The 288,358-nt window shown below is 43.1% G+C and overlaps 2 protein-coding genes, 2 non-coding genes and 1 pseudogene across 7 annotated transcripts; 1 reads left to right on the top strand and 4 right to left on the bottom strand.

Moving 5' to 3' along the window:
• Positions 1-92,022: 92,022 nt before the first annotated feature.
• Positions 92,023-93,498, bottom strand: LOC102906535 (E3 ubiquitin-protein ligase RNF6 pseudogene; annotated as a pseudogene).
• Positions 93,499-120,255: 26,757 nt separating this feature from the next.
• Positions 120,256-120,504, bottom strand: LOC121831249 (small nucleolar RNA snR44). Its single transcript, XR_006074623.1, has one exon. It is a non-coding gene; the product is annotated as a small nucleolar RNA snR44 (small nucleolar RNA).
• Positions 120,505-161,525: 41,021 nt separating this feature from the next.
• Positions 161,526-233,066, top strand: Tbc1d2b (TBC1 domain family member 2B). 2 transcript variants are annotated; one of them, XM_006985036.4, is made up of 13 exons: positions 161,526-161,900; positions 182,661-182,814; positions 192,261-192,432; positions 204,201-204,364; positions 205,762-205,997; positions 207,002-207,385; positions 211,527-211,637; positions 212,589-212,782; positions 215,354-215,848; positions 219,335-219,452; positions 224,492-224,677; positions 226,537-226,658; positions 229,634-233,066. In XM_006985036.4, the coding sequence occupies exons 1-13, from the start codon at positions 161,541-161,543 to the stop codon at positions 229,827-229,829; spliced, it is 2,892 nt and encodes a 963-aa protein (XP_006985098.2). In that variant the 5' UTR covers positions 161,526-161,540; the 3' UTR covers positions 229,830-233,066. The 2 variants fall into 2 exon arrangements, with proteins under 2 accessions (XP_006985098.2, XP_042137354.1); XM_042281420.2 differs by lacking the exon at positions 161,526-161,900 and adding an exon at positions 162,964-163,229.
• Positions 174,619-174,725, bottom strand: LOC121831196 (U6 spliceosomal RNA). The gene has a single exon (XR_006074578.1). It is a non-coding gene; the product is annotated as a U6 spliceosomal RNA (small nuclear RNA).
• A 2,397-nt stretch (positions 233,067-235,463) lies between the features above and the next one.
• On the bottom strand, positions 235,464-281,595 carry Adamts7 (ADAM metallopeptidase with thrombospondin type 1 motif 7). 3 transcript variants are annotated; one of them, XM_042281417.2, is made up of 25 exons: positions 281,466-281,595; positions 271,426-271,781; positions 269,604-269,769; positions 268,954-269,132; positions 265,955-266,038; positions 265,536-265,660; positions 264,367-264,516; positions 263,085-263,231; positions 249,830-249,974; positions 249,175-249,267; positions 248,662-248,807; positions 247,304-247,473; positions 246,858-246,991; positions 245,915-246,035; positions 244,597-244,841; positions 244,197-244,323; positions 243,747-243,873; positions 243,125-243,338; positions 241,858-242,833; positions 241,463-241,707; positions 240,383-240,535; positions 239,872-240,045; positions 239,645-239,791; positions 238,613-238,775; positions 235,464-235,868 (listed from the first exon to the last, which is right to left on the bottom strand). In XM_042281417.2, the coding sequence occupies exons 1-25, from the start codon at positions 281,533-281,535 to the stop codon at positions 235,711-235,713; spliced, it is 4,815 nt and encodes a 1,604-aa protein (XP_042137351.2). In that variant the 5' UTR covers positions 281,536-281,595; the 3' UTR covers positions 235,464-235,710. The 3 variants fall into 3 exon arrangements, with proteins under 3 accessions (XP_042137351.2, XP_042137349.2, XP_042137352.2); XM_042281415.2 differs by having other exon boundaries at positions 241,463-242,833; XM_042281418.2 differs by lacking the exons at positions 248,662-248,807; positions 264,367-264,516; positions 265,536-265,660; ... (3 more) ...; positions 271,426-271,781; positions 281,466-281,595 and having other exon boundaries at positions 241,463-242,833; positions 263,085-263,155.
• Between the last annotated feature and the right edge of the window lie 6,763 nt (positions 281,596-288,358).

Below are 288,358 nucleotides of genomic sequence, written 5' to 3'. Positions count from 1 at the left end.
CCATAATACAGAAGGAGAAAAATCTTAACCAGGTATTAATCTGACAGAGCATCTAGAATAAACATGGAATTCCAAAACTGACCACTGTGTCGGTCTTTTTTGGACTGCCAGACCCTGAATCATGACCCAGAGACTTATTATTAATTCTGAAAGTTTGGCCTTAGCTTAGCTTTGTTTTTAACTAGCTCTTAGAACTTAAATTAACCCATTTCTATTAATCTACATGCTGTCACCTAGCTCGTGGCTTTTACCTCTCCTCTTACATGTACTGCTTCCTCTGCATCTGGGTGGTGACCCTGCTTTTTTTCTTCCCTAAGACCTCTCTATCCCCAGAAGTCCCACCTAACCTCTTTCTTCCTAGCTATTGGCCATTCAGCTCTTTATTAAACCAATCACAGTGACACATCTTCACACAGTGTAAAAGAATGTTCCTCAACATTTCCGCCTTTTGTCTAAATAAAAAGGAAACGTTTTAACTTTAACATAGTAAAACTATAAACAATAAGAGCAATTATCAAGTAAGAAATTCATTTACAATGCTCAGTCCATAATATTTGGTAAATTCAGAGAAAATACTTTATTGTCTATCTTATCTTGGTGACTCCAAAGTTTTGTAGCTAATTTACTTTCCATCATGACTAAGGAAAACTGTAACCATTACCATCTGTCTTCAACCTCATCGAAGACCCAAGAAGGATATAATATTACCTGAACAATCAGGAAGTGCAGAGCAAGCAACTTCTAAAACTATGAGAAATGACAGAAACAGAAAATGACTGCCTGGACAGTCACCCATGGTTCCTCAGTAACATTGGGGCATCTATCTTTGGCCTATAGACCTAGAATATTTGACAGGTTTTTCTGTGAAGCAGAAATTTTGAAGGACTGTCCCACCTTGTTTTAGCAAAGTTCAATAGTTGCCTTCTTTTGTGTCCCGTTTGGCCAATTTAGACAGCATACTGTCAGCAGTCAAGCTTACCCAAATGCCTAGCTTTTGCCACAAAGAAAGCAAACTCCATATGAAGGTTCTTTGATGCTCATCATTTTTTAAAGTAAATTGGTGCTGCCAGGAGCAGACATGTCTCATTTTCATGAAAAGCCTTATGTTATTAAAACATTTTAAACATCATATTCTCTAGATCTTTGAAGTATTTGAAGATCACCTATGTATCTAAAATATATCTCTGTATGACCTTGTAAACATACCTAATATGATTATAAGTTTGATTGTTGAAGACTGACTATTAACCTGTATTTCTTTGTTATCTTAAATAGCTTTTAAGGACTAGAACTTTACATTGCATTTTTAAAAGAGCTGCATAGGTACAATACATTAAACAAGAAATAAAAACATATAATACAGTATAACAAAAATAGCCTTAAATTTGTATCAATGTACAAAAATATCTTAAACAAGAGTAGAATCAAATACAGTATGACAAAAATAACCTTAAATTCTCATCAATGTACAAAAATCCATACCAATGTAATATATTTGAGACTAGTAGGTTTTTTTAGCTTGAAAGTAGACACAGTAATCTACCCTTTTATCCTATTATTTCTGTATCCCCCTTTTTCTCTTCAGAATGAGCTACCTGAATCTAATTTCCTTTACTTAGTTTCCTCCCTAACCATTGCCAATAACAATTTATAACCAACCTTCCTAAATGATGACAAATATTCATAACCCACCAAATGACTAAGAACCACTCAACCCACCTCTTGGAAATATGGGCTTCATATTCTTTAGACTGCTTGCTGCTCTCTGGTGGTGATGGCATCTTTGGAGGACCCTGAGAAAATTAGGATAATGGTCAAGTAAGTCCTGGGAGAACTAGCCATAACATTTGTAATCCAGTGTCTGTGCAGTGGTAAAGCACAAGACTTATCTGCAGTCGTGTCTAGAACAGTCTGTGAGGCTGGACCATCTCAGCCTGAAGTCTTGAAGCTATTCTGGATGTAGAACTGCAACACAGGCATGCTGAGAGGTTAGATCATCTGGCATACTTATCTTTATTGATATCTGGCCCTTTTTTTTTTTTTTTTGAAAACAACAAGTCGGGCGGCGGCGCACGCCTTTAATCCCAGCACTTGGGAGGCAGAGGCAGGTGGATCTCTGTGAGTTCAAGGCCAGCCTGGTCTAAAAAGTGAATTCCAGGAAAGGCGCAAAGCTACACAGAGAAACCCTGTCTTAAAAAAAACCAAAAGAGAGAGAGAGAGAGAGAGAGAGAGAGAGAGAGCGCACAAACTTTTAAAGGTAACATATATATCTGCATTAACACAAGTATGGAATGTGTGGTGTGTGCATCTAAAGATGATTTTTTTGTTTTATGTTTGAGTAAGTAAAATATGCATCACCTGTCTTGTAGTTTTGGGGTTTTTTACGTTTATTTCTTTATATTTGTAGTCAAGATTTTCAGGAGGTCCCCCCCAATCAAACCTGATTCTCTTTGAACAAATCACACAGCCTTTTATTTCCTATGAAAACAAAAGCATAACCCCTTCCCCAACACAGTACATTCTTCGAATTCCATTTTAAAGTTAAGCCATTCCTAAAGTATCTAGGCTTGTTTAATTCAGCAGTCCCTCTTACAACCCCATGTTTCTTGGCAGTTGTTGTTTGCTCATCAGTAATCAAAGAATTTAAAGTCAACAAGACATCATATAGGACCCATACCCTCTGTGTATTTTCTCTCTTTGTGTGACTTATTCTTTCATATTATGTTATTCTCTTTAAAGACTTTATCTTATTATTCATAAACTATTTATTTTTTTCTGTGACTGTCTATACCCATTATCTTTTCTTTTTTAAGCCTATGCACATTATTGAACATACCATAACCTGTTTAGAGGTTGTTTTTTTTTTCCCCATCTGGATCTGTCTTTACTGAGAACCTTCATCATTCTCTGACCACATAAAACAAACCTTAAAATGCTATGTCAGCTGCCAGCATGGCCAAGCTTAGCACATGGCACTAGTGCATGGCACTGGTGGCTGGCTCCAGCCCACAGGCAGCAGCCAGGAGTTGCATTTGGCTCCATGTTCCAAACTTTATTTTTTTCTTTTTAAATTTTTCCAGGCCTTATGTGGATATACGTGGTCCCACATTGGGTGCCATGTGTAGCAGGCATTTTGGACCGTCAGCCACAAAATCATGACACAGAGACTTACTATTAATAATTTGACCTTAGCTTAGCTTTGTTTTTAACTAACTCTTATAACTTCAATTAACCCATTTCTATTGATCTACATGCTGTCATGTGGCTCGTGGCTTTTACCTCTCCTCCTGCATGTCCTGCCTCTTCTGCATTCAGCTGGTGACTCTGCTTTTCTTCTTCCCCGAAACTTCTCTATCCCCAGAAGTCCCACCTAACCTCTTTCTTCCCAGCTACTGACCATTCAGCTCTTTATTAAGCCAATTACAGTGACACATTGTAAAGCAGTACTGACCTTTATCAATATTGTAAGGGAATCCTTGGCACAGTGTAAAGGAATATTCTGCAACAGAACACACACACACACACACACACACACACACACACACACACACACACACACACACACACAAATGAGCCTCCCAATAGAAAACTGGGCCAGAGAACAAAACAGAACTCCAAAAAAATAAATAAATACCAAGAAATCATTGTTAAAATATTCAGCATCCTTAGTCATCATCCTTTGCTGATGTAGATCAGATTGAATAAGGAAGGAAATGGGATGATGGTTGCATAATGGGAAAAATCAAAAGGAAGAATATATCCCATTCAAAGGAATTGCTGAAGTCTTAGGAGATTCATGCTGGAACAGTGCATCTTTTGGCATCAAAAGAGAAGATATTTGTCTCTGGTGCTATCTAAATTTCCATATTCTTTAGTAAAAGGTGAAAGATTTATATGATCTAAAGAGAAACCAGACAGCTGGGACTGACCTACTCTGGTGATGGGATGGCCAAACACCCTAACAGTTGTGCCAGAAACCCCATCCAAGGACTGAGGAATCTGGATGCAGACATCCACGGCTAGGCCGCGGGTGGAGCGCCGGGAGTCTAATTAGCGAGAAAGAGGAGGGTTTATATGAGCGAGAATTGTTGAAACCAAGGTTAGATAAAGCACAGGGACAAACAGCCAAACGAATGGAAACACATGAACTATGAACCAAAGGCTGTGGGGCCCCCAGCTGGATCAGGCCCTCTGAATAGGTGAGACAGTTGATTGGCTTGATCTGTTTGGGAGGCATCTAGGCAGTGGTACCAGGTCCTGGGCTCGCTGCATGAGATAGCTGTTTGAAACCTGGGACTTATGCAGGGATGCTTGACTCAATCTGGGAGGAAGGGACTGGACCTGCCTGGACTGAGTCTACCAGGTTGATCTCAGTCCTCGAGGGAGGCTTTGCCCTGGAGGAGGTGGGAATGGGGGGTATGCTGGGGGGAAGAGGAGGGAGCAGGAAGGGGGAGAACAAGGGAATCTGTGGCTGTTATGTAGAACTGAATGGTATTGTAAAATAAAATAAAACAAAAAATAAATTTCCATATTCTAAATAATCTATGAGAAGCAGATGAAGCTCTGAGTGAATGCATGATGTTGACATGAGCACAAACATGTCAAGGACCCTAGCTTCAAATCTGTGGGAAAGTATCAACACACACACACACACACACACACACACACACACACACACACACACACATCATGGTGAGGCTCAAAAGGATAGCAAAACATTCCTCTGGTCCATGTGTGGGTGTTGATAGTGTATACAGAAACTCTCCACCATGGCTTTCTCCCTGCTCTCCCAATATTGCAGCCTGAAGACTGCTCCCCTGCAGAAACTGCTACCACCAAGATTAGCTGAACCAGTCTTCTTGATACAGCTGTGTGCTATAAACCTTGCCTCATTGTTCATATTTACGTAATAGCCCAATCTCCTTGTTTAGCTGTGTGTAATAACCCTGCTTCCCTGTTCAACTCTATATAATAAACAGGCTGAGTCCTAAGGTGCTGTGAGTTTTTCCCATCAGAGAGTCTAATCTACCCCCTCTCATTTTTTTTCTGTGTTTGTGTCTGTATGTCTTTCCTTCATTCCCTCACTGACCGACTCAGTCAGGTGAAGTCCTTCTCCACGTGATGCTTCAGATTTCTTGGTTTTAGAGCCATACTGCCTATATTGAAAATGTGTACCAACATAGAAGACACTGACCCACTCTTTACAGGTATATTCATACTATAGGGAATAATGACATCACCAGTGGCTGAGATTTGAATCCCTATACTACTGCCTGTTGATAGCTACACTTATAAAGACTCTGTGTGGCTTCATTCTGCCTCATACTAGACTGAGCAGAGATAAATAGATAGCATTTTTGTGTGGGATCTTGCATATCATGACAGTGATTGTAGATATGGAATCTAGGCAGGTCACTGAACAGTGTTTCTCTGGGGCTTCATTAGTAGGCAGTTTGACTTAGTAACTATGCAGCTAAACTCTATACACAGACCAACTCTCATCCTAGGAAACCAGGCTGTATCATGTGGATCAAAGTCCCAATCTTTTAATCACATAGTTGACAATTTGACATAGTTATCCCCCAATCTGAGTCTAAATTATTTAATATTAATCACCACAGTTAACTAGACTAACAGCTAAAATTAGCTAATGATTAATTTACTTAAATTGTCTAGAGTCCAACAATGACTATGATAGTTATCACTTGGGAAATCTCAAGAACTTTGAGATTAAAATTCAAGAACCAAGGACAAGATCCAGCAAATTGCTTGTTATGTAGCAATCTTAAGTAGAAAATTGAGATTTTTATACTACTTCACTCATACTTTTTATCTACACCTGACATGTGAAAAACTATCATTTTATAATACATTTTATTTCTATTTCTCTCTTCTCATTGACTTTCATCTACCATGTTTTTACACATCCTAAGATGTCTATAATTATAAAATACAACATTATTTAATTATCTAAATTGCAAAATATTAATCTCTCCTTGAAATTTATTCAAATTATCATTTCTTTATAAGCTAAAAAGATGTCTTGGCGGTTAAACTCCCCATGCAAGCATAAGGATGTGAGTTTAAATCCCCAGAAGCCAAGTAAAAAGCCAGACACAGAAATGCACACCTGTAACTACAATCTCTTTGGTAATAGTGAATAAAAACAAGAGGTGACTGGGAGCTCATGGGCCAGCTAGCCTGATGTTCACAGTAGCAAATAACAGACTGTCCCTGCCTCAAACGAGGTGGAAGGTGAAGATCGATAGTTGAGATTGCCATCTGACCTTCAAATGTACTCCATAATGGATATACCCCTGCACTTACACACAGGAACATATACACATCACACACACTATATTGTCTATGAGTATATATGCAGCTGTATATATCTCTAGTTAACAGCTCCAAACACTGGAATACAATGAGTGTGTTTTAGACATTTACCTCTTATTGTTTTAGGCATTGCTGATAACTTTTTGACAAGCACTTGTTATTTCTACTTTAAATGTTTATTCACTTTTAGCTTCATATTGCTAAATAAACTATTCCTCCTTCAAATTTTTACTTTTGCAGTCTTCTGTTAAGAAATCCTTCTTCTCTTAAGATTCCTGAGTTGTTTTACATTTGCTTCTATGAATTTTATAACTAACATTTTACTTTTATGTTTCCAGATTTAATCCATATAGAGTGTATCACTGCACATGATATTTAAGAAGAGATTCAAATTTCCCCGATGTGTGGTGGAGCAGTTATTGCAATTCTAATTTCCAAATAAGTTATTGTTCAGCATTTTTATGAATCTTTTTCTGAGCCCAATATTCTCTTTCCTAGTCCACTCTATCTGGATCATCTGAGTCAAATAAAGTTTTCTATTTTCAAGGCTTTTAAAATATATTGTAACAATTTGTACCATAAATTTATAACAAAATATTGTCCCAATAATAGTATTAAAATATCATATTTTAGATTTCTATAATGTCCAAGATCAGATATTTTAACTTACAACTTGATAAAGTTAAAAAGCAACTCCTTTAAACTTGTTGAATAATCATTTAAAAGGTTGAATTTACTTTTAAGTATCAGATGTCAAACAAATACAGTGGATGCAGAAGATCAGAAAACACATTTAGCTTTCAATTGCCAAAATATTCTTATAACAACTGAATAAAACAAGTGTTATATAAACATTCTATTTTATTATGCATAACTTATTTTCTAAATGCATATAATATTCCTCAGTTGGATCTTTATTTTACTGAGTGTCCACTTGGCAAAGGCTTGGTGTTAAGATACCATTAGGGATCAAAGGCTTGGAAATCATGGTTCTTGCTCCTAACATACTTCTACTCTAATAGAAAAAAAAAGGAGATAGCTATAAGTGAGCATAGAAGGTGGGCATAATTGCTATTTTCCATACAAGTCTAATGAACAAATGCTATAAAATGTTAGACTAGGTGAATAACAAAAAATGAAAGAATTTAAAATTTTTACCAGGCAGTGGAGGACACTTGAAGACTTATGAGTTAGGAAATGCAAATGTTCTGGCCTCACTTAAAAGATAACACAAATTAAATAAAAGAATGAAGAAATGAAAATATCTAAGGCATGCCAAGTATCAAATACTTGATCAAATATTTATATCAGGAAGAAACAAGGTTGGCCTTAACCAGTAAATTAACCACAGGAATGGAAAGAAGAGCAAGAACTGCAAGCTAACATTGTCAAGGTTCAGTGATGGGATATAAAGACTATAGAACAAGAAATGGCTTCAGCTTTTTCAGTTTGGGGGTCTTAGAATGACAGCAGAGTGATAAAAATAAATGGCTAGTGCATGGTCTGGTCCATGCCAAATATATACATTTATTTAATATTTAGCCTAAAGTTTAAAGTGTGTATGTGTGTTTGCATGTGTATCTGTCTGCTTGCTCACCTAGGAATGATTTTCGTAAACATGAAGGTGAAACTCCTATGGACAAGAATACCCCCAAAAGAAAAGAAAATAAATAAAAGTGTTAAATCCTAAATAGATTACAAACCTACAAGTATATGGTTGTCAGAGGAGACTCCAGTAAAAGTAGAGACAACTGACCAAGCAGGAGGAGAATACAGAGATTTCACAGCACAAAGCCATGCAACACAATGGAGGAGGAAAAGCTTTGGCTAGACGAAATGTCAAATCCCACAAACAGCAGATTTGGAAATCATTCTTGAAGGGCATCATTGGCCTTCAGAGGATTAAGTCCCATGAACTTCCAAGTCTTTGAGCAAAAAGATACTCACTTGGCCCAAGAGGGAACAAGCAATGACGCCTAAGCATTCAGACCAGGAAAATGGTCATGGAAATGTTGGGAGATATAAGATGGAAGAAAGAGAGTCATATGAAAAGACTGTTACAGATAGATAACCCTCACATGTTATAGATAGAGTAAATGGAATCTCCCAAGATATGCAGAGACCATGATTACAGAACAAAGTCTTCAAGGATGGAAGAGACACAAGCATGAAGGTACAGATGAAAGATTATCTTTTTTTCTTTTTTTCTTTACAAAAAGGTTTTATTCATTTTACATACCAACCACAGATCTCCCTCTCATTCCTCCTCCTCCTCCCCAGCCTTCCCCCAATCCATGTCCCATCTCCTCCATCCCCTCCTTCAAAAGGGTAAAGCCTCCCATGGGGAGTCAGCAAAGCCTGGTACATTCAGTTGGTGTAGGACCAAGCCCTTTCTGCCTGCATCAAGGCTGTGCAAGCTGTCCCACCATAGATAATGGGCTCCAAAAAGCCAGCTCATGCACCAGGGATAGATCCTGATTCCACTGCCAGGGCCCCTCAAACAAACCAAGCTACACAACTGTCTCCAGTATGCAGAGGACCTAGTCTGGTTCCATGCAGGTTCCACAGCTGTCGGTCTAGAGTTTGTGAGTTCCTTTGAGCTTGGTTCAGTTGTCTCTGTAGATTTCCCCATCATGATCTTTTTTTTTTTTTTACTTTTAGTTTTTTGCTATTTGTGCTACAGTGTAGCTGCTGGTTTCCAGAACAAGAGACTTTGGACTTGAAAATATGGGATACAGTGGAGACTGACATTCAGACCTGGTATATAGAGAAAGGAGAAGAGATGCCTGCCTCTATCTTTTCTTTATGGAATGCCTTGTATCAGACATTAGACACTAGTGGTGAACCACTGGGGAAGACTATTCCCTCTGGCCCTTTTCTGCCACATGAAGGGACCCCTTTGCTACAAAAGGGATCCTCCTGTGGTTCAAAGGTAAGTTTGACACATGAGCCATCTGATGACAAAGAGGGAGATGATATCTTGCTCCCTGAGGAAGAAAAAAACCTTGAGGAGGTGGCTACTAAGTATCATAATTATGACTGGCACCCTCCTCCACTGACCTCAAAGGCTGAAGGACCTTGAAAGGTACACTACCCTTGGTAGTCCCTCCACCCTCTGCCCCACCTCAGTGGGTTTTAGAGAAGCTCATAAGAAAGTCTGACAGCTTGGAGAAGATCTTACATGATTCTCTGTTGTGTTTGGTGAGGAAGGGGAAGAAAAGCTCTCCTGGTAACCTCTACCTTATAAATTACTTAAGGAGCTGAAATGAGCAACAGTTGATTATGAGCTTGCCTCTCCCTACACATGAGTTACTCCACACCATAGAAACAGAAGGAACATTACCAAATTCTTTTTATGAGACTACAGTTACCCTGATACCCAAACCACACAAGGATGCAACAAAGAAAGAGGATTACAGACCAATCTCCCTCATGAACATTGATGAAAAAATACTCAATAAAATACTGGCTAACCGAATCCAGGAACACATCAAGAAAATTATCCGCCATGACCAAGTAAGCTTCATCCCAGGGATGCAAGGATGGTTCAGCATACGAAAATCTGTCAATGTAACACACCATATAAACAAACTGAAAGAAAAAAAACACATGATCATCTCATTGGATGCTGAAAAAGCCTTTGACAAAATCCAACAACCCTTCATTACAAAGGTTCTAAAGAGATCAGGAATACAAGGAACATGCCTAAACATAATAAGGCAATTTACAGTAAGGGGACAGCCAACATCAAATTAAATGGAAAGAAACTCAAAGCGATTCCACTAAAATCAGGAACAAGACAAGGCTGTCCACTCTCCCCATACTTATTCAACATAGTACTTGAAGTTCTAGCTAGAGCAATAAGACAACAAAAGGAGATCAAGGGGATACAAATTAGAAGGGAAGAAGTCAAACCCCATCGTGATCTTGACCCCCCTTGCTCATATAATCCCTCTTGCCTCTCTTCAACTGGACTCCCAGAACCTGGTGCTTGGTTGTGGATCTCTGCATCTGCTTCCATCAGTTACTAGATGAAGGCTCTATGATGACAGGGTATTCACCGAGAAAGATTAACTTAAAAAGAAGATGGGTGCATTTTATTTAACTTGAAAGGAGGGTGGGTGTATTTTATTTGAAAAACAGAAGAATAAAGAATCAGGAATAAAAAGCAGGGATACAGAGTCTTCCACAAAACCTAAAGAGTTGACTCAGCAGTTAAGAGCATTTGCTGATCTAGTGAAGGATCCATGTTCAGTTACCAGCATCCACATGCCAGGTCACAACCATATGTAATTGCAGACCCCAGAGACCTGAAGGCCCTTCCAACTTCCACAGGGTCATGCATGAACATGGTGCACAAATATACACTCAAGCATATGCACATACACATAACAATCAATTAACATGTAATTTTTAAAAGAATATTCCACAATTAAGGCTTCTCTAGTTTAACTTTTGTTATAGTGATAAAATACTAACTAAAACCCAAAACCAACTGTAATCATACAGGCTGTAGTCCATCATCAAGGAAAAAAAAAGTCTTTCCTGGAACTCTGTACAGGAGCTTGAATCAGAAAACATGAAGGAACACTGTTTACTAGATTGCTACCGCTGGCTTATGATCAGCTATCTTTCTTATACTAACTGGGATCATGGACCCATGGCTGGCACTGCCTACAGTGAGCTGTGCTCTGCCTCATCAATTAGCAATCAAGAAAATGCCTCCACGGGATGCCACAGATAGAATCTGAAGGAGGTAATTCCTCTTCCCAGGTGATTCTAGTGTCAATTTGACAATAAATCTCACTGGTATAAAGGCTGAAATGTGTAAAAGAAATTAACTGAATTATAACTGCAGAATTTCAGGTTCAGAGTATCTTCTGTTAGGTCCATTCTCTTCTTAACATACAGTGTTTTGAAAGTATTAATGATAACCTAATTCTCCTCCTTGAATACTAGCTCACATGGTACCAGAAGGTACCATGCAAGCTTCCAAAAGATGCAAGCAATCAACAATCCAATGCAGCCATGATTCGTATGAACCACCAGCATGCCAAAATAACCTTGGCAGTAACCAGCAGCTGTCTAATTTTAAGGCCAACTCAACAAAAGGTAAATTATGCCAGGATAGTGAATTCATGGATCTTGGAGAAGAATCTACAACCACTACTTTACTAAACCAACACAATCCCTAACTGCTTTCTAAATATTTGCCCTTATACCCAAAGATACGTGTAGTTCTCGCCCCTCATCAAAGAAACTTCTCTCTGAAACAGAAGGAGACCATTACAGAAAGACACAACTAATTAAAATACAGAGTTGTGGAGCCCATCCCCAAATGATACAATTATAACACATATCCAGTACCTAAGGCTTAAGGATCATGGCAGAAGAGACTGTCGAAAGTTTATAAAAGTGAGAGGATCAGGGAGCTGGCTCTAAGATTATGTCTCCTAGTAATATCAGAGGTTACACCCACAAAGTCCACTGACATAACTTCCTAAACATGAGTTGAACAAGAACAACACCAACATACTTACTAAAGTAGATGGGTTTGGGGTGGGGAGCACTCAGAAGGCCTAGATCCTGCACAAAGAACTACAGATAACTAAGGAAGTCTGAGAGCTAAAGAAACAGTCTTCTCCTGGAAACATACATACAAGTTCCAGCATAAAGACAGAGCAGGTTGTATTTAGGTATTTAGAAAGGTACATGTGACATATAATCATGTATTATGCATGTATACACAGGTATATATAACATATATACATATGTAATAACAATTAATGAAAAAAGAGACCATGGATTTGAATGAAAGCAAGGAGTATACGGGTATATGAGAGGGTTTGGGGGGGGAAGGTGAAGAAGGAATGATATAACTATATTATAATCTAAAAAAATAAAAAATAATTTTAAAAAGGAGCGTTTCAATGACGAAGGATACTTTTCTGATAATAAAATTATTCCTTGCTTGCACCATTTAGATTTAATATTACTACCTTAGCTCATATTTGAATCAAATAATTGCTAGTGAATAATTCAAGTTATCTTTTTCCACAATTCCAGTTACAAACGAGACCCTAAGGGCTTTTATGGCCAGTTCTGACTAAAAACTTTGACGAATAACTAATAGATACCCACAATTTCTGACATTGTAAATTGCCTTTGATTACAAAATGAGTCACAGCATCCTGCTGTTCCCCCAGGCCCTCTCTTTTGTGGTAGTCCATCCATTTTTTCTGTTGTATCCTGCAATTCTAGAGGATCAATATTTGACCTCCTACTCTGTATCAGTAACTGATCTGTCTGGTTGTGAAACTGAAGACAGGAAAAGAAAGGTGACCACACTATGCCTTCCCTCTTCTTTCATATACAAAGCACCATTCTCCTTGAAGTCAATCTTCAGTAAGTTAGTGCACTGATGTACACACAGAAATGGATGCAAGCAGCTGGACCACAAGCAGATCCCCTCCCACTGTAAGACAACTGTAAATAATGAACTAAAACAAAAGATGGTGCCTGAACAGTAACTGAGAACATGAAAAATTCTAACCCTGAGAAAGGACAAGATGGGGTTTGAGTATAGCGCAGGGGAAGAACGTGTTTAGTAGGATTCCATCCCAAGAGCAAAAACATAAAGACTAGATGAGTGAAGATTAGAAGATTCTCCAAGAAGAAAACTATTTTGTTATATAATTTCTCAGGAGTTTCTCATAATGTCAGAGACCATTTTCAGTCTATCTGAAAGATATGCTGTCATTTATATAAATAATGAAACTCTAATTTTAAGTATCTTGATAGAAAGTAATTGGCAATAAACACAATAATTTGCTAGACTTGTGATTTATAAATTTTATAGCACTCAATAATAAAATGACATGTTCTCACTTCACATCTTTATAAAGTGCTGTGAGATTTTCATGCTCTTTTTCAAAAATGTTAATGGCACTTATTTATTCATTTTCTGTGTATATGTTTTGGGGGACTCATGTACCATTGTGTTTGTTGTTTGGAAGTCAGAAGCCAACAGCCCAGAGTTGGTTTTCTCCTTCTTAATGTGGGTCCCAGGTATCAAAACCAGGTCAGAAGGCATGGCAAGAAGTTCCCTTACCCACTGAGCCACCTCATATGCCCAATTTTATGGTTTCTTAACATGAGCACTGCATGAACTCAGACATTCATGGGCATAACTTAAGTTATCTTACCAGGATCTTACCTGGATACACCTGGAGTGAACTTGCTTACTTGCTTGATGTAAAACCTGAAACTACCTTGGCCTTAAATGTTCTGACTTCTATCCCTACTTCTACTTATCTAGTTTCTAATTTATTTTATGGCTAGGGACTGCATAATGAGTATGAAAGGATGGAATTCAATACAGCAATTGAAAACTATAGACATTATAGAATTCTTGAAAGGTTCCCAATAAAATGTAGGCATATGTAATGACTGTATAACTTATTGGTGACTGTGCTCCTCAGGGTTCTCTAGAGGAAAAGAACTGACAACTTTGTGTGTGTGTGTGTGTGTGTGTGTGTGTGTGTGTGTGTGTGTGTGTGTGTGTGTGTGTGTGTTGGAAGCCTGTTCTTTTCTAGTGGGAGACAGAAGTGGAGTGGATCCAGAGGGGAAGGGAGGTGTGGAAGAGCTGGGAGGAATAGAAGGGGACGGGACTCTAGTCAGGATGTGCTGTGTGAGAAAAGAATCTATTTTCAATTAAAAAAAAAAAGAGAGAAAAGAGGGCCTCCCTGCTCACCTTATTTTAAGTTGCGCCATGTTGGCATTCAAAACCAGCTATCACAGTGACTTCCTTCTTTACATATATATATATATGTATATTTATATATATATACTTTATATATACTTACATTTTCTGCAATTCTTTAACATGAACATAAAGACAGATCTGAGTTTGAAGGGCACCTGGTGAGATATCCAGGCTCTTAACAGTAAATAGGACCAGAAACATAAGAATATTCATAAAGCCAAGCATAATGGTGGTCACCTTTAATCCCAACACTTGAGAGGCAGAAGCAAGCACATCTCTGTGAATTTGAGACTATACCTGCCTGGTCTACAAAGCGAGTATGAGCCACCGGGGTCAAGTCTCATACAAGAAAACCCACAGAAACAACTAACCTGGGCTCACAGAGACTCAACCAATAACTAGGGAGTCTGTATGGGACTGATCTAGGCCCTTTACATATATGTGACAGTTGTGTAGCTTGGTCTACTTGTAAGACATCTAACAATAGGATCAGGGGCTGTCCCTAATGCTTTGGCTGACTTTTAGGAACCTATTCCTCATACTGGATTACCTTGCTCAGTCTTAATACAAGGGGAGGTGCTTAATCTTGCTGTAACTTGATATGTCATGCTTTGTTGATACCATGGGAGGCCTGCCCCTTTCTGAACAGAACTGGGGGAGTTGGGGAGAGGAGGAGGGAGGGGAATCTTGGTCCAGTAGGTAAAATAAATAAATTAATTAATCTTTAAAAAAAGGATTTTCATAATATCAGAGACAGTTTATTAGAAAGGAAACTGAACTCTCAAGGGCTAACTGGACTAGTGTGTTGGGGGGAGACAGATGCTCAAAATCCCTGTGCCACTTGAGTTCTGATCCATTATATGCTATTTACATAGCACCTGCCTACTCAGCCTTTGCGTATTTTCCAGCACACCTCATCTGTTACATATAGCCCTTGTAGAGAGATCTCCAGTCCTTATTAACTGGCTTTCACGTGTCAATCTTGATACCTCTCTTTCCAATCCCCTACCCTCCTGCTACAATACATTCTCAAATATTCACAAAATCATCTATTAATTTTGCAACATAAATGTTATGTTTGCAACAACTGTCACAGCAAACTATACCTAAGCACTTATTTTTTTCTACATAATTTATGGGAGTGGTTTTAATAAAGAATCTACATACAGTTTTGTTAACACTCTTAAAATTTTTAATCATTTTCATACTTAATTTAGGTGCAAATATCTATATGATCATGTAAACACATAACTCAATATTTTTTATTTTAGTAGAATTGGAGATGTAGAATACAAATTATGTCAACTCAAGATAAGTAATTTTTCTTACGTTAACTAAAAATTCCAAACCATTAATTTTGCACACATTAGTTTCTACATAACACAACCTGTCAGCCTTTTAATTTTCTTTCTTTTTTTTTTATGGACAGCATTGTGGTCAACATTCTGATTTCCTGAAAAAAAAAATCCTTGAGACTCATTAGGGTAATAATTCTAATCTAAACCATCGCTAATTAATGCAAAACATGCTATAACTGAATAAAATACTTTTTCATAACAGAAAAAAATACATGCTTTCTAAAGAAGTGAAGATATTGAGGTCTCTCCTGGCTATTTCTAAATCCATGGACAACAAAGTATCTGAGACCTGAGACATGTTAATTTAGAAAATTCCTTCCATGAAAATATGCCCGAGTTCTTGACAAGTTCACACAGTTGATGATACTCCTTGTTCTTGTGTTAGCCAGCTCTTTCTGGTGAACGAGCTGACAAGGTTTTATTTCCTAGAGTTAAGAGAAATGTATATAGCAAAGTTATTGCACACTGTGAAGTAACCTCCAGGGAAACTATCCTGATAGGATGAATGTTCATCTCCAGGAAAATCTGTATATTTTAGGAAAAAGAATAGCTCCAAAGAGTCCAGTCAGTACAGAGGGATCCAATATGGATAGAAATCAATTATACACCATCCCTTAGAACATAATACCTGATGGCGTCATGACTGCTCCATGAAGCTTTTATGAGGATAAAATAAATAATTTGGGTAAAAGCTTCAGGAAACCCTAAATTATGTAAATATTATTCTTAATAATTTACACCAGTGCAATGTTTAGAGTAGTTTGGAGAAGAAAGGGGTGGCATAGTTGTCATCACTTTAAAGATTAAGATTCGGAGTTTCTTGGGCTGAGTCAATTCATCCCAATTAGAAATAAAATGATTTGCAAAAGTCTTTGCTTATTTTTAAGTGAGAACACAGGTAGTGTCTTATAAGTGAAGTAATTGGAATATAATTTTGATTTTTCTACTAGAAGATTGTTCAGTTTTGAAGGCAAAATCATGTAACAACATTTCTAATTTCTGCCCAGCTCAGTTGTGGCACTCTGAGTTGGTCTGGTTCACCAACAATCTTACTGGCTTTTGGGTTGTTTATCTTCATGCATTTCAATATAGCATTTGTTGCTCTGATTGCATTTGTGATCACCATAACGTGCTTCACAGTTGACAGACTTATTATTGTGATACTTACCCATCATTTTATTTTAAGAAAATATTAGCATTGTGATGATTATGATTAAATTGGATGCAATGCAGCCAATTGTCCAGGGACAAGGTTTTATGATTGTAAAACCTGTTCACAACTTCCATGGACAGCAGCAGTGCTGATTACAGGTCATTCAAACAAATGTTCTTTGATTTGCTTATTATAACACATCTGTAAAGCAAGTGATATAATTCCCATGTGTTGGAACCTTTTAGCTGGGAACAGCTTTTTAATGGCTTTTCTTGTAGTCAGCAAGAAATACACATTTATTCAACTAAAAGAAACAATGATAAGGGGGAAAATGTTTTCCGCTCTTGTTTCACTGTGTGAAGATGGTTTTGTGGTTTCATTTACAGCCTCTAACAAAGCAAATCAAGATATCCATATATTTCCTTGTGAAGAGCTCAATAAAAATATAAAAAAAAAAATAAAATAACTAGGGCAGAGAACATAGTAGTGAATCTGCCCACACAGAGACTATTTTATTCTTTTTTTCCCTAGTGTACATTTCTATTCATTGCATTTTATTTATCTCAATTATTTTTCACAATTAAAAATGCTTATCTCAATTGGTTAGGCCATTCACGATAGAGTTTATCAAGGTGTCTGTAAACATTTATACTCCCACGCTATCTTAGGGGAGCTCAGTTTCTGTTTTCCACTTCACCATATTGCTGCTATACACATATAGGTACTTACTGAAGGCTTAATTAATGGTGAAGATATGAAAGCTCAGAAGATAACTAATATAGTAGTACCAGATCACGACTTATTGAAAAGAATTACCTTACCACCAAAGAAATGTAGCACTTAAATCTTAGTGTGGCCAATTCATATTTAACATTTGTATTTTTATTTATTTACATCATAGATTATATTACTATTTATTCACCTTTGAAAAAATCTTATCAGTCAATTCAATATAAGTAATATAGTGATGACAGACTTTGTAACAAAAGAACCAGAAAGATATTACAAGTTTGTTACTACAGAACAGGGGAAATAATGGCCACACCCATCCTCAAGATGGCTCCTGTAGTAAAATGACTTCCAGAATCACAACTGGCCTCTCGTGTCCATCACCACAACAGGGAAAGTTGGAATACATGGGGCAGTTGCCAAATTAAGGCATACCCAGAAACTATGTTGATATTGGTTGTAGCAGAATTTAGTCTCTTTTCTTGAGTAATGTTCTATGAAATATTTAAAATAGAACTTCCTATCATGGGGATAGGAAGAAACCTGGTGCGAGGGAAGTTCCCAGGAATCCACAGGGATGACCCCAGCTTAGACTACTAGTAGTGGTGGAGGGGGTGCCTGAGCTGGCCTACCCCAGTGATCAGATTGGTGACTGCCCTACATCATAGAGCCTTCATCCGGGAACTGATGGAAAGAGATGCAGAGATCCACAACCAAGCACCAGGCTGAGCTCCAGAAGTCCAGTCAAAGAGAGGGAAGAGGGATTCAAGGAGCAAGGGGCATCAAGACCATGATAGGAAAAGTTACAAATACAATCGAAACAAGCTAATGGGAACTCATGAACTTTGAACAGACAGCTGTGGAGCCTGCATGGGACTGGACTGAGCTTACATATATATTTTCATATATAAAATATAATTAAATATATGAAACTTTAACAAACAGAATACTATTGCATTATCATTACCTTATGCTCTTCTAAATATTTAAGTACACTAAATTCCCTCATCTCTTCAATAATTCATCTTCTCCTTTATATAAACCAACATGATAACTACTAGTATAACAATGTACTTAAAACATCTCTTTCATCACTGTCACCCTTAAAAATACTCAACAGTTACCTATGATGGTTAATTTCACATTTTAATGCAACTGGCCCATGGTGACTAATACTTGATATAAAACTTTATCCTGGATGTTTCTGGGGGAGTTTTTGCCCTGAAGGAGATGGGAATGGGGGGTGGATTGGAGGGACAGAGTGGGAGGGGGTGGGAGGAGAGAGGACAGGGGAATCTGTGGCTGATATGTAAAATTAAATTATAAAATAGAAAAATAAATAAATAAAAAGAGAATTTTCAAAATAATATTAATGTTTAAATTAGAGAAATGAGGTGGACCTCAAGAGCTTAGGGCTTCAACAGACACAGGGTGGCCTCTGTGGCTTCCTGAAGCAAGGAACTCTACTAGGAGATGGGTTTCAGGGTTTGAATGCATCTGAAGCTCTTTGAGTCTCTTGTTTGCCAGTATGCCAGATACTATTTTTGTCAAATCTCAACAGTTGTGTGTTGGGTCCTTAAAATAAGCCTCCCCCTGCCTTCTGTGGTGTGTGGGGGGGTGGGGGGTTAGGGGTGTGTGTGTGTGTGTGTGTGTGTGTGTGTGTGTGTGTGTGTGTGTGTGTGTGTGTGTATGAGAGGGGGAGGGGAGAGAGCTTGTTGGTTCTATTTCTTTGGACAATCCCTATTTTCTATTTTATTAAACTAAACTCTCTGTCTTGGATCTCAAAACTCTGTCATTACAAAACATCAAAGCACCTCTCCCCCTTTCCTATTTCAATGTTGCAAGCCAGATTTCTAGTCCAAGAAACAGGACCTCAAGGCTTCTTTTACAGGAAGCAGTTGTTTTGGTGGCAGGCTTCTAGTGGATTGCTATCCAAAGGCTAGAGCCTAGAATGTTGAAGTATTTACACATTTTTGGTTCCTTTGTTTCCTTTACTGTGGTTTGTTTGCTTTTTTTGTTTGTTTGTTTTCTTTTTTTTTTTCACTCTCTGCTCTTTGAAGGCCCTCCACCCAGCTACCAAATAAAAACAGAAAGGCTTATTCTTACTTATGAATGTCCGATCTTAGCTTGGCTTATTTCTAGCCAGCTTCTCTTAAATTATTCCATCTACCTTTTACCTCTTGGCTTTTACCTTTCTCTATTCTATATGTCTTTCTTTCCTTCTTACTCCAAGACTTGCTGTGTGGCTGGGTGACTGGGTGGGGCTGGGTGGCTGGCCCCAGACGTCCTCCTCTCCTCCTTTTTTTGCTCCTCCCTCCTTGTATTCTTCCTCTTCTTCTTCTATTTAATCTCTCTGCCTGGAAGCCCCACCAATTTCTCTCTCCTGCCTATCTATTGGCTATTCAGCTCTTTATTAGACCATCAGGTGTTTTAGACAGGCAAAGTAACAGTTTTACAGAGTCAAACAAACGCAACATAAAAGAATGCAACAGATCTTTGCATCATTAAACAAATATCCTACAACATAAACAAGTGTAACATATCTAAAACTAATATTCCACAGACTTACATTCATTTTGATTGAATGTTTTAAACTACTAGGTACTAATGAATAGAATGAGGAGGGAGGGGGAAGGAAGAAGGCTGCAAGAGAGACATGGTCAGATTGCATGTCCACATGAGGGCACTGACCAGCCTGAATGTACACATATTCTATATCATTGTGTTCTAACTCCCCTCTGTTGAAAATTCCTCTCATGGCCTCCTACAAACATAAAAGACCCAGAAAAAAAAACAAAATAATCCTGAATAATAATTTAACAAATGCTATAGTAATTATCACTGTTTCAGATTTCAAGTTATACTAGAGAACTAAAGTGATAAACACAGCATTCTGTCGACATAAAAACAGACATATTGATCAGTGGAATATAAGTGAGGACCCTCATAGAAGACCCCACTCCTACAGCCACTTGATTTTTGATGAAGAGGCCAACAATACGTAGAGAAAAGACAAATTTCAACAAGTGATGGTGATCAAATTGCATAGCGACATGTAGAAGTGAGAAACTAGATCCTCTCTTATTTTACACAAACTTTAACTCCAGTCATATCAAGGACCTCAACAAGAGACCTGACAGCCTGAGTCTGTTAGAGAAAAAAGTAGGAAGTACTCTTCAGCTTGCTGGCCCTGGAAAGAATTTTATGAACAGGACCCTAGTAGTGCAGACATTAAGATCAACAGTTACTAAGTGAGAATTCATGACACTAAAAATTTATGTGCAGCAAAGGATGCCATAACTTCAGTGAAGAAGTAGCTGACAGAAGAGAAAAAATCTTTACCAGCTATACATCTAACAGAGGGTTAATATGTGGAACACACAAAAAATTAAACTAAACATCAAGGGAAAACTTTTTAAAATAGTAATTGGAACTAAATAGAGAAGTCTCAAAAGATGAAACACAGATGGCCGAGAAACACTTTAAAATGTTCAATATCCTTAGCCATCAGGGAAATGCAAACTAAAAGTACTTTGAGTGTTCATCTTACCCTGGTCAGAAAGGGGAAGATTAAAAAAAAAATGATGACAAATATTGGCATGAGTATGGGCAAAGAAGAAGGTTTATTCACTGCTGATGGGGGTGCAAACTGGTACAACCACTATGAAATCAGCCTGGAGGCTCTTCAAAAGCTAGAAATACATCTACCAAATGACTAGCTATATCACTCTTAGTCATATACCCAAAAGATTCTACAGCCTACCACAGAGATATCTACTCACCCATGTTCTTTGGTGCTCTATTCACAATAGTTGGGAAATGGAAGTAGCCTAGATGTCCATCAACTGATAAATGGATGGAGAAAATGTAGTACATATACACAATGGAATATTATTCAGCTATCATCTGGCAAAATAATTCTGAGTGAAGTAACACAGACCCAGAAAGACCAACAACTATCCCAGTTTGCTTTCTGATACTGTGATAAAGTACTATGACAAAAGGCAATTTGTGGAGGAAATGTTTTATTTGACTTAGAGCTTTCAGTTCATGATCAGGGGAGGCCAAGGCAGGAATCTGGAAGCAGGAACTCAAGCAGAGACCAGGGAGGAATGCTGTTTATTGACTTTCTCAGTCTGCTTTCTTATTCACCAAGACCACCTGTCCAGAAATGGCACCACCCACAGTGTCTGAGCCCTTCCATATCAATCACCAATCAAAAAATGCCCCACAGGCTAGGCTGCAGGCCAATTTGATGGGAGTATTTTCACAATTTAGGTTTCATTCTCTCAGATGTTAACTTGTGTCAAGTCGACAAAAAGATAGCCACATCAACTTTGCATTTTTTTCCTCTCATTTGTGGATCTTAGCTTTGAATCTTCTGATGTTTGTGCTCCATTTGAAATTGTCCATACTCTTAGGTTTTGTTAACACTGCAATGTTTGTGGGAGGTATATAACTATGTGGGGGTACGTCTGCATGTGTGTGTACATGCATGTGCATGTCAGAGGACAACATTAGATGTCATTCTTCAATAGCCATTAACCTTATTTTTTTTTTCATTTACATTTCTGAATTTTTGAGACAGGGTCTCTCAGTTGCCTAAAGTTCACCTAATAGCCTACACTGTCTAGATATAAAAGGATTACAAGTGTGTGCTATCACACCAAATTTAATATGTATTCTGAGAAACAAACTTGAGTTCTCACATTTGCATGATAAACATTTAACGCATTGAGCTATCTTACTAGCCTCTGATTCCTTTTTAAATGAAAATTTCCACTTTAACTTTTTTTCCATTTCACATAGGCAATCAAGAGAACCATCTCATCTCACATCATGTATACTTTAATGTCACATTTTCTGAGGCAAATATCCAATTCATTGTTCACGAGTCCTATACTATGCAAAAGTTAGAACACAAACACTACTGAACTAAGATGTTCTCACTTTTTAACAAGGATTATCTTTCCTTCGTTATTCATAATATTGCCCCCACTTCTGTATGAGAACTTATCATAAGGGGTGGCCATGCATGCTTCTACCACTGAGGTCTTCTCTAAGGAGACTGAGGTGTCTTCATACCTTACCCCTCTTTCACTCAGCACCTGGCATACTTTTCCTTTATGTTTATTAACTAAAATAAAAAATTTTAAACACACATTTCAAAACTCCTCTGGCCAGGTATGGTGATTCTCACCTATAATTTCAGCATTCAGGAGGCAGAGCCAGGCAGATCTCTGTGAGTTCAAGACCAACCTGGTCTACAAAGTGAGTTCCAGGCCAACCAAGGCTATACAGTAAGATCCTGTGTCAAAAAAAGAAAAGAAAAGAAAAGAAAAGAGAGAGAGAGAGAAAGAAAGAAAGAAAGAAAGAAAGAAAGAAAGAAAGAAAGAAAGAAAGAAAGAAAGAAAGAGAAGAAAGGAAGGAAGGAAGGAAGGAAGGAAGGAAAAGGAAGGAACAAAAAGAAAAGCAAACTTCTCTGGCCTCTTTTTAGATATGTATAAATTACCTTCACTTTTTAGTGCCAATTTACTTGATCTGTTTTGGTTGCCATAACAAAGTAGCATGAACCAGGATACATAAACAGCAGAAGTTTATTTCTCACAGTGCTAGCCTTAGAAAGATGGAGATAAACACAAATTATTCGGTATTCCATAAGGCCTGACTGTCTGGATCACAGTCAGTACTTTATTGCTATGCTTTCATGTGGTAGAAGGGACATGTGAACACTTTGGACCTCTTTCATAAGAGCACTAATCCCATTTGTGTGTGTTCTTTACAGAAAAGGATAGGCACTGGTGCCTAGCAGTGTCCAACAAATGGCTGAAACACCATTGGCAAGTTTTCCTTACCTGCTTCTTGCCTATATGACAGTGTTCTGCATAATTTAAAAAAAAAAATGCTATAAGACCAGTGAGGGACAAGAGAGAGTTGAGTATTTACCTGATTTACAACTCTCAGGGCAATAATTATGTCACTACAAAAACAGAACTCTCTCTTCAAAGAGGACAAAAGACAGTCAGTTACTCTGGAGGCAAAAAGGACTGGCCATGGTCCAAGTACACAGATTTAAGATACTCAAAATGCCACGTCCTGATGCGGAAGCAATTTAATGTGGTTATTACTGGGACAGAACAAAGAAAGTCATAAACTGAGGCGCTTTTAAAATACATAGGTGGAAATATTAAGTGGGAAGTGACAACAAAGTGAAGATATCTCAGCGGCAGGCCACAGATGCTGTCTGACCGCACTTAATACATTCCAGGTTTCAATCTGAAAGTAACAAGGTGTAAGATCCGATGCAGAGATGGGCAGGGAAAGGCTATTTAGGAAACTAAGCTCAAGATAAATTGTAATTAGACTTTGAACACACTATATTCCAGACTCCACAATCCTTACAGTCCTAATTGGTTAATCAGCCTTGCAAGAGATTTCAGTTTGAAACTACAGCTTCTTTCTGGGAACTTTTGTTCATATTTGTAACTCAAAATTAGCACCAAAAGATCAATTGTTATCATAATTTCCCAAACTCTTATATGTTAACATTTAAAACTGTTAAAATAACCATCATCTGAATGTGATAAAATTTAGAAATTAGTCTACTGAATTAAATAAAAATAAAAGAAAAACCTTTTTTATTTTTCTTCAAAGAATAATAATGTCATATTATAAGTAGCACATTTTTTAAAAAATTACCTTTAATATAGTAATATAGCCAATATTTACCAAATAAAACATAGATTACATGGCTCTGTCAACTTGTAAATACTTCATGAAGAATATGGTTATCACTTGGGAGGCAGAGGCAGGCAGATCTCTGTGAGTTCGAAGCCAGTCTAGGCTACAGAGTGAGTTCCAGGAAAGGCTCCAAAGCTACACAGAGAAACCCAATCTCAAAGTTAATTAATTAATTCTATTAATTAATTCTATTAATTAATTCTATTAATTAATTCTATTAATTAATTAATAGAATATGGTTACCTGGGACTTCATGATTAAGAGCATTTGCTGCCCTTGAAGGAGACCCTTGTTAGTTATCAACACCCACATGACAGCTTACATTCAGCTCCAGTTCCAAGGGATCTAGTGTCTTCTCCTAACCTCCACTGGCATCAGACATACATGCAGTGCACTAATACACATAAAATAAGAATAAGTAAATATTTTATTAAAAACATAACAAAAATTATCTATTTGTCTCTTCATATTAAACTAGAAACGTTCTAGGTGACTTGTTTAAATAATGGTGTGGCGATTGAGCTGGTATAATAATGAGTATTCAGAGATGGGTAATGCCTAGGGGGCACTCACCAACCTAAGACAGAGCACCTATGTGGCCTGGGCAGGCATCTCCATGATGGGTAAAGTGACCTGCTGACATCCCATACAACCCAAGTCAGAAGTTTATTTTTTAATAAAAGGGGGACCTACAGGACCCTGGTCCCCGTTTTGGGTAACTGTTGCCTTGCTTGCGGACCTTGACCTTGATATCCTCCCTATGCTAATTCCCTGCCAGGTTCCACCCTCCTGAATGCTTAAGGAAAGTTTCTTGTCTGTGTATCCTGAATAATGGGTGTTAACAACTTAGATGCAAGATTGTAAAACATCAGTAGCGAACTTCTGCCCTCCGGGGTCCTCCCATTGTGCTATAAGCCTGTATTTAAGAACTTCTACCCCCTTCAAGAAATGACATTTGACATTTAAAATATATATATAATTGAATGAATACTGCGAATGCAATCTATGAATACCACAAATGTGATTAATATCATGAGTGTAAGTAATGAATATCATGAGTGTAATTTAAAAAATAAAGAAAAAAAGATGTAAAAAGGTAAATAATAATAATAATAATAATGGTGTGGTAGAAATGACATTCTTAATAATCTCAGATAAGTTATAAGATGCCCCTCAGTTTCCTCAGTGGCTCGTGGAAAGCTCCCCCTGCAATGAATCAGTCACCAATAATGAATCTTGCTTCTGGTTTAAGGCTACCACCCTATGAGGAATCCTGCAAACCAAGCAAAGAAGAAACACAGATAGTAGCCCATCTGCAGCTAAACATCTTCACTAAAGTATCAAACGTGTGTGCAGGACCCATCTTGTATCTAAACCCAACATGTGTATATTAGTTACTCTGTGATGGTCTACCACAATAACTAACAAAAAAAAAATCTTCAGGGAGGAAACAGTCATTTTAGTTCATGGTTTTGGTTGATGACAGCAGAGAAGTTATGGACTGTTCACTTGGAGATAGTCCAGGAATAACAGAGGCCAGAATAATAATCTTCAAAGGCCTGAACCTAGTGACATACTTCTGTTGGCCAGGCTAAAAGCTCTTAAAGGTTCTATAGCACCCCAAACAGCACTACTTGCCTGGGAACAAGCATTTAAAACACTTTCCTATAGGGAGCACTTTAGTTTCAAGCCCTTTTGTTAATACAACTTGAAGAAGAAGAAATTAACGGGATGAACAAATGTCTTTTGTTCTGGACCCTGCCAGCCATCCGGGCTGCTCAAGCTTCCGTAGCTACACCATTAGTCATCATGACCAAAACAAGAGTCATCTGTATTAGACCCTTGATCGATTGCTAAATCACAAAATAAAAGAAAATGACAAAATGTTTGTTGCTTTATGCTCTTAAAGTTGGTTAGTTTATTACACCAGAAGAAAAAAAAAGGCATTACTAAAACTATTCCGCAGAAGAAACAGAACTTCGGGTTATTTTCCCAAGGACACAAAACAAAATGATAGAAATGGGATGTTAAAGTAGACTTACACTAACTTCAGAGCTTACAAAGTACTGCCTCTTCCATTCTACTAAGAATTTAAAAAGAAACCCAAACTGCAACAAACAGCAAAATCCACTACTCCTGGGAGTGGGCCAAAGCCCCAAAGCCTTGCTGAGACATTGTATTTCCTTTGTGGCAGATTTAGAACTAAATTCCTGTCTTCTTGCTATGAGCTATTTGGGTCTTCTACCCTGTGGTCACTTTTTTCCTACTGCAAAAATGTCTGACTTCCTTGCAAGTTAATCATGCAATTCACTCCATTTTGTTATAACAGAATGACAGAGACTGAGCATTTATTATGAAGTAAATTTATTCTCTGAAGAGTTCTGAAGACTGTGAATTCCAAAATCAAGACTGTGAATTTAAAAATCTGGAATGGACTTCTTACTACAACCACACACAGTGACAGGCATCAGAGCAAGTCAGAGAGGAACTCGGTGTCTCCACAAGGCAAAGAAGCAGAAGAAAGAGAAACTCCACCTGCAAGCACATTTCAGAGCATCACTAATCCAGTTTTAAGGACAAAGCCCTTGTATCCTAATACTACCCAAAGGTCTCAATCATCCAACATTGTTATATCGGTCCTTGACATATTTAGAGTTTTATATTTAGTTCAGAGTACCACATATTCGTCATCTATTTGGAATGCAAACTATAAAGTATTCTCAGTCTAATAGATATACCTTTGTTCTCACAAAATTCACCCTATTTGACCTCAGAAAATTAGATTATTACCTTAAGTGAAATAATCTCAAACTGGTGATCAGAGAAGTGGTAGAAGATGAACATTTTTAATAGGTGGTAGATCTGAATAATTAAATACTTCTAATTGAAATAAATTAAATCTGTAAGAATAGAATTGGACTAATGCAGATGAATTGAATTCATTTAAATGGATAAACAATAATTTCTAGTAATGTCTCAAGCAGTAGAGCAGATACAGAATGATTAAATATACTGAGTATTTTGGCAAGAGGCCACTAGAATGAAGCAGTATGCTGTTTTTAATGAACAATATTCACATAACAGTTTCTTATAAGGTAGATTTGCCTGTTTTTAATCTTAACTTAAAAACTATTCATATTGTAAAAAATTAAAATTTTATGCAAAGACAAAGCCCCTTGGTACTGAGAGAAACTTTAAACAAAGGCCTCAAGCAATATTTGTCACAGTGGGCATTTAGAATCTGTGAAATAAATGGAAGAAATACATTCATTTTAAATATTATAAATTAGAACAATTTGAATTGTTCCATGTAGGGAGGGAGCATGAAGAAACATCTTTCACATATAGAAATTTATTTAAGTACATTGAACAAGACCTTGGAAGTAGATGTACAGATGTAGCAGAGTTGCGGTTTGTTTGTTTTTTCTCTTATGTATGAAATCTGCCTGCGATACCCCTGCAGCCTAGAACCCTATTTCTCTGGTGGTCTGCATGAGTTCCCTCCTAAGCGCAGCTTTCTGCCCAAATATCCCCCAAGAAAACTCCATGACTAGCTAAGATTTTATCATGAGCTCTTATTTTGCGTAATTTTTCTCAACAGAGCTGGTCAATTCAGACAATTTATATTCTATCTATCTATTTCTATCTCTATCTCTATCTATCTCTATCTCTACCTCTATCTATCTCTTTTTCTCTCTCTGTTTCCTTAACCACAGTAAACCTCACAAAGACATGAACTCTATTGCTCTTGCCCACTGTAATAATACCATATGGCCCAACATGTAGGATAGTTCCTACTACACAAGAGTGTGCACTTTAATATTTGCCAAGTGGTTTAACTTACAGTCTCAGGAAAGAGCTAAAGGAAGTGGGACAAGTCAGCTCAATATTTCTGACAAAAATATTCAATGAACTCTTATCTATAGAGTCTCCTCTATTAGGATATACAAAGACAGTAGTCAGAGTAGTCAAAATTACTATAGACATTTTCAATAAAATGAGTTCTTTAAGAAATAGGACTGTGTGATTCAGCTATCCCACTCCTTGGCATATTGCCTAAGAATTCCACATCCTATTCTACAGATACTTGCTCAGCCATGTTCATTGCTGCTCTGGTCAAAAAAAGCTAGGAAATGGAAACAACCTGAATGTCCTTCAATGGATTAACTGATAATGAAAATGCAGCATTAGTTACTTTTCTGTTGCTGTTATAAAACACCATGACCAAGGTAACTTATAGAAAAATGAGTATATTTGGACTTAATGGCTCCAATGACTTGGTCATGGCTGAGAGGAATGGAGACACACAGCAGGCATGGGTGCCTAGAGCAGGTTGCTGAGAGCTCACATCCTTTACATGGGTGAAACAGAAAATGAAAGTATTAAGGATTTTTACCTGAAAGCCCATATCCTGTGATGTACTTCCTCCTCTGACAAGACTGACCTCCTAAACCTCCCCAAACAAAATCACCGACTGGGGATTAAGAGTTCAAATACATGACCCTATGGGACGCATTTCTGGTCAAACCACCACGTGCTATATATACACAGTGGAATATTATTCAGCTCTAAAGAAAAGTAAAATCATGAAATTTACATGCAAATGAATGGAACTAGAAAAGTATACTGAGTGAGGAACCCAGACACAGACAGATAAATACTTCATGGATTCTCTTATTTGTGGATCCTGATTCCAAACTTTTTGAAATGAGCATGTAGCTTGGAGTAACTGCAGATAACAAGAAAGTAAAAAGAGACCATGGTGGGGAGAAGGAAGGAGCTCTACATGGAGGGGAAGAATAGAACAGAGGTGCTAGAAATGAGAAATGGGAATAATCACAATGGGATACCTGCAGAGGGCAACATACAGAAAGAGAGGACATATAAATAGCCTCAAGAAAGCTTGAAAAATCCATAGGGAATCATATCATTTTACATATATTTATACTTACATGTGTATTGTGCGTGTGCATGCAGGGGTGGGAGGGAGGGAGAAAGAGAGAGAGAGTGTGTGTGTGTGTGTGAGAGAGAGAGAGAGAGAGAGAGAGAGAGAGAGAGAGAGAGAGAGAGAGAGAGAGAGAGAGAGAGAGAGAGAGTTACTCCATTCGGGGGGACAATACTTCTGACAAAGCCATAAACTATGTAACAAAAACTTCAGTTCTAGGCATGGCAAACCTCCTTCCAATTATTGGTCAGGAGAATTCCAGAGAAGCCCCCCAAAATTATAAGCTGTTGACATGGCCATTGATTGCACCAGAAAGTAAGACCCTATTGCTGAAGACACCATATACTTTGAACATAGGACTTGGAAGGATCAAACTGAATAGCCTGAAAGACTCCTCGCTGAGGACTAACTCTCATAGTACCAGGAGGAGTTGCACAAGCTTCCAAGGGAGAAAAACAGTCAATAGTCATACACGGCTGTAATGCCTATGAGCCACAACAGCAATCAGAGCAGCAAGAAATTCCAAAAGGTGCAACAGTGGCAGTTATATCCTGAGCGTAACCAATTGCAGCCTAGTTGGATGGAAGGCCCACTCGATAGGGGAGAATTCATGACTGGTATAGCAAACCCATTCCACTATCCATGGCTAGCAAGGCCAGAAATACAACTACTGCCACTTCCCTAAACCCATATCATTCCTAATCACGTTCTAAATACTTGTCCTCATACCTAGAGATAAATGCAGCTCTCACTCCTAACCAAAGAAGCCTCTTTTTGCAGCCAATTGTCACATGTAGGAAGCAACCAAATGCCAATCAAATCACTTGCGGGGAGGTGGGGGGACAGGGGGAGACAGAAACAAAAATAAAATGCAAACATCAATACACTGTTAAATTTAAAATACTGTTAAAACTTAAAAGACTGGAAATAGCTTAAAATTAGCATGAAAATTAAGCAAAACCAGCTAAACTGAATTGTTAAAGAGGGCCATTAAGGAGACAAAGTGCCATTCAGGCTATTTCCTAACCAAATAACAATTTGTTAATATAAGCACATTGGCTGCAAATTAATTCCATATAATGTAAAACGGACACTGTTTTCATTCTCTTCACTGATGTAAACATCTACCCTCTGAAAGCCAGATTGGAGGAAAATAAGATAGAAAGAAGTATATTTTTGCTGTGTTAACTCTTGGTTGAGACTTAACATTACAAATTATATGATTTGTTTGCTGTTTAGCAGAATCAAGTAGAGTTTATTGTAGAGAGGAAACTACATCCTGGGTCACAGAATTTGTTCTCTATTACTGTGGGTTTGATCTTGTCCCTCTGTCCATAAGTAGCAATATGTAAGTCATCTAATCTACTCTTGAGTATTACTGGATGACACCTTGGTGCCCTTTTCTCAGCAAATTATTCTAAAATCTAATCAACCCTACATTTAGAAGAACTCTCCTAATGTCTAGCCTAATGGTCTAGTTCCAGGCTATTGCACCTCATTATGCTACCCTTAACAACTTTAACAAATCCTTCTTCCTGTATCATCTCCCAAGTATCTTTGCTCCATCACAGCCGTTTGCAGATTATTCTCAAAGCAGAACTAGGGAAATAATTTTCACTTAACCTGTCTGAGCAGAGAACCCCTGAAAATCTTCAATCATCCTTATTCATTGGACTTCCTTTTATCTAGACTGCCATTCAAATAAAATAACCTAATAGTCACAGAATATTAGGTCACACCCAGAAGTGAGCGACTAATGAATGAATGGCTATTAAAGGTCCAACACAACCTGCAATATTCTAGCCTTTCCATAACCAATTTTCAGCTCATCAATTAGCCTTCCAAGAGGGTTTAATGTAAGTGCAACTTCTTTCTAGCAACTTTAGTTAGACAAAAGAAACATTTATATTACAAATAATACTTCATATAAACAGATGTGTTCTCTCTTGGAGAAGTTATTGAGCTTATGAATAAAAAGTACGGCTCTGATTCTCAAGGGATTGAAAGATATTTCATGCCCAGCCCAATATGAATGATCATGATCTGGAAACACAGGATGCACATTGCCCCAAATGACCTGGATAGAAGTTACATGAACTTTTTAAACTCACAGAGAAAAAGAAACCTATAAATCAATGCATTTACTACCCGTAATGATAGGACATCAAGTAGGCAGATTATACAACACAAAGGGGAAATCTGTTCTAGGTCTCAGATACCATCTGATGACACTCCTAAGCTTCTGCATTGGTGGGAGCCATAAGTCTACTATATTAAAAAAAATTCCAAAGGTGTTGCCTGGTAGTCAGAAGGAATGTTAGGCCAGATACAGGTCTGGATGATACGCGGCTATTAAAGGAAATAAGACAGCTTAAGATCACTTTGTCTTTCCATCTGCAATATTCCAGTTCTCTGTAATTATGGAGTTATAATTAGCCAGTCAGTCTTCAGAATCTTTATCAAGAATTTTATTTCTTCACAAGCCATGTATCTACTTCTATACACCTCTATTCATTAATGTTAAAATTTAATCAATTTATCTATAAATAAAGCTTGAATTATAACTCTGCTAAACACAATGTTAAAACATTAGGGTTTGTTACTTAAGTTTTCTGAATCTGTGTTCCATTACTGGCTAAATGAAAAAAAAAGACATCTTGCCTTACTGGATGGTTATGAGGCTTAAGTAAATCAGATGTTGTGATGTCCCTGGTAGAATATCCAATCTAGTAGTCAGTAAATGATAGCCATCACTATTGTCCATTGTTAGTTTTTTAAGTAATTTTTGTTAGTGATTTGTGAAAAGTTAGTAAAATAGAACATTACATTTTATCAGTACTCTAATAGAGCATATTCATTGCAATTTTCTATATAGCTTATAGTCAATTATGACTTTAATCTGTTAGCATATAAATGATAATGAATAGCTTAAAAGAGAACAATGCCTAGCTACTACCTAGAATTTTATTTCTGTGGTAATTTAATTTTCAAATAATTTTAAAGACTATCAGTTCTCAATAATAAGTTCCAATTCAGAAAACCCAACTGCCTTTCTTCACTGCCTTCATGCAGGAATTTTTACAGAGTGTGGTTTCTGTTGATAGCTCATTAATTCAATCAATACTTGTAATTGCATATCAAAGACTGTTAAGATAGGAATATTAAAAAGAAAAAATATGTCATCTTTCAGGAAAGGCTTTTTAGTAGTATACTCGATAGCAGTGTGACAGTACGTTAGTCATTATTGATTTCACTGGTCTGAGAAAATAAAGGTGGAGGATGGGAGGGAACACTTATCTCAAAGGACAGGAAATTGACAGACACTTGGATGACCAAAAAAAAGAAAGAAACAGAAAATTTTATTTAAATTTAAAAAGCGATTCATAAATATACAAGACAAGCAAGTTCAAGCACCTGAGAAAAAGACTATCTTGATGGGTAAGTGAAGTATGAGTAGAGTCTCAAGGAAGGAGCCAGATGTGGGGAGGCCATGATCAGAAACCGTTCTTGGGTTTTAATGAGAAAAGGGTATAACAAGATTTAAGCTTTTAAAATGTTCACCACCCTATTAGGTGGAGACCATATTATATTGAGGGTCAAAGATTAAGAATTAACACAAGTAATCCAATAGGAAGACTGGAACATTCTTCAAGGCAAGATGTGAATGTCAACACAATACAAGATTCATACCTCAAGGGTGAAATAAGAAATAGGAATGATCATGACCTAAGAATATAGGTGTAGGTTAGCCCAAACCCCATTTTCTGAAATGCTACTGGTTTAAGGAAACTTTTATAGTCACAGAACAAAAAGAGCTATAAATCAAGACACTTCTAAATACATTGATGACCATATCAATGGGGCTGGCTACAGCGAAGTTGGGAAAGCTCAGTTATAGACCTCAGATGCCATTGATGTCACCCTTAGCGTTTGGGTTGGTAGAAGTAAGTGGTCTGCTAAGTTAATACATCCCAAGGGAAAACTGGTGCTCTGTTTCTGCATTCCAAATGATTTACCTAATACTTACAGAAACAGAGGAGATCAATAAACTGCTATTAAAAATAAGCAGCTATTCAGAGGGCTAAAGATGGTCAAAGATAATTTGGCTCTGTACTTACAGCATTCTAAATTCTCCACAATCATTGACATTCTAATCAGTTAACCAGCCTTCTAGAAGGTTCATTTCCAAGGTGTAGCTTCCTTCAGGGAATTGTTGTCCACAGTTGCCCCTGTTGGCCAAGTGACACATTTTGATCAGGGGCCACATAGTATTTACTAGATACTGTTCTCCCATGTTGCTAAGAAATGATGCTAGGACCTGGTTAGTGTCAATGAAGCTGAGCAGTCTTCAATATCCATGCCCCTCTAATGCCATTCAGGTCTGGCAGGTGCAAGCCACACACAGGCCAGCCTGAGTCTTCAAGACCTGGGCTGGTGGAAAGACATCCACAGACCTGCCCATGGGTCCCATTATGATGAGCAAACGTAGTGGAGAAATGGGAGAGAAAGAGAATAAGAATGGTTTGTGTGCTGTGAAAAGGGGCAGAACAGAAGTGAAGGCAGTGAGGAGTAGGATGATGTGGGAAGCCTTGCCACTGAGGGCCATCGTGACCTCCAGGTCTGGGCTGCTACCAAGGGCCATGTCTGGGTCCAATGGTCCTACTGCAGTCAGGGTCTTTGTTGATGTCTGTGACTCCTGTTGCCTGCCATGAGGGCCATGTGGATGGACTCCTGGAGTCTGGGCCACCACCTGGAGCCATGTTGGTGTCTAAGGGCCATGCTGCCACTGGGGCCATGCTGAATGGAGTGACCTATGCTACCATCTAGGGCCATGGTTACTTCCAGACCTGGGCTGCTGCCAAGGACCATGTCTGGGTCATGGTCCTGCCACAGCTGAGGTCTGTGTTGAAGTCCACGTTGCCACTAAGTGTAGCTAGAGTTTTCCTGCCTTGCCCATAGTCAGAACAAATCTCTGTCACCCACCAATCCCACAGCTGCTCAGACCTGACCAAGTAAACACAGAGACTTATATCGCTTACAAACTGTATGGCTGTGGCAAGCTTCTTGCTAACTGTGCTTATATCTTAAATTAATCCGTTCCCATAAATCTATACCTTGCCACGTGACTCGTGGCTTACTGGCGTCTTCACATGCTTCTTGTCATGGCGGGCAGCTGGCAGTGTCTCCTTCTGCCTTCCTGTTCTTTCTTTTCTCCTCTCTGTTAGTCCCGCCTATACTTCCTGCCTAGCCACTGGCCAATCAGTGTTTTATTTATTGACCAATCAGAGCAACACATTTGCCATACAGAACATCCCACAGCAACTAAGAGCCATGTGGATACCCAGAGTCAGGTCAACCACTTGAGTCCACGGTGGTGGCTGAGGGCCATGCTGCAGCTGGGGTCATGCAGATATGAGTGCCCTATACTGCTATCCAATGCCATGGTGACATCCAAGACAGAGTCACAGCTAAGGGCCATGCCTGGGTCCATGGCCCTACTACAGCCAGGGTCCAAGGTTCCTGTTGCCATCAAAGGCTATGCAGATGCCCAAGATTTGGGACCACATTGGTGTCCAAAATCCATCCTGCCACTGGGGCCTGGGGCAATGATGACATCCAGATCCAGCTGCTGCTGAGGACCATGTCTGAGTCTGTTATCCTGCTACACCTGGGGTCTGTGTTGAAGTCTAAGGCCCATGTTGCCACCAGAGTCAACCTGGTTTGAGTGGCCTATGTTTCCACTAAGGGCCAGGATGTCATCTGGACCCAAGCTGCTACCAAGGGCCATATCTGGGTCTGTGGTCCTGCTGCATCTGGGGTCTGTGTTGATGTCTGTGGCCCATGTCACTTCAGGGGGCTATAGGAAACATGTGTGATGAAATCAGAGGGCCATGCTGAGCCTGCCCTATGCTGGCCCTGGGATAGCTGGCCCTGCCCCTTTCTGAACAGCATAGCAAGAGAGCTGGCCCCAACCCTTATGGGAGACATTCCCTTCCCTAACACTGGGAAAGATGGCCCCACTCCTCACCATGTGCAAGGGAGAACTACCCTGATGTCACAGGCTTAGGGGAGCTGGCTCCACCCCTCACCTGAGGGACCCAGAATCTTGGACTAACCAGCTCAACTGCCACCCAGGCCTTGGGTTGGCCCACCCTAACATCTACCCCATCTAGGACCTGCTGAAGCTCATGAAGGGACTGGTCCTGTGGAAGGCTACCTGCAGGGTCTCCATGACTAGAGTGGCTGCAGGATATCTGAGAGGAGTTTCCATGAGAATCCAGTGTTGATGGTATACCAGAAACCAGAGGCCTTGAACCAGACCAATGACTCATTGCAATGAACATTTGCAAGTAAAGTTGGAAGAACAAAAGAGTATACTGTGTGACAGACACATAGCAACTCCCAATGCCACCAGGATAAATGAAGAGATGTTAGAGAGGCACGAAAGACAGAGAAGCAAAGTGAGGCTTGGTTTGTTTGTTTCTTTGTTTTGGTTTGGCTTTAATTTTTTTTAAATTTTCTTTTGAGAAGGGATGCTGCAAGGGTGAAGGGTGAATATGGAGGAACTGGGAAATGAGTGGAATTGGGGTGCATGATGTGAAATTCCCAAAGAAATCAATAAAGAATTAATAAGAATTAATCAAAAGAAATTATGTTTAAAATCATATCGTGGATCAAGAGTAATCGTACTTCAAATTAAGTTATACCCTCAAGGAATAGGAGCCATGCTGTAGAAGCAGAGTTGGTACAGGATCAAGGAGACAACACCTTGAACAGAACTGCATGATTATAGACATTTATTTTCTTTTAAGAAATATTTTCAATTTTAATTTAAATTTGAAAACTTGGGTTAATTTCTTCAAAGAAAGATGTAGGGCTACTAGCCATGTCTATTTGTATTTTTGGTTGTGAGCCTAGCCTTTAATGGCTGAGCCATCTCTCCAGCCTGCCCTGTCTATTGGTTTTGCCAAAGTGATTACATTGGTTAAATATCCTCTCTTTGTACTTTGCAGTTATTTTGTTCCTTAATTGACATGCAGGACATGTGACCAAGCTTACTTAGCCTGGTGAGGCAGTAGAAGTTGGAAATTTTTCCCTTAAAATTTGTTTCACTATAAGCCCAAAGGAAACTGGGCTAATTTCAGCTATTTTATTTTCTATGAGAACTTACTTATAAGCCAATTTGATACCAAGTAAATTATATTTTTTAAAAAACATAAGTACATGTAGACCATGCCTACATGCATAGTCATACAGACAGCTTTAAAAGACCAAAATTTGGGATGTCACTGTTGGGATTATATAACCTGTAATCCATCCTCGGTGTAAAAAGGAAACAACCCAAAGAGCTTTAGCAAACATATACATCAAGTATTTTACATGTAGCCAGCCCATAATAGAAACTTACATTTAACAGTTTTATAGTAAGAATATTTTGAAAAAGAGATTACATGATTTGTCTCAGTTAGGGTTTTACAAATGTGAAGAGACACCATGACCACTACAAGTCTTATAAGGAAAACGTTTCACTGGGGCTGACTTACAATTCAGAGGTTTAGTCCATTATCATCATGGCAGGAAGCATGGTAGCATGCAAGCTGACAGTTCCACATCTGGATCTATGGGCAGCAGGAAGAGAAGTGAGACATTAGGCCTTGCTGGAGCTTATGAGACCTCAAAGCCCACCCCCAGTGACACACCTCCTCCAACAAAGCCACACCTACTCCACTAAGGCCATACCTAATCCAACAAGGTCACACGTCCTAATAGTGCCATTCCCTATGGACCTATGGGAGCCATTTTTATTCAAACCACCACAGTACCTATGACTATTATACAAATGAAATAAAAGTCTTGTTAATATATATTTATTTAGAATATATTTTGGAAGGAAATCCTATCAAATTTACATATTTAACATTAACTCTTACAGTTTAACAAAACCATTATGATACGACTCTAATACTGTGAACAAATCTCATTTTAAAGTTCTTGTTCATGGTCTTTCGTACTGTTACCATGTAAATCACAGTCCCATCATTTTGGTTCTTGGTCCCATAGATAAAAGAATTAGGAATGGATTCACAAGGACGCAGAAGAACAACATTTTTTAGGGTTTGGGTAACAAACCCTGGGCGGGCGGGCTGTAAATCTTGGCAGCTGCCACAAGGTGGAGTAGAAGAGAAAAGCTGCGCCTTTTTGACTTGGGCCAAGAAACCAGGCAGGTTCAAAAATGGAGATCAATGATCAGGCACACGAATAGATGGGTTTCAATGAAAGAATGAGAAAGCTCCGAGTGTCAGCATCAGCATATTTAGGTTTTGGGCCAGAATAAAAGATTTTTTAAAAGAAGAAAAAAAGCAAAAACATCGGGCTTTCCTGCAAAGGGCAGGCTCGAGAGTGCTACTTGATAGAGCCTCTAACACCATCTGCATGGAGGAGGGCTTTCTGGAAGAGTTAGTCTTCGTAGCAGGGTGATGAGTTCTCTCATCGTACTAGTACTAGCATGGCTTCAAGTGAGCCAGCTTTCCTAGAGGATGGTCTCCTAGCAAAGTGATTGATAAGGCCTGCTGTCTACTCTTAAAGGGAATGGAGAGTAGTATGTCATGTTTTGTGTAGTTTGAAATGCCATATCTCTATACAGGATCAGTGGTAGAACTCAGATTCTAGCCTTTAGACAAACAGGGTGTAACTTTCTCTTATTGGGTTTCAACATCGCACAGATGCCTCTGCCTTTTCATACTGCAATTTCAATCCTAAGGCATGGCAAAGCTGGTGTTTACCTTCCTCGAGTTACCACAGAAGTGGCAGGTATAGTTGAAAGTTGACCATGGGGTGGGAGTAATTCATCCTGAGTGGCCTGTAAGATTGCTAATCCCTGTAGCAGTACTATGGGGACATAATAGAATCTCAGAATTGATGATGTTTTAAACTGGAGTTATTTGAGATTCAGTAGATAAAAAGGAGTCCCATTTTCTTTTATTTTTAATATATTTTAATTAAATGTGATTCCATTACTTTCCCCTTTACTTTCCTGCTCTGACCCTTCCCATGTCCCCTCCCTCCAATGCATGCCCTCTTGCTCCTCAAATTGATGACCTCTTTTTCTTTTATTATTATTGTTATATAGATATGTGTGTTTATATGCATATATGTGCACAAATCTATAAAAAAAAAAACCTGCTGAATTCATTCTTACTGTTTATGTGCATATGATTTCAGGGCTGACCACAGTGTGATAGCTAACCAGTTAGATAACCATTCTTGGGAGAGCCTCCTTCTGCTAGTTTAACTCACTCTCACTCTTCCCCTGACTATAAATCCTGATCCTTTGGTACACTTATTAATACTAATAAAAAGCATGACTTTTACAAAATGTCCAAATACAATTTATTACATTCGGCTTGTTACAATTGATTCTTCTGCAAGGACAAGGTAATTGGCTGTTATTTTTGTCCCTCCTCTGCAGTCATTAGTTGCCTGTAGCTCTTTGTCTAGGGGTTGGCACCCATTGAGACTCCCCGATTCTGCAACAGCATGTCTATTGATATTGTTGGGTTTAGGCAGCACTTTGTAGAAGACACATTCACAGAGCAGACTGCATTACAATCTTTTCACTCCCTGTTCCCTGATGGTCCCCAAGCCTTATGTGCAGGAGTTTTATTGAAGATGTATCTCTAGGGGCTGGGCTTCCCCAAATCCATTGATCTCTACATTGTGTACAGTTATGGTTTCCTTTCTGTTTGGAGGGATTTTTTAAATAACTTAAGAAGCACTGGTTGTAAATCTTCTTTACCAGTCTGGTGGAATTCTGCTACGAATCCATCTGATCTGGGCTTTTTGAGTAAGAAGGGTTCTTTTTATTATCATCATCATCATTATTATTATTATTATTATTATTATTATTATATTCTTTTGGTCTCTGCCTTTGTTGTGGATTTGTTTGAATTATTGATCTCTTCTTGATTGATCATTTGGGTGAATGAAGAAATTCGTCCATTTCTTTTAGATTTCCAATTTAATGAGGTATAGGTTTTTAAAGTATTCCCTTACAATATTCTGAATTCTCTCTCTCTCTCTCTCTCTCTCTCTCTCTCTCTCTCTCTCTCTCTCTCTCTCTCTCTCTCTCTCTCTCTGTGTGTGTGTGTGTGTGTGTGTGTGTGTGTGTGTGTGTGTGTGTGTGTGTGTGTGTGTAGGGGGGTGTCTGTTGCAATGTTTCTTGTTCACTCCTGATTCTGTTCATCTGGGCCATATCTTTCTTTGTTTTGGTTGGTTGGGTCAAGGGTCTGCCAATCTTTTTATAGTTCTTACATTTCTTGATTCTTTATATTGTTTTCTTTGCTTCTGTTTTGTTGATTTCTACCTTTATTTTGTGGGTTTTTTTTTTCTTGTCATCTATGGGATTAGAGTTTGGTTTGTTCTTGTTTTTCCAGTTTCTTGACTTACACTATTAAATCATTTATTCTCTTTCTGACTTTTTAGTATAGCCACTTAGAGATACAAATTTCCCTCTTAGAATAACTTTTAGTGTGTCCTAGAATTGCTTTGTTGTGTTTTCATCTTCATTTAGTTACAGAATTCTTTTTACTTCCTTCCCAATTTCTTCTTTGACCCATTCATCATTCAGTAATGAGTTGTTTAACCTCCATCAGTTTATGGGCTTGCTAGTGATTTGTTTGCAGTTGGTTTTAAGTTCTCTTGCATAATGATTGGATAGCATACATAGAAATATTTCAATTTTTCTGAATTTGTTAATATTTGTTTTATGTCTCAGTATGTGGTCTATTATAGAGAAGTTTCCATGGGTGCTGAACAGATTGAATATTCTTTGTTGCTTGGGTGAAATATTCTGTAGATATATGTTATGCCCATTCAATATAAGATGTTATTTAATTCTGAGCTTTCTCTGTTCGTTTTTTGTTTGTTTGTTTATTGGACAAAGTGGTGTGTTGAGACCACCTACTAATATTGGTTTGGGGTTAATCTTTGTCTTTAATTAAAGCAGTACTGGAAGTGGGATGCATCAGAGTTTGGTGCACCAATTGCCATTAAGATGAAAAATTGCATTAAGAAATATTATAATGAACTGTCATAACTTCTATTTGTCTCCCCAAGAGCACTTTTGTCTTATCCTGTTAAATGCACTTATTCTTTCCATAGGAGCACCTTCCCCAGTCTCCCATTAAGTTAGGTTATAAATACCAGTCTCTATTCTGGGACTCATTTCTTTTGTACATTGCCATGTGCACATAAATAAGCTCTCTCTTCCTTCCTGCTGTTCTGTTCACTGTTCTTTAATTTGCACTTACCTAACCTTTCCAGGTTAAAATAATGGAGGAAGTTTTCCTTTAAATAGTACAATAAACTGGACAGATTCTACTTTGGAATTTCAGAAAGATTACAGAAGTCAATTGTACAGAAGAAACAAGAATATGGCTGAGGATATATCTCAATTGTACGATGCTGCCAAGACCCCAGATTAAATTCCTAACATGTCACACATGTACAAAAGTTGGTCACGCTGTTACAAAGCTGTAAGTGGGAGGATTGCCCGCAAGTTTGAAGCTATCCTGGTCTACGCAGTGAGTTCCAAGCCAGCCAGAACAATGAATCAAGACCCCATCTCACACACACACAGAAAACACACACACACATGCATGCTTACACACACAAATAAATAAACACATAAATAAATAAAATAAGCTTAGAATTTTTAAAAGTGTTAGCACTGAAATACACGGCAGTAAGAGTCCTCTACTTAGTAAGCATGAAATAAATTAAGCATCATCGGGAAAGTAAACAGATCTTTGCTTTATTACCTTTGCCTTACTAATCTTTAATCACAAGGATAGAGAATAAACTCTGTCTTGTACCTACGGAGTTGGAAGAACAAGTTCTAGCGTGCTGACATTTTAAAGAGCACTTAATGAGCCTTCCTCACAGCTCACTTCCTGCCCTTTCTTCTGTGCTCATTCCCAGCATTAACACCCACACTGGCCTGCACCTCACAGCAGCACTCCCTCTGTGAGTTTAACTCACTCCCAATGTTCCCCAACTGGAAGTCCTGCTCCTGTGCTACACTTATTATTAATACTAACAAAAAGCATTGCTTTCACAAAATGTCCAAATATAATTGATTACATTTGGCTTGTTACAATTGATTCTTTCAAAGGGACAAAGTAAATTGAGTGTTACTTTTCTCCCAACTGCATTATTGCATAAATAAAGCTTTCTTTGATAGCCCTGATTACAATGGAGAACATGATGCATATTTTCTATGGTTTGTGGACTTTTTGTTTCAGTTCCTTCTTAGAAAATGTGTTTGTCTCCAATTTCCAAAGTGCTAAGTAATATCATAAAAGTGTCAGATAAAGGTCATCAAAATCAAAGCACAGTTGAATACAAGTAGACAGGAACATGAAGCACATTCAATATTTAACAGTATAACTCAAGATTCCAACATAGGAACCACTATTATTAGCAATAATTAGCTGATGTTGTAATCAATTTTGTTCCAAACTTGTGTCACAGACATTTTAGTAAGGAGTTTGACACTTATACTGTGTATTAATGTGGTAAATTCTCTGTTTATATATCTGTCTCTGTCCATCTCTCTCTGTGTCTGTCTCTCTGTCTCTGTCTCTCTCTTTCTCTGTGTGTGTCTCTGTGTCCCTCCCTCTTTCGCTGTCTCTCTGCCTCTGTCTCTCTCTGTGTGTATCTGTCTGTCTGTGTGTGTATGTGTATATGTGTGTATGTGTGTGCATGTGTGTATGTATGTGTGTGTATGTGTTTGTGTGCATATGTGCATGTGTATGTACTACCCTACCCTTATTTCCTCCTTTTCTCTCTTCTTTTGTAAATTCTATCAATTTCTTACTTAGTAATTGTCAAGGCTCAATATAAAATTGCTGGGGATGTCTTTCTGTATGCTGTGAATGTGTTGTTCTGATTGATTGATAAATAAAACACTGATTGGCCAGTAGCCAGGCAATAAGTATAGTATAGGTGATATAAGCAGAGAGGAGAATTCTGGGAGGAGAAAGGCAGAATCAGGAGATGCTGCCAGCCACCGCCATGAGAAGCAAGATGTAAAAGTACCAGTAAGCCACAAGCCACATGGCAACTTATAGATTAATAAAAATGGGTTAATTTAAGATATAAGAACTAGATAGCAAGAAGCCTGCCATGGCCATACAGTTTATAAGTAATATAAGCCTCTGTGTGTTTACTTGGATCTAAGCAGCTGCAGGAGCCAGTTGGACACAAAAAACTCCAGCTACATAAAATTAAAATGTATGTCCTTTCTTCAAAAAGGAAGAAAAATATGTCATTGAAGGGATTAAAATGCAAAGACTTTTCCTTCAAAATATATTATATATATATATATTATATCCAATATATATAAATATATATGACATATATATATATATCCACAATATATATTTGGATAGTGGTGATACATTAAAAAATACCATAAACTTACAAATTTTAAAATGAAAGAAAATGTATTTTTAGTTTGCAATAGAGCACTATTTTCCATTAATTTAACTATTTAATGAATTAAAAGAGCTTCATCAAGACAGACCATGTCAAAATCTCATTCAGAAGCAGATGCAGGCACAGACAGACTGATCAGGAACACATGGAGAACTGAAGCAGGCTCTCCATCCACATCGTCTTCCCCTCATTCCTTTCCCATCCTGTAGGGCTGAATCACTCACTGTCAGTCAGTAGATCTAGTTCTCTTCCTGGCGATTAAAAAAAAAAAAGCTATTAATCACTTCAGGTTAAGAGCCAGCATGCCCAATCTTGACCTCCCTTCCTTTGGGCCTGCAGAATCTTGATGTATGCAAACTTGAACTTTAGGTTTTGTACATAACAGGGCAAGAAGGATACATGAGTATGGAGGATGTCAGGAATACTAGAGGGAAAGTTTCTCTGACATACCCAAATACCTAATACCTGGTAGCCTAGTACCTTGTCCCTGGACTGTAGACATCTATGTAGAACTCTGGAAGAGCAACATAGAGATAAGATTTTCCATGTGATGAAGAGAAGTTTTTCATGGTTGTTGCCACATGACAACTGCAGGAGCCAGCTAAGGTTCAACTAGATCACGTGGTACATCTGAGTATGGTAGCAGTGATGCAGATTGGTGGGGCAAAACATCCCTAGCATTATTTCTGGTGATTAACCCCTTAAGACTGATACACATAAATCCTTGATCAGTGGTAAACAGCTTGATGTGATTGTCAAAGGTCTAACACTAACCTTAAAAGAATGCAGAAGACCAGGGGATCTCAGATAGAGAAATAGAACAGCCTCTGATGGTTACTAAGTCCTCAGATCTTAACAGCTAAGAAATCAACAACAAGAAAAAAATCACTTAATAGCACGAAGACAAAATAACTTGGCCATTTGACTTGGTCTGTGGTCACCCAAGTGCCCATTCAGTGGGCTCAAGAATAAAGTAGCCACAATGGCAGGTATGGAGACTGCTATGGCTTATACATAATTTTAATATCTCCCTCATAGTACATCAGGTAAAATGCAATCCATTCCTTTGATCCACAAAGAGGATACTTCATGTATTGATGATATCTCTGGGGATGTGCTAAATTTACAGCTATTTCATGACTCATCATCTAACACTGTAAAAAAAAAATAATAATAAAATAAAAGAATCCTGTACACTGAAGAAAACAATAAGCACACCCAAAAGACAACAGAAACAATCAATCATATTAAAAAGTAAATGAGTAAATGAGGAACAGAAAATGATATAACCCTAAAAAACAAATAAATAAATAAATAAGTTGCAAGGGTTATTGGTTAGTACACACCTTCACACCTTTTAATAAAAATCTGTGAATGTTAATTGTCTTCATTCCAAATCAAAAAACAAAGACTAGAGATTGAATGAACAAGAGTCTTCTCTCTGTTGCCCTACCTGCCCACCAATCAGATGTGGGTTCTCAGCTGCTTCCCCAGTGTCATGCCTTTCTACTTGAGCCACCAACTCCCCATCATAATGATAATGGACTGACCCTCTAAAACTATGAACACTGTCATTATGTCATCGTTGACAGACTTTCCAACCCCACAACCAGCATTTTCTGTATCATTTCCCAAACAAATCACTTTTATTCATCCCAAGGTCTGTTCCTGGGGGAAGGCAACCATAAAGATACTCTCATGAGTGCAGAGCAAGTCTATCAACATACATAAAAACCAGATCACAGGGTTGTGGTGCATCTCAGTGGTAAAGCAATTGTCTATTGCACTTGAAGCTTATTGTCAATCTTCAGCACCATAAAAGAAAAATAAATGTAATGGTATCCTAGCAGAAAAGTTTATTTTTCTTAAACAAAGGAAAAATAATTTCTGTTAATCTTGTTCCTAAATACAAATAGATCAATTGAAAATTCTACAATTAATTATACCCGAGTTTCTTCCCAATACTCAGAGTTGCTAAAAGAGATATCTTTATTTTAGTGTAGTTTTTAATGAAACAATCTAAGACAAATACAACATTAAGTGTGTTCATAATGTGAGAGTTCTTTTATGGAGAGATATGCATGTTTTAGTAAAACCTGATTTGCATTTTGTTCCTTTGTTAAATCAGGGAAATTCATGATTAGAAAAATTGTTGATGAGGCAGAAGTTATTGACATTACTGATGTAATGTTTTTGAGATGTATTATAAATCATTTTTCAGTACTAACTACATGTTAGATGTAAAAATAGATATAAAAATCTAATACTATTGGTGTCTAATTCAAAAACTTACTGTTATTTGCACCCTCATTCCTAGATTTTCTGAGGGGGCATTGTATGTATGTTTCTACTTCTGTTTAGGATATTTTGTATATTGATGCAAATTAAGGATATTTTTGTCATATTGCACTATACATTTCTACCTCTGATTAAGATATTTTTGTATAATGTCACAATTTTGAGGTCATTGTCCTTATACTGTACATCTGTTTACAGACTGATTATTTTTAGAATGTGAAGCTTTAGTCTTTAAGCTGTATAGGTTATTAAGAACTACAGGTTAATAGTCATCCCTGTTTGTCATACTTTTATGTTAGTTAGGTTTTCTAGATACACAAAGATATATTCCACAGAGATAGGTAATCTTTGAACACTTCAAGAACTACAGAATATGGCATTTAAATGTTTAAATAACAAAATTCTGTTGGCATGAAACACAACTGCTCCTGGCAACACTGATCTACTCCCAAGAGGATGATGGACACCAAAGACACTCCATATGGAGCTTGTTTTCTTCTTGGCAAAACTGGCCTATTGGGCAAAGAATTGCCCTTGCCTCAACTGCTGACAGTAAGCATGCTGTCCAATCTGGACACAAGGAAAAGTGACTGCTGAACCTTGTCAAGACAGGGTAGGACAGTCTTTCAAATCTTCCTGCTTCTGAAAATGGTCTGTCAAATATTCTAGGCCTATAGTCAAAGTTGGATGCTCCAACATTGCAGAGAAACTTTGGATGACTGTCCAGGCAGCCAACTGTTTCTGTCATTTCTTGCATCTTACAAAAGTCACTTGCTTGCACTTCCTGCCTACTCAGGTAATATTATTTTCCTTCTCAGGCCTTTGATGGAGTTAAAGACTAGATAGTAACAGTTACAGTTCTCTCATATCTTAGCTAAGGGCTGTTAGGTACAAGACTTAGACTCTTCAGGATAGAGCAGCTATTAGAAAAATCTATATAATTTGCCAATTACCTATGATCTGGACATTTAGAATGTGTTTCTAGCATGATATTGTTTTTGTTGGTTGCAGTTTCATTTTTGTTAATGTTAATTATCTTTTCTTTCTTCTGCACAATACTTGATAGTTGTCCTTATTATATATAGTTTTATGTTAGGATTAGAACCTTCTTAATTAAAAAAAGGGGGAGTGGAAATGTTGTGGGAGTTTGATCTGTTTAGCCAATGACATTGGGGTGACTGGTCCAATGGGCGTGGTTTTCTCTTGATACATGACCAGATAAAACTGAGGAGGGAGTCGAGTGCTCTCTCTCTCTCTTGGGTGGTCAGAGCAGGAGCAAGCGTTGTGGTTGGTCCTCATCATCCTTGGATATAAAGACGGGACAGCAATGGCATCTACCTTGTTCTATATTTGTGAGTCTGTATTTCCAATGCACCCCTTAATAAATTATTAAATAGACCTTTGTGGGGTCTTACTTCAGTATCTCAGTTTCCAACTCCAGCAGACACCCCCTGTTAACCCACAGGTGCCTGCCAGAGAATCATGTAGGCTGCCTGGAGATCTTCTCTTCTCTCTGCTCTGCCAGATTCAATTCCCCAGGCTTATCCCCAGCTCTGCCACAGAACAGCCATGGCATCTTTCCTTCCCCACCTCCTCCAGCTCCCATGTAGCTGAAGATTTCCTGCATCTCACCCAGTCTACAGCCACTCAGACCCAAGTAAACACACAGAGGCTTATATTAATTAAAACTGCTTGGCCATTAGCTCGGGCCTACCACTGACTAGCTCTTACATTTAAAATTAGCCTATTTCTGTTAATCTATACATCACCACGTTTTCCATGGCTATACCTATGTGTCATTATATGCTGCTCCCTGGATGGCGGGCTGGCTTCTCCTGACTCAGCCTTCTTCTTCCCAGAATTCTCCTTGTCTGTTTATCCCACCTATACTTTTCTGGCCAATCGATGTTTTTATTTTCAGGAAATGCCAGCCCACCATCCAGGGAGCAGCATGTAATGGCACACAGGTAAAGCCACAAAAAAATGTGGCGACATATAGATTAACAGAAATGGGCTGAGTTTAAGTGTAAAAGCTAGTCAGTATTTAGCCTGGGCTAATGGCCAAGCAGTTTTAATTAATATAAGCTTCTGAGTGATTATTTTATAAGTGGCTGAGGGGTGTGTGGGGCTAGGCAGAACTGGAGAAAACTTCAACTACACTCCCATCTCCTGTAGATCGCACAGACATTCGCCTTCTAACTTTCCTCTCCTGCTTGTTGCTTTGTCCCAGGCCCCCAACCCCAGCACACAATCCCTGTTAACCCAAAGGCCACTCCTCCCAGGGCAACAAGTAGGCTGAAGGCAGACTTATACTTCTACTACTGCTCCTGAGATCCAATATCCCCAGTTCCATGCCTAGTTCTGCAGCAGGAAACCTGCAGTGGTCTCCCTTTCCTCTCTGACCCCATACCCAAAGGATCATAAAGACCTACCCCAACCTTCCCTCCTGCAACTCATCTCAGTATCCCAGCCTCCAACACCAGCAAACATTCCCTGCAATCACACCAGCTGCATAGGCTAGGAAAACAAGCAACACACAGCCTTCACACTCTCCAAAAATCCAAAGAGGAAACAGAAACCAAGGAACAAACATAGACCCAGCAAAGATAAATCCAGAAATCAGTACCTAGACCTATAGTTACCCCAAATCCAGATGCCTAGACTCCAGCATAAAAACACAATCAACAACAGCCAGAATGTCATGTCTCCATTAAACTCTCCTGACATAAAGCAGCCAGGAAAGCTGGCACACCATGAAAAAAAAAAACAAACCTAAGAATAATAGGCTTAATATTTTTATGAGATTCCTAAATGTGAGAACAAGTGGGTCTCTGACTCTTGCACCTACTCTTAGGACTCTTTTCTGTCCATTGGGTTGCCATGACCAACATCAATATGATAGTTTTTGCTTCATCTTATTGCATTTTATTTTTTCATGTTTGGTTGCTATTTCTTAGAGATCTTTTCTAATGATAGACAGAAAGGGAGTGGATCTGGAAGGGACAGGAGGTAGGGAGGGACTTGGAGGAACCGAGGGAGGGGAAGCTATAATCAGGGCATATTGTATGAGAATCTATTTTTAATAAAAGGAATAAAAATAAAATGTATAAACTGAAATTTAAAAAATCATTAAGAAGATTTCAGTAATACACAAGTTGTTTTTAACAGAAAAGCTTTTTATAAAGTTTTATTTTTATTCTTTATTTATGTGTATATGTGTGTGAGACAGTGTGGGCTTATATATATAAGCGCAGTACACACTGGGCCAAAAGAGGGTGTTGTATTCCCTGGAACTGGAGTTTCAGGCATTTGTAAGCAGCCTGATATGGGTTCTGGAAATTGAATTTTGCAAGAGTATGATACACTCTTAACCACTGAATCGTCTCTCCAGCTCCAAAAAAAAGTCTTTTAAGAATGCATAGACTCTGGTAAATTGTGTAGTGTGTGTGTGTGTGTGTGTGTGTGTGTGTGTGTGTGTGTGTGTGTGTGTGTTTGCAACATTCCCTCCAGAATGGAACACTTGCTCATGCCTTAGGAGGTAAACAAAACATCAAGAGCTGGGAAGAACAGGGACTTAGAAGGTCCTCAGGGCCCCTACCCATCAGTGAAAGGAGAAGTAAATGATTACTGAAGGTGGAGCTCTAATAAGGCCAGCTGCAGGAAAAAAAAAAAAAAGATGGTTAGGCTGCCACTGTAAGAATATGTATGAATTAAGAAAAAAGAAAAGATGAGAATTTGGAAGACCTTTGGAATGGGCTTTCCTTAATGTCAGAGAGATGGCACCTCCAAACCCGGCTATACTGTGATCAGGGTACAAGACTCAGAAACACCATGACCAGATTTCAACTGCATGCTTCAAGCTGGGGTTTTTGTAGATAAGGATAGGAACAGGGGACAGGGATTCTGTTAGGAGCAGAATGGGAAAGTTAGCTGTTTTCCTTAGATAAATTGTAAATTTCAGGATGCATTACTTCTTTTTGAGACTCCTGGGTGTCTGGAGTCTGGGACAAGGGCTTTGCTTCTGTAGTCCTCAAGTAACTAACTTCTAGGAACTTTAAATTCTATTTAAGTCTTGGCTTTGGGGAGTGCAGGCGGAGTTTTCCTGTCCTGCAGTCACTCTCAAAATAAACACACCGAGATTTATATTAATTGAAAATTCTCAGCCAATAGCTCAGGCTTATTACTAACTAGTTCTTGTATTTTAAGTTAACTCATATTCTTTATTTACGCTCTGCTAACTGGTGGTACCTTTATTAGCATGGCACATTCATCTCCTGCTCCATCTGTGTCTGGCTGAAGACTCCTCTGAGTGCACACTTCTTCTTCCCATCATTCTCAGTTTAGCTTTCCTGCCTAACTTTATCCTGTTCAGCTATTGACCAGTCAGATTGTTTATTAAATCAATCATAGCGACATATATTCACACAGTATACAGAAGGATTATTCCACAGCATTTCCCCCTTTTGTCTAATTAAAAAGGAAGGTTTTTTTACTTTAATATGGTAAAATTACATACAACAAAAAGTTATCAAGTAAGAATTACAGTTACAGGGGAGGTGGTCAGGGAGAGTCCTATAGTTGAATGCCTACAAGTTGAGTAGAGAGCTTCAGGGCTGCAGGTTGTTGGGAGTCATTATCCAGGTCAAGCTTTCTGGTGATGCAGCAGCTTTTACATTATCCCTGCCTCTTTTAAGTAACCCCTGACCCATACTCCTGAGAATGTGTACATATATATATATACATACATACATAAAAATGTGTGTGTGTGTTTGTATGTGTGCAAGTACACATGTATGTACAGACCAGGGGTGTAGATGTAACCAATGGTCTTATTAAATAAGAAACAAAACCAATGCAAAGAAGAAAGCCAAGAGATCAGAGCTAAGAGCCTTACCAGTGTGCTGCAGCTAGCCTCTTCAGCCAAGAGAGACCTACTTCCTGTGTGTTTGTCTTTATATAGACTTTCTGTTCTGCCTTCTCATTGGTTGTAAACCCAATCACATGACTGCCTCATCACTGCCTGTTTGTACAGACCTCCATATCTTCTATGGTTGGTATTGAGATTAACGGCGTGTGTCTCCATTGCTGGCTGTATCCTTGACCACACAGAGATCTACCTAGCTCTGCCTACCAAGTGCTGGGATTAAAGGTGTGCGCCATGAACGCCCAGCTCTGCTATGGCCTGATATTAGCTCTGACCCCCAGGCAACTTTATTTATTAACATACAAATAAAAATCACATTTCAGTACAAATAAAATATCACTATACAGGGGTCTTGTATCCCATGTCCTTAGGTGCAATCTGCTGGCTTTTGTTTTTGTTTTTTGGGACAAGGTTTCTCTGGCCTATAACTCATCAAATATCTAGGCTGACTGATTAGTGACCCCCTAAGGATCCACCTGTAATCCCATCATTCTAGTGATGGGATTACAAGTATGCACCATTATGCCCAGCTTCTTCTTCTTCTTCTTCTTCTTCTTCTTCTTCTTCTTCTTCTCCTCCTCCTCCTCCTCCTCCTCCTCCTCCTCCTCCTCCTCCTCCTCCTCCTTCTTCTTCTTCCTAGCCCCCAAAATGGGTTCTGGGTTCAAATTTAAGTTCTCATAATTATAAGGCCACAAACATGCAGACCAAATTCCCAAACTCTCTGTGGAATGTTTTGCCAGAACCCTTCTTGGAAACAAAATATAAACATAAAATCTACCTGTGAAGTTAATGTAAAACAATAGTTAACACTCATAGAGACAGGCAGATACATAACGAAGAATCAAAATGACTAAAAGTCAAATAACTGTTGGGATTATGATCACACCCAGAATATGTAATAATCTCCAAAAATGGCAAAATCAAATAGTAACCCATATATCTAAAGCATAAAGGAATTCTATGGAACATTGTTCTTCAAATTAAATTAGTACAGTAGAAGACATATTTACAAGGATTTTTATAATAGCATTACTCATTCAACTGAAACTAAAACCAAACCAAATATCTCTGAATGGTGGAATAAATGAATTACAATGTATTTAAACAATGGAATACAATTCAGTAATGACTACACACAGATTACAAGTAATAATATGTCATTAATATAGTAAAAGAAAAAGAATGAGACATAAAATATTTTGCATACTATACAATTTCATGAAGATAAAAAATGCAGAGAGTTAACTTATGTATTAGAAATCAAGATAAAGTGTGTTGCTACAAAATTGACCTAATGTGGGCCTTCTAGGTATGTGTTCTATTCTGTGATCTGGGTACATAGGCTTCTTCAAAATACCAATAAAATTAAATTACTAATAGGAACCTCAGAATACCTGTTCAGTGATAACAGATACATATTTTAAAGATATATTTTATATCTGTGTGTGCATGTGTAGGTATGAGCATGTGAGAACAAATGTCCACAGAGGCCAGAAAAAGGCATAAGATAGCCAGCAGCTAAGGGTATAGGAGGTTGTGAGCTATCCAACATGGGATCTGGGATCTAAACTTGTTCTTCTGGATCACGTGCCTGATGCTACTGAGGGTGGCCGGTGCATTCTTGTTGATGGTGGTCCTCAGTAAGAAGTGGCTGGTTTTCACTATCCCAGTCTACATTTCATAACCACCATGATCCCTTTGCCAACAGCCATGGATTCGACTACCACAGTCTTACAGTGATCAGCCCATTGTAGCAGAAGGAGTTTCAGACCTTCAGATTATTGGGTTTGGTGCTGTTATGTCTGCCTATTCTCTTAGTCATGATACTGGTGCAATTACACACTACCATCCTTTGCAGATGAGCAGATATGGAAGTGGCTCCTCTCCCTGTGGTAGCCAGAAAGAACTAGGAAACACTCTGAATCATGCAGCAAATCTCTTCAGTGTCCTAAATATATTTTTATCAGTAAAACTAAGATAAGAATTGATATAATTTAGATGTATGAGATGGGTTCTAATATTTAAGACTAATTTTAAGTCAGATAAAGACCTAGAGTTAAAGGATAAATCTCTTTTTATTTATTGAATCCGTTATTGGGAAGTTTCATACTTGGATATAATTTATTCTTATTAGTCCTGGTCCCCCTCTCTTTCCCACCACCAGTTCTTTCTTATCCTGACAGTTCTCTTTTGTTTCTACTAATTTCTTTCCATATTTATGACATTTTTATGTTTTCTGATCCAGTGAGCTCAACCAGGGCCATATGTGTGATTGCAGTTTGGGATCTATTAGATGGAGCATGGTAGGCTCATCAGTGGGTGCACAACTAAAAACAATGATGTCATCTCCCCCAGAATCCATCAGTAACAATGGCTAATCAACAAGAAGTAGAGCCTCTACCCTCTATTGCCCCCCACCCCCAGTTTACTCATCAGAATCTCCTCTGTTTCCCCATCCCAAGGTGATCCATACATCCCTCTTAGGGCCCTTCTTGTTTCCTAGTTTCACGGGCAGGGGATGGGGAATGAAAAAATTAGGAACAGGATGGTTGAGCTGGGGGAGGGACAGAGTGGGAGAACAATGAAAGAGATATCTTGATAGAGGGAGACATTATGGGGTAAGGGAGAAACCTGATACTAGGGAAATTGCTAGATATCCACAAGGATGATCCCAGAGAAGACTATTAGCAACAGTGGTGAGGGTGCCTGAAATGGCCTACCCTGGTAATCAGATTGGTGACTACCCTAACTGTCATCACAGAGCCTTCATCAAGTAACTGATGGAAGCAGATGCAGAGATCCACAACCAAACACCACGCTCTGAAAGTCCAGTTAAAGAGAGGAAAGAGGGATTACATGAGCAACTGGGGTCAAGATCATAAGGGAAAATCTACAGAGACAACTGAACCAAACTCAAAGGAACTCACAAACTTTAGACCTACAGCTGTGGAACCTGCTTGGGGCTGGACTAGACCCTCTGCATATGGAAGACACTTGGGTAGCTGGGCCTGTTTGAGGGGCCCCCAGCAGTGTGATCAGGATCTATCCCTGGTGCATGAGCCAGCATTCTGGATCTCATTATCTATATTCAGACACCTTGCTCACTCCTGATAAAGTGGGGAGGGGCTTGGTACTGCCTCACTAAATATACCAAGCTTAGCTGCACCCCCATGGGAGAACTTACCCTGTTGAAGGAGGGCATGTTGTGGGAGTGGGAGGATGGATGAGAGGGGGATCTGCGGTTGGTAAGTTAAATGAAGTGAAGGAGGAGGAGGAGGAGGGGGGGGAGGGGAGGGGGAGGGGGAGGAGGAGGAGAGAAGAAGAAGAAGAAGAAGAAGAAGAAGAAGAAGAAGAAGAAGAAGAAGAAGAAGAAGAAGAAGAAGAAGAAGAGCTTCTCGAATCCCTCCTTCCGTGACTGACTTGGTAGGTCCTATCTTATTCAGGCCCAGTGTAAGCATCCTCTGCAGCTGAGAGTTATACTTAGAAGAGCTGTGTCCTGTCTAGCAGAGAACATTTGCAGCCTTCTCCCTGTCTTCCAGCTCTTACATTCCTTCTGGCTCCTGTTCTGCAATGTAGGGATCAATTATAAAAACTGACTTTGGAAACTAGAAATTGACCAACTACAAGAGATATTACAGTCTATTTCTAGTTATGAAATGAAGAAATCAGACGAAACAAGAGTGTAGGAGGAAAGGGGTCATGCTAGAGAAAAATGAAGTCCCTGAAAGGTGAAAAGGGTTTTGTGAAGCAGGACTCAAAGATCTCATGCATAATAGAAACTAAATACAATAAAGAACTCATAGGAAAATTGTAGTTATGATTAGCAGAATATACTCGTAAATATACTATATATTTATAATATAATATACTCCTAAAAGAGTTTTGACTTCAAAAATGTGTTGTGCTCAACTCCCAGATACAATCAAACACTAAGACCTCCAGGTGCTTGTTATTGTATTTTTCATTTGGTTTTTTTCATCTCTTTTTACACTCTTAGAATATTTTCAGCCCTTTTTTTATGACTATTGTCTCTAACTGGTCCAGGGCTATTACACTTGAATTACTATGTAATTCTTATATTTCATCTCATCCTCAACTTCTTCTCCAAAGCATAGTTAAAGTCCTCTTTCTGAAACTTGACCAGTTAATCTACACAAGGACAATGATCCTATGAGACAAAAAGTGAAGAAATGCCTCCACTCTTTTCCTAACCCAGGATATGACTGTCTGTGGAGAACCAACACTTCCCACATAATTCAAATCAAACCCACAGCAGCCTCTCTTGCTTACATTTGACAATTCTCACGCAGACTCCAAATTCTTATTCTGTGACTCACTAGTCACAACCTAAACACTTTGTACCCACTGGCTAATCTGAACAAAAATATTTACTAAATTCATTTACCCAAACTTCTGTTGTTTGGGATTTTTGTTCTATCATCACTATTGTGTACGAACCCTCTCCCAGGAGGTGTCTGACCTCAAGGTGCAAGTTTCTCTAGTCAAATATTTATGAATGCACCTTCTGTCCATTCATCTGATTTCTTCACAGTCAATGACTTACAGTCCTGTTCACTTCTATCTATGGAGGGAAAACCCTTTTCTGCTAAGCCTTGAGATACTTGCATTGTTGTCATTGGAACTCTCTTCTTATTCTAGCAATCACCATCAACCCCATTATCTGGATCTCTTTATTGCAATAACCTTCTTAGAGTCTTTTTCCACAGTTAATCTATGTTTGTACTTGTTAGATTAATCAAAGTCGGGCATTCCACCACATCAACTTCAGGCCTTATTGGGTTATATTTGTTTTAATGTAAGGATCATATTCCCTTGCTTATAAATCGGTCCCTGAACAAGTTATCATATGTCTATATTTCAGTTCTATTTCTTTCCACTCCTGAATCATTTTCATTCAAGTATATCAAATGCTTTGACTACATTCAATTTCTTTTCCCTCCATCTGTCGTGCTACTCCTTTTCTAGATGAAAACTTTGAAAGTAAAAAGATCTAGGAGCAACATGCTTAAAAATCTGAAAGAACTAAGGCGCCAACCTAAAATTCCTGGCAAAAGTATTCATTATAATTAAAGGAAAAAGAAAAAATTTCCATGTTAGCAGATTGAATGGATTTATACAACAAAACTAGCCCTACATAGAGTACTAGATATAGAACTTGAGACTGAAGTAATGGAAAAGCATATCCAAAAGTCTAAGGGTTAGGGGTAAAAAGAAATGGTACCATGAAATCTATTGTGCAAAGTAGAAATAATCAAACAGATATCATAAAAACTACAGATTCAAACAAGAATAAAGATAGAGGAGGTACAGCTAAGAAAGGATAGAGTGTGGCTAAGTATGCATGAAGAGGACTGAGTTTATAAGCTAATTAAAAGTATAATTTTTTTTTGAAAAAGAGAGTTTGAACAGAAGTATCCCACATTGATAAACAATGCTTCTTCCAGAAAATATGGATCATTAAATGAAAATCTCAGTGCCAGACACAGGTTACCGTCCCATGAATTATTGTTCATAGGGGCCTCACAGGCAACCAAAACAACACAGGCTACTGTCATTGTGTTTAGTTGCCCATCATACCTAGACAGCAAAAGTCTATTGCTTAAACACAACACATTTGGTTGTAGGACACAATGAAGCCAATCTTGAACTAACTAGAACCTCTTGGTGATTAGCTGCTATGATGCTAGAAGGTAATATTTAGGCTATTGAGTGAGAAAGGACATCAGTGATTTTATCCAGCACTGGACCATTCATACTACAATACATGTCTTTCATTAATAACTTAATGACCACAGTTCTCCAGCTGAAAGACACAGACTAACCAGTTGGGTTAGAAAACAAGATCCATCTCTTTGTTGGGGAAAAAAAAAACTTATCCTCAAGGATAGACTACCTGAAGGCATAGAAAAAATATCACAAACAAGTAGAAACAAGAAACAATCGGGCACCATTATCCTAATATCTGTCAAAATAAACTTCAAGCTAAAAGTAGTAAGAATCTATTAAGAAGGTCAGTTCATGTTGGTCAAAGGAATACTCCACAAGGAAAATATTAAAGTTCTAAACATATATGCACCAAACTTGGTTGACCCAAATTTATAAAGCAAACATTAGTAGACATTATATCATTGATTATCCCTAACCTGGTAATGGTAGGTGATTTTAGTATCCCACTTTCACCATGGAAACATCATCAAAGGAAAATATGTATAAGAAACAAAAAAAGTTAAATTACATCATAGACCAAATGGACCTAACATATATTTACAGAATATTGCATCCTATCACTGCAGCATACACATTCTTTTCAGCAGCCCATGGAAATTTTTTTTCTAAAATACACCTCATATTGGTACACAAATAAACTCTTAACAAATTTAAGAAAATTAAAATAATTTTATGTATCTTATCTGACCAACACAGAATGAAATGAAAAGCTAGAAAAACCCCAGAAAAGACTCCAACAAATGAACATGAAACAACCCACTTTAGAACAATGAATGAAACATTGATGAGATTAAGAAGGAAATTTTTTAAATCTTGGAATTCAATGAAAATACAACATATCAAAACTTCTGGGATATAATGAAAGCAATTATAAAAGGAAATTTATAGCTCTAAGTATCTACATTAAAAACAAGAAGGAACTCAAATAAATAATTTAATGATGGCCCTCCATGCTTTGTAAAAAATAAGAAAAGAAAAAACAAATCCCAAATGACAGATGAGAAGAAATAATCAAAACCAGGATAAAAATAATGAAATGAAAAAAGAAAAAGAATCAAAGAAATAAAGATTTGGTTACTGTAAAAATGAAGAAGATTGGCAAACCTTTAGATTAATTAATTAAAAGGGAGAAAGAGAATACCCAAATTAATAAAAGTAAGATAAACATGAAAACACTAAAACAAACACAATAAAATCCAGAAAATCATAAAGACATAATTTAAGAACCTATATTTCACTAAGTTGGAAAATCACTAAGTTGGAAAACAAAAGAAATCGGTGAATTTCTAGATACATATTGTTCACCCAAGTTAACCCAAGATGAGAGTAATTATTTAACCAGACCTATCATAATAAAGGAGAATGAACAGTATTAAAAAATTTCAGTCCAGCCAGGCGGTGGTGGCGCACGCCTTTAATCCCAGCACTCGGGAGGCAGAGGCAGGCGGATCTCTGTGAGTTCGAGGCCAGCCTGGGCTACCAAGTGAGTTCCAGGAAAAGGCACAAAGCTACACAGAGGAACCCTGTCTCGAAAAACCAAAAAAAAAATTTCAGTCCAGACAAATTAATAACAGAATTCTACCCCAATATTTCAATATTTCAAGTGAAACTGAAAACAATGCTTCTAAAACTATTCCACAAAATAGAGATAAAAGGAACACTCACAAACTCTTTCTATAAAGCAAGTATTACTCTAATATCAAAATCAGATAATAACACAGCAAAAAAATGAGAACTACAGACCTATATTTGTGGTTAAAATAGATGCAAATTTTATTGGGCTGGAGGGACAGTTCAGAGGTTAAGGGCACTGGCTGCTCTTCCAGAGAACCCAGGTTCAATTCCCAGGACCCACATGGCTGCTCATATCTGTCTATAACTCTGGAATCAGGGGATCCACAACTCTTACACAGACATACGTGAAGGCAAAACACCAAAGCACATAAAATAAAAATAAATAAATTATTTTAAAAAATAAAAATAGATGCAAAATTTTTCAACAAAAATGTTTGGAAACTAAATATAGGCATGCATCAAAAAGATAGTTTGTTGTCACAAACTTTGTTTATCCTGGAGATAAAAGGATAGTTTTAGAAATGCAAATTCATATGTGTATCAAGTCATGTAAATAGAGTGAAATACACACACACACACACACACACACACACACACACACACGTACAAATACAAAAATGACCATCTAAATAGATGCAGGAGAAGCCTTTGATAAAATCTCACTTCATAATAAAGTCCCAAAGAGAATAAGACTGTAGGAAAAACACCTCATAATGAAGATTATATATGGCAAACCTATAGTATACAACATCCTGAATGGAGAGAAACTTGAAGGTATCCCATCAAAATCAGAAAGGACGTGGGTTTATCCACTAACTCCCCTGCTATTCAATGTGGTGTCCAAAGTCCTGTCATGACAAGACAAGACAAGACAAGGAAATGAAAGCTGCACAAACAGGAGAAGAGGTCTAAGCATTCCTTAGATGCTTCACAGAGAAGACTCTAAAGCCTCCGTAAGAAAAATAGAACTGATCAACACTTTCAGCAAAGTGACAGGGCACAAAATTAACATACAAAAATAGACAGCCTTTCTCTATACCAATTTAAAACACACTGAGAAAGAAATCAGGAAAATAATATCATTTGCAATAGCCTCAAAAAATATTTTTAGAGTAAGGAGATGAAAGTAAGACCTCTATGATGAAATTTTTAAAACTTTGAATAAAGAAATAGAGAAAGACACTAGAATATGGAAAGATATCCCATGCTAATGGCTTCATAGAATTAATATTGTAAAAATGACCATTCCATCAAAAATGACCATCCCATCAAAGCCATTTAAAGTTTCAGTGTAATCCCAGTCATGATCCCCATCACATTCTTCACAGAAATGGAAAAATAATCTTAATATTCATGCAGAACCAGATAGATTAAGCAATGCTGAGAAAAAAAAATAGTAATAGAGGCATTACCACACCTGGTTTCAAGTAAAAAAAACAGCATAGTATTGCCGTAAAACAGATATGTAGCTTGGTGGAACAGAAATGAAGAGCCAGATTTAAACTCATGTAATTACAGTCAAATATTTAACAAAGAAATCAAAAATACACACCAGAAGGAGCTGGAGAGATGGCTCAAGGGTTAAAAACATTTACTGCTCTACCAGAGGACCCAGGTTTAATTCCCAGCACCCACATATCGGCTTACAACTGTCTGTAACTTCAGTTCCAGGAGATCCAAAACCCTCACACAGACATACATACAGGCAAAACAGCAGTCAATGCTCATAAAATAAAAATAAATATTTTAAAAATTCTTTAAAAAATAAAATAAAAAATGCACACCAGAAAGATAGCATCTTCAAGAAATAGCATTGGAAAACTGTGTGTCTAGATATAAAAGAATAAACAGGTCATTTTCTCTCATCCCATAAAAATATTAACTCCAAATGCATCAAGGACCTCAACATAAACCCTAAAACTCTGAAAATGGTAGAAGAAAAAGTAGGGACTCATCACAAAATATAAACATAGATAAGACCTTTCAAATAGTAGTCCAACTATTTAGAAAGCAAGACCAATAACTGGTCAATTAGATCTCAGGAAATTAAACAGTTTCTATACAGCAAAGGCAACACTCAGCCAAGTGAAAATCCAGCCTACAGAATAGTACTCAAAAAATAAAACGTGAAAACAAAGAGCCCAAGCAAAAAGTGGGCTGCAAATTTAAAGAGATAAGTCTCAGAAGAAGAAAATTCTGTTACATTTGAGGCACATTCAATAGGAGCAGGAGTTTTGTTCCTGGTATTGTAACCCTGGTCAAGACTCATGGCTAAAGAGGTCATAGGCTCTAAATTAGAACCCCTATTGTTATTTTACAAAATGCCCGTGCTGTCAAAATGTCTTTTAAATATTCACATTTATTCTTCGACCTGAAATGTTCTCATCCATGGTCAGAGAAACATCATACTGTTAATGCAACTCCCAGCAGACAGCAATCACTAAAGAGATTGAATGCTGAGAATTAGTAATAAAAGAGGGCTCAGCCCTAAATGGGATGTCTCTATTAACCACACCACTACCAAGACTCAGGAACATCACAGAAAAGGAGGCCAAAAAGGATAGAAGAGCTAAACGGTGGAGAGAAATGCTGTGGAATGCTGTCTTCTGTATATGGCATTGCTATTGCATTCATGCTCATAGCATCTGTGTTTACATGCATAAGACTACACAAGATCAAGGCAGTCAATATGCCCGCACAGATGAGAGAGGTGAACTCCAGACTCCACCTTGTACTGAGGAGATATTGGCAGTTAACAGTTTCTTGGGGAAGGAGAATTATTCTTCTTTAGGATGTGAGCTTTGCAGGTTTCCTATGTTCTAGTGGATGGTCTCACACTCAAGTACATATAGAAAGCATGATTTGGACTTAGTGAGTTATCAGGTAAGAAGACGTGAAGTTATAAGAGGAGCTGGGCGTGTTACATCCATGTATAAAATTCTCATAGAATGAAAAATAAAATAATTTTAAAAAGAAATGTGAATGCCTAATAGATACTTTTTAAAGTTTTCAACATCATTGGCTATCAGGGAAATGTAAATTAAGACTACTTTGAGATTCTACCTCATCCCAGTCAGAATGGCTGTCACCAAGAATGAAATGACAGCAAATGCTGGTAAAGATATGGGGAGAGAGAAACCTTTTACACTGATGTTGGGAGTGCATACTAGCGTAGGTACTTTAGAGATCGGCATGGAGATCCCTTCAGTGTCCTTCCTTGGTTGTACAGAAACTTTTCAGTTCCGTTCAGTCTCATTGTTCAATTCCTGGGTTTCTGCCTGTGCAACTGGAGATGTTTTTACAAAGCCTGTGCCTGAGTTTTATCTTGAAGAATTTTCCTGCTTTCCCTCTAACAGCCTCAAAGTATTTGGTCTTATATTAAGGTGTTTAATTCAGTTTAAATTAAGTTTTGTACAGGAAGAGACATCAGAATTCATTTTCCCAGCACCATTTACTTAAGAGGCTATCATTTCTCCAATGTATGTATTTCATGTCTTTGTTAAAGAAAAATCAGGTGACTATAGTTATGTTCACTTATTTATAGACTTCATACTTTTAAAAATGCCCTTCTCCTTATCTTTTTCTCAACATTTCTCTATCTATCTTGCTTTTTCAGCCCTCCCATATCTGCTAAGGAACTCAGTCTCTCGTAGTTATCTTTTTAAATATATTTTTATTTTTTTTCATTTATTTTACATACTGACCAGTTTCCCAGCATGTTATATTTTCTCATACAGTTGTTTATCTGCTTCCTTGGGGATCTCTGTCATTAGAATCTACCTTAAGAAGATAAACCCTATGTCTTTTCATTGTTGCATCCAGATTACTTATCACATGAAGACACTCACTGAAAACCACTCTATCAGGATAACTGTGTTAATTGAATGAAAGTGAATTTGTTGCCTATATACACACAGGATAAGCAGCAGTCACTATGATGAAAACTGGTTTAGCCAAGAATGGCTCATTGATACTCTTTTGGTTGTAAGTGTTAAAATCTAAACTTGAGCTATCTTAGTCAAGGAGAAATGATGGCTGCTGACTGCACAAAAAGCAGGTTAAGAAAATGTAGACTAGTAGATGCTCTCTCCATGCCAAGTTTTAGGTAACTTAGTTTGCTTTGCCTAAAATCTTCTGCAGGTAGCTTTGGTTTTAAGTGACTCTTAAGCAAATGATTAAAATGGTGATCAGTGGTCTCCTATCTCCCTATTTAAATTTTTTTATTGTTTCCTTATATATGAAAGTTTCAGTCTCAAGCCCCACCAAGTGGTGAAATCAGGGCAAAGAAGGAACCTCACTTCATAATTCCTGCAAAATCAACTTTGAGATTAATCTTGCACATTGTCATTGTTGTTTTCCTTTGGTTCCTGCAAAACTGCTGAAATATACTGAGAGGTATTTACTTGGACTATGGTTGTGTCCTTTGTAAACCAATTACAATGATGAACAGAATGCAATTTCCTGTGTGGTTTAAGATCATACTGCATACCCATCTCTGCAAATGAAGGTGGAGACATGCCCAGAACTCAGATGTGAGGCTGGGAGAGAGCTACATCGCCATCCTAATTCTACTCTACTGTTGAATCAGCCAAACACAGTAGAAGCCACAGACAAATGACTCCCTCAGGGCATCACACAGCTGACATACGGACAGGGGCATTCTTTCTCCATCTGTGCCATCCTGCACTGATGTTCTCACCACAATGCTGAAGTCTCAGCTTCCCTCTCTTCCATTTTCACATTTATAAATATATTCAACTGTTCGTCTCCTTTTCACAATAAATTGTAAAGTTTTGTACTTTTAAATAGCCACACTAAGAAATATTTGTTATAGTGGTTACATAGAAAGCAATCAGGGAACAAGCACCTAAATCCATTAGTATTCCATTAAGCATTCGTCACACAAGGCAACAGTACTAATCACAATTTATTGTCTTAGACAAGATACAAAAGCCAAGAGATCATCAAATACCCTGATACGTGGTAGAAAAAAATCTACAAATATGCAACTGAGAAGTCAGAAAAAAATAGCAATATCCTTCAAACAATAGTGCTATAATTTTTCAAAATTGCTAGGAGTTTTCTTCAAACGATTTCTAATTCAGATATTATGGAACTCTTCTATCTCCTCTTTCTTCATCTCTATTGTGGAAGGGGGGTGGAAAGAGTAGGAGCCAAAGGTGGTGGGTGACTATGAGGAAGCAGTGTTTTCTGAGCAAAGCAGAGCAATTGCAAATGTGAGCTCCCAGAAGTTGTGATGGTATGCACAAGACCTGTGCAAGCCCAAGCCGTACCAAATCCCAGCATGGAGAGGGGAGTTGGACCTGAAATCCCACCCTTAGCGGTGGAGCTATGGACAGTTGACATCAGCTGAGAGAGAGAAAGTCAGTTTTCTCTACTAGCAGAGCTTGGTAAGTCAAACCATCTCCAGTGGAGTGTCCCACATCCAGGAAAATTTGGGGAGAGCAAATTGGTCTTGATTTTTTTTTATAAGACCAAAGTTGGTGTATGAGAAATGGGGGTAGATCTGGAAAGTGTTGCAAAGGATGAATATGATCAAAACACATTGTGCAAAAGAACTAGTATATTTTTTAATTTCCTGCAAATAGATTTTAATTGTAATTAGCAAGAAATTGGTACTTCTATCTAGATAGCCCATGTTGCCTCATAAAACTAGAAAACTGTTCAAACCTGGCTGGCCTCTAACTGGAGACTCATTTTAAAAACTTATTTTGAAGAGCAACAAGGCCTCCAAAAGGTAAAAATAAGAAAAGCAATTTAAGTATGGCTGAATGCAGGAACAGATTCCCAGGTTCTGTTATTCTCATTGTTGAAACCTATTCTTTTGGAAAATCATTTTCTTTTTGCCACTGGACAACAAAGTGCATTGTCAAGAAATTTTATAGCAATAATTATAAAAGATGTCCCTCTGAACCTATTGAGGTCTCACTGATTTTATAACACCCAGCAGACCTCCCTGCAGGAGAACACTATATTTATGTGAGCAATATATGCGAGAATTGAGATCATAAAATTAAATGACCACATAGAACTGTCATTTCTATGATGAGCACCTACATATGTGAAGGCTGGTTTATTTTGCAATGCCGGGGTGTGCTAAACGGTCCACTTACGGTGAATGTTTTAATCACACATTTCTTCACTCTTTCTGCAATATTACACTTGAAGGACTGGTAAGCAGTTTGCTATGAAAAGCTAAGTGGTTACTGGGACTGCGATTCTGGCAGAGGAGCTCGCTAAAATGGAAGTACAGTACATATTGTACGCAATTGTTTTATGAGAGACATTATGGTTACTAGAATAACATTTCACCATTACCAACTGCTGAGAGGAAAGTCATTAAGATATTTGGCAGGCCAGTGCAATTTTTCAACAGAGTTATAGTACAAGGCCACAGAACTGCTTCTATAGAGAGAGGCTGACTGGCTTCCAAGAAAAAAGGAACCAAGACTCAAAGACTTCTGTGATGTTTTATTTGTCATAGTTTATTTTCAGAGTTCAGTAAAGTAATTTACAGGAGTGGATAGGTCAGGAGAGTCAAAGAGAAAATGGAAATGCCTGTGTAAAGTACATGTATATTTCTCATCCAAGCACTTCCTATGTTTATGCACATATGTAGGTGCATGAATATAAAATATAAACCTCTTATGATAAATTTTATAACAGTGCCAAGCCTTTAAATGCTTATTTCTATGGAATCGCCTTTGTCCAAGTATTAACTAGTAGATTAATTAATATAGATTTTATATGTGTTCGTGTACGTGTGCACATTTTCCCATGTGTAAGAGTATGGGATGGGGGTAGTGCCTGCCTGTGTGGAGGCCTGAAGCTGACATATGCATCTTCCTCAATCACTCTCCACGCTTTTGAGGCATTGTCTTTTGTGGAACCCAGAGATCATCTTCTTGGCTAGTGTAGCTCATCTATTTCCTCCATAGTTCCCCTCTCTGTGCCTCCAGAGTGATGGGATTGCAGGCAGCCACCACGTCTGCCCATTTTTTTTATACCGGTTCTAGGGCTCTGAATTTTGATCCTCAAGCTTGCACTGTGAGTCCTTTACCCATTGAGGCTTCACTCCAGCCCTAATTTCTTCTGTATCTTTTTAATATTCATGATGGAGCATAAGTAGGGCTAAGAATCCATTGGAAAACATTTTATCCAAATAAAATAATAGTAAGCAGACAGCTGTGAGACGCTATCACATCCTAATATATTTATTAGTGGCTAAAAAAAATGATAGGGTTGCAAGATAGGTCAGTTGATAGCATACTTGCCATGTGCAAGCATGAAGATCTGAGCTTAATCTCCAGCACCCATGTAAAAATAAGGCCAAACATACTGCCACATGCAGGCCCAAGTCCCTTTGAGAGACCCTGTTTCAAAAACAAGGTAGCTGGTTCCAGAGGAATTACACCTGAAGTTGACCTCTTTCTGGCCTCCACATAAACATACATCAATTCCTCCCAGTCTCCTCTATCCATAAACACCCATCTCCATGCTTTTCATGCTTGATTGTGCTCTCTCTTTTCCTCTCTCCTTCTCTCCCTCCCTCCTCTTGCCCTTCCCTCTCCCTCTCCTCTTCCTCTCACTTCCTCTTCTTACTCCCTCTTCTCTCTGTTTCCTCCCATCCAATCCAATGTGTGTTGGCCTACTGCACCTGGGGGAAAAGACTATATATTATATATCACTCCATTGCAGAAAACTAACTTTCTCTCTTTCAGCAGCAATAAAATGTCAATCCCTCCTCCATGCTAGGATTTTGTCTGGCTTGAGCTTGTGGATGTTGTCACAACCCCAGTAAGCTCATATAGACATCTACCCTGTTGTCTGAAAAACACTATTTCCTTGAATTCACCCACTGCCTCTTACAATTTTTCTTCTCCCTCTTCTGTGTAGATCCCTGAGCCTTTCACAGAAGAGTGTAATATATTTCCCATTTAAGGCTAAGCACTCCAAAGTCTCCTATTCTCTGTATGTTGACCAGTTGTGAGTCTCTATATTAATCTCCATCTACTGCAAGAAGTTTCTCTGGTAAGAGGTGAGAGATGCACTGGTCTATGGGCATAGCAGTAAGTCATTAGGAATCGTTTTAATGCTATGTCCATTTTGCAGAGTCTTAGTAGTAGGTTTTCCACTAGTGCCCACAGGTTCTTGGCCTTGTTGACAGTGTCCAGTATAGGTTGCATCTCATGGAGCAGGTCTTAAACCCAATCAAAGCATGGTTCATTACTCCCATAACATTCATGCCACTATTGCACTAGTGAGCATACTTTGCCAGGAAGGCTGTTAAAGTAGTTCTTAGGGTATCTGAGTGAGACGGATGATTATTTTTCTGCTCTGGCAGGTTGCTTAGCACCTGCATCACTATGAAAGCTAGCTAGTGGGGATGATTCTTTAGTACCAGCTTGATTTCTCCATGTTCTATTGCTAAAGAATCTGGTGTCTTCAGCAATAGGGTCTTACCATCTTACTCTGAAGGATAATCAATATCATGGTCAATACTCTGTAATGTTTGAGAGGCACGGAATCCAATAGACCAACAACTCAAAAATCCCATTCCTACTAGTGGGATTTTTTTATTTGGCAGGGTATTGTGTCTAACTGGGGTATTGTCACCCCACTGTAAGATAATTTCATGTGAACTCTTTTTATTTATGTGTATACATTTTAGGAATCTTCTGTAACAGTGGTTCTCAACCTTCCTAATGCCTTGACCCTTTAATATAGTTCCTCATGTGGTGATTCCCAACCATAAAATTACTTTGTTGCTACTTCATAACTATAATTTTGCTACTAATATGAATGGAATAGAATGGAATGAAATCTGATGCAGGATATTTGATATACACCCCCCAAAGGGGTCATGACCCACAGGTTGAGAGCCGGTGTTCTATAGTAATAGGTTTCCATAAGGCTTTTTCAAAAGACCTTCAATGTTAGTTACCCCTTCCCATATTCTACCTTTAATGTTAGTTATCCTACTCTGATTTCTCTCCTTTACCCTGTCCTTTCATCCCCACCTCATTTAACCATTACTGCTTAACACAACAGTACATTATATTTCCCCTTCCTTAGAAGGTCACCTACTCCCGTGGGGTATTCTAAATAAAACACAGATACCTAAAGCTTAGAAACCAGCATAAAGATGATAGGAAATGTGCACTTGTTTATCTTTCTGGGTATGGGTTAGCTCATGCAGCATGATTGTTTTGAGTCCCACCCATATACCTGAATTTTTCATTTTTCTTAGCAACAATATTCTATTGTGTAAATGTACCACATTTTCATTATCCACTCATCAGCCCACTGGCTGTTTCCAATTTCTGGCTATTATGAATTAAGCAGCAATGATTATGAAAGAGCAAGTATCTCTATAGAAAATATATAGTACTTTGGGTATAAGACCAAGAATTGTATAGTTGGAGCTTCTGGCAGATCTATTTTTAGCTTTGGGGGAAATCACACTGATTTCCACAGTGGCTGCATCGATTTTCACTCTCACCAACAGTGAGTGAGTGTTCCCCTGTCCCCACATCCCTTGCCAGCATTTGTTATCATTTTTTTATGTTTTTGTATTTTCTGATCTTGGACATTCTGACTCAGAGTAGTTTTAATTTGCATTTTGCTGTGGGATGGTCTGTATGTCAAATTGTTCTGATTGGTCAATAAATAAAACACTGATTGGCCAGTGGCCAGGCAGGAAGTAGGTGGCCAGGCAGGAAGTAGGTGGGACAAGGAGAGAGAATTCTGGGAAGCAGAAGGCTGAGGCAGAGACACTGCCAGCTGCCGCATGATCAGCAGCATGTGAAGACGCCAGTAAGCCACCAGCCACGTGGCAAGGTATAGATTTATGGAAATGGATTAATTTAAGCTATAAGAAAAGTTAGCAAGAAGCCTGTCACAGCCATACAGTTTGTAAGCAATATAAGTCTCTGTGTTTACTTGGTTGGGTCTGAGCGGCTGTGGGACTGGTGGGTGACAAAGATTTGTCCTGACAGTGGGCCAGGCAGGAAAACTCAAGCTACAGCATTTCCCTAATGGCTAAGGATATTGAACATGTTTACATGTTTCTCAGCCATTTGTGTTTCATCTTTTGAGAACTCCCTGTTTAGTCCCATGCCCCATCTTTTTTTTTTTTTTCTTTTAAAGATTTATTTATTTATTAGGTATACAGAAGAGGGTGCCAGATCTCATTACAGATGGTTGTGAGCCACCATGTGGGTGCTGGGAATTGAACTCAGGGCCTCTGGAAGAGCAGTCAGTGCTCTTAACCTCTGAGCCATCTCTCCAGCCTGGTTTTATTTTCTTGATGATAGTTTTTTTTAAGTTCTTTGTATACTATAGGTATTAACCATCTGCCAAAGGTATAGTTTTTCCCCTTTTCTATCCACTGCCTCTTCAATGTAATGATGGTATCATTTGCTGTACAGAATTTTTTAACCTTCATGTGGTCTCATTAACACCTGTTTGTCTGTGCTATCAGGGGTCTGCTCAGAAAGACTGTTCCTATGCCAGTTCTCTACTTTCTCCTCTATCAGATTTAGGCTATCAAGTCCTACATTGAAGTCATTGTCAAAAGTCAACTGTCTGTAGATTAGTGGAATTATATCCTTGTCCCCATTCTGCTCTATTGACCAACAGCTATTTTTATGCCAGTGCCATACATTTTTATCATTATAGCTCTGTAGCATAACTTAAAATGGGAAAGAATGGTATATCTAGCAGTTATTTTATTGTTCAAGATTATTTTAATAATTCTGAGTTTTTTGTGTTTCCATATGAAGTTTAAGATCGAGAGCCAGGTAGTGGTGGCACACACCTTTAATTGCAGCATTTAGGAGGCAGAGGCAGGTAGATCTCTATGAGTTCAAGGCCAGCCTGGTCTACAGAGTAAGTTCCAGGATAGCCATGGCTCCACAGAAAAACTCGGTCTCAAAAAAAAGGTGGTTAATTAAATTTCTATTTATTAAATTTGTGTTGAAATTCTGATGAAGATTTTGTTGAATATGTAATAAACTCCTTATATAATGGTTATTTTTAACAAATTTATTTATACCAATCCATAAACACAGGAGGTCTTTTCATCTTCTGGTATCTTCTTCAACTTCTTCAATGTCTTAAAGTTTATATTATACAAGTCTCTCACATCCTTATTTAGATTTATTGCAAAATATTTTTGAAGCTATGAGTGGTATTGTTTCCCCTATTCCTTTCTCGGGTGTTTATCATTTGTATATGTGAAGCTACTAACTTTGTGTGTTAATTTGTATCCCACCACTCTACTGAATGCATTTATCAGTTGTAGAAGTTTATGGTCCATTATATATAAAATCGTATGATCTACAAATAAGGACACTTGGACTTTGTTTTCTCATTTTATCCTCTTGATCTTCACTATGCTTACTGCATTAGCTGAGACTTCAAGCATTATATTGAACAGAAATGTAGAGAGTGAGTGTGCTTTTATAATTCCTGATTTTAGTGAAAATGCTTTGAGTTTCTCTCTATTTCAAATGATGTTGGCAGTGGTCTTGTAAATTACAAAATATTCAAAATAATCACTGTATTTCCCATATGTTGATACTGAAGATGTTATTCAAATTTGATAACTAAAAGTAGCCATGAGGTTCAGAAATTTTTTTAATATTTATTTTAGAAGGCACTGTCTTTGCTAAAGTGTTAAGGGTTTTCTTTAATGGAACAGAAGACATCTTTAAAATGCTGAACATAAACCCTCTGGTAAAAAAGTTCAATAAAATACTTATTTTAGTTTAAAGAGAGCTGGGAAATCCTGCCTGGTAATCAAAATAACTTTTTTTTCAAAGTTTTCAAGGCATGTGACCCTAGGGATAAGATAATTAAACTCAATAAAGAACAAAATTAAATCATAAAAGTTGAATAAGTCAAACCATAAAATATTCAATTATTATTGCCTATGGGGTTTGTTTTGTAAATATTTCATTCATAATCTATATCCAGCTTTCTTGCCTCCCAGTCTTTTTAGGGCTATCTGGGGAATAAGCCCAAGCTTCCCTCTTCAGTCACTTGACTTCTTTTAAGTCTTCTTATAATTTATTAAGTGACGCTTTTAGAAACATAAGTACTTGCATGTTTTCCTCTGTGTCGCTTGTGTCTTGTTCTTTCACTCACAGAGTTGTTGCCATTAGCTATAAAAAGGGCATCCATTAGAACACTGGCGTATCTTATGCAATTTTAGCCATAATTGTTCCTTGTGTAAAAGTATTTCCACTCTTGCCTCCAAGTTATTACCTGAAATGATCACTATGGCATAGCTCTCCCATGGTTGAGAAGATTTTGTTTCATTCAATTTACAGAAATCCTCAAAAGTGATCCTTCTTTATCTACCAATTTCTAAGATAATGATAATGTAGACATTCAAGTTCATCATATTACTTTTCTACTATGTACTTGCTTATGAAATATGAACTCAAAGTGAATACTAAATAGGCCTTAAATGCCTTACATATAAACACAAAACTAAAGACCGAGTCTGGATTTAACCATGTGACCTATATCCATATGACATCATTACTGTTTCTAATGATTATCTTGGTAACTATTCACTGCATCATCATGATTTTTCTACTGCAACAAGCTACATGTGGACTTTTTTCTAGTAAACCCACCTAATTGGAAAGTGTTAGCAACAGAAACAATCTTTACAATAAACATGAGAGTATATGTATAGTACAAAAGTTTACTTAAACATAATTTTTCTTAATAATCTAGTCACATTTTATAGGATAGTGAGAACTTGTTATGTTTTTTACAACTTGCTTTCAAGTTCTATTTTGTTAGTTTATGATTATCACACACTTATTTAAATAGATAACTTGTGGCTATTGTAATCTCATTCTATTCTATAGCATATTTTTTATAAATTGATCACTTTCATGACTATAAATAAGATTTTGAATAATTTTTTGTATATGTGGAATTTTCACAATAAGCAACTCCCACATAAACTGGAAGCAGAATTCACATTTTCTAGTTCTTCTGTATCTATCACTCAGAAATGTGACCTCAGACATGTCAATCAGTCAAACCCATATGAGACTCTTCTGAATATAGACACAATGTCCATGTCCGTGCTACAGAGAACTTCGGTTCCATTGCTTTATTGGTACCAAAATGCTCAGTCAAGCTGAAATCCTAAAATGGAAAATGCATGTATGGGTTGGCAGTCTTGATCTCAGAAATATAATATTTCTGGACTTGCATTTCTGTGGTGACAAGTTGGCTGCTTCACTGGATTCCTGTTATTGGCATGTGCACTGTTCCCTGGAAATAATTTCTAAATGTGTTGTCTTTCCAACCCATTTGAAGATTCTATACAATACTTAGCATCATTTAATAAGCCTTCTCTTTTTCATTTAGATTGACCATAGTAAAGTCTCATGCTTGAAGCTATATGCCTTAGCTGCTAAGCATGGTTGATTTTGTTTATAAAAACATAAAAATTGGATCATTTCATTATATTCTATGATTAGAAGACTGGAGAAAAGGTAATATTCAAGAATAAAATGAATTCAATAAACACTTGAGCAATAAAAATTAAGAAGAATTTTAAAACACTTGTAATTACAAATGGCCCCACAGGATTTTAAAAACTTGTGTGAGGGGCTATAGAGATGGCTCAGCAGTTAAGGGCATTAGCTGCTCTTCTGGAGAACCACAATTTGAGTCCTAGACCTCTATGGTGACTCACAATTGCCTGTAAATGCAGTTCCAAGGGATTTGATGCCTTTCTCTGGCCTCTGTAGATACCAGAAAAATAAGTGGTATACAGACATATTTGCAGGAAAAACACCCATACATATATTTTTTTAAATATTAATGATTTAAAACTACATTTATAGCAATAATAATTAAAGAATGGATCATGAATTTGAGACAGACTAAAGAGTATAAGAGGAATAGGAGGGGGAAAGGAAAGATGGAAATGATGTAAATACTGAACTCATGTATGAAATTCTCAAAAACCATAAATTTAAATAATAACAATAATAATACAGTTACAAGAATCTTTTGCTCAAAGACTAAATGAAGCCTAGAGATGACTTAGTGAGTAAGGGCATTTTTAGCCAACCCTGGTGACCTGAATTTGATCACTGAAACTCACATGGTAGAAAATAAGACATTCTCTAGCAATTCTTCTCACCTCCACACATAACACAATGACATGCCCTTATCCTCTCTAAAAATGAATGAAAAAAAAAAACTTAATGACAAAGAAGTGAGCAAATGTATGATAACAAAACAAGATGAAAAACATAATGTTTATAGCATTATGGAGAGATAATGGAAAACTAGAAGACTAAGAGAATTAAATGTGATGGGGGTGGAAGGGCAAAGTAAAGGAGGGCCTATGGAGAGGGACAACTACCACGAAAAGCCTTTGAAAAGCCTAATGGAAGCCTACTACCTTAGATGCTTCATAAAATATACACACATATGAAAGTAATTCAAATGGAAACAGCATATAATGGGGTAGACAGTGCCCCAGTTAGACATCTTACATTGTCAAGTAAAACTTCTAGTGCCAAGAATGGATTACATCGTGTTGAGCCATTAGTCAAACAGATCTCATAGATCCTCTCAAGTATCATAGGCTACTGCCAAGACTATTAGTTGCTCTCTACATGAAGTCCCACTCATTCCTTACCAAGAAGCTATTTGCAATCTATGTCTGATGACAAGGGAAAATCTGTCTTCTCCACTGGAATGCCGCTGGTCTATCAACCACACTCCATGTCAGGCCCCATGCTCAGGAGTAGTTGGCTAACACAAAATGAACTCCATGTTTTTGTTTTTGTTTTTGTTTTTTGTTGTTGTTCCAACTTGTTTTGTTTAGGCATTTTTTGTCTTGTTGGATTTTGTTTGGTTTGATTTTCATTTCATTTTCATATTTTTATTTAATGCATGTATGTGTTTTGCCTGCATGTATGTCTGTGCACAGGGGCATCAGATCCCCTAGGACTGGAGTTGTAGATGGTTATGAACCACCATACAGGTGCTGGGAATCAAACCCAGGTCCTCTGGAAGAGCAGCCTTTGCTCTTAATCACTGAGCCATCTCTCAAGTCCCCATTTTTGTTGGTTTTTTTTTTTTTGAGAGAGAGAGAGAGAGAGAGAAAGGCATAAAGTTGGGTGGGTAGGGAGGTGGTAAGGATCTTAAAGGGGCTAGGAAAGGGGAAACGTGATCAAAATATATTGTATGGAAAAAAATTTAAAAGAAAGACAAAAAAAGTCTTGAAAGAATTAAAAAATAAAGAAGATTATCTCAAAGAACATACTATTATTTCCTCATTTTAAAACCAGCATTCAAGTGTGGTTTAAAGTGATAAGTGATATGGCAAGGAAAGTGTTTTACAGATACCAGATTATCAAATATTATTTAATTTGGCAGAGTAAAACTGAAACACTAATTTGCCATTCCAACCTATCCATTTCTAGTTTACCCCGTGTACTGTGTCATTGATCCAGTTAGTTAACTAGCAAGATAGACAGCTAACATCATCGCTAACTGACAAGATTGTGTTTGTTCATAAGGACTGCTCTTGGTATTAAAAACTCACAATTATCTCCGACATAGGTTCAAGATCTGGCTACATATAAAGTTTCAGGCCATGCTGGGCTACATGAGGCTTTGGCACTTCAGATGCATCGCCCAAAGATCTGGAAATGACCTGAAAGCCTCCTACTTAAAGACTAGCTTTCATGGTACCTGGAAGTACCGTGCAAGCTTCATAATCCTAAGGGCCCAGAAGTGGCATGCCAACTGTGGCTGTAACCAACCTCTCTCCAAGTGGGCATAAGAACTGTTCAGCCAGACCTAGCTTTTCCTGTGTTTCAGTCTTTAAATAGGAAAAATGGAAAAAGATTCCCTTCTTACCCTAGATGACCTCACCATGATGGCATCATTTGGTAACTCTAGAATTCACCTGAGGTCAGGACTCACCAAGGCAAACCAGGAAAACATTGGTGAGCACAACTGCGAACTTCCAGGAGAAGTCCAGCATCCTGGAATGGGACAGGGTGGCTAGCAGTTTTGTGTGTTTGTTTCTCTTCTTTTTGAAAAGATGGCAAATAAAGGTCTTCCTAGACACTCCTCACTCTCACTCTAATGTCTGGGTCAGGAGGGAGGACAAAAGAATTCTTTCAGACAGTTCTCCCTGAAATATCCTACTTGTAGCCAATCCTTGGGACTCAAATTGATGACTTGGTGGATTTAATCACTGACAGCTGGCTCCAGGGAGACTTCATGAATTCTACCCTGCATGAGATTGAATGTCATACTTTTATCCTTGTAATCACAATCTCTTTTTATTAGCAAGTGACGTCCCATATCTTCCTTCCCAGTTTTCACATCACACACTAACTGAAAATGAAAAAATCCGTTAACAAGGTGAGGCAATATTTTTTGTGGAAATACCTCTTGCTTTCAGAAACTGAACTTTTGTGTAGCCTTGAAATTGAATTAATAATATGGCTTGAGTTATTCCATTTAAAACCATGCATTCAGTCTTCTTTTGTACTGTGCACTCATCCCGTTTAAATTTAACTTGATTTAAAGCAAACAGTGTAAGCATTCTTACTCTGCCTTGTGCTCCTCATGTAATCCTCTTTTATGAGCTAAATTGAATGTATAGCTTTAATCTTCTATTCCCTCTCTCTTTTGCAATGTGGTAGTTTAAAAAGTCATTGGCTGAAAACAACCTCGAAATAATAGATTACTCATTATAAATGTTGAAAGCAATGTGTGTATAGGTAAGTGCCATCAGTTGGCAGTTGTGTGTGCTATCCAGGGTCAGTAGGGGTCAGTAAAGTCACTTCTTATCATAGAAAACTGATTAAAATAACTCAGGGGTTCCTTATTCTTTCCCACACCATGTTTTATGTGCTGTTCGGTAAACAAGTATGGCCCTTGTTACAGGGACACACAGAAGACACAGAGTTGGTTAGATCCTAGTGGGCTTGCTCTTGGCTCTAAGGACCTGAGAGGAAGTTTTGTTTAAAGCAGCACTGCTTATTTGGTGCCCAGTGGGAAGAACGACTATTTCCTAAACTCATAGACATTCCGTGACAGAAAAGTCCCAAGAAATGGGAAATTTGGTCATCCTAGTAGTGAGCTAACCACAGGCATGGGAGGCCTTTTACTTCTTAGAATCCTTCTTTTTTTCCCCCCGTACTACTCTTTACTAAGTCTGATGGATCAACTTCTACTTTTTACTTCTGCCATCTGGAGAGGAATATATATATATATCATTCCTTTCCAATACTATGTTCTAGGTGCTTCAATGAATAAAGAACACAGACCCTGCTAGAAGGGACAGGGGGAAGACACTGTGATAAGTAGTCAGGTCTGAGTGCACTTAGTCTAAACGACCCCGAGAGGCAGTTTTTCCTTAATGTGATACCACAGCTGGGTATTTAGGATGTGAAAATTTTCTGTTTTACTGGTATCAATGGAATTAGACACCTATACCAAAACCAAAGACTTTGAAACTAAAGCTCACCTTTTGCTCATACTGCTGAATAATCTCACACTGTCTAGGGCCAATCCTGACTCAAGTTCTAGAAGGAATGAAGCCTCCATTGCATTTGGATCAAAGAACAAAGGTTGGTGGGTTGAGAAGGCACATTATTGACACTATGACAGGTCTCAAGTCATAATAATTAATCAGGCGGAATTTATCAAATGAATGATAGGCCATGATGCTCCCAGCAGCACTGAGCCACATACTTCAAGGACATGTGTGTTGCTGGAGAGCTTCTCTCCAGGTTCCCCAAGCCCCGCAGCCCCACAATCCACTTATAAAATAATCACTCAGACGCTTGTATCACTTATAAACTGTATGGCCGTGGCAGGCTTCTTGTTAACTGTTCTTATATCTTAAATTAACCCATTTTTATAAATCTATAGCTTGCCACGTGGCTGGTGGCTTCCCGGCTTCTTTACATGCTCTTCTCCTGGTGGTGGCTGCAGTGTCTCTCCCCCCTTCTTCCTGCTTCCCCAATTCTCCTCTCTCTTTGTCCCGCCTATACTTCCTGCCTGGTCACTGGCCATCAGTGTTTTATTTACATAGAGTAATATCCACAGCACTTCCCCTTTTCTTCTTTTTTTAAAAAGGAAGGTTTTAACTCTAACATAGCAAAACCACACATAACAAAACAATTATCAAGCAAGAATTACAGTTACAATATTAAAGAAGATGTCCTATCTATCTTATATTTGTGAGTTTAAGGTTTTATATCTAACTTATCTTTTATCATAACCAAGGAAATCATAACTATCTAGTCTTCAACCACATCAAAGACCTGAGAAGGAAGATAATGGTACCTGAGAAATGGTAGATGGATGCAAGCAACTTTCGGGAATCTTGCAAGAGTAGACCAAGACAGCTGGCAGCCTGGACAGTCACCCAATGTTTCTCAGCATTATTGGTGCATTCAAATTGGCTACAGGCCTAGAGTATCTGACAGACCATCTTCAGAAGCAGGAATTCTGAAAGACCATCTCACCCTGTCTTGGCAGAGTACAGTGGTCGCTTTCCTTGTGTCCCGCTTGTCCAGGAAGGACAGCATTGCATTCGTACTGTCAGCCATCAAGGCAAGGGCAGTTCTCTGCCCAGTAGGCCATTTTGTGCCAAGAAGACAAACTTCCAAATGGAAATGTCTTAGAAGCCCAACATTCTCTCGGGATCAAATTGGTGCAGCCAGGAGCAATTGTGTCTCATGTCAACAGAATTCTAAGTTATTTAAATGCCATATTCTCTATGTCTATGAAGTGTTTGAAGATTACCTATCTATCTGAAATATATCTATGTATACCTAGAAGACTTAACTAACATGGTTACAAATATGATTATCATAAATGACTAATTATTAACCTATTTTTAATTATCCATTACAATTTTAAATGAGTTACATAAACATAATACCTCAAACAAGAATAGAAATATATATATACAGTACAACAAAATTAACCTCAAGCTTGTATCAATAAACTAAAATTTATACCAATGTAAAACATTTTAAGCATAAACTAAAATCTATACCAATGTAAAACATTTTAAACAAGTTGTTCTTTAAAAGTAGGTTGATTAATCTATCCTTTTATCTTATCATCTCTATATCCTCCTATATATCTATATCATATCCCCTTTTCTTTTTTAGAAAGAGATCACATTTATAATCAACCTATTTTAAATAAAAATATTGGTTTTTCTCTGTCCCACACCAGAGGGCTCTTCTGATTTGGGACACAAGAATCTCTTAACCACTTTTTTTTAAAGCAATATGTCTGGGTTTAGAGGGGGAGTGAGCCAATTCCACCTCTAAAGCCAGTTTGGTATATTTGGGAATTTGGGCGTAGCATCTCTTACTACTTCCTGCTGGAGGGGGGCGCTGTATCTTATGAGGATGCAAAGAAAACTTTAGGCCTATGGGGTAGTCCGTGAGGCTGTACTGTGTGAACCAGTTGCCTTGAAACCGCTCTGGATGTTGGATCATCTGGGCCATGGTGTCATCGGAGACCTTTCAGGGGGTCTTGGCTGGTGAAACCTGCTGTATCTTAATCTGGAACAAATCCACAGCCTCTGGCTTTCTGTGGAAACAAAAGCAGAACCTCTTTTCCAAAGCAACATATCCTTAAATCCAAATTTTGAAGTCAAGGTACCTTTAAAATATACATTTTGGCATAACTCAACAGCTTTTGCAATCAAATGTTTTTCTTCAGTTACGAATATCAAAGAGAACATAATCCAGATTCTCTGTGTGGTAGCCATCTTTACGTGACTTATGTTTTATATTACCTTGAGCCTATTGCTTTAAACTGTACCATTCTAAGACTGAAACGGCGCTGTGACTGCTGGCTCCGCCCACTTCAGCTTCCCAACATGGCGGTGGTATGTTTTCCACCAGCTCTGGGAATCATCAAGTCTCAGAAATAGTAGGTCTACGCTTTTATCAAAGCAGCGTGTAGCCCAGAAACCTTTTTTTTTTTTTTTAATACTAGTAAAGAATAAATCTACCACACAGCGTAATGTGCCGCTGGCAGATGCCTCATTGCCGCCATACTGCTGGTCAAACGCACACGCCAGGAACCCGCCGGTGTTCAAACCTGCGTTTTGCAGCGTCTAGCTGCCCGTATGAGACAAGAAGCAGGAACCTGTTTTTGGCTCTGTTTAGAATTGGTTATTAAATATTCTCAGGTTTAAGGTGGAAACTCGAGCCGTTGGGCGCCATTTGTTGCTGGAGAGCTTCTCTCCAGGTTCCCCAAGCCCCGCAGTCCCACAATCCACTTATAAAATAATCACTCAGACGCTTGTATCACTTATAAACTGTATGGCCGTGGCAGGCTTCTTGTTAACTGTTCTTATATCTTAAATTAACCCATTTTTATAAATCTATAGCTTGCCACGTGGCTGGTGGCTTACCGGCTTCTTTACATGCTCTTCTCCTGGCGGTGGCTGCAGTGTCTCTCCCCCCTTCTTCCTGTTTCCCCAATTCTCCTCTCTCTTTGTCCCGCCTATACTTCCTGCCTGGTCACTGGCCTTCGGTGTTTTATTTACATAGAGTAATATCCACAGCACATGTGGAAAGTTACTCAGAGCCTACAGACAGACAAATGTTCAGTTTTCTTTACACTGCCTGTATCTGCCATCCTTCCTGTTACTTCTGCAGCCCTGAAAGAGCAGGAATGAGATCGTGAGACATTAATGCAGAGGAATCTCACCCCTTTCTCTTTCACTTGTGGCATCTTGTGACTTCCCTATCCCTATAGATCAGCCAGGTCATCTCTGAACTTACATCTCCCCAAGAAGTCTGGTACTTTATTATTAGCTAATTACTTGTTCAGGGTACTATTTGGGGTGTGCTGGGGGCCCCACTCTCCTCTGCATGGTATGGGAGGTCACTTTAGTCTACATCACCCTAAGTCACAATGAAAACTCCAGCTGGGGGGTGGTGGCGCACACCTTTAACCCTAACACTCAGGAAGCAGAAGCGGGTGCAAAAAAATGTTTTCTGGTTGTGGTGGTGAACGCTGGTAGGATTTGCTGAAGGAGGCAGAGGCAGGAGGATCATGAGTTCGAGGCCAGCCTGGGCTACACATTCCTTAAAAAAAGAAAGGAAGCAAGGAAGGAAGGAAGGAAGGAAGGAAGGAAGGAAGGAAGGAAGGAAGGAAGGAAGGAAGGAAGGAGAGAGAGAGAGAGAGAGAGAAAGAGAGAGAGAAAGAAAGAAAGAAAGAAAGAAAGAAAGAAAGAAAGAAAGAAAGAAAGAAAGAAAGAAAGAAAGGAAGAAAACTCCCAAAGAGAAGATCTATATTTCAAGCATCAGGCTCCCCTTACTTTGATCTGTCCTTTCAGAGAAGAGGTTAGGAGGAAGTTAGAATACCTACAGGAATGGAGGCATAAGAGCTATCTAGATCAAAATGGAAAATGTCAGAATCTGGGACCATGTGCTTCCATAAGCACGAACCACCCCCATCTGAGGGACCAATCCCAGGGACATTCAATAGGGCTGATTGTTCTCCAAAAAACTGGAGCTGCACATAGAGCTGCTAGATCACAGGATGGATAGGTGACCCTCCATTAATGTGTTCCACTTTTGTTCAAAGGCTCAGAGATATTTGGGGTATAAGCAAAGCTATTAGGACCAGTATTGGGGGTCATAGGTTAGCACTGACCCTTTTTGCCACCTGAGGGTGATGAGCCCAAGTACCAGAGGGTGAGATCACATGAGGCATGCTGAGAGATCTCCCTCCCTTGTGGCCAGAAATACCCTTCTTAATAATGAACTTAGAAGTAGGAAGATAAAAGGGCACTCTCTACCAAATTCTTTCGATTGTTTCCTGTTTTTTCCTAAAAGTGGGAACCAATGCTTCCACAATTGTCCATAAGATAGCCTGCCTCTTAAAGAACTGTGGCAAGGAAATTAGGTCTCCAGAGCCTCAAGAACATGGCCCTTTAAAAAAATGGAAAATGGGGATATTTGTTCTATTAAGTTTTTCATTTCCATTTGTATGTACACACAACCTGATTTTTCAGATTTTCAAGAAGTTAGTCACCCCGAGTCTAACCAGGGACTATCTCAGCTTGGACACTGGTTAAAGACAAATACTTCTAATGACTTAATCCTCTTTGATCATAGGTGCTGGCTGCCACTAACTCATAACCTGATAAAGTTTAAGAATATCAAAGGATGACTCTTCAAGAGCAAGTGCTCTGTCTCTGATAATACTCTTCATAAAAGAAAAAAATCTGAATTTTGTCAATCCTAGTACCCAATGCAGGAGCCAGTGGATGACAGCATTCATCTGTGGATTATATATCCATGTAGGTTATAAGGTGAACAGATGATTTGCATCCAGCCTGTCAACACTGGACTCAATAGCAGAGAAGCACATGCTTTTGTGGATATGTTATATTGGTAAACTGTCATGTGCTGTTTAAGCTCACTGAGAAGCTAGCTCTAGAAAAGAGATTTTCACCCTCCCAGTGCAGATTCAAGCATGTTTGTCCCAAAGTGTCCTCCAAAGCATTTTGTCCTGAGTCATGCTGACAGGAAGAAAGGACAACAGAACAGTCTGTGAGTAAAGGCATTGTGCCCTTAAGAACAGGTAAGGGGAAAGATATTTCCAACAGAAGCTACTATTTGTTCTCAGAATATAAAGATGTCTATAGCAAAAACAGCTAATGGGATGCTCACCCATGGTGAAGATAGAAAGGACTTTTTACTTGAAAAAAAAATCCTCAACTAGTAACTCCAATACAATAGTTTTAACAGGGCTTCCTTAGTTTGTTTATGCTGAATGCTAAAATAAAGATTTGATGGTGATTTTTTTTAAATGTATCTGCTTCTTCTATCTGCTACTTGCATTCACTCAAACTAAATAATGGTTATAGCAAATCATTCTCTGGACTTTCTAAGCAAGAAACAAATAACAACAAAAACAAAAAGATTTTTGACTGTCTTGTGTTTTCTGTAACGTTTACCTGTGAATTTATAAAGCTTCATGGTTTAACACCATGTACACAGGTAATGTTAATCTATTACATTATGATATATATATATATTGGAATATATATTAGATTCAATTCTCTTTAACTAAGATAACACATTTTGTTAAATTACTGTGTGTTGTAATATTAAAAAGAAAGTAAAATAAAAGATAATGACTAACTAGAAATCATAAATGTAAAGACATGTAAGAATGGATATATCTTTAGTAAAGGATCTGTGTATCATGATTAAGATGGTGGTTGTTTCTTCCAAAATAGGAAAGGAAGCCAAAAAGCCTAACCAAGTTACCAAGGTCTGAATAAATTATGATGTTAACATTTCTAAGGTCAGAATTCCAATTCATGAATATCAAACCTCCATTTAAACTAATGGAGTTAGCTTTAGTTGTTAGTCTGCTCTTGGTAATGCAAGTACTGAATTAAAAGAACAGAAATGTATGCCAATTAAGGTTTATTTAAAAGTATTTGATTTCTGCCCAAGCTTTGTCTAAATCTTACACAGTAGTTAAAAGTACCAGACCCATTTAACTGGCCTTCTGAATGTTCAATAAGCATATTTGGAAGTCTATATTAATGTGGACAGGGCAATTAAAGGGGAAAATATTTTGCCCCTTGCCCTCCAAGGTCAACTTGGTCCCAATAAACTGTGGGCTATATCTCCAAATGTCTTAGAGCCCTAATGGGCCACCTGTCCTCTTGTTCAGTGAGGCCATGGAGATTCATCCACATGGACTCTGATCAGTGCCCAGTTTACAAAGAGGAGGGTCAACATGGAGGAAAGATTTTCTTCATTCTTCCTAGTAAAGTCATAGTCCAAATTAAAAAAGCCTCTGACTTATTTCAAATAGATAGAACAACTGGTAAAAGGAAGAAGATAAAGGAGCCAGAGGCTCCCCTCGAGCCCAGCTAATGCCTGAGGAACAGATCTTCAATTTGCCTAAGCAATAAATGATTGCTTTATCTTGACTTTCTGCATATTTTTAAATAATCAACAGTAAATTTTAACCAAATTTTAAGTTACTAGTATGTTTCACAGCTCAAGAGACTGCAGTCCTCAGACATTAGACTTCATCTATATGTGATGGTTTATATACAATTATTTCTCAGTACTGATTTTCTTTTTGAAATGGAAAACACTTCCCAGATATAGGATATCATGACCTTGGCTCAGTACCGCAATGAAGCACCTACCTGAATCCGAGAAAACCAGGCCTACCCTCTTTAATGCTGAAATCAGTTCTAAGTGTGTTCCAACTCTGGAAGATTACTTCTCATAGTTGCAATGTGCCATTCTGTTCCCTAACCATCCATGTTCCCACATTAAATGAAGTTACCAGATAATCTGACGTCAAACTCACAGGTTGAGGGGGAATTATTCAAGGTACCTGCATGGTGCTCATGGATCCAATGAAATTATCTTTATTTCTCAGATTGTCACTGGGATATTCATGTCTAGTTGTGCCACAACTTTAAATGATTTTTCTTGTAAAGTTGCCAGGCATTCATCCTCATATGCAAAAGTCTGGTGTAATGAACAGTTAATTGCACAGTTACACTTGACCTGTCAATCAAAACTTATGTCCATATAGATGTAAAGGAACCATTTCTCTCTCACCTTATCTCCTGATAATGATACGGTTATTGAAAGGCAATGGTCACTCTCAAATTTCAAGCTGAAAAAGCTCCTCAAACTCCTGACCATACCAGTGGATTACTTCATAAAATATACAATACTAAAGATAGGTGTGACTATATATATATATTTGAACGTGTCAATATAGATGAAAACTCATGTGAAGGATTTCTGGCTGACTCTCCTTTGTGTTCCCCTTCTCTGGCTAAGCATCCGTGAGAAAGGAGAGAAAACTGGTAGATCTACTTTGCAGGTGCTATTTCAAGTATCAGAAATGCTAAAAAGAAGCCATGGCAACCAATTAATGGCTGTCCTTCATCCTAGATCCCCAGTCTCAATTGCCAAATTTTATTCCAACTCTGAGAACAATCCTCGCTGGGGGAATCCTGACTACTATCTCCCAGCATCATCTTTTCTATGATACCAGAGAGGTCATCTCCCCAAAATAACAAAAGTTACAGTGACCTCTGAGAGAGAGAACCATAAGATCAGTTCTTTGTCGTGCAATCAGGCAAGGCTCTAGTTATATTCATGTATTTTTTCACCTTAACAGTTCAGATTGTCAACTTCCTGGTTCTTCTCCCTCTCCAAGACAAAGTCTCAGTGGGCTTTTTCCCACTAGAGGGAACTGTTTGGTGGGACTTTCAAATCTCCCACTGTATGTGTGCTTTGGGGGTGGGGAGGATCCTGTGCCACTAAACAATACACTTCCCTTTTTTTGGTCTGGATTATCAAGTTCCAAAACAGCTCAAACTAGCCAATTCTGAAGGAGAAAGGGAATTCATTCCTCCTCCAAAAATAAGTCTGGTTTCACAGACAAAACTCAAGATACTATCTTTGAGTCCTCTTATCATCTGGGAACTTTGTCTCTCTGTGTTTTGCTCTCTGTCACTCTCTCTCTCTTTCTGTCTCTGTCTCTATGTCTCTGTCTCTCTCTGTCTCTGTCTCTGTCTCTCTCTCTCTCTCTCTTCCTTCCTCCCTTTCTCCTCCCTCCCTCCCCCTCTCTTTCTGGAGGATGAGGGATGGGGGTGGAAAGGGGTGCACATGCACACATGTGCATGTGTGTTTGATTTTAATAAAATCAACTGAGGACTGAGAAGTTGCCTTTCTTGTCTTTTTATTCTGTAAATTTAAGGAGAAAAAGAACCCATTCCTATAACTCAAGACAAACTCACCATGGTGGCATCACTTCCACCCCTATCAACCAACCCCTTGATCCTTACCTGTATCTTTTGCAGACTCGTGGCTTATTGTTTTGTATGTGAGAGACCTATTTAGTTTAATCAGGGCCATCTCTATGACCCTTAGATTTAGATCCTGATGGGTGCCATGACACATGCTGCTTGGATCCTGGAACCCTAACTAGCAGTGGAGAGAAAATGAAGAGAGGACAGATACACACTCAACAAAACTGCGACCAGGTGACATCTGCTACCACTGCAATCCAGAACCTCAGCATGTTTATTATGTACAGCACAGAGGGAATGATTAGCTCGTCTCCATAGGAGGTCTCTGTAGGTGTCAGTCTCAGGCCATTAGCATCCAGGAGGAAGGAGCTGCAATTGCTGGTGTTTGCACACACTGATCACTTACACTTGGACTTCAGTGGAAAGCTTTGCCACCCCTCTTAACCTTTCCTAGGTAAGGCTTTGCCATTCCCATGGAACTGAAGCCTTGGAGTCCTTGCCATGGTCAAGCCCATGTCAACAATACACATTCACTCACACTCAGGACTTTCTCAGCTCCCTACATGTGGGGTCACCAGCAGGTCCACAATTGAAAATAGAGATTTACTCTTTCCCTGAATCCATCCACAAGAAATAGTTCATTTGTGAAGAGACAAGATCCATGTGCCTGTTTGTTGATGGGCTCATTCTTATGAAGATGCAGTTAAGTCATCTAGAGTTGCTACAGGTTCATGGTTGAAATAGCTATGCATTACTCAGAAGATGAAATTTCACAGCCCTTCATCCTTATACCCAAATTCTTATATACTTTTTTTGCTCTATTTTCTTAAGGCTTAGAGAGGAGGGTATGAATGGCTCCTTTAAGAGCTGAGCTCTCAACTGTCATGATTCTCAGGGTCTTGTGCTATTATAATCTCCATCAAAGTTGACTGGAAAGGGAGTCTTCTCTGTGTAAGCCCATTTGTGTTGGTTATCTGGAGCAACTGGCCATACACCTAGAGATTTCGGGGCTGCTTAATTTGAAGCCTAAGTGGGGAAGCCTAGTTCTTACCCTAATGCCAGAGTATGCTTGATTGAGTGCCTAAGCTGGGAATGCTTGATCTCATACCTGGAGTTTGAGGCTGGGCACTTGAAATTAGTTTTCCCTTACCCCTATAGGAAATTTTTACAGACATTGCTGCTCAAGACTTACAAGACGGAAGATTCAGACATGCAGTTTGACTTCAAAGCCCTTAGAAATAACAATATTTTTTTAAAATATCTGCTTGACAAACTAATAGAGACAGCACATCCAAGATAGCATCCTCTAGGGGACCTACTATTCTGAATGCTAAAGTTTGTTTTAGGAGATACTATATTTAACATGTTTTTTCTCTTTCATTTGGATTCCCAGATTCTTTTGTTTTTTACCTGAAAAGCATCATATAGCTTTATCCAACCACCCTGCATCTATAAAGCATAGCAGGTCTCACCCAAAGACTTATGAGCCAGATTTTGAGTTCAAATCCCAGAGTTGTAAGTTGGCAGTAAAGCAATTCCACACAAATAATTGAACTACTATGTACTTCAGCTTCCTCATGTGCAAACCAGGGTACATTTAAGCGAGTTCATATTTACACATTATTAAGAATTGTACCTGCCACACAGTGTACATTTGTGGTTGTTATTGTACTCAAAACTTATTTATTCTAGTATCTAAACATCGTGTGTATAGTTTTCCCATTCCATTCTGCATCAAAAGATGCCCTGTGCAGAAGAGTATTGCTAACCAAGGAAGCAGTGTGGAGATGTGGAAGTGTCCAAGCAAGCATGACTCACCAACAATTCCCAAAAGATAGAAGTCAGGACAGTCTGAACCCAAGAGGGAAGCTTATTTATGATCATCACCCAGCACATGTGGTGATACATTGTTTGTAATCTAGGAAATAAAGCTGGCCTGAAGATCAGAGGACAGAGCTAGCCACAGAGTTAGCCATAGAAACAGGCAGTGGTAGCACACACCTTTAGTCCTAGCACTCTGGAGGCAGAGACAGAGATCCATCTGGATTTCTGTGAGTTCAAGGCCACACTGTGCTACATGAGATTAATCCAGTCTAAAAGAGAAACAGAGCCAAGCAGTGATGGCACATACCTTTAATTCCAGCACTTGGGATCACACACTTTTAATCTCAGAACTAAGAAGGTTGAGACAGGAAGTGACATGGCTTGACAGAGAAAGGAATATAAGGCGGGAGGATAAAGGAACTCCCCCTCTTTCAGGCTGAGTAGTTGGTGAGGTAAAAGGTGGTGGCTGTGACTTGTTCTGCTTCTCTGATCTTTCAGCTTTCACCCTGATATCTGGCTCTGGGTTTTTATTATAAGACCATTTAGGATTTGTGCAATAAATACACCTTGATATATCTGTTCCTTGAGATTATAGGCCCCAAATTTAATCTTAGACTATCCTAATATCAGAAGACTCACCCCCAACCACATAGAACTTGTTTGTAGCACTCGCAAGTTTTATCATTTCATTGTCAATTAACCTCCCATATATAGAAATGAATGACTAGAAAAAGACTAAGGCAAACAACACAATGCTATATATTTTTAAATTTAAGCTTTAATTCCATTTATTTGTTTGTTTTCTTATTGTATGTGTATAGCTATATATATACATATATATACACATATATCTATACATACACACACACATATATATATTCACATTGCATACACTAAAGTCAGAGGGCAATTCATGCAAGTAATTTCTCTCCTTCCACCATCTGGACTCTAGGAATTAAATTCAAGTTGACAGGTGATTTAGTTAGGGTTTCTATTGCTGTGAAGAGATATCATGACCACAGAAAGTCTTATAAAGGAAAACATTTTATTGGGGCTGGCTTACAGTTTCAGAGGTTTAGTCCATTATCATCATGGCAGAAAGCAAGGCAGCATGCAGGCAGACATAGTGCTGGAGAAAGAGTTGAGAGTTCTACATCTTGATCTGCAGGCAACAGGAAGTGAACTGTCCCGCACATTGGGTATAGCTTCAGCATATGAGACCTCAAAACCCATCCTCACAGTGACACACCTCCTTCAACAAGGCCACACCTATTCCAACAAGGTCACATCTCCTAATAGTGCCACTCTCTATAGGCCAAACATTCAGCCACATAAGTTTATGGGTGCTATATCTATTTAAACCACCACATCCCACTCCCTGGCCCCCATAGGCCTGTAACCATAATATAATGCATTTAGTCCAACTTCAAAAGTCCCCATAGTCTATCACAGTCTCAACAATGTCCAAAGTTCAAGGTCTCTTCTGATATCTGTGCAATCTTTTAACTGTAATCCCCTATAAAATCAAAATTAAAAAACAGATAACATACTTCATATAATGGCACAGGATATACATTACCACTCCAAAATGGAGGAATAGGAGGATAGTGAGGACCAAAGCAAGATGGAAAACCAGCTGGGCAAAAATGCTCTTCACATCTCCTACTCCTTTCATTGACTGCAACACTTCTTCCTCTTGGGCTGGTTCCACTTCCTGTTAGCTGCTTTCCTCAGCAGGTATCCCACAGTTATGGCATCTCCAACATCTTGGGGTGTCCAAGGCAATCCAGGATTTGCCTTCACAGCTATACACAATGGCCTCTCTAGACCTCCATGTAGGGACACCCATGCCACATGCCTGGCCTCAGGGCTTTCCTTAGTCACAGAGAAAGCTTCCATACCCCTTTCTTCTATCCTTGATTCTAAAGCCAGAACCATGTGGCCAAAGCTTCCAAGTTCTGCTGCTTGTTGTGGCTGGAACATGGTCTTGTTCAGTTACATCTTTCTGATTTCAACAGTTTCCTTCACTGCCTAAGCTTGCCTGCCCTTGGACTTGCTCTACAGAGCAGGCTGGCTTTGAACTCAGAGATCCTCCTGCCTCTGCCTCTGCCTCTGCCTCTGGAGTGCTGGGAGTATAAAAGCATGCACCACCACACCCAGCTATGAGCTTTCCTTTAGTTCCTTTTCACAAATTGGAAGTTTGGCTGGGTGGTATCTTGCCCTGAGGTCACCAGTCCCTTTATTCCATTGCTTAATCTATTCATCTCCTTTAACAGTCCCGTTCCACTTCTTGGGCCCCTTTTGTTCTCAATCTGTATATTTTGTATTTTTACTTGCTTGGCTTGCTCCTTTTCATTATACATCTTCCTAAGAGTGAACACTAGTGCCTGGGGGGCACTGACCAACCTAAGACAGAGCACCTGTGTGGCCTGGGCAGGCGTCTCCATGACAGGTAAGGTGACCTGCTGACGTCCCACGCAACCCAAGTCAGAAGCTCATTTTTTAATAAAAGGGGGACCTGCAGGGTCCTGGCCCCTGTTTTGGGTAACTGTTGCCTTGCTTGCAGACCTTGGCCTTGATATCCTCCCAATGCTAATTCCCTGCCAGGTTACACCCTCCTGAACGCTTAAGGGAAGTTCCTTGTCTGTGTATCCTGAATAATGGGCGTTAACAGCTTAGATGCAATATTGTAAAACATCAGTAGCAAACTTCTGCCCTCTGGGGTCCTCCCATTGTGCTGTAAGCCTGTATTTAACCTCCTACCCCCTTTAAGAAATGACATTTGACATTTAAAATAAAATATATATATGTATGTATGTATATATATATATATACATACATATATATATAATTGAATGAATACTGCGAATGTAATCTATGAATACCACAAATGTGATTAATATCATGAGTGTAAGTAATGAATATCATGAGTGTAACTTAAAAAATAAAATAAAATAAAAAAAGAGTGAACATTAGTAACAAACAACAGAGTCTATACTGGGACGTTTTGAGATTTCCTTTGCCAATGGAATTAATCCAAATCTCTTCACTTTAGCCTCAGGCAGACTCTTCACATAAAGGCAAAAAGCAGCCACATTCTTTCCCAAAATATCACAAGAATATCTCTAGGCAACATATTAAAATTTTTCTGCTCTAAAACCTCTTGAGTCTGGTCCCCACAATTCAAATCACCCTCAGCACCACTGTCTTTCATGTTCCTACTAGGATGGCCCATTAAGCCCCACTTAAAACATTCAATTGATTTTCTAATCCACAGTTCCACAGTCCACATTCCTCCAAACAAAAACATGGTCTGGCCTATCACAGCAATACCCCAGTACCAACTTCCATCTTAGTTTGGGTTTCTGTTGCTGTGATGAGACACCATGACCACAGAAACTCTTATAAAGGAAAACATTTCATTGGGGCTGGCTTACAGTTTCAGAAGTTTAGTCCATTATCATCATGGCTGGAAGCAAGGCAGCTTGCAGGCAGACATAGTGCTGGAGAAGGAGCTGAGAGTTCTACATCCTGATCTGCAGGCAACAGAAAGTGAACTGTGTGTCACAATGAGCATAGCTTGAACAAAGGAGCTCTCCCTTTTCCATGTACTGAGATTGCAGAAGTGTACCACCATAGTCAGCTTTCCAGATAAAATCAGTAAATACTTTTTCATCTTTCCAATGAATAAGTGTACTCTTTCTTTGTTCTAAGAAAATCTCTAACACATCATTAAATTATAGGGTACAAAAATTCTATTCCTTAAAATATATATTCTCATTTTTTTAAATCAGTATCAGATGATGTGACTTGGATACTTCTGAACACAAGATGTCATTTTAGCATTTTGTAGTTCTCATAGGTCTCTGTTCCAGGATCTCATCCAGGACTCTGGCTTTGGAGTGAGCCCTCTCTGTACATGAGATGGAACCTGCTTTCATCACAATCTTTGGGTCAATTATGAGAATTTGAAATTGATCCCAAGAGCCTTAGGGTCAGAGAGTCACGAGTGGCTTATCTTAACAATAACTATACATGATGCTAGAAATGGAGAGCTGAGATGAATTGGGGAAATGAAACCTATGCCTTCGGGTATTGGAAGCTGTACCATCCTACAATACAGCCACAATAGAGACTTTTAAATGGTGCATATTTGAAAACAGTTTTTATCCTGAGGTCAGATCACAAAGAAAAAAAAGGGCTAATTACTAAGTAAATGCTAAACTCCACAGAAACACAGCTATGACTCACAAATTACCTATTCTGGACAGGAGGACAGCGTCTAACCATGGGCACAAAAAACAAAGACAGATGGCACTGTGTACTTCATTGAAGACAAAAGAACAGTCATCATGAAACCTAGTTTTTCCTTTGTTAGTCCAAAATGATTTCATAACTGTGAAAAATCATTCTTCTTACTATTTTTGTCTACCAGATATCTGATAAGTTGAGTTCTGAACAATGTGTCATTTTAAAATCCCTTTGTTTTATAGAGAAGAGAATCTAAAAGCATCATATATAAAAGCTGCTATTCTTTCTCTGGCTTTCTCAAATGTTAAAAAAAATTGATGAAAAAGCAGTACAGATAATACACATATTATATACTAATGGGGTTGAATTCTTAGAAACTTCCTAACATTTTTCTTTTAAAGATTTAGTTTCTTTTTATGGTGTGTGTGTGTGTGTGTGTGTGTGTGTGTGTGTGTGTGTGTGTGTGTGTGTGTTTCTTAGCTATGTTTTACAGATCTGTTAGAGTGGGGTTATCTTTCAGTTTTGACTTCTTCTGAACCTACTGGGATATTTTGTTATCTTTCACTCTTCTTAAATGGATATCTGTATAAAATTCAGCTATGTGGGCTGGTGAAACTTGGTACTGATTGTCAAATTTAGTGGTTAAGGTGATTCTGTCTTGGTAAAGTGTCGAATGGATAAAATGTTAGCACCAAAGCAAACAGAGTCAAACCCTCAGTCACATCTTGGATTCTATGAACCTTCTGGGTGCAGGATACCAAATATCCACCCTACTGAGGCCTGTCTACAATATGAGAACTGTGATGAGAGCTACAGTTCCAGAGCAACCTCCGGAGCCATATCAGTATAGACTCTGTATACTGTAGTGACCCCTAGAGCCTCACCCACACTGACTTTAGAGACCCCTGAAACCAAAGCACCATTTTTTTCTGAAGATGCTGGGCACATTGGAACAGAAGCTTAGGCCTTTTGCTGACCTCTGAGGACAGTGTGCTGGAGTTCTGGTCATAGGATGCTCTGAATTTCCCAAGAAGCCATAGGCCTGATTGCTTGGTCCTGTAAGAGCTGGAGGCCTGAATATTTAGACCTCTCTGGTCCTGAAGAAACCAGAAACACCAGGTGTGGTGGTACATGGCATTAATCCAACACTCCATAGGGAAAGCAGGTAGATATGAGTTCAAGGCCAACATGGTCTACACAGCAAGTTCCAAGACTGTCAAAAAAACACCCAAGAATTTTATTGAGAAAAAAAGAAGAAGACAAGAAACCAATAGGCTGGTTGTCTGGTGCCCTCTGGTCCCCCAGAGGTCTGAATGCCCAGCGCCAAAATACAATTTTAAAGGAGAAATATTATATGTTGACAATAGACAACATAAACAGAGTGAGAAGTCAAGTTAAAAGATAATATTTCTAGTTGGTTACCATTAGAAAAAATTAAATAAATGAATAAGGAAATAATTTGAAATGTAGATAAAATAGCTAAATAATGTGACTAAATCATCCCAGGATAAAACCCCGCAATGCCAACAATTTCAGAAAGATCCTCAAAAATGGTGAACTATACCCGTCAGATTCAAAGTACTGATGTAGATTTGGGGAACTAATTTCATGAATATTTAAAACATGAGGGCTCTAGAAAATAATTTACAAATATATGATGACATTAAATGTTCCTTCACAGGATTGAGCAATTCTATAGTTGTGTATACTCGTGTGTGTGTGTGTGTGTGTGTGTGTGTTATTATGATTAAATGGGAAGCAAATATACAATGGCATATTTATATTGTGGGGTACTACATTAAGTATACCAAAAACTTAAGCTTAAAAAGAGTAAAAAATGCCAGGCAGTGGTGGCACACGCCTTTAATCCCAGCACTTGGCAGGCAGAGGCAGGTGGATCTCTGTGAGTTCAAGGCCAGCCTGGTCTCCAAAGAGAGTTCCAGAAAAGGCACAAAGCTACACAGAGAAACCCTGTCTCGAAAAACCAAAAAAAAAAAAAAAAAGAATAAAAATTAAGTGCTGGAACTATGGCTCAGTGGGTAAAATGGTTGTTTCACAAGCATGAGGACCTGAGTTCAACTCCCTAGCACCAATGTTAGAAAAGAAGCCAGACATGGGGAAATGTGGCTGTATTCTCAATAATAAAAGGCAGAGCAAGGAGGCTCCTAGCCAACTGGTGAGTTTCAGGCTCAGTGAGACACTTTGTCTCAAATCATAAGGTAGAGGTGGAGAAGGAGAAATACTCAACACCAAACACTGGCCTTCACAAATGCATCCCACTGCCATATCACCTATCCATCACATGCATAACCTATACAAAGTACACAAATTTTCAAAGATGGAATATATGAAGGCTTTAATTGCAATAAACACAGAAGAAAGAGAAGTGGGAAGATTAAGTTACCTGAAATATGCCACTTATGATATGGTAAATATACTATGCTAACATAACAGAACCTATTTATATTTATATAGCTATGTATTACATCATAAAACAACAATAAAATATACTTTTAACAAAGAGGGAAATGTGCAGTGAATCAATGGGGAGTGGAGAGTAAACTGGAAGTACTCACCAGTGACCAGCACATCCTGGAAAAAAAATCAACAAAGAACCATTAATAGCCAATAAAAATTTCTCTAAAATAGACCCAATGCTTTAACACAAGACAAGTCTTATAAATACAAGAAGATGAAACTGAAATATAAGAAGGAAATAATTTCTTAGAGTCTATATGATCACACAATAAAATACAATTAGTAATCAGTAAGAGGAAAGACTACCCAAAATGTAAAGATTTATGGAGGATGATGTAGATGTAACCAACTGTCTTATTAAATAAGAAACACAGAACCAATGCAAAGAAGAAAGCCAAGAGGTCAGAGCTAAGAGCTAAAACCTTACCCTTCCTCCTACGGTGGTCCTACCTCTCCTAACCAGAACTACTTCCTGTGTGTCTGTCTTTTTATTGGGTTTCTGTTCTGCGTTCTCATTGGTTGTAAACCCAACCACATGACCGCCTGCTCACGGCCTGTCTGTATAGACCTCCAGGATGAATCCTCCTGACTTGCAGGTCTAGTGTGATTGCTGAATGGCGCTGTGTGGCAGCTGAGGACCTGGTGGTTTCTCCTTCTTCTACTGTTATTCTTGACACAAGTCTTGAGTTGGACAGCGGTGTATAAACGGTACCTCTGCATGCTCTATCTTGTTCCAGAAAGACTTGAGTTACACCTCTATGCCTACCAGGTCTGTTCCTACCAGTTTGCTGCAGTGGTCTACTCTGCCATTGGGAATTAGAATATACAGTACCATTCTGTGTCCGAATTGGGGACCGGCTTTGACTACTGAAAGCAGGACGTAATCTTATTGGCTCTAATCTTTGGTTTGTGTTTCTCACTGTAACATTACTTCTAGCCCGGTTTTCCCAAATATGTGCTGCTCCAAACCACTGCCATTCCCTTTGCCTGAGATTACTCCCATCTGACTGGTCTGTGTGAATGCTGAGGACATTAGGGCGACGGCCACTAACTCTAGGAACACCAAGTGTTCCTCCAGTTCCATTTCTTAACCTTCCCCGTGCTGAGAACAATCCTTGCACTGAACCCTGCCCCCTTGCACCATGCCTAACCCCTAGGACACTGGAGTCACCGCCACTGGAACTCCTGGAGGGTTGGCTTCTCGTTAGCATAGCCACAGGACTACATGATCTTTGCTGCCTAGGATCTCTGCTAACAACCTGACACAGGAATGTCTGTATAATCCTCTCCATGAGCTCCAGAGCCTCTGTTGTCAGGATTTATGTGGATTTCCAGGCTGAACCCAAACTCTCCACTGTTTGGGTTTGTTCGGCTCACAGCTCTCCAACTTTGGTTCCCATTCTGTTCACTTCGAGTCACATTTCCAGTGCGCCGAAAAGTGTTCAGCCATCGTAGCAGAGAATCCTCATCTGAATGTTCTCTAAGGTTTTCTGAGTCTCCATCACTTGACCCACTCCTCGAGCCAGGCTGGGATGCCAGCTGCTCCTTTGCTCTATCTAAGCACTGCTGTAGCTCCTCTGATGTTATGTCTCCAGGGGTGCCTAAAAGGTTATGGTCTCTCATTAGCCAATAAAATCTTCATCACTGAGCTCATTAATAAACTGGTAATAGGCTTCTTCTCTGTGGAGACGCTCTTGCTGCCATCTTCTCTCATTTTCTTGAAATGAGATTTCTTCTCCACTACCACTTGATCTAGGTCTGGACCGATTCATGCTGAGGCGTCTAGTTTCCTTATTTTCCTTTTAACATTCTTTTAACATGAAACTGTATCCATTCTTCTGTTGTTTGTGCCTTTTTTGAGAGCTGCTCATCTCCAGTGGGATGATCCGCAGTTGTCCTCTCTGAGGCAGTGAGGAGGCAGAAGGTTCTGTGGCCGAGCCTTCCAAGGCCGCTATGCCCTCCAATCGTCCACTGAGGCGAGAAGCTCAGAATCTCTACAGCTGTTCGGGGTCGACCCACTGTAGAGAAAGCTACGAGAGAGGGCCGTCAGGTGTCCCACACCCTGGGCTGGGTTGCCTTCTCTGCTTTGCGGTTCTACAGCGCTTGAGACCCGTGTGAAGAAAATGAAGGTTTCTGGGACCTCAGAGCATCTGGGCACTGTGGGACGCCTTGTAGCTTTCTGCCGAGGCAGAGTCCAGCTGGCGGTCCTGCTGCTGTCCTTGGTGCCATCTATTTTAGGTAAATCATGTGAAACTCCTAAAGATCCTCAGAATGGCATGGTACATGTACACACAGACATTCGGGTTGGATCCAGTATTAATTATACTTGTAATCCAGGATACCGCCTCAGGATGAAAATATATTATCGAATGACAAAGAGGATGTAGTCACAACTGAGGACAGTACAGACTTCAGTAAGTCTGCAGTTTGGTATTCTGCCCCCTAAAGCCTCAGATTCCCAGGCGTGACCAATTTTGACTTTATAGTTCCCCTGGTGCTGAGTGGGAAGACCCATCCAAGGTTCTATTTGCACATCACCAACCCAAGATCACCTCAGTGATTCCCTCTGACAATCAGCAGCAAGTTTCAGAACTCCTCGTAGCAGAACTTCAGGCAGATATTCTTCTAGGAAGAATCACAGAAAACAGAACACCCAAGTAGACTAGGAAGAAGGGGAGCCAAAAGCTGAAAGCGAAGTCCGCTCCAACCAGTGCACAAAGCACAACAAAGAAACACGATGAGTTTCACACACCACCACCTAAGACCCATCCCCAGCTGACCACCTCCATAGAAGGGAACCCAAAGCCGAAGAGCAAGCTGAAACGTCTGAGAACGGATACAGAGGCTTACTTCTTAAAAGAATTGATGGTAACAGAGAGACTAAAACAAACAAATGCATGAATTAAGGAGAGCTGTCTAACATCTTGAAAAGACAGTCAATAGTGAATGAAACTGTAAACTGGAGATGTGCTGGCTAGTTTTTATGTCAACTTGACATAAAAGTAGGGTCATCTGGGAAGAAGAAATCTTAATTGAGAAAATGTCCCCCATAAGATTATCCTGTAGGCAAGCTTGTAGGGCATTTTCTTGATTGATGATATACATGGGAGGGCCCAAGCACTGTAGGTGACACCACCCCTGGGCAGGTGGTCCAGGGGTGTATACGAAAACATGCTGTACCATGAGGAACAAGCCAGTAGGCAGCCTCCTCTGCAGCCTCTACATCAGCTCCTGCCAAGGTCTCCTCCCAGTTTTGAGTTCCTGCCCTGACTTTCCTCACTCATGGACTGTGCTGTAGACATGTAAGCTGAAATAAGCACTTTATTCCCTCAAGTTACTTTTGGTCATGGTGTTTTGTCACAGCAATATAACAGAACAGGAGCCAAAAGTTCAACATTGGGAGGTAAAATTCAGCAAGAAGATTGAAAGTTTAAAAAGAACACAACATAAACACTAGATTGGAAGGATATCCAGTGGTTCTCCAACCTTCCTAATGCTATGATCCTTTAAGACAGTTCTTTGTGTTGTGGTGCACCCCAACCATAAAGTTATTTTCATTGCTACTTCATAACTAATTTTGCTACTGTTATGAATCAAGATAAATATATGATATGCAGGATATCTGACACGAGACCCCTGTGAAAGGGTCATTTGACCCCCAAAGAGGTTGAGAACTGCTGATATAGTCAATCAAATAAAAACCACAACAAATACCATCATTAATAGACAAGACTGTGCAGATGAACAAATTTCATGAATGAAGGACAAGGTTGAGACAATTATACAAATAGACATTTATAGGGGAAAAAGGTGAAGAACATGAATAATTTCAAGAAGTTTGGGATGTATTTGAAAGGCCAAACCTGGGAATTCATGGGCAAAAGAAAGAGCAGAGATAAGAGAAAATTGAATAGACAGATTGTTTAGTGAATTTGCAGCAGAAAACTTCCCAAATTTGCTCAAAGAAGTAGTCAGCCAAACACAAGAAATATAAAACACTCCAAATAGATACAACCAGAAAAGAAACTCTCCATGAATCATCGTAGTCAGGATGTCGAAATGTACAGTAGGGAAATAACCCTAAACACAGTATGACAAAAAAAAAATTCAACTCACATGCAAAGGCAGAAATATCAGAATTTCCCCAGACTTATTTCAGAAGCAGTAAAAGTCCAAAGAGCATGGAATGAAATGCTTCAAGTTCCAAAAATAAATAACTGTGAACCAAACATGTTATACCCTGCACAGATTTAGAAATACAATTCAGAAAATCATATGGAACCACAAGAGACCATAAATAGCCAAAGCAACCCTAAAAAGTGAAAACACTACTGGAGGCATTACAATACCCAACCTCAAATTATACTACATACTATAGTGATAAGACAGCCTGGCATTGTCATAAAAATAGGTAGACTAATGGAATAGAATATAAGATCCAGACATAAAATGAAAAGGCCACGTTCACTTAATTTTTGACAAAGGAGGCAAAAACCTACATTTGAAAAAAAAAAAGATAACCTATTCAACAGAATGCTGACAAAACTGAATATCTACCTGCAAAAGAATGAAATTAGATTCATATCTTTCTTGGACAAAAATCAATTTGAAATAGACCAGAAACCTTAATTTAAAACCTGAAATGCTGAAACATCTACAAGAAATTATAGGGGATGCTCTCCAAGATATGAATACAACACCAAACACAAGGGGCTTTTCTCTGAGTATCAAGAGATGGGACTAGAAAATAAAAAGTTTCTGCATAGCAAAAGAAACTATAAGCAGGGCAAATAAACATCCCACAGAATGTGAGAAAGCATATAGGGGGCTAATATCCAGGATTTACAAATAATTACAGAAATTAAGTGCCAAGGAAATAAAACTGTTGATCAACAAATGGATTAATGAACTGAATAATTTTCAAAGAAGAAACACAAATGGCCAAAAACTGTTTTAAAAAATCATTTAATATCCCTATGTACCAGATAAATGTAAATTATAACTACTTTGAGACACTGCCTTACCAAAATCAGAATGGCTACCATCAAAAAAAAAAAAAATCCGACAACAAATGTTGGGGAGGGAGTGGAGCAAGAGGAACCCTTATTCACTGCTGGTGGGGGTGGAAGTTAATACAGCCAATATGAAGATTAGTCTGGAGTTTCCTCAAAAATGAAAAACAGGATTACCACATGACTCAACTATTTGGTTCCTATGCATAAATGTAGAGAACTCCTTATCGTACCACAGAGATATTTGCACCTCATATTTATTGCTGCTTTATTCACTACAACAAGAAATGGAACCACCTGACAATTTCATCAGCAGATGAATAGGTACTGAAAATCTAGTACATTTATAAAATGGAAACTATTCACCTCTTCTCTTATTTTGGGTTTCAATTGCTGTGGTAAAACACCATAACTAAAGAAACCCGGGAAGGAAAGGTTTATTTCACTTTACAGTTCCGGGTAACAGTCCTGAGTTTAGTCACAGCAGGAACCTGGAAACAGGAACTGAAGCAGAAGCCATGGAAGAGGCTGCTTACTAGCTTGCTCCTCATGGCTTGATCACACCACACCCAGGCCCAGGACCACCAGCCCATATGTAGCACTATCCACCCCAGGGGGATGGGTCCCTCCACATCAATCATCAATCAAGAAAGGGCACCACACGCTTGCCATAGGCCAATCGAGTGGGAACGTTTTCTCAAGTGATGTTCCCTTTTTCCAAAATGACTCTAGTTTGTGTCACGTTGACATAAAACTAGCCAGCATGGATCCAAAGAAAAGGTGAGATCACAAAGTTTGCAGGGAAAGAGAAGGATTTGAATGTATAATACACTAGGCTACATAATCTCTCATAGTTTTGGTTGTGAGCCTAGCCTTTAGCCGCTGAGCCATCTCTCCAGCCCACAGGCTACACAATCTCAAAAAGAAAAAAATCATGTTCTATCTCATATGTGGACCCTGGCATATAATACACATGTGCACATATGTAAACATATGTGTATGGGTACAGCATCACATGTAGAAATAAAAACAAAATGGTAACTATTAGGTGATGAAGAAGAATGGAATGCAAGGAATGGACACCGGAGTACTGAAAGAGGATGTAAAGTTAATTGGTTTTTGTTTTGTTTTCCTTGGTTTTTTAGTTGGAAATCTGCCACTTACTTCTTGTGGTGGATAAATACATAAAAATATAACTGACAGAGAACATGTAAAATTCAGTGTGAAGCTCCATGGATCATAATGACTATCCCATCCGTACAGGTCATTGAGAAAGACAGACTTTTAAGTCTGGATAACCTGGGTGGGGTTATTATTATTATTACTATTATTATTATTATTATTATTTACAAGGTCTTTACAATGAAATCTTAGTTAAAATATGAAATAAATTGTTTCCTAGAAAAGTAAGTGCGTGGCTCAGCAGGTGGCAGAGGCACAGGTAAGCTACTTGTACTGCCCTGCATGGTCCTCAACACCCTTATTTCTGTTTGCTCTGGGGTTACTTACCAGGGACCTTGTCCTCCCTCTGGGACTCAGTAAATCTCAAGCCCCTCCCGACATGGAACTTCTAGACTACTCAGGGGCTTGTAGACACAGATAACTTACCTGTACTCCCCGTCACAGATCTCCTCCCCAACATCTCGTTTTCCCATTTGTCCCACGGTTGCTTTCTAGGGGTCCTGAACTCCCTTTGAGATTCAGTAGATGCTAGACCCCTCCAGTCCAGGGACCTTTCTACCCAACTAGCAAGGAAAAACAGGCAAGCTCCTCAGTCCTCAGCACATTTCCAATCCCCCACGCCAGTTGCCCTGGGTCTGGATCCTCCCTGCAGCACCGCTCCTTCCCTGTGAGACTCACCAGTTCTCAGCCTGTTCCCACAAGGACTATAACCACCACATGTGGTATGAAGGCTCAAGCCATTCCTAGTACATGCTGCCAGTGGGAAATTGTTCCAAGCTCCTTTACCAAGCTCCTGAAAGCACCTCATTGTGGCTGACCATTAGAAGAACTTGGGAAATTGACGTCCCAACCCTGTTTTGAATTTGCCCCCTTCCTACACATAGAAAAGACACAGCTGAAAAAAAAAATATGACTTTATCAAAAAAAAGACAGAAAGGAAAGAAAGAAGGAAGGAAGGCAGAAAGAAAGAGAGAAAGGAAGAAAAATTCAATCAATAAAGCATCTTCTGATTCACAAATCTCAACAAAGGGAAAAAAAACATGAAAAACTAAAATATCACATCTCCTCAAAAAAAAAAAATACAGATCCCACTGTAATAGCCTCTGTTGAGAATGACCTAGAACAAGACTCCAAGAATTCAAACAAATGACTGTAAGCATGGTCAACCCAATTAAAGAAAACAAATGCATGAATAAAATAAAGAAGCAACCAAAGATATGGAAATAGAGTTTTAATTGTTTAAGAAAACCCAATCTGAAACATGGCCAGAAATTTTTTTTTAAAAAAAAAGCCAATTAAAAATCCTCAATAGAAATCCTCACTAAGAAATGCCAGCTGTTATGTCTATTGCCTCCAATACCCCTACTTCCTACAAAGAGGACAGCCTCCACCTAGAGACTGAGGCCACTGGACTTTGCACTGTTGAAAAGAAATCAGATTTAATGTCTAGCTCCCTCATATCTTACTCTTGATAGCAGAGGCTATGCTTTGCCCCCTGTGAGAAACCCAAATGACTCCCATACTAGAATCTGCTGTCTGCCTTCTCACAGGACTTCTGCTGACACTCTGTGCTGATCTCTGTATGCGCGAACAAAGATAGTGCAGAACCACTACCTCTGAGAGAGTAAAAAATAATATGACAGAAAAGGTAAGCAAATTACAGTGTGGAGCATTACAACAGTGAAAGAATACAAACTTTTTATGATTAAAAACAAATAAAAGGAATTTATAGTTACTAAGCCATCTCTACAGGGGATACTAAAAAAAGCAATCTCAAGAGAAGAATAAACACACTCTAAACAGTATCAGGACAGATATTCAAAAGATTTTCAAAAGAGAAAACACAAAAAATGGCAGGAACTAATGCATATCTTTCAATAGTGACTCTAAATACTAGTAGTCCCAACACCCCAATAAAAAGATACACACTAATAGATTGGGTTAGAAAACAGGATCCATCTTCCTGTTGTATTAAAAAAAAAAAAAAAAACCAACAACACACCTCACCACCAAAGACAGACATCACCTTGGGGCAAAAAGAACAGAAAAGGCTGTTCCAAGTGAATGGAACCAAGAAGCAAGTGGGTGTCGCTATTTTTATATCTGACAAGTCAGACATCAAAGCAAAATCAGTCCAAAAGAAATAAGGAGGGAATTAATACTCACTAAAGAAAAACTTCATCAAAAGCATATAACAATCCTAAACATAGGGTTACCCAGTTTCATAAAAGAGACATCATTAAATCAAAATCCATAGATTAACCCAAATACAGTGGCAATAGGTGATTACAATACCCTGTTCTCACCAATCGATAGGTCATATGGGAAAATAAAAACTTAAAAGAGAAACTGTGGGCCGGGCGGTGGTGGCGCACGCCTTTAATCCCAGCACTCGGGAGGCAGAGGCAGGCGGATCTTTGTGAGTTCGAGGCCAGCCTGGGCTACCAAGTGAGTTCCAGGAAAGGCGCAAAGCTACACAGAGAAACCCTGTCTCGAAAAACCAAAAAAAAAAAAAAAAAAAAAAAAGAGAAACTGTGGTGTTAAATGACACAATAAACCAAATAGACCTAATGTATCTAAAGAACATCCCACCAGAAGACTAAAGAATACACATTCTCTTCAGCAGTCTATAGAACCATCTCCAAAACTGATCACATGTTAGAACACAAAGAACACCTCAACAAGTACAGAAAATTGAAATAATGTCCTGCATGCTCACTGACCACAGTGGTTTAAGGCCGGCTATCAGTCACAATAGAAACCACAGAAAGAACAAAATGAAGCAGCACATTACTGAATGATGATTGAGTCAAGAGGAAATCAAGAAGGAAAATGTAAAATGCCTAGAACTGACTGAAACTGAAAACATATTATATCAAAATCTATGGGCAACAAAAGCAGTCCTAAGAGGTTGACCAAGGTCTGACATGAAGACAATTTGACAGTGGTTGGTTGGTTTGTTGGTTTGTTTTTGTTTATTTAATTTTCATTTTTGTTTCTCTTATAAGAAATAGAAAGAATATAAAGTTGGGTAGGTAATAAAATAGTGAAGATCTGGGAGGAGTTGTGGAAAGGTAAAAAATATGATTGAAATATATGAAAAATATTTAATAAAAAACTTGAAGTATCTCAAATCAATAACGTGATATACCTGAAAACTTAGAAAAACAAGAACAAACAACACCCCAAAAGTAGGTTAAAAGAAATCATCAAAATCAGAGATAAAATTAATGAAATAAAAGTGAAAAGTGGGAATATAAACAATAAAACAAAGCATTGGTTCTTTGAGAAGATTAACAAGAACGGGTACCTCTAGCTACATTAACCAAACGAAAGAAAGAAGGGATTCAAATTAATAAAATTAAAGAATGAAAAAAGAAGACACTGCAATAGAAACTGAGAAACTAAGAGATAATAATAAAGGGCATATTTTTTTTAATCTTTACTTAACCAAACTGGAAAAACTAAAATAAATGGGTGAATTTCTAGAAGGGAAGTGGGCACCAAGTGCCACTCTTGGCCAGGATTCTATCAGCAAGTGGGAATTCCTTAGCAGAGGAAAAACCAGCTTTCTTCAATGGAGTGACAGCAGATTTATTAACCATAGTCTAGAGCAAGCATAGTGCTCATGAACAGCAGGCAAACACAAGTCAAAGTACAGGGCTTTATTTTTTATTTATATTTTAAGAGACAGAAAGAACATGAAGTTGGGTGGGAAGTGGGGACAGATATGGAAAGAGTTGGGAGAGGTGAAAAATATGATCAAAATACATTGTGTGACATTTACAAAGAATAAATTTTCTTAAAGAAAAAAATGCATGCCAGGTATGGTGGCACACATCTCTAATTCCAGCACTGGGCAGGCAGAGGCTGGAGGATCTTTGAGTTCAAGGCCATCCTGCTCTACATCGTGAGCTCCAGGATAACCAGGACTATGTATAGAGACACTATCTCAAAAAAAAAAAAAGGAAAAGAAATTTTCTCACTAAGAATCAGTGAGACATTAATGGTCCTTTTACTACAAATTTCTCTCTATTTATAACTATCTCACCATTAACATTATTAACAGATTATTTCAGCTAAGTGTTTATCCTAGAAAAATAATCATGAAAACGCTTCCAGCAAACACATCTTTGGTCTCCTTTCTCTTGAAAAAGATTTATTTCTACCTAGTGTTCCTCCTCCTTCCTCTCCTCTTGGTCCAGTGAGTTTCTCTTATATATCTATGGTTCCATGAGCAAGTTTCCTGGATTATTTACTTGGTTTTCTCACTCTACTAACACTTGTTTTTGTTGTTGTTGTTGTTGTTGTTGTTGTTCTTTGGTTTTTTGGGGATTTTTTTTCCTGCTGCTTTGTGAACTCTGATATATAGTCATGATTAGGAGAAAAAATGATGAACATAATATCACAAATCTGGAAGTATTTATTGAGGGATATATCTGGTAAACATTGACTATTCAAACCAAAACTACACCTTTTGTGTAGAGTAAAGGCAATTTACCTCTGTAAATTAAATGCAAATTTTCTAACAGAAGTGATGATTATTATAAATGCTTTCTTTCAATTCTTTTTGGATTTATAGATTTGTTCTTGTGTGTTTAGTGTTTGAAAGTTTTGGTGGGAAACTTCATGGTAATATCTTAACAACCAAGCCAAAAACAGTACAGAAATCCTATTAAGAGAAAAACTAAAGGCTTTAAAGTATTGTTGATTGAAAAACACAGAAAACGTAATTAAAAAGCCTTTTTAAATTACCATCCCCTCCATTGCTGCCAAATTTCCTTTTGTCTCATTTTATCCAGCTGGTCTGAATTATGACAGAGTGGTTTGTGATTATGTGAGCAACATTAGGTGCCAGCTGAAATGGACACTAAAAGAAGACTCCAGCATCCTGAATTCATAATTCCTGCTACATTTGGCACTGCACCAACTTCACAAACATGCATCGACTTCCTCATCATTTTTCCACTGTAAATTCAATGGACAGTGAGTGCTGCCATGGCAACCAAAGCTGGGGAAGAGAGTGTTGAGGGACCAGCTATAAAGACCTCAGAACATCATGGTAACCGGGGAGCTGGTGGAAGACTATCGAGCAGCCACACACTGTTACACATATCCTGCCTAGAAGAAAATGCTTCTGCTGCATTTATTTACTCGTGTTGTAAGAAGTCTTGCTACAGAATTCTAAAAACTTCTATTTAACGGTGGTTTTCATTTTTAATTATTATATGGGTCAATAATAGAATTATCCAGGCACATTTCCTCCGGTTAGAAGAAGCTTCCCAAATTATACTTTTTAAAACTGAGCACAGCTGTCAAAATACTGTTATCATTTTCGAGAATCTCCTTCAAAGATAGTTATTCCAAAGAAGCTTAAAATTGTATCCTATATTAACATACTAAGTTGTTCATATCAGTTTAGTAAATCAAATATTCCATACTGCTAGTTTAATAAGATGGGGAGTCATGCATGAAATGACTGCCAGGTTAATGACATAGGGAGCCAGGCATGGTATGCATTTGCGCATAATAACACAGAATGTTCTCCTAAATCCACTAAATTACTCATCAATTCTTAAACAGGCATTTAACTAAATCTCATTCAGAATCAGAAAAAAAAATGTTTTTGTTGTTGAAGTAGAAAAAGACACCTACATATTTGAAGTTATTAGGTGGGAAACAATACTTGAGGGGTTGTTTGAGATTAGAAATTCTAAGGCTTGATGCATTGGATCTGCACAAAGAGACAAACACATCATGGACCAGAGAGGCCTATAACAGTATCCAGGCCATTTCCCATCACTGTTACATTACAGTAACCACAGATCAGAAGTTTCACCTCTAGACTCTAAATAAAGATAGATAGATAGATAGATAGATAGATAGATAGATAGATAGATAGATAGATAGATAGATAGATAGATGATTTAAAAAAACTAGGTTAAATCTAGGATTGTTTTGTGTGTGTGTGTGTGTGTGTGTGTGTGTGTGTGTGTGTGTGTGTGTGTGTGTGTGTGGTTTTGCTGGGTTCAATTCTGAATAAAATGAGCAGATTCTCTTATTTGGTAGCCTGAACATGAATGTTCAAGGTATTAAGGAGCATATTTTTACCCTCATCATTTTTTCTACTGATTATGCAACCATTTGTAGAAACTGAATATACTGCTTGCCATCTGAACTATTATAAACTCGGTTAGTCAGAGGAAAGCAGAAGTATCCATGTCATACAACGGTTGTTTTCTCTAGCTGACCATTCATCCTCACAAAGACTCCCTATGAAACAGGAAGCACCTACAAATCTAAACCTAAACTCACACAATAACAAAAGAAAGAAAGAAAATACAGGAATTTAGGCAATAGGTCATCTGTTCCTGTTATGCCTAGTAATAAAGGCATTGGTTGTTGGATTCATACTCTACTTGGATATAAATACATTCTATCCTTAATGCTATCACATAGCAAAGCTCCCATTGTCTCCGTCTGGTAGATAGGGAAACTAAGGATCACATCAGTTAAGTCAATTCTACTGATAGGCTATGCCAGATTTTTTACTCTTTTGTGTCTCCAATTAAATCCTATTCCCTTTCCAATACACTGTCTTTCTAAGGAGTATTAGCAGAGCAGAAGTGTATCTTCTAAGAACAGTGAGAAGTAGGTTCAAAGACTGTTGCTAAATGTTACAGATTGTCTAGGTTCTTGCTGTTGTTTGTTTTGTTCACTTGGAGAAAGGGTATCAGCCATGAAGTGCTGGCTGACCTAGTCCTTGTATGTAGATCAGTCTGGCCTGAAACCCATGGAAATCTATCTGCCTCTGGCAGTGCTGGGATTAGAGGTGTGTGTTGTTACCATCCAGGCTAAAATTGTGTAGCCTTCTTATACTCCATCATTCATAATCTGTTGGAACAAAGAAGGGAGACAAACCCTAGAACAACTCACTTATTTTGGTAGTTTGGGGTGATAAACACATACTGATTTGTCAATGAAGTATATCTTGTTGGTTAATAGTGCAAAGAAATTCTAAAACATATTTCCAAAAAGATAAAGCAAAATATCACTCATTGACAATAGAAGTATCTCAGTGGTTATAGGATCAATATAAACTCCTTGGAATAAAATTTTCCCTGGTGGGGCTAGACAGATGGCAAATAGTGATCTTCCAGAGGTACTGAGTTCAATAATCAGCACCCTCATATGGTTGCTCACAGCTGCCTGTAACTTGAGCTCCAAATTACTCCTCTGTCCTCTGAGGGCATCTGCATTTATATACACATAACCCCACACAGACCATACTCATACACATAATTTAAAATAATAATATTTTTCAAGTGCAGTACTTCCTTAAGGATTCATTATGACTTACTGTAAAACAGATTCCTTTCCAGAGACAAAAAGGAAAAAAAAAAAGTCTTGACAGACAAAACAGTAACCAGTTCTATAACATGTTTGTCTCTAAGGAGAGATGGCAACCAGCTTCATAAACAAACAATTTGTAGCACTTAAAACTTAAAGATCATTGGATATCATGGATAGCCATGGATATACCATGGGATGAACATAACTGCCAACACTTATAAAACTCAGATAGTGGGGTATTTTCTACTACTTGTCTCATAACTGAATGTAAAGAAATACACTTGTAAACAAAGAAAACGTAGATACAGGATCAAATTAAATAGATAGGAAAATGAGTGAAACACAAACCTTTGCCTTCCAGGCGCTTAATGAGAAAAAAAATATTAAGAACATTTAGACTCAAGAGCATCAAGAGATAAATTTAACCCAGGTAGAGGTAGGTGGTAAGCAGGGTAGGAAGATTTTCCGTGTGATATCTATGTTGAAATGACAGAATACAAAAATCTTCCATAATTTAATTTTTTTATTTATCTTCTGATCTAGAGACCTGAGGTAGAGTAACAGACAAGACTAGTTGTACAAAGTGGGGTGGAGTGTTGAGGTCTGATTTTTACAAAAAGTATGTGAGTTGCCTAATTATTATGTTGCTAAAATTCCTGCCCTGGAGGAGAACTAAATGATGGCTACCCCTCCTCCAAGGGTCCCAGTAACAAAACAAGTTATGAGTATGCCTGTATTGTTTCATCATGCATGCCTCCTGTGAACTCCTGTTTGAGCTAAGCCTTCCAGAAGTTCATTAGCACAGAATTTGGCTTCCTGTCAGTTTGTTCATGAGAAACTCAACGCAAAATCTTTCCACATTTGCCTTTAAGTCCCCTAGGTAGATTTCCTTTTCCATTTTGTTTTTCTCGTGTCTTGTCTAGTTTGTTCTCTCCCTCTACAGACACTCTTTACATCTACCTCTAAGACATCTAGGTCAGCCAACTCTTTTCCTACTTCATGAACTTCCTGCCCCACCAAGGTCTCAGCGAAGCTACTGAAGCTGCATACTGTGCTTGGAATCGTTGCTGAATCCAGTTCTTCCTTAAGCTTCTGGTGAGCATCCTGTGAATTGGGCATCCAAGACTGCTCTTCTCATACCTCATTCCCTCAGTAGTGCCTAGAGCTCTTCTGTTGTCCTCCAGACCCCGACAACTATGGGAACCTCTACTGGAGATAAGCAAGTGCTTCCTAATGGCTCCTACGAGCCTGTCCTACAGGGTTTGATTCCTCTTGTACTGCCTCAAGAGATGCAGCTTGCGTATCAAGGGAGGATGTGTGGTTATACTACTCAGTCTCTCTTTTGGAAGCACTGTCTGATTCCCATCTGCCCCCCATACCCCACAGTCTCACAAGCCAGATTGTGCAATATTATTTCATTGCTCATTTCCAGCAATTCCATTGTTAAATATTCTTTGACTACCATGGCCTCTCCCACCTGGCCACTGCTAAGACTCCCATCTCCATGCTGACTCATAGGTTTTTCCTTTCTAAGTATAAAAGGTTAGATTTGAGGGGGACCTTCCATGGCTTCCAGGTTTGGGGGTTCCAGGTGAGACTGCACTGCTGGTCTAAGCGGGACCTCTTCCTCCTTTGGGGCCCCTAACCATAAAAAGTGGCATTCTAACAAACACATCTATTTTTCCTTCCCTTTTATCCAGTCCACCTGCTAAGCCAAGTTGGGGGTTTCCCTACTGAAGACGCTGGCCTCGTATTCCTTTATCACTGCAGTGTTTCCTTCACACTTGCGGTCTTGAAGATAGATGTCTTACTACTTAGAGCAATGGCCAGGGCACCTCTGCAGCAACTCGGTGATACCTCCACCCCGATGTGCTACTCCCAGTGCTTGTAATGTCTGCTTCAGACCTCTGGCTGTTCTCAAAGTATCGCCATACACCCTGATGAACACATCAGGAAGGCATGCCGCTCCTTAACATCTATAAGACTGCCATTCTAGGATTTCCTCCAAAGACAGCCCCTTGCCCATGTGGCCTCATCCCAGTTACATATGTCACTGTGTTCCTACCACTCCCTCGAGGGAAGCATTAAAGGAACACATAGATCATCATGTCCCAATGTCTGCAAACACCCTATCCTCATGAAACTTTGCTTTACTTGTTTGCTTCGCTCCCCACACGAGGATTGCTCTTTTTGGAGTGCCAGTGCCCTTCCTAAACTCGTCCTCAGTTGTGTAGGATCCTGCCAACTATGCCAAGTATTGCTAAAATTCCTTCCCTGGGGGAGAAATAAGCAATGTCTACCCCTCCTCCTAAGGGCCCAATGACAAACCACATCACAATTCCACCAATAATGAGTTTATTAGGCTTACTTCCAGAACACAGATGAGGGGTTACTTAGTGGAGCATGGGTAATCACCCCACATAGGCCTGACTGGAAGGTCTACCCAGCAGGGATAATGACTTTCTCATAGCCGCAAAGATGGAGTCCCCTTTTGCCTAGCTTCCCTGGGCTATATCCTCTGGCCCCTCCCTGAGGAAGCCTGCAGTTAGGGCAAACGTCTACACAATAGGTGGTAGAGAGTGGTGAATGCTAAGGTGAGGGTCTGGTGACACTTCCTCCTCCTCTAAGAGGATGTAACAGTCAACAAGCCAGCTGGAGATGCTCTTTTGCAGTGTAGCACAGATGAATGCCCCAAGATAGTGGTTGTTTAACCCTGAGGATGGTCTTGTACAACATTATCAAAAGGAAGTAAGTTGAAAAGTCAGGCATGATGGCTCATGCCTACATTCCTAGCAATGGAGAGGCTGGAACAGATGGAGCTCCAGGGCTTGCTGGGCAGCTAGCCTAGCCTACTTCACACGGTCCAATAAGAAACCCTAGGAGTGGGGACTGGACAGTGCCTGAGGAACAACACTAATGTAACCATAATAATGGAACCATAAATAACATAATAAATTACTAGAAAAACAAAGCCCCCAAACATTTTCCTACATATAGATGATCTACACCAAAATTTTATAGTACCCACTACCATTCACCTCATCCAGAGAGCAATCATCCAGAATCTTACTCATCACTGTGGGGTTCAGGAGGAGGAAACCTTGCCATCATAAAGGAAGCAGGGATCTGGAACAGCCTGGGGGCTAACATAGTGGAGGAGGAAAAGGGGAAATTAGGAGGGTCAGATGGCTAGCATGGGGACTCTGAGACACAATAAGAACTTATGAAAGGGACTGAGAAAGCATGGAGGTCAGCATGGGTTTTGATATGCAACAAAAAGTGTATGTCAATGGAGAGCCATCTGTCTCTTCTTGGCAGGCAGAAAACCCGTTTCTTCAGGTTCCTGAGGAATGCTCACGGAAGGCTTTTAGCAAGCCTTCTATAGTCCAGCTTAGGTTGAGCCAAGATTATCATTTCTGGACATATTCACTGACTGAGACCTAACAATACCAGTCTTTAGAAGGCTTGAATAACTTAAGAAAGGCTCAATAAATATAAAAGAGCAACAAATATTAGCATCATTACATAGGACTATATAGAAGCTAATTCTAAAGCAAAATTTAGATTCTTTGGCTAGTATATTAAGCCTGTAGCAGTGACAGCTAAAAATTTTAATTTCTTACAGATTTAGGGAAGAGTGCTAGTTATTACAAGATATTATGTCTGTATATTTCATACACACAATAGGAAAATAGGAAAGGTAGTTATTTTGTCAAACTAAACACATATATATTGAGGTATTAAATAGCAATTATCTGGATGACAATTTTTAGATGCCTTTTTAAGTCTGTAAGACACTAAGGGATCATCATTACCCTATACATGTAATAAACCTGTTCTACAGCAGGTTGGAAGGTCTCCAAAGATCCATGGATTGTCCATTTTCAATAGGTGCCAGTTGGTTTCAGTAGTCAGTAGGTAGGAAGACTAAGGAAAAATGTTATCAAGATCCAGTGAAGCATAAAAGATTCCATGCTATCTATCAGTTGTTCTCTCAGAAAGCCAAGTTAGGTACAGCTGTATGGAAGGGAAGAGTCTTCTTGCTAATCCTCCATAATCCATGACCTCTATGAGTTATCACTGGCATCCAGGGTGCCTTCATGGATCCTTCTTGTGTTTTCTTCAGTGGGCTTGGACCCAGCTGTTGAGCCCAGCCAGGGCCAAGGGGAAGCGGGGTCACATTCCTGGCCCATTGTACCAATTGCTCATGCTGGCTCTGGCTGACTGTAGTCTGTTATTGTTTCTCCTTCAGCCACACCTCGTGCTGAGAAGCAACTGTGCTGGCTAGCAGCGCTTATTGGCTATTTTGCATTTATTAACCCATGGAAGACAACGTCTGGAGAGAAGCTATATCTGCAGAGACTGATTAGAAATGCACCATGTGGAAAGAATGAAATGTTGAAAGTCCAAAGGCTAATTATCTTTTCTTGGGCTAGCATTGGCCCCAAGAACAGCCATTCCTTGCCCACCTCTGTGAAAGAAGTAACATTCTGGGACTAATAGATTTTAAAAAAACAAAAAACCTTTGGAATCTATTAACTTAGCAGACTCACTTCATCAAATCAAAAGCTAAGGATGTCATCAGATAAAAGCTTCTCCTATCTTGCTGTAAGTGCCTCTCTGACATACTCACCAATGAATTTTAAACTAGCCTTGATTTATTACTTTCTATGTTCTGTAAAACCATAAAACTGATTCGACATTGGAACACGAAATTTTGGGATTACCTAAATTGGTATTCCCAGGCTATGGTCACTCAAAATGCTCCAGAATACACTACCTCTTATTCCCTTTAAGATGAAAACTATGCTTGTTTTTATTTTGCTTTGTTTTTGCATCAACAAATGTTATACACTTTTAACTTTGTAAATTTTTCATGATATATTACTTAGATATGCAGATGTACATGTGTCTAGTTGTACATACATAGAACATTAAATACACCAAAATCAATTGGAAGTGATTGTCAGCAAAGTGGTCATTAAGAGACATCAACGCAAATAAATCCATAAATGAACCATGACTTTGTTAGAAACATTTCCTGGGTAGCCAAAAGGCTGAAACACAAACATCAGAAAATATAAAAAAAATTTTGAGCAACACATAAGAGCTCATCTTAGTTTACCACAAAAAGCAAAACAACCTCTTTAAGAACACCTGATTTGCTTTAAACACAGGAATTAGGTTCTAGTTCTAGATTGATCTTCATATTAGAACACTAACAATTTTTTATTTCTTAGTGATGAATCCTATTTTAACTCTATGTGGAGTTTTCATAATTTAGGTGAGATATTAATTTCTCTGCTACATTCTTTTTAGCCTTGATCTAAATTGGTATTAAGGACAAACTTTCCTAAATGAATATAAAATGATCCAACAATATCAATTAATGGATTTAAGTTTTAAATTGTAAGGAGGTGAAAGAGTTATTTTTAGAACATCAGATTTATAGATCTATATATCTATAGATCTTTTAGGTCCACAACAAACAGAAAACTATCAATTATTTCTTTTTATATTTAATTGAATGATTTTTGAGGATTTCTTAAGTACTATAAATATATCATTTCCACTTCTCACTCTCCCCTTCAAACTCTTCTTGCTCCCCCAAACTCTCTCTTAAATTCATGACCTATTGTAGTGTGTGTGTGTGTGTGTGTGTGTGTGTGTGTGTGTGTGTGTGTGTGTGTGTGTGTTTAAGGATGACTACTTGAGACAGGAAAATCTATCCCTGGAGAAGACTGATTCTCCCTCTCATAGCAGCCATGAATTAAGTGTAGCTCTTCATCACAGGTAGCAGCTTGTGAGATTTTTCTCCATCCACCTTGGAATGTCAACTAGTGTTGTCACTGTGCAGGTCTTGTTTAGATAACCATATACTTTAGATTTCATGGTTGCAAATCCCTTTCATCTGTAGAGGACACTGTCTTGCAGCACACATCACCTGTGAAGACACATCTTGCATCACAAGGTCCTCTGGCTCTTATTAAGCTCTCTGTGCCTTCTTTTCTGATGTTCCCTGAGCCTTGGGTCTCGGGCTTGTGTTGTAGGAGTATCAGCTGGGACTAGGCACCACATGGTAACTTATCTTATATTTTCACCAGTTGTGAATTTCTGTAATAGTCTCTATCTGATGAAAAAAGAAGCTTCTTTGATGGAGGGTGAGAGCTACAATTATCGGCAAGTATTAAGATGGATATTTTAAATACAGTTAGAAATTGCACTGGTTTAGAAAAGTATCAGTAGTAACTTCTCTAGGGTTCATGACCTCACCGGCATGGGTATTTGTCTATATTTACAGTATTAGGCATGAATTCCCCCTATTTTCTGGACCTTAGATAGCTGTTGGTTACCCCAAGATAAGAGTGTCACTATTGCAACGTTGTGATGTCTTGCTGGGATGGTCATTCTTGTGGTTTTTATGATTTACAAATCGGCAGGACTATTAATTGAGTTTCTCCTCTGTCAGCTTGTGTAGCACCTTCAGGTACTTTCAGATCTAGTCCTCAGGGAGGAGGTTTCCATGTCAGTTGCTGTACAATTCTTCCAAGTCCTATGTCTGAAATGTGTGGTGTCCTCAACAATAGAGTATCACTTTCAAGTTCTGTGAGGAAATCAAAAATAACATCAACATCCTAAATTGTTTGGGGAATCTCAAACCAACAATTCAAAGGGAGGTTTTCCCAGCTAATTTATGGCTCTTTGGGGGAAAATTATCAGCACAAGTAGCATAGCTGCATTGTGTGTGTGTGTGTGTGTGTGTGTGTGTGTGTGACTTATATATTATATATGCATTATGTGCAGTTTTAAGTAAACATAAAATAATGTTTCCATAAGGATTTTCAGATCTCCCTGGTGTTATTGATCTCTCCTCCACCCCACTTCTTCTGTATGACCCTCCCCCCCCAGTACTCATATCTATTTTTCCCATTGCCCCTTGATAACACTTGTGTTCTACAATCCCTCTCTCTAGAATACTCCTGATATGCTTCCTTTTGGCTTTCCCAGTTTCTGTGGTTACTCCAGATTATATACTCACATCTAAAGATTTGGAGCTAGGATTCACAAATAAATGAGAACACACAGCATTTGTCTTTCTGAATCAGTTGCCTAACTAGATGTATTTTCTAGTTCCATCCATTTACCTAAAATTTTTATTTTTCTTTACAGCAAAGGAGACTTCCATTGTGTGTGTGAACCACATTCTCCAGTTGATAGACATTTAGGCTGTTTCCATTTCCTAACTATTGTGGCCACAGTGGAAATTATCATGGCTGATCAAGAACCTGACAAGTCCTTTGGGCATTTGCAAAGGAAGGCGATAGCTGGGTCATACAGGAGATTTATTTTTAGCTTTTTGAGACTTCTCCACACTGATTTTCAGAGTGGCTGCACCAATTTACAATCCCACCAACAGTGAATTAGGGGTCACCTTTTCTCAAATTCTTTGCAAGGATTAGTTGTCGGTTGTCTTGATCTTAGCACTGGGGGCAGATGAAATCTCAAAGTAGCTTTCAATTTCATTTTCCTGATTGCTAAGGGTGTTAGACACTTTTAAAAAGATTTCCAAGCAAATTTTTTTCTTTTGAGAACTCTCTATTCAGGCCTACATCTATCACTCTGTACAAAAACCAACTCCAAATTGATCAATGACCTCCACGTAAAACCTGAAATGCTGAAAATGCATTTTAATTAATTAATTAATTAATTAATTATCAACTTACTCTCAAGTGTCATTTTTTTGAAATCAGCAATAATGAAAACAAACCTTTATGACTGTAACTACATTTTTCTCCTCTATATACCTTTGTCAAATCTGTTGCTCCTAAGAGAGCAACTTAAGAACAATAGAAAAAAAAAGAAAACAAAATCTCACTCCAGTTTTGAACTCTTACACATTCAAAACATCAATTCTCCAAATGCCAAGAAGCTAAAAATATCTACACTGGGGTGCATTATAGTGAAACCTTAGAACACCAAGGGGAAGGAGACAAAACATCAGTTATCATGGAAAAAAAATAGACACTGGAGTTTGTTCTTTTCGTTTAATCTTATTTTTGAGATTATAATATAGTTACAACATTTCTCCCTTCCCTTTCCTCCTTGCCAACCCTCCCATCTCCCCTTCCCCACTCTACTTCAAATTCATGGCCTTGTTTTTTCACTCCTTGTCATTGCATGCATATATACATATGTACATACATATATATTCCTAAATATAACCTGCTCGGTCCATATAATGTTACTTGTATGTTTTCAGGATGGTTGACATTTTGGCTCTGGACAACCAACTGGTGCACTCTTCCCTGGGGAAGATTGCCTCTCCTGCTTCTAGCTTTCCTCAGCTGCCTATAGTTCTTTGTGTAATGTCGAAGCCTCACGGCTTTTCCTGTCCACTTTGGCATGGCCATCGGTGTCATCCTTGTCCAATTCATGTTTGGGAAGTCATGTTAGTGAGACTTTGCAGATGTAGCTTCAATACTACTTACTAATCAACATTAGATAATGGAAAATACTGGTGTCATATTTTTAAATGTGATGAGGGATGATTAACTCTGAAACTAAAGTGCTATACTCCCAAGTCATCATTTAAAACCTATAAAATAAAGATGTACATACTCAGACACTTCACAAGTCTAAGAACTGCTGGAAAAGGAAGAACTGGAGAAGACAGACTAAGAATATAAAAAAGAAATAACTCTAAGTAGAAACTGAATCTGAGAGGGGGAAAAGGAAAATGTGTAAAGAAGGCTATTCAAGGAAATAATACATGTGTAAAAACTTACAGTTGTAGCAGGAATTTGAGTGTCTACAACTTTCAAACAATTTTCTAAGTATCTAAAATAAGTTGACTCATTCAAATGTTTTTATTTTGTCATAGGCATATGTGGTGATATTTTAGTGTTTTAATAAAGCTTGCCTGGAGATCAGAGGGAAAAGGCCAGCCATTATAAGTAAACAAAGAAGTCAGGCAATGATAGCACATACCCTTAATCCTCTCACTTTGCAGGCAGGATCTCTGTGTGTTCAAGGCCACACTGGAAACAGACCCAGATGTGGTGGCATGCGCCTTAATTCCAATGCTAGTTAACCATGGTGGTCTGGAAGTCTATACACACGGATAGAAAGTGACAGAGCTATGTTACTAGAGTTTTCCTGCTTTGCCCACAGTCAGGACAAATCTCTCTCAACCTCCAGTCCCACAGCCGCTCAGACCCAACCAAGTAAACACAGAGACTTATATTGCTTACAAACTGTATGGCCGTGGCAGGCTTCTTGCTAACTGTTCTTATAGCTTAAATTAATCCATTTCCATAAATCTATGCCTTGCCACAAGGCTTGTGGCTTACCGGCATCTTCACATGGTTCTTGTCATGGCAGCGACTGGCAGTGTCTCCTTCTGCCTTCTTGTTCTTTCTTTTCTCCTCTCTGTTAGTCCCGCCTATACTTTCTGCCTAGCCACTGGCCAATCAGTGTTTTATTTATTGACCAATCAGAGCAATTTGACATACAGACCATCCCACAGCAGAGCTGGGCAGTAAGAGGAAGTGATGTAGCTGAACAGAGAGAGCAAAACAGATGGCAGAACAACAAGGCATATAGATGTGGGTAGACAAACAGGAAGTAACTCACATTTGGAAACTGCAGATTTGGTGAGTTAAGGTTGGCTGGTTGGTAGATTTCCCTATTTCCCTGATCTCTCTAAGGCATTCACTCCTATATTTGCCTCTGTGTTTTTTATTTAATAAGACCATTTAGAAATTCATCTACAGGCATAAGCAACTAAGTAAGACTTCATTCACTGTGTGTACCATCCTAAGATCCATAAACAATTATTCATATTTTAGATGTGGAAATCAAAATGTGGAAAGTTCAAAAACTTAATCAAACTCACATAACCAGTGATAGTAAAGAATGAATAAGAAATAAGGTATTTATAAAGAAAATTAGATATTCAGAATTGAACAGAGTTTATTGATTGTGAAGGTGTAAACTGTAGCAATGAAATGGTGGGGATATAACTGTCCTATCAGGAATAAACATATTTGAAAGAGATGCTTGTGTCCCTCTCCCCAGCTCTCAAACTGTTGACACAATGGATCCCAAGACATTAGAATTTCCCTAGGAATTGTATACTGAAGATGGAAAAAGGACAGGAGTCTGGTGCCAGCCAGAGGGAGGCTTTGTCTAATGAAAAAGTGTTTCACACAATTTTAATAACTTGCCAGAATACCATTCAGGAGAGAATGAAGCTAAGTAAATGATGATGGGGAGGCTACACCTCCACTAATACCTCCTAGTTATACTATCTGTTGCTGTCTATTTATCCTCTATATCTTCAGGGCCCGCATAATGGACTTGGGGGCCACTGAATTTCTTCATTTCTCTTATGAATGTGGTCACATTGAATATATCCCTTCTACCTGCTTTTGCAATTATGTTTGTATAACTGACCTATTGAGGATGAATGAGCAAGTCTGGATTTCCGGTCTCTGTCCTAACACTTCTGCTAACAGTGCTGGCTGAGAGGGAATGAGGCTGAGCTGTATTGCAGCGAACAGTCTTAGCTTAGCCTCCAATTTCTAAGTCCATAGTCTAGGTCACCAGCCTTCTTTTGTCTTACCTCCTTTCATATTTTAGTTGTCAACGCTTTTAAAAGCATCTCAATATATTTTTCATTAGTGCCTTTGTGCTCCTAGTAGATTTGGTTTAGGCTTCTTATAAGTAAGAATTCTAATACAACTCCTAAAACTGTGAGGGAAAAATGAGTAGAACAAAACTTATAGGATCTAAAACAAACTTAAATAACAGTAAATAAAATAAGCAATCCAGAGAGCAATATCAAGAAATGGAAATATCCTCAAATGCATCAGTAAGCACAGTAATGTCACTAGGTTAAACTTAGTTATTAAAAGTTTATGACTAAAAAACTTAAAATTTCACATGATTTTTAACATAATTTTCATTGAATATTTGGGAATTTCACATCATGCACCCCAAATCCACTCATTTCCCAGACCTTCCATATCCACCTTCCACCCCTGTAACCTCCTCCCTGAAAATAAAATAAAGAATAAAAACTAGAAAAGAAAAGAAGAAAAAGGAAAAAATCTTGCTGACCCCTCGGGCAATGGCCTGCTCCTCTCTCCCCCACAGCCCTCTGTGCATGTCCCACGCCACTCCTCCGTCTTTGTCACCTCTCCGTTGGTTGCATATTCATTCATTGTAGTGGCATTGGAAGCTGTGGTGTGTCATGCAATAGACCCTTTTCCCCAAACAGCTTTACTTGCAAATGTTCATTTCAATGAACCATTAGTGTAGTTCAAAATATTTGTTCTCAAATTAATTGAAATCACCTGGAAAGTTTTATAAAGTACCGATAGCTGAGTCCATCCCCTTGAGATCTTGATGTAATTAGTCTGAAATACAACCTATTCACTGGCTTTTAATGTTAGCCATGTGATTGTAACATGTAGCCCAGCCTGTTAATAGTCTAAAGAAGGGTATGACACATTTGTCATTAGCTTGATGATCATTAAAAATGGTGATAATTCAGCCAGCAGAAGTAAACTAATGTGATTTTTCTTCTACATATTTTAGCATATAAATTAATTGAAGATTATTTAAAAACTTAATTTGAAGTGAGAATGTCCTTCATCGGCTCTTATATTTGAATGTTTAGTCCCCAGTTGGTAGAAATGTTTGGGAAGGATTAGGTGCGGACTTCGTGGGGGAGTTGTACCCCTGGGAGACATCTTTGAGGTTTCAAAAGAGGGCATCACTACCAGTTAGCTCTCTCTGCTTCATTCACACTTGTGGTCGAGTTAGAGCTCAGCTGCAGTTCCTGTGCTTGCCTCCTTCAGTGCTCTCTGCCATGATGGCCGTGGACTCTAACCCTCTGGAACTGTGAGTCCCAAATTAAACGCTTTATTTTGTATTATCTCAGTCATAATGTCTTCGCACAGCACTAGAAAAGTAACTGTGATGACAGCTTTTAAAGTTTAATCCTATATACAGCCTATGAGATAAATAACGAATCAGCTTTAAGAGTGAAAATTACTCAGAGTTTCATTATTTTACAAAAGCTGGGAGATTATGGGGAAGCTCAGGCAGAATACAAACTTCCAGCTTTGAACTTCATATTCACCGCTGTTTCTATTTTAACCCAATTGTCCAAGAAGGTGAAGAAAAAGATAGTATTGAAATTTCTAAACTTGAGAAGTACTCCAGAAATCACATGACAGAGAAAAGGGTAAAATTACTTTGGGCACTAATGATGTCACTAATTTGTGAAGAGTTTGAAGCCAAAGTCTATGTTTTATTTTTCATTATATTCCTAGTGATTTGCACTATGATTAGCATTTATTAGGTGTTCAATAGATGTTTGTCAAATGAATATTTGAGAACTCTAAAATAAATCAGTTTTAGTAATTTAGCAAAAGTTACAAATGAGATAGCAGCAATATCTAAGAAAAAACTCTAAACTTTAATTTTCAATTAAAGTTAATAATCATAAAGATATATTACAAACATTTCAAGTAGCAAAAGAACTTGAGCAGAAAATAGAAATTGTATGTATTTTCTGTATCTCTGTCTCTCTTCCTACTGCCAATATACATACAAATGAAAACTAAGCTATATCAAATGATAACTTAATGTAATAATAGTAATAATAATAGTGTTCAAATTATTTAATAAATTGTACATTTTATCAGTACAGCATGTTCATAAAGTTTCCCTTCCATTTCAGTAAGAGTAAATAAAATTGAATACTTTTAACACAAATACTGTAAGATTAACTAAGATTTTGCTTGCACATACAAAACATTAAAAATGTTAATATCAGCCAGGTGGAGGCAGCACATGCCTCTTTAATCCCAGCACTTGGGAGGCAGAGGCAGGTAGATCTCTATGAGACTGAGGCCAGCCTGTTCTACAGAGAAAGTTCCAGGACAGTCAGGGATATATAGAGAAATCCTATTTCAAAAAAAAAACACAAAAAAATAATATCTATAAATATTAGTATAAAACTGTTGGATGGCTAAATTAGAGAAAAATTCTAAAGGAAATAAACTTGATGTCCTAAATAAATATAATTGTACTTATAATAAATACATTGTTGATAGAGGGATAAGTGCTTTAGTATACTATAAAAAGCTGTGATCAGGTTAAATACACAGTATAAAAACTATGTAAGTATTAAAATATATCACATATATAATACTAATTACATGTCGTTAGCTAGCAGTAGCATTTATGTAGTAATTATTTACTGATACTTTGAGATAAAAGAATGAGCACTTCATTTCCTAGTGAAGGTTATAAAAGACTGAGGTATTTTTGAAACCATATTATAGAGTATAATAATACTGCTTTCTGAAAGGCAGGAACAGGTACAATCATATACTGAGACAGACACTTGGAGATAGGCATTAAGTAGCATGAATAGTTCATTTGAGTTCACTTAACTCTAAAAATTGACATGACTTCAAAAATTTCTGGTCCTCAGAGTATTAAAAAACTTGATTAAAAATTAAGATCAAGTTTGCCCCAATGGAAACAAATAATTTAAATGGGAAAGGAAAATCTGTCGGGAATCCCAGGATGAGAAGTAACTGTAATATTGACACTAGGGAGGCTGATGCAGAAATACTGGTCTCACTGATTTGAGACCAGTCTCCAAAAACACAACATCAACTTGAAAGATTCAATGTTATACTTATTGCTAATTAAGAACTTGCATCACAAAAGGTAGAGTGTGATGATGAGGGCTCAAGAAAAAACCTTAGCACTTCAAAACAAGGGAAATATTTACCTTTAGTTACTGCCACATGTCCATCCCAGTTCGGTGTCCTCATCCACAGATGCATACTAAACCACAAGAAACATCACCCTCTGAAACATCACCATGGAAGATAGGCAGGAAAAAGATGTGCCTATACAAACTTTGTAGTCATTTGAATCTGTTTCCTACCAAACTCATGTTGAAACCTAATCCTCAATATAACACTGTCATAGTTACCATTCTATTACTGTGAAAAGACACCATGACCAAGGCAACTTATAAAAGAAAGCATTTAATTAGGGGCTTGCTTACAGTTTCAGAGGGTCATGAGTCCATGACCATCATGGCATGGAACATGACAGCAGGCAGGCAAGCATAATGCTGAAGAAGTAGCTGAGAGCATAAATCTGACCCAGAAGAGCTGGGCAAAGGGAGAAAGAGAGCTAACTGGGAGTGGCATGGGCTTTTGAAACCTTAAAGCCAACGGCAGTGGCACACCTCCTCCAACAAGACCACACCTCCTAATCCTCCCCAAACAGTTCTACAAACTACAGACCAAGCATTCCAATATATGAACCTATGGGGGTCATTCTCATCCAAACTATCGTAAACACCGTTGTGAGTTAGAACCTTTGGGGCTGAAGCAGGCTATGAAAGCTCCTTTCTCGTAAAGAGATTACTCTCTCTAAAGGCTTGAGCAGATAAATCCATTATCCTCTTCTGTCCTTCCACTTTCTCTCCTGGAAGGACTCATTACTCAAACCTCCTGCAGTGAGAAGATGCAGCAAGTTCGTCCTTATGTATCCAAATCTGTCAATTCCTTGATCTTGGATTGCTCAGACTCAACAGCTGGAAATTTTACATTTGCCTTGATTTGTGAATTTCTTTGCTCTTTAAAACTATAAAACTTCATGAAACTGCTTCCACCTTGGAAAGTGGAATTTGAGGTAACCTAAGTCTGTGTTATTGGGCCATGGTCACTCCCAAAGCAAAAATGAGCTGAAAAGAGATATAAAGAATATGCTGCTGTTATGAAAGTGAAATAACCAATCAACTAATGCCTCTGTCTCTCTCTCTGTCTCTCTCTCTCGCAATCATCTTTTTCTACTCATTTTGTAAACAAGTAATCTAATGAAAATGGTGGTAGAAATTGGGTAATAGTTTGCATTTAAAACATCTTTGCTGTATTTTTTAAACGACAAGAATTTATCCATTTTGTAAATGGAAAATACCCTATAAAGAAACTTATGAAAATGCAAAAATAGAACAATCACGAACTTGGATTTTGGAAGTTGAGTTTTAGCCCAATTTTTGAAAAATCAAACCTGGAAGAGATTTAGAAGAAACAAAAAGCCTCCCAGGAGCTTGATAGACAGAAACAAGCACGTGTAATCCAGGGCTCCGCGAAGCTGTAATGCTGAGTAATTGTAAATGCTAGTAAATAGTAGTAAATGCTTAGTTGGCAGTAATCTCAGCTCATCACTCTGCCCTACGCACATGGGGCTATCCACAGCAGATGAAGGGGGTTTGTTTTGTGTTTGTTTTTTATCAACATTAGTAAGACGACAAGAGGAAATAAAGACCAACTTCATGAGTTACCAGAGTTAATTTTGATACAAAATACTGTTTTTTTCATTTCACACCATCCAGTTCTCTGGTACAGTAAGTATCATTTTACCAGGGTTGTTTAAGATTTTAAGACAATGTAGGTTATTAGGAAAACATGGATGTACCTTTCTTTTTAAATGAGATTGGTGACAGAGGAGAGAAATTATAATCAGCAGTGGAAAAAGGAAAGACTGTATTCTGTATGAACTGATTTAAAAGACTAGGAGATTACTATTAAAATTCATTGGAAGCAATCACAAGAGGCCACCATTTTTTTATAAGTGGAAAATGGGGTGTCAGAAAGATGTTTAGTCAATAAATTATGGTAAAAAATTGATATATTAGAATAAGTTAAAAATCCAATGAGCTACATAAGAAAAAAGCCTACCAGGCTTCTAGAATTCAGAAAAGTTAAACTTCAGAATAATGTTTTTAATGTCCTCAAATTTCATCTTTTAGAGTTTAAGTCAATATAAATGTTTTCTTTCAAAAGGGAATTGTATACAATTATGTTGCATTGCACTTTCTATATAAAAATACCCACTACATTCAATGCTATCTTACATAGCCAGATCTCCTATTTGCCTAGGTGGATTTAGTATATAAGTAAACCTATTTTCTTACAAGTGAAACCAATACATAACAGGAAAATTCTATTAGGGAAAAATCGCCTAAAACTTAGCTGAATGGTCAAAAAAAAATTACATCCACTTTTCATGAAATGAAAACCGTAAGACTTTATATGGAAGACAACTTACTGTATCTAAAAGCATGCTTTGTTCGTATAATACATAAAAACAATTGCAAACAGGCTGTGCAAGCCAGCCAAGGCAAGGCAAGATCCCACTGTGCAAACCTGAATCCCACGCAGACAACCCCAGGATTATTTATTGCACCTCGGTGTTACAGGGAATGAAGGCAACTAATTGTGCATAATCTTCAGTGTGCATTCCACATCAAAAATGTCCATTAAATTCAGCACTGCGTGACTCTAACTCTAACTTCTGCTGAGTATTCTGAATAGGGAAGCAATGTGTCTGTTGCACTTTGTGCCAAACAAGGTGTCTGCACACACTCTTTAAAAAAACAAAACACTTATATTTTTGGTTGTGAGCCTAGCCTTTAATGGCTGAGCTATCCCTCCAGCCCAAAACAAAAAAAAAGCTAAGTCTCTACCTGGCCCTGCTTCTCACCCTGCAGCACTTAACAGAGCGGCCCCTGCACTTACTTCACCTGGGCAACTCAGTAGAACTGGCCCTGGTGGTGAAAGTGTTGGTGATCCTGCCCTGAGGGCATGAGAGCAGGAGAACCGGCCCCACCCCTTGCTGCTTAATGCATAGAGTGAGCTAGGCAGGGCAGTGCAGGAGAGCTCACACTGGTGGTGAGGATGAGGAAGCACTGGAGGGCTGACCAACCCACCAACCACCCAGACACAGAACCAGGTCTATGAGTTGGCCCATTGCAACCAACGTCCACCTCATCTAAAGCTGCAAGATCTCCATGACACAGAACAACAGGATATCCAAGAAGAGTCCCAGTGAGGGCCCAGTATCAATAGTGTAGCAGAAACCAAAGGCCTCGAACCAGACCAATGACTCATTGCAATGAACGCTTGCAAGTAAGACATATGAACTAAATAAAGGGTATACTGTGTGACTCACTGTGTCATGCTACAGCCTCTACGATGAGATTTTTCTTTTCTCTTTATTTTCTCTTAAATTTTATCTTGGGAAGGAGGTTGCAAGTGCAGAGGGCAAACATGAAGGGTGGGAGAGATGAGTGGGATCGATGTGCATGATGTAAAATCCACAAAGAATCGATAAAAAGTTAAATAAATTAATTGAATTAAATAGATCTCTAACACAGTCCCTCCAATGTAGTTTTGTTTCTTTAAATTCTGTAGGTGAAAAGCTAAAGGCAAGAAATATTGAACACTGTGTCCAAAGTCATTCAAGTAATAACTGAAATGAGTTTTCATCCCCAGTACATCTGAATTCAGAACCTAGGTTATTTCTAGTCTGTAATGTGTCTTTAGGGGCTTGTGCTCAAGGTATCTCTCCTGTTACAAATTTTGAAAATAAGCCTGGGAATTTAAGACCCTGTATCACACAACAACAAAAGGGAAAATATCTGTAAGAGTAGAAAAAAACAGAAAGTATGGAAAAATAGAGCACATTCCCCACAAGCAATATATGGAGTGTGCTATCATAAGAAGATATAATAAGCAAGCAGAAAAATCATCTGAGTTCTTAGCTTTCTTCTAATGAAAAGGTGTTTCATTTAGAAAACAGAAATTTCTAAATGGTCTTATTAAACAAGAAACACAGAGTCAAATACAGAGGTGCAAGCCGTAGAGATTAGAGCAATAGCCGCCAACTAACCTTAGCTTAACACCTCACTGTAGCTTCCCAAGAGAGCCTCTTCCTGTCTAACCTGCACCTTTATTACCTTCCTGTTCTGCCTTCTCATTGGCTCTAAGCCCAACCACATCACTTCCTCATCACTGCCTGTCTATACAGACCTCCAGGTCTCTATGGTTGGTACTGGGATTAAAGGCGTGTGTCACCACACTTGGCTATGTCCTTGAACACACAGAGACTCTGCCTGCCACATGATCAGATTAAGGGCATGTGCTACCACGCCTGACTTCTGTTTATGGCTAACTATGACCTCTGATCTCCAGGCAAACTTTATTTATTAACATACAAATAAAATATCACATTTCAGCACAAATAAAATACCACCACAAAAAGGATCAGGAATGATTAGTTAATACACGGAAATATTTCATTTCATCTTTTCCCCCCCATTCTTGCTATATAACCAAGGCTGGCCTTAAACTTGCAATCCAACAGCCCCAGCTTTCAGAATATATTGTTGGCTTTTGAGGCACCAAGTTTTTGGTGTACTCCTCTTTCTTTTCCCCGTAGGGAACAATCATTCTTGTTAACAATTTAGTGGGTATCATCTATATTTCCTTTGTTCATATTGTTAGATGGAACATAAAGAACCATGAATATGTTTACCACTATTCAGTTACCAACACAGGATGGTATGTCCTTCTTTTACAAATACTGCATCATGTGGTACTGGCATTTCTCTATCCTACGTTTCTCACTTAATATTTCAGGGGCAAAATCCTCCAAGATAACTAATACACCCTCTGATGCATCATTTTTACTGTTTGCACCATATTTTCTGATGTAGTAACAATAATCCATATGAGAGGTGCAGTTTTCTTTGCTTGTGTTTTTATCTCTATGAAAGAATTTTCTGTTTCTATGAAAGAGACTATCAGTAATCACAAGAAATATACACGGTCTTAAATTTAAGATGTATTTCATATTGTTATCCAAGAAGTGTGAAACTGCTCATGTTGTCAGCTATAGGTCACCAAGGTGCTCTCATCTCTACACTCCTGGCACCAACAGCTCTTTTAATTAGTACCATGTTGGTGGCAATAAAATGCTATACCATTGTTACTTTAGAGTTTATGTCCTTGATAGCAGGCAGTTTAAGCCAAGTAACAAGTTTTGGGGTCACATTGACTTAGGTATTTCTCAACTCTATTAAAATTGTTTTCTTATATTATAAGCATGTTATATATATGCCTATATTATTACGGATAAAATTAATTTGTTCATCAAAATGTGGTTTTTATTTTTATTTTTTTCTAACAAAATTATATTAGTTATTTACTAACTGGCAAAAGATACCTGGCAGAAGATTTAGTTCAGTAAAATAAGTCTACTGCCGGGCGGTGGTGGCGCACGCCTTTAATCCCAGCACTTGGGAGGCAGAGCCAGGCAGATCTCTGTGAGTTCGAGGCCAGCCTGGGCTACCAAGTGAGCTCCAGGAAAGGCACAAAATTACGCAGAGAAACCCTGTCTCAAAAAACCTAAATAAATAAATAAATAAATAAATAAATAAATAAGTCTACCTTATATACACCTCTGTATCATCTGCCTTGATTAAAAAGGTTCTCCTACATTGTGAATATTTTTATCAACATGCCTATAAGACTTTTGTGCTCCATTTATGTTACTTTTGTAAAAACTGTTTAGGACAGAGACATTTTGTTTTTCTAGACAGATGGTAATTTATCAGCATCATTTGTTAAATCAACTCTCTCTTGCCAAATTCAAGTATTAACTTTCTTATGCATATAATTCATAAACATACTGGTGATATAATATGGGAAGATGTCCCCCCAAAAAAAAAAATATGATACTTTAGAAACTGAGGAAACCCTAGAGACAAGGAAAACACTCTTATCTTTCTCTAATCCTCCTCTCTGGAGTAGGCCAACAGGACTAGGGAGAGCATTCTCTAAATTTCTCTTGTTAAGGTCTTCATGTGACAAGTGTCCTGCCCTACTGAATGTCACTCAGAAATACTGAGAACAATCCAACGAGACCTTTACAAGTAGTTCTCTGTCTGTTACTACATAAGGAAACACATCATGCTCCCCTTTTTTCAAAAACCTAAGCAAAATTAATAAAAGAGAGCAAAGACAGGTGTACAGGAGGGTTTGGAGGAAGGAAAGGGAAGGGAGAAATGTGGTAATTATAATGTCAAAAAAATTTAAAACACAAAACTTACATCTTTTCCCTCCTTTGATATTTAGTTTGAGGGCTCCTCTATTGTATACAATTTACATTAATGCATTTATCTCCCTTTTCCTTGTTAATGTATATTTTATTACAGTTTTCAAGCATGATTCTAGCCATGGATAAAGAAAAAAAAAAAAAAAAACCTTCTCCCCTCTACTGGCATCACTTTCTGGAAACTTTAACCCCTATAAAGTAAACTTTCATATTATCTAGAAAAAAAAACACATCTTTATACCTTGACCATTAAAATATTGATCATACTTTTTAAATTATGATGGTGTCTCAGATTTCATTCTATATTTCCCATCAACCAAGGGGATTATCTCTGTGACAAGATACACTTAATTTACTCATTTATTAATGAAAATTCCTATAATACATACAATAGGAGAAGTGAAAATTCCCATTTTCTTCTGTCTTGTGAAACATATGGTAGATAGGTTCCCCCAAATATGTGCAACCATCTCTAAGCAAGAATTTTAAGTTTGGAGGAATGTTTATACTAGGGTTTGAGGATCCTTGTCAAAATATTTCCCAGGGTGGCAAATACATTGTTGCATTTATCAGCTGTAAGCTTGCCTGATGAATGGAACCTTCACAGCCCTAAGTATTTTTATCACCAGTCTTCTCATAGTAACAGACAGGAGGTTTGGGGGAATGCTAACATAGGCTTGTTTCCTCTAGTTATTCTGTAAGTTTCACTGAGGACATGTTATAATGAAAACAACAGTTTCATACTGTAGAGGCATTTCTTTTGGGGGGGCAGGGGCAGAGGGGAGTTCGAGACAAAAAGGTTTCTCTGTGTAGCTTTGTGCCTTTCCTGGAACTCACTCTGTAGGCCAGACTGGCCTCTAACTCACAAAGATCCGCCTGTCTCTGCCTCCCCAGTGCTGAGATTAAAGGCGTGCACCACCACCGCCTGGCTCGGAGTGGCATTTCTTTAGGTTGTTTTATAGAAAGCTAGGATTGGAAATTTTTGTTATAACACTATGATGTATTCCTAACTAAACTCTGACACTTTAAATGGAATGTACAGCTTTTGTTTTAAAAAAGAAAAGCAAGCAAGAAAAAATCACACACACACACACACACACACACACACACACACACGGTGGGGGGGAGGTATCATGATTTGTGAACATTTGTTATTGAAATATAAATCGAATACTACTCTAAATTAAATGATGTGCATATCACTGGTTTACCACTGTAAAGTTGAATGTTGTCTAAATGTAGCCAGTGTAACAACCTCTACTTCACTGCTGTAAAACTTTATCTAATATGTTTTGATACAGGAGAGGAGCATCAGAATGGATCTGAGATTGGTCCCTGGATGTCAGTATCCCAGGATGTAAACCCGGCCCCTTAATTACTATCTATATGACTTTATCCTCTACTATCTACCTCACTGTACCTGCATCTTCTCCCTTGCAGAACTGGAAACTACCGACTTGCCAGGTTATTCTGAGAATTAAATTAAATAAGAATGTGGAAAGCTTTGCCATTTTAATTAAAAAGAAACAAAGCCCTGTTTAACCTACCAAGAGACTACAGATTATTTTAAGTAGAAACACTTTGCATTTGCTTAAAATAAATTAAAGAGCAGCATACTTTGGTTCTTATGCATTCATTAAAGCAGGTGAGATGAACAGTACTGAATAGTTCTTTGATGGGGAATAATACAATCTTTATTTTCAAAGGCGGACTGTTAAACACAAACCATCTGTGATTACACATACGGGTTTCGTGCTAGAACAACACAGTGCTCAGAATAAGCTGGAACTTGACTATCTAGAAATCTCTGTGTCTTCACCTGCATTTCTTCCAGAGATACAGAAGGAAGAAAGCAGGGAAGGACAAAAAGAAAATGAAAGATGAGCAACACACCAAACGTAAATGTGAAATATCAAGAAAGCCCATAAACCAAGCAAAACTAATTAATTTCATTACGAATTTATAATCCATACCCATTGAGACAGTATGCTTAAGAACTACGCAGACTCGGGCCAGACATAGCTCCATCATGAAGGAAAAGGGAGGCCTCAAAGTCCTACCTCTGGCTAAGGGGCTATTGGCTGTTGATAACTTCCGGGAGAGGGAAAGTTTTATTTGGTCGGTTAGTTTTTGTTTTGTTTTATTTTGTTTTTTTTCTTTAAAGGTGCATTCCCCCTAGTGGGACTCCATTGAAGACCACAAATGCAAGAATTTATGGACAACACAAACTGTACGTGATGAATTTTTAAGTAAGCAGTCGGGGGACAGGCAGGATTTGGCTCAGTGGTAGAGTGCTTACTTAGCATACTTATGTCCTGACTCTAATTTCTAATACTATAGAAAGATGAATAAATAAAAAAGAAAACGGGACAGAGAGAGGACACAAAGTTAGGTGTGTAGACAAACAGATATGGATCTGGCAGGAGTTGGGGGAAGGAGTGAATATGATCAAAATGCATTGTATGAAATTCTCAAGAAGCTAAAAAAAAATGAGAAAGAAAACTGATAACACACACCCAACTGAGAATTTTATTTTATTTTAGAGAATGGATTTATTGCTGATAAATATAGGAAACTTGAAGAAGAAAATGAATGCTGTTCTATTTAGTTTTCAGAAGTAAACTAAATTTACTCTTATGGTACATTGCATTTTATCAGCCTCTGGAAACCTTGTGAAGTGCATGGTGGGTTTAGCCCCATTAATCTCTGGAAATACGATGAGTGGTTCAACTTCTGATTTTCATAACCAGCTACTCTAACTGCAAGATACTATTGCCTTATAGGGACATCTGCTGGCAGGTAACAAAAAGGTCTAGAACAGGATACAGTCCTCTCAGCCTAGGCAGAATTCAGCAACCCCACATGTATCTGCTTCACACTGTTCATGGCTGTCACAATGCTAAGTATTATATAATTTTAAGGTCCAGTATTTCTTGGGTCAGTGATAATTAATTGTGGTTAATTATTACCTTTCACTTTAGAAGTGAATACTTAATAAAAATAAAGAAACCGGTAGCACTTTTTCTGCTAATGTTAGCCATCACAAAAAGGATAAAATAATTGAATCTCATTTCTTGTTTGATTGAACAAGAGTCACCTTCATATTCTATTTTTGGAAAAGTAGTGTTGGACTAAGTCATATATTATCATCTTAGAATTAAATTGCCCACAATATAACAAACAGCTTGTTCATGCCAATTCTTTAAACACACCATAGATTAGTGGGTTAATTTGATGAAAAATAATCATCATATGCTTTTGTCTCCTACAATTTACATGTGTAACTTTTAAAGATAATAGAAGACTCCCATCAGCTAAGGCATCACCTGCTAAAAGAGATGATGCAATCATTAACTAATTACAACTAAATAATAGCACTACACATTTTTGACAGGTTAACAAGCATCTTGTTAAGAATTAAAAGCTCATGGAAGAATGATAAAGCTAGACTCACAAGATCCTTGCATGCCAATAAGGAAGACAAACTCTTTTTTTTTTTTTTTTTTTTTTTTTTTTTTTTTTTTTTTTTCCGTTTTTCGAGACAGGGTTTCTCTGTGTAGCTTTGCGCCTTTCCTGGGACTCACTTGGTAGTCCAGGCTGGCCTCGAACTCACAGAGATCCGCCTGGCTCTGCCTCCCGAGTGCTGGGATTAAAGGCGTGTGCCACCACCGCCCGGCGGAAGACAAACTCTTTCAGGATTGCTACCGTGTGGCTTTCTTTTTCTTAACTGTTGCATCACCAGACAAAAACAATATAAATTTATATTAACATTCCAAACAAGTTCAACTCATTTTTACTGATTTTGACAAACTGTTTAGTCATAAAATATATTGACATTCTTAGTTTTGATATGCTAAAATCATTAATCTGGCCATTTTCTTATCAATAAAGTAGGAAAACATATTTCATGACTATTAGGTGTTAAAAGAATAAAGAAATTAAAGTCAAGAGAGGAAAATTGGTGTTTTCAAATGTAACTTAGTTCATTAAAAACTCAAAAGCAAACATAAATACCTACATGAAATGGTACATTTTCAATATTATCTCTAAAGAGCCCCACAGAGTAAATGAAAACTATTAAAAGGGTGGACGTAAAATTAAATCTACTTTGTGATTTTTTATAAACAACTCAGTTTTATATATGACTGCATTTTTGTTTTATTGTTCCTAATTTGCTTAACATGTACCTCACCAAAATTCCTCTGTAAACCAAAGAAAGCAAAATTTAGCAAATTATACTTTAAAGTCTGTCCTTTAGTAGAAGCATGAGACAATGGAACAATCATTCCATGTTTTTATTTTTACTATAGACTATTAGCAGCCATAGAATACAGCTGCACAAGAAATTAGCACATCAAACATGAAGGTAATATATAGAATGTTCACATTATTTTTATTTATTGCATTTAGGAGCATTCTATCCTTAATTGTATTATTATGATACTTTAGTCAAAAAGATTTTTTAAATTGGCCAGATTGCTGCTAAAGAAATTAAGAATGACAGTGGGCTTCTAAAAGATGTTCAGGGGGTTGTTCATAAAACATTGAGAACCAATTAAAATATAATAAAAAGCAGTACATAATTTCAGATATATTCTTTCAGAAGTTTGGAAGTAGAATGACAGAATTTATTTTAAAGTGACTTTGTATTTTTTGAAAGAGATAAATGAATCATTGTTTACCAAACACTATATGGAATGTAAACGAAAACATGTTAGTATCAGATGGTATAACATAATCTACACATTAAAGAATGGTATTGAAAAGAACACACACACACAAGAAAACTGTAGGAAAGTTTAAATTATTTACTTTTCTAGTTCAACACAAATTCTTTTAGCTAATTATCATGAGATATTGCCTAGAAATTAACCAGTCATGTTGTGTTTCTATCTCCAGATTTACAATTAGTAGAGCTATTAATGTGGTTCCTGTACTTAGCATTACTAATTATACTGCTATGAACTAATGGTGATAAAAATAGCAATAGCCATCAACTACCAATTAATGCTTAATGAGAGCGTATAAACCTTGGCATTGTAATGCATTTCAAAATTGTTGCTGCTTGTGTTCTTTTTGTAATTGTGCAAAAATGGGTATAACTAGTAACCACTGGCACAGGTCAATGATTGAAAGCATAGTGACCACATCATTGAAAAAAATCAGAAAAATTATGGTTCTTTAAATATAGAGATAGAAGTATGTGTAGATAGATACATAGTTTGTGTTAACCTTAAAATAATTTGGGATAATAATTCCTAGTTAGACAACATTAAAGTGGCTGAAGCATAAGCATATTTTAAATCCATGAATAAAAAGGAAAACTTTTAAAAATTTTGGAAAAGAATTTTTATGGAAGAGTCAGTCTACGAGTTATCACTCATACAATGTACTCACAATAGAATATCTCAGTAGTTCACATTTAAGACAGGAAAGTCTTATATTAACTAGTTTAAACTGGGTTGTGCTGCAGTAACAAACATCTACCAATAGCTTGACATGAAAACATATTTTGTGCTCACACTACAGTAGAGAAGAGGTACTTGTGGACTAAGGCTCACTACAGTTATTCAGAACCCAATCTCTCAGGCTTTGTCTCTTACAATATGATTAAATTATCTTAAGCAGGAACTTGGACAATTACATAGAGTGTGTTATTTCCATCCTTGATCTGCAAGTAGTTTGTATCACTTTAAATCACTTTTCATCATAGTACCTAGTGTGGTAGTGTACTGAGTCTTTCTTGTCTAACTTTCTTTGGACAACCAGCACCCAAATAATGACACAGAACCTTATTATTAATTGTGATTAGCTTAGGCTTGTTTCCAACTAGCTTTTATAACTTAAATTAATTCGTTTATATTAATCTACATTCTACCACATGGCTCTTTACCTCTCCATTCTGTACGTCCAAATCCCTCATGTCTTGCTGGCAAATGCCACGTGCCTAGATTCCACCCATGGTCCTCTCTCTGGATAGAAGTCCCATGTAACCTCTTCTGCCTACCTATTGGCTGTTCAGCTTTTTATTAAACCAATCACAATAACATATCTTCACACAGTATACAAATATCCTGCAACAGGGTAGATTGAGTGTAATTAGCCCCCATAAGCTCATAGGGAGTGACACTATTAGAAGGTGTGGCTCTGATGGAGTGGGTATGGCCTTGTTAGAGGAAGTGTGTCACTGTGGAAACAGGCTTTGAGGTTTCCAATACTCAGGATACCACTCAGTTTCTTAGTTGACTTCCTGTTGCCTTCTTGTCAAGATGTAGGACTCTTGGCTCCAAGCACCACATCTGCCTGCATGCCACCATACTCCCCATCATGATGATAATGGACCAAACCTCTGAAAGTGTAAGCAAGCCACTCCAATTAAATGTTTTCTTTATAAGAGTTGCTGTGGTCATGGTGTCTCTTCACAGCAATAGAAACCCTAACTAAGACACAGGGTTTTTCTGTGTAGTCCTGGCTGTCCTAGAATTCATTCTGTAGCAATGATTGTTCAGAGGATCTAAAAAGTGTTGGTGATCTTTACATTCTATTACATAATCCAGTAAACTGGTTCTATCATAAACGATGCTAAAACAAAAAATATAAGACAGAAATGTTTCTTTTACCTAGTTACAGCTAAAGATTAAAATCTTTAGTTATATTTTTCAAAACTTTATAGTATTTGGATTTTCTATGATTGGGAACAAAGACATTATAGTTTAAAAACAATAATAATATGTGTAGTAGTTCCATTACTATAAGCTATATCTGAATTAATGCAAAAATCTGCTTCAACTAAGAGATATAAAATAATTAAATGATTTGCCTTTCTATTTAAAAATGACTTGCTTTACTTTAAGTTTCATTATTTAAGAAATAAACCCAATGTGACTTAAACAATTAATATTCTAGTCAAACATCATTAAAGGCAGGCACAAAGAATAATCATTGAATTTCTGTCCATTCTTACACAGGGAATTTTAAACAGAATTTTTTTAGTTACCTTCACCAATTAACACCTTTACATAGGATCCTTTACTTATTATCTTGATGGGATTGGGGTTTTCTGAGGGTGACATGTGCATCCTCATTGACTTCCAGGATTTGGACCAATAAACTAAGAGTTTCTCCCTCTTTTCTCCACACATTTTTTTTCATGTCTTCACCTCTTGTCAGTTGGCTAATGAGCTATTCTACCGAGGCCAAAAGCAACAATTCTAGACCAGACTGTGGACACTGATGACCCTTGTCGTGTTTCCCTGACTTTAAATTTTTTTTCTTAAACTAAAATGTGAACCATGCAGTACTTTTCAGACAAGCAATATACTTTTACGGATTGACAACTACCACAAAATCTAATGAACATGTGGATCCAATGCAAAATGGAACATCAAACCTTGGAAATAGGAAAAAACATGCTTATATAAGTAAACCAATCAAAATGTCAGAGAAACATTTATGGAAGCAAGGATATGATCTGTGAAAACAAATGAAAAAGCAATAAAAGTTTGTTAAAGAGCTTGACTTTCTTACTAAGATTATATAAGAAACAAGGCAGACTATATATATTTATATACCTATATGTAAATATATAGAGAGAGAAAATATGTGGTTAGAAGATAGGTATTAGATAAATGATAGGTAGACGATAGACAGATAGATACATAGATGATAAACAGTGATAATTATTTAGAAGTTGACAGAATCAAACTAAAAGCTATACAGGTAAATAAAAATATAGACCAATAAAATAAAGCTTTAAAAGAAGTGGCATTTTTTTGGGAAACATTAGAATCATCTTATCAAATACCCAAATAAATCATGATATTGAAATAAAATAATACTTATGAGCACCTAGAAGGCCGACAAGATGGCTCAACAGGTTAAGGTGCCAGCTGCCAACCTTAAAGTCTTGATTTCAATCCCCAAGCCACATGGTGGAAGGAAAGGACTAATCCCCATCCTCTGACCTCCACAGGCATTTTGTGGCATGGGTGCACATATACAAAATATATAAAATTTAAAAAGAATAAAAGACATAGAAAAATAAACCATTGCAATTGGTTTAGAAAATCTTCAAACAGAAATGAATATTTTTTAAAAACAGAAAAAAGCATTTTATTTTCTAAGTGCTATAGTTAAAAATAATTTCTCCTTGAGGCCATTAAAATACTTGAAATAAAGTTCCGTATTTTGGGAGAAATTTCATCATTTGGGAAAATCTAGAAAATATTTAATTTTAAACTAAAAATCTCCTTAGAGTATGCAATGAAACCCAATAAAATAGAAGACAAATCATAATAAGAATAACAAATATATAAAGCTGCCACATATATGATAAAACCTTAATGTCTGTAATGTTACAACATGCATATAAGTTAGCAAGGAAAATACTCAAGAAGAAACACACTCATGTGTTTATCAAAAATGATAAAATAAGATTTTCAGCATCCTTAGTAATCAGAAAAATACATATTTAACTACAATGCACCAATTGCTCCATTAAATTAATAAAATTTAAAAATAATTACCTTAGTATTCTTAGTGTTACTGGTAGAAGATGGTTCAAAATCATTTTATGAACTGATCTATCATTGGAAATACAAGGAGAAACATACACATCATGATAGAACAGCATCACTTATTTATGTTGGAGAAAAAAGAACATTATCAGTGTATAAAGATATATGGTGACATGTGCCTATCACAGTTTTGCTTAAGTGTCAGACATTATATTGGGAAAGAACAACAAAGGCTATTGTACACTTTGTAGGAGCACAGTCTGAAGAACCACCACAATACAATGGGCTCTTGTGGAATATTCCTTTGCCCTGTGTGAAGATAGATCACTCTGCTTGGTGTAATAAAAAGCTAAACAACCAATAGCTAAGCAGGAGGTATAGGCAGAGCTTCAAGACAGAGAAAGCTCTGGGAAGAGGAAAAGTCAGAGTTGCCAGTTGGACACAGAGGGAACAGAACATGCAGGAGGAGAGGTAAAAGCCACGAGCCACATGGCAGCATGTAGATAAATAGAAATGGGTTAATTTAAGTTATAAGAACTAGTGGGGCAAGCCTAAGCTATAGCTGAACTTTCATAATTAATAATAAGTATCTGTGTCTTTTTGTGTGTGTGTGTGAGCTGGCAGAGAAAAAGAAAAAGCCATCTACAAATGGCATCCAACATGAGAGCTCTAATATTCAAATGTAGGGCCTGAGAAAGCTAAGAAAAGTTCTGGACAAGGAGTTGGTATAGCTTCCTAGTCCTGCAGTCTCTTAGGCTGGTGCTCAGCAGCATACAGAGAGGCACAGCTACCAGCTGATGCCTGCAAGCTGGAGCTAGCCACTAACACCATGTGCTAAGCTGAGCCACGAGGTGGTTGACATGGGAGTTTAAGATTTGTCTCATATGGTCAGAAAGCGCTGTAGATGCTCAGTAAAGATAGATCCAGATTAGGGGGGAAAAAAACCACTAAACAGGTTACAGTGTTTTAAAAATGTGCATAGGCATAAAAAAAAAGAGGAACAACGTGTATAGATAGTAAGAGAAAAATAGTTTATAAATAATAAGATAAAGTATTTAAAGAGAGAATAAAATAATATAAAAAAAGCTAAGCCACATAAAAATGAAAAATACACAGAGAATCTAGATCCTACATGGTATCTTGTTGACTTCAAATTTTTTTTCATTGCTGATGAGTGAATAGCTGCTGAGAGACATTGGATTATGAAAATTGCTAAATTAAATTAACATATATATTTTTAAAATATCTTAACTTCAAAATGGAAGTCAAAATATATGTTGTATTAGGGGAGAGGTTATGCTTTTGTTTCCACAGAAAATGAAAGACTGTGAATTCATTCAAGGTTGAAAGAGATCAGGTTTGATCAGAGGAGACCCCCTAAAAATCTTGGCTACAAACATAAAGAAATAAACCTAAAATAAAAAACTACAGGACAGGTGATATATATTTTACCTGCTCAAACATAAAACAAAAAAATCATCTTCGGCTGGCTTGTGTACAACACACAACCCATATTTGTTAATATGGATATGTATATTACCTTTGAAAGTTTGTGTGTTTTCAGAGCAAGGGGACCAGACACCAATGAAAATGGGTGGCCCAGGTGATCCAGCATCTCAGAGTGCCTCTGTTGCAGTTTCCTCAGAGTTTGGCATCCAGAACAGCTTCAAGGCTGCTGGCTGAGATGGTCTGGCCTCACAGACGATTCTAGCCAGGACTGCACATAAGCCTCCCATTGCACAAAGACCGGGCAACAATTACTACAGCTAGCTCTCCCAGGACCTGACCATTATCCTAATTTTTCTCAGGGTCCCCCAAAGATTCCATCACCCCCCGACAACAGGAAGCAGTCTAGAGAACATGACACCCACATTCCCAAGAGGAAGGGTGATAGTTTGGGGGTTATGGGTGTTTGTCATCATTTAAGGGGGTGGGTTACAAGTTGTTATTGGTCATAGTCAGAAAAAAAGCTGAACAAAGGAGATTAGATTCAAGGATCTCTTTCTGAAGGGAAAAAAAGGATATAGCATAAAAATGATGGGATGAAAGGATGGATTGCTGAGTCTACTTTTAAACAACTAGTCTCAAATATTTTACATTGGTATGGATTTTTGTATATTGAAATAAATTTAATGTTATTTTTGTTATACTGTATATATGTTTCTATTCTTCTTTAAGGTATTGTACCCATACAATTCATTTAAAAAGGTTATGTGAAGTTTTAGTCCTTAAAAGCTATTTAAAATAATAAAGAAATACAGGATAATAGTCATCTGTAACAATTAAACTTACAGTCATGTTAGGTATGTTTTTAAGGTCATACAGAGATATATTTTAGATAGATAGGTGATCTTTAAACACTTCAAAGACCTACACACATACACATACACACACACACACACACACACACACACACACACACATTGTGTGTGTTATAAATTAAATACACAATTTAAAATGTTATAACATAAGGTTTTTTCATGACAGTGAGACAAATTTGCTCCTGGCAGCACCAATCTACTTCAAAAAAGGATAATGGGCATCAAGGAACCCTCATATGGAGTTTGCTTTCTTTGTGGCAAAAGCTAGGCATTTGGGCAAGAAACTGCTGTTGCCTTGACTGCTGACAGTATACTGTCCAAACTGGACAAACAGGACACAAAAGAAAGTGACTGCCAAATTTTGACAATACACAGTAGGACAGTCCTTCAAAAATTCCTGCTTCACAGAAAAGTCAGTCAGATATTTTAGGCCCATAGGCTGAAGATGGATGCCACAACATTGCAGAGAAACCTTGGGGTGACTGTCCAGGCAGTCAAATGTTTCTGCCATTTCTTAGTTTTGGAAGTTTGTTTGCTCTGTACTTCCTCTTCATTCAGTAATATTTTATCTTTTCTGGGTCTCTGATGAAGTTGAAGGTAAGAAAGTTAATCGTTACTGTTGCATGAATCCTAATTGGTCTTAATAAAAACCTGGAGCCAAATATTGAGATACATGCTGAAAGATCAGAGAGGCAAAGGAACAAGCCACAGCCATTTCTCACCTTGTCAACTCCTCAGTCCAAAGGGGAATATCCTGTCTCCATTAATCCTCAGACTAAATGCACAAGTCCTCAGCTGAAAGGCGCCAAACTCCTGTCTCCTCCTGCCTTATATTCCTTTCTCTGCCCAGCCATATCACTTCCTGTCTCAACCTTCCTAGTGCTGAGATTAAAGGCATGTGACTCCCAAGTACTGAGATCAAAGGTGTGTTCCACCACTGCCTGGCTCTGTTTCTCTTTTAGACTGGATTAATCTCATATAGTCCAGGATGGCTTTGAACTCACAGAGATCCAGATGGATCTCTGCCTCCCAAGGACTAGGATTAAAGGTGTGAGTGCCACTACTGTCTGACTTCTGTGTTTAATCTAGTGGCTGGTTCTGTCCTCTGATCTTCAGGCAAATTTTATTTGTTAGAGTACAAACAAAATATCACCACAAGTTAGTTTTCTTTATTACCAAACTCAACAGAGAAACTTACAAAAGAGATGTAAAATGTATAAGGTTGAGAGACATAGAGACTTAAGTTGTTTGTCTAAAAAAGTGTTTTAAGATCTCAAGAGATATTTTGGGGTTGGTAATACAAGCTATGATAAAAAAAATGGTTTAAAAATTTTGGACTCACTAACCTAGGATAGATAATACAGTACTTTCTCCAAACTTGCCAAATACATATAGACTGGACATTGTGAATGTAATTTTTACTTAAAAATTGTTCTTACTGTATATAGTTTTACTTTATAAAGTTAAAACCTTCCCTTTTTATTTGGACAATACCTGATAATTGTTCATATATATATATATATATATATATATATATATATATATATAGTTTTACTGTGTTAGAATTAAAACTTTTCTTTTTCAACACATAGATGAATAGAAAGGGATTAGTTTAAGTTATAAGCTCTTAGTGGATAGACAGAGCTTTCATAATTAATAATAAGTCTGTATGTCATTTTTTGTGAGCTGGCAGCCCAATGAAAAATCTGTCTAAAACAGATTTTCATAGTTATTTGAAGAAAAGTCAAGAGCCAAGACTGGCAAGGGCACCCATGATAAATTGAAGCCAGTTTCTCATTAAGTTTTTTATTGTAATCCTGTTTCTGGCTAACAAATGAAAATATAGATAAAATTTATGTAAGTTATTTTTAATTGTGGAAATATTTTTGGTAGTGTTATTTGCAGATGGGGGTAACATTTTGAGACAAGTAGAATAGCACTGGGTTATTTTGGGGTATCTTTGGGTTATTGATACATTTTAATATCTTTGGGTTATTTTATGCATTTCTCTAGGCATGCATGACTGTGTTTAAAACAATCAAAAAAACAACAAAACTAAAGAAAGGCATACAGTCCTTGAATTCAGTTTTAATAGCATGTTTACTTAACACGCTGTTTGTTCAAGCTTTTACACAGATTCCTCTCAAACCGAGCTAAAATTGGAGGAGTTGTGCAATGGAGGTGAGGAGAGATCAAAGGTTTTCCATTTTTACAACTCCTAACATTTTTCTTCATGTACTTAGTACAACAGAACACAACTAAAAATACCAGATCTGTCTTATAGTGTGTGTGTGTGTGTGTGTGTGTGTGTGTGCACTGTAAGGGTGAAAAGAAGGCAGACAGTCAGGCTGAGATGAGAGGATATCTTATAGCAGTTATAATTTTCATTTCTCTGACAGCTAGGGATATTGAGTGTTTTTTTTTAAATCACTATTGACTATTTGTGGGGGTTTGTTTTTTCAAAAACTGTCTGTTCAATTCATTTGTCCATTTGTTGACTGGCAGTTTTATTTCCTTTGTGTTTCATTTCCTCCTATTCTAGTTTCCTGTGTCTCTTTATAATACTATGCTTTATTTCCCCTTCTTTGGAAGATTCCCTCCTCTCTCCTGGTCCCTTACTAGTTACCTAACATCTGTAGTTATTCTGATTGAAACACACATATCTAAAGCCTGAAAGTTAACATCCACATATAAGAGGAACCTGCAATATTTGCCTTTTAACATCTGGGTTACCTCACTAAAGATAATTGTTTCCGATTCCATCCATTTACCTGCAAATCTCATAATTTCATGTCTTACAAGTTAAATAATATTCCATTGTGTTCAAAGTGTGTATCACATTTTCATTATGAATGGGTCATCAGTTAATGTACATCTAGGCTGTTTCTGGTTTCTGGCTATTGTAGATAAAGCAGCAATAAACTTGGATAAGCAAGTGTCTCTGAAAGATGTAGGCTCCTTGGGGTGTTTGCCCAAGAGTGGAATAGCTGTATCTTGTGGTTTATTGGCTTTTAACTTTCTGAGAAACACCTACATTGATTTCTGTAGCAGCTGTACCAGTTTGCACTTTCACTGGCAATGAATGAATGTCCGCATAGTCCCATATCCTCACCAGCATGTACTGTCATTTGTTTTATTGATCTTGGCCATTCTGACTGATGTAAGATGAAATCTCAAAGTAGTTCTAGTTGGCATTTCACTGATATCTAAAGAGCTTGAATACTTTAAGTGTTTCTCTGCCATTTGTGTTTTATCTTTTGGGAACAGTATGGTTCTTTCTATACCCCATTTTTAAAGTGGCTTATTTGTCTTCTTAATGTTCAGATGTGGGTCCTTTTCAGTTTTTATATATTCCATATACTACCCCTCTATCAGATGTATAATTGGTAAATATTTTTCCATTCTGTAAGTTACCAATTTACTCAAATGATAGCATCCTCTTCTGTGCAGAAGCATTTTAACTATATGAAGCTCCATTTACTAATTGTTGATCTTAATGCCTGTGCTATCAATGTCTTGTTCAGAAGTCCTTTCCTGTGTCAACAAGTTCAAGCATATTCCCTACTTTCTCTTCTATAATTTAGAGTATCTAGACTTATGCTGATGTTCTTTATCCATTTGGAGTTGAGTTTTGTGTATGTAGATATGTAACTACCTTCATTCTTCTACATGCCAGTATCCAATGTGATCAGAAAGGTTTCTTGAAGATGCTTTCTTTTCCCTGTGTATAATTTTGGATTCTTTGTCAAATATCAGTCGGTGTGTGAAGTTACGTTACATACTGGTCTTCAATTCTATTCCATTGACCAATGTGTCTGCTTTTATGCTAATCCCATGCTGTTTTTATTACAACAGCTCTATAAGCCAAGCTGAAATCTGGAATGGTGATACCTCCAGCAGTTTTCTTATTATTTGGGATTGTTTTAGCTATCCTGTGTCTTCTACATTTTCATATGATTTTAAGGTGATTTTTTTTCAATTTCTGAGAGGAATTGTGTTGGAATTTTGATTGAGAATGCGTTAGATCTATAGATCACTTTTGGGTAGGATAGCTATTTTTACAATATTAATCCTACCAATCCATGAATGTGAGAGAAATTTTCATATTCTGGTGTCTTCAAGTTTTTATTATGTGTCTTTCACTTGCCTGGAATTATCTCAAGGTATTTTTAAAAAATTATTATGAAATGTATAATTTCCCTGATTTCTTTCCAGTATGTTTTTCATTTACATGTAGGGAGGCTACTGATTTTTGTAAATTAATTTTGTATCCTGTTACTTTGCTGAAAGTGTTTATCAGCTGTAGAAGTTTCCTAGTAGTGTCTTTAGAGTCTTTTACATATGAAACCTTAACATGTGCAAATAAGGATACTTCAACTTCTTCCTTTCCTATTTGTATTCCTTTGATTGCCTTCAGCTTCTTATTGCTCCAGCAAAGACTTCAGATGTTATATTGAATAGGTGTGGAGAGAGTAGGCATCTTTGTCTTCTTCCTGATTTTTTAAAATAAATATGCCAAAACAAGCATTGAAGAAGGACCCTCTTCAACTGATGGTGCAGAAAACTATATCCATATACAGAAGAATGAAACTAGATCCCTCTCTCTCACCCTGTACAAACATAAATTCAAAATGGATCAAAGGCTTTTTTCATGTAAGAGTTGCAAATCCAAAACTGCTAGAATAAAACATATTAAACTATACCACACCTAGTGATTTACCCAAAGGACCTTAAGTCAACATGTCACAGAGATATCTGCATAACACTATTCTGCAAACTTTCTTTGGACCACCAGCTCCCAAATAATGACATGGAGATTTCTCATTAATTATGAAAGCTTGGCCTTAGCTTAGGCTTATTCCCAACTAGCTCTTAAAATTTAAATTAGCCCATTCATAATTTATATTAATCTATGTTCTGCCACATGGTTTGTTACCTCTCCTCCATACTGTATGCCCCATTTCCTCTGTATCTGGCTGGTGAATTCCACCTCTCTTCTTCCCAGAGTTCCTATCTCTCCCTAAAAGTCCTGTCTATACTCTCCTGCCTAGCTACTGGCCATTCAGCTCTTTATTAAACCAATAAGAAGGTGCCTTGGTAGAGACACATCTTCATAGTGTACAAAAAGATTATCCTACAACACTATTCACTGTGGTACTAGTCACAATAGGTAAATTATGGAACTAACGTAGGTTGGTATTCATTAGCAAACCAATGGATAATGTAAAGGTAGTGTAAATATACAATGGAATTTTATTCAACCATAGAATGAAATTATTTTGTGTGTAGGAAAATAGATGCAACTGAAGATTATCGTTTAAGTAAATTAAATCAGATTCAGAAAGACAAACTGTAGCAAGAATCTTAAAAGTTCTTATTAATAAAATCAAACCCAAGGCCAGTTATTGGGGTCCATGCTGGTAGATCAGAACAAGCCACAGCTAACCTCACCTGGTCAACTTCTCAGCTGGTCTTGTTTCCTCCGACTGGAAGCTTCTGTGTCCTCATCCCAATGGCTCTCAGCTGAACTGCTGCTGGAAAGCCTGAAGCTTAACCAGCCACATGCTTCTAGTTTCTGGTCCTCACACCTTATATATATCTTTCTGCTTTCTACCACCACTCTCTGGGATTAAAGGCTGGCTTTCTGGGATTAAAGGCGTGTGTCACCATGCTTGGCTTTTTCCAATGTGGCCTTGAACTCACAGAGATCCAAAGGGATTTCTATCTCTGGAATGCTAGAATTAAAGGTGTGTGCTATCACTGCCTAAATAGTGGCTTTTCTGTTCTCTGACCCCAGATAAGTTTATTAAGGTACACAATATTTTGGGGAACACAATATCACCACAACAAACATCACATTTTCTTTCATCTGTAGATCCTAGATTCATTGATAAATAAAATTATATGTGTATATATAACATGTATAACGTGAAATTATAAGTGATACTGTCTAGGGGAGAGAAGGGGATTAATAAGAGAAGGGAAAGGTGGGGGAAATAGGTGGATAAAAGGTAGGAGAAGTGTGTTCTAAGTACAGTATACATTTCATTTTTCAAAAATCATAAATAATAATTACTTTCATCTACATTTTTCCAAAAGTACATATTTAATGTTTGACATGTTTATATATTAACACCACTGATAAATAGAATAATGGATTTTTCATACAAATTCTAACTTACTCCAAAATCATCATCATTGTTTATACCAAAGAAAAGTTAGATATCATTAATTAAGTAAATCTACACAGGTGAGTACTACATTTCTTCAGAAAAATATATTATTATATTTTAAGTTCAATGAATCCTACAACAAACTATCTATATAGTGAAATATTTTATCTCTTCAGAATTATTTGGAGAATTTCATATATGAGTACTGCATTTACATAATATCCTCTCTGCAACTCCTCCTCTATCACACTGTGGTGGTTTGAATGAGAATAGCCCCCATAGGCCTTAATTCCACTGGGCAAATGTAGCACATTTTCAATATCCATTCATCTGTTGATAGACAACTAGGATGGTCCAGTTCTTTGCTGTAGTGAATAAAGCAGCAACAAACATAAGCATGCAGATATCTCTGCGGTAGGGTACAGCATTCTCTGAGTAAACATCCAGGATGGAAATAGCTGGGTTATATGGTCATTCTACTTTTCATTTTTGATAAATCTCCAAGCTAATCTCCACAATGGCTGTATTAATTTGCACCCCCACCAACAGTGGATTCGAGTTCCTGTCTCTCCACATCCTCACCAACATTTGCTGGCAGGCTCGATAATGAAAACCATTCAGATGGAGGTGAGGGAGTATCTTAGTTTTAATTTGCATTTCCCGGATGGCTAGGAAGATTAGGTGCTTTTTTAAAATTGTTAGTGGCTATTTGTGAGGGGGGGTTGTTTTTTAACTGTCTTTTCACTTCATTTGCCCTTTTTTTTTTTTTTTTTTTTTTTTTTTTTTTTTTTTTTTTTTTTTTTGGTTTTTTGAGACAGGGTTTCTCTGTGTAGCTTTGTGCCTTTCCTGGAACTCGCTTTGGAGACCAGGCTGGCCTTGAACTCACAGAGATCCGCCTGCCTCTGCCTCCCGAGTGCTGAGATTAAAGGCATGTGGCAGTTTTATTTCCTTTGTATTTAATTTCTGAAGTGCTTTTTAAAATTCTAGATATTAGCACTTTGTATGAAGGGATAAAAATAGTCCCCTGTGTAGTGAGCTATCTGTTCTGCTGACTCTTTCCTCTGATGTACGGGAACATTTTATTTCATGTAACCCCATCTGTTGATACTTGGGGTTAGTTCTATTTAGAATGTTCTCACTATCTTGAAGGGTAGCCTCTATGTTTTCTTCTAGAAACTTGGTTCTGGTCTTAAAGTCTTTGATTCTTGAATAGCTTTTTTTTTTCTTTTACACAAAGTGAAAGATATAGATCTAATTTCATATTTCTTCATGTAGAAAAACAGTTTTGCTAGCCATTTGTTAAAAAGCCTTTTTCTCTGATGCATGTTTTTGCCTCCTTTGTCAAAAATTAAGTAGGCATAACTTTGTCATTTTATTTCCAGGTTCCCTATTATACCCATGATTCTTCCTGCCTATTTTTATGTCAGTACCAAGCAGTCTTGACTACTATAGCTCTATAGTACAATCTTAAGTCATGTATAGTAGTAATACCTGGAGCAGTGTTCTTACTCCGTAAGATTGCTCTAGCTATTCCTAGCCTTTTGTGGTTCCATGTGAAATTTTATATTGTTATTTTCTAAGCCTATGAAATATGACACTGGATACTTCATTAATTCTGTGAACTACTTTTGATAGTATAGGCATTTCACAATATTAATTCTGCCAACCCAGGAATATGTGGTATCTTTGTATCATGTAGCACCTTCTGTAATTTACCTTTTCAGTATCTTGAAGTTTTCATTATAGAGGTTTTGTACTTCTCTGGTGGAATTTTCTGTATACATCTCTTAAGTGTAGTTCATCCATATTATATTTTTATCTCTAAAGTTTATTAATTTGGTTTTAGTTTAGAAAACCTATTTAAATATGAGAAGTGGAGTTTTAAAGTGCCCCGTGGTTATGATGTCAGTACATAAGTGATCCTTTATGTCTTTTGAGGTTAGTTTTATGAAATTAATACTTGGTAGATAAAAGTTTACAATTTTTATATCTTCTTAATGAACTGTTCCTTTTCTGAATATGCAGTGTCAGTGTCCCTTTTTATCTCTTCTAGTTAGTTCTGGTTTAATGTTTACTTTGTTGGCATAAGGATAGCTATGCCTGATTATTTCCATTTTCCATTTGCTTGGTAGCTTGCTTTCTATCCTTTGATGTTAAGTTTTGGGGTGTCTTTGGGGGATAAATGTGTTTCTGAGAGACAACATAGAATTAGCTCTTGTTTTTCAACACAGTTCATTACTTTATATCATTTTAGTGGTGCGTTTATGCTATTTTTATTTAAGGTTATTAAAGAAAGTGGTTTGTAGCTGGAGTTTTCTCCAGTCCTGCCTTGCCCACAGTCAGGACAAATCTCTCTCACCCGCAGCTGCTCAGACCCAACCAAGTAAACACACAGAGACTTATATTATTTATAAACTGTATAGCCGTGGCAGGCTTCTTGCTAACTGTTCTTATATCTTAAATCAACCCATTTCTATTAATCTATAAGTTGCCACGGCTCGTGGCTTGTGGCTTACCGGTAACAACATATCTTAACATCTGCTTCTCATCATGGTGGTTGGCAGCACTCTCTGCCTCAGCCTTCCACTTCCCAGAATTCTCCTCTCTCCTTGTCCGCCTATACTTCCTGCCTGGCTACTGACCAATCAGTGTTTTATTTATTAACCAATCAGAGCAACACATTTAACATACAGAACATCCCACAGCAGCGGTTTGCCATTTTCTGTTAATTTGTTGGGTGATGTTTTGTTTTGCTAGATTATTAGTATTTCTTTTTCTTCTTCCATATTAATTTTGAGGGTTTGCTATGTTGCAATGTTGGACATGGTTATTTATTTCCCAAATGTGGTTTGTTTATCTGTGGTTTTGATAAAATATACCCTTTCATGTATTCATCTTCCTCTCTGTAACCTAGTCTACTAAGAACTTTCTGTAGTGCTAGCTTGGTTGTTGTGAATTGCTTTAATTGGAGTTTGTATTGAAATACCTGTTATGGCTAACATTATGTTGATGGCTAACTTTATGTTTCAAAGTTTAAAATTACTTTGCTTAAAAGAATTACAAAGCAAAAATGGACTTCCAAATGTTAAGGGCTGCCAAGGGTTAGTTTTGTAATTGCCTGGTCTTGTACAGCTTTAAAAAAACTGTTGTTTCTGCTTCTGTAAACAAAAGCTTGCTTTGCAGATGACCTTCTGATTCCACGAGGACAGAATGTAACTTTGTCTTCTTTGCTTTTAAAAGCTCCTGACTGAGTCAGTAGGGTACAGCAGTTGAGAATCCACAGTCCCAGGTGCCAGTTTATAACTAAAAGCCTCTTCTTTGTTAAAATTTATTAATGTAAGACTGGTAAATCTCCGAATGACCCCAGACCCATAACATTTGGTGTCCAGTCTGGAGCAGAGAAATCAGACAGGCCCAGAATTTGCAGAGAGCCTCTGTCAGGTTCTCAATGTCTCGATTGTGAAAAAAGAGGCATCAGAAAACCTCTGGAGGTATAGGTAAGGATTCTGATGGTCTATAGCACCCATTTGTAGGACTTGTGGAAAAGCCGGACACAGTGTTAATTCCCAAATTGGAGGGACCACCAAAATGCTACTGTCCCTTGTTAGAAAAGCCAAGATGGAAATCAGCTTTTGGGTTTATAAATGAAGGTGGCCACCAAATGTTGGTTTTCATCTTGTCCCCCACCCTCACCCCCTGACTGTTATTTAAGTTATTGGTTGATAGATCTGTGTTTTCTGGTGTGTCCATAAGATTGTGGCAGATGTGGGAGCCAGGGATGGATTGGGATAAAGGAGTAGGTACCACTGTAGTGGGTAGCCATTCCAGCTTTGATCTGGAAGTTCCAACCCCCATTGAGGCTTCGGTAACTGTCACTCCAAGGTGGGGCCGAGAGAGGACCCTGGAGACCCAAGATCCAGATGCAGGGGCTCTCTTGGTTCCTGGACCCTGGACACTGGAGGTAGACTGAGCAGAGTTCTCTAGAGAACACCACCGGACTGCGCTATTCCTTTCCCAGACCCTGTAACCTATCCCTTCACTTGTGAGTTACCCCACAAGATAAACCTCCCTTTTAACTACATGGAGTGGCCTTAATAATTTCACCAATATACCACTGTGGTAGGACAAGCTCCTTGCTAGCTGGTGTGTGTCAGCTCCCTCCTACAGCATCCTCTGTCTATAGCCAGAAAAATAAAATCTTATCGCTAAGCCTTCTTTATCCTCAACTTACTCGTGTCCCTCCCCCTGGTCATTGGATTCAGTTTTACGGGGATTCAGGTGTCTTTTAGGTATGGATAATATTAAAAATGTTGTTTTATGCTTTTTGTAAAAAAAAAAAAAAAAAAAAAAAAAAAAAAAAAAAAAAAAAAAAAAAAAAAACTGCCTCTGGAGTTGGGTTATTGCTCCCCTTCTCTAGATCCAACCATACTTGTTTAAAAGTTTCCTCCAAAATCTGTTCTGTGCCAGGCAGGCCACCTGACTGTGTGACTGGGGGGGGAGGGGGGCATCCCAAAACAAAAGAATAGACTAGTCCCAATGGAAATTATTGCCACTCATTTCATACTCTTTTTCTTTTTTTTTCTTTCTTTTTTTTTGGTTTTGTTTAATTCTCTAAAATTTTTGCTAAAGTATGACCCTTATCTCAAGATTTGTACAACTATTATGTAAAATTTCTGTACCTCAGAATTTGTAAATTTATTGGGCATGGTTAAAGATCTGTAAAATCTGTAGCAAAAGTTAACTTAAAACTTCTAGCAAGAGAGTTGATGATTGAAAAACTTATACATAGCTAATCTTAATTACTACAGTGTACTGGTATGTGTAACTTGGATTCGCCTCTTGTTTTAAAAGAAATGGCTGCTTTTAAATAACAGCAGATCTCCTAGATATTTTGGATTGGAATGAATTTTTATGTGGTGATTCTTGTCCTGAGAATAAGAATAACAGATGAGGACAAAAATCATAAAAACAAGGTTTATAAAAAAAAAATCTATATGGAAAATAACACTGAAAAGGCTATGATGATTAAAAATGTAACAGTTTTTATTCCTCAACCATGGCAACATAAATGAGATATTGTTTACTGTGTTCAATAACTCTTTGTACTTTTTTTAATTTAATTTTATTTTATTTTATTTTACAATACCATTCAGTTCTACATAACAGCCACAGATTCCCTTGTTCTCCTCCTTCCTGCCCCCTCCCCTTCCCCCCAGCCCATCCCCCATTCCCACCTCCTCCAGGGCAAAGCCTCCCCTGAGGACTGAGATCAACCTGGTAGACTCAGTCCAGGCAGGTCCAATCCCCTCCTCCCAGATTGAGCCAAGCGTCCCTGCATAAATCCCAGGTTTCAAACAGCTATCTATCTCATGCATTGAGCACAGGACCTGGTACCACTGCCCTAGATGCCTCCCAAACAGATCAAGCCAATCAACTGTCTCACCTATTCAGAGGGCCTGATCCAGTTGGGGGCCCCTCAGCCTTTGGTTCATAGTTCATGTGTTTCCATTCGTTTGGCTATTTGTCCCTGTGCTTTATCCAACCTTGGTTTCAACAATTCTCGCTCATATAAATCCTCGTCTTTCTCGCTAATTAGACTCCCGGCGCTCCATTCGGGGCCAAGCCATGGATGTCTGCATCCAGATTCCTCAGTCCTTGGATGGGGTTTCTGGCACAACTATTAGGGTGTTTGGCCATCCCATCAAAATGGCTAAATAGCATTAGGACAAAAGAACATTACTTTTATCTCAGGATGATGTCATGGGTTAAACCAAAATGTTTGTCCTTGAACATTTTCAAACTTCATTGAGTCTGCAAGTGTGGGTGGTTTGATAACGTGCAAAGATTCTTTGAGTAATTTTGCCAAGTCTAGCTTTCACTTTAAATAGAGGGCTACAGCCAGATACAAACCTAAGCTAATAGAATACACCAGCTCAGGACCCAGAGGGCTAGGCCCAAGAAATCCATTTAAAAGGGCCAAGATGGGAAATGGTACCAGAAGCAGAACCAAGTAGGAAAGCTCCACAAATGAAGCTATGGAAAAAAAAAATCAACCCAGGTGACCTCCAGGCTTAGGACTGTTTGCCTATGGCCAGGTTTTGATGCCAACCTGACAGTCACTATCAGGTAGCAGCATCCCTGGTTGGATCTTCTTATTAAAAATAAAACTTAAAAAAACCAGCAGAGGTCTGATGTCATGAGATCAGATAAAAATTTCAGCTCCTAGCAGTAGCCTTAAGGTCTCCAAAAAAGATGACTCCATCCAGATTGTCGTAATGCTAACCATTGCCCCATGCCTCCCCAGTCTCCAGAACTCCATAGAGACTGTGGAGAGGCAGAAAACTGGAGAACTGACTGCCTCTCTTTGCCTCGACAAGGTTGGACAGTCTCTCAGGTTCCTCACCCACATCTCCCACAGTCATCTCTTTTGGATCTGACGTCAGAAGGCTGATGCTGCCCCGTGTGGTGGTCAGAGAGTTGATGCTATTCTGTGTGACAACTGGAGACTGAAGCCACTCTGCCTCCATTGCAGTCAGTGGAAGAGCCTGTGGTAATCGTCCAGGTAGCAGGTAAGTCTCTGCCATTTTAATTAATATGAAGGACATTTGGTTTATATTTCCTGCTCAACTTTATCCTCAGATTTCTGATGGTACTGGTGGCTAACTGTAGCTTTATCATTTTAGCAGCAGCTGCCTGGTCAATGCATTTCATACATAAAAATCAGGCCTTGCTTTTTCTAGAGCTACGAGGTCTCCTGGTGAGAAAAGCAAACTCCCAAAACGGGTTTCAATGTAACTTTTTACTATTCCTCTATTTAAAAGAACTTGCTTTGCAATGACTGCTGTCAGTAATCAACCACTGGGTCTCAAGGTAAAAAAAAAAAAATCTAATGGACAAAAGAGAAAGGTTTGAGGTTCTTACAAGTTGTAAGAGTCTGAGAAAATAAAAAATAATAAAACTTAAAGATGATATATGGTGTTAAGATTTCAAACGTTCAGAGTTTTAACATATTAACCAATGGAGTTTTGATAAACTCTTAATCTGGCTCTAGTAAAGCACTGACTGCTATTATAGTCACAAGCTCAATTTTCAAATTTTCCTTTGTTTGTTACAGACTCAAAGTTGTTTCTTGTCATGCTAAAAACATCATATATATTTTATACACACACACACACACACACACACACATATATATATATATATATATATATATATATATATATATATGTAAAATCTCCAACCTTCTGGACAGAGGAAAATATATTAATGCTTTTAATTAAAAATCATTTTTGGGGTCCCAAGTCTTTTATTGTGACTCAAAGGTGTTAGCCTCCTGATTTTTCTATTTTTTGTATTTCTGTATAGATTACAAACAGTGGTAATGCTAATATATCTAAAACTTTTATCTCTTTTTGTAAATGTTAAATTTGTGTAAACTTCAGGGAGTTGCAACTTGGATTCATCTGTCACAGGTCAAATGGAATCCAGATAAGTTCTCCTATCAATCAATAGCCTGAGTATCCCCACCTACTGCTTATTCCTGGGGGTGTGGGTAGTCCTAAATGTAATATTTTCCTTTAAGTTCTTAAACTTTGACTTCTGTCTCTAGTCTCTATCCATTCCAGATGATTTCTACTTGGCTATCGATATACACCATCAATGAAATCAGTTGCAGACCATAAACTGCTCTGAACAGCCGTAAACCCTGGACTTGCTTAAAGCTGATGTGAACCAGCCCATCCAAAATCATTGCTGCCTATTTCTTCAGCTAGGTTAGCAAACCAGATGCTTCTTTTTTTTTTTTTTTTTTTGGTTTTTCGAGACAGGGTTTCTCTGTGTAGCTTTGCACCTTTCCTGGAACTCACTTGGTAGCCCAGGCTGGCCTCGAACTCACAGAGATCCACCTGGCTCTGCCTCCCGAGTGCTGGGATTAAAGGCGTGTGCCACCACCGCCCGGCAAACCAGATGCTTCTGATGAATGTCCCCACTGCCTGTGCCCCCAACTCTTAGTGTTTGACTAGCATTCCAGCCTTCATGGGCCCTGACAATGACCTCCGATTTTCATCTGAGAAGCAGTTACAGAAGAGAGCACATTGCCCCTTATCATCAACAAAAGGTTGGACTGTAGGTCTCAAAGGAAATTGAGACCCTGCTGGAAGGAACCAAACCTTGTCATCCTGACCATCCCCACTGCAGTCAAGGCAGATGGTATCCCATCTGGATATATCACAGGTCAAGCAGTCCCATCCCAAGTCATAGGATGATGACCTGGCTGCAGAAAAATGAACCACCACCAAGGCCTGAGAAGGTCCACTAAAGATAAGACTGATACAGGCTGCAGACTAATAATGGTGTTTTGTCTGACTATGTTCCCTCATTATTTTTCATGGAATATATGTCTAGATCCCCCTTTAAGAGCAAATGCAAATAAACATCTCCCAGCTCCCAGCTCCCACTTCCTCAGGTGGACTTTCCTTCCTTTACTTCCCAGTGGAAAATTATTGGTTTGCAAGTGGTGATAGGTTGCACCCTTGCTTGCCTATTTGCAGGTGCATCAATCCCCAAAATTCTGTATCTTGGGATCCCTGTTCCCCTGAATGTATGTTTATGATGGTCCAGTGGGAAGAAAGCAGATGTATGCGTGGACACAGGCCCTTCCAGCCTTCATGTTCAAGGGAAAACGTGCAATCTCCCTCCTCATACCCTTTCTAATAAGCTTAGGGTTAGGAACAGCAGGGGCCAGTCTTGGCACCACAGGTACATTAATGACTAACATTAACTTTAAAACCTAGGATGCCAAATAACCCAGGATCTGTTTATATTAGAAAAAAATCTGTTGCCAAGCTGGAACTTGACCCCTCATTCAAATAACTTTTCACCAGCTTTCTGTTGTTAGTGGTTTCCTTTGCTGCTTAGGCTTTTCTTGAATTTCTTTCCATAAGTTGGAAGCTTGGCTGAGCAGAGACTTGCCCTGAGGTCACCACTCCCTTTATTCCATTTAGCATCAAGCTTTTCTTTAAACTTGTCCTCTCCTTGAGCAATGGACTTAGCTCCATTACACTTCCTGGTGTTCCTTTTCTCCTCAAACTGTAAATTTTGTATTTTTCCTTGCTCAACTTGCTCCTTTTCATTACAGACCTGATAATAGCCACCCAACAGAGTCGATATGAGACTGTCTTTAAATCTCCTCCACCAACACCATTAATTTAAAACTCTTCAGTTTAGCCTCAGGCAGATGTTTTGGATAAGGACAGAAAGCAGTCAAATTCTTCACCAAAATATCACAACAACTTCTAAGCCATTTCCTAACATTCTCCTCCTCTGAAACTTCTTGAACTGGACCTTCATAATTTACATTGCTTTTCTGAGAATCTCTATAATGGACTGAAACCTTGGAAAACAAAACAAAAAGAGCACTGTTTCTAAAATCCAAAAGGAGAAAACTATAGAATCACAATGAGTAAATATATAAGTCAATGTCGAGATAGAGAACAGTTGCATCAGCTTCACCTAGTAGTCAGAAGAGCTTCCTCACACGTGAAATGGTTTGAAGGCAAGAATGTCTTACCTCATAGGAATCCTTAAATGTGGAGGAAGAGAGCCAGGAAATTCTTGCCAATTGCAAATTCAGTGAATACCTCAAAGCCAGTCATTCCAAAAGCAATCATAAAAATAACCCTTTCAAAAAATTTAAAACAAACCATTAAAAGAACCACATTTGTGCATGTGGTGCATGTGTGAGTACAGACGTGTGTGTCAGTTTGCTTACCCCTGTATGTCCCTGTAGAGACCAGAGGTCCACATTTGGTGTCTTGTCACTGTCCATCTTATTTTTTGAGGCAGTCTCTCACTGAATTTAAAGTTCATTGTTTTGGCTATGCTGGATGGCCATCAAGCTCCAGGCATCATACCCCATGCCCCAGATCTGAGGTTATAGAATTGCGTGTCACCATATCTGGCTTTTACATGTATTCTGGAGGCCCAAATTCAGGTCGTCATACTCACACAACTGAGACATCTCTGCAGCTTGCACATAACATTAAAAACATTTATTTACTACTTATTTTATTTGTACTTGAAGTATACTTATGTGTACAAGTGTTTGCCTGCTTGTGTATCTGTGCATCATGTGCATGCCTGGCTCACAAGGAGACCAGAAGAGGGCATCATATCCCCTGTTATAGATGGTTATAAGCTGCCATGTAGATGCTGAGAACTGAACCTACGTCCTCTGCAAGACCAGTAAGGGATCTTAACTGCTGAACCATCTCTCCAGTCCCTCCACATACTTTTCATGTGCAAGGTGGCCCATGTCATTTGAATATTTTTACATAGCTATCATTCTATGTGGGATAGTTCCATATCAGTGAATTCAACCAACCGCTGATGGAAAATACTAGGTAAAAAATTACATCTGTTTGAACATGTGCAGACACTTTTTCTCATCACTGTTTCCTAATGAGACAGCATGGCAACTATCTGCATAGCATTGGCATCAGATTAAGTTACCAATAAGGCCAATACAGTGGCATGTGTTCATAATCCCACACCTGGGAGGTGGAGGCAAGAGGATCAGGAGTTTAAGGTTAGCCTTAGCTAGATGAGACCTTGTCTCAAAAACAAAAGTATTGTAAGTAGATATGATTTGAAGTATATAAATATGAGCAGAGGTGGTATGTGTAGGTTATATGAAAAGAATGTGTGTGTGTGTGTGTGTGTGTGTGTGTGTTTGTATTATATATGATAGAATTGAGCACCCAAGGTTTTTTGATACTCACATGGTGTCGTGAGGATACTGATGAATACTGATGAATGACTATATTTGATGTGTAGTTAGATGAGAACTACAAAGGTAAGAGAGCCTTGGACTTTCCATCATCTTAAAGTGACTGTCAGCCACACCTGACCCATAAAGTTATCATCCCGCATGCTCTGGGTCTGTGGGTTCCTGACAACCTAGAGGAAGGGAAACCCCCCTCAGAAAGAGACTCCCCAATGCCTCTGTCAAAGCACCACATGAATGTCTCTATAGAGACCCCAGCTTCACTAGGTCGCATGTAAGGAAATAGTGAACTGCTACAGAACTGCCTGCTCATTACAGCTAAAGAAAGGATAAGCATTTAGGATTTGTTTAGGGCTCATTAGGAAAATCAGGGCCAAGGATCAGACCTTGAAGAAACCTGTTCTACAGCTTCTGGGAGGCCAGGTAGCTGCCAAGGGGCTGATAGGTAGGCTGGTACAGCTGGCAGATAGCAAGGCTGGGGCCCATGAGCTACTGCTCATCTTACTCTGGCCCTGACACTCTTCCCTTCACTTTATTGCTGAGAAAATGGAGGCCCACAGTAAGTCTCTAGTTAGTTTTGTTTCTTTTTCATAGGTGGGAGTTTCACTATGTAGCCCAGGCTTCCCTTGGATTTATAGTCTTTTTGTCCCAGCAACCTAATCAGCTGGTATTGCAAAGTTTTACGCTCCTATTATGTGTCAAGTATGTGAAATATCAACATTTAAGGTTTCCATTGTCTTTATAGCAGACACACATTTAATATAATTGTTCATCAGTTCTCATGATACAACTGGTAAACTAGGACTCAGGACTAGAAATGGCCTACTAAGGACACAGAATAATCCCAGCCCCCTCCCTGTACTCATGCCATACAGTTTGACCCCCTCTGGCCTGACCTAAATTTCTAAAGTATCTTCATCTACGAATTTATTTATTTGTTGTCGTGTTGAGTTATGGTTTAATTATGCAGCCACAGATGACCTAGACCTCTCTATGTTGACTAGGGTGGCCTTGAACTTATAGAGATCTGCCTATCTCTGCCTCTTGATTGCTGGAATTAAAGCATGCACTACCACACCCAGCTGGAAGTACTTTTAAAATGTAATGATACAATTAATGCTTACTCCAACTAGTTGAATTGCAAAACAGAAACCAGATTTACAAACATTTCTCCCTCCACTCTAGCATCAGCTTCGTCAAGGTCTTTTCTGAGCCCCTTTTCATCATCTCTGGTCTACTGGGGTCTGGCCATGTCACTTTACCTACATAAGCACATTTTAAAGTCCTTCCATGGACTTTCTGAACCCAGAGATGCCTGAACTTCCTCTACCAGAACAGCAGATCTCTTCAAATTTTCAGTTCAATGTTCCCTCCTCCCACGTGGACACAGAGGGTGTTTCAGTCCTCAATCCTGTGTGAGAAGGGAAGGAAGGGCCTGGGGATGAGCTCAGTGCTAAGCACTTGCTGAGCATGCATGAGGCCCTGGGTTTGAACCTAGAGAATTGGAGATTGGGGTTGGCTGAGTGGTGCAGGGGCAGGAAGGGATGTGGTAAAGGCAGCAGGGTCTGTAGTGTCCTGGACATATTGCCAGGCTCAGGGGATAAAGTGATGAACCAGGAGAACCTAGGGCCTCTGCTACAGCAGTCCCATTGCCTCCCCTGGGGTCCAGGCCTTCCCTGCTCTCTGGCCACATGTCTCTTCCTACCTCCTGTGAGAACCTTGTTCACTAGTCATGGGGTTCCTGGTAAACTTCCACCCTCATCAGCTCCACAGACTTCCAGATCACTGCCTGCCCACAGCTTGATTCCCCAGACCCTAGAAAGTAGAAGTCATCAGATGTCTTCTCCCTCAGAAAGAGAACCATGGGGTATATAGATTTGCCTACTGGTTTGCTAAGAAAATGAGAACCCTTGTACAGCAGAATGAAGCACTCTGAGCCCTCCCCTAGACAGGGTATTCCCCAGAAATTCCTACCTGCTACAATGTCTTACAACAGGGAATAGGCCCAGAGTCAACACAGAGCCGCCCCGCCCCAGCCAGAGGCACAGATCAGAGACTGGAAAGATTTGTGGAATATCTTAGCCACTGTGTTGACATTTAACTGGGTGTCAGGGACCTGCCCATGTTTGCATTCATTAACTCAGGTAACTTCAGGAGAGCTCCAGAAGGCCACTGAACTTACTCTGCTCCGTTGTTCAGATGAGGAAGATGACGACGCACCAGGAGATGCCTTCTCCTCTTTTGACACCACCCTCCACCCATCTTTCTCAGTTTCTCTACCAACCTCCTAACTGGGCTACGTGCATGTATGCTCCTTCAGAACAATGCAGACAGCACGGAAAGCCTGGGAAGCTACTCACTGCAGCCAAAGAGCCCTTACACTGAGAATGGCCTTATTCTTCCCCAGGCCCTACCACCCGTCTTTCCAATCTCCCAGCCTCCTCCTCTACTTCTGATCTCCTCCCCTCCAGGACACCTTCTTCATACTGTGCTCCAACCACCCAGAAGCTAAGCCACCGCTGCCTCTCTCTGCTTCAAGAACAGAGGCCTTCACTGTGCCCCAGTGGGCTGAGTGTAAGGATGACTTCCCAGGACACAGGGAAGATGCCAGTGTGTTACCACAAAGTAGTCGTGGTTGTCCTGACCAGTGGGCAGCAAGACCACAGGAAACCAAGAAAGCTTTAAGCACAAAGACTTGAACTGGCCTGGGGAGCTGCAGAAGAATGGCCGCAACCTACCCATCCCCCACCCCAGCTAGGCTTCCTGCCAATGTTAGGTTGCAGAGCGGGCAAAGTAGAGCCTGGAAGAGTATTCATCCATCCATTTCCTGGATATGTGTGGGAAGTGGGGTCCTATGAAGGAGACTTGTTGTGCAGGCAGGAAATGGGGTCCTGTGCAGGGGACTTGCTTTATATTGGTGAGAATGGGGTTCTATACAGGGGACTTTTTATACAGATGGGAACCGGGGTCCTAGTCAGAGAACTTGCTTATGTGGGTAGGAACTAGGGTCCTATTCAGGGGACTTGCTATACACATGGGAACTGGGGTCCTGTGCAGCGAACATGCACAAGACTGAGAATTCCTCTTGTGGCAGGTGAACATCTTGACCAGCTCAGACTGGGATCTGATGGGATCTGACAGGTGCAAAGGCAGTATGTAGTCTGAGGCTTCCCTAGAGCCTCCGGGCACGCTGTACCCTCGCTGGAGGAACTGACTGGGAATGAACCCCTGGATTTACGTTCCCTGGGGTTTGCCCAGGCACTAGCCTTGTGTGAGTAAGTTCATTCCCCAAATTTCCTCTTTTCGGTAAGCAGTGGCTACTTCCTTCTGGGCGGCCACTTCCTCCTGGTCACTGGGTTCCAAGAAGCTGGCCAGGGCAGAGGCCCATGTGGCACAGACGAGAGGCTGAAGCTACATTTGTTTGGTTGCACTTTACATAAACTGTAGAAAGTACCCAAACTGAAGGTAAAAGGCAGTGCAGGGATGAAATACACCTAATGTCCTAGATGAGACAAGGAAATCAGGAAATCAGCAGCAGCCTAGAGTGGCCTTAGCACATGGGTGGAGGTCAAGTTGAATTTGGAGTTGATTACAAAGGCTTGGACACTTCCCATGGCTCAGGGGGATCCAGACCTTCCAGGGACCCCTGACAAGATGGTGCTTTACTTTGCCATGGGGGACTCTCAAGCCTGCTTTTAGCCTCCTGACAGAGCCACATTCTGGGTTTGGCCAGAGCCAGGCAGGGGCCAAGTCAAATTATCCCTTAGAGACTAACAGCTCAGTGTCCAGGTATGCAGGCTTTTGAGAGACCAGTGAAGTATTTGTTGAATAAGAAAATGACAGCTGTGTGTGTTGGTAGGTGCATGTAATTGCAGCACTTGGGAGGCAGAGGCAAAAGCGTTAAGTTTCAAGCTATCCTGGACTTTATAGAGAGAGCTTGCCCTGCCCCACAAAAGACAGGGGGAAAAAAAACCAGGAATGTGTTGACTTCAAATTCCACAAAGAAGATCAAAATCAAAATTAATAAGCATTTTCTTAAATATCTATAAAGTGCAATATTATGTCCATTTGCTAGGAATCATAAATATGCCCTACCTTGTAGACTTTACTCTTTTCAGTTGGCCAGAATTGCCAGGTAGACACAATAACTCTCAGGAAATCATAGCCAGGGCTGGAGAGATAGATCAACGGTTAATAGCACTTGATGCTCTTGCAGAAGACTGGGATTCTGTTTCCAGCACCCATATGGTGGCTCACAACCATCTGTAACTCCATCTTCAGGACATTCAACCCTCTTTTGACTTCTGCAGGCACCAGGCACACATGGTGCACATACATGTATGCAAGCAGAATACCCATACATATAAAATAAACAAATCTCTTTTTAAAAATTAAAAAGGGGGGCTGGAGAGATGGCTCAGAGGTTAAGAGCACTGGCTGATCTTCCAGAGGACCCGGGTTCAATTCCCAGTACCCACATGGAGGCTCACAACTGTCTATAATTTCTGTTCCAGAAGATCTGGCACCCTCACACAGACATATATGTAGGCAAACATCAATGCACACAAAATAAAAACAATTAAAAAGAAAATTAAAATGAACAACTCGTTGTCATATAATATCAAGAGCACAAATATGGATGTATCATAGGACTTTAAATTTTTTTATTTATTTATGTGTATGAGTGCTTTCCTGGATGTATCTATGTGAAAGATATAAGTGACTAAAGAGGAGGATTACATCCCTGGAACTGGAGTTACAGGTGGTTGTGAGCCATTTGAGTGCTGGGAATCAAATTTGGGACCTCTATAGAGAACAGTGGTTCTCAACCTTTGGGTCAAAACCCCTTTGTGGGTCTAAGAATCATTTCACATGGGTCAAATATCAGATATCCTGCATATAAGATACTCACATTACAATTTGTAACACTAGCAAAAATACTCTTATAAAGTAGCAACAAAATAACTTTGTGGTTGGGGGTCACCACCACATGAGGAACTGTATTAAAGGGTCCTTTAACTGTATTAAAGGAAGGTTGAGAACCACTGTACTAAATCAACTCTCCAGCCCCAATCTTTGAACATTTTTATATCAAAACACGGTTGATATTTACCATGGGACATGAGAGCATTTCAGTATGTTTACTATGACATAGGTGTAGCTTCCAAAATGAGGAAGGCAGGGCCCTGCAGCCCTAAAGTGGGGTCCCAGCCTCATCCAATTCAAGTGTTCAGGGAATTCAGATGCAGCACAGTTGGGCCAGGATCAGCTTGGGATCCCTGTCCAGTGCTGTCTACCTATCTGCCTGCCCAGACTTTCTCCGAGGCAGAAGGAGGCACTCTCCCTCTGCCCAAGAAGGATGTCATCTGTATTTATTTATTTGTTTGTTTGTTTGTTTATTTGTTTGTTTATTTATTTATTTATTTTTACCAGATATCTATTTCCAAATGACACCTGCAAAGCTTGAATCCGTCCTCTAAGACCATAGTTCATGGACAACCCCACTTTCTCGAAGCTCACTGACTGAGCTGAGGTAGGCTGTATCCTTCTGTCCCTCCTGCCTCAGCTGAACGTATCATCTTCTCCCACCTCTTCCCTTTTCCATAGTATTTCAAAGTCACACCCTATCTGACTGCCTACTCCACAAGCTGATTAGTCATAGGCCCTCGTATCCACAGAGGGAGGCTCAAATTGAACTTGGTTCCCCTCACTCCCCAAGGAAGCCCAGCTGGCACACAGCATGGACGTCTCTAGCCTACTGTGCATGTAGGCCAGTCTGACTGACAGATTTCCCTCTGCTTACTGAAGAAGAAGAAGAAGAAGCAATGCTCATGGCAAAATAACAACAACAATAATAATAGTAATGGCAGAAAATAAAAGACTGAGGCAAAAAGAGATTAAATAGCCTGACCTAAGCTCTAAATAGGCTCGCGCTCTCTCTCTCTCTCTCTCTCTCTCTCTCTCTCTCTCTCTCTCTCTCTCTCTCTCTCTCTCCCTCTCCCTCTCCCTCTCCCTCTCCCTCTCCCTCTCCCTCTCTCTCTCTCTCTCTCTCTCTCTCTCTCTCTCTCTCTCTCTCTCTCTCTCTCTCTCTTTCTCTGTGTGTGTGTGTGTGTGTGTGTGTGTGTGTGTGTGAAATATGCAATGGTGGACAGGGGGCTGGAGAGATGGCTCTGTAGTTAAAAGCACTAGCTGCTCTTCAGGAGGACTTAGGTTTGGTTTTCAACACCCACATGTTGGCTCACAACCATCTGTAATTCTAGTTGCAGAAGATCTGATACCCTCTTCTGGTGGGGTATTTTATATGTCCTAGAAATACAACTAGAATGTCTATACCTCTTTGAAAAAGGTGAGTTCTGTACTCATCATTCCTTCTGCCTGGAATGCTGCTCCACTACCCCCCCCTCCCAGTTTCCGGTTGCCTTTCTCCTTCTCATCATATAGGTCTCTTCTCATTTCTTAAGATCTACCTCTTCTGACCAACACACAGGTTATACTCATCTTCCTTTGCAAACTCCATCTTCTTACTTTAGTGCTGTTGTGGAATATTATTTTAAGTATGTTACATTTGTTTATATTCCGGAACATTTGTTTAATGATGCAATGATGTGTTGCATTCTTTTGTTTCATTTGTTTAACTCTGTGAAGCTGTGTTGCTTTGCCTGTCTAAAATACCTGATGGTCTAATAAAGAACTGAGTGGCCAACGGTAAGGCAGGAGAAAGGATAGGTGGGGTTGATAGAGATAATAAATAGAAGGAGAAATCTGGGGGGGGGAAGAAGAAAAGAACAAGAGAACAAGGAGAGGATACTAGGGGCCAACCACCCAGCCAGCCATGGAGTAAGAGTGAAAACAAGATTTGCTGAAGCAAGAGAAAGGTAAAAGCCCAGAGGCAAAAGGTAGATGGGATAATTTAAAGTTAAGAAAATCTGGCAAGAAACAGGCCAAGCTAAGGTCAGGCATTTATAACTAAGAATAAGCCTCCGTGTGTGATTTATTTGGGAGCTGGGTAGTGGGCCCCCCAAAAAAACAAAGAGTAAAGAGCCAAAAGAAAATAGGAATAAAAAAAAAACATTTTGTCACCCAATGTGGGGCTAGAGTTAATGACAATCCAACAACATGGAGCTAAAGTAAAAAAAAAAAAAAAATTCAACAACTTCATCTTTTTAATTATTTAAAAATACCTTGTGAGAAGGGAGGGGGCAGGAGAGATGGCTCAGCAGTTAAAGAGCACTGACTGCTCTTCCAGAGAACCTAGTTCAAATCCCAGCATCCACATGTTGGCTCACAACTGTCTAGAACTCCAGTTCTAGGGGACCTGACACCCTCACACAGACAGACATGCAGGCAAAGCATAAAGCACATAAAATAAAATAATTACCTTGTGAGGTTGTTGTGAGAGTTCAATGACTTAATACAGAAAGTACAGGGAAGCTGGGTAAGGCAGCACACTCCTGTAATCCTGGGTAAGGTAGCACTTTGAAGATCTCCAGCTGAATACCACCCTAGGCTACACCGTGAGAAACTGTCTCAATCCTGCATTGCATTTCCACCCATCACTGGTAAGTGATGTCTTAGTTAGGGTTGCTATTGCTGTAATAAAGCACCATGACCAGAAGCAACTTGGGAAGGAAAGGCTTTATTTCACCTTACAGATTATAGTCCATCACTGAGGGAAGTCAGGGCAGAAACTTGGGGCAAGAACCTGGGAGCAGGAACTGAAGCAGAGGCCATGGAGGACCACTCCTCATGGCTTGCCCTTCATGGTTTCCCCAGCCCACCTTCTTATGCCATCCAGGACCACCTGCCCAGGGGTGACACCACCCACAATGAGCTGGGCCCTCCCACATCAATCACCAATCAAGAAAATGCCCCACATACTTTCCAATCCCAAGGAGGCCAATCCTATGGGAGGCATTGTCTCAATTAAATCTTCTTCTTCCCTAAGGATTGTAGCTTGTATCAAGTCGACAAAAACACTAACCAGCACAGTGGTATTATTTTAAGCAGCAATTAATTTACAGGTCATAACATTTATGCAGCAAAGCAGTTGTTCTAGTTTCCTGCTTTTTAAAATGTGTGCATTATTATTAGACTATAACATGAGGCCAGGAAGTCATTGGCTTGTCACTGCTGAGTTTCTGCCAGTGTTTGAACCCTACACAGAACACCCTCCATGATTTTTTTTATTCAGTGAACAAACCAGGATGTGGAGAGGCAGTAAATACTTTGGCTTCCATTCACAAACTCTACAAATATTTACCCAGCACCCACTCTCTTTACCAGCCAACAGGCACTCTCATCTTGGTGATATCGCCTATGACTGCTAGCTGGGCATAGATTTTAAAATCAAAGCTTATTCGGAGTTCCGGGCAGTGTTAAGTGAACCCACCGCAAGTTTTGAAAAACCCTCTCTTGGAACCCACGCTCGCATAAAGAAACAGAACTTAGCTTCCCGGGATAAGGAAGAACCTTGGAGCACCGAGATGAGCCGAAACCTGGGTTGAGCAATCCAGAGTCTCTGGGGAATCTCCTCTCCCCACGCAGCGGGGGCGCGGCGGGGGCGGGACTACAAGTCCCAGGCTCCTCAGCGCGGCGCGGCCCTGCGGAGGGCGCGGCGCGGGGAGGTGGGCGCTGCTGCGGCGGCCCGGAGGCGCGGGGCGCGGGGCGCGGGCGCCGGCGGCGGCGGGCTATGCCGGGGGCCGGGGCCGGTGCGGAGGAGGGCGGTGGCGGCGGCGAGGAAGCGGCGCCGGGAGCTGGCTCGGAGGCCGGGGCGGTGGCGGGGCGGGAACCCTCGCGGCTGTGCGGCTACCTGCAGAAGCTCTCGGGCAAGGGCCCGCTGCGCGGCTACCGCAGCCGCTGGTTCGTGTTTGACTCGCGCCGCTGCTACCTCTACTACTTCAAGAGCCCGCAGGACGCTCTGCCGCTCGGCCACCTGGACATCGCGGACGCCTGCTTCAGCTACCAGGGCCGCGATGAGGCTGCGGAGCCGGGAGCCGACCCGCCCACGCACTTCCAGGTGCACAGCGCGGGTGCAGTCACAGTGCTCAAGGTGGGACGATCGCGCCCCGGTGCCCACTGGTGTCCCGCGTGCATACTTTCCCCTCCACCTTCCTTCCTTGCCCCAGTGGCCTCCTCTTATCCTGCCCAAGCCTCCCTTCGCCACTGCTCAGTCTGATTCCTTCCTCATTCTTATCTTCTGCTCTTTACCTGTGCTTAAGCTTTGAGGCGGGGGCACGGTTGGGGATTGATTATTCAGTCTGATTTTTGACTCTTGGACCCATTATCTCCCTCTGCGCCTTCCCTCGGTTCCTTCCCGCGTCCGCCCTCCCCATCCAGTGGATGCTCTGGGATTCCCTCCCTCGGCTGTAGGCTTCCTTCCTCCATCCTTCACCCCTGACATTACAACTCTGCCTGTGACCTTGGGTATGCCCTTTGTGCTCAGCTGCCTGCTCTGTAAAGTGGGGACAGCAGTAATAACTATCTCACGGGGTTTCTGGGATTGAGTGATTTCCACTCTAAAGTGCTCAGTCAGTGCGGTGCGTTTGGTGCTGTAGCCAAAGGCAAGTGGTGGCAGGGCCCCCAGAGATCATTTACCACGGCCCCTCCGGAGAGGTCAGGGGATGCTCCAGCCACGCTCACTCTGGCTGTGCCTCTTGCTCCTCGTTCTTTTGGCTGGGGGAGGTGGGAGGGGTTGCTTCAGCTTATGGAGGGCTTCCTCAGAGAGACTGAGGAGTATTAGAGGTTTGACAGTGGTTAGTCCTGGGGCAGCTTTCCTGTTGCTGGGAGTTCTAGAGGCCAGGACCTGGACATCTCCTAGGTATGGTCCTGAATAGAGCACCCATTCTGGGCCCTGGCCTAGAGCTGGGCGGGCGGGCTCTCTCTCTCTCTCTCTCTCTCTCTCTCTCTCTCTCTCTCTCTCTCTCTCTCTCTCTCTCGCCCGCCCTCCCTCCCTCCCTCCCTCCCTCCCTCCCTCCCTCCCTCCCTCCCTCTCTCTCTCTCTCTCTCTCTCTCTCTCTCTCTCTCTCTCTCTGCGCCTTGCTCCCTGCTTGGTTCCCTAAGTCTCCACCCTCTCTCTTTCTGGCTCCTCTTCCGTATTGCAAGCTGGGCTTTCTCCAGAGTAACAGGGTTGGGCTTGAAGCAGCAGCTCTCTCAAAGCTGGCCAAGTGGAGAGCAGAGTGGCCTTGTGAGCATGCGACTGTTCCTGAGATCTGCAGAATGTGCAGCAGCTGGAACTGTTCCCTGGAGCCGATTCTTGGAACTTTGTCGACTCAGCAGAGTCTGATTCCCAGGGTCTCTTGGGCCCTTCTCTCTGCTCTCTGAGTAGGTGCATAAAATGTTTCTCCAAAGGAAGCCAAACAGGCCTGCAGTTCAACTTGAGGTAACTTAGTGTCTGTGTAAACTTGGGACTGACTCCAGAGTGTCCACAGGGACTTTTGTCCGAGGCAGACGCTTGTCCTCTGTGTGCATGTGGACACTGGTGAATTTCCGGTGGAATTGTTTGTTAAGAAAGAAAACTGAGCTTCCTGTTTCAGATTTTCTCAGACATCTTTAGAATCCTCTCCCTACCAGCTCTTTCATTTTTTTAAACCTCTAAATCATGGCAGTATCTGCATAAGTGGATTTACAGTGCTTAATGTTAGGTGTACGGCTTTAGGCTTGGATGGATTTGAACTTGCAGCGTCGTCGTTGATCATGTGTATTGGACACATCTTATCACTTCTCTGTCTAGTTCCTGCTATGGTCTAATGTGAATTTTGCCTTCCTCCTTGAGTGGCTGTGGAAAATGTTCTAGAAAACATGGGAAATGTCTGGTACATTGTAAGCCCCACCTGGCAGGCATATAAAACAGCAGGTACTGTCTTCAGCCAAATATGTCATATAGTCATTATATTCCTATAATGGAATGATATGGGTAGTGACTATAAGGGAATTGGAGGTGTATGTGTCACTCTGTGTGCACATGCAATCTGTCACAAACGTAAAACTGAGCAAGAAATAAAAAGTTTCAGAGGGATACCTTTTATGTAACAGTTAAGTTTGTGTGAGGTATTAACATACCAAGAGGCTCTGTGCTGTGCCCTGCAGGGAGTTGGGAAGCTATGTCAGAGTGAAGTCCCTGGCTTCAGGGTGGTAGATAACTCTGATGGGAAGAGGATTGTGGGAGGGGATGGATATCCCGGGGCGTCTGCTTCTGTTTTGCAATGTTTCTCGTCTTAGACCGGGTCATAGCTGTACCAGGGTGTGTTGTGCTGTTCAGCTTATCTTTTTGTAGCCCTCACTGACCTTAAACTCACAGAATCAGCTGCCTCTGCCTCCTGGAATCTGAGATTAAGGGTGTGCACCACCGCACCCAGCTCAGAGTTAAACTTTTTTTTTTTTTTTAAATTTCACGTGTATGAGTGTATGTATATGTGCCTGGTTCCTGCAGGGGCCTGAAGAGGGTACGTGAAAACTGGAGTTACTTATGGTTGTGAGCTGCCATGTGGGTGCTGGGAACTGAACCAGGGTCCTCTGGAAGAGCAAGTGCCCTTAAGTGATTAGCCATCTCTTTGGCCTCTGAGAATGTTTTGTTGTGCATTTTTTAAAAGGTGGGGGAAGGGCACATTCACATGGGTTACAGCCCCACCTGATTCTCATGCAGAATTTCACAGCCTTCATGAATATTCATGCAGGTCTTTTTTCTTTTTTAACCGATTTCTATTTTATGTTAAGTGTGCCCTGTGTGTGCTGTGCTCATGGAGACCCGAAGAATTAATCAGATCTCCTGGAAGCAGAGTTGCAGTTGAGAGGTACCAGATAGGTGCTGGGAACTGAACCCAGGTCTTCTGCAAGAGCAGCAAGTGCTCTTAACCACTGAGCCCTTTCTTCAGCCCTGGTGCAAGACAGTTTTATATGTAAAATTAGAGAACAGACACAGGATATTGGAGTGTTGGCTTGATAGAAATGGTGGGAATGGAAAATGGTTTCCCAAAGAAAAGATCAATTGAGATGTAGGGTTTCAGAATCAGGGTGTTTTTGTTTTTTAAGTTAATTTTCAGAGACTGGGAAGATGGCTCAGTTGGATAAAGTGTTTGCTTGGAGAGAAGAGGACCTGAATTGATCCCCAGCACCCAAGCAAAAGCTGGGCATGGAATTACCCTACCTATAATCCTGCTGAGGGAGCCAGGTGGGTCCCTGGAGCTCCTGGTCTAGCCAATCTAGTCATCTGGGGAGCTTCAGACTCAGTGATTGATCCTATCTCAATTCACAAGATGGATAGTGACTGAGGAAGGCATCCAGCATTGATCTCTGGTGTACACTTTGTGTGTGTGTGTATGTGTGTGTGTGTGTGTGTGTGTGTGTGTGTGTGTGTGTGTGTGTACACGTACATACGTACGTGTGTGTACCTGTACACATATATACACAGGGCACAGTAATTCCTTTTGAGCTTCTGGAGTAAAACTGTTATGGTAGGAAAGCTGGAAAGCAGCAGTCATTTTCCTTCTCATGAGATCTGATTCCCATGAGCATAAATACTTCCCGGGAGGGCTGCCCACAGGGGAGCCCCTGGCTTCCAAAGAGCTGGAGAAGATTTATACCTGCTTCAGTTCAGGTATGCATATGACTGTGCACATGCCATTTCTTCTGAAAAAGATTGGTTAAAAAAGAAAAGAAAATCAGTGATTTGCTTACTATATTATCATGTGTTTCTTATTTTAAGTGTCTTTCAGCCTTCTCGAGAAAAGCTGTGGCTTTGTTGGGCTTTTTTCAGAATGCCTTACTGCTTAAGTCTTAATGAAAGCTGATACTGGAATTTCTTGGTAAACTCCTCTATTCTTAAAGTCAGGGATCTGGTCCAGAGCCCTATTTTACAGATGAGGGAAAAGAGGCCCCAGGAAGGGCTGTGATTTGCCTGAGATCACGAGGCTAGACTCAGCCTCTGAAAGCAGAGTCTCTGGAACAGGGAGTGTCCCAGTTGCATTATCTGTTTTGGCAAATGTCTCTCTCCAGACTTTGGGTACTGTTCGTTTTGGTTTAGGTGAGGTGTCGTGGCTTTCCCCCCTCCACTGCATTTCGGTCAGTCCTGTTTATGTGGTAAGTACCTGGAACATTGTCCTGCCTGATTCTACTAGTGTGGATACACATTACTTCTGAGTAGACTTTTGGAAACTGCTGCAAAGACCTGGAGGAGGCAGATGCTTCCTGTGCCGTGTGCCGCTAGAGGCTTCTTCCCCAACTGGGACCAGAGGCATGGAGTTATTTCTGGATTGAGCTGGTACTTGGGGATAAGAAAGCATGTGACTGAATGCTGGTAAAGTTTGGATGACCCGTGCCCCGGCTCTTCTCCGCAGTTCTTGGAGCAAGAAACATCATCAGACTGGCTGCAGATGAATTCCCCTCCCCCTTCTCCCTTTCTTGGAGGCATGTGGTGCTCACATGAACGTGTGTGTTGCATGTTGGTTTCCAAATCACACGTAACTGAACAACTATGCATCCCTATTCTTAACCCTGTTTTGTGAGGAAAATGCCCATTCCCTCTTGCTGAGCGGCTCTCAGCTTAATGACAAACATTTGTTAGTGTGGATAATGATAGTGTGCTCGACACAGAATAGATGTGGTAAACCAGCCTGCCTTGGTGAATGGTTCTGCTAAGCTGTTCTGCACTAAGGCTTCTGTGTAGGGTCTTGAAGCATTATTTAAATCTTAAGTTGTGGGAACTTGGCTTTTCATAGATTTGTTACGGTTTCCCAGGCAGTCAGTTCCTTAACGGCAAGTATACCTGATATAATTCAGTATACCTGATTATATTCAAGTATACCTGATATAATTCAAATATATCAGTTCCTGATACAATTGCTTTCTGCCCTACTGCCTCCCGCATACTCCTTGTTATGGGGAGTCTCTACCGTGCAGTGTCCAGTCTCGCTCTCTGAGCACTTCTCAGAACTGTACCTGGCACAAAGTAGGTGTGCTGTTGACTGAGTAAATATTCATTGCTTTCTCAAAATTTCTATATTGAAGCCCCAACTCAAGAGTACCATGGATTTGGGAAGTGAAGCCTTCCTGAATGAGATTAAGCTCCATAAAGACAGATGCCGGAGAGATTATCTGTCTCTGTAAGGTCATAGCATAAAAGTTACCTTCCTCAAACATTTAGTGAGAGCGGGTTGTGTTAGACTCCAACAGTGCCAGATCTCAGATTCACAGGCCCTTGCCAGGAACTGAATTGTCCAGAGTCTTGATTTTGGATGTCTGGGCATTCAGAACTGTGATGAGTAAATTTCTGTTTAAGCCCCTCAGTCTATGACAATGTCGTCGTCGTCGTCGTCGTCGTCGTCGTCATCATCATCATCATCATGTGTATGTGTGGTGTATATGTGTGAATGGCACGTGCATGTGGGTCCTTATGCAAGCAGCAGCCAGAGAACATTGGGCATCTTCCTTTATTGTGGTCTGCCTATTCCCTTGAGACAGGGTTGCTCAGTGAAGCCAGCCAGTAAGTTTCTAGAATGTGCCTTTTTGTACCACCCCACCCTACCCCAGCAGACACACACACACACACACACACACACACACACACACACACACACGCGCGCGCGCGCGCGCGCGCGCGCGCGCACGCACACTAGTGTTACAGACGTGTGTACAGCTATGCCCACCTTTTTATGTGGGTGCTGGAAACTGCACAGCAAGCAGTGAGCCATTTTCACAGTCCCAGTGTATGATTTTTTTTTTTTTTTATTTCTGATACCTAAACCGAGACAAGGAGCCCAAGCAGACCTTCATTACATGGAAGAATAGAAAGTCATCACCAGTAAGCACGATCTTAGTATGACCTCTGGCCCTTTAGAAGTGACCATCTAGAACTCTCAAATGTGCAGATGTTATAAAAACATTTTTGCCACATGTCATAAAAGTGGCTGCTGTTTATTCAGTAAAGACCGGCAGATTTCACAGGCATCAGGAAGCCAAAAGAAGGTTTTAATTCAGCCTTCCCCAGAGGAGAGAGTTTGTGGAGTGTTGCTTGCCCACGGGTTGGGCTCTGGGGACGCTGTTCTAGCAGGGGCAAACATTTTCTAGACAGGGCCACGTATACATACTTGAGGTTGCACAGGCCATGCCGTCTCTGTCGCTACTTTGTTCCTCTGTAGAGTCCAAACGGAATCTTTGCTGGGTATAGCTGGGTTCCCAAGTTTGAATTTCAGATAATCTTATGTCACAAAAGGTTTCTCTTCTGATTTCTTTCCCAACCACTTAAAAATGTTAAGTTTTATTGCTCTTAGACAGTACAAAAATAGGCAGCGGCTGGTTTTTAGGTGGGAGGGCTCAGGTAGTACAGGACCATGTTAAGACCCAGCCACGTCTCCTTAACTTGAACCTGTGGTCCTTGGGTTTATGGCGGGATTTTGGTCTTTGTTCCTAAGAGCTGAAGGGATCAGTGAATAAGGAGACCAGCTGGTGGTCTGAATCCATTTGGACTGCTACAGCAACATCCCATAGACCGAGTGGCTTATAAATACCAGAAATGTCTTGCTCACAGTTCTAGAGGCTGGGAAACCGAGTCCTAGGTATCAGTATAAATCATTTAGTCTGCTGAAGACTCACTCTGCTTTGCAGATGATGCCGTCTGGCTGGGTCCTCACATGGTAGAATTTACTAATCCTCCTACACTATTTCAAAACAATCCGTTTAACCCACCTTACTCTCTTGTTTTTTCCTTGAGATAGGATCTCATGTAGCCCAGGCTGTCCTTAAGCTCCTATGTAGCCCTGAACTTCTGATCCTCCTGCCTCGTCCTCCAAGTGTAGGATCATCTGGTTTATGTGGTGCTGGAGACTGAACACCAGGCTTCATGCATCCTAGGTAAGCGCGCTACCAACTAAGCCAGTCCCTAGTCCTGTTTGTCTTTTAAAGGCAAGGGAATTCAATTCTTGAAAGCCTGCTTGATGGATCAGGATGGGGGAAGGGAGGGCAGAACAGTACTGGGAGCAGGGAGATGTGTGATGTATGAAGATCCCATTCCTGTGAGAAAGTGCATTCTTGGTTCCTTCAGAATGGGTGTGCTCTTTCCAACATGGAGCTTCCTTTGAAGGAATTCTTTATTCCAGAAAAGTAGATAGGAGCCCATGCCCACAGGCATAACAACAGCAAAAACAAAAGTAATTCTTGAGTCCCTGAGAAGCAGCTGAAGCTGAAGGTGGAGACAGGCACATCCTAGTTCTTGGGGGGCCGCTGGCCGAACCTCACCATATGGAGTAGCACTTTTGTGCCAGTAAAATGGCGCTCGCTTTTGAAGTAGAGTCTTCTGATTCCGTTTATAACCTGTAAACAGGTGGAGCCTGGAGATACAGGGTGTGAAGAAGGATATTTCTAGGTAATAAGGTAGCCTGTGTCAACTCCCAAATACCTCTCAAACCAGGAAGATGACAGTACTACCAACAAAAACCTGAGTGTTTCTCTTCGGTTGCCAGTAGCCTGGTAGGGGATCTTTTCTGATGATTTAAACTTGCTGTAGTCTGACTTGGCAACAAGCCTTGTTGCAAAGGGAAGAGTACAGTAGACCAGGCTTAGGAAATCTATGTACCAGGCTCAATTCAATTTGTTCTTTCATTCCCCAGGATCATCGGAGGAAAGGCAGTTTCCACAGGCCGGATAAGTGAGTTTCTCTGACAGTTGCTAGCCACAGGATACTTGGACTTCAGTTATTTTGTTGTTGGGAAATTCTCCTAAGATTAGGAATCTGTTAAGAGCTTGGTCCCTGGAGTCAGGCCTCCTCTGGGTGAATTCCTGCCTGACCTGCTTGCTGTGTGCTCTTGAGCAAGAGACCCTAGATCGTGATGGCTCCTACTTCATAAACTGTCATTTAAGGTCAGATAAGTTAACTTTGGGAAGTGTTTGGACGGGATCTGGAACGTTACTGTCATCATTATAAAATGAAATGTTAAGTGCATGAATGGATAAAGAAAATATATCACAGACAGTGAGGTTTTGTTCAGTCATGAGGAATTAAATTATGTCATTTGCAGGGAAATGGGTTAAGGTAGAGAATACCATGCCAAGCAAAATAACCTAGACTGATAAAGAAAGATGTTGTATATTCTCTGTCTTGTGGAATCTAGAGTTGAGAGAGAGAGAGAGAGAGAGAGAGAGAGAGAGAGAGAGAGAGAGAGAGAGAGAGAGAGAGAGAATGAGAATGAGTACAAGGGGGGGTAAAAAAACTACTTGGGAAGAGGAAGATCTTCAGTGTAATAGACAGGTGATGGGAATACATATATGAAATGTCATAATAAAGCCCATTGTTTTTTGTTTTTTTTTTTTTTTTGGTTTTTCGAGACAAGGTTTCTCTGTGTAGCTTTGCGCCTTTCCTGGGACTCACTTGGTAGCCCAGGCTGGCCTCGAACTCACAGAGATCCGCCTGGCTCTGCCTCCCAAGTGCTGGGATTAAAGGTGTGTGCCACCACCACCCGGCAAGCCCATTGTTTTTGATACAATAAATATATGCTAATACAGAAAAATGTAATTTTTTTAAGTAGATAAATGTAGAGTTGGGGATATCGCCAACAATGCCCTCAAGTATCTTTACTTTGTCATGGCTAAGAGTGCTGACACCTATTATTGCTAGCTTTGGAGGGCCTGCTCTGCCCTGCATTGCTAGACTTCCTCCCCTGAGGCATTCCTGAAGGCCGCCTTCACTAACTGGCTGTTTCATATTTCTTTCCTTCTATGTACACTGCCAATTAATTTCCCCTTCCAAGATAACTGTTTCCTGAGAAATGGAGGGGGCACTGTGATGGTTTGAATGAACATGGCCCCCATCGGCTCATGTTTTAATGCTTGGTCCCCAGTTGGTAGAACTGTTTGGGAAGGATAGGAGGTATGGCCTTGTTGGAGGAGGTGTGTCACTGGGGGTGAGCTTTGGGGTTTCAAAAGTCTATGCCATTCCCAGTTAGCCGTCTCTACATCATGGTTGTTATTGCAACAAGTAAGCTCTCAGTTACTGCTCTAGTGCCATGCCTGCCTGTCTGCTACCATGCTGTCCTGCATGATGGTCATGGCCACTACTGCCTTCTGGAACCCTGGGCCCCAAATTCAATGTTTTCTTTCTTAGGTTGCCTTGGTCATGATATTTTGTTACAGCAATAGAAAATTAACTAAGACAAGCACCAAGTGTACTCAGTACTGATTCCCACCTGGCCAAGGGATCTGAGGGAGAAGACAGGTCTCTTGGTTGAAGTACTTAATGGTCAGCCACTGGTTGCAACCTTTCCATCTCTAGGCAGGACAGAAAATAAATGGTAACTCTCTTCGTTCCAAAAGGAGAGAAGAACCCTACTGTTGTAGAAATGATTTTCAGACTGGGAGAGGGAAAGAGGTTTTGATTAGGAATTTGGGGTTCTGCTAAGCAGAGACATCTGAGTGGGATTTTCCCTAAGTCCTCCTAGGCTGGGGCTCTGCTGAATTCGCTTTGCTTTCATAGAGTGCCTACATCACAGTATGGGAATGGGGAGTTGGGGAGTGTGAGACATCTAACTAGTTTTCTGTAAATCCCCTCTACCAAAGGTACATAGTTCAGCTAATGTCCCGGGACTGGTATGTGTGAGGCCTTCAGAGGGCAAGAAGCTGAGAGGCCCCAAGGAGACTGCAGGGTTCCTGACCTAATTATAAGCACAAGACACCCTGGGTGGACTGGCGAGTCAGATGGTTTTACCCCTGGTACTATCACATCCTCTCCTATTCTCAGAAGCACCTGATACTGAGTCCTGTAGGAGCACAAGAGTTTCCTGTGTGGTCCACCACTGTATTTCTAATGCTTTATAGGGGTGCCAGGCACCCAGTAGATGTACAGGCTGTGTTTGTTAGCTAAAGGAATGCTTTAAGCCCTCAGCTGCTGTAGCGTGATGGTAGGTAATATGCTCTCATTTCATGGCAAATAGAAGGTTTGTAGTGTCCATTTACTTAGCAAATGTTTTTGTATCTATTGTCATGTTCTAAGCATTGTGCATCCTTTTTAAATGTTTCTTTATTTTATGTATATGACTATATTGCGTGTGTGCCTGCTGAGGCCAGAAGAGGGTACCGGATCCCCTGGAATTAGAGGTTCAGTTGGTTGTGAGCTGCCATGTGGGTGCTGAGAATTGAACTCATGTCCTCTGGAAGAGCAGCCTGTGCTCTTAACCACTGAGCCACCTCTCCAGGCCCAGTGTTGTGCATCTTGATGCAAACGTATCAGTGAAAACTTTCCATTGAGTTAAGAAAAAAAAAATAGTGTTAGAATTTTAGAAGTAATTTGCACCTGTTACAATCCAAGAACTGCAAGAATGTTGGAAAGAGGCCATATTTGTCTGCATATGTCAGTATTCTGGGAGTTAAATACCAAATGTCTGCAAATTTTTTTGGTTCTGACAGAATTCTGGCATTTCTCCACGGTAAGTGAAGGGGAATCCCTGGGATCTGCCTGTGCCTGTCTCCCAGCACTGGGTCACAGGCATACATGTCATACCTGGGTTTTACGTACATGCTAGGGATCTAGACTTGGATCCTTGTACTTGCACAGTAAGCACTTACGTACCACAGCCATTTCCCCAGCCTCTTTCTAATTTCATCAAGAAACGTCCCTGGGGTTTAATTGCAGAACTGCTCAAAGACTTAGTACCTCTTGGATTTGCAGAAATGTCCCCAGGAAGATGAGAGTCTGCACCTTATAATGAGTTTGCATCCTGTGTTTTGCTCAGCTTTTGCTGGGATTGTGTGGAATTAGGGGGAGAAAGAGCTTCAGGAGGTGGATCTTTTGGCCGCCACCTCCTCTGCTGTCTCAGGGCCGGTCCACTGGGAAGAGCAGCCTCTCTTCCAGCAGACTTCCCCAGGCCAGCCGTCAGGCTGGGTGTTCCCTGACTAGAAGAGAGCAGACCAGTGTTATCAGGATGTTGATCTTGGATTAAAGGAATTACTTGTAGGCAGGCAGCCCAGTTTTACTTCCCTTTCCAGCTCTCCGGTGTTCAGGAAGACTGCTTATAGGGAAGGTGACCTGACTCTTTCTATGTGATTGCAGCCAGCCCTTTCCCTAGCAGGCCTTGTAGGATAAGGCCAGGATGGGGATCCAGCTGGAGTCAACTATCACCTCTGGCCTCAAGGAGATTGTCCTGTCACTGGATTGTGGTCAGGGCACTGTCATTAAATAAATGGCTCTCAAGGAGGTCATTTCTTGTTGGTGTTCTGCCTGTTACCCCCAAGTCAGAACTAGAGAGGCCCCCAGAGATCAGCCAGTCCTTCCCCTGCATATAAACACATTGAGGACACTGATTCCCACTCTCAGTCTTGGAACTAAAGTCTCCTCCAGACACATGGTCCAAGCTGTTAGATAATACTTGTTCCATGTGCATATCCATTATTAGGAAAGCAGGCTGTGCTCCTGGTTTTATACAGACACACAATTGTACATGCAACTATTTTATGTTGGGCATAAGTTGAGCATGTTTAATTGCATAAAGTTTGGAAAGGGACAGCATAGATTGTAAATTTCCAGCAGGAGCTGACCAACAGAAGCAGTGGTGTCTCTGTCCTCATCCCTCTCAGGGGTGCCCTCATTGTAAAGTATTCACCAGAGGAAGCAGGCCTTTGGCCATGGCATGGAATGAGTCCCCTAGCCTTCCCTTTGAAAGGGAACTTTACAGTTTACCCAGGCCTCCCATGGATGCTGTACCAGAGATAACATGCTAGTAAGACTTTTCCTGTCCTTTGAAGAAATGTGGCTTCCTCAGAACAGTGGTTCTGGAAGTGATGATGTAGAGGAAGTCTGGGTACTGTCAAGGTGCAGCGGTGGAGTTCCTGCCCTAGAGATGCCATGCTCAGTGGGCCAGTGTGGGCCTCAAGAGTCTACATTGCCAGTGATCGTCACTGCCCATCCGCTGTAGATCTCTGGCCTCTCCTCTCTGCTCTCTGGGTCATGAGTGACTGTTCTTGTTGGGACTGTTTGATGGTGGCCATGATGCATGTGTAGAGGTCACAGGAAAAGTTTGGAGCATCAGTACTCTCCTTCTACCGTGTGAGTTCCGGGGATGGACCTTAGGTCTCCCACTCTCTGGTGGTAGAACAGAAATAACAGAACTGCGTGGGCGGAAGCCAGTGAAGTGCGAGGCCTTAACTCAGGTTTGCACTCTGTGGTTTGCAGGTGCAATTGACTTTGCATTCTGGGTTTCTATGCTCTCAGAGGAGGCAGTGTTGGAGCAGAGCTGTCTGGCAGGCCCCTGGCTGGGGCCACAGGAGTTCTTACTTGCCCTGGTCCTCCCTGACTTTGCAGTAGCAGAGCCATTGGAATGTAGCTCTCTGGTCACTTGGAGGCCTCCAGTGCTCCCTTTCTCTAAAACAGAAAGCATTTAACAGACTTTACCATTTCCTGAGAGGAAGAGCAGGGCCAGGGGGTGGCCTTGTCCTTCTTGCCTGCATCCTGATGAACCTTGCCTGTGTCTGTGTGGGCAGCCTAGGCTGAGAGACTGTCGGCCAGCCCTTCCCAGGCTGGCCATGTCTGCTGCTCCCATCCCTCTGTACTTGTTGTTCTTCTCTGATCTGCTCATAGGCTTTATTCAAAGTCCAACACCAGCATGTGCCTCTACTCCCCACAGCAGGTTCCCACTGCAGCCCCAGGCTGGCCTGAAACCCACTGTGTAGCCCATGTTGGCCACAGACTCCCAACAGTTTTGCTGAATGTTGGGGTTAAAGGTGTGAGCCACTATACCTGGTTGCCGCCTCTTACAGTATTAAGAAATGGCTTTTCTCTAAAGATTTTGTTTTTAGTTATGGAATGCCTCACAGATTGATTTAGTCATCCTTTCACAAGGCAATGCTAATCTTCTCTGTATCGGTCCAGTTTCAATATATGTACTGCCCAAGCTAGCACAAGTGTTGCTTTTAAGAGCAGACTGTTCCAGTACTAAAGATGGCAGCATTCATCAGCTGGCTACCCACCATTGCATGTTAGAGGCATGGGAACCATCCAGCTCTCGAAAAGGAATTGGGTTAGAGTTTGGGTGGTTATTTTCATAAGATATATGAAAATGCTAAATTTAATTAGCAATTTAAAGACTTAACAAATGAGACTTTATTTTGTTCCCTAGATGTGTGGAGTTTGTGAAATTGCATTCTGTCTTCTGAGGAGCAAGAGGCCCAGTGTTAGTTGCCTTGACCTCTCACTTGGGTTCAAATTGAAGATTTCAAAAATCTTCCAAGGGAAAAACACTCATTTTTCCATTAGTATGAAGTCCGAACCCTTGAGATTGTTTCTAGACTCATGCATGATTTTGAAACACTCAAATGGAAAATTGGAAACTAGTCTGCCATCCATTTGAACTTTGTTTTATATTATCAGGCTGTGTACAGTTTTTATTGCTTATGGGCAAAGTACCTTAGACATTCCTTGGAAATAAGTATACCCTTTCTTAAGTTTAAGAATGGAGCTATCAAGGGCCAAGAATTCCAACTCTTTAACAGTAAGTAGGTTTCATTGAGTGTTCTCAAAAAAGAAAGAAAAATGTATACCTATTTTAAGGAAATAAGTATACCATCATAAGATTCGTTAGCTCATGGAAGCCAATGTGTGAAAGGACATGGTCCTGTGGAGGGTGGGCACCGTGGGCCCTATCCTCAGCCACATGACTTGGCATTTGAAAACATCCAAGGGTTTTAGACATGGGGCGGGCAGAACTTCATCGACTAGGAGTCAGAAGAGGATTTGGAAAGTGAAGACTAGGGATAGCTGTCCAGTCGGAGGGCCTGCCACAGAGGCCTGGATCGAATGAGTTTGAGAGCTTGGTCAGGGCGTCAGCCCAAGTACAGCAGACCTGGTGGGCCTGCTCTGCATGGAAGCTGTTGTACCTTCTCTGCGTCTGTTTAGATGTGGCCTGTGATTGCTTGCAGCTTTCCGTTTCTTTCCATTTTATTTTTTAAATATTTATTTTATTTTATGTATATGTGTAGCTGAAGTTTTCCTGTGTCCCACCCGGTCTGCAGCTGCTCAGACCCAAGTAAACAAACAGAGGCTTATATTAATTACAACTGCTCAACCATTAGCTCAGACTTACTACTGACTACCTCTCACACTTAAACTCAGTGCATTTCTGTTAATCTGTATGTTGCCTCATGTTCTGTGGCTTTACCTGTGTGCTGTTACATGCTGCTCCCTGGACGGCAGGCCGGCGTCTCCTGACTCAGCCTTCCTCTTCCCAGAATTCTCCTTGTCTGCTTATCCCTCCTATATTTCCTGCCTGGCTACTGGCCAATCAGCATTTTATTAAACCAGTGTACAAAAACATTATCCCACAGCATATATGAGTATTTTGCCTGCTTGTATATCTGCATACCATAAACATGCCTAGTACCCTCAGTCAGAAGAGGGTGTTGGATTCCCTGGAGCTGGAGTTTTTATGAATGGTTTTGTGCTGCCATATGGGTGCTGGGAATTGAACCCATGTCATATATAAGAACAATGAACACCTTTAACCACAGGCCTGCTGCTTTTTATTTCCAAACAATGACCTTAGAATAGAGTTATGGTTGCAAGTGTCCAGTGAAAGCACATTAAGGACTGATTGATGGTCTTGATCTCTCAGTCTCAGGGGGCCATGCTTGCACCCCAGAATTGAGGCCCTGTGCACTGATGAGTGCATGGCCTCTGGTGTGCCCCTAACACCAGCACCCTCGTGGGGTTTTAAATTGATCTTCAGTGTTGTTTGAGGTCATCAGCCTTTCAACATTTGGGGAAAGCCATAGAGGAACTTGTGTTTCCTGCTGGGGTACTGAGAATGGAGTTTGCCTTGGGCGTACTCTAATCCTCCTCGAGAGTGGGACATGGGCAGACTCGGCTTTGAATTTGACTGTGAAGCTGGCTGTGAGAGCTTGGGAAGCACAGTGCAGTCGATAGTGGGTATCGCACCAGTCACTGAGAACACCAGCCTGGAGCAGGATCCTGGTGTGACATCCATTTCACCGAGGAGGCATCCAGGGTTTGGGTAAACAAGGCACCTGTCTCACCCAGCTATTGGTTGGAAGAGCAGGGGTGTGAAGCCAGGTGCTTAGGCTCCACGGGCAGGTAGATGGTTCTCTTTAGGGAGAATATTGTGAGGGTTAAGTGAGTGTATAGCAGAAAAGCCCAGTGCCTGGTAATTGTTTAATTGATAGCGTGTTACATTACTAACATGCCAGTATAGATGACTGGAGAGCCTACACTTCATTCCAGTTTTTTAAAGAAAACAGATATATGTATTTGTGGGGAGAAAAATTTCAGAAATAAGTACACCAAAGTTTTGGGAGGGACCATTTCTGGTGAGGTGGTTATGGTTAATTTATTTTCTTCTTTTTTTCCCAAATTCTTCACAGGAGTGTATCTGTGTTGTCGTTCTTACTTGACATTAAAGTCTAAGTTTGGGGACAGAGGGATGGTTTAATGGCTAAGAGCACTCATTGCTTTCACAGAGAACCGGGTTTGGTTCCCAGCACATGCAAGGCAGGTCATACTATCTATAACTCCAGTTCCAGGGGATCTGACACCCTCTTCTGACCTCCACAGGCACAGGCACACACTCATCCATACAACATAAAATAAACCTTAAAAAACTGAAGTCTAAATAAGCACTTGGGAGGCAGAGGTAAGTGGATCTCTAAATTTGAGTCCAGACTGGCCTACATAGAGAGTTCCATCCAGGCCAGCTACAGCTACATGGTGAGACCCTGTCCTGGGGGGAGGGGAGTTAAAATGTACTTTTATAAAAGTACGGAAGAATAAGTAGGTAAACAGAACACCCTCCAGGATTCCCTGCAAAGCTGTGATAGCCCTAGACTCCACATCAGACTCAGATCTCCAGGTTTCTTCTCAGTTTCTCGTTGCTTTTAATTTTATTTCTGGCATTTTTAGTCACACACACATTTTCATTGCTTGCTTACATTGTAGCTTTAGAAAGACTTTCTGTTCCAAGAAAATAGAAATGCAAAGACATTTCTTCCATGTTGCTAGGGGAGAGACTTAACTCTGTAACTGTCAGCCTGGAGCCCGCCAGCTCCCTAGGGTTGTAGAGGGGAGAAGCAGCTGGTGACTTGCCATTTGAAGTCTGTCCTTCTAGCTGTCATTTCAGGGCTCAGTCCTAAAGGAGTGGCTTGTTTTTCTTAGGCACTGCACCACAGCTCACATCTGGGTAGGATCGTGCCCGAGGATTGGACCTCACTGTTTGCTCTCCAAGATTTCTGCCAAACTCTTCCCCATGAATTGCTGCTCTGCTACGTGGCTCTGTAAGCCCAGGCATTCCTTCATCTCCGTAAAAATGCTGTGGAGCCGGGCGGTGGTGGCGCACGCCTTTAATCCCAGCACTCGGGAGGCAGAGCCAGGTGGATCTCCGTGAGTTCGAGGCCAGCCTGGTCTCCAAAGTGAGTTCCAGGAAAGGCGCAAAGCTACACAGAGAAACCCTGTCTCGGAAAAAAAAAAAAAAAAAAAAAAAAATGCTGTGGAAATCTATGTATCTCTTGCCTCACGAGGCAAAAGGAGACACACAATCTTAATTACATAGACATCTTCTTGTAACTTAGTGGGATTTATTCCATTCATTAATTTATCATGTTTACTGTTTCTTTCATCTGATGATTTGTATTCAATTTATTAAATCTTAGATCGAATTTGAGATAATTCTCCACTGCGATAGGTCTCTCATGTAGGTCATAATCGTGGTGATTTGATTTCTTTCCAGATGTGTGACTGGTTGTCAATGCCATTATTCAATAGTTAATCCTTTCTCCACTGGTTTGCTTTGAAATGGTACTTAAATACTCTTCTACATACTGAACCAGAACCATGTATTTTGATTTGCTAGCAGTATATACTCTTGCTTTAATTATTGTGGCTTTATAACATGCTTTACTATGGTAGGACAATTCCATCCCCATTATTTCAGACTGAACTTTAGATGAATTTTATCATCTCTTTGCCATGCTTTGAATTTGTACTAGACTTTTTCAGACCATAGAATGAAGGATATCTCAGTCATGTAACTGGGCTTTCTTTTTCTTTCTTTCTGCCTTTTTTTTTTTCAATCTTTATAAACTGCATTATTCAGAAAGCCAGCAATCTGAGAAGACAGTGGATTAACATGTTAAAAGAAAATCTGGTTTTTGTCTCACCTCCAACCTGCTGGCCATTTTATGCTGATTGTGTCGAGCATGTGTGTCATCGTTTTTTGCTAGGTGGAAGAAAACATTTGCTCTCCGAGTGTTTGAGCAAAGGAATCAGTGGGTCCCCTTAAGGTCTGTGTCCCCAATGCTGACTGCCAGTCTTTAATGTACATGCATTGTCCCCTTTTCATCCTTAGCAGTGCTTGGGGTCAATTCCTAGGAATGGGGTCATGGCTCAGAGAATGTTTATGGTTTCTAAGTGTACTGAGTAAGTTTGTGTGTGCGAGAGAGAAGGAGGGGGAGAAGGAAAGGAGAGAAACAGAGACATATGCACCACATGTTCAGGGGTGTGTGTGTGTGTGTGTGTGTGTGTGTGTGTGTGTGTGTGTGTGTGTGTTCATTCATACAGAGGCCAGAGGACAATACTGGCTGTTGTTTTTGGGTGCTTTCCACATTTTCTTTTTTTTCTTTTTGTTTTTTTGTTTGTTGGTTTGGTTAGTTGATCGGTTGATTGGATTTTTTTTGTGCGTTCTTGCGTGTGTGTGTGTGTGTGTGTGTGTGTGTGTGTGTGTTGGTTTCTCCTTGGCCTGAAGTAGGTTAGACTGGTAAGCCTCAGGGATCCTCTTTGCTCTGCCTCCCCAGCGCTGGAATTAAAGACTTGCTGCTGCTGCTGCTGCTGCTGCTTCCCCGTTTTTCTTTTCCTTCCTCTTTTTTCTGATGTAGATTCTGGGGATCAAACTCAGGCCTTCATTCTTACAAAGCAAGCACTTTCCCAGCTGTCTGCCCAGCCCTCTGCACTGAGTTACGATAGGTGAGCAGTGTGGCCTGAAGGACTGGGGTCCCAGGGAGTGAACAGCTGAGGTGAGGCCTTCACAGTGGAGAGACCCTGCCGGCTGGTGGAGCCCAGCTCCCTGACTTTGCTGCAGAGTAGCCAGCCAGGCTCCCCAGTAACGTTTCCTGTTGTGGTGGGCTCTTAAAAGGTCTGCTGAAAAGTTTGCACAGTTAAAGACATAAAAGTCTAGACAGGCAAAGGACCAGTAAGTGTTCTCTTTCATACAATATACATTATATCTGGACTGCTAGCGTATAAAATGGCCAATAAATTCTTTTGACACTTCATTTTTTTTTTAATTAAAAAAGGAAATTTCTGATGAAACCAACGATCTTAAAGTTAAATGATTTAGTGTAGTATTATTTTGAGCACTGCATTGAAAGCCAGCTGAGTTGAAGGGAGAGCAGTCCCGAGGGTCCAAGAGAAGGAACAGAGGGCCAGAGCCAGACTCATCTATGAGTGAGTGGCTTCTGGATTTGATGCTATGGTGGCCTAGGCATAAGAACTTGTGGTAGCAGCTGGAGCATCACTTGGTACTTCTTAGGCAGCGGTCAAGAACAGTTCCTCCTTGACTGAATGAGGCATGCCAAGCTCCCTTCTCTGAACTGATATTTCATATCACAGCTCTTAGAGGCATTAGATGCTACCATGTCAGGATTGTGTCCACACAGTCCTTTTCTGCCCCTACCTCTCACATCACATCCACTCTGGAGACAGCCAGGGTGGTTTTCCAAGATGTTTGGTTTGGTCTTTTATGTAGGGTTTTATATTGACAGCAGCAACAACTTAACATAAGAAACCAGACTCATCTTTTCAAGGCACCAAATTCTTTTTTTGTTTTGTTTTGTATGTTTGTTTGTTTTGTTTTTCGAGACAGGGTTTCTCTGTGTAGCTTTGTGCCTTTCCTGGAACTCACTCTGTAGTCCAGGCTGGCCTCAAGCTCACAGAGATCCGCCTGCCTCTGGCTCCAGAGTGCTGGGATCAAAGGCGTGCGCCGCCGCCGCCACCACCACCACCCAGCTCAAGGCACCAGATTCTTAGATTCAAGACCAGCAAGTTTAGCTTGTGTCTTAGAGAACACTAGAAAAGTAACACTTCACCCCTTCTTCTGGCTCTTAAATTCTTTCTGCCCCTTCTTTTACATTATCTCCCTAGCCTTGGAAGGGGTAAGATAGATGTCCTATGGATGGCTTTGCATTTTACAGTCATTTATTTTCAGCCCTTGGACTGGTTATGAGTGTTAGCAGTTACCGCTGCACACTGCAGTTGCCACCTCACACTGCAGTTACCGCTGCACACTGCAAGAAAAGAAGCACCTGTGACCTCAGCTGACAGCAGTGCTGTGGACATAAACAGAAGCACCATATCCATTTGATTCCTAGGTTGTTTGTGACTGTATGTGTGTATGTGTGAGCATATTGACATGTGTGAGCATGTGTATGTGGAGGCTCATGGTTGAATTGAATGTCTTCCTGGATCACTCTACTTTTTTTTAATTGAGGCAGGGTGTCTCACTGAACCCTGAGCTCACAGATTCCAGCTAGTCTAGCGAGCCAGCCTTCTCTAGGAAAGGATCCATGGGTTTAACATGGGTTCTGGAGACCCAAACCCTGCTCCTCTTGCTTACACAGCAAGTGTTTTACCCCTGAACCATCTCCCTGGCCCTGATTTCTAGATTTCTTTTAGAAAGGCAGCAAACCTTGATAATCACTGCCTCAAGGATGTTTTGATGCCTGATTGGCCAGATTTCTGCAACCTGATAATATGCCAAACACAAAGGAATGTAGGGTCGTTTGCCCCAGGACTTCAGTGAGAGATGACTGAGGCGTTACTCATTGTTCCTAGTTAGTCTTCAGAGACTGAAGGAGAAAAGGTTTTCTTGAGGAAAAGCAGATTTCCCATGATGCCTGCATTGCAGGGGATACTGGAGAGGTCAGCAGTGGGTCTCTGTCAACAAGTGTGTTCCAGGTGTGCTGAGCAACTAGTGCATCTGAGCCCAGATCCAGTGACAGTACGTGTGCAGGCTGGAGGAGGGAAGTCAGGCAGGTGCCTACCCTGTCCCTGACTTGAGGTACATCCCTGTCCTGGGTCTCTCCAGAGCCTGAGTGGTCATAGAGGGACTGGGTAGGCAGGGAGCAGTAGGAGGACCAGCTCACCCTCCATATACCCCTGTCTTAGGATTTCTATTGCTGTCAAGAGATACCATGACTTCGTCAACTCTTACAGAGGAAAACATTTAATTGAGGTGGCTTCCAGTTCAGAGGTTTAGTCCATTATCATCATGGTGACTAGAAGTATGGTGGCATGCAGGCAGACATGGTACTGGAGAATTCTGTATCTTGCAGGCAGTGATCTGAGACACTGGGTGTGGCTTGAGCATATATGAGACCTCAAAGCCCACCTCCACAGTGACTCATGTTCTCCAACAAAGCCACACTCTCTCAAACAAAGCCACACCTCCTAATAGTGCCCCTGCCTTTGGGGACCATTTTCTTTCACACCACCAGTTACTCCCATCATAATCATGCCAACCTTGCACCAGTACACTTATTGTGGTTGGGGGTTCACATCTGGGTGATAGTGTTGATGGCTTTTCTCCCTGGCTTAGCAACATGAAAGCTAGATAGCAGGAAGGATCAGCTCAGTTCAGTTTCATGTCTGTGTGTTCTGTGTCTGAAGTGTGTGGTTGGTTTTCCAGCAGTAGAGTCTTACCCATCGTGTACTTCTGGGCAACCAAGTTGCTCTCTCCCTAATGCTGCTCTCTTCCATTTGTCCAGTTTGTACACAGATGTTTTTTAAGATCTTTGTTTTACTGATGGCTCTAACAAGGGTTCCCCTCCCTCGTTCTAGGCTCCTAATCGTGAGCTCATGACTTACTGGCTACAGGAGCTTCAGCAGAAAAGATGGGAATATTGCAACAGCCTGGACATGGTGAAATGGGACAGCAGGACTTCCCCAACTCCAGGAGATTTTCCTAAGGGCCTCGTAGCCAGAGATAGCACAGGTAAGACACAAGGGGAGGGCTCCCTGTCTGTTCTTTCTGGGTAGCCATTTGACACAGCGACTCAGATGAGCAGTGAGTGAAAATGAATTCAGACTGAAAATAATGGCAATCCCAGGTGAGGTGCTCCAGGGACAGAGCCATTTTCAAGCTAGTACTGGCCTGGGTGTCAGGCAAGGCAGATGCCAGGCATATTGCAGAGATGGAGGACATCTGTGTGTAACTGAAATCATGACCCACAGCATATACCTTCTGATCTGGCTTCAAGGCTAGCCTACCTTCTACCATAATTAATGATGAAGTCTACTCACCTATGTCTTCATGCTTGGGCCAACTTCCTAATGCTTTGCATTTTGAATGTGCCAGGAAAGAAGCAGCATTCCACTGGTTATTTTCTAGTATTTCTTAGGAAGGCCTTAAGAGCTAAGCACTGATTGTATTTTATTCCAGATTCATGGCATTTTCACGGGTCCTAGTAAGTCCTGGCCATTTGTACCCTAGAGAGAATGTGCTTTTGTACTTGAAAAGCAAAACTTAAGCCCCATGACCTTCTCATGATTGTTGATTGTACTGAGCCCTCTAGAAAGAATGGGGCAGTTATTTGCAGATCATCTTGCAGACCTACCTCTCCCTCTCCGAAGGCTATTTCTTGTGGCTCCCTCCTCTTAGCATGTTAGAACAAGCCTGGAGCTCCTGATCTCTGAAGTGAGCTCTGAAATGGCCAGGGCATTGTACTAGCAATTTAAAAATTATATGTGTGTGTGTGTGTGTGTGTGTGTGTGTGTGTGTGTACGTACACCTGTATGTACTATGGTGAGCATGTGGAGGTCAGAGGACAACTTTCAGGTGACACTCCTCTCCTTTACCATGTGGGTCCTGGAGATGCATCCAAATCAGGTCATCAGCCTCAGCAACAAGCACAATTCCCCAATGAGCTATCTTGTCGGCTCTATACTAGCATTCTTGCTTAGTTAGGATTTGTTTGTTTGTTTTGAAATAGGGTCTCACTATGTAGCCTTGGTTAGCCTGGAACTCACTATGTAGACCAAGCTGACCTTAAACTCATAGAGATCCACCTACGTCTGCCTCTGGGGTTCTGGAGTTAAAGGTATATGACACCATGCCTGGCCTGTACTAGCACTACATTCGAATTAAACCAGTACAGGTGTGTTGTAGCACTTCCATGAAGAGCTGTGGTCTGCACTCCATAAAGCATGTATGACCCTCTGCTCAGCAGAGCGAGGGCGGTGGCATTGGAGTTCTGGGCACATTAGCAGCTGTCTTTTTCTGGAATCACTCACCATCTTAAAACTAGGGTTTTCTAGCCTTGCTTTTCCTGGTTGGGCGTTTTTTAACAGACTGTCCATACTAGTCAGTGAGAGGACACTGCCTTGTTTGTACCTGTGGATGATTTCCTAGGAGCCTTTGCCCTGGAGTCTTAGAACTCTGATTCTCCTCCGAGGGGAAGGGAAGGCTTTATATTCAAGTGCATGCCCCTCTCTAGCTTAGAAGTGGCTTCCTGTTGCCTGAGGCTTAGTTCGGTTTGGTTTTATTTTATTAATTAATTTTTATTTTCATTGTTTTGAGGCAGGCTCTGATATCTAAACTAGCCTTGAACTCCTGATCCTCTTGCCTCAACCTCCTCACACTGGATTATGTGTTTGCCCCACTGTATTGGTTTATGAGGCCCTGTGGAGTGGTGGGCAAGCTCTACCAGCCGAGCTGCATCTTTATCTTTTTATTTGTTTTGTTGTTTTTTGAGACAGGGTCTTGTATAGCCCAGGCTGGCTTCAAACTCACTCTGCAGCTGAGGATGACCTGTGTCTTTTCCGTGATAAGAAGTTCTATATCAGTCTCAAGGTCACTCGGGACACTGGGAAGGAACTGTAGGGGCATGGGCAGCCTCCATGCTAGTGACTTAGCCTTTGGCACTGAAGATCCTCCATTTGCCTCCACTCTGGGGACACAGATCACTCCTCTCGAGCAAGGACTCAGATGTGTAGCTGAAAGGAGGGCAGAGAGGTAGTACCCAGTCTTGGGGTTCCTCTGTTGTGTCTGTCCTGCCTCCTGGCAAACCAAAATGGTGAGGTTGGGGACCCAGAGGAGTCGTCTCCAGCTCACATTCGGTTCCCTTTCTCTCCCCTCACGTGTTCCTGTGAGCCAAAGTGTTTGTGCAGACAAAAGCGAGAAGTTTAAGGCAGCCTGAGCCCCTGCATGGGCCGAGCTCAGTGTTGGGCTTATTGGGGTCTCTTTGGGACAAGATGGCCAGGACTCAGCCAGTAAAGAGACAGGAAAGTGGAGGGAAGAGCCAGAGAGGGTCCTTCCACATTACTGCAGGTCAGTAGGGCTGCAGGAGCCAGCAAAGCTCAGCCTGGAGGCCCACCCGGACCCGAAATAGACAGGGAGAGCCTGCTGGCTGGCCTTAAAATTTTAGGATTTTATCTAAAGCACAGTGGAGTTTTGAAAATTGTATGTATAGAAATAACTAACTTTAAATGTCTTCTGAATTCTAGATAGGAATTATAAGGAAGGACAAATAGTGAAACCTTGAACCCTTGAGCTATTTTCAAAACCATAGCTATCCAGAAAGTGAAACATTTTTGAGTAGAAAGTCTAGAAGACCAGGAGCTAGAGAGATGGCTCAGTGGTTGAGAATGCGTGTTGCTGTTTCAGAGGACTCAGTTGGGTTCCCAGCACCCACATCAGTTGGCTCCCAGCTGCCTGTAACCCCAGTTCCAGAGGATCCAGTGCCCATTTCTGGTCCCTGTGGGCACTGCTACATACATGGCATATGCACACATGGACATAGACACATAAATTTTAAAGAGAACTGCATTTCAGACCCTTTTGTTTTATCATCAGAGGAAAAAACTGGTTAAAAGATAAATGTTGTAGTTACACGGCAACGTCCTTTAATTTTCTGTGGTCATGCTGTGGTTCACAGCCCACCTTAGCCTAACTGTGCTAACCTAGCCTGGCTGGAAGAGGACTGGTTTTCATAGCACTGGTGTGCTGTTGTTGTCTTCTAGTCACCCGGTCACATCCCTCAGCGGAGCACGTTGTTGTAGTCTTGAGTGTCCACCCATCATGACTCTCCAGGCACCTAAAGTCAGTGTGGAGAAAGGGAGACGGAATTGACACTTTGCATGGAGTGTTTATCCTAGAAGGCGGTCCTGTCTGGAAGCCTTGTGTGTCTGGCTTAAAGTCTTAACTCTGATATTTACTGGTCATCATGTTCTGAGCAGGTCACTTACCCATGACTACAAGACTGCACACTGTGCCGTGAAAACCAAGTTTGTCTACTCTCCACATCCCAAGGATTGAAAGGGAAAGCACATTGCTGAGGGTAGAGATAATTCTACACCCACGGGCACGCATGCTCACACAGGCATACACACGCACACATCCCTGACAATGCGATTTTGAATGGGTGAGGATTGTGTTTCACTGCATTTAATAGGAAACTGGATTAACAAGAACATCATTTCTTTTTCCCTCTTATGAGCAATTCATAGCTGGAGCGCTGACTCCTCAGCCACGTCTAACTGTCCCATGCTTAGGACTAAGTTCCTGACTCATGCTCACTGTCGCTGGGGTGGCCCTCATATCACAGGAGGACGCTTTCACAGAGACCTTCCACTTCTCTTTAGCAGTGACTCTCACGTGGCTATTCCTCATGGTTATATCAAATGGCTACAAGGGAATATAGGGTGGCAAGTGGTTCAGCTGAGCGTATGGCCACCAAAACCACAGACTCTCAAGAAGCAGGGATGGACAGTTGGTCGTGAACAGGCACTGACCCATAATTGCCTGTGTTTCTGTATTTCATGTCTTTGGAGTAAGAGACTCTTCCTGTGTGGTGGTTCAGTTTTTCAGGCAGGTATTAAAAAGGGGGTAACCTTGTGCCTTTTTATGTGTTCTGTCTGTTATCCCTTCACAGCCTGATTTCTGAAGTGTGCCTCAGGCACCACCCCATTGTCTGCCGGAGTTGGTTGGATAAGGACCTAGCTTCAAATTATTACTTTGGGAAGATAAACAATCCATTGTCTACATGTAGAGATCTTCATAGTCATTAAGAATCAAGGGTCTGCCTTCAGGTTTTCATAGTATTTGAGAATGAATCCACATACTGAATACAGATTTAATGTAGCTGTCCAGTCCACTCATTTACTTCATTCTCCACAAGACCTTAGAAGAAAGAGTGGCTGGGACCCCGCTCTTGGTGAGGCTTCCTGAGACTCGGGCATGTGACCATGACGCTGCCTTCTCTCTTCCCAGGCGCATACGTTACTTCAGGGCCAGGTGACTCTTTCTTCTGGCTCGCGGTTTTAGTGGGCTGAGTGCCTGTGCGTGGTTAATATTTCTTAAGAAAATTGTGTTGTGAAAACACTTGAGGTGACGACATTTCTTTCTCTGCAGAAGTGCATCACCTCCTTTAACTGTCACACCTTCTGCAGTTCCGTGTGAACAGGACTCAGCAGCGTGGCCAGGGGTTCCTCTAGGCCAGTGGTTCTCAACCCTTCAATTCAGTCCCTCAACCATGAAGTTATTTTTCGTTGCTACTTCTTCATAACTCGTTTGGTTACTATTATACATTGTGATGTAAATACCTGATATGCGGGATCGTGACCCACAGAGAATCATTGCTCTAGGCCTCTAGGCTGCAAGGAGGCCTGTGGGTGGAGCACAGAGCTGGCACTCACCACAGTAGTCAAGTGCCATCTTCTAATGCCAGTCCTGGGCAGTGATCACGGTCATGAGTCTGTATCACCCTGCTTGTGAAATGCTATGAAATACTCTGCAGTTTTCACGTATGAGCCGTTGTATAGCAGTGTTGTCTCTGAGAGGCTTGTATTAACCATGATTCAGCACATCTCGGCATCCATCCCCTTCTGAGAAACAAGATGTTCTTTCTCAGAGCCAGGTTCTTTGGAAGTCAGGCTGTGGGAGAGAGAACGTGGGGGAGATGATCCGTGGAGTGAAAATGCAGCTGTGTGTGGAGGAGCCTTAAGAAGCCCGGGAGAGGGGGGTCCGAAAGGAAACTGGCCAGAACTGGCCAGCGTTTGGTCCCAAGGGGGCATCCTGAACCTGGCTGTAGGTTTGAGTAGTCTGTACAGGTGAAGGCAGGGGTTGCTGTGACTATAAATAGCAGCTGGGCCTGAGATTGCTGAAGATCAGGGATGGATGAATGGGAGAGAAGAAAGGAAAGCTGAGCCTGGCGTGCCCCACTAAGTCAGGGACTTACGGGGACACGGCAGGAAGGGGAGGTCAGGAGGAACCTCAAGTGTCAGGCCATTGAGAACTGTGGAGGCCTCTGCCGCCTCCTGCATCGTTTCCTCAGCCAACAGGAAGCCATCCTTGCCTCCCAGCAGCTTGCTGTCCTTAGCCCATCAGCCAGCAATGGTAGCCTTTTCACCTGAGCCATTCCGCTGCTGGGTGTCAGTTACTTGCTATTAGTGCATCGGTCAGAGCCCCAGGCCTCAGGCTGTATTCTTGGTGGGAACCACGGACAGATAGGCCAGCGCTGGTCCCGCCCTAGGGGCCCTCCAAACCCTGTGGCTTCTTGTCTCTCTGTGGGAACTACAGCTTCATGAAGATGTCCCTGCTCCTTCTGACCACTCCCTCCTTCGCAATCTGGGTTGAAACTCAGTTTGATGCCTTTTGGAGGCTGGGGTAGAAGATTGGCCTAGCAAGCACAAAGGCTTAATCCTCATTAAGCCTATCTGATCCTTCCTTACCTACTATAATACTACTAGTTCCTTGCCCCTTGACCCCCACATTGGAGTGAGGAGAATGGCCATCTTCACCATGAGAATTCTCTGGGACATGCATGCACTTTGCTGTCTGCAGAAGTTTCTGGCAAAATGAGAGCAGGAAGGGAGAGGACAGACTCAAGGGCAGGTAAGGTGAGTGTAGGCACTTTTGTGGGAGAGCTGTGACAGGAAACGTCATTACAGGGAAGCTGAGTCAGTGAAATCCAGGGGTTGCTGTAGAGGAGGGCCCCAGGAAGTGCGGTCTAAACTCTCTTCAAGGTTTCATCAGCATTGGAGATGCCTAAAAAAAGTGGAAGACACCTTCCAGGGCAGCTTTTCTCTTGCCACTGCGGCTCTGGCTCCAAGCAGCTCCCGACCCCCTGTTCTTCCGTAGGCTCCCCGTGTCCTAATGTTAGAGGCTGCCCCCTGCTGCCCTAGAGGCTCCTGAATGCTACTGTATGGCACATACTGAAGAGAAGCCAGCAGCTCCACTCTGGGTGAAGCGTTTTTGAAAACCAAACCAAATAAAAAACAGGCAACTGCTGTGGATATCACTCTATATAAATAAAACACTGATTGGCCAATGGCCAGACAGGAAGTATAGGTGGGACTAACAGAGGAAAATTGAGGAAACAGGAAAGGAAGAGGGACTGGCCAGCCGCTGCCATGACGAGCAAGATGTAAGGTACCAGTAAGCCACGAGCCACGTGGCAACTTATAGATTAATACAAATTGGTTAATTTAAGATAAAAGAACTAGATAGCTAGAAGCCTGAGCCATTAGGCTAAACAGTTTAAATAATATAAGCATCTGTGTGTTTATTTTTTAAGCGGGCTCTGGGACTGGCGGGACTTAGAGGTAGGACCTGGAGAGAAGCTCTCCAGCAACAAACTGAAACTTCAGTAACCATAAAAATATACTCAGAGCCAGAGAGATGGCTCATCAGTTAAGACCACTTGCTTGAGTTCTTTTCCCAACACCGACATGGTAGTCCACAACCATCCACAACTCCAGTTCCAAGGGATCTCACATTTTTTTCTGACCTCTGTGGGTACCAGGCATGTACATGGTAAACATATATATGTAGGCAAAGTACTCAAACGTGTAAAAATTAATAAGCAAAGAAGTAAATAAGCATACCCAGCCAGCAAGCTGCTGCTTTTTCAAGTAAAGTGATGACTTTTAAAGATGGTTTCTACACAAGATCCCAGTAGAAATCATTTCTGCAGCATGGTCTCCCTCAAGACCCTTTCTGCCCCCCCCCCTCCAGCTCCTCTGATGTCCTTCTTGGGTGGACAGTGGTTTGTTGCAAGCCCTGGGTTTTCATGGTGATGGGTACCTTACCACTTCCGGGAGTGTCAGCCCTTGCTCCTGAGGGGCCTCACGACCTCGCTGCCAGCCCACACAGGAAAGAGTACTGCACCTGCTCACAGGAGCAGTGTGTACGGCTGGTTGCTTGTTTCCTGGCTAGGCTTAGAACTGCCATGCTCTTACTCAAGTTGGGTCAGTGAGAGGCCAGCCTTCAGGAAGTGTGTAGGACAGCTCTGCCTTTCTCTGAAGTCACAGTAGAGCCTCCACCCCTGTGTGCCCGTGGACTAACACGAGTACTCAGAGGTGGTAAGTGCTTGCTGTATTTTGGCTCTCAAGTGCTGACCAATGTCTTCTTTGCTTCCTAGCCATGTGTGTCACTGCCAAAGCAGGTGACTCTTTCATCCCTGGTCCAGGTTTTGAGGGTCCTGACACAGTAGCTAGAGAGTGGGCTGAATTAGCGGTGTCCAAACTTTGTCCATTTGCTCATTAGATCCCCTTTCCAAATGAAAGCTTAAGGAGAACCCCAACATTTAAGTGAAGCGAGCAACCACTATGCTTATCCTCCTCTCCCTCCAGCAGTCCCCAGGCATCTCCTAGAACCCTAAAACCCAGAGCAAGGGTCTGACTACCAGGACTCCATGTGTTCTGTAGTGACTTGCCATGTTGACTTTCTTTTCTTTAGGGTAACAGCTCTTGGTGCTATTCCCTCAGTGCTTAGTGCGTAAGAAAACGATGGCCTATACATAAGCTGAGTGTTGTTCCCCCTGACAGCGGTCCCTGATGCCTGTCACACTCAAGGCCCTTCTACAGGACATTCTTGGAGCCTTTCCCACTGACATCGACAGTAGTCAAGTTAGTGAGCTGCCTACAAAGTGAAAGCCTTGAGAAGACATTCCCAACTAGGACATCCGTCTCCAAGGGCTGTTGCTGCCCAGGATTCTTGGGCCCTGCTGTCCTGACCAGCTTTTTGTGGAGGCCGGTCCTAAGCAGCCCTGGGGGACGCTGGTCCAATTAGAAACTAATTGTCGTCTTGGCTGCCAGTGGCTAACAGTTCCATTCTAATTGTGGTTTCACATTAATATCGTGAGCACTTTATTAAAAAGACATGTAGACCAAGTTGATTGTTAGGAAATAACATGAAGTTCCATTTACAAACATTCTTCATTCTCAGACATTGGCACTGGGAAGAACACAGAATGTTTGGATTGTTAGAATTGTTTCTTTAAACATGCTGCAAAATGAGTAACAGTATTATTATCTTTGTGTTTATTAGATGGCTTCATCAGTTACTATTTTTATTATTTTATGACATTTTCATTTCCTGCCCCTACCTGCTTTTCTAATTTTGAAACAATTAGCATGTTGCTTGAAGCAAATATTATTTAAGCTATAAATATTGTTATTGTCAAGTAAATCTTGGGCATCATTATTTCAAGCTGGAACATCTCCAGAGATTACTTTTTTTTAATTATTTTATTTTGTTTATATGTATGAGTGTGTGTGTGTGTGTGTGTGTGTGTGTGTGTGTGTGTGTGTGTCGTATTTGTAAGTGCTCCACCTGACCACAGTACCCTTGGAGGCCAGAGGAGGGCATCACATCTCCTGAAACTGGAGTTACAGACATTGTGAGCTGCCACATAGGTGCCAGGGAAACTGAACTTGGATCCTCTCCAAGAGCAGCCAGTGCTCTTAATCCTGAGCCAGCTCTCCAGTTCTCAAAGCTTACATTTTAAAGAACAGTTTTAAACTTGAACCATGTTTGGGTGTCGTTGCTCTTGCCTTGAGTTTGCTGAGCTGCTGCACTGTGACAAAGTTTATTTTTTCACTGTCACAGTTCACAGACACTAGAAAACGTGTTCCTACCTGTAATCTCCCCGTTTTCCTAAAGAAACAGAATCAATAGAGTAGACAACGCTGATACTTGGCTTTACTGTTTTCAATTACCAGTTTAATCCTGGAAATTGTTCCTTGTCAATACAGGTGAATGGACCCTGTCACCATTACTGATCTATAAGTGCTGTAAGCCTGTATTTAAAACCTCTTCCCTCCTTCAATAAACAGCATTCAGCATTTAAAAAAAAGGGGGGGAGGGGAGACTGGAGGGAAATTCTGGCCTTTTCTCTCTCCCTGGACCAACAGTTAATTTTGGTGACCTTGAAACACATCGTAACCTTACTACAAGAAGCATGGTTCTACTTTACATGAAGATAGCTCACGAGCACAAAAGCCACCCACAGACCATGTTTTTATATAGCATGCATCAAAATGTGCTACTACACATATGGCTGATATTCTTGTGAAGTGTAGCAAGTCAGTGTTTTATCTGGGATGACAGGTTTCCTACAAAAGTTTAGGGTAACTGACAATTGTTTACCTTTCTTTCAGATATAATTTCCCAGCACCCAAATCCTTCTGCAGAAAAAGCCAGAACTGTGCTCCTCGCTGTGGATGCTGCCCCTGGAGAGCTGGTGGGAGACCGAGCTGCTCGCCAGCCAGCCCCAGGGCATCCGAATTCCATTAACTTTTACTCTCTGAAGCAGTGGGGTAATGAGCTCAAGTGAGTCTTTGGGAAGTAGCATATGCTATTGAAGATGGATTCTCTTTGATAATGAGTTATAATGTGGGTTATATGTTTATCTGTGACATTATAAAGCCACTTTACATTTATGAAGGGTCTTTGTGCTCTGCAGCACACTTTCACATAGGTCATTTTTTTAAAGCTTTAAACAGTGTGCCTGCTCTGGTTCTGGTACCATGCCAAGAATCATCACACGGTTTCATCTGATTGCTTGACTCTGTGTGGTAGATCAGATGGCTGACATTTTACAGAGACGGAAACTCGCTGAAGGAGGCGGGCTCTGAGATGACAAGGCTCCCAGATGCAGGGCTGGGCTTCTTGCCCCTCCAGCTTCACCCTGTTCCCAAATCTCAGGGCCGGCCCCGAGTCTCTTCTGTGGGGTTCTGTGCTCTGGCTGTGCGTGGGCCAGTGAGAATGGAGGTGGGTTTTTGTTTGTTTGTTTTATTTGATTAGTTTTTAAGAAAGGCTTTGTTGAGGTATATATAATTCACCCATTTACAATATATAATATTTTGTGGTTTTTCATATATCTAGAGCTGTATAATTAATTTTAGAACATTTTGCTGGTGGTGGTTTGTTTGTTTGCTTGCTTGTTAAGCCAGGGTCTTGCTAAATGACCAAGGCTAGTCTTGAACTTGCAACTAACTGTCCTGCTGTCTCAGCTTCCCGGGTCTGAGACTACAGGCATGTGTGAGCCTGACTCAATTTTAGAACATTTTCATCAGCACCAAAAGAAAGCGTTTATGCAATCCTTTCCTACCCCCTTTGCGTTCTCCCCTCCCTCCCCGCCTTCAGTCGTAGGCAACCACTAATCTGCTTTCTGTCTGTGGGGATGTGTTTATGCTGAACACTTCATATAACTGGGATTGCACAAGATGAGCCCTTTGGTATGTGGCGTTCTTCACTTAGCGTAATGTTTTCAAGGTTTACCCAGGTAGTAAGTAGTATGTAAGTATCTCATCTTCTTCCATGACTAAATAATATCCCCTGGCGTACTAACTATCCTAGTTCCATTTCCTGTTGCTGTGATAAAGCACTGTGACAAAGGCGACTGTATTTATTCGGCTTACAATTCCAGGTTGTACTCCACAACTGTAGAAAAGTCAAGGCAGTCAGGACCTGAAACAGCTAGGCAAATCCAGACAGGAGCAGAGAGGAAGGAATGCACGCATGTTGTGCTCAGCTCACCTTCTCCTCTTACATATAGTCTGGGACCCAGACGACTCTTCCTGCATCACTTAATGTAATCAAGACAGTCCCCCACAGGCTTGCAAGCACTCTTACCTACTGAACCATCTCCCCAGCCCCAACTGTCATCCGTTTGATCCTAGCCATCCTACTAGTGTGAATCAGCTGATGTCTTATTGTGGAATTGGTTTGCATTTCCATGATAACTAACAACGTTGAGCATCTTTTCCCACGTGGCCATTCGTGCATCCTCTTTAGAGCAGCATTACATTGGATCTGTTCAGATCCTTTGCCTGTTTTAAATAGTATTGGCTTTTTATTATTGAGTTGTATGCATTATTTGAATGGAGGTGATTCATCAATGTTGGCAACAATACACTTGTTTAGACACAGAATCTCAAGAGACTTGGCTTAAGTTAGAAATGGGAGCTAGTAGGAAGGCTTGTACTCTGTGGAGCACCGGAAAACTGTGTGCTCTGCTATCGGACCCAAGTACCGTCAGCTATGCCCAGCAGTCCTGCTGGGTGTTCAGAGTGCCCCAGCAGCGACCACCCAAGGATACAGTTTCAGCAAGTGTTCTCCCCATACCTCTTTCTGTATATGCCTTGGTGCTTGGTTGCATATAATAAAGTCATTTTTGTGTGTGTTTTCTTTTCTTCAGACATAACTTTGTAGTGGAACTGAGTAGAATATGGCAGAGGTGTCCAGACCTCAGAGGACCAGCACTTAAAGAGATCACTATGAGGCCTTGTCTACTCTGCCTCTGCCTGGACAGTGGTCTCGCCCTCCTGGTCCTGCTCTGCTCTATTCCCTCCACGTTCTGCACTCTTGCCTCCGACCGCATGCTCACCCTGAATCAGAGTCATGGGTAGCAGCTGCACTGAACGTCTTCGTTTGACACTTGAGGGTTTTAGCATTGTGACTCTAGTCTGCCCCTTGGGTAACTCTCTTCCGAAATTCTCATTCTCTGAGCCTATGCATTCTGGCCATTTGCTTCCCTCCTCTCCATCTGAGAGCCTCTGCCTCACTATGTACCTGTCTGTCTGACAGGGACCCTGTTTCATCTCATGGAGCCCCACTTGCCTTGTGGGTGTCTGACTCATCTGAGATAGCCCCACTCACTATCTCCCAACCCCCAAGAGAAGGGGGTGGAGGAGGCAAGGGTGGGGCTGCCTCCCCAGGCCCTGCACCATATCATGCTTCTCAGTAAACAAAGCGTTCTTTGTTCCTAAAAATGTCAGGAAACCACAGCGACTCTTGCTTCATTTTTCAGGTTAAAAAGCTGAGGCTTAGAAAATTCAAGTGGCTTGTTCAAGGCTGCATTACAGGAATGCATGACAGTACTGAAAAGCACACCCAGGACCCTTTACTTCACATTCCTTTCACTCTTCACCATCACGTATCTGGGAGCTGGGCATGATGGTATATACCTACAATGGCCAGCCTGGGTTGCTTGGCAAGATAGAGTCTCAATAAAGTAACAAGAACGTCTGTGGAGGACTGTTAATTAGCCAAGTATTTATACTTGTGCAGCCCCATCTGCCCTCAGAGTTCAACAGTAGGATGAGGTGGAAACAGGCCTCTAGTACTGGGGACTTCCCATTTCCTTGAGGTTAGAGTGACTATTAAATATCTCTGCCTGGAAGAGAGAACACATGTCCCTTTTGTGTGTGACAACTCTCAAAGCAAGTTCAGCCAGCGTTACTGTCAGCAGGAGCAATTCGAGTTGCGCTGTTGTAGTGTCGTGTGGTGGGTGGAAGAGGCAGACTCCTTGAGAGAATGTTCAGCTGTGCCACTTCATAATCGGCTGTCTCAAGCAAGTTCCTTACCATTCTGTGCCTATGGTTCTCATTTGTAAGTAATCATGCATACCTCATGGGATGGACTGGATGGTGATAAGTTAATAGGAACAAACAACATGGAGCAAAGCCTGGGACTCCGTTTTAAGGAAAGTGAATGTTGACACGTTGGGTCTTGTGACGAAGCCCCCATTGTGGAGTTCTGCAGACTGCTTTCTGCAGAAGCAGAATGCTTACAGAAACAGGATGCTCAGACAGATCTCAAATGCTTATGTTTTTTCTTTTCTTTTGACTTGTGGGCATGCTTTAGGAGCTTAAAACAGAATGATCTCACTGAATAGAGAACCTTTTTCTATAGTTTCAGAGATTGGAACTTGCTAAGCAAGCTTGTGCCCTCTGAACTACAACCCCAACCTGGAGAGAACTTAATGACCTTAGAAATAGTAAAGCTATGTTTTCCTAAAAGGAATGGCTCAAAAGTTGTATTTTTGTAATGGATTCAAACTAGTACTAAAATTGATTGTGGTCAGGGTTCAAGGATGAGCATGTGCTTATGTGTGCACATGCATTTATTGTGTTCATCAGTTTAGTTGGAGCCCTCTATAAGGCTCACCTGGTGAACTGAGATTTTAAATTCCACACTGTTGTACAAGACTCAAGGGCCCTGTGCTCTGCTCCCGCAGCTGAGCTACAGATTTGCCAGACTCTAATAGCTGATGCTATTTTAGTGACTGACTGTTCAGTTGTCATGACAGAGCACCATGACCAAGACAACTCAGAAAAGAAAATGTTTGATTTGGGGCTCATAGCTACAGAGGGTTAGAAACCCCATCATAGTGGGGGCATGAGAGCGGGCGGGCAGGCAGGCATGGCACTAGAGCAGTAGCTGAGAACATGCATCCTTATCTCTAAGTAGGAAACAAGAGAGGTAACTGGGAATGACTTGAGCTTCTGGAACTTCAGAGCCCATCCCCAGTGACACACCTCTTCCCACAAGACCACACCTCCTAATCCTTCCCAAAGAGTTCCTCTATCTGGGAACCAAGTATTCAAATGTCTGAGGGACATTCTTCTTCAAACTGCCCCTGATGCTTATTATGTGATTGAATCACATAGTAATCCCTTAAAACATGATTTATTTTCTATTAAAAATAAGTTAGATGCTTAGGGAGGAAATTGATAAAGGTGGTCATGCCACTAAAATATTGTTGAGAGAATGTGGATGACATGGTTGGAAGGAATCAGAAAAAAAGAAGAAGAAGAAAAAAACTTGTTAAAAACCTGTAAGATTCTAGGCCTACATTGTAAGTGTATGTCTCTATTCCATTAAGAGCAGCAGCAGCAAAACAGAATTGGAAAAGCTGGGTGACATCTTAGAGGTGTGGTTTATCCAGGCAGGGCAGGCTGCATCCAGTAACCCTGGCAGCCACGTCCACTTACTCCCACATAGGCGCCTCTGTTGGAAGTGTAGTTACGTTTACTTGTTTTCCTGCTCTGATGACTTTCTTATTTAACCTAGCCACCATCCAGATCATACCGGTTGATGGAGCTAGACCCCATGTGAAATTCCAAGTGGTGTGTAAGAATAATCCCTGCCTCGTAGAGGCCGGTTGGTGGTTAGTGCTCAGCTAGTGGTGGCTGGAGGATGCAGTGTTACAGACATTGCTCTCACACTTTGGGGCCGTAAACATAGTGGGTCTTCCCTTCATGTCAGGGGGAGAGCGTCCCCACCCCCACCCCCACCCCCACCCTCCCAGATGCATGGGGAGGCTGAGCTTGCTGGGAAGGTGTGCTCACCTTTCTAGGTTGTCTCTGCTGAGTCTTTTACTGGTTCTGCTGCTGACTGTGTCCTGGGCTCTTTGTTTCTGCTTTCCTCAAGACCCCTCAAACCTGGTAGCAATGTCACTTACATATGTGACTCAGATTCCGGGAATCCACTGGTTTTGCCATCTAGGGCTTTGCCTGGTGACTCATCTCTTTCAGAGCCCCATTGCAAAGTGAAGGCCACCCCAGCCCAAACCAGTGCCCAAATATCTGGTGCATTTGGGGAGGTCTTTCGTGTCTGTGGCTATGTGGTACTTGCTAACATTTTCCTTGTTTTAAGGCATAGCTCAGTCTTTGCCAAGAGCTAGGAGGATTGTACAGTCATGTTGCTACCTTGTGGGCGTTTTCAGAACCAGGCCTTCTGGAGGGAAGCACAAGGATGGTGGTTGAAGAAGTTGACCAGGCTACGTGTATTCCTATGTCAATACTCTTTCCTAAGAGCTTCCTGGAGCATAAAATTGTTTGTACCTAGTACTTCTTGCCAACAGTCTTTACCATCTTGATTGGAACCATGCACTTCCAGGGTCCCGTTCATTAGCAGGACTACCGTAACTTTAGAGAAATCATGGTTGTGGCTTGCAGACTGGAAGACCATGGCTCGGATGACATCTGACTCAGTCTAGGAAACCAGACCCCAGAGAATGTCAGTCCATGCCTTATCCAAGGCCATCAAGCAGTCAACCCAAGTCTCCTATTTTAGTTAGAGTTGGGGGCTCCAGGAAGAGGAACAGTCAGTGTCTTCTGGACCTGCTGGATCCGCTTGTTACAGGAGCCAAGTTCTCAGTAGCCTGGGTCGGCTCATTCTGCTCTCTTAGCCTTTCAGAGCCTTCTCATTGCCTCAGATAACCCAGCATGACCTCCCCAACTCAAGATCTTTTCCTGAGATTTAGGTGTGGACAGTGTGGGCATTGGGCATTATTTATCCCTTCCGTCAGGGTGGCTTTCCCCTGGCTCCTACTTTGTCTATCCTCCTTTTTTTTTTTTTTTTTTTTTTTTTTTTTTTTTTTTTGGTTTTTCGAGACAGGGTTTCTCTGCGTAGTGCGCCTTTCCTGGAGCTCACTTGGTAGCCCAGGCTGGCCTCGAACTCACAGCGATCCGCCTGGCTCTGCCTCCCGAGTGCTGGGATTAAAGGCGTGCGCCACCACCGCCCGGCTTGTCTATCCTCCTTAGCACTTCTCGGCGTCTCCTTTTGGGACACCGGGCATTATGGTGGGGGTCAGTGGGTAGGCCCAGTGGTTTAGAAAGCACAGCCCGGGCCCTCGATCTTCTCTGAAATACTCAGAGCTTGGACCCTCTGGCCTAGGCGAGCCCAGAACGCCTGGCCTGCATGCTGCCACCCACCAGCTTCATTCAACCTGTCCTTTTTTCCTTGTGAAAGGCATGCGTGCTTATAAAGAAAGAGGCCTGCTCATGCTGAGGGGCTCAAAGCTGAAACTGAGGCCTTTCTAAATCCACATTCCAGAAGTAGCTACTAGAAATGGAATTGGGTATGTAAGCACTCTGGAATTCTCTCTGCCTGATAAAAGAGAACCTGCAGTATAAGTCTTGGTGCCTTAGCGTCCTCCTGACTTTCCCCCTAGACATGTTTTCTGTGTGACAACCAAGTCATGAGGCCCACTTGGACCAGAGCTGTGCCCTCACCTGCAGAGTGAGAGCTTGGCAGTGATGGGGTGTGGACAACAACTTCATGGTTCTTGGAATTGATATAGTCTGGAATGGCCTAACTCAGTAACTTTGTAGGGACTGTTGTTCTGTGGAGTTCAGGGGTCTGGATGCGCCCTTTGTGTGACCTGTTCCCTACTTGTGGGTATCTGCTCATCGAGTCAGAGGAAGAAATGCTGAGTCACCTTCAGTGAGCGTAGCTGGAGTTTTCTCCAGTCCTGCCTGGCCCACAGTCAGAACAAATCTCTCTCACCTGCCAGTCCCGCAGCCACTCAGACCCAACCGAGTAAACACACAGAGGCTTATATTGCTTACAAACTGTATGGCTGTGGCAGACTTCTTGTTATCTAGTTCTTCTATCTTAAATTAACCCATTTCTATTAATCTATACCTTGCCACGTGGCTCGTGGCTTACCGGTACTTTTACATCTCACTTCCTCTATGTCTGGCTGGCAACTCCTGACTCAGCCTTCTTCCTCCCAGCATTCTCCTGTCTCTTTGTCCCACCTAAACTTCCTGCCTGGTTACTGGCCAATCAGCACTTTATTTATTAACTGATCAGAGCAACACATTCAGAGCATCCAGAACATCCCACAGCAAGTGAGGGGGTATCTCCTCAGTGTTTTGTTTTTTTTTCTTCTGACAATGGTGTGAGGGAAGAGAGCTGAGTGCAGCCCCTTGGGGTAGCCTGCTTCCTGCTGCCTTCAGCCTTCTGTAAATCCAAACCTCCACCTTAGCCCACCTTTCACCACTGAAAAAAGTGTGGCTGTGCAGGCAACATGTGAACTTGTAGGCTCAGGAGAGATTTGATGGGACATTTCCAAACACTTCTCTCAACTCCAAAAGTCCACTTGCTCGTCGAGATTACAGTGAGAATTGAGTATATAATTACTGTGTTACTCGGATATCTTTATATTTATTTGTTTTGGAAAGTGTGACACAGTGCATTGCATAATAAAGACTTGGGTTCTGCCAAGAGCACACTCACCCGGAATTTGGTTCGATAGTACTTCAGCTGAAAGAGACTTTGCTTTGAAGCCAATCTCATTTCTCCGTCACCCAGGCCTTGGCAGTTGTCACAGCACTCCAAAGCTGTCCCTCAGCTGCAGGAGTTTGTGACAGCCGGGAAACAAACCCAGGGAGGTGGGGGAGCAGAGTACATGGAAGTCAGTTATTGAAACTGCCTTTCTTCCTGCCCAGGCTGAGTGTGGGTCTTCTCTGCTCTCGTTTCTCCTTTTGACTTCAAGAACAAGAGCGGCAGGCAGAGCTCAGCTACTCCTCGGCTCCCTGCTCACTGGCAGTGTTCTTCAAGAAAGAAACAAGAGCACATTTGCTGTGGCAAATGGCAAGGAGGTTTTTAACTCCTGAAACTTGTTGTAGGAGAACAGGATACAAGGAGTTCTGGGCCTGGAAACTGTCACCAAAATGTTGGGGCAGGATCCCAGGTGCTAGAATGTGCAGGGGTAGATAAGGCATTTGTGAGACTTCCTTTTCTTCCAGAGCAACTATTTTGCAATCGTTTTCTCTACAGTTCCGGGATGTTATGAAGCCAGTGTTGACCGTGACAAGAGTGTGGTCATTAGGTTCCCCTGGGTATTGACAGAGCCCCTCTGTGTACAGAGCCAGGCATCAGAAAAGATAAGGCTTGAAATACATGGAACACGCTTACTATGTTTATTTGCCTCTGGTCTCAGTCCTCAGTAAGCAACAGCTTAAAAACAGCTGCTAGTCTTAGAAAAATATAATCACCAGGTTTTAGGGACTCAATGTTAAAGTGTGTGTGTGTGTGTGTATAAAGTGATACGTTTGCATATTTTGCCAACAGTATGAGAACCTACGCGTGCTGTATAACTTCTTAGTGTTCTTCTAAAAGTTTAAAAATACTTTAGTGCAATTCAAACAAAAGGGGTAAACTGTGCTTTTAACAACACAGGTATTAAGGGACTCAGATGGCTCAAGAAGTGAAGTACTCACTGCTCACGCCTGAGGACCTGAATTTGGATCCTCAGTCCCCATGTAAAAGCCAAGCATTGGCTCCACAGCTGTAACCCCAGTCCTGGGGAGGAGCTCCGGAAAGCTTGCTGGCCAGCCAGTCTAGCTGAAACAGTGAGTTCCGGGCTCAGTGAGACCTTCCATGAAAAATAAAGTATGGAAGGGCTGGTGAGACCGGTGAGCAGGTAAAAGTATTCCCCAGAAAGCCTGGTTACCTGAGATCTGGAAAACTGTCCTCTGGCTTCCTCCACACGTGTTCCGTGGTGCACATGCCTCCTAGGAAAGAAACAAAATTTTTATTTTATGAGTATGAATATTTGGTGTGCATGTATGTCTGTGTACCACATGCATGCCTGGTGCCCATGGAGCCCCAGAAGAGGGCATTCTGAAACTGGAGTTATAGGTAGTTGTGAGCCACCATGTGGGTACTTGCTGGGAATCGAACCCAGGTCCTTTGGAAGAGCAACCAGTGTTCTTATCTACTGAGCTGTCTCTCTAGCCAAAGTCAGGAAGCACAAAACAAAAACAAAATTAAATAAAAGAAGTAGAACGCAATAGGGAAAGATACTTGATGCTGATATCTGCCCCCCCACACACATGCACAGGAAAACACAACTGCACATACACACAACCCACACCGGAACTAAACTATTGAGACATAGCTGCTTTCATGCTAGAGTGTCATCTGTCTAGTTCAAACTGGAGCTGGCATCGGCTTTCCCTCCCCACCTGCGGTCTGCCTCAGGAAACACCGGTGACGCACAGGTTCTTCTCCTGGTTGAGATCCATGTTGAGGTGTGGTTTGCCTGTAGACTCACTTATTTTAGGCGTACAGGCTGGTGAATGTTCAAATCAAAATTTTTTTCAAATCAGGGCACATGCCTATAATCCTGGCATGTGGGAGGCAGGGGCAAGCAAATTTCAGTAAGTTTGAAGCCATCCTGCTCTATATATCTAGTTCTGTGCCGGGCCGAGCTATGCGGTGAGACCCTGTCTCAGGTGGTGGGTGTGGGAGGGAGAGAGTTCGCTCAGGAGCCCTCCCCTAACCCGTGGCCTCGGACAGCCTCCAAGCCACTTGCTCTCACTAGCTGTGCTTTCGTGAGAATTTAAAATACGTGAACTCTTTCGGCCTCTAGCCGAATAGTCATCGTCTCCTTGACGTAACCCTTCAAGGTGACTGTTCCGTTTTGCATTCCCACCAACACGACAAGGTCAGTTCCAGCTGCCCCACATCCTCCTGAACACTAGGAATTGCCCTTGTCCTTCACTTCAGCTGTTGGGGTGTGATGCATTTTTAAACTAGTATATGATAACTAACTTTTTTTCAGATTATTTTATGTGTGTGGGTTTGCCTACATGTATATCTGTGCACCACATGCATGCCTAGTGCCCGTGGAGGCCAAAAGTGGTTGTATGCCCTGGAACTAAGAGTTATGGATGGTGGTGAGCTGCCATGTGTGTGATGGGAACCAAACCAGTGTCGTCTGCAAGCAAAACAAGCCCTAACCACTGAGCTACCTCTCCAACGCCGGTGTTTTCTTCTTAAGCCATTCATGGACAGATGCTTCTTGGCTTAGGAAGGGTTACGTGATAGAGTTATGTCCTAGCAAGCCTACCATAAATTGAAGAGGCTGAAAGGCAAACATGCATTTTATAGCTCTAACGAAGCAAACATTGTGGCTGAGCTGCATGTACTCCGTGGAGTACCAGCTGTTCATCCTTGAAATCACGGAGCTCACTGGAAGCCACTTCTGGCTCGAGAGTATCTTACTGCACATCATTAGCCCAGGAAAAATCAAGCTTCAAAGTATGGTTTGCAGGGAATGTGTATTGCTTTGGAACCATCATTAAGTTTTAAAATAATCTGAGGTCCAACTTTACAAGTTAGGAAACTGCTGTATTTTTCCTTTTTTAGTTTGCTTTGGTCTCTTGGTCATTTTTAAAAGCTGAGTTGTTTGTGCATCTTACTGAGCTTTAAGAGTTCTTAAATATTCTGGACATGAGCCTTCTGTCATATATTTTTCAAATACTTTTCAAAGGGGAAAAGTTTTAATAAACTTGGTTTTTCCCATTTTGTCTTATAGATTGTGCTTTCTGAGTGCTCTCTAGAAAATCTTTCCAACTTTGGGCTACAGAGATGGCTTAGTCAGGAAATAAACTTGACCTGAGTTTGGCCCCCCAGAACCCATGTAAAAACCTAGATGTTGCCTGTAATCCCAGCACTAGGGTGCTAGAGACAGGCAGATCTTTGGAGTTTGTTTGCTAGCCTAGCTAAATGGGTGAGCTTCAGGTTCAGAGAGAAACCTTGTCTCAAAAAATAAGCTGAAAAGTAATTGAGAAAGACAACTGAAGTTGACCTTTGGCCTACACAGGCATGTGTGTGTGTACATACACACATACTAAAAAATCAAGTGTGAAAAGTACTTTCTCCTTTTCTTCTAGAAATTTTGTGTTTTGGTGATTATATTTAAATCCTTTAGGGGGCTTGTTTTATTTTGGTTTGGGTTTGTCTTTTAGGGGGGTGTTTTTATTTTTGTTTTGAGACAGGATCTCACTGTATAGCCCAGGCTGACCTGGAAGTTATGGTCCTGCTGTCTCGGTCTCCCTGGTGCTGGGATTACAGGAGTGTGTCACAACAACCTGTCTCTATAGTATATTTTTAATTAATTTGTATGTGTGGTATGAGGTAAGGTTCAAGTTGATTTTTTCCTATATATAACCAGTTTTTATAACCACATTCCCCCCCCCCCCCCCCCCCCCCCGGAATCGTTTTACATCCTTATTGAACATCAGCTCACGATAAGTATAAGGAGTGGCTAACATGAATAATGCAGTGTGTGTTTTAGTATCTCCCTGTATTCGTGTGCAGGAATTTCATTTAGGAAATACTGGCGTCTTTAGAAAGGCATTTTTCATAAAAATATGTATTTGTTGGTGACAGTATAAAATCCAATGTGAAGCTCCACCACTTCAGAATAGCTGATCTAACTGTGCAGAAATTCATTGAGATGGACAGACTTTGGATCTGGTTAATTTGGGTGTGTGACTTTTTTTAAATAAAGATTTGTTTTGTTTTTTAAAGAAAAAGAAAGGTTCTTCTTCAGTTTAACTTTGCTCACCATGTTGGGTTGCTCCCCGTGATACTAAGTATCAGTGTGTACTCACTAGCGATGGATATGTTCTTGTTTTCCATAGTCTCAACAATTGGTATTATCAAGTCTTCATTTTTATCAATCCTATATGCAGTTACGTTTAGTTTTGCCTTTTCTTCTTTTTAATCAGAAATTCAATGTCATCCTTCCGTCCCGGGAGAGGGCACAGTGAGAGTCGCCGGACTGTGTTTTACACCAATGAAGAGTGGGAACTTTTAGACCCGCCTCCTAAGGACCTAGAGGAGTCGCTGATACAGGAGGAAAGGAAGAAGCAGATGCCTGAGGGAAACAAAGGTACAGAATGCACCTGTGCTGCTCTGTCACTCTGTGCTGCCCTTTGTTACCTCCAGGGTCATAACAGACACTTGACAGCACAGTTCCAGGAGGCGTGGAATGCAGTAGAGTCTTGTGTCATGGCCGCGGGGGCGGGGTGGGGGGGGCACTAATTCATAAAGGTTTGTGAAGTGCTACAAGGAATAAATGTCCATCTATCCCATCTCTTCTTCAGGAGATAGAATACCTGTCATGCCCATGTGGATCGCAGGCATGTCATAGGCCTCTAGTTCTAGGGCCTGAGAGGCTGAAGCAGGGGGATTGCACAATTGAGGGCAGCCTGGGCTGTGTAGCAAGACTCTGTCTCAGAAACACACACACACACACACACACACACACACACACACACACACACACATCACCTTTATTTACAGAAATTTTAGATGTGCTTAAAAGGAACAAAACCTAGTCTCATAGATTCTGGAGAAGTAGTTAAATTAGTCATATTCCCATTACTGTAACTAATAGCTGAGTAAACTAACTCATGTAGAGAAAAGATTTATTTTGGTTCACAGTTGTAGAGATTTTAGTCTGTGGCCAATTGAACCCATTGCTTTGGGCCTGTGGAGGTGCATCATTATGGGACTATATGGCCAGGAACCAAAACAGAGAAAAAGGACTGGAGTACCACTGTCTGGAAGACTTCACATTAAGCCCCTAGTTTTCATCACCGTCTAGTATCAACAAGCTGGTGACTTAAGGTATTAACACATGAACCTTTGGGAGACACGCTAGACCCGAAAAAGTCCCCAGGTCAGAAACATGCACCTCTGTGAGTTGTCATGAGACAGGCACACCAGGTATCCAATGCCACTTAGGTGCCGGATGCTGCTGCCCCTTCCAGTCTCTGCCCGACTGCAGGGGACCACTGTGTGCTTCTAACAGCAGAGATGCCTTTGTGGCTCATAGCTTTAAATAATCAAAAGTTCATAGTACTTTTGTGTCTCCTGTTTGTATTTTTTTAGTATACATTTGAAGCCATTCATAGTAACATTTATTTGGACCATTTAATATGCAAAGTCACACTTTAAAAATGTATTTTTTACTTTTTAAAAGCATTCATTGTGTTTTGGTTTTGAGCCAAAAACAAATGAGTAGAAATAAGAAGCCCAGGGTCGCCCTGTGCATCTCAGCTTAACTTAAAGGGCTCATGTTGTAGTCTTCTGTAAAGAGTGGTCCAGTGAGGACTCTCTGCTGGTTTTAGACCTATTGGGTATTCTCTGCAATGAGGTGGGGCAAAGTGACATGGTCTGTCCTGCTTTCTTCAAGGGTTGATGAGTCCGAACCCCCTGAGGGTGATCTCTAAGGACACCAGGAGAAGCTTTAACTTGCTCAAAAACTTTTTTGCTTTAATGTAGGCGTCACTAGTTCGGGATTCCCCTTCGAGTTTGGACGGAACCCTTACAAAGGAAAGCGCCCCTTGAAAGACATAATTGGGTCATACAAAAATCGCCAGAGCAGTGGTGATCCCTCGATCGAGGGAACATCATCGGGTGGCGGAAGCCTCACGAAACCAGTCTCCGAGATGCAGCTGCAGATTGAAAGCCAACAGGAAGAGCTGGAGCAGCTCAAGAAGGACCTGTCCAGTCAGAAGGTAGCTTTCTCCTGACTTCTGTGTGTCCCTTCAGCAGCCAAAGACCAGGGAGCCCTTCCCTGATGCTTGTGCAGCCGGGGCCTCCATCCCATGCCCTGAGCTATGCCCATGATTAATTCAAAGGCCCTAGACTACGTGGAGGGAAGGAAGGTTGCAGGGTGCTGCTATCTGCGCCCACACCCAGTTCCTCAGCCTAGAGTTCTCTGAAGTTTCCACATCCTGTTAGACAGAACTATTTTTCTAAGCTGGTCAGACATTCTTCTTCCTAAGTGCTGGACAGTTCAGTGAATCTTAGAGCCTGGATTTTTCTTCTCCCCCTCCTCCCCCCAGCCTGTTTTGTTTTATTTTTAATTTTGTGTGTGAGTATGTGAGTGCAGGCACCCACGGAGATCAGAAAAGGGTGTCGAATCCAGTGAGCCTCCCAGCATAGATTCTGGGAACCAAGCTCAGATCCTCTGCAAGAGCAGTATGTGCTCGTAACTGCTGATTCATTCTCTGTCAACCCCTGCTGCACAGAGAGACAGACACACACACACACACACACACACACACACACACACACACACACACGTCTATTCATTTATTTATTTACTTACTTACTTTTGAGACATCATCTCACTGTGCATCCTAGGCTGGCCTGGAACAATTGATCCTCCTCCAGCACTGGAATTACAGGCATGTGCCACCACACGGTACTTCACAGATCCCTTAGTACTGATAAACATGTGCCAGGAACCATTGCTAATTACAGCATGCACATCCATTATTTCCAGTTTCCTATTATTGTTCTCTTCAGGCTGTATTTGTGGAGTAAATTTTTTTCCTCTCTATTTTTGAGGTCTTTCAAGAGGAAGTTCAGTATTAAAATGTTTCCAGTGAAGTTTGTTTCTGTATTTCCTCAAATTCCAGTCATTACTTACATAACGACACTGTTATGATTTCTGTTTTTCTCCCCCACACCCGGGCTCTCCTACCCTTCACCTCATCATCTTCTTGGCTCCTAGGAGCTCATTCGACTGCTCCAGCAGACAGTCCGGTCGTCCCAATATGACAAGTATTTCACAAGCCACCAAATCAGCCAGGGGGTCCCGAGGGACACACTGGAGCTTCTCCACCAAAAAGACGAGCAGATCCTGGGCCTCAGCGGCCAACTGGAGAGGTTCGGCCTGGAGAAGGAGAGTCTCCAGCAGGAAGTGAGGACGCTGAAGAGCAAGGTGGGCGAGCTGAACGAGCGGCTGGGGATGCTGATGGAGACCATCCAGGCCAAGGACGAGGTCATCATCAAGCTCAGCGAGTGTGAGGGCAGCGTGTCTTCGCCCACCATGGGGCCCACCTCTCCTTTGGCCAGCCCAACCAGCAGAGACCAGCTGGAGCTGGACAGGCTAAAAGTAAGGGCAGGGTGTGGGCTGGCTTTTTGCACAGAGATCCCAAACTCCGTTAGCTCCCTCAGTTGTGATCCCTAGAGGTACTGTCGTCAGTGAGCTACAGAGCTGGGGCGGGGCGCGGAACCTGGCTTTACACTCAAATTCTAGGCATTTTAAGGAACTTCCTTGGAAGCACTTCCAGCACTGTTAGCATTGCCGCTGTTGCCTGGGACACTTCCAGCTCTTCTTGTCCCTTGCTTAGGAGGAGCTGAGACACCCCTCCCCGCTGATGGATCCCACTCTCAGGACTTCATTATGCCATGGAACATATGGCGGTTGTCAGTTTCCCCTTCTGTGTACATGAATGCAAACATGGACTGAAGTTGCACAGCCTCCCACAGGCCTGGGTAGGAATATTGTCACAGTCGTCAGAGGAGGGCCAGCTGGGAAAGTGGACCCAGCTCCAGGCAGTTCAGAAAAGAAGCCTGCTTGGTCAGGGTCAGGGCCTAACATCAGAAGTCCTGTCCTTGGAAGGACGGAGCTGTCTTCCCAGTGTCCTCCTCTTCAATGGCCCAGGGATGAGAAGCTGGTTCCTGAACTCAAGGGAACTGAGGTGATAAGCAGCAGATGAGGGAGGGGGAGCATTCCCCCTTTGGGAAGCAGGGGCAGCCTGCCTTTTAGGCCTGTAGAGAATCCTGCTAGTCCAGAGTAGAGAGCTGAACCGTTTGGGCGGCTATGAGTAAGGTCGTAGAGAAGACCAGCATATCTTTGCTGTCAGCAGCTCCTGAGACTCTACTGGAGAAGATTTAGGTAGACAAATGTTATTAAGTGCCTACCTAATGGGGCATTAGGTAGAGCCCAAACAACTCCAGCAGACCACAAATAGGTCTTTAACTGCTAGCCCCAGTGTTTCCACGTGGCCGTTGTCTTCTTGCAAATAATTTGGTTCCAGGTGTTTGGCCTAGGTGTGTTACTGTTGAGGTCATTACAGAGTGTGAGCAGCATGGCTTCCAGCATCTTTCATTTGCCGGCCGGGAGCTGAGTGTGTGCCGGGCAGGCTGGGGACTTCGGAGTTAGGAACACTGAGACAATGGCAGCACTGTTGGAATGTGTAGGTGGTCTGTCTTAGTGACAACACCCTTTGGATATACAGGCCAACGTGGTTTATTTTTTTTGGTGTGTGTGGTGTGTGCATGGGTGCACGTGTATCTGCAGGTGGACATGCACAGGTGTGCCCGTGCACGTGGAGGCTAGATAGTGATATTCTCCCTCCATACCTCTCCACCTTATTTTCTGAGACAAAGCCCCAGGGATCCCCCTGTCTCCGCACTCGCTGCACTCGGTGCACTTGTGCACCATGACACCAGGCTCTTCCATGGTGTCCAAACCCAAATGCAGGTCCTCATTCCTGTGCGGCAGACTCTCCTGGCTAAGCCCTCTCCACAGCTCCCTGTAGGACTGATTAATGAGGAACCAGAGCACCTTGTTATATTTATATCTACGATAGAACAGGCCTTATTTTATTTATTTATATTTTTGAGACAAGGTTGCATACTGTAGCTCAGGCTGACTCGGAACTCATTGTAGCCCAGGTTTGCCTCAAACTCAAGGTCATCCCTTCCGTGTCCAGGGTGCTGGAATTACCAGGTGTGAGCTCCCATGCTTGGCTGCTTTTTATTTGTTTCTGTTTCATTTTTCTTTTTACAAGTGGTCTTGGTGTTGCCTGTAGAAGTCAGTTTTGTTTATATGCTCAGCCTTAAATGTTCTGTCCTTCCTATGCATCCCTACAGTAGTAATTTTTTAGTGTTTGTAACATGGGTTTTCCAGATGGTCTTTTTGTTCTTGGCAGGAGCAAAGTGTATGGTACGCATTTCCCCAGGGAGCTAAACCAGGGTGTGAGAATAGGCCGTGTAGCTGCTATGACCACCGAACCTTTGAAGACGGCCAACTCACCTCATCCAAAGCGGGCCGTGTCCTCCTGTGTCCTTGTGTGGCTGGGGTGATTTTGAACGAGTCATGAGGATCCTTTTCCTCAGTATTTCTCAACATTTTCAAGCTGTGGCTCCAAAATCTACACAGGGAATGAAGCCTAGTGGGGAAACGTCCTAAGTGGCTGGTGGTTGTCGGCGTCCTAGGGGGCAGGGCAGCCTGCCTAGGTCAGAACCTCACGTTGCTGGCATTGCTCCACCTGAGCCTGTTACTGCAGTGAGATCCAGTCCTCCCCAAAGAGTGTAGGCGGCTTGCCCCGAGCTCAGCCATCCTTACACAGTGAGCTCTGACTGGCAGTGACCTCATCTGTGAAGCAGTGCTGCTGCCCCTGGGTGTTACGAGGGTTGAGGGAAGTGGTCCACATCTGGACCTGGCACCCTGTGGAGTGTTTATTGCCAGATGTTATTATCAAGAAAGTATACTGATGGTAAATGGTCAGAATTTACTTAGACTGGAGCACAAATTTTACACTAAACACAAACTACACCGCCAGTGGGGACCGAGTACCTGTCACTTAGCCTTTCTCCTCACAGTTCAGTATCTTTAGTTTCTCTCCAGCCAACCTTCTTTTAACTGACCTGCCTTTTAATGATGTGTGTGTTCATTGTTTCCAAATACAGTATTTTTAAGATGCCAGGAGAGCCGAGAAAATGTCATCATTTGAGCCAGAAAGGGACACATTAGCCTTCTTTGGGGTCTGACATTTTCGCTGAAGTACTTGGGTTGCTGAGGCTAAGTTGGTGCGGTGCAGGGGTTGGGTTGCCGGCGAGGAGGCTCAAGTACTGAGCCTGGCCCTCAGAGCTCGGCGGAAGCTGGCTCCCCTGCACAGCAGTCAGTGAACGCCGCGTAGCCCCCCTGACCCGGGTCTGTCTGGGAAATAATGTCAAGAATGGCTCCTGGGACTCGAGAGGTCTAAGTGAGATCAAGAAGCTCACGTGCCTTGCCCAGAGTTCTGTGACCCATGGCATGTGTCCCATGAGTGCCAGCAAATCAGGGGCAGCAGGGAAGCCTTCCCAGTTCTTCTGCATCTTATAGGAAAGTCTGTATCCTAGAGGAAGTTCAGTCTGGAGACTGGGGAGTGTCTGGAGAAATATTTAGAAATGGTCAGGGCCAGAGGGAGGGTGTGGTTACAAAAGATGGAATTTATAAGAAGTCTTTAGAAACCACAGCCTTAAAGATGGCTCTGATTCATCTTTATTTAGAAGTGTCTTTGCTTTATCATGAGGATGGTTTTAAAGCAGTCAGTAAACTTTATTTCCAGAACATTTTACATGCAAGTCTTCCCTACCCAGCCACACCTGTACTTCAAGTTGAACAGGACAAAATGTGTGACCATGAGAGGGAGAAGCAGGACAGATCCCTGAGTTTGAAACCAGACTGGTCTACATAGTGACTTCCAGAACAGCCAAAGACACATGATGGAGAGACCCTGTCTTTACCAAAAAAACTTTGTCTCCAGTTTGTTATGTTCTCTCAAATACAAAATCAATGTCACAGAAGTGACCAGTTGGCCATCCACTGAAGAGCCCATTTTGTTCTTGGTAATTTGTGGAGTTGGTGCTGGGGATTGGACCCAGGCAGGGCCTTTATCACTGAGCTCCACCCTCTGCCCTGTTGTTCTTTTCCTTCAACGTTTCCACGATTTTGAAACTTTGCAATGCTCACAAAAGTAAGGGGTCTGTTCTCCAGAGTCCCTGTTGCATTGTAGGTTGTAGAAGTTATCATTACATGCCATTCTTAATCAGGGCTCTTGTACAGTTTTAAAGCCTTTTTAAAATAGAAGCTACATAAGTAAAAAATGAGAACCTACAAAGCATATGTTCAATTTCTCTGGCTTAAAGGAATGTTAAATTATTATTGCTTTTTTTTTTTCTCATCATCGACTTAATGAGTATGAGTGGATTTAGAAAATACAACCTGTTTATTTCTCCTGCCATCAGTCAAGAAAAATCACCACTGCTAAGTAATGTTTTGTCCACCTCCTTCGTAACGACAGCAGTTCTCACCTCCTGCTGCCACAAATGGCCAAAAAGACTCCTCAGAACGCTGCTTCTGACATCTTTCAATTTTTCTTTTAGAACCTGCTCTCACTTAGCGGGACTCAAATATACTAATTATGTTGAATAATTAGCCAACATGTAACCCACATGAATTGATAAATATTTTTCTCTAACAGGATAGTCTGCAAGGGTACAAAACCCAAAATAAATTTCTAAATAAGGAAATTTTAGAACTCTCCGCTCTACGAAGAAATGCAGAAAGGAGAGAGAGGGATCTGATGGCAAAGGTAAGTCAGGATGGATGCATTTTACCACTTGGTGAGAGGGGGGAAGCTGCATTTAAGTGGATGTGCTGTAGAACCTGCCCGGCCGCCATGCTGGGAAAAACATGGCTACTGATATCAAAACATATGTTAAGTATGTCCAGTACATTCTCTTTGTGGATAACAAAGAAACACTCTCACATATGGCATTCATACGTTTTTAAAGTGTTTTCAGAGGTGAAATTGAAGTGCACTTATAGGGTTCTCCCAAATTCAAATTACCTAGATTTTCATTTATACTGTAGAGATTTAGTTTTTCATGTGTGAAGTGGGAATGATGAGAATATTGCCATCTCCATAGATCTAGCAGGATTGGCTTTGGAAAGTATACAGGGCCACAAGCCTTCCAGCTGCATGCTAGTGAGTTATACACACCTGACACTTGTCCCCAGATGTTGTGTGTATGTACTATTTTTGAGCAGCCTTCTGAGCACATTTCTAAACCATATTTCTGCATACTTGCCAGGGTGAAGTTGATTTTTCAATCAGGTAGCAGATGGCAGCTAGTCCTACCAGGACATGATGTCCTGACAAAGTTGGTGTGCATGGGGGGTGGGGAGGAAGCATTCATGGCCCACGTAACCGAGTATTAGGCTTGACCTCAGTAATTGGCTTGTGACGAGTTTTATTGCTCCCTCTAACCATGTTGAAGAATGATACCTGCGCTTATCAGCACCCCTTCTGTGTCAAACTCTTAGAAAAAAGAGGGGAGCCGTAGCAGGCTCTTTTAACCCTGAAAGGGTCTGTGGCATGAATTAACCGTTCGCCTGGGTTGTAATTTGCAGCAGGCGTACTTCCTAATCTTTTGGGGCATGCTGATTTGGGTTCATTGGTTGCCTAAGGTACCCAAGGCATGCTTTTCCTGTGTTTATCTCTGGGTAGAGGTAACAGCTTGCCACCTTACATTCTCTGCAGTATTCTAGCCTAGAAGCCAAGCTCTGCCAGGTGGAAAGTAAGTACTTGATACTGCTTCAAGAAATGAAGACACCGGTTTGCTCAGAAGAACAGGGGCCTACCAGGGATGTCATAGCCCAATTGCTGGAGGATGCTCTGCAGGTTGAGAGCCAAGAACAGCCAGAGCAAGCATTCATTAAGCCTCATCTGGTCAGGTAAATGTGCTTGACTCTGTTGGGAAGTCCACCTGTCTCTAAACTTCCCTTTCCATAGCAGTAGACACTCACGGGGCACTTAACACTGTGTATCTTATTTGATGCCTGTATTAAGTACTGTCAGGCCAGCAAAACATATATCATCATTCTCCCTCAGATAGCAAGTACTGGAGCTGGAATCAGTCCAGGTCTGTTGATTCCAAAACCATGTCAAAGTGGCCACACCTACAATACATACCTCTTTCTGCCAGTTTTCCAAGAAATAGGAACCCTTTCCTGACACGAATGCATCCCATCCACAGAGAACTGAAAGCAAAGGGGCCCATGAAGGGAAGCTGCGTTTTCCGTGTATGGGAAGACAGTTCTATAACCTGATTGAGTGGCCCAAGACCCACAGAGGATCTGAAACAAACCAAGATGCGCTAAGGCAACTACATATAAAATATTGCATCTTTTTTTCTTCTTGTGGGGATAGGGGTCATAGAGCCTAGAAGCATCTGATGGATCTTGGATTAAAAGCTCATAGACAATGTATTTCCTGACAAGTCTCGGAGTGTTGGGACTAGGAAAACTCTGCAGGTTCACCTGGGGTACCCTCCTCTTCTGTCTCTGTCACTCAGACTGAGCACTGTCTGGGCCTTGCTCCATGCAGTCTCCTCTCTGCCTTTCCTTCCTCAGATGAAGCCCTTGGACATGCTGGGGCCCTTCCCCAAGCTGACAGAACCTCCCAGCCTTGACTCCACTAGTTAAATGACAGAACTAAACTTTCAGAGTGTAGTCAGCACCATTGTTACAGGACTCATTTTCGGGCATAACAGGTATAGGAATTACTAAGTGCTTCGCGTGCAGAATTGTATTAAATGCTCAATGCAGGTAGGTTTTTCCCTTACTTTGTAAGTGAGGTGACTGAGTCAGGAGGTGGTATAGCATATCCTGGGTTACACACCCTCTGGGACACGGCTGAGACCCCAACCCGGGCAGCCAGAGTCTCAAGTTCAAGGGTGCTTCCTCCACATCATTTGTGGTTGCTTTGTTCATAGTTGTTGGGAGCTGTTCTGAAGGTGTGTTACATTCTTCTCATGAGCATTTAGGAAGTTGTGTGCATTCTTTCCTGCTTTGCAGAACTTCATCAGATAAATAAACAAAGGCATTATTGCTTCCCCTCATGAAGGACACTTAGGACCTTTCTAGTCTCCTTAGTTATAAACACCATGGTATATGTTCCGTGTGCCCAGGCAAGAGTTACTCCAGGATATAGAAGAGAAAAGAGATTCCTGATGAGAAAGAAGTGCATGTCTTCAACTCCACCAGATTTGATTTCCAAAGTTCCTAAGAGTTGTGTAAAGTTCCTAAGCATATCCATTATGTCAGAAGCTTTGTACTAGATTCCAGTCCTGCCGCAACTAATCACAGACTTAGCAGCAACGTTGCTGTCATAGAGTTCATAGGTCAGAAGGCAATGTAAGATCTTAATGGATTGAAATCACAGTTCAATCAAGGACTGGGCTCCTTTGTGGATCTTCTGGGGAGCAGTTCATTTACATCATTAAAAATGTTGGCAGATACAGTTCCTGGTAGATATAAAGTGAAACCCTGTTTCCCAGCCTCAGAGACCACCTGTATTCCATGGCTCATGGCCCCTTCCATCTGTAAAGTGTCAGCAGCTCATCCGGCCCCTGCACACACACCCTTCTCCCCTGCCTCTTCTGTTGTCCTTTTCCTCTGATCTGTTCTTTCTTTCCCTTTTCCTCTTTGAAGGGTTCACGTGGATACCAGGCCCCTTGGTAACTCAAACAGTCTTTGTCTTAATTCTGTAACCTTAATATCATCTGCCAGCATCTTCTTGTACATAGTCACAGATTTCAGGAGTAGGATGTTGACGTCTGTGGGGCCAGATACTTTCCTCCAAAGCCTTGATTGATGTTCGTACCCAACATCTTACAAATACCTACTTTGTTGTCTTTTCACCTTTTAAAATGATGCCTTGTGGACAGGTGTGGTAGCACACACCTGTGATCCCAGCGACTTGGAAGGCTGAGGCAGAGCCTAGGTATTTGAGGCTAGGCTGATAAACATAGCCAGATACTTTTTTTTAATTAAAACAATACCTTTTGAAGCTTTAAGTTGTTCTGGATGTATGAAGACACAGACATATACAACAGCATAGCCACATAGATGAATCTTTTTTCATTTTCTTCTTTCTGAGACAGTATCTTTCTCACTACACCCAAACTTGCCTTGAACTTACAATCCTCCCTCTTCAGCCTCCTGAATACTGAGATCGGTGGTGTGCACCACTCTGTCCCACTTAGGTCAGTCTTGACTGGTGGTAGTGCTTGTATTTTCTTCTGGTTTTACCTGCAGAGTTTTAACCCATCCAAGAGTGGTTTGTCCCTGGACGCAATGGAGAGTAGCTCTCATTTGACCTTTTCCATGTAGACAGCCAGTTGTCCTAGCCCTGCTCATAGAGAAGCTCGTTACGTGCTTGATGGTCTGAAATGTCTCCTGTTTCACTGCTCCCTTTGCCAAGACCATGCCATTTCTACTGTCCCTCTTGTTATTTTTCCACAGTGAGTTTGACATCTACGGGTTTAGGACTGTCCCTGACGATGACGAGGAAGAGAAGTTGGTCGCCAAGGTCCGAGCATTGGACCTGAAGACTCTGTACCTCACAGAAAACCAGGAAGTTTCCACGGGGGTCAAGTGGGAAAACTATTTTGCAAGCACAATGAACAGGGAGATGGTATGCTCTCCGGAGCTGAAAAACCTGATCCGAGCAGGCATTCCCCATGAGCACCGCTCCAAGGTGTGGAAGTGGTGTGTCGACCGTCATACCAGGAAGTTCAAGGACAGCATGGAGCCCGGCTACTTCCAGACCTTGCTCCAGAAGGCACTAGAGAAACAGAACCCTGCCTCCAAGCAGATTGAGCTGGACCTGCTGCGGACTCTGCCCAACAACAAACATTACTCCAGCCCCACGTCGGAGGGCATCCAGAAGCTGCGCAGTGTCCTGCTTGCCTTCTCGTGGCGAAATCCAGATATTGGCTACTGCCAAGGCCTCAACAGGTGGGTGTCAGACCACTCCCGTCTGTGGTTTAGAAAACCTCCAGGCACCGGGCACTACCTGGCAGTTCCCTCTCCTCCCGGCTAAGAAAAGCCTGTATTCTGGGGGAAAGGATCCCGGGATAACAGCCAGTTTTCATGATGCAGTACCTCTAGTTCTGTAGCAAGCTTTCTTGTCGGACTATGTTTGGATCGCCAGCCCACAAATAATGACCTGAAGGCTTATTATTAATTATGAAAATTTGGCCTTTAGCTTAGGCTTGTCCCCGACTAGCTCTTATAACTCGAATTAAGTTGTTTCTAATAATCTTCGTTCTGCCATGTGGCTAGGTTACCTCTGCTCTGTACCATATGTCCGACTTCTTCTGAGCCTTATTGGCATCTCTCTGGTGTAATCCATGTGCCTAGAGTCCTCCTCCTCTTCCTCTCTCTGCCCAGAAGTCCCGCCTATCTCTCCTGCCTAGCTATTGGCCTTTTTATCTCTCTAGAGTAACTCAGGCAGATTCTGCCCCAGATAGTCTAAGGAGTAGAGAAGCTGATGGGATGTGGCTCAGTGGTGGTGTGTGTTCTTGGCACAGTGAGACCCTGGTCCCGTCCCAGCACCAGGCTTGGTAAGCACAGAAGTCAGGCTCACTGGAAGCATCTTAGAGTCTCGCTTTTTTTGCTTCTTTGCTTTTCTCTTCACACTTCAGTTTTAATCATTAAGAATCTGATTGCATTATTTGATAATTGATGGAGTAAAAGCTTGTGTCATTTGTGTGTGCAGGATCCTGAACAGTTTTTTTTTCCTGCTAATTAATACTCAGCCCTTCAAAGACCTAACCTTGCTTGCCTATATATATATATATATTAGATTTTTTTTTCCCTTACACAGTGCATCCTGACCACTCTCATCCCCGATGTTCTCCCAACCCCCTCCCATCCCTGTCTGCTCTCCTCCTCCCCACAAATCTCTCACATTCATGCCATTGGTTTTGCTTTGAAGCCCCTGAGTAGAATCACTTACAGGTCTTGAATATTTTCCTTGCTTCCATAAGCAGAGAAAACGAAGGGACTCTCACCTTTTATTAATAATCCAGGCTGTCATCCTGAGCTGTGTGTTAGGTCAGGACAAGGCTTTGGGGGTACCAAGGTCTGTTGCCCATCAGTCTCCTCTCAGCACCAGACACTGGGTGCTGGGACGACTTCTTACCATAATGTCATCATATCCTGCTTCATCTCTCTCTGCTCTCTGCTGTCACTGCAGCTCACAGTCCTTCCCAAGCTTGTCAGAACATGGTGACACATCCTTTAATCCCAGCACTTGGGAGGCAGAAGTAAGTAGGTCTCTGCGAGTTTGAGGCCAACCTGGTCTATATAGCAAGCTCTAGGCCAGTAAAGGCTAATACTGAGACCCTGCCTCAAAAAGGAAGGGGGGAAAAAGATAAAATAAGAATGGAGATCTTTGTGTGTACTTGAGCAATTCTCCCAGAAGCAGAGCATGAGTGGGAGTTTCGAATGCTGGTTTTCAGTCTGTCTGCTCAGGGTTTTGTGGTGCTAACCTGAAGGTAAGCTGTCAGTGTCTACATGCAAGTATTATGGGATGGATGGTTTAAAACCTGACTACCACTTACTTAAAACCCAGATGAAACCCAGTGGCTACCAGAAAACCATGACTTCTCCGTCAACAAGGACAGGGGAGTTCTCTCTGCCCTTGGGAAGTTAAAGAGGACTTCAACTTCTCTTGGTCTCCGATTAAAAAAACCAAAACCTGCTGGGCAGTGGTGGCTTACACTTTTAATCCCAACACTTGGGAGGCAGAGCCAGGTGGATCTCTGTGAGTTTGAGGCCAGCCTGGACTACAGAGTGAGATCTAGGACAGGTACAAAAACTACACAGAGAGAAACCCTGTCTTGAAAAACCAAAACCTGCCTAAAGCAGTCTTGGTTTTACTTAAAGCCACAGCTCACACTATACTGAGTCTGAAACTTACTAGAAGCTGAAACTCTGAGGCCAGGGCTCCACAGTGAAGACTTGCCAGTGTTCTCCTGGAGCCAGTTCTGTGATCCTTGGGGTACTGAAACCCTGCCTCATCTCCACTCCTGTCCTGTTAAAGCCTCTGAATTTTAATTGGTGGGTAGGGGTAGATTTTTTCCTCAGAATACCCAGTACATGCCCCTGCCTTATGAGAACCTAGTATGAGAACACTAGGTCTTTCTGGATCTGTGCTTATCATGCGCAGCCTCAGTTGAATGATGTCCTGACAGTTCTGTTTTGGACTCTTTGGTGCCTCTCCTGGCATCCTGGGAGCTGTGCCTCTGGTTGTGGTTTTGTGCTGTCCTGTCGGGAACTTGCCCTGTAATTCTCCTCAGTTGTCTCCTCCCCACTCTCCATCCCTTTTAGGAAAACTGGGGTCCTCCCTTTGCCCACCTACCCAGGTCTTATTTTTTAATTTGCGATTTGCTGATTTCTTTCGGTTTTATCAAAGAAAAAGGAAAGAGCAAATTCTGAGCATTTCTCCTGTGGATGGTGCATATAGACTTTGGGGTAGAAGTTCTTGGATTTCAGCTCAGTGGAAAGGAACTTTCCCTCAACTCTGCCCGTGTCTGGTGATGGAACTCAGGACCTCACCTGTCACACGAGCACTCTGCCTCTGAGAACAGCCGAATCCCCCACGCTTGGGTTGTGATGGGCATTGTACCCGAAGCCTGAGACGTACTAGGCGAATGCGGGACCACTGAGCTGCATCCCCAGCACCCTCTCTTCACACACCTTTATTTTAAATTTTGAGACAGGGTCTTGCCAGCTTGCCCAGGCATGAGCCTCAGTTTGTGATTCCCTCTGCTCTAACCCTGCTCAGAAACTGGGATTAGTCATGTTTTACCAACAACCTCTGGATTATGACCGTGTACAAATGGTTGGAGCCAGGTTTCCATTATGAATGACAAAGCAGTTGGAATGTGTGAGCTCCTTTTCTGCCCCGTGTGCCCACCGTGTGCAGCTCCAAAGGCCCCTCCTGGGGATTCTGTGCAACCCATTTCCCCTCCAGAGAGGCAGCTGGATGGCGGGTGAAATCAGGTTCTTAAACTACCTCATACTCTGTTACATTCACATTACTTTTTAGACATAAAAGGATTAATCAAAACATTTTAAGCAATGAACTCAAAGAATTAGCTGCATTAGCAAAATATTAGAGTGAAACACTTTTGTTTGGGAGCCTTGCCTTTAACGGCTGAGCCACCTCTACGGCCCAAATGAAACATTCTTTAAACAAGGCTGACGGGTCACAGGGAGGCAATTTCACTGGGAAGTAATTTCAACTTTGAACAAACACCAAATGACGGGATCAGAGGAATGTGGCTTTTCTCTTCAAGTTGTAGAGGATTCGTCACTTACTCAGAAATAATCATTTATCCTTCATTAGAGAAGTGGAAACCGCAGTGGCCCTTAGAGAATATGGTGAAGGCAGGAACAGGAGCCCACGCTGACCTTGTCCCTGTCTGCCCACAGGTTGGTGGCGGTGGCCCTCCTTTACCTGGAACAAGAAGATGCTTTCTGGTGTCTCGTTACCATCGTGGAAGTCTTCATGCCTCGAGACTATTACACAAAGACTCTGTTGGGATCCCAGGTACTTTTAAAATACTGTGCCTGGGTCACTGGCTTATAGGGCTCCAGTTGTCATCTGAGTCAACCCTGAGAGGGCAGCTTGTGTCCATGACTGCAGCAGCTGATCTCTATGAGTGGACTGGGTCAGCTCCCTGAGCACCTCAGAGACAGCCCTCCCTGGCAGTCTGTCATAGACCAAAGATGCGCAGGGAGTCGGGGGAGCTGCTGGTCTGTTAGGTCACTTCTTCCAGGATTCGGGGACCAGGCTGGAGGAGATATGGGAGGACAAAGGGCTGCTGAGGAGGCTGGGGGAGCCTCCAGCCTGGGGAAGGAACCAGAGTTGGTGGGAGGAGTCTCAGCTGTTAAAGGTACCATAGCAGCAGCTTCCTTGGTGCCCTCCCCTGCCATGCCCTAGTTTCTGGGAACAAACAATGATAAGTCTTAAGGAGCTGCAGAGGGATTGGCAGTAGCCTCCTCCATCAGAGGATCTGGTGCATGTTCCATTTCACACCCGGGTCCTGACATCAGGGGCCAGGGCAGGGTGACATGGACTGGAAGAGGCCAGATCATCTGTCTCCACCTGGTCTTGCCTAGGACATGGACAACAAGGGGATGAGGCAGTGGTCTCAGTCAGGTGGGATTTTAAAAATCAGTGGCTAGTGCTTTGCGTATCCACAGCCCCTGAAAACGGCCCCGCAAGCTCGAATTTAGAGCCTCAGGTGCCCCAGGGTTTCAGAAGAGATAAAATGAAGCCTTGATGTCCTGACCACTCTGGGTGGGGTGTCATCAGGTACTTTTTACCCTGATGTTGGTGCCAGTTTCTTGTCTCGGGTGTCTACCACACACTCATTTCTCCTCATTATCTCTGAGAAGTATGTATAAGGCTGCTCTAAAAGTGAGCATGCCATCGGTCCCAGTGCTGGTCTTACCAGAACCTAGAACCCCAAGCCCGCTGCCTGCTGCTGCCGTGGCCCAACTGCTGGCCAGGTTTCCTTTCCTGCCATCCTTGAAGTGCATGTTGTGTGCCAGGACCTCACCAGGCATTGCAGACACCGATGAATGGCATGCTTATCCCATGTCCTCCAGTGCTCAGTGGAGGAGGGTAAAACAGAGGCCTCAGCAAGCATTTCCTGGCAGCCTGCTCCCTGCCCAGCCCTCTGCCAACCCCAGGACAGCCTCAAGTGAGGCACAGTGGGCCATCCAGTTGGAAGAAGAGATGTGTAGACATATTTTTCTCCCACTTCAAAGGCAGGTGGATGTCCTGTCCTTGCAGATGTCTTCAGCTGCCCCTCACCCCCCCGGATAGAATAAATCCTGTGTCATCACTTGGTCTCATGCTCAGATATCCATCTCTCTTGCTGGCCCTAGGCAACTAACTAACCCTAGTTCAGTGTGTTTGACATTCCTTTTCTCCCAAGCCAAATGGGGGACAATAAGGTTGCTACATAGTATGACTTGAGAGTGTAGCTGGGAATATAAGGCCAGGCTCACTAAATACCAGTTCCCTTTTCTGGTCAAACAGTAGCTCCTGCAGGTGCTGACATTTCTTTGGGTGGTACTGGACATCCTAAGATGACAGAGCTGTGGCCTGGATGGTACCACTGATTAGCTGGAGGAGAGGCAGGCAGGCAAGGGTTAATCCAGCGAGGTAATAGCCATCCCAGGGGTGGCAGGAATTCAAGGCAGCAGTGTGGGAGGGAGGATGTATGCTAGCACTGACCTGGAACTTTCTAGATGAGCAGGGGATGTGTTCTAGTAGAGGACTCCATAAACAGAGAACCAGTGGTGAGAGGGTGAACTGTATCCAGCAGCTTTGAGAGTGGGTGGGAACTGTCCACTAGCCCATGGTGCTAGCCCAAATGGAGCAGAAAGGAGAGCAAGGATGGGTCGTGTGAGCAGGCATGCCAGGCTTGCTGTGGACCTGGGGAGGCAGCTGTGGTTGAGAGGCAGGAAGAGCCTGAGGGCAAGGTAGCCAGGACAGCAAAGAAAAGGGCCAGGACAGCAGAGAAAGCGGGAAACGCTAGGGCAGCCTAACCCCCAGAGTGCCCAAGGCAAGACAAGGTGGAGACAGATGATCTGACCTCTCCCAGTTCATGTCACCCAACTCTGGCCCCTGATGTCATGATCCAGGTGTGCAGAAAGTGTATGATCTGACTGTCAAGGATGGCGCTTCTGAGGGCCGGGGAGCAATGCTTCCTGGTGGATGGACGCCAGCCCCAGCTTGACCTCTTAGGCAGCTTGTGGGATAGTTTGACAGCTTTTGAAATGGTTTTCAGGATACAACATCTAACCTGAGTTTGACAGGGGCAAGTAGATACGGGTGAACGCTGAAGTGGGCTCTACAGCTTTTTATGTGCACTTTGGTTTTTTTAAAGTATTCAAGAAAATTACATTCATTTTAGCAGTTTATACCTTTGATTTTGACTTTGTAGATGGCCCAGAACTCCAGATCCCCCTGCCTCAGCCTCCCAAGTGTAAGTAGTATAGATGTCCACCACCATGCCTGCTAGTTTTTAGCTATGCCTTTAAAAGGTTAAATTCAAATAGAAGTTCCTACTTGAACCTGTTTAACTGTGCTTTCTAAAACAAATAACAGCACATTTTTATTGTTAAAGCCATAACAATATTTAAAAAAAATAGAACTTCCAACAAACAGTTACCATTTTAAAAGTTTTGGTTGGTCCTTTAGAATAGGTTTCTCTGTGTAGTTTTACGCCTTTCCTGGATCTTGCTCTGTAGACCAGGCTGGCATCGAACTCACAAAGATCTGCCTGCCTCTGGCTCCTGAGTGCTGGCATTAAAGGCATGCGCCACCACTGCCGGCTAAAGTGTTAACATTTGATTAGACTGTAGCTGTGTTAGTATTCCAGGAATCCCAGGAATGTTCTCACCTATTGTCCTAATTGACAGGAATTGTCCTAGTTAGGGTTTCTATTGCTGTGATGAAACACCATGACCAAAGCAACTTGAGGAGGAAAGGGTTTATTTGGCTTATATCACAGGATGTAGGGCAGGAACCTGGAGGTAGGAGCTGATGCAGAGGCTGTGGGGGAGTACCACTTGTTACTGGCTTGCTCTTCATGGCTTGTTCACCTGCTTTTCTATAGAACCCAGGACCACTAGCCCAGGGACGGCACCACCCACAAGGGGCTGGGCCATCCCTCATCAATCACTAATTGAGAAAATGCTCTACACCAGCAGTTCTGAACCTGTGGATCTCTACCCCTTTGGAGGGTTCAATGAACCTTTCACAGGGGTCACCTAAGACCATGTGGAAACATAGATATTTACACTGCGATTCATAACAGTAGCAACATTTCAGTTATGAAGTAGCAACGAAAATAATTTTCGGGTTGGGTGTACCCCACAACTGCATTAAAGAGTTGAAGCATCAGGAAGATTGAGAACAACTACTCTACAGATTTGCCTGCAGCCTGATCTTGCGGAGACATTTTCTCAATCAAGGTTCCTTCCTCTCAGATGCCTTTAGCTTGTGTCAAGTTGACATAAAACTATTACACAGGGACTTTGCAGATTAGTCCAGGATGCCCTCCCGGGTAGAACTGTTCTCCACAGTAGCCATCCAGTCGATTTCCCCATCAGCTACTCAGAGAGGATGACCTACTCCATGGTCTCAGCATGAGCGGACCAGAGTCTTCCTCCTCTATAGACTGGCTTTGTACCTCTGCAGCCTGTTCCTCTCTACCCACTTCTTGCCACTCATCGTAGGGGTCTCTCTCTAAAAGGGACACCCACTGGTTCTCATCTTCCCTATGCTCTGGTCTCAGGTGCCACATCTCTGCACTCTCCCTGCCAGGCTCAGAAGTGGGGTGATCTGAGCACCTTTTCTCACCTCTCACTCAAAGGGGAGTTACCTTTAGCAGTTACCGTCAAGGAGTTTTGAGGTCCATGCACCCTCCTCTGTTTTCATCCATTTGTCCAGGGCTCTCAGCCATCCAGTCTGGCGTTCCTGTTGTAGCTGGAAGGATGGACCTAGAGAGCAGGCCTCAGTATTGCCCATCCTGCTGAGAGCCTTGAGATGCTTCTCCTTTCTTCCCTGCTGTTTGCAGACTCTGTGGAGAAACTGATTTCGTAGATTTTTTCCTGTGTCAAATAAAATTGATTGGACTGTAACCAGATGGCCCTGAGTCCCACTGTATGATCCTTAGCATTGTTCTGTGAAGCTTGTTTCTGTTATACACAGAGAGAGAGAGAGAGAGAGAGAGAGAGAGAGAGAGAGAGAGAGAGAGAGAGAGAGAGAGAGGAGAGATGTTTTTGTGAGGGTCACACACAGAGCAGGGAAAAGCCCCTTGGTGTGGCCTCTCAACCCCCTTCCTAGAAGGCTGACCCCTGCCCACAGTTACGCTAATCCATTTGTCTAGCTGCCCTACTCATCTTTTCCAGGTCATCCTGGAACCTTATTCCCTTATTCAGCCTTCTGCCCAGCACTGACTGGTTGTCTGACCTAACATGCGGTGGCTTCCGCCACCTGTGGCTACCTGTGGCTTGCCTGTCTTATAATACTTTACACATCTCTTTTGATGTTCACAAACTGTCTTCCAGAGTACACGGCTGTTTAGAACATCCTTTGTAGGTGGGTGGACCCAGCTAGTACCCCAGGGTCCTCTAACTCTTAGTGTTCTCTCTACCCACCCTGCCCTGTTAAGCATATTCATTGTGTGGATGTGGGTAGTAATGTTTTCTTGTTCAGGGGCTCACCTTTCCTTATGCACCTGCCCAGGGCTGCCTGTATTCATGTAAGTACTAGCAAGCTGATACCAGCCTGCTTTCCTATAGGTGTTGAGTCCAGGAGCTGCTTTTAGGCTACAGACTATTCACTTCTGCCCATCCCCTGAGGAGAGTGCCACTTAGGGGCCCTGAAGCATTTGAGGTCAGCTGCCCCCCGGGCCACGGAGCAGCCTGGCTCTATGAGTGCCCCACTTGTACATCTGAAACAGCTGTGTTGCTGCATGTCCGCATGGGCTCCGCCCTCCGTTCTCGGGTGGGGCAGATGTTCTGTGCCGCAGACCCCAGACCTCTCTCCCTTTGTTCCCTCTCCAGGTGGACCAGCGGGTGTTCAGAGACCTCATGAGTGAAAAGCTGCCTCGATTGCACACCCACTTTGAACAGTACAAAGTGGACTACACCCTCATCACCTTCAACTGGTTTCTGGTGGTGTTCGTGGACAGTGTTGTCAGCGACGTCCTTTTTAAAATATGGGACTCTTTCCTTTATGAGGGACCAAAGGTGAGTGCACTCTTTCCAGAGACACATGCTTGACAGACTGACATACACATGGCCGAGTGGCTGGTTCACCTGGAACTTGTAAGGTTACCTCGGTGTGATATGCTCCTGCAGGCCTTGGGGAACAGCAGTTACCTGCTCATTCGTCAAAAACCTCAGTGTGAAGCTGAGCTCGGTAGCGCACAGGGACATCCTGTCTCAGAATAACTAGCCAAGCGCTCAGTAGCTTAGTGATTCAGCACTCGCTTTGCTCCCGTGAGGCCTCTGGGTTCAGTCCCTGCCCCGCTCCTACCCCCGCACGCCACACCACAGTACACCAAAAATGGATAAGTAAGTGGCTGGTGGGACAACACAACAATCCTCCAGCCTGAGTTTAATTCCTGGAATTACAGGGTGGCGAGAGAGAACCAACTTCCATAAGTTTTCCTCAAGCGCTACACACAAGCCTATGACCACACATGCACACACATCAAACAAAACATTTTAATTAAGTAAAAATAAGAACAAAACATAAAAAGGATATGTAGTAGGAAAGCAGTCTCTCTCCTCCCAATATCATCTTGTTTTCTCCTCAGTTTATACATCCTCTTGTGTTTCTTAAGCTGATCTAAAGTATGCTGTTTTACTGGATCTTGGAGCTGATTCTGTAGCAGCACATACAGGACCTGTGTTGTAACCTGATGTAACTCCTTGTTGTACAGGAGTCAGAAATAAACATAGCAGCCCCTGATGGGGCTGTTTCCAATCTCTTGCCACTTGAGAACAAGCTGCACCCAGCTCTCCTGTGACTTCCATCTTTCCACACATATGCATGTGCACTATAGATTTAGCCTAGAATTGCAGGATCAAAGGTTAGTTCACCAGTAGTGTTGGGGTAACACCAGATTACCCCTCAAATGGTCCTTGTGAGGGCTAGGCCATGGTGGTGCATTCCTTTAATCCCAGCATTCAGGAGGCAGAGGCAGGTGGGTCTCTGTGAGTTTGAGGCCAGCCTGATCTACAGAGTGAGTTCCTGGATAGCCAGGGCTACACAGAGAAACCCTGTCTCAAACAAACAAACAAAGCTGTAAGAGTTTACACTCCCACAGCAGTTGAGTATATATATTATCCCATATGTAGATTCAGTATCCAGCATAGGGTGTTGCCACTTTTATAGTCTTAATGTGTCATTAATACAAAGAATTCTCAACTAAAATCATCAACACTGTTTCTGTTGGGCTGTACAGAGTATGTAAAGAGAATCATGAACAGTTTGACCCTGTAAATACTGCTTTCTAAATATGGTACATTGTAGGCTGGCTCAGGCCATACAGGGCTCTAAGATGTGGAAAAGCAGTTTGTTCCAAAGCTGCCTCAACTTGTAAGATCACCAGTTCATTCCCCCAGCCTTGCCCAGAGCACCCCAAAAAACATCAGCAAAATCAACTGATTATTTCACTGTACTGAAAAGGTGCTCAGACCCCTGCTCCTTAGCCAGACTGTGCCTGTCTCGGGAGTTGCAGCTTCACATTTTCAGTCAAAAAAAAGCCTTGGTTTTGATCTCATGTGAAACTGCTCCTGAGGTCAGTATTCCTTGTTGAATACAAAGGTTAGCCAAATGTGAAAGGATTCCACAAGTCTCCTCACTTCTTAGGAACGTTTCTGGTTTGGACAAACTGTTGGAAACCTCAAGTATTTGTTTTTCTGTACCAAAGGTCCTTGTCCAGTCCTGGAAGTCACCCCTCGATTCAGGTGTCTGCCCAAGGGCAGGGCCTTCAGGATGCTTCTCCAGCCAGCCCCCAGCTCCAGAGTCCAGCCTCATGTCTGGACTCCTGCCTAGCCACACTGTGTTTTCAATTACAGTTTCCCTGGCTTTCCCATAGGTTATTTTCCGTTTTGCCCTGGCACTTTTCAAATACAAGGAAGAGGAGATCCTGAAATTGCAAGATTCCATGTCCATATTCAAGTATCTCCGTTACTTCACTCGGACTATCCTTGATGCCAGGTGAGTTGCCAGTCCTCAGACTCAGAGCTGTCCAGGGTGCCATCTTCGAGAGGGACATTCCTTTATAGAGAGAGAAATGGGAAGGGCTATGGCCTTCCAGTCTTTTGAGGAGACAGAGATGAATATGGTTTTGTTCTTTATTCAATAAATAAATTCTAGGAACTGAAAGCAATGTTCCACGCCTAAAGCATTTCTGTTTCTGTGATAGTGCAGAACCTGTACAGGAGGGATGGTAGATAAAAATAGCCCTGAACTTGACGGCTCCCAGTGGGAAGAAGCCAGTCTGGAAGAGAACAAGGCTAGGAGGAAATAGCAGGAGTTGCGCTTGACAGAGCTGCTTCCGGGCCTGGGTGTGGGAACAAGTGTATTTAGAGACAGTGGGAGGGGGCCACTCAGCTTGAGCCAGGGTACTGGGGCTCATGGCTCCTGTAGACTATGCTCAGGGCTTTGAGCTTCATTCTAAACATTGGAAAGTCACTGAAGGCGTTGGGGCAGGACTGGCCACTAGGAGAGCAGACAGTGACTGTCAGAAGGAGCCAGGAAAGTAAGGTGGTAGCCAGAGAGAGGTGTCCTGAGAGTGGGAGAAAGTGGGACAGATTGAAGAGATTTGGGACTTTGAACTTGGAAGAACCCTAGGTTTCCAGCTTGAATAGCTGGAATATTCATGAATCTTCACACACACACACACACACACACACACACACACACACACCCCTCAAGCCACATAGTTATTTCCTGTCTGGGCTGCCATTTTTCCCTAGGCCACAGTGGGTGGTTGCTCTGGCTCCGGCAGCTGGTGCGGACATTGGCAGTGTGAGTGGTTGGCAGAAGCCATGGCAGGCCTCAGGGAGGTCGTCTCTGTTTTTTAGGATCTTTCGCTTGAGGCGTATGCTTTCAAGATAGTTTTAGGCTTAGTACTAACACTAAAAATAACCTGATGTGTGCCGAGTGAGAAGGGGTATCTGAGAGTGTTTGCTGAGAAAGATTGATGAAAAGTTTAGAATAAGGATTTTGTTCATCTCACAGTGGTCAAGATTAAAAATGACTGAATGAATTCCCACATGACAGCTGACACTGTGTTGAGAGCATTTTGGTTCAGAGACAGACTCTGCCTCACCCTGACAGTCTTAAGGGGAATGTCAGGGCTGCCTGGAGATAAATGCCCTCCTCTACTTCACCATAGGAAAGAGCTGGGCACTCCCATCTTGCCCGATCCTACAGCGCCACCTTGTGAATGGCTCTTGAAACAGTTTCCCCTTCGCTGTATGACGTCCAGGTCACTGGATAAGAGCTCCCGATGTGTGCCGATGTGTGCGTCAGTGCCACCAGCCCCTGCTCCTGCACCTCCCCACCCCCAGGGAGGTTGCTGAAGCTGCAGGTGCCTTGGCCCCACCTCCACTGGAGTTCCAGTACTTTAAGGAGCTGCCCATGCTAGTGGTCTGAGGAGAGGCAGTTCTGCAGAGATGATAGGTCTTACAAAGAGGGACAGGGGCTTCCATAGCCAGGTACACTCAGGAGACTTTGGATGATGCAAGACTGAACTGGTTGGTGTCTGTGGCAGGACTTCTGGGGGCCCATGAGAGGCCGAGCATCCGAGGGCAAATACCTGAGTTCCCTTGGACTGCAGCCTAGGCCTGTCACAGTCGGCTCTTTCCAGCTAGAGGAGTAAGTTAATAATGTAGCATCCCTTTTTCACTTTGGATAGTAAAGAATGAGTTTTCTGGTTTGCGGGCCTGTGCCTCACGGAAGACAAAGGACAGTGGTGGACTCCTGGTTCCCAGTCCCAGTGATGTGCCCCAGCTAGATCACAAAGCTGGGCCTGAGACAGCACCTGGGCGCAGTCAGGCCTGCCTTAACCTCTGGTGCTTGCCCGTCCTAGAGCATGTGGGAACTTGGCCCGTGAAGAGAGCCGGCCAGTCCAGGCTTTTCATTCCCTTTCAAGAGAAGCTGTTTAAACATGAAAAGGAGAAATCTTGGCAGCTTGCATATCCTATGTACATCTGTGCTAAACGTAGCGCAGATAGACACCTAAGGAGCAGAAGGACAAATGGTTTGAAACAGGTGAAGTTCTGGTAACGTGCTGTCCCTGCGAGTTTATAGGGCCCGTGACTGACAAGGGAATGACCCCCCCTGCTGTCAGGAAGCAAGGCCGTGGGCATGGCAGGATTGAAGCAGTGTGCCTGACCCATGAGTACTGGAGAGCAAAGCCAGCCATCCAGACGGTTCTTACTCTCTTTATTAAACACTGACCAGTGGCTAAGGTAACAAACTTAAGACATTGTTTCCAGTTGGTGCCTTGACACACTGCGTGTGCCTCTGTGAACTGTGTCTGGGCACAGGTCACACAACAGATAGGATCTGATGTCAGGATCTGATGTCATCACCACGCCTAGTCATTGGTGTCAGGACAGTTTCCCTGAGCACTTAATATGCCCTGCCTGACACTGGCCCTGAAGAGTCATACTCGTTGATACCTGCTGCCACCAAGCGAGCACCAGGTTATAAACGCCTATGTGTGGGAACCATACGGGGAGACACCTCTGATGTTCCCAATTGTGCAGATGAAGAATCAGGTCAAAAAGCGTTCTGAGCTTAGGGTTATCCCCTTAGACACTGAACCTTCTTGCCTCTCTGCATAAAATAGGCCTGGGTTGGGGCTAGAGAGATGGCTCAGAGGTTAAGCTCTTCCGGAGATCCTGAGTTTAATTCCCAGCTCCCACATGGTAGCTCACAACCATCTGTAATGAGATCTGGTGCCCTCTTCTCGCCTGTAGGCATACATGCAGACAGAACACTGTATGCATAATAAATAAATAAATCTTTAAAAAAAGATAGGCCTGGGCTCCCAGGGTGACATTCCCCCGTCAGACTCTCAGCATGGCACATTTCTCTTGCTCCCTTTCCTGGTCTCCAGGCAGCGTTCTGAGCACTCCCCTGACCTCACTGATGCTTGCCTCTGCCCTTTGTCCCACCAGGAAGCTGATCAGCATCTCCTTTGGGGATCTGAACCCCTTCCCCCTGCGTCAGATTCGGAACCGGCGAACCTACCACTTGGAGAAGGTCCGGCTGGAGCTGACAGAGCTGGAGGCCATCCGAGAGGATTTCCTGCGTGAGCGGGACACTAGCCCTGACAAAGGCGAGCTGGTCAGCGATGAGGAGGAAGACACTTGAATGAACCCCCACCCTAGGATGCTGCTCTTCTTGCCTTCATAACCAAAAGTAGCAAAGGGGTTAACTCCAGGCATGTTTCTGCTCATTCAGCTGCCAAAATGTAACATCTGTGGCCTCTGGCTATCTGCTGAGCAGATGTCCAAAAAACTAAGCTGCACTTTCTCACCTCCCATTTGAGAGGTCCGATGGCTTTACAGCCATTTCCATGTCATGGCATTCAGTCACATGCATCACAGTCACGCTTGCTGTCCGATTGGTGACTCCCCAGTTGACTGTTTCCAAGGGCCTGTTTACAGCATCTGCCAATCATGAGTGTCTCACCCTACAAAAACTACTGTGCTCCACATCTCCCCAGGCTCTTTTCATTCAAGGACAGCACTGTGGGGGAATGCATACAGGGCCTCAGTGAGGCTGCTTCCAGGGGCAAAAGGTCATCATAAGAAGAGGGACCAGGCAGTTGGTGGTGAACGCCCTCAGCACTCGGGAGGCAGAGGCAGGCGGATCTCTGTGAGTTCGAGGCCAGCCTGGTCTACAGAGAGCTCCAGGACAGGCTCCAAAGCTACACAGAGAAACCCTGTCTCGAAAAACCAAAAAAAAAAAAAAAAAAAGAAGAAGAAGAGGGACTTTTTTAAAAAACGAGCACAACTCTTATTCAGAACCGTCCTTCCTAGAGAGCCTCGGAGCCCTCTGCTGGTGGCTTCACACTGCCAGCCACGGCCCCTTCTGGACTAGCCTTTGCCCTCATACATGGCCCTTCAGACTGGTAGCACTCACTCTGCCCTGCTGCCAGCCCCCACACTTCTTATTGCCAGCAATTTTGCCAGTTGCTCTGTCCCAGCTTGCAGGGAGCCTGGCACACCTCCAAGAGCTGCTATGGAAAGCTCTTGTCATTGGGGGGTGACTTGGAGATGCCATTCTCCAAGTGTGGCCGGATCGGGGTTCCAAATGAGCCTTGCAGTAGGCCCGCCCCTGCATGAGGAAACGTGGGAAACTTTCCCCTGTGGCAGTGCTGTGGCTGGTGGGCTCCTGGGTGGCAGTGGCCAGGGTTCTGATAGCTCTTGTGCCCAGAGGCTGGGTGGGGAGTGAGGCTAACTGCCAGCTTCCTAGATCTGGAAGCACCTCTGCTGGAGGACAGGAGTGATGAGCTCTCCCAGTCTTTGTCATCCTTGTCCTCAGCAGGGAGCTGGGGTCACTGTGGCCTCTGGCATAGTGGACTCTGGGGACTTGGAACACTTCCTTCTTGAAGCCCAGGGAGGGTCTGGACAAGGGAGGTTATTTTTGCTCAGTCCTAAGCATCCCTGATGAGCGACTGTCATGAGAAAACATTTTCTAACAGTATTATCGGAACACAAGGGAAACAGCCTTAAGCAGCCTATCTTACACTACCTGGAAAAAGATCGGAAACAATCCTTAGCTAGTATAAACACACTCAGACTAAGAATTGGAGCAAGGCAGTTGTGAGAAGTGCTTTTTCCATGACCGGTTTTCCTGTTTTTGCTATCTGCTTTCTAGCACTTGAATGGCTGAGTCGGTTTTTCAGCATCTAGCCTGTGCTCAACTTCTCTAAAAGTTACTTCGTTTATTACCATGTAAAAGGAGCTGGTCTCTGTATTTAGCCAATAACCTTTGTCTCTTTTCAGGTATAAAAAAATGTCAGCATTGTATCTTTAGGATGGTGGTTTAAGGCGCGGCTTCTTCAGGAAGCTGTCTGAGCTGGACAGTGGTCTCACTGCTGTTCTCAGGGCCTCCCTGAAGCCAAATGCCGGAAAAATGCCCACCCCATGTGTAATGATGGCTGTCAGCCTTGGGGACAGCTGCTAAGGAGGTGCAGTAGGATGGGGTTGGAGCCCCATGGCTCAGTTCCATTTGCCTTGATTTCAGTCGCCATGTCGGTTTCCCACTAGAAAGAAGATGCCAGTCAATCCAAATATGTTTTCAGCATAAATGCTCTTTTGGCACTGGCCTGCTTTTGTCCTGTGTGTCCAGTAAAGGCATCTTAAAAGTATCTGGTAATACTGGGGACATAGCTCAGTGGTAGAATGTGTGCCTGGCATGTGAGGCTCTGGGCTCCATCTCAGCAATGCAAAGAAGAAGAAATCCCCGGTATGCTGTCCTGCCATTCCCGAGAGGCAGCATTGGTTCCCCAGTTAGCGTCAGTGGTCAGGTAAAGTCGCAAGAGAACTCAGAAATGTACACCTGCGGGCTCTCCTCCCTGGAATAAAGGATTCAGCGTCCACAGAGCTGAGAAGGCAGAGTTGCCTGCCCTCCGGTTTGGGGGCAGAATGACGCAGGCTCCTCCCCAGGCAGAACTCCAGAGACTTGAGCCATCACCTCCCATTCTCTCGTCACTGAGACCTGTCTTTACCCCCCAGTGCCCCTGAGGTTCCAGACTTACACCGGCCACCGTGGCAGGAACCCCTAATGTCGGTCCGCCTCATGCAGCTGCTGTTTTTTTGAACCTTTACCCAGCATGCAACCCGTGGCTCCTGCCTGGTGATCCTTGTGGGCTGAGAAACCCAAAGCATAGCCTCCAGCATGTGGGTCCACATGCACATGCCACAGTGGGGGCGGGGAGGGGGGTTACCCTGCCCTCAGTGCCCCATCTGATGGGACTTACCAATATTTCAACTGTTAATACTTTTATATTTTCACTACATTTTATATTTTTATAGACTTATTTTATTAAGGTTTTTCTAGATTCTGTACGACTTTTATATAACAAGTTCTATTTTGTGTGCACAACTCCCTTGTATGTATTTATATCAACCTGAGCCTTCCAAATCACAGTTCCCTCCTGTTCCGCCTTCTCCCCATAGCCTCGGCCATCCCTCACTTCGCTCACCCAGGTAGCCTCTGGTGCTGCGCGTAGCCATGGTGACAGCTGAACAGTAGCTGGTCGCTGTTTACCTCTCTGGCGTTAGCTGTGTTGTGTTGATACAGGAAGTCCTCTAGGTAGCACCCAGTCAGGTTTTGTTATCTGTGACTGCACACGCCCCCCTCACTCTGTACAGTGCTGTCTTCCTGACCCACCCGCCTCTTGGTGGGCCTGTTCAGGGAAGTCCTTGAAGATAGAGGCTGGATGCGTGCCCAGTGTGTGAGGTCCTTCCCCTGTGGGCAACTGGAAGACTTGAGGGCACACTACCAGTGACCGTCCTTACGTATCACAGCAGCTTTTGTGCTGATCTTCGAGTTCAATGTTAGACTTGTAAAGGGAGAAATAAACTAATTTGTATTACATTCTGCCTTGAAAGGTAGTTGCAGTCATTTGTGATGGAGGCCTCTGCATGGGCTTGGAGCATGGGGTGTGCATTATAGGGATGGGGTGCTGTCCATTCTGCCAGCTTGCTGATTCTTAGGTCCCTGCCCTTGGTTCCATTGGGATAGGAGGGACAGGATGCCCTTCTCAACACTGATAGACCTGAGTGCCAGAACTGAACTGTGGGCAAGAGCTGAGGGCAGAGGTTGGGGTCATAGTGAGATGCTGCCTGTGTTTGGAGCAGTCCTTACCACCACCCCCCCACCCCCACCCCTTGGGAGACAGGTACCCTCTCGCACCAGCTGTGCGTGCCCAGCCTGAGTCATGGTTTGTTTGCCTCCTGTCTGGGCAGACAGCTCAGGCCCAGCTGACGCTAGGGACTCCCCCAGCCATCTCTGGAAAAACACAAGAATGATTAGGACCAAATGTCTTTCCGTGAGGTGGGGGAGGGGGCAGAGGGGGGCAGGACTCATCAGTGTAGGCCTGGACCTGGTAAGCTGCTGCTCTTTCAGAGACACGGATTTATTCAGTAAGGCTGGGGGGCTCCCGAGGTCCCACAGCTCTATAGTAATGGCAGAGGCCAGGGCTGGGTCAGGGACCCTAGGTCTCTACCACAGTGCCAAGCCCTGCTGTGTATGGGTCTCTGTTCCCATCTTGGTGAGGAGTTGCCATGGGGAGTGGATTGGGCAAGGTTGTAGGAAGCCATTACTCAGACTGTGGGTCTCCAGGGCCTCTTTGGGCCCACAGGGCTGCTGCAGACACAGGCAGGAAGCAAACCCAATGCTTCTCCACCCTCAGCATGGTAGTGCTTGGATGCACACAGGCCACCAGTGACTTGCTTTCCTGAGTAACCTGGTAGACTGCCTAAATTTGGCCAGGCCACGTATAGGACCTGCCTGGAGCCCAGCGTCTCTACTGGGCCTGTATCTCCAGTCACCCCCTCCACTGTGAACTTCTCACCTGCTCATGTTCAGGATGAGATGGTGGGAGAACAGGAAACCCAGAGCTAGACGAAAACCTTTACTCCTGAGAGCAATAGCCCCTGCTCCACCTCACACCCCACACCCCCACCCCACTCCCAGGTAGAGCAAGTCCTGGGACAGGCACAGCACTGACTGGTTCCACCCTGTGACACCGCTTCCTGGTCCCAAGCAGTGACTTCCACTGTACCCACATTCTCGGTGATCAGATCCCTCCATGCTTCCACATACGCCTCACTCTGGAGAATAAAATGTGATAAGTGCCCCCCCCCTTTTTTTTTTTTTTTTTTTACAACTCCTGTGTCTCAAACTTGAGGGAGAGCAGTAATGCCTCCCAGAAGATGACTCACAGCCAGAAGGAAGGGTCAGACAGGGGCCAAGGCTGAGAAGAAGGCCTAATTATCCCTGTCACTGACCAGGGTCCAGAACCCTCTTCAAAGTACCTGCATGCCCGGCTGCTCTCAAGTAGCAGACCTGGCAGGTGCCCGCTGTCATGCCACAGGTAGTCCCCGTGAGAGACAAGACAGCCTCAGGTGCATGAGTGCATCTGGCTCCATCTCTGTGAAACCCAGGTCTCTGAGGACCTTAACGGGAGATAGTGGGCAGGGGTGTGGAATGAGTGGGGGCAGGGAACAGGACTCCCTGGGCCTCTGCCAACCTGTGCCCCCCTGCAAAGACCTTGCTGCTCCTGCTGTGTAAGCCTCTGAGATATATGTGCCATCTCCACCCACCTCGGGAGCTTCCACGTCTACATTAGGCATCTTTGCATGGCCTCTGTGCTGGCCCTGCTGATCTGCCCCCATAGGAACAGAGAAGCTGCTGTCTGCTGAGGCCTCCACAAGGGACAGGGTAGTAGCCATCTGATAAGAGAGGTAGGTAGAGGTCATGTTGGAGGTCCTCCCAATCCAAGGCAAGGCCAAGCTGCTTTGTGTGGTGATATATTGTGAACCCAAATAAGCTTGCCTGAGGATCAGAGGACAGAGTCAGCCACTAGACATAGAGGCCAGACAGTGGTGGCACCCTTAATCCTGTCAGTTACAGGCAGAGATCCGTCTGGATCTCTGTGAGTTCAAGGCCACCCTGGAAACAGAGCCAGGCAGTGGTGGCACACGCTTTTAATCCCAGTACTGGGAAGCACATGTGCCTTTCATCCCAGGAAGTGACGACAGGGCAGAGAAAGGTATGTAAGGCGTGAGGAAACAGGAACTAAAGCAGTTCAGTTGAGACCCTTTCGGGTGAAGACGCAGAGGATTTCAGTCTGAGGATGCGTACAGTTGGTGAGGTAATATGTGGTGGTTGTGGCTTGCTCTGCTTCTCTGATCTTTCAGCTTTCACCCTGATACCTGGCTCTGGTTTTTTTTTTTTTATTATAAGACCGTCAGAAATTCGAACAACAGCTTTGAAAGGGTAGATATTCATTTATGTAAAACAATAACAAATGTGCAAACTGTTAGAATAAAAAAATACCTTTTCTGAGAGGAGGGGGGGGGTCCCCAGCCTGCCATTGCACAGGGATGGGGTTAGCACCATGAAGGCAGGAGGAGCAGGGCTCCACCGTAGCCTGTGGTGGGGCGCTGAGGTCTGTGTGTCATGGGTCAGTTTGTCTGTGCATTCTGATGTGCATTGGTGGAGGCCAGGCCTCTGTTCAGCGTCTGGCCACCCGCTGATGGCCCCGGGAAGGGACACCACGGCTGAGTGGGGGACATGAGCGGCAGCACTGAGCACGGATGGTGGGCAGCTGGCAGCGGCCCAGCAGGCGCAATGTCTCACAGAAACCAAAGGACAGGCGATCCCGCTCGCAACCTGGGAATGGGAAGAGATGAGAAGGGGTGCGGGGAGATGGTTAGAAATCAGTGGGCATGACACCCAGAACCACACTTCATCACCCAGTAAATTGAGCTGAAAGACCCCCCCTCATCTCAAGAAGAAGTGGTGATATATTGTGAACCCAAATAAACACCCCTTCGCCTTAAGAAGACTAGCAGCCGGCAGGAGACCCAGTTTCTGAAGGAGGTCCCCAGAATCAGAACCCCAAGTCCTTAGCTATTGTCCCCGCCTCACCTGCCCTTGGACTACTGACACCGTTGGACTTAACTTTCTGGAAGAAAGGTTCCGAGACCCCATCCTTGAGCACCTCGGGAGGCCATGAGATGCCCAGGAGCCTGCCCAGGAGTGATGCAAGCCTTCGAGTACCATCTTCATCCCTGCTCAATCATGGTACCCGACAGGACCAGGCCCACAACTTTATCTCATGCACCTGCGCCAATATGCATCCACTCCACCTCCCTGCCACCTTCTGTAGAGTGCCACATGCCTCTGTGGCTACCACTGCACCACACCACCCTGCCCCCCCCCCCCCGCTGCTCTCCCCCCTCCCCCAATGTGGGCCGTATTCATCCTCAACTTTTGTGTGGCAGGATAGCCACCCATTTTGTTGGGTCATGAAGTTCAGAAAATGGGACTGGGCCAGGGCCACAAAGGTCATCAGTAGGCACCTAAGGCTGGGTGTAACCTCTGGTGACGGCACAGGAGAGGGTGACTCTTCAAGCCCTGACTGTCAGGAGCTGAGGCTTGGCTGGCTCTCCTGGGAAAGCTATTTTGGGAAGTGGCTTGCTTCCAGACCCTTGGCTTCTCTCCCAGTGCTACTGCCTTGCTGTTGCTGCTGCTGCTGCTGCCGCTGCTGAAGCCACAGCTGCCCAGACCCCTGCTTACTTCTGCAGACTCCCTGGGGAGGAAGAACAGGCGAACAGCTGAGCCCTGCTCTGGGACATCCCCAGGTGTGGCAGAGGGCAACAGAAAGGCTCCCCACCCTACCTTTCAGGCAGCAATTGCAAACTCCATCAGCCTGCACACTAGTTCCCCTGAACGACCTCAGGCAGGCCTAACCACTTGGGGGAAGGTTTCCTCTTGATAACAGCCCCCACCTCCATGGGGAAGGCCACATGACTAGGCATGTCAGCTGTTTTGCCACGGTGATCACACACCCTGGAGTTTCCAGAATTTCCAAATGTCCTGTCATACAATCCCACAAGCCATCAAAACATCCTGGAAGCTCCAGCCAGGAGCTTGGGATCCAAGATGCTTCCCTGATTGGCTCCCTTCACTAGGGGCAAGAAATTCTTCATGTGGGTGAGCATTGTGTAGCATTCTAGCCACCTCCACGGGTCCCTGCTGAGCCCACCCTCACCATCCCCCTGGGAGACCTTCCAAGGCCACAGTCTGCTAAGCCACACTATTTCTGGTAGAGCTTCGGTTCCTACTCTGCACCATCTGGGACCATAGTCCCTGCCACCCCTGAGCGTGGCACGAGAGACAGAAGAGCCATGGGCACTGTCAGCCCCGAAGGCAGGCACTGTGGTACAGCACCCAGCATAGCTGTGCTGAAGTGTCTCAGAGGGATAGATCCGGGGAATTGATGAGAGCAAGACAAGCAGGGATGGCTTGACAAACCCAGGCTAGCATTTCCTCAGCACCTTGAGGCAATGGGATTCAGGATAGAATGGCACAGCAGTAACTACTCGGGTCCTGAGCCTGTACCACGGGAGCCAGCTGCTGGTAGTGAAGGCTGTGCAGAGCAGGGAGAGGCAGATGAGGGCCGACACACACCAACTGTCCTGGGGATAGGTGTGGCAACCCCGTAGGTAAATGCCAAGCTCCTGGGTTCCCTCAAGTGTCAGAGGTGGCCTCAGACTCCCCTGCCTTTGTATGGAGGACAATAATGGCTGCTGAAAGGGGAGGGGAGGGTAAAATGGCCTAGCCTGTGCTAAGCAGGGGCCCTGGCAGTACTGAGCCCTTCACCCTCAGACCCCACCAATACCAAAATAAGGGTTGCCAGCCCCTTTATGCAAGAGGAAATGACAATCCAGATAGGGAAACAGAGCCCAAGACTACGCAGCTGGTGAATGGGTGCCCAGATGTGACTCAAGAGCCATACTGTTTCCTGTGTTTCTCACTGCTGGGGACAGCTGGAGCCTCAGGAAGGAGGTGGTTTTCAGAGCCACCTCTGGCTCAGACCTTTGCTCCATACTGGCCCAGCTGGCCAGGAAGCCCATAGGCGGCGGCGGCGGCGGCGGCGGCGGCGGCGGCGGCGGCGGCGGCGGCGGCGGCGGCGGCGGCGGCGGCAGCGGCGGCGGCGGCAGCAGGACCCTGGGAGGGAGTCTTTCCTGGGGCTCCACTGCTCACTGCAGGCAGTTATCCTCTGAGGAATAGGCAGTGCCCAGAGCCCAAGGCCATCCTCGCCTCACTGTGGGAACTAAGACCCCAAGGGAGAAAAGCTTTCCGCAGCTGAGAGGTCAGGGGGCTCCTTCAACTCCCCGAGGCTACAGAAGCTGCCTGCAAGGATGCTTGGGTGGCTGGGATTCCCCCTGGCTGATTCCCAGTTTGGGACCTTGGCACCCTGTGGCCTCCCAGTTACGGTGACCACGTGGTTTGAGCGAACTGTAAATAGAACAGCAGCTGTTATGGGACTGACATCTGGATGAGTCTCCAGGTCCCAGCCATCCTTCTCCCCCTCCCCCACCATCCCCAAGGGGTAGGGAGACACTCACGTGGGGGCTCAACCAGCTCACAGTCCTCAGTGGCACATGGCCGTGAGCTCTCAGGCCAGGCCTCATGGCCACACTGGTCACTGTCTTCCTCTGCCAAGCCTGTCTGAGTGTTCACACACTTGACCAAACGACGCTGAACTCCACCTCCGCAGGGGGCTGAGCACTGCACAGGAGAGAGAGGACAGAACGTCCCCAGGACCGGCCACCACAGTCGGGGACCCAGTAGAGCATAGTGCTGAACCCCACTGTCACCGGAGGCATCCCCCCCTTGCAGCAGCGAGGGCAAGACGAAAGTAAGAAGGAATGCAAAACTCACCCAAGAGGCCTGGGCAGAGAAGGCAGACACTGGGGGGAGACCACAGTGCCCAAAAGACACAGGAGAAGGGCTGCAAGCCATGGGCAGCAGAGGGTCTCAGCCAGGGTCCCCACCCCGAGTCAGCCTGCTCTCAGATTTAACTTGCGCTGGCACGATACAGGCTCCATGTTCTTCACTTAATTCTTTCCCTGCTCCTCTAGGCTGCCCCCAATTTAAAGGTGAAAAGAAAACGGCCCCACAGGGCCAAGCTCCTGCCCCATCATTCAGCAGCCAGTAGATCGAGGAATCACTGAGGCTCCTGAACCAATCAGCTCCCAGCAGGCCCAGCAGAGAGCTGCCCTGCCCTTGGGGGCCCCTCTCCACTCCGCTTCTGCCACACTTGTCCTTGTGCCACCCCCCCAAGTACCCCCCCATCATTCCTGCCTTAGGGCTCAGCACTTGCTATTCTCATCATCCCTTCCTTGGCATCACTGACTGACTCCTTTAGGTATCCATCCAAAGTCTCCTCCTCAGAAGATTTACCCCACATAGCAATTTTTCCTCTATCTGATTTTCCCTGGCAAAGTACAAGGACTTCATCTGGTCACTACTGTATGTTTGGTGGCCAGAGAGAGACCACCACACAGCACACCCTACAACCCATCCTTCGAAGCCTAAGGGCCAGGAGCTATCTGCCAAGGATTGATCCCACTTCCTCCCCAAGGAACCCCGCTCACCTGACCCCAGGGCCCCACCACCCACTGCGTGCATGGGTGGGTGTTGCAGGGCCTGGTGCTGTTGGGTCTCAGCGACTCCTCACAGAGGCCTGGCTCTGGGCATGTCACCAGACGCTGCTGTTCGCCACCGCCACAGGCCTCGGAACACTGGAAGAACAGGGAGGCATCGAGTACAGCCAGGGTCTGAGGGTGTCCCCAGTCCCTACCCCCCAAGACCCAGGCTTCACCTCTCTCCAGGAAGAGGTATACCAGCTGAGGCAGGGCTGGGTCCCACAAAGCTGACGGGTGGGTGGCTTGGTAGGCCCAGGCTGGCAGTGGAAGGGCCGCAGTGGCCGGAGGTCCCGCTTGTCCACACACTGTACATCCCTTGTGGAGGAACCTCCACCACAGTTGCGAGAGCACTGGAGACCAAAGAACACAGGTATAGACACAATCTAAACCCATGCATGCGATATGACCCAGTGAGGTTTATGGTACAGCAGGGGGTAGACCTTCCAGCCTGAGCCCAAGAACCCTAGAAGACTTGGACACCAGGTGACAACCCCAGAGGACAGGACACATGGAATTAGGGTGAGCCAATGGTGGGTGGTAGGAATCGAGAGGAAGGTCAGCAGCATGAGCAGGGCCCGGGGAGATGAGGACAGACGGGATCAGGATGCAGACGGTGGCATGGCGCTCACCGTGCCCTGCCCATCTCCAAACCACGGCCATGAGACCCAGGGCTCCCTCCTTCCTCACCTTACTCCAGTTGCCCATGCGCCAGGCAGCACAGGGCCTCAGGTGACAATGGCGAGCTGGCTGGGGCCGGCTAGAAAGGGTGCAGTCCTCATCACGGCCAGAGCTGCAGCGCACCAGCCTCCAGATGGCGCCCAGACCACAAGTGGTGGAACACTGTGGGCCAGAGACGCTGTCTGTAAGCCCAGCAGACCCTCACCCGGCCAGCCCCACCGAAGATGGCCCCACATCTTTATCTGCCTCCACCCACCTCCCACGGAGACTGTGAAAGAACAAGTCAAATGTCACCAGCAGTTAACTATCCCTGCTCCCAAGAGCCACGTAGACCCACCTACCTACCCGGCCATCCTGTGGCTTCTCACTAACCAGGGAAGTCTGGGCCCTAATCCAAGCAGCTAAATGAGTAGGAATTCAGCCTGTCTCTCTCCACCCCAGATTATGGATCTCTCACAATGAGAATCTAGAGAAGGGGCACGGGTCATCTTTTTTCCATACAACTCAGACTATTATGGGATCCCTAACAAAAGAGGGGGAGACTTTGAAGGGTGACAAAGGGCGAAGCATCTGGAGGAGCCTGGCTGTGTCTCAGCTAAATCCTTAGCCAAGCCCTCCCAGGCAGCGCTGGGTCTGGAATCCATGGAAGGAGGCCTTCCTTACCCTTGCTAATGTGACATCTCCATTTCTGGGGCATGCAGGTCAGTTTGAGGACATTCCTCCCAGCTGCACTTGATTTATAGTTACTGACTTTTCTGAAGCCCTGCATGTGGCCTAGGAACGGCCCTCCGAGGACTCAAAAACTCCAGCAGACGGGGCCCCTCACTTCACTTCCACTTCACAGTAGAGAAACTGAGGCCCAGTGGGAGAGACAGACTAGCCTCAGGGCTACACGGGAGCTGGGATAATACTCTTTCTGCCTCGGGGAGCCACGGCCCACCATGGCTGTCAGTCAGCCAATCCCAGGAACCATTATGCTGTTCTCCAAGGGAGGCAGGATGAACACAGCTGGGTCTTGCTTTGCTTAAAACTGAGTCCCAGGGTCCGGCAGCTCAAACTTCCCACCATCCTGGGTGCTCTGCCACTCACCTGGCTCCAGTTGCCCACTTGCCAACTGGCATTCTTGGCAAGCAGTGGATCTGTAGGGGAGCCATCCTCCACTAGGCTGGGCTGCAAAGGCTGGACCTCAGGGTCCTCGCTGCTGTTAGCATGAGTCTCCTGAGCTGGTTTAGGCTGCAGCAGAGGGCTGAGGGTCCCTTCAGGGTGAGGAGGCTGTGGCTGGTCCATCGGTCCCACGCTCCTTAGATCAGTTGGTGCTGTCACAAGGAAGGTCCCTGGAAATGCCAGAGTTTTCAGGTTCTGTGAGTCCGGTCCTGGGGTTGGAATCCCTGGCTCCAGGGGGCTGTCTCTGTCCCAGATGCCTGGCACAGTGGCCACGGGAGGAAGGAGAGGAGGAGCCACCTCTACACTGGGCCACAGCTCACCATGCACAGGCTTTAGGTCATCCTCCAACACTGGGTCCCAGACCACAGGCCCTCCTGTCCACACCTCCACCAGACCAGGACCAGGAGAGGCTTGAGTAGTACTGATGGAGGGTGAAGAGGGCTGTGTGGGGATAGGGCTTTGGGGCAGAGCTGGTGACGTATGGCCCAAGGTGTTCTCATCTTTGGAAACTTTGTTCTGGTCAGACCATGGAGTGGGTGGCTGGCCCTGCCTGTCTTCCCTCACTAGTAACTCATCAGGGTTTCCAGGGGCAACAGGTGTCACCATGTCATCAGCTGAAGCAGGGGGCCAGAGCAAGCTGGGGAGCCCAACTTCGGGGGCCTCCATGGGAGCATCTTCCTCAGACAAGAAATTGGCCAAGGGATTCACAGGGGTCTGCTCTAAGAATATAGGTGGGGAATGGCTAGCCTGGCTGAGTGACGGGCTAGGGGACCAAGCTCCCAGGACCCCCTCTTCCTTAACTCCAGAAGTCCCAGCAGTAGGCACTGGAGTATCTGAGGTAGGTTCAGTGGGTCTGATGTGGGGTGGTGCCGTCCAACCCCCTGTATCAGCCGGGTCTGGATGGGGTTCCTCAAAGGGCCCATAAGACAGGTCTTCATGGAAGTTAATGAAATTGTAGTCATAATAGAAGTCATCCACAAACACAGGCCCCGGCGGATCCAGTTCCAGATCCTCCTCATCAATGGCGTTGCTGATGCTGACTGGCCTGGGTGAGGATGCCGGTGAAGGGCGTGGGGCCGGCCGGTGTGGGATGAAGTCAACCTCATTGAAGAGCTCAGGACTGGAGGAACCACTGCCAGAGCCGTCTATGCCAGTCATGTACATGGGGCATGGGCAGGGAGGCAGAAGACAAGCGGCCTCAGTCACTGGTCGCTCAGCTTCGTCGCAGGGGACCTCGGTATTATTGATGCAGAGGACACTTCGTTGCCGGATGCCAGCTCCACATGTCACAGAGCACTGCAAAGGAGGTCACAGCTCAAGCCAGGATGGGGCTTCTGGGGAAGCTGGGGCATGGTGGCAGAACCTGCCTATGGCTGGTTTCCTAGTGATAGAGGTCTCAGCCAGCCCTCTATGGTCATGCTTAGTTCAAGATGATAGTCAGCATGTCTGGGAACTCCTGATCCCCAAGGCTTCTGTGAACAGTGTTGTCCCAGAAATGCCCCAGACTCCCTCCCACCCCAGGTAACAAACAGTTATCTAAGGCAATGGTGGTACCAAAGTCAGGTCTCCTTTCCTCCTTACACTTACCTGGGACCAGTTCCCCACACCCCAGGTGGCAGGACAGGTCACATGCTGGTTGCATGGCGTTTCAGCCATGGGACGAGGAAGATGTTCACAGGCAGGTGGTCCCAAGGCTCGCTGCTCATCCAGCCCTACACTGCGTATGCAGAGCACAGCCCGGCGAGAGACACCTCCAGGTCCACAGGATCGGGAACACAGCTGCCACTCCCCTGCCCACCACCTGGGAAGGGGCACATGTGGTGAGAGTGTGACATTAGCACCCATCATGAGCAAGGTTCATGAGCAAAGGTGGCCACGACATAACTTCGGGCCATTCGGGTTCAGGCAGGGCTGAATGGCGAATAATCCCCAGAGACCCAAGCCCCAGGTTGGTGCCCTGCCCCTCAGTCCCACCACCTTCACCCTGGGGGGTCTGGACAAGGAATGATCAAGAGTGGTGATACTGGCACCAGCTGCCCCAGTGCACTCCAGGGCCAAGCTAGGTCCATGGGTTGATTGATGCCTCTGACTTGGGAAAAGAGGCCCCAAGCAGTAGCTTTCTTCTCCAGAGCTACCGGGGTCCAGAGGCAGAGGCAGGAGCAGCAGGACACCTAGGAACTGGAAGTCTGGCTGGGGACAGTAAGCTTACCTGGCGGGACAGGGCTCCTCACTGCACTTCCTCTGGCGGTCATCGGGCCGGTTCAGATGTTCACAGTGTCCTTCATCCACAAGTCCAGCCTGCCTCTCCATGCAATACAAGCTCTGCCTCTGCACACCTGGAAGCCATGGGGATTCAGCCTGGGCCTGGCACCAGGGTGCCTCAAAAGACACACACACACATCGGCTCTGCCCAGACCCTCACAGAACAGGGTTCCGCTGCCTCTGTCAGGGTGAAAGCAGGCCTCCATGACTTCCTCTCACTGCCCTCCCGGCCTTCCCTCCACGACACACTCCAGTGGCCCACCCCGCTGCTTCTTGCCAGTGGCTTAGGACTTGCAGCTCTATAAAACGGAAGTAAATAACCAGACCCACTTTAAAGCCCTGGGGTGACCACTACACGTGATCACGCACAAGCAAGCTCAGCGAGTGTGAGTCTCACCTGTGCCACAAGTGACAGTGCACTTGCTCCAGGGCCCATAGTGCCAAGAGAACTCGGGTGGCTGGACTTCGTCCCTGTGGATGGTATACTCGTAGTGCACCCCAGGGTTGCTCTCCTGGAACAGCAGCTGGAACCGGCAAACGGGGCCTGTGAGCCCAGGGACCCCTTCTCCATCTGCCCAGCACCTGCGCCTAAGGTCATCCCCAGCCACCTCTGCGAACTCAGCTGTACTGGAGACCTACTCTAGAGATGGGAAAACTGAGGTAGAGGTTCAGAGGCCCTAGCAGCTGAGCCTGGTCCAGAACCATACCCTATGGCAGCCCTAAGGTTTCCCCTGTATATCCTACCTTGGGGACCACCCCGGTTAATTCCTCCCATCCTGGCCTCGAGAGACAGGTACCTGGATCCAGACAGGCTCACTGGTGGGGCCTGGGGATGTGAGGTTCTCCCAGTTGCCTGTACGTGCATAGGTGAATGTAGTCCCCGCCACCTGGTAGTCCCCATTCCACTGGATGGTCCAGCCGCCATTGAGGAAGTACTTATCTGGGTCCTCACTCCGCAGGGCCAGGAAGTTGGCAGCCTCAGCCACCTCCTTAATGAGGATCTCTCGGGCTCCGGCTGGGATCAGCCCTATATCCACGTACCCTGTTGGCAGTGGTGGTACACAGTGTTTGGCCCTGGGATAAGCAGTCATATCTCTCCCCCACCCTCTTGCTTCCTCTTGTTTCTGCTGATGAAGCCAAAGACTCCACCATCAGCTCAGGATTCTGAGTCTCCCCCCCCCCCCCCCCGAAGAGCAGGTATTATATCCACTCTAGGTCACCGAAGCCTTAGAAAAGGCCCACAGATCCTTCCCCTCTGACCCATGGCCCAGCATCATTCTCCCGGAAGACTGAACTGGTCTTTTTCACAATCTTGTCCATCATCTCTCCCATCCTGGAAAGCCAAAATGCTTGGGCTTTTCTCCTCTTCTCTAGTCAGCTTGACTTCTCTCTTTCTATTCTGTAACACCACTCTTGGGTATGCCCAATGCTACTCCATGCCATAACATAGACACTATTGCTATCCCCATTTTACAGATGAGGAAAAGAAGCACTGAGACTAGGTAATCTGCACAGGCTTCTATGGGGATACAAGTCAGCTCTGGGAAAGAAATGCGAGCTGTGGAGCCCAGCATTATAGCCTCACAGCCCACCTGCCTTGCAGGGCCAGGCTCCAACATAGGCTCTATCTGGGGTTCTCCTCACCCAGTGTCCTGAGTCCATCATCATCCAGCTCAGTCTCCACCTCCTATGGGAAGTCCTCCCTGACTTCCCAGGTAAGACCTTGTAGCTTGGTGTTTCCTTCCCTCCCTAAAATACACAGCCTACTGCATTCGTCATGGCAAAGGCTCTGTCACCCTGTGAGCTCCTCACCTAGGTGCCCCCCCCCTAGCTGGGCACACAGTTGGCACTTAAAAGCCATATGTGTAAGTCAGATCCCAAGGCTGAGGCATGGCATTGGGAAGGTCTCTGAAGCTTCAGAAGACAGCAGCCCTCTCTCTGAAAGGACTACAGACCACTCACAGTCCCTAGAATAGAAGGACCCCTAAGACAGGTCTCACTCGGCACAGGGTCTCCCTGACTCCTGTAAGGGTCCTGGCCAGTCTAGGCAAGGACCATGAGGGCAGGGAATAGAATTATAGGCACCCATTGGCAGCCCAGCAGTCCCAACCATACCCAGGCCCTCAGCCTCCTCGAAGGTCCTGCTCACGGTGTGGCAAGTAGAGCCATTGCCCTGGCATACACCACAGCGGTCCTCCATGGCACCAGAGTCAATCTCAAAGTCGCAGCCCACATTCTGAAACAGAGAGGAGGCCCTTTGTGCTGGCTGCCGGCCCCCTCCGGGTATCCACCAGGGTCCAGAAGAGAGACCCTAGGTGGAGGTCAAGAGCCCTTGCTTGGGTCCAGTCCTATCGCAGTCATCCTGCCTGACACACATGAGCTTCTCTTCCCCTGATGGAAAAGGGGGACATCAGTTCATGCCTTAAAAGAGTGTTAAGAGCATCACATGAGACAAAAGGCAGGAAGTCTCTCTCAAATAAGGCCACAGATAAGCATGGAGTCTGGCACATGATGGAATTTTCCAGAAATAAGATCCAATATCAAAGACACTGGATTAGCACCTCTTTCCTAGGCCTCTCCAAAACCCAGGTCTGTAGCACAGTAGCTTTCAAGGCAAGAGGTAGGGTAAGGAAGGTGGCTGGGCACTGGGCATGAAAGAGCAGCCAGTACTAGAAATCAGAAGAACTGTTTCCAAACACAGTGCTTTCTGCAGGCCCAGAGCCTGGCATAGCACCAGGACCACCTTGTCAGCCCCTTCCTATCAGAGCGGAGGCAGTTGCCTGCATCCATCCAGGCTCTGATTTCATGGCTGGGGCTGTATGGGCAGGCACGCTGGGATGAGCAGTAGGCAGCTGATGGAGACAAAGGGGTAAGATGGTAGTGGCTGAGAATATGGAGCCAAGTTTGGGGTGTCCCATGCCAGAGACAGCGGGGCATAGAGGCTTTGTCTTAGAGTCAGGGGACAAGGGCAGGGGCTGGCACGCAGCCTGGAGAAAGCCAGGAAAGACCTCGAGGTGGATCCACAGCCTGCCGGTGAGGCTATTACTTTCCCACACACCTTACAGATGCCATTGATGCAGATGTCACGGCTGACCCGACCTTGGTAGCAAGGGGTGCCATCCACCACAGCATCCCTGAGCTTCTCTGTATTGGAGTGTTTGGAGGGCCGGCAGTGCAGCTCACAGGGGTTCTCTGAGGGGACAAGGGGAGGACTCGTGGAGCGAAAGCAAAAGAGCAAGCGTCACAGAGGCCAGCCCTCAGGAAAACTCCCTCATCCTCCGTAACACACATCAGTAGTAGGCCAAGGGCATCTGGCGGGACTGATAGCTACCTGCAAAGTACTGCAGACTGAGAAGCTGGGAATGAATAGCTACCCCAAACAACAGCAGGGGGCAGCCAAGAGCTGGGGGTGGTATCTGGACCTCTATAGGTGGGCCTATGTCACTGGGGCCCATACGTCGCCCACCCCTGGGCCTCAGCATCCACACGGGTAGCAGGACTCACCATCGTTGACCACAGGCACCCATGTGTGCAGTTGGCCCTTGTAGAGCATGGCATCAAAGTGGCTACACTGGGTTTGGCGGAAAGAGGGGCGGCCAGCAGGGCAGGCGGGCAGGTTGCAGAGCCGGAACCGCTTCCGCTCCCCCACACAGTACTTGCCTCTGTGCTTGGGCCTACGAGGAAAGCCATGGGGCCGTGAGCATGCTATTAGTACCCAATGCCAAGCAACATCTGCATCCTCTGCACCCAGAGTCCCCCCGAGGTCCTCAGTCATGCTGCCCTGCCCTCAGGGGCTGCTGCCACTCTCTGGCCCACACATCCTTCCTGTCTCCAAGGATCTACGGCAGAGTGGCAGCAAGAGCCCTGAGTGCAGCCCAGACCCGCTGTACGACCATGGGCAAATGTTGTGCCATCCTTTAGGCCTCAGTTTTCTCATCTCTAAAATGGAGTTGGACTGCCTCTAAGGAGGGGGGGGGTGCTGAGGGGCTGGAGGATGCGGTGAGCTGATAGGCCAGCCCTATGTCATTAAGAGTTGTTCCTGGGGGCAGCACCCTGGGCCAGGTCGAAGTGAGATGCTGCCTTGGCTTGGCATCTAACCTGCATCTAAGCCAGGCCAGCCTCACTCTGGCTGAGCAGGAGGAGGAGACACGCGGAGGGGTAGAGACCACAGGCTTGGTGAAGCACCAGCCCTGAGATGGAACTGGTTGTGAATTCTACCTCCTTGGCAGCCAAGCAAAGAAGATTGTCCAAGGGAGCCAGGCAGCTCATTGTCTCGTTGAGTCTCCACCGTCCCCTTAGGATGAGAAAGCTCACCCCAGGCCACAGCCACCCCACCATGCTGCCAGTCTCCTCGGAGGCCTGAAGCAGCTTGTGCTGGGCATTTCCCACAGCACTGGGAGGGTCCAGCACTTTACCCATGTTGCCTGAGTGTACCCAATGGCAACTTAACTAGGAGGGCTCTGCTGGCACCCCATTACAGAGTCTAGCACACTGAGGTCCAGAGGAGCAATGAGGAAGGAAGGTCCTTGTGTAAAGATGGAGGCCCTGAACCATGAGCATCCCAGGGCCCAGATTCCAAGCATTTGCCTCTGCCCCCTCCTCCTCGCAGCCTCTGCCTTTGCTGCGAGGTCTCTGGTGCATCTCCCCAGGCTCTTAGAGAGCACGCCCCTCTCTGCAATGGAGTCGGCTCTGGGGAAATGCTTCCAGAGCACTCCCTGGAAGTGGCCCATGGTGACTTAGACACTGGACTTGGTCTTTCTAGGGATACTTTCGAGAACCGGATGCTGGAACAGAGGTAGTCTCTGCGATCAGCTGGCTCCCTCCGTTCGGGTCCTTTATCCCAGCCTGGGCCCCGCACTCACACAGGCTGTGTGCACTGTCGTTCAGCACTCCGTACACCCACGCCACAGCTCCTCGAGCAGACAGACCAGGCACTCCAGCCGGACCAGCCACCGTCCACCGCCTCGGGCTGGAAGCCCTCAGGGACGCACTCTCCATTGAGACACCACTACTGAGACAGATGGAGGCAGAGCAACCCAACCCCGACACCTATCAGTCATCCTCACCGCAGTGAGAACCAAGCGGACAAGACAGTCTCAAAAGACAGGAGGGTGGAAGGTGTAAGATAGTCTTTATGGTCACCCACAACCCGGACACCACGGTGAAGCTGAATGAATAATAAGATAAAGCTGAAAGTGAGACTCATGCTCCCATTTCGTGATGGCAATTTGGGCCAGAGAAAGCGGAGGGTCAACGGAGAACAGCACAGGATGATAAGCTAATGTTGACCCCGGGAAAGTCTGGATAGGCATGGTCAGAGGGAAGGCAGCCTCCCCTCCCCCCAGATTCAGCCAGGGTTGAGGTTTCCCACCTACCTTGTTATTCCCACATCTTGTACCATCCACAGCTGCATCCAGCTTGGAGTGACAGGTGGTCCCCACAGAGCACCACAGCGTGTGGCAGACGTTCTGCAAAGAGGCATGGACATTACCCTCATAACTCTGCCCCTAGTGTCCCCCAAGAACTCCTGAGACACTTTCCATAGGGACAGTATATCATGTGAGTGTGCAAGTGAGAGGCTCCTCTGTCTGCTTCTCCTCTGGCCTCTCCCCTAAGCCACATGATATCATGGGGTCCTTGGGAGGGGCCACCCTCTAGGCTGCATTGATGCTAAGAGCTGTCTCCAGCGGGTCACCTCTTCCAGCCCCCAGGTACACCTCCTGAAACACTCAAGGTAGAAGCTTATGTCATGTCTGTACAGGATCCACTGTAGGACCCTGAAAAGCAGATTTTTTTTTTTCTCATCAAAGCCCAATCCAGAGGTCTGAGGGACTTGTCCAAAGTCTCCTAGCAGTTGATACAGAATCCAGATCTGGGCCTGTGGTCACCCAAAGCCAGACCTCTGCCACAGGTCACATTAGGTAACACCATGCCCCTGAGAGCCCAGCCCAAGCCAGGCAGAGTTTCTCAGAGCCTGGCATTCTCAGGCTGGTGAGGGCCACTGCCTGTGCCTCCCATACCCATACTCACGTCCATGTCCTCACAGAAGACTGAGTAAGCCCCATACTGAAGGCGGCACTGGTGGTTCACATCATACAGGACACCGGGCAGCACCGAGGGGAAGTCAATGACATCCTTGGCTGGAGGGTCATCCAAGCACAGGCCCCACCCACGGCTGCAAAAAAAAAAAAAAAAAAAATGGAATGAGAAGGTAAAGTAGGGTCCCTGGGTCAAGAATGCAGCCTGAGACCCACAAGAAAGGCCTGGGGGAGAGAACAGAGTAGGTAGGACTTGTAGAAGTGGTAGGAAAATGGCAATCTTCCACCTGGCCAGCAGGTTATGTGACCCCAGCCTAGCAAAGCAGCCCTGTAGACCTCTCTCAGCTGCCTGGAGCTCCAGCCAGCTAAGAAATATCCCATCCTGTTGGAGCCCATTTTCATGTTCCTAGTGGCTTTACCCAGCATAGAAAGGATGATTGGACCACAGGCCTGAGGACAGGTGTCTGAGATGGTCTGTACTTGGTTGTGCTGCGGAAAAGTCTTTTGCTCCAACCCTTGGCATTCCTTTTAATAATAGCCTAGGGCAGAGACAGTCAGGGACTGATGCATTGGGATCAAGGCCCTCTAGAAGCTATCCTGTATTTTCTGTTTCTCTCCCCTCTATCCTATTCAAGAGTACTCTGGTGAAATGTGGGGGTGAGGGACAGTCCCCCACAGATGGCACCACTGAACAGGAACTAAGAAAAGAAAAAAAACTTTCGGGCAGTGGTGGCACACACCTTTAATCCCAACACTCAGGAGGCAGAGCCAAGCGGATCTCTGTGAGTTCAAGGCCAGCCTAGTCTACAGAGCAAGATCCAGGACAGACACCAAAAGTACACAGAGAAACCCTGTCTCGAAACAAACAAACAAACAAAAAACCCTTAATCTTTCTTTCTTGGAAAAGGCTTTCAGAATTTACTTTCTCAGTTTCTCTTTCTGTAAGGGCAAAATTAGATTCACCTGGATGAATATAGGAATTCACCTGTAGTTTGCTCTAAGAAAAAAAAAAAAAAAAAAAAAAAAAAAAGCCCTCTTGGAACAGGGCAAAACCTCTCTTCTAAGCTCTGTCTCTTCAAGCCAATAGAAATTCCCTCCGTCACTAGAACCTAGCCATAGAACTCGGGAAAGTGCAGACAGGGAGCCACAGAGAGCAGTATGGGGCAGGAAACTGCTGGCACTACAGACACAGTAAAGCCAAGCCTCTCAGCTGCAGGTGCAACTGAGGGAGGCATCAGGGACTTTGTTTCTGGGTGGGTGTCTATCAGGATGAAAAGGTCGCTCAGAATCGCCCTAATGCAAAGATCCCCTGAAGCAATGCAAACCCTCTCTGTTAGCATTGTATCCTCGCTTCTAACCAACAACTGAGAAGTGACTAGCCAGCACCCCCGAGTTTGAGTGCATTCCGGGGATACTGGGGTTCCTGCAGTTGTGAACAGCTTCCTCGAGCGTGGTGGAGCTGAGGCAGAAAGGTGCAGGAACCGGGGGAAAAACTACTAGCATACAAGCAAAGCCAAAGCCAGCGGGAATGGCACAGTCACCCGCCTGACTGCGAGCCCCGAGTTGGTAGGTGGGGCTATGCAGCATCCATGGCTGCAAAAAGAAATCTCTCTGAAAAAAAGCTTTGTTTCAAGCACTTTAGGTTTCCCACACTGACTCCTGGTGAGGAGAGGGAGTAAAGCCCTGAAGGGTTGTTGCCTCCAGCAATAAGCCACAGAACAAAGGGATGCATGCAACAGTTTGGGGACTGGGTCAGGTGAAAGGCCTGATTAGGAAAATACACCTGTCCTCATGTGAGTTTAGGGATAACAAACACCTCCCTTGATTTAAAAAAAAAAAAAAAAGTAGAAGCTTGATTTATGAGCACAAACCACACAGACCCTGAAAACAGAAATGGAGAAGGGACAGATTCCTCCCTGGAAGGTCCAGGACCTGGGGAAAGCTGCTCGAGTTTGACCTCTCTCCAGGAGCAGCTAGCAGAGGAACAGCCTGAGGCATCTGAAGCTCTGCAGCTGGGAGGAAGGAACAAGCAGGACTAGATAAAGGTCTGCCAGGGAAAGTCTCCCTGAAGGAGCTGTAGGAAAGTTTTGCTTTAAGTGCTTTCATTCCTGAACAAGCCCTGAGGAAATTTTGGTATCAGGGATGCCCGCCTCTATGTGCGCTTCTGATCCCGGGCCAATATCGATGAAAGAGAAATGCTTAAGGCCAGCTCAGGGAGAACAGAACTCTTTTGACTCAAGAAACCTCCCATAGTGAAGAGGAAAGCTCATTTACTCTTGATTTTCAATAGAAAGCAAGCCTGGTAAAAAGGGAGCCAGAAGTTGACTCCCAGACCTGAAAAGAATTATGGGAAATAATCCAAAAGGTACCTCATAACAGCAGGCTGATATAAGAGAAATGCATTCTGGGAAAGGTAGTTTTTCTGCTAAAGACGGCTACTGCCCGGTAAAATTGTTTTTTTAACTCGAAATGAAAATTTTTTCCTAAACATTGCTGAAAAGTTTAGATTTACTTCCCAAAAAGCTGAGAGCAAACAAACAGCTTCCCTCACAGGAGATACTTAAAACAAAAAAAGTTTAAGATTCCAAAGAAACATGGATAGCATTAGAAGTTGTTCATAGTAAACTTAAAATACAGCTTCTGAAAAATTAAGAAAGAAGAAAGAATTGTAAGGAAACGGAGCTCAGAGCTTTGCCACTTTTAGCTCCTTTGGGAAAATGCCTTATATTGCCTACACAGAATGTTTTTTTTTTTACAGTAGCTGGATGACAAAGAGTTAAGGGCAATGAAGTCACTTAGAAATACATTAAGCTTTCAAGGCAAATAGTCTAGCAGGGGAACCTGCTGAATGATGCCAGTCTGGAACCCCACTCCAACTTAGACAATTATCTTCTCATGATGGGAAACTGACTGTTATGGAATGACTAGCTGAGCAATTCAGAAACAGAATGTTCCTTAGAAAGTTTTTTCTTCTTGTTCTCTTTTTGGGTTTGAAATGAAATTCAAAGAAAATTACTCTCTGTCTTATTGGAAGATAATGTAACATCTCTTCTAAATGTTAAGAAATCTTTTAAGTGTTTGCTATGTTAGATATTTGCTAGGTGTTAAAAAATCTCTTTTAGATGTTTGCTAAGTTAGATATTTGCTAAGGGTAGCTCTATGGAGAGTTTGCTAAGAGATTCTTCCTAGTATAAGTTAGTTAAGAATAAGAAGTATCTTTGCAGAGGCTGGAGAGATGGCTCAGAGGTTAAGAGCACTGGCTGTTGTTCTTCCAGTGGTTCTGAGTTCAATTCCCAGCAACCACATGGTGGCTCTCAACCATCTACAATGAGATCTGGTGCCCTTTCTGGCCTGCAGGCCACTCACTCACTGTTTACATAATAAATAAATGAAAGTTAAAAAAAAAGAAAAAGACAAAATAAGTTTAAAAAAGAAAAAAAGAAGTATCTTTGTTAAGGTAGTCCTATAGAGTTTTCTTTTTTTGTTGTTTTTGTTTTTGTTTTTTTGTTTTTGTTTTTCGAGATAGGGTTTCTCTGTGTAGCTTTGGGGCCTGTCCTGGAACTCACTATGTAGCCCAGGCTGGCTTTGAACTCACAGAGATCCGCCTGGCTCTGCCTCCCAAGTGCTGGGATTAAAGGCATGCACCGCCACCTGGCCCTATAGAATTTTCTTACGAATATAAGTTTGTAAAATAGATCTTCAGAATTTCTTTAAGACATGTAGCAATAAACTTGTAAGAAGTATAAATAAGAATATGTTGAATGTGAGTTTGTGAAAAAGTGTAAATGTTGAATGTGAACCTATGCTTAATGTATATGGTAAAGGAAACTGGGACGCAGAAGACAGTGTCCATAGTAGACTGCAAGCTGGCAGTCTGAGCAGTTTCAGAAGCTCCAGAAGCTGCTAAGAATGGCAGATGCCGGAGCCAGCATAACAACCACAGCCAGGCACCCACAGCTGAGACCTATGGAACATCAACACAGTGCAGAAAGACCTGAGCTAGCAGCAAAAACATTGCATTTTTCTGTTTGATGGCTAAAAGAAAGTCTTTTTTGAGAGGACTTTGCACCATCCAGTTCTTATGGAACTAATAGCTTTCATCGTGAAGGAAAAAGTGCCATAAAATGCTGCTATCACTAAAAATGTCTCTGACCTGAGAACGAAAGTTGCAGAGATACTTGTTTGAACTAAAATTGTTAACTGCAAAAAGTTTTTGGTTGTGAGGAACATTTCTTCATATTTGGAAGTGGAAATCTAGTACCAGAATTTATTTGAACTTTTTGAACTTAATAAAAAAATGAGATAAAACTACAAAAAGGTTTTGGTTATGGGTTTCTTCGTATTTGGAAGGCTGGTACCAGAATTTATTATTTGAATTTTGGGAAATGAATTGAACAGGAATAATTTCACTGCAATGGGACAATTTTGAATTTACTTATGTATATAGACTCTATCAATGCTGATTTATGGAACTATTTATGTAAAAATGGAACTGCTTAAAATGGAACTGTTTAAATAGAGAAATTTGAGGGTTTTTTTTCCTAAAAAAAATTATAAAGAAAAGGGGGAGTGTTAATATCCTCAATCTATTTAACTTAAAAAATATTTTAGTGTTACTTGAGTAAATTAATGTTATGTTTTGTATAGTGCTATTAAGAAATTGTTTTTTAATGTGGGTTTGTAAGAAAGAGAGTAGGTTTGTAGGAATTATAATTATATATAGTAATGTTAACCTATTGATATTGATGCACCATGGTTTGGTGAAGATAGGGAAATGTTTAAGTTTGATGTGAATACATCAGAAGTTTATCCTATGTTTTGTTGGCAAGAGATTCAAGTGGTTCTATTGAGTTTGCTTTAAGCTGTAAGATTAAGAGACTTATAACTATGTATAGAAATATTTGTTAGAATTATGTTAAACTGTTAATGTTAATGATGAAGTTAAGGGAGTCTTTAAGGTTGATGCAGTTGCATCAAGAGTTTTTTGGTTTAGAAAGGGCTAAGGCTGCTATAGTCACCTTAGACCCATTCCAACAAAGAAATGCCATCTTTTTCATCCTCTACTCCTTTCCTGGGAGGTGTGACAGCTATGGAGATTGCTGTGAGCTCTTAATGGGGAGTTGTTTTTTATATATTAAGAAGGGGGGACCTGTTGGAGCCCATTTTTAGGTTTCCCAGTGGCTTTACCCAGCAGGTCTGCATAGAGAAGATGATTGGACCATGGGCCTGAGTGCAGGTGTCCGAGATGGTCTGCACTTGGCTGTGCTGGGAGGAGGTCTTTTGCTCCACTCCTTGGCATTCCTTTTACTAGCTTAGGTCAGAGACAGTCAGGGCCTGATGGATTAGGATCCAAGCCCTCTAGAGGCTATCCTGTATTTTCTATCTGTTTCTCTCCCCTCTATCCTTCTAACTAATATTTCCTGCTGTTCCTACTCAAGAGTACTCTGGAGAAATATGATGGGAGTGAGAGATGGTCCCCCACACCACCCCTATTGCAGGCCTTGGCACAAGCCACTGTCCCACCACAGACACTCTGGCACCTCTCTCCCAAAGGTTGGGTCCACCAAGCCCTCAAGCAGTTACACTCTTAGCTCCTGCAGCCTCTACCCCTGCTGGGACCCTGGGGCCAGGCTGGATTGGGCCAGGCTCTGGAAACCATCACACCACAGCTGATAAAACAAAAGGCCTCTGGGGGAACAGCTGCCCAGCCACCTCCCACCCTGACCTGAGGGCCTGCCCCCTGCTCCTTACTCCCTATTCCTTCCTGCCTTCCTCTAGCCAGCATTCCAAGGCAGTGACAAGAGAATGGACCAATGTGAGCAGATACAGCCCATCACACACTCCTTCTGATGTGGTGCCCAGAAAGGTGGCCATGGAGTGCTACCAGCAGGCAAGAAGCAGGGAGGCAACAGAGCTTGGGAGGGACATCCCAAGCCCCATGCAACCACCCCTGCCTTGATTAACTCTAAATGTTCTGGAAGCAGGAGGGTGGCAGCATGCTGCCAGCCCCCTAGGGCTCGTTTGGTCCTTCAGGGATGGGAGGAGGGTTCGGGGCCCAGAGCCTAAAGAGAATTGAGCCACAAAGATAGGCAACTAGGTTGAGCCACACAAAAATAGGTCACCAGATAGAAAGGACTTAATAGGAAATAATAGGAGGGAGGATCTGTGGGACACAGGTCCAGTCAGTGGGAGATGAGTACAACACCAAGCCAGGTGAATCTGAGGACAGAAGGTACCAGGCCAGGGAGCCAGGATGAACATGGTTCTGGTTGGAGCAGGCAGAGGGAGAAGTCCCAGGGGGGAAAAAAATGAAATAGAATCTGGCCAAGGGAGGGAGAGGGGACACTAGTCCCTTGTGACTCTGTGCCAACCTGCTGGGCTCAGGGCACCTATGGGCTTGATGCCGGACAGCTAGAGAGATGGCGATGTACCTCTCTAATTGCCTGAGGATGTTATGTGGCTTCAGTTTACTCCTGATCCTCTCTGAACTATCACAGCCTCATTCATGTCCAAGGGAACAATCTCAAGCTATAGAAGTACCCACAGCAGTGCCTGGGAAGTCACAGAAGCAGCTGGCGGCTGGCCTTCCCTTCCTCTGTGAATGTTGTATGACCTTGGGCTACCACCCACCCTCTCTGGACCTTCACGTCCTTGAGTGTAAGAGGCTGGCCCCAAGCTATAGATGTACTCAGAGCTGAGTCTGCTTAGGAAAAGTCAGGGGCAGCCTTTCCTTCCTCTGGCTGGCTCATGGCCAAGCTCCTCACACAGCTGGACATACACCAAGGTCCCCACACCCATCAGCCATCCCCTCAGGGCTCTTCCTTGTGCTGATTATGGCAGGGCCGGGTCACCCCACATAGGGTCAGAGTAGACATGGGGTGACTCCAGTGGGAAGCCTTACTGTCACGTCAATATTGGGAAGAGCTGTCAACTGCCAGTTTCCCTCCCTGGCCCCAGTTTCTAGTCATAGAGTTGCTGGAGGTGAGATAAAGAACCCTACACTCCACCAAGCCTGCCTCCCACCCTGCAAAACCCTAACTTTAAGAAGAGGCATGAGCAGGGCTTCCCTGCCTTGACCAGGAGAGGCGCATGGATGCTGCAACCTCTCCACCATGCCTAAGCAGTCCTCAGCCCAGAGACACCTGGAGTTCTTCAGGTCGGCTGTTTTGGACTAGCTGCAGATGCCCCTTCACCCCACAACCACCCCCTGATCCTTCACCCCGTCCGGTTCCCTGGGTCCTGCCTCTGCCAGGCTTCCGCTATGCCCAGCTTCCTCTCCTACCCGGCTTCAGTGTCAGCTCTAAAAGCACTCAGAGCGTTTCCCTGACTCCAAGAGAGGTCTCTGTCCCTCTACACCTTCCTACACCCCACACACACCCAGGACTGCTGCCATCCCTCATCACTTTGAGTGGTTGTGCCTTCATCTCTGTATGGGTGCGGACTTGCAGACAGGTTTTATATGTGAGCCTGGCCTCTGTTACATGTGTGCCTGTGGACCCAGCCAGGGGAAGCCATGTCTCAGTCTACTGGCTCAGGAAACATATTCACAGAGAACTGAGGGGCGTGGCCATATAGGGATAGTGGGTGGTCTGTACGTGATGCTGAGAGTTCTACGAGCTGTGGAAAGACTGCTGGACCACCCATTCAGCACCCACCCGTTCAGATCCCCACCCTGTTTTGGCAGAAACTGTCTCCTGTCCTACCCCAGCTAGGAGCTAGTGGATGGGAGATGGAACAGCCACTCTGCCTGTTGTAGAGGGTTCCTCTGCCTCCCCCTTCTCCTGGACTTTGCACCCCTTGCCTGTTCACTCACAGATGGAGCAGAGAAGTGTGCCCTGACCTGGTGTGGGCGACTCTCCCTCCCAAGCACCCTCAGGTGGTGGGTTCCATTTCCATCTGCAAGATATGCCTCAGGCTCAGGCTCTCTGCCTCTCCTCCTACTCTGAGCCCAGGCCCCCAGCCAAGGCTCTCATACATTCCAGCAGCTAAAGGAACACAGAGACTAGCCTGTTCCGCTGTCTGTCCCTGAGCCAGGGTGCTGGGTGGCACTCTGGGTGGGGCAGCTGGGAACAAGCCCTGTGGGTGTTTCAGGGTACCCACTATTCTGATTTCCCAAGAAATCTCATCCTCTGTTCCTCGCTGGGAGGCTCACCTCCTCCCCATCCCACTCTGCTTCTCAGGTTCAAATGCACAGGGTCAACCACTCGGTAACTGTAGAAAGAGTAATAGCAGCCATGGCCATGTACTGACTGTGTACTCTCTGGTAGGCAATGTGCTAGTGTGCCTCTTGCTTTCTTGGTTAATCCTCAAAGCAAACACCGAGCTTGTCCATCATGATCCCCATTTTTGGAGGCTTAAGGGCTAATGTAACTCATCTGCCAACACAAGGAGACTGGGCCAGGGTCCAAGATTTAACCACCAAACTGAGCTCTCCAGTTTCCGATTGTCACCCCTCACCCAAGTTCCTCTTCCAGGGGAGGCCTGTGTCCATGCTGTCACCAGCCCAGCCCTCCAGGCATGCACCAGCTTAATGCCATAGGGAGTGGAGCGGGCTTCCAGGGAACCACAGCACACTGAGCAAGCAGGCCTATCTCCTCTGCTCTCCACTGATGATGCTCTTCTACACTGACATCTGAAGGATAAACAAAGCATAACTCCACCCGGGCAGAGGGTAAGAAGGACATGATGACAGCAAATGAATGATGCCGACAGAACTTCCGGAAGCTGCAAAGCAGATGGTGGATCAGTAGCTGACTTGGTAAAGTGACAGAAGCCGAGAGCTAAAGCCGGTGTGGAGAAACAAGGGAGAAAGAGAACCCTAGAAGACTCGGGAATCAGGATCTCAGGGACCCTCAGCTATCTGGGGGCCAGTAGGGCTGAGGACGGAGCTAATTTGAAGGTTTCCACTCCAACTCTGTGTGGCCAGGTGATTGCTATTACCCTACTCAGAAGAAAAGAAACCCAGGAGGATCTGGCCTAGGAATCCCAATCACAGCAGAAGAACCTATGCAGAACTAATACTCTGCACAGTGAATGCCGAGACATCAGTCAGCCCTGCCCTATTGGATGCCAGCCGAGAAACGTGACATGCTCCCAGGAAACTAGAGCCTTCTCTGGGTATCCCAAGTCACTCAGAAACATGACCCCAGTTTCTGGCATATAAGGATGCAAACCCACCCCCACCCCCACCCCCGCAAAAAAAAGCTGAATCCCAATAAGCCCTTCATCAGTGACTCAGAGAGCACCAAGGCTATAGATCTCCCAGTAGGCAGCTCTTTCTCCTTCTCTATACAAAACATACCAACGCGTTGTAAGAAAATCTTTAACATGAAAGAAACATGTTTAGAAAGAATAAACCAGGCTGTTGAGAGATGGCTTATCAGTTAGGAGCACTTGCTGTTCTTGCAGAGGACAAGAATTCAGTTCCTAGTGCCCACATCATGTGGCTCACAGCAGCCTCTAACTCTAGTGCCAGGGAATCCAATGTCTTTTCCTGGCCTCTGCAGGTACTGCACTCACATGTCTCATTTATGGAGACACATAAATATAAATAAAATCTGTCTTAAAAAAAAAAGGGGGGGGTTGGAGATTTAGCTCAGTGGTAAAGCACTTGCCTAGCAAGTGCAAGGCCCTGGGTTCGGTCCTCAGCTCCGGGGGGGGGGGGACCATAACCCAAAGAAAAAAAGATTTCAAACTAGGAGGTGATGGCTCATGCCTTTAATCTCAGCACTCGAGAGGCAGAGCTAGGAGGATGTCTGAGTTCGAGGCCAGCCTGATCTACAGTACAAGTTTCAGGACAGCCAGGGCTACACAGAGAAACCCTGTTGTGGGATATTTGACATCCAATAACTAGGCAGGAGGTATAGGCGGGACTTCGGGGGGGCGGGGGGAGGAGATGAATCCAGGAACGCAGGAGATGGAATGGAGACACGGGAAGTCAGACATACAGAATAAAAGAAAGGTAAAAAGCCACATGGTAAAATATACATTAATAAAAGCATGTTACTCTAAGTTGTAAGAGCTAGTGAGACAAGCCTAAGCTAAGGCTGAGCTTTCATAATTAATAATAAGTCTCCATGTTGTTATTTGTGAACTACATGGAGGAGGAGAAGAGAAGAAGGAGGAAGAGGAGGAGGAGGAGGAGGAGGAGGAGGAGGAAGAAGAAGAAGAAGAAGAAGAAGAAGAAGAAGAAAAGATTTCATAAATTCATATAAATCTGAACCTCAGAAAGAACAGACGATGCACTTATGAAGCAAGACAAGTTAAAAATGAGTATTTAGGGACTATTAAAGCTAAGGAAATAAAAAGAACAATAAACAAAATGTGAAAATTTTAATAGAGTAGAGACATACATGTATAATACCAGCACTTAGTGGAAGGAGGCAGGAGGATCAGGAGTTCAATGTCAGCCTTGGCTAGATACCAAGTTAGGGCTAGCTTGGGCTGCATGAGACAGCCATCTCTAAACAAACAAAACCTTTAACAGAAGAAGTATATGAAAGCAAAGCAATACCTCTCTGAAAAGAAAAGATGGAAAAAGCCTAAAAATTAAGGGGAAAACAACTCAATATTAAAAGGGTTTCAAAAAGAAAACAATAGATTATCAAAAATAAATAATACAAAAACATCTCCAGTAACTGAAAAACATGTGTTTCTAGATGAAGACAGCCCAATGAATGTCCCCAAAATAAAAAGAGACCAAGGCACAGATTCCTAAAAGCTTCCAGACTATTTAAAAGGTCACATACAAAGACGTCAGGATAGGAATGGTATGGGGTGTCTCAACAGTAACGTTGGGAACTAGCAGATAATAGAAAAAATGCCTTCCACATTCCAAGAGTGACTAGGTACCAAATCAAACTACCAAGCTTATGTTAAAGAAGAGCAAAGGCATGTTCAGACAGACCGTTTACCTCAATGTGCCCACTTTGGATAGATGCCTAAGGGTGTGCTCCATCAAAACAACAACAAAAGATAATCCCTCAGAAGCATGGAATCCAGGAAACAGGAAGCCTCTCTGTGACAATTTTAGGGATAGTCTAGGAAAGTATCCAGTCTAGAGGGAAGCTGGGGATGGTATAGTGGCTGGTTTTGTGTGTTAACTTGACACAAGCTAGAGCCATCAGAGAAGAAGGAGCCTCAGTTGAGAAAATGCCTCCATGAGATCCAGCTGGTAAGGCATTTTCTCAGTTAGTGATCAATGGGGAAGGGCCCAGCCCATGGTGGGTGGTGCCATTCCTGGGGCTTCATAGTCCTGGGTTCTATAAGAAAGGAGGCTGAGCCAGGCGGTGGACTGTGGCTTATAATAAATTTCAGTTTTACTCAAAAAAAAAAAAAAAAAAGATTCTGCTGTTGACATTTTTAATTTTTCAATGTCTCTGAACCTCAGCTTTGTCAGCAAGATCTGAAAGGACACAGGAGCATGTGCACGAGCCAAAGAAATGCACAGTGTCTGCACCCAATGTTCTTTGTCGCTCTGTTTGTGTATAACATTCACTCTTCTTCAGAAGCACAGGATCCTCCTGATGGCCCACTGCGTGTCTGGAAACCCTCTAAAAGGGGGAGGGAATCCCCGCAGATAAGAGTGCCATGCCTACAGTGAGAGAGGAGTATGGACAGCCCCAGAGGCTGTACTGTCACTCAAACTCCAACTTGCTTCCAATGAAGAAAGAAGCATTGGTTCTGGAAACAGGGCCAACTAAGAAGCCCCCACGTCCCTTCTTGCTCAGATTACATCCCTGAATCAGCCAATGACTGTGCAAACAGTGATGACACAAGAGGAAAGGACAAGACAGTGATCTTTTCTTGGAGTTTGTTCCTTATCAGTAAGCAGAAGGTGGACCATCAGGAATGAACGCACATATAGAGGAAAGCACTCAGAAAAATGACAAGTAGTTTGAACAGTTTCCTTCACTATTTCCACTGCCCTAGTGAAGATCACTCAGAAAGGCCAGTTGTGCAGCTGTGATCATTCTGCGTCTTAAAAGCTGACAGTGGCATTTAAGATCAAGCTGGCACCAGCGGGCGGACATGTAGCAAGGTCTCCAAGAGCATAGCATGCCTGGCCATGCTTGAGGCTCTGGGATTGAACAGCAGTACCACACACGGGGCCCTGTACAAAGCAAAAGTGAATGGTAGAATGTGTGCTCAGAAGTTGGTTAGGGGCCCACTGAGGAGGCTCAGCAGGGTAAGTGGCTTCTGCCATGCAAGTCTGGCAGCCTGAATTGGATGCCCAGAACTCACATAAAGGTGCAAGGAGAGAACTGACTGCACACAGTGGTCCTCTGAGCTCCATGTGTGCACTGTGGTGTGCACGCGTGCACACATGTATACACACACACAAATATACCCACTGATTATTTTTAAAAAAAGAGCTCGCGAGTCAGGTGTGGTGTCACATGCCTTTAATCCCAGCACTCAGGGGGCAGAGGCAGGCAGATCTTTGTGAGTTTGAGGCCAGCCTGGATTCCAGGACAGCAAGACTACATAGAATAACCCTGTCGAGACAGACAGAGGGGGGGAGGGAGGGAGGGAGGGAGGGAGGGAGGGAGGGAGGGAGGGAGGGAGGGAGAGAGAGTTTTTAACTTTAAAAACAAGAGGAGGAAGAAAAAAGGGGGGAAAAGAATTTAGGGCCAGGAAGTTGGCTCAGCAGATAAAGACACTTGTCTGACAACCTGAGTTAAAACCCCAGAACACGATTGACAAATCTAGAAAACCCATGCCCTCAAGTAGTCCTCTGACCTCCACCCATGTGCACCCCAATAAATAAAGAAATTTTAAAAAAAAAATCTAGATTTAACCCTTTTTCTTACTTAGAATATTAAGTAAGAATACAAAATAGCTCAACAAAGTAAGAGACTGAAGGAAGGAAAAGCCTTCTATTTTTGCTCCTCTTCGTCTGGCCTCACTAGGCTGTGAAGCTGGCCACCCATCCCCCAGGATCCCTCTTTGCCAGCCCTGACTGCCAGCATCTTCCTGACTGCATACAGTAATAGCCCTCCCTGTCTGCAGCGGGCTCACCTCCCTGCCCTGGATGGAGCCTGACACTTTTCCTAGCTGGGCCCCCTCGAGCTCCTGCCCGTCCTCCAAGGCCCAGCACCACAGCACAGGTGCACTGGTCCAGAGGACTCTTGAGGCCCCGCATCTACCAGGCGCCCCACACACCCCACTGCCTGGCACTGCATCCCCGCCATGGGACAATGGCCGCAGAGACGGGGCCTGGCCACCAGGCCCGGGGAAGGACTTACTCGAGGAACCTGGTGATGTACTCGCGGCTGCAGCGGGACCAGGTGAGCGGAATGCCTCCGTCATACAGGAGCTGTGGAGACATGATGAAAGGCCGTTTCCCAATGGACTCACAGTCATTGCCGTTGCCGTCATGCTGAATGCCAAAACTGCGTGAGAGCACAGGCCCCAGGGGCAGGTGAGCAGCGGGAGGGCCACCAGGCCTCCTTCCATGGGAGGTCTGCAAGGGGTACAGTCCCAATTCCCGGGGCTAGCTCTGTCACCTCACGGCTGTGTGGCCTTGAGAAAGTCACACACCCTCTCTGAGCCTGTTTCTTGAATACACACTATGGGGACGACAGTGGGGTTCCCTGGGGTTCCCATCTACATGTACCAGGCTGAGCCTGAAGTGAACCTGTGTTGAGACCATCAGAGCCCATCCTTGCGCCCAGAGCTAGCCAAGAATGGCAATCCAGGAGATGCGGATGAGAGTCTATTGTGGCCCTACATCCTCACTGGCCCCAGGGTGACTTCAGGCTGTAAACTTGAGTTAAGAGGTCTGAGCTACCACCTCCCAGGAAGATCTCAAGAGACCATCCCTACGGAGAGCCCAAGAAAACGTTCCTGAGCCAGGAACCATGCCAACTACTAATTCCACTTAACCCTCCTCACCCCAGAGAACCTCCGAGAGGCCAAGGTAACAACTAGCCAGAGTAACAACACAGCCAGGACTGAGGCCACCAACACAGGCATGGCTGTCACCCAGCCCAAGTCCTCTGGCCCACAGAGCTCTCTGGGAGCCTGTTCACCAGATAACCAACCCTGGCACAGGTGGCGAAGGGCATAGGCCACGCTACACAGGAGCCACGGGCAGAGGTGACGTTGCTCTCACTCCAGCCTCCTCTGTCTACGAGGAGCACACAGAGGCCCAGGAAGGACATGGCACCTTGCCCAGGGTCACAGAGTGGGCAGGAATGGAAGCAAAGTGACAAGAGTCAAAAATGCCAGCACCGAGGGCAATAAAGGGGGTGGCCAAGGCTCCACACACTGACCGGCCATCCCCATTCCTCTCACGTGACACCCTGCAGATGGGCCTTAGTGATGCCCCAGCAGACCTCTCTCCTGCTTACAGGAGGAAGTCTTGTTGAAGAAAACAGGGACAGTCCTGGGGCTTTGTGGTTGGGATTGCCATCTCGGACAGTATTGTCCCCTGGGGTTTTGTGACCCATGATCCTCCCTGGCTGGTGCCCAAGCGTGGAAAGGTAAAGTCAGGTTTCTGTCTGGTAGCGGGGGCAGGTGAGTTACCTGTGTCCTAGCTCGTGGGCCACAGTGAAGGCCAGTGGCAGGCCCGTGTCCTCACTGACACTGCAGCTCAGGTGAGGGTGGCACATGCCAGCCACGTGAGACAGGCCCAGGGTTTCGCAGGGGTGGTTCATGGCTGCACACAAATCCTTCCTGCAAAGAAAGAAGCGGTCACAGGCTGTCTTAGTCCAATGCCAAGAGGGCCAGGAGGAGCCCAGGCCAGCCCAGGTCAGGTAGAAAGGGTGGTGCTTCTCACCACTCTGACATCGGACCCACATATGGCCATTTTAGAAGCAGGTGCTTTTGCTCACACACAACCTTTCCAACACACTGGGACCCCAGGAAGGGATGTGTGTCTAGAACAAACAATGTTGGTACCACTCCAGCTGCCGTAGTCCAGCAGAGGGAAGATAACACACAATAATACGGGCTCTGAGCCCAAGAGACAGCTCAATGGGCAAAGGCACTTGTGGCCAGCCTGAGGTCCTGAGTTAGATCTCTGGAATCTACACGATGGAGGACAAGAAACAATGGCTGCAAGCTGTCCTCTGAGTTCCACACACGTGCTATGGCATGCATGTAAACACACACACACACACACACACACACACACACACACACACACACACGTAAATAAATATAACTTTTAAAAGTTGGAAAAATAAAATAAAATAGAGCCCCAGAGAATAGGAGAGAGGGAAGGAACTGCAATAGAAAATAAACAGCATAAGAATGTCTGAAAGCCAGTGTTCTCTGCAAATGGATTCTTGGCCACCAACCTTCACAACTGAATAGCACAACACTGCACACACACACTCTACACATACCATACATACCACAGACTCCACACACATCACACATGCATATATAGACCACATATATACAGCGTAAACACATATACCACACACCATTCATACACGCGCGCGCGCGCGCACACACACACACACACACACACAATGCTCACACACCACACCCACATACATGTAGAACTGGTGAGTCCTGAACACATCTTTGGATTGCACGCACCTCTGTCCACTTCTGCCTTGTGTTATCTAAGCTTCTTTGAGCAAGACATTACCGTGGGGAGCCTGGGTGGCTGCGGGGTGTCTCTGTATGACAGTGACATGACACCCCTCAATTCTAAGGCCCTCCCTCCCTTCCTGGCGAGGTACCTGGTGAGCAGGATGGCCGTGTCATGGTGCTGCGGGTGGGCGTCCCCCTTGGTGTTGATGCTCTTCTGCCACTTGCAGAAGCTCCTCAGAGTGTTGTCTGCATGGTGCGTGATCTTTAAGTCATTCTGGGGACAGAAAGAGGGGTGGCTCATGCCTCATACGGAGCTCGGAGGGACAAGCCTGATTTGCCTCCACACCGAGGCAGGCGTCAGAGAGGTAAGGGACGGAGCAACCGGCTCTCCAGCCTCCACCCCTCTGTCTGTGACCTGCCAGAAAGTCTCTCAAGGGCCAGAGGTGTGGGAGGATACTGTGATGGCCAAGGAGGCCTACGCATGTTCTCCCATGTAGGGTACTCAAGGCACAGGGCAGGAGAGCCCTGGTCATTGCTGGGAACAGCTTAGGACTATATGACGTCTCACCTCCTCGTCTTCCAGCAGGATAAGGCGCACAATGGTGATGTGAATGGGGTTCCCGATGCTGGGGTCGTGAAACAGTCCAGCCACCTATCCGAGAGGGTGTCAGAGGGGATCAGGCCACAACTAGGATATGGGATATGGAACCCAGTGCCCACCCCAGCCACCCAGGAACAGGCACATCTGACCACACACAAGATCACTCTCAGGTGCACACTAGCTGCTCACATCACTGTGGATGTGTGGGCGCTCTGCCTGCCCATCTCCACACCTGCACTCATACCGCCCCCACCCAGCGGTGACCGACCACCACGCACAAAATCCTTCCAAGTAGCTTCCTAGGGCTCTGGACTGTTCTGAACAATAGCTTGAGATCTGCTTGCAGATACTGACCCCTCCCCCACCCGAGCCTGCCCCCGCCCCCACCCCCCAACAAAGCCAACAGCAGCCCAGAGCACTGATGTCAGCTGCTGCGTAACATGGGCTCCGACGCTTCTCTTTTTATCCTGGGGAAACCAAGCCTTCTCAAGGAGCAGCTATGAATGGATCCTGAGAGCTAAGGTGGAGTCAGGTGCCAACATGGAGCCCCCACCACTCTGCTTTCCTGTCCTTTCTGAGGGTGGCAGTTCTGGAGTGATGAGGGTGGGTATGTTCCTATCTGTCAGAGGCCCCATGGCTACTGACAATGCTCTAAGGGTCTCCCCTAAAGACAGACAGTGTACCAGGGTGCAGAGAACTGAATACCAATAGCCACCAGCCCCTTTAAAACTCCCACAGAAAAGAGGAGGCCAGGTCACAATTGGGGTCAGCTGTCAGGTCCCCAGGGCACAGATGGCAGGTTGGTTGTGACTCCTCACAATACCTAAAGAAAAATAGTATCTAAATAGGAAGGGAGACTTGGGAGGAGTGTGCATGTGTGTAGAGGTCAACCTTGGCTATCACGTCTCAGAAACTATCTTGTTTGTTTAATTGATTTATTATTAGCCTGCCTATATACAATGTGTGCATGTGGGCACTCGTGTAGCATGCACATGTGAGGAGGTCAGAGGCCAACCTCCAGGGGTCTGTGCATTCTCTCCCTCTACCATGGGCTCTGGGGATCAAACGCAGATGCCCAGGTTTTCCAGGCAAGTGCCTTTACCTGCTAAGCTCTCTCAAGCCTCCACCTTGTTTGAGACAGCTTCTTCTTTGACCTGAAGCTCGCTGGTTAGGCTAGGCTGTCTAGCTGGTGAGCCCTGAGGACCTACCCACCTCTGCCTTCCAGCACTGGGGTGACAAGTACTTGTCACCTTATCTGGCCTTTTTAAGTGAGTTGGGGGGGGGGGTTGGAAGCACTTTGCCAGCTGGACTATCTCTTAGGCCCTAGGCATTATTCTTAAGGAAAAGGAGGAATGTTGAGGGTAGATGGCCTTCTGAAGTCAAAAATGAAGATAAAATGATGCCAGGGGCTACCGTCACCCCATATTCAGGCTGGGTGTCAGGCCCTTAGCCACCTACAGGAGAATGTGAAGGCCAACCCCACCTCTTCCCAGTAGAACCTGCTGAGCCCTGAAACAAAACGATCCTTAGTCACCCAACGGATGTTGTGAGAGCCTGTTAAGTCTGGGTAGGTCTCACTGTGCCTAAGTCTGGACCCCTAAGAGACTCTGCTGCTGACTATAGGGAGTCCCAGACAAGCTGCTACCTCTTGCAAGCTGAGCCTGTAAGAGGTGACACTCGGAAGAACAGGACCTCGGGGCTGATAACCCTACCCTGCCCTTCCTCGCCTGTCCTGAGGCCAAGCCCTGTTATTCAGCAATAGCCCCCTACAGCCTGGCCTTCAGTGGCCACCTCCCTGTGCAGACCAGGTTCAGCAAAGAAGCCTGAGTGAGGACCCTGAAGCAGAAGGCCTCAGAGGCCTTTTCTTCCCTAAAGAGCAAGGAGCCAGTGATGGTATCCAAGCCAGGAAAGGCTACCTCAGGACTACACTCGCTCACTCGGACTCACACAGTGGGACTGTGATGTTAGCAGATAGACATCAGCCATGGCTGCAGCCCCTTCTTTTGAGCCCTGGTTTCACAGCTATCCATGCTAGCTGACCTCAGAGGCACTTCCTTTAAGGTGGCAGTGAGTGAGCCCTGGCCTAGGGGACAGACAGAGCAGTACCGAGAGTTTTTCTTCTGAGGGGCTACAAGGGTCAGCCTGGTGGCCTGCAGGTTCCTATCTGCCCTTCAAGGAGGGATCTGGGAAGGAGGCCCTGACCCTACAGTCAGGACTGAGGCAGGAGGATCAGCCACAGTCCCCAATGGGTGGGCCTTTAGAGACCCAGACTACCTTGCGTAGCTCTGTCTTGCCTACCTGGACTTGCTAAGCCCATGCATCCCAGAGCCCCTGTCATTTCAACTTTCAGGTGAGATCAAGAGTAGTGTGTCCAGCCCACCAAGTGTTTCTATCCTCCCCAGCTCATAGACCTGCCCAAGGTCACCAGCTAGAAGACCTTAAATCGAGCAGACATTCCCATCTCTAAGACATGTAGAAGATGTTTCAGGTGGAGCTCTTTTAATGGGGTGTGTCTGTTCTCAGCACTCAGCACAGATCCTGACATAAGGCAGGGAGGGGTTTGTTCAGGGCAGAGCGTGTGAAACAAGCAGACCGCACGCTCTTAGGCAGGCATAGGGCTGGGGTGGCCCAGCCTTCACTCACCCCTCCCGGCAGGGTGGCACAGCATACTGCTCAGCACTCTGGATAGTCTGGGGCCAGGGAGGGGCACTGAAGTGCAGTTCAAGGTCCAAGAAGCCCTACAACCATGTCTACCATGTCCTGTGCCAGAGCACTCTCCTAGGGATCCTGCCGCGCTGTGTTTCTCTCTAGACTTGAGGCCTGGAAACCTCCTTCGTGCTTGGAATCGGACCCTCTGTCTGGAAGCCAGCCTGGCGGCATTTCCACCCAGCTCTCCCTTGGGGTCCCATTTCAAGGCCCCCTCCCAGGCACCCCCACCACCCTTGCAGCAAGCGTAGCAACCTCACCATGTTCATGATCGTCAGCACATAGCTCTCCACCTGTGGCTGCCCGTGGTACTCTACCATCTTGGCATCGGCCACCACCAGGGTCTCCACCCACTTCTCTTTGCTGACTGACCGCTGCTGCCTCCGCTTCTGCTGCCGTTGTTCCCAGCGCTCTCGCCGACGCTCCAGCTCTGGGGACACTGACGGGCACAGATGGAGTGGGTGAGATTCTCCCCTCCTCCCACCCCAGGTACTGAGCTGTAAGGCCCCAATAACACAGGTTAGTTAGTCGGGAGTGGAAGCAGAAAAGAGGCAGGAGGCTCCTCACCAGTATCCCTGCTGGAACTGGCTACGGACAGCCCAGCCACCTGAGGAAGAATGATGGATGGAGTCAGAGACACCGTAAGCAATATGCAGAGAGAGCAGAGGAAGATGAAGTGTCTGTCAAAGTGGGCAAAGGAGGTGAGCAGCAGCAGGAAACACAGTCCAGGGGACCTGTCAAGTCCATGCCACAGGTTAATGAGACATCGAAGGCTATAGTGGCATGTCTGCTCTAATGTTGTGTTCCTCTAATTCAAGGAAGCTGGGCATGAGGGTGTTGAGGGAGGCTTCTAGAAAGGACATGTGTCTGTAGGTCATCCCTAGCCCCAACTCCGTAGGGAGGTACATACCTTGCACCCCACAGGTGCCTGGAGCCCTTGAGTCATCCTGCTGGGTCCGCTGCTCAGAGCCTTGGTGCTTGTAGATCACGTGGGGCTGGGCATGTCCAGTCTGAGCTGGAACTCCATCCAGAGGCTCAATGAAGTAGTCCTCATTGGAGAGCTGGAACACACCTCTCTGGGGAAGATGCGGCAGGGTCACAGAAGAAGGACTGGTACCTGGTTCCCTTTGCACATACTCCAGAGGCCTGGCCTGCCCAGCCAAGCCCCACCTCCCCAACCTGAACCCACCACAGATAGAAAGGGCGGCTCCTCCTGCTGGTCGATTGCTAATTCTTTCCTTGCCATTCTACACAGCCAAAGGCTTCAAAGCAAAGCTCTGGCCCTTACTAGAAGCCTCTTGAAACATCTCCAAGGATTCTGCTCCACCACCACCACCATAACGAGGAGGGAGAAAGAGGTTTGCGTCGGAATCTGACAAGATGACATTTTACACAGTCCCAGACAGACCTCCTGAGTAGGTGGCCCACAGCCAGGCCCTCGGGATGTTTTGCATCTCCTTTGCCAGCCACCATGCCCCCTCCCAGCTGGCTATTACTTCTCATTGACCTCTTCAGCCTCCCTGAGGCAATGAATCACTCCAAAGGCAGCTCTGTCATACCCAAGCTGCACAGTTGCCATGACCACCAAGATATCCTGTTTCTCGGGTCCATAGCTGGCCAGAGAAATGAAGCTGGCAGGAAGTGCTTTGGGCACATCTGCCTGGCACAGAGTTCAGAGAACAGAGGACCATGAGAAGCATCCAGGCAGCCTGCCACTTTTGGAGCAAGCTTGGGACTCCAATAGAGAAGGTGTCACCTCCTTTAGACTTTCCCACTAGCACCAATTAGACCCCTTGGGTCACAGAGAGTTAAGAAGTCCAGAGTACTAGAAAGTACCCCTGCTTTAAGGGACTACAGAGGGGTTTTGAATCAGCCTCCAAAATCCCTGAAAGACTGGTGACCTCAGGCAAGGTCTTCTGGGAGCCTGTTTCTTAATCTACAGAATGGGAAGGAGATCTCTGCCCAGCTGCCAGGCAGGCTCAAAGAGAGGAACTGAACCTGAGAAGCAGGCATGGGCTCCTAAACCAGAATATGTTACTGATAGGCCTCCAAGCCTAGGCATTCCGCAGCTCATAGTGCCTTTTGCTGGTCCCATAGTTTTCACCTGAGCCATTTTGGCCAAGAGCCCTCTGAAAGCCGTGGATGGTTGTTGTGTGTGCACACCCCCAGTCCGGCTATACACCCTAGGGTGCTTGATGTTTCAGAAAGCAGACAGATGCTGCCTGGTGTGGAAGCTCATTTAGTCTTTGGTAGTGGAACCCCACAGGCAATTAGGGCTGCAGCAGTGGCAGAACTGTCTTAGAGGCTGACAGAGGTAGGAAGAGAGAGGTTTCAGGGGATTCCTAATCTGGGCTGCAAGGCTAAAGGCAAGGGGCGCGTGCCTAAGAGAGTCTGCAGAGATTCCGTCATCACCGACACCCCAGAGAAGTAAGCACCCAACGGCTTTCTTGGCCTCTGCAAGCTCTCTTCCATATGAGAGTCTCTGGGACATTTTCAGAAGTTCAAGGATTGGGTCCAAACCTTGACAAAAACCAAGGCCAACTGGCATCTGGCTCACATAAAACTTTCAAACGTTCTGTCCTTCAGAACAAGGAGGTCTGCACTGTCATTTCTGTTTCCCTCGTGAACACAGACGCTGGCAGAGGAAAGGTATATTGACCAAAAAGCCACCAGGCAGAGTCAATGTCATGCCAACCCCAGGCCCTCCCCGACATGGATCCCAGAGAACTCACTAGGCCATCACAGGCGCTGATGGCTGCAAAGCCGCCTTCCAGCTCTGGGTCCTGCACGTCACCAAGCAAATGGCAGGTGGGGACACGGGTTCGGATATGCATGTGTCCTAGGCTGCTGCGACGCCGGATCTCACTCACAAAGCCGGGTGCCAGGAGATAAGGGTTGGTGGTCAAGTTGAAGAGCAGCTCCCGCCCTTGGTACTGCAGCTGGTAGAGAGCGGAGGAGGCCTGGGTGGCAGACACATCTCGCTTGCGCAGTACCCGTGGCCACAGCTCATAGGACAGGAAGGAGCCTCCAGCATCCACCCGCACTGGGTGCACGATATCCAAAGCTGACCGGCCCTTGGTTGTAAGACCTGCAGAGAGAAAGCAGCATTCAGGTCCAAGGCAGACTCAAAGTTCTACACCAGTGGTTCTCAGCTTTCCTAATACTGCAACCCTTGAATTCAGGTTCTCATGTGGTGATGACACCCAACCATAAAGTTATTTTCATTGCTACTTCATAACTGTAATTTTGCTACTGTCATGAATCATAATGTAAACATCTATGTTTTTCAATGGTGTTTGGCGACTCCTGTGAAAGGGTCATTTGACCCCGAAGGGGTTGTAACCCACAGACTGAGAACTACTGTACTAGATGATCACCAGGAAAGAGAGAAGGGGACAGCTAAGAAATGACAGCTGGGGTCAGGATCCCTCCATGGCTAGGCATTGTGAGGCATGCTTGTAATCCCAAGCACTGAGGAGTTTCAAGAGACTGAGACCACGTAGGAAGTAGGAGGGCAGTCCCCACCACATAACAGCACCCTATCTCAGAAGAGCAAAACTAAACCCCTCACTATGCTTCTTACCAGCTTTGCTATTTCATCACTCCATGCCTCAGTTTCTCTGTCTGAATTCCTACAGGAACTTTTTGTAGTTAGTGTTTTTTTTTTCAAGACAGGGTTACTCTATGTAACAGTTCTGGCTGTCCGGGCTGTCCTCAAACACACAGAGAACCACCTGCCTCTGCCTCCCGAGTGCTGGGATTAAAGGTATGAGCCACCACCGCCCGGCTTCTTACAGTGACTTTTAACTCATCTGTCTCCCTGCTTACACCTCAGGAGCCCTCTGTCAACTCATTTTCAGCATGGCAACCAGAAGGACTCACGATCTCACTCTGCTCATAATACTGCAGCTACTCCCATCTGACTTAAAACATAAAATAACCTCACAGCACTGGCCCATGAGGCCCTAGGCAAGGAGACTTCTCCAGTCTCATCTCCACCTACTCCTTACTTCCCTCTCCTGGACCCCCCAGTCCCTTGATGTCCCTCAGCAGGCCAGATGTGTCCCCACCTCAGGATTTTGAACTGTTCTTCCCTCTGTCTTCCATCATCTCTCTTCCCCTCTACTCTGAAGTACCATGTTGTCAGAGCAGCAGTTTTCAAGCCAAACCTGGCCCTCAGTTAGTCCAACAGTCTTCACCTAGAGTCCCACCATCTTGAGTAAAGTGTCAAAAGAGAATGACTCTACCTCCTGTTTATACAAGTGAACAACTGCTATTGCCAGCCCATCGTGAGGACTAACTGTAACTTATGTGTGCCAATAAAAAAAGAAACATGTGGCTATACCAAAATAATACCAGAAACACCAGACATGTTTTAGACCAGATGGAATCCTCTCACTTTGAACTTCAAAGGATCCCCAAGATTGAGATGTAGCAGGCACACTAACCTACCACCACGTAGGTCATGAGCCTTGTCTACAAAAACTGCCATGGTGAGGGACCTTCACCTATCTTGGGGCTTCAGATCAAGAAGTTTGTTTTGTTTTGTTTTGTTTTGTTTTGTTTTGTTTTGTTTTGTTTTGTTTTGTTTTGTTTTGTTTTGTTTTGTTTTGTTTTCCTGTCAGGGACAGATGCTCCCCTTCAAATTGACACTCAAGACCTCTGCCACCTGGACCTGTATTTGCTAACTCTGAACCCTGAACAGCTCTGGGAGTTGTGGTCCTGCAGTTCATGAAACTAATTTGGTCCCACTTTGAAGCTGGATGCCTCTTTAACCTTTTCTGTAACATTTAGACATTATTGTACAAAGTGTAATGTGCCAGCAGAGAGTTAACATTAGTAATTAAGATGAGAACAGGGACTGGGAGGGATGGCTCAGTTGGTAAAGAACTTGGCATGCAAGCACAAGGACCCAAGTTCAATCCCCCAAACCAAGGTTTTGGAAACCAAGTGTGGTGGCCTGTAATCCCAGAACTGGACAGGCGGACAGGAAAACAGGCTTCCTGACCAGCTATTCTAGCCTATCGTTGAGGTCCACACCAAAAAGAGACCATGTCTCAAAGGAGGTGGACAGTAGCCCTTAAGATGACACCCGAGGTTGCCCTCTGACCTCTACACATGTACATACATGCTACACACACACACACACGCACACACACACACATTTTAAAAAATAAAAGAATAAAATAACCTATTTCACTGGGCAGCAGTGGCGCACGCCTTTAATCCCAGCACTTGGGAGGCAAAGGCAGGTGAATCTCTGTGAATTCGAGGCCAGTCTGGTCTACAAAGTGAGTTCCAGGACAGGCTCCATTGAGAAACCCTGTCTCAAAAAAAAAAAAAAAAAAAAATTGTGGGCTGGAGAGAAGACTCAGTTGGTTAGGAGACCACTGCACAACAGTTTGAACTTGAGTTTGGATCCCCAGAACCCACATATGATGCCAGGTGAAGTGGCACATACCTGTAACCCCAACTCTGAGGAAAGGAGTATGAAGACAGGCAGGTCCCTAAGGGCATTGACCAGCCAGACTGGGTGAATGGACAAGCTTTGAGTTCAGTGAAAAGCTCTGTCTCTTAAGGTGGGGAGCAACTGAAGAAAGACAGTAGCCACCTGTGACCTCCACGTGCGTGAATACATAGACAAGTGTACACACATACATTAACGAGTGCACATCCACCACGCACACAGCAAACCTGGTTGCTGAGGACCATGAGCACCGAGTGAAGCAGGGAATGGTCGGTGAATTACAGCCAACAAACTTGATGTCACCTCCTGCATTGTGTCTGTTTCTGACATGGTTCACGCATGACAGCCTCCTTCAAGCCCTTGTTCAAACATCTTTCTGTGAGGTCTCTCTTGGCCATTTGATTTTAGTATTGTGACTCACTGGGTTTCTCTGTCCCCCTTTTCCTGCTTTATTTCCCCCCCCCCCAGCAATGACGATACACCCCATCGCTTAACTTTTTTTTTTATTATGTGTCCCTTTGTTTTCTCTCTCCTTCCAATATCATCACTTCCAAGAAGGTGAGAATCTTCATATTATTTGCTGAAGAAATTTTTTTCAAGTTCTAGAAGTGGTTGGAACTTAGTCGTTTTTTAGGAAATATTTGTTGAATGAATGTGTAGATGAGAATAACAACAGAACCTACATGTAATCAGGGGCTGTTCTGAGGACTGAATGTACTGAGCCACCCTACACACAGCAGTGCCTAGCCCACTGGACTCAGCAGACGTTGTTAGAATTGTTACTAGCCTCGTGGATTAGAAAATGTGTCTTCAGATGCCTGTGGGATGTGCAAGTGTGTACTGGCCTCCCGGGATGGGGAGAAGGACCACCCAGATGGGGCTTTCTGGTGCTTTTCTACTCCTGTCTCAGTGGAGCATCCCTGACTTCTCTCTTGGAAAGAGTCCATGTGAAGCAAGGGCTCCTGAGCTGAAGACTGTCCAAAGACCTCACTCAGCTCAAGCCCTCAGGGTTTGAAAATCACTCTCTGTATCACTCCGTCCTCTTACACTGACCAGAAAGGAAAAAGATTCTTCACATTGTTTATTTGTTTGCTTGTTTATTTATTTCCCAGGCACCCCTTCTCAGAGAAATGTTTGTAAATGCATAAGATATAAGGAAGACCAAGAAAGTCCACTGTATGGAAATACAGCTATCAAGATAACCTTGAAAATGAAGCGCAGAACTGTGTGGTCATTCACCAGATCATTAAGCAAGGTCTAACAATGGTGTAGTGATTTTGAAGCAGTAATGAACATTAAGGTTTATTTCAAAGAATCTGCGTCAGTGAGACAAGAAAACTTATGTGGGGCTGGAGAGAAGGTTCCTTAGTTAAGAGTATATACTGGGCCGGGTGGTGGTGGCGCACACCTTTAATCCCAGCACTCGGGAGGCAGAGCCAGGTGGATCTCTGTGAGTTCAAGGCCAGCCTGGACTACAGAGTGAGTTCCAGGAAAGGCACAAAGCTGCACAGAGAAACCCTGTCTCGAAATACCAAAAAAAAAAAAAAAAAAAAAAGAGTATATACTGCTGTTACAGAGGACCTGGGTTCAGTTCCCAGTACCCAGCAGCTCACAAACATCTGTGATTCCAGTTCCAGGGGATCCAGCACCCTCTTCTGGCCTCTTCAGACTCCTACACACATACTACACACACATACACTTAGCATACACAAATAAAATAAATATTTTGTTGTTGTTATTGTTTTGTTTTTTGTTTTTCCAGACAGGGTTTCTCTGTGTAGCCAGCTGGCTGTCCTAGAACTCACTCTGTAGACCAGGCTGGCCTGTACTCACAGAGATCCACCTGTCTCTGCCTCCCAAGTGCTGGGATTAAAGGCACGAGTTACCACCCCCCAGCTAAATCTTTTTTTTTTTTTTTTTTTTTTGGTTTTTCGAGACAGGGTTTCTCTGTGTAGCTTTGCGCCTTTCCTGGAACTCACTTGGTAGCCCAGGCTGGCCTCGAACTCACAGAGATCCGCCTGGCTCTGCCTCCCGAGTGCTGGGATTAAAGGCGTGCGCCACCACCGCCCGGCTTAAATCTTTTTTTTTTAAGTTAAGAAACAAAAAAACTACTTGTGGAGCTGAGGAAGATAGCTCCGTCAGTAAAGTGCTTGCCCTGCAAACATGAGTTCAGTCCCCGGAAGCCATATAAAAACCCAGGCCACCGGGTGATGCATGCTCGTAATCCCAGAATTGGAGAGGTAGAGGCAGGAGGACCCTTGGGTCTTGCTGGCCAGACAGCCCAGCTAAATTGGTAAGCTCCAGGAAAATGATAAACACCTTCTCAATGGAGGTGAACGGTATTCCTAAAGATGGCACCCAAGGCCATCCTCTGGCCTCCACACTCATGTGGTAATGCTGGAATTCCCTGGTAATGTTCAAAACTAAATATTCACACTCTATAATTTAAATGTGTTGGCCATATTCATAATTAAAGAAAAATATCTTTATGCTAAATATCACTTGAAGTTATAAAAAACTGTAGATGTAATATTTTCCAATCCAGGTTCCTAGCTTCCTGGGACTTGTGGTCCCTTAGGCTGAAGACTCTAGGTTAGGGCACCAAGAATAAGGTGTGTCAGACTACTTTCCAGGTCAGAAAGCAAACAAGAGCTCAGAGTGGTAAAGTGGGCTATAACCACACACTGAGAGTGAGAAAATTGAGACCTGACCCCATTTCCCAAATGGCTTCTCAGTAACATCACATCAGAAGTCTGTGTTCCCCACCGTCAATACAAAGAAATTTGATGAGATACATTTCCTAGAAGTTAATAACTAGGCTTCAAAAGAAATCTCAGAGGGCTGAGGGTACGGCTTGGATGGTATAGTGATGAGCAGCATATATATGAAGACCTTTGGCAATCACTAACTTTGCCAAAACTTGTCCTGGTGACATACATAGATCCCAGCATTTGGGAAGGGAAGGAATGAGGATTGGAAATCCAAGGTCATCCTTAGCTACATAAGAAGGTTGAGTCCAGACTAGATTATTTAAGACTCTCAAAACAACAATAACAGAACAAAAACAAAACAAATCCTCTTGTGCACACCTGCCTACATTGGTGCTCTGGGTCCCTGCTCTTGTCCTCCAGCCCTACCCCTCTCTGAAGTGCCTGAACTCCAGGCACAGCGAGGAAACTTACTGCTCTGATTCACTGAGGTTTCATCCAGTCCAGGTACTACTCCTTAGATATCTGGCTGTTCATAGCAGTGACCCCTCAGGTCCACAGAAATATTCTGGTTCAAGTGTCCTGCAGATATATTCTGAACTCTCTTTGCTACCACCTGCCAAGTTGGCACAGTCAAGTCTACTCAGAGGCTTGACTGTGGCCTTGTTACAGAACCAAATCCTCCCTCTGTCTGCTGCCAGAACTCATGCAGGGTGCCCCTCACATGCCAGTGGTGTGCCTCTGCTCAAGACACTGCCCTCCAGGCTTCTGGGAGTCCGGTGCCTGTGGTATGACGCCTTGCACAGCCTTGGTGCAGTGGGAAGGAGCTTGGACCTGCCTAGGCTCAGTGTGCTGGGCTCTGCTGACTCCCCATGGGAGTCCTCGATTTGGGGGATGCGGGGTGGCTTGGGAAAGAGGGCTGAAGGGGTGGGAGGAGGGAGGAGGGGGGAATCTGTGGATGGTATGTGGAATGAGTAGAAAATTTCTTAATAAAGAAAAAAAAAAGACACTGCCCTCTGCCCATGGCTGCCCTGCTAGCAAGTGCCTTCTCTGAGAGTCATGGGACGAGTGACCTGGGAAGAACTGCTGTGTAGCTCTGAGCAAGTATTTCCAATCAATGAACTTCAGGGGTGGTAAGTGCAAAGAGTTCCCAGACTTCCTGGACAAGACTTTCTTAAAAACAAATTCCCAGGCCCCATCCCAGACTCACTGAATCAGCATCTCCAAGAAAGAGGATGAGGAAGCTTCATTTTTTTTTTTTTTTTTTTTTTTTTTTTTAGCAAAAGCCTCAGGGAACTGGACTCTGAGGAAGTGTGGAAATCTCCCACTGGGAGTGAACTTAGCTAACTGACCAGTTACCTACAGAGCTTTGAAAAGCTACAGGCACCTAGGACCTAACCCACAGACTGCTATTCTGTAAGTCTTAGGCTCCAGAGTCCCAAGATGCATATACTGTGTAATCATATCTTTCCAGGGGTTCTTTTGGGAGATAGCATGCTTACTACCCTGGCGTCCTAATAAGAGTATTTTGAGACTACCACCCCTTGACCAGAGACTATAGGCCTGTTTCTATTTATTGGCACAGATATTGAAAAAAAAAATTAGTCAATTTCCAGTGTTTAAGAATTATATGATCTTTACACAAAAATTTCAATTCCCACTTTTCCTTGAAATCTTGTCATCTACACACATCAGACCTAAATTTCCACCTGTCAAAAGTGGCTGGAGGAAAGCCGGAAGTCCTCTTTGGAGGACCTGTGTTCCCCATCGGTCTCTGTCCCCACTGCTTACTACTGTTCCCAGTACTGAGGCTGAGTATACATAGGTTGCCTGTTAGCCACCATCACTCAATAAAAAACTTCATCTCTAACCAAACTGAGAAAAGCAATAAACAGGCTAAGAATCCATTGTTCCTTTAAAAAAAAAAAAGTCTCTCCACCAGCCTTGTTTGCTCATTACTGTTATGAAATGCCGGGTTCACAGTACCTGGTGTATTCATAGTGCCCTCGGCTACTAGCCGTTTGGGATCATTTGGGGTTCCAAAGTCCAGGGAAATGCAAAAAAAAAAAAAAAAAAAAAAAAAAAAAACCACTCAAAATAGAGAGGTTGGCACAAGGCATCCACAGCCCCCCTTACCGCATGCGTATGTGCCCACCCTGGCCCAGTATAGAGAACGTCCAAGCAAAGGAAGGAGACACCGCTTGCTTAGACTGGGATTGGCTAGGATGAGATCTTCATCAGAGACAGCCCATTGAAAACCTCAGGTCCTCAACCTTGCTCGGCAAGCATCTTATGAGAGCCATCTCTCCAACCTTAAATCATCTTAAAGATAAGCACGATGAACTGAAAGATAAGTAATTCTCAGTAATGCCTTCCCTACAGGAAGACCCAGGTAAAGACTTTGGTGGCCAAAAACCATCAGCACCTAGTGGCCGTGAGACATAATTGCAGGTTCAAATACATTCACCAACGTGGACCTACAGGGAAAGCAGATCATCAGAGCTGAAATTCCCTTGAAATAGCAGCTGGCACCAGCTGACAGGGTGCCGGTGGCTCATGGCCAAGTGTTCTGCCAGGTCAGAAGGTCTGCTGCCTTGATGGGACTGAGCACCTGCCACACCACACACACTCCGGTGATAAAGACTCTTCATATCACTCCTAGGTGACAACTCTCACGTCAGGGATTCTGCCAGAGAAATGCCAACCTTGGACTAACCCTCACCTCCCTATCAAGAACCTAAATTACAATCCAGCCCTTCAAATGACCCGGAGCACCACAGCACATAGACACCGGGGCTTGCAAAGCAATGCAGAGGGAAATACGGCCTGTGTGAGGGAATGGGGCAGTCAGGACTGAGCCTGGCACCCCGGGAGTCCATGAAGAAAAAAAAAAAAAAAGATAGTATACATTTTTCTAAAAGTGAGCCTAGGACATGCTCTTTGAGGTACCATTCAGTGGCAAGAGTCCAGGCTTAGAAAAAAAAAAAAGAGAGAGACAAAGAGGTTCACAGCCTCAGAGTCAGAGATCCTGAGAGCAGAAACAGCAGGGCCCCACACTACAGATCTAGAGGGATTCCAGAGACACACACTCAGCCCTGGTGGGGTCCCCAGATTAGTGAAGGGAGGGTGCCTGGCCTGCTGGTACCCCAGGCAACAAGTCCAAATAGCAGGACTCACCAAAGCATCCTGAAATCCAATGGAGTCTGTCTAGAAGAGTAATAAAGATAATGGCCACGGCATGGCAGTTACTGCCCAGCAGTAAGCAACTGACCTTCACTATTTCGGTCCTCATAAAAATCCTAAAAGGCGCACCTCTCCCTGACCGCACACACTTCCCAAGAGCCTGTTTCTGCCCTCTCTTTCCACCGCCCTCACTAGCAGTTCACACTAGTCTTTGAACCTGTTTCCTCACAGAAGAGGTTTTTATGCGTGTCAGCTTTCTTGCAGGTTTACTAAGAGATGGTGAGAAATAAGAATGAGTAAGAGTAAGGCTGGGTCCTAGTAGGTGCTCACTAAATGATTTTACACACACACACACACACACACACACACACACACACACACACACACACCGCACACCGCCTTCCTGAAGGTTACTGTTAGATCAACCCTAAAACAGTGCTCTCCCAGCCATTACGCTCAGTGGTTTAAATGTTCCTGACTTTCGGGGCCCACAGATACAGTATCTGCACCAGGAAGGCAAGTAGCCTAACCCCGCCCAGGGCAGATTTTCCTCGAGGTCACTCCTGCCCGCTCCATATTGGTCCAGTCCATCCAGAGTTCATCCATCCCTCCAATCCATCTACCTGGCAATACCCTTGAATCCCTCACCTGCAGATACATTCCCTAATACTTGACCAGCCCCCAGCCGACCTGGAGCTACCTAAGCACAAAGCCTGGGGTCTCTCACATCCCTGACTCGCATATTCCCAGGCGGGCTGCTCCGGACTCTCCAGAAGCGCGCTGCAACGCAGGTCGCAGCCAAACAAGAGCCTGGACGCTCGCCAGAGGCTCGTCTGAGGCCGGCCGGGCGGGCGGGGCTGGGAGAGTTAACCCAGGGCGGAGGAAGAAGCTCCGGCTCCCCATTCTCCTCCCTGTGCCTTCAACACTTGGGGGAGGGGGAGGCAGGAAATGCAAGGGCGGTGGGGACTCGGACCCCCGCGCCGCCAAGCTGGGAGGCGCGGCGACGCAACCCAGCAGACCTGCGACTTGGCGCGGTCCCCGACAGTGTCCTAGCCAGCTTGCTTTCCAGGAGAGTCACCCAAAGCAGAGGGTGACAAACAAGAGTCCTTCAGGATTCGTCCAGCCCCATCCGAGGAGCGCTCTCTACGGAGAGGTGCGCGCATCGCTGCACGCGCGGCTGGGAAGCTGGAGCCCGAAGAGTGCAAGCTCGCTCCAGGAGAAAGTCCCGGACGCCAACTGAGGCGCAGACTGAGGGATGGCTCCCGGTGGGTACAGCTTCGCTAATCTGCCTACCCGACCCTGGCCCGTTAGTAATCCTAGGAGGAGCCCATCCAGCACAGGGTGCACAGAGAAGCGATTGGGGATGCGGGGAGGGTGGCAGGGTCAGGCGGGTCCCAGAGGCTCAGCCACCCACCTGATGCAGGTCCCGGGACGTCGGACGCCAGAGCGCACAGGATCAAGAGGAGACTCGTACCACCGCGCATGGCCAGCCAGAGTGGGGTGTCCGCGGGACGACCCCTAGCGCACGCCTTCGTCTGTCGCCTTTGCGTCCTAGCCGGGGCCGGGGTCCGACTCAGGACCGCCTGGCCGCATGCAGCTCCCAAGGTCCAGGTCCCGACTCTGGCCGGCTGGCAGCTGCACTCGCTCCTCCGGCAACAAAGACTGCAAGGACCGCCCCCTCGGCCAGCTGCCGAGGCAAAGAAAGAGAGCGAGAAGCGGAGAAAGAAAGAAAGAAAAGGAAGGAGGGAGGGGGAGCAGGGCGCCCACCCCCGCCCCGCCCGGCGAGCTCCTACCCCCGCCCCCGCCGGCCTCGCCCCGCCCCCGCAGGGCCTCTGAGCCCTGCGGGCTGGCCACCTCTTGCTGGGCCGAGTAGGGGACCGCACCCGCAGTCCCCACCCCACCAACTCAGGCTCCCGACCGCCTGCAGGGCTGCAGGCGTCCCCTGGTGGTGGAGCAGGCCCAGGCCGCCTGTACCCTGCGAGGTCCCCCAAAGAATCTGGAGTTCCTGCAGTTTCTGCCTTGTCACTAATCTGTGCTTCAGGAGACACCCTTGGGTATGCTTCCCAGGACAGGCAGGCCTGCCCTTCTGAAAAGGGAACCTGGAAACCTCCCAAGGGACCGAGATCGCACAGTGAGAAGGCAGGGCCTGGGGGTTCTAGATTTGGGTCCAAAGTCAACTCAGAGAGGCCTAGGCCCTCATAGACTGGGCAGCAGTTTCCCACTCAAGGTAAAGGCCACTGATTCCTTGTCCGGACGCTTTCCCGTGTCGTTCCCCTAGAATCAGCACGGAGTTCAGCCAACAGCCAGGAGACTCTGGTGGGTCAAGACAGTACCCACAGACTTTCAGAAGGGGCTCTGGGAACGGAGGCCAGCCAACCCTGCCTCCTGTCCCCCAGACCAGACCATCTCAGACGCCTGCCTTCTGTCCTTGGGCCCCACCCCCCACCCCTGCTCTGGCTTCTATGTCCCCCTTAGCCTATATACTTCCAGGAGCAGACTCAGGAGAAGGAACACACACACACACACACACACACACACACACACACACACACACACACACCTTTACTTCCTGCCTTCACTAAGCCTGGTTTTTCCCTGAGAGTGATGGACTTGATGGACTTGTATGGTCCTGCTTCTCCCCTTGGCCACTTTTGGTGTAGCCCACCAAGGTGCACAGCTGTTTTGCAGTCTCTCTGACGACGTCTAAGAGCTCACTTCTATCTCTCTGCACTCCAGCTCTCTCGGCCCCCAGGGGTCCTGTGTAATGCATAACCATCTACTCTCTCCACAGTCATCCTCAGGGACTCCGCCTCAGTTCCTTCCGGCCTTTGGACCACATGAGGCAGTGCCATCCCTCGGGGCTGAACTCTGCAGATGAGATGAACTCTGAACCCTGCTGTTCGCTCACCTTCTGCACTGTGCTTTGTTTTGTTTTCCCCTCTAGTCCCTTGTCATCGTCGTCGTCCTCCTCCCCACCCTCTAGCCTCTTCTGTCCCACTGTCTCTCCCCACCTCTGATAGCTGCAGGTTTTGCTGGTCAGTGGCAGGAAATCTTCCCCAACGCCTCCCATCCTGCTCAAAGGTGCCTATAACTGACACTTTCTCTTCCTCTGGACCTGTAGAGCAGGCACTTTGCAGTGTTGGAAAACGATTTCACCGGGGCTCTGTGACCCTCTCCCTCCTTTTCCCCCAAGGGATTCAGTCCAGAAATGCTCCTCTGTCCGTGGTTTCTAACAGCTACTGACTCCATCTAAAACGTTCTATTCCTGATAAAGATGTATGGCTCTGTGGATTAGGAGCCCCTGTAGATCCTACCTGCTTGTCTACCCTCTTCTCAGCCTTCTCCAGAGGGGTTGTTTATATTAGTTCTCCTCATGCTCAGCCCCTCATCTACCCTCACAGAAGCCACTGCATCCTGGGAATGCCCTCTTCTTAGCAAGCTGTTCACTCAAGCTAGCAAGCACTAGGTTTCACTGTAGGACTGAGGGAGGCAGCTGTGAGAAACAGAGGACTCCGGACTCCATTTGATCTCTGTACCAGAATGGCTAGACAGAGCCAAATGCATGAAAGAAAAAAGATGGGCACAAACCTGTCAAACTTTCAGGCCTAGCTTTTATGTCATTTCTTCCAGAAAGTCCTTACAACCCCTTTAGGGCCCCAGAATACCTTATCATGGCACTAATCACATTAACCTGCCACTGCCTGGTATGGGTCTGCCAGTCCCACCACTGTGAACTACTAAGGCTGGCTCCACTACTTGGTCTTTGTGATGCTTGCACGCAACATAGCAAAGCCCTTCCTGGCCAATGTAACCTGCCTCCTTTATTTCTTTGGCCAGCCTCCAAGGCCAAGTAACATATTAGAGGCTTGGAGGAAATGCCACATTAAAGTTATTTTTTACTTTTTATTTATTTATTTTGTCTGAGTGGTTTGCCCACATGTATGCCTGTGCACCAGTGGGGTACCTGGTGCCCACAGAGGCCAAAAGAGAGTCAGATCCCCTGGAACTGGAGTTACAGATGGTTGAGAGTCACCTTGTAAGTACTGGGAATTGAATCTGGGACCTCTGGAAAAGCAGCCAGTGGTCTTAACCATTGAACTATTTCTCCAGCCCCTAAAGTTCATATTTTCAAAGTCCTTGGTTGTCAACGGTACCCTCCTGTATGGTGATATTTTAATTGTACTGAAATGTGATTTTATTTGTATGTTAATAAATAAAGTTGCCTGGGGGTCAGAGCAAATAGCAAGCCATAGCAGAAACTGGGCGATGGTGGTGCTCTTGTTTATATTAGTTCTCCTCATGCTCGGCCCCTCATCTACCCTCCCAGAAGCGTCAAAGCTAGAGATCTCTCCTTTGATAGGCCACTGCATCCTGGGAATGCCCTCTTCTTAGCAAGCTGTTCACTCAAGCTAGCAAGCACTAGGTTTCACTGTAGGACTGAGGGAGGCAGCTGTGAAAAACAGAGGACTCCGGACTCTAAAGGAGGCCACACAAACAAGCAGGTGGGAAATACAGAAAGAACCAGCCACCTTGGGAGGCAGAGCTAGGGGATCTCTGTGTGCTCAAGGATACAGCCAGCATGGAGACACACACCTTTAATCTCAATACCAACCATAGAAGACCTGGAGGTCTGTACAGATGAGCAGTGATAAGGAGGTCATGTGGTTGGGTTGGCAACCAATGAGAAGGCAGAACAGAAAGTCAATAAACAGCACAAACACACAGGAAGTAGGTCTCTTGCGGAGAGGTAGGACAGCAGCGGCAGTGAAGGGTAAGGTTTTTTATCTCAGCTCTTAGCTATTGCTCTGACCTCTTGGTTTTCATCTCTGAATCGTCTCTGTGTTTCTTATTTAAAAAGAGGTTACATCTACACTCCTGTTTCCATCTGTGTCCCAGATCCAAGACTGTGTTCTGTCCATATCTTGCTGAGTACCTTCATTGTAAACATCCTTGGGAACTACACTGGGCACAATGTGATACAAAAGAATGAGAAGGCTGAGTCATACCCTAATGATGAGTGATAATCCAACTGGAAAAGCAAGCTGAGCCAACTCCAAGTGTTGGAGGGCACAGTGGATATTAGAAACAAAGCAAGAGAGTTGATAATCTAACCTGCTTAATGAATTGTTCAGACACCATGTATCTATTTAGTGAGTTTCCCTTTAATTCTTTTTTATTTAATTTAGTTTATTTATTACTACTGTGTGTATGTTGTGTATATATAGGCTTGGGCATTTGAACACTTAGTCCCAGTTGGTAGCACTGTTTTGGGGGGTTTAGGCAGTGTGGCCTTGCTGGAGGAAATATACCACTGGGGACTAAGTGTTTATGGCCTAAGAGTTCATAATCTCACCCCACTTCCAGTTTACTAGTACTCCTATGCTCTCCATCTTTCCCTGCCCTTCTGTAGTTCATGCCTGCAATTAAGGATGTGATCTCTCAGCTTCCTACTGTGTGTGGGCATGCACACCCTGCTGCAGCATGTGGAAGTCAGAGGACGACTTTTGTGGATTGGTCCTCTCCTTCCACTGTGGGTTCTGAGAATAAATCTCCGGTTTTGGGGTTTGGGCAACAAGCACTTATGCCAGCTGAGCCATCTCCCCAGTCTCTCCTTCAAGTTCTTAAAAGAGATGGTTTCCATTATGCCTCCAAAACTAACATTAAAAATAAACTTTTGAATGATTGGTGAAAAAAAAAAAGAGGTGGTTTCATTTATTCTCTTAAGTGATTGTGTGCTGGCTAACTCAATGCCTTTGAAATAACTCAGTATAGCTAAAGCATTACAACTGGACAAGTTTCAAAAGAAACCTATTTGTCCTGCTTCTGTACCAACACTTGCATATTGCTAGATTGTTAGAAGGTAGAAAATTACAGTGGAGCACTATGTATTTAAAAGTTTGCATCAGTAAACTGAGTGTGATGGCCCATGCTTATGTGATGGTCTGAAAGAGAAATGTCCCCTTGTAAGTGCAGGCATTTTAACAGTTGGTCCCCATTTGGTGACATTGTTTGGTGAGGTTTAGGAGGTCTGGCCTTGTTGGAAGAGTTGCATCCTTGGGGACATGCATTGCAGCTAAACATGTGATTTCTCGGCTTCCTGCTTCTAATGACATGTCTGCCACTTGCTGCTTTGCTTCCCTGACATAATGAATTTGATCCCTCTGGAGTCATAAGCCCAATCCAACTCTTCCTTCTGTGAGTTGTATTCATCATAATGTATTAGTTACAGCAACAGAAAGGTAACTAATCCAGAAGTTGCTACCAGAGAGGAGGTTGATGCTGTGAAGAACCTGACCATGTCACTTTTCAGAGAAAGGTGGGAGACTTTGAAATCTCGGGCTAGAAAGTGGTTGGATGCTACAAGCAGAGTTTAAAGGGCTATTCTGGTAGAACCCTGGAAGACAATAGTACAGAGAGCAATATGGACTCTGGAGGCCCAAGCTCCATGGGTTTCAGAGAGGAACAATATTAGAAACTGAGTTAGAAGCAATTCCTGTGCTATTTGGGCAAAGAATCTGGCAGACTTTTGCCAGTGTCTTGAGAACTTGCCTGAGATTAAATTTAACAGCAATGGACTAATTTCTTCAGTGAAGGAAATGTCAAGGCTATATAATGTTGAGTCTATGGTATGGCTGGTTTTTTTTTATTGATAATTTTATGCAGGTATGCAATGGAAAAGAGCAATAGAGCAGAATGAAATATAAATGTACAGTTTGGAAAGAAAAAGAGCACCGGGAAGCTTAATGTTACAGTCAAGATATATGTTGGAAGAGACTGTGATTACTGAAAAGTTTAGTATCATTAAGGAGGGGTCTGCTCTCCACCAGAACAAGTAGAAGGGTACCCTCAGGCCAAGATCTCACCCATTTAAGCTTCTGAATTCTGAAAGTCTGGGGTGTTTTCTGCATCTAGAAAACAACTGAATTTAAAAAAAAAAAAAAAGCTGCTGCTAATGTGATCCAAGAGGGCCAGAGTTCACGTCATGCTTGCAACTGAACTTGGCAATGTCCTCCACATGGTGCCAGCTTTATAAACATGAAGGACTTGAGAGTGAAAGGATTGAGGATTCTTCCTCTGTGGTTTTAGACACTGTGGAGGCCAGGCAACATGTGGTAGAGCCCCTCATGAGGGCTCTGAGAAGCCAGGAGGGGCAGAGCCATCTAAGCCTTTTATAGTGACATAGAGCTATATGATTTAGAGTTTTCCAGGCTTGGTTTTGGTCTTGCTTTGGTCCAGTTTTTCCTCACTATGCCCTGATTCCCCCTTTTTGGAGTAGTAATATATAGTCTTGCCATTGTCTGTTGGAGGTGTGTAATTTGCTTTTTGATTTTACAAGGGGTTACAATTAAGAGATTGCCTTGAGTCTCAGAAGAGGCTTTGTACTTTTAAACAGAATTTTTTTTTATGTTAAAGACAATGAGGACTTTGTAGCTGGACTAAATACATTTGCATTATATAACCATGAGCCTATAGGGCCAGGGAGTGGAATATGGTGGTTTGAATGAGAAATGTCCTCCATTTGAACACCTGGTTTCCAGTTGGTGGCACTGTATGGGTAGATTTAGGAGGTGTGGCCTTGGAGAAAGCATGTCATTGGGGACATATAAGAGTATAGAGCCTCACCCCACTTCCAGTTCACACTCTCTGCTTCCTGATGTGATCTCTTAGCTTCCTGATCCTGCCATTGCTTACTGCTTGTGGCTAGGCCTTCCTGCCTTGATGGACCCTTATCCCTCTGCAATCAGAACCAAAATGATTCCTTCCTTCTATAAGTTGCTTTGGTCGTGGTGTTTTATCACAGCAACAGAAAAGTAAATAATGTAGCCTGTAATGCCTACACTTGGGAGACACAAGCAGAAGAATTGGAAGTTCAAGGTTACCTTTAAATAGCTACACAGTAAGTTCTAGGCTAGCTTGAGATGCAAGAGACCCTGCTCAAAAAAAGAAAAGACTAGAAAGACGACTCAGAGAATAAAGCCTTTGCTGTACAGACGTGAAGATCTGTATGGTGGTATTTTATTTGTACTGAAATGTGATTTTCATTGTATGTTAATAAATAAAGTTGCCCGGGGGTCAGAGCTATTAGAGCCATAGCAAGAGCGTGGTGGTGGTGGTGGTGGCACGTGCCTTTAATCCCAGCACTTGGTAGAAGAGCTAGGTAGATCTCTGTGTGTTCAGGGATACAGCCAGCATTGGAGACAAACACCTTTAAGACCTGGAGGGCGGTACTTACAGGCAGTGACGAGGTAGTCATGTATTTGGGTTTATAACCAATGAGAAGGCAGAACAGAAAGACCATTTAAAGAC

This window comes from Peromyscus maniculatus, chromosome 7 (assembly GCF_049852395.1).
Source record: "Peromyscus maniculatus bairdii isolate BWxNUB_F1_BW_parent chromosome 7, HU_Pman_BW_mat_3.1, whole genome shotgun sequence".
Lineage (NCBI taxonomy): Eukaryota > Metazoa > Chordata > Mammalia > Rodentia > Cricetidae > Peromyscus > Peromyscus maniculatus.
This window is presented reverse-complemented; position numbering and strand designations above follow the sequence as displayed.

What these genes read in the sequence shown, in the direction of transcription:
- Tbc1d2b (XM_006985036.4), top strand. Translation starts at nt 161,541, where the DNA reads ATGCCGGGGGCCGGGGCCGGTGCGGAGGAGGGCGGTGGCGGCGGCGAG. An exon ending in CGTAGCCAGAGATAGCACAG is followed by an intron (nt 182,815 to 192,260) that starts GTAAGACACAAG and finishes CCTTTCTTTCAG; the next exon opens with ATATAATTTCCCAGCACCCA. An exon ending in ATTAAGCCTCATCTGGTCAG is followed by an intron (nt 212,783 to 215,353) that starts GTAAATGTGCTT and finishes ATTTTTCCACAG; the next exon opens with TGAGTTTGACATCTACGGGT.
- Adamts7 (XM_042281415.2), bottom strand. Translation starts at nt 281,535, where the DNA reads ATGCGCGGTGGTACGAGTCTCCTCTTGATCCTGTGCGCTCTGGCGTCC. An exon ending in TCAGCGCCTGTGATGGCCTA is followed by an intron (nt 269,770 to 271,425) that starts GTGAGTTCTCTG and finishes CATCTTCCCCAG; the next exon opens with AGAGGTGTGTTCCAGCTCTC. An exon ending in CAAGATGTGGGAATAACAAG is followed by an intron (nt 248,808 to 249,174) that starts GTAGGTGGGAAA and finishes CTGTCTCAGTAG; the next exon opens with TGGTGTCTCAATGGAGAGTG.